The following is a 248607-nucleotide window of genomic DNA, read 5'->3' on the forward strand; positions in this document are numbered from 1 at the left end:
AAGAAAAAGAAAAAAAAAAGGACTATATTGGCTCCTGTAATTGAAAAGTCCAGGGATAGGACTGGTTTCAGGTATAGTTGGATCCAGGGACTGGAATGTTGTCTTCAGGATATTGTCTCTCCATCTTTCAGAGATGGGAGAGTGTAATACAATGAAAATATCACTTAATGGCAATGATTTTAACCTGTTGCGGTGAGTGATGAAAGCTAAGACCTGTCTTCAGAAAAATGCCTTTCAGATACATACACATGCTATACATAATTCCTTCCTTTCCTTCTCTATGAAGTGGGCAGACCTTGCCCTGTTTCTGCCTGACCTCCCAGATTTACAAGGACTTGCCTCTCACAGGTTCAGGAGTGCAGGAAGGGGGGGCCTTCCTCTGTCACTGGGGCCCCTGGCACAATGAGGGTTGAGCTCTGGGATGGGAGAGGCTATGCCAAGCCACTGCTCCCCGCTCCCCGCCTCCTCCCTTCCATCCTCTGCCCTTCGCCCAGCCCCTCATCTGGGTCCTGCCTGGCCTCCCCTTTCAGCTTTGGGCCCTGACTTTGTCTTTCAGCTGCAAGGTCTGGCGCATGGAGGACGACACACTGAGACTAAGAGAGTCCAGCTCTCTCACATCAGCGGCCGGTGGTTTGGAGAACATGGGGGCTGAGCTGTTGGAAAGCCTGGTCTGTCCCCTCCCCCACGCTGGTTTGCCCCCTCCTGGTGGGAGGGGCCTTTGTTCATCATCTTCCTCCCACCCCCACCTCCTCCTCACCTCTTTGCTTGAACACTTAGGACACCCCCAGTGTGTTGACCCCCTCCACACAGAGCAGCCCCATTAATCACTCATTAAACATCTGTGCACACCTATCATGTGCCAGTATAGCCTGCCCTCATCAGAAAGGTCAGGGAAGGGCTCATCCAGGAAGTAACATTTCAGCTGTGATCTAAATGATAAGGAGGAAGGGACTTCCCTGGCCATCCAGTGGTTAAGACTCTGTGCTTCCACTGAGGGGAGGGCGTGGGTTCGATCCTTGGTTGGGGAACTAGGATCCCACATGCCTCGCCGCACAGCCAAACAAAAAGAAATTTAAGGATAAGTAGGAGAACCTTCATGATGGGGGAGGATGGGGACTCTCTGGGGAGCTGGCAAGCTCATCCTTGCTCTGGAATGGCCAGGTTGAGGCCCTCCACCCAGAACTTTGGAGCCCAGAACTAGGGACCCACTTCCCTCCCAAACTCCCCTGAAGCACAAGTATCCCTCCTTCATGCAGACCATGAGTTCCCTGAGGGCAGGATGTGTCTAGCACAGAGCCTAGCACACAGTAGGTGCTCAAATTTTGGAATTTAAGTTCCCTCTGGTTACTTCCTGTGCCCAGTCCCCACCCCAGCCCACTCCCGAGGCGACTGTGGGCACACTGGTGGCAGCCTGGGTCTCTCCGCACTCCAGGCCCCCAGCTGTAGTTCTCACGTGAGGCGGGAGGCACCTCCGGTCCATCTCTGGTGGCTTTAGGAGGAAGGCCGGGACCCTGGCACAGTGACTCAAGCCCTGCAGAAGTCAGGGACAGCGGGAGCAAGGCTGGCCCGGAGCCCTCCTCAGGATGGTAGGTCGTCTCCGGGAAGGATGTGGGCTGGCCTGGGGAGGAGGCCCCTGTGGGGAGGAGGGATGGGGAGCCTGGCCTCCTGACAGGGAAGGGTCTCCCTGGACCTTTGCTGAAGAAAGGAGTAAACATGTTTTAGCCAACAAATGAGTTCTGCTGACCTCTGCCTCAGAGGTGAGCCAGGCCAGAGGTTCCCAATCTGCTTTGGAGCAGCCAGAATGAAAATCCCATGGGGGACACCAATTTATACTGAGGGGCCTGCTCTGGTTGAAGTTGGATGGGGGCCCTGAACCAGCCTGGTCCCCTCTTTACTCCTCATCTTCCTTCTACCCCATTCGGTCTCTGGGGCACCTCAGGGAACCTTGAAGCTTAGTTTGAAAACCCCTAGACTGGGCCAGGCCCCTCCTTTCACATGGGGAGGCTGAAGCCCAGAGAGGGAGAGAGATGGACCCAGGTCACACAGGCAGCGAATCGAGCCTAGAGCTTGGCCTCCTGACACCCAGGCCTACTGGGGGTGTCCTGACTGGCCAGATCCTGAGCTAATGAGAGCGTGTTGCCAAAAACTTGGCTTCTGTGCACCAGTGCCAAATCGAATCTCGGAGACAGAGTTTTGGGTGAAGTAGAAAAGCATAGCTTTATTGCTTTGCCAGGCAAAGGGAGACACAGCTGGCTTCCACCCTCGAAAACTGTGTGTCCCCACCCAGGAGGATTTGGTGAGGAGTTTTATAGCAATGGTTCAAGGGTGGGGTTGCTGACAAGACTAGGGTGTGTGCAGGGCCTGCACCCCTTTAATTTTGTTTCAGGTAATCTTCTTTTTATTTATTTATTTATTTATTTATTTATTTATTTATTTATTTATTTAGGCTGTGTTGGGTCCTCGTTTCTTTGCGAGGGCCCTCTCTAGTTGCGGCAAGCGGGGGCCACTCTTCACCGCGGTGCACGGGCCTCCCACTATCGCGGCCCCTCTTGTTGCGGAGCACAGGCTCCAGACATGCAGGCTCAGCAGTTGTGGCTCACGGGCCCAGCCGCTTCGCGGCATGTGGGATCTTCCCATACCAGGGCTCGAACCCGCGTCCCCTGCATTGGCAGGCAGACTCTCAACCACTGCACCACCAGGGAAGCCCTCAGGTAATCTTCTTGATGAGCTTCTCTGGTTCCTTTAATCTGGCCTCAGGTGGTCTTTTCTGGAATGAATAATGCTGACATTTCCCATGTGTTGGGTTTTAGTTCTGTAAAGAGCTCAAATATATTGTTATGTGTTTCCCTTGAAGGGGACCCAGGACCCTGCCCCAAGGCTGCACTATTGTTTGTTGGCTGCTCCTCCCTTGTCTCTGCATCCCTTCCCTTCCCTGATTAACAACTGTTTGAATCTGCCCTTTGGGACTCAGGGAAGGTCATGGAGGCTGGAGTCTGTTCCCTACAAACAAGAAACGGGGGGACATAGGCTTCTGTGCCCAGAAGCCCCATAGGGTCCTGCTCAGTCTCAAGCATTCAGCCGGGTGGGGTTGTGGATTCCATCTGTCTGCCTTGGGACGAGATTGAGGGAAAATGCCTCACTTAGGAGGTGGCCAGTGGGGACAGAGAGAGGGGAGAGAGTTTCCTTTAAAAAATGACTGGTGGCTGAATGAGTGTGAGTGAGCATCTCCTACGTGCTCAGCCAGGGGAACCTCAGAGGTATTCAGGTACCAGCCTTTCCTCCAGGGACAGACAAGTGGCCAAGTGACCAGACAAGAATTGGCATTTGCACCAGGTCCGGAAGGCAGTGGGACTGTGTGACGGCTGCCAGTGGACTGTTCACACTTCCTCTCTCTGGGAGGTGCTGTTGACTCAGAGGATAATGTCCCACAGGAGTAAATGCAGAGCTGGGAGCCTCCCCACTTTGCTCCTCAGACAGTTGGAAATGGGACAGGGGAGGGGAGGCAGCCATCGTGGTTTGTGCATTTCTGTATGTTGGTAAGGTTCTTCCTTATTGTCTCAGTTTATTCCTTCCCATACCCGGGAGGCAGGATTATCACTTGGGTAGTGGTGCTGCTTCAGGCTGAGACACAGCTGGTACAGACAGAGGCCAGAAGGAGTGGACGGCCTGAGCCATTCCTTAGTTTGCTCTGGGCTAGGGTTGCCCTGTAACCCTGTGGGATGTCAAGGCCAGTGCCTGGCTCGCCCCATGTTGCCATTTTACTGGGGACATACCTGAGTGGCTTCTACCTGGAGGTGTTGAGAATCCTCACAGGGGTGGGAGTCTGGGGGCGCCACTCATAGACCCTGCTGGTCTTCTCCCCAGGAGGAGCCTGCAGCCAGCCCTGAGGGTGAGACGCTTCTGCAGAGGGCACGCACAGCTGTTTCGATGGGTCTGCACAGACCTGTTATGTACTGGTGAGCTTGGGGCCCAGCCCCACCAGGGAGACAGTCACTCCTGCTTAGCCCCATGGTTCCCACCACCCAGGTTTCAGCCACCTGCACCCCAGCTATCCATGTCTCAGGGCAGGGTCATTCACTTACCCAATAACTCAACAAAGGTTTGTTGAGCACCAACTCAGGGCCAGCTCTTGTTCCAGAAGCTGGGGAATGAGAATTGAACCAGACCAGATCTTGTGCCCAAGGTACTCTCTGATCAGTAAGGGAGAGGGGAACAAATATTTCCACATAATGCCGAGAGCCATCTGGGAACACCAAGGAAGGATGTGGGGGCGATCAGGGAGGACTTCCAGGAGGAGGTAACATTCCAGTCTCACAGGTTGAACAGGAGTTAACCAGGTAAAAGGGGAAGGACAATAGGAGTGAGAAGGCAGAGGAACACATGAGCAAAGGTGAAAACCTGCAGTATGTGGGCAGGCAGCTGATAAACATTCAGGTGTGGCTGGAGGGTAAAGTTCTAGACCAGGAGTGCCAGAGGATGAGGCTGGAGGGATGAGAAGGGGCCAGGTATTGGGAGGGAGTTGGAGAAACTTGGATTTTACCTCCAAGGTCAGAGAGAGCCATTGAAGGATTTAAACCAGGAAGTGTCAAGTTTGGATTCACATTGTGGAAACCCAGAAGAGGCAGGCGGGAAAGATGGGAGAAGGAGATGTTGAGGACCACATTCCATATGGGAGAAGATGAAGTGCTGGAGGATGGAAGGGGGTGGATTTGAGAAATCGTCGAGAAGCCACACCAGCCAGACTTGGCAGCTGATCACCTGTGCAGGATGAAGGAGGCCCTGGAATCCAGGATGCCTCAGGGTTCTGCTTGGACCACGGGGGTGGGTGATGCTGCCCGCCAGAGCCAGGGAACAGGAGTGGAGGAGGGGGTCTCAGCAGGGAGGGGGATGGCGAGTTGTTTCGGACAGTGTGTTGGAGGTAATCGCTGCCAGGCCCTCCAGGAGGAGAAGAGGTTTCCCAGGGGTGCTTGGAGAATGAATTGAGAGGTGGTTCACGGATGGAAACCTGGGGACCAGCCACACGGAAGGAGTTAGAGAGGAAGAGGAGTCCTGAGACAGCCTGAGAAGGCGTGCAGGTGGGGGCAGCAGCAGGACACCAGGAGCAGAGTCGGTGCAGAAGCCCAGGGAGCAAAGGGTTTCAAGAAGGAGGGGAAGATCACCAGCATCTCTGCGGTAAGGGGACCAGCGGGCCAAGGATGGAACAGTGTCCGTGGGATTTAGGGGCAAGGAAGTCATGGTGACTTAGGGTGGACTTGCAAAAGCTGGATGGAGAACAGGAGGAGAGACAGTGTAGACAGTAAGTCTAGACAGCTCTTGCGGGAAATTTTTTAATGAGAATTGGGCGGGAATATTAAAGGAAGGGTGTGGCAGTGTCAAGGAAGGGGGTGTGTTTGTGAAGGGAGACACTTTGACTGTGTTTATGAGCTGAGGCAGGGAGTTTGTAGAAAGAAGGGGAAGAGCGAGGAGGTGGAGATGACCGGTGGAGCAAGGTCCCCTGGGCACGGGGAAGGAGGGGTCCAGGGCCCAGGCGGAGAGGCGGGTCCTCACAGCTGGAGGCTCGATTTGGCTTGGCAGGTGGAAGATCGACAGGGGAGGTGGGTGTGGATGCAGAGGCCTTCGTGGGGACTACACAGGGGAGAGGACATGGAGGCATGACAGCAGGGGCCCCAATCTTCATGATGAACTCAAAAGCAGGATGCCCTGCTTAGATGGGGCTGGTTCATGGCCCTGGCAGCTTCCTCCTCGAGATGTCGGACACCGCGAAGTCTTCCTTTGGCAGGAGCTGAGCAGGGCCGTCTTGGTTCCCCTTGTGTCCACCTTCACTCAGACTCAGATTTGTTTCTCTTGAAGAAATGATTGAATTCCTTCTAGCAGATAATGGAAATGACCTACCATATCCTATTTCCACTTTTGTCTTGGCTGTCAGGAACTCAGTCTCAATCATTAAATCCTCCCTTACTTTCTCCATGTTTGGGATTTTGATTTCCTCCAGCTCTTTGATATCTTTATTGTATCACGTCTTCTATGGCAAGGCTCTTCACGTATTTCCTGAAGTAGGTGTGGTAGAGAAATGAAGCTCATGTTCTCAGCACTTAGTCTGAGCCGTAGCAATGGCTTCCTCGCCTTAGGTGGGCTTTCTCCATGGATGCAAAGATAACACTGGAGGCTGACTGACATGGAGGCCCTCAGCGTCCCCAGTCTCAGAAGAGTGTACCTCTTGCCCATATTTCCAGCCAAGTCCCTGGAGGCCTTTGATGGGCCTAGCTCGGGTCATGTGCCCATCCCTGGGCCCAGGGGATGCTGTGGTCTCCCACCCCTGAAGTGGGTCAGACACTGTGGGACCACATGGGCTAAGAGTAGGGAGGGGTGCCCAAAAGGAACAGAAAATCCTATCACCGGAGAGGTGAATGGATCCTAGAAGGATGAAAATACTTCCTAATACATGTTTCTCCCATGTCCTGCCTGGAGGACTTGTCCACACAGCGCCCCCTCTCCTGCACGATGTGCCAGTTCCTGCTGTCCACAGACAGACCCAGGTTGGAATTCCAGTCCAATTTTCTCCCTGCGTGAGTCAGTTCACTTCTCATCTCTAAATGGGGATCACCACAGTACCGACCCGTGAAATGGGTGTGAGGAGTAATTCTGGCAGTGCTATAAATAGTGCTGACCTTGGCACCTGTCTCCCACCAGCTCCCCCTCCTCTGACTTCCCACAGCCCTATGCCTGCATCCCTGGCGCTGCCCTGCAGAGCCTCACCTGTGTGCTTCTAACTAACCCCCATACAGGTGTCCCAGCCCACAAACTTCTGTGTGAGAGAAAAGTAACTTTATTTTCCATAACTCGACTTATGGAAAATAAAGTTTCTATTTCAATTTCATTGTTCCAAGTGAGGGATAGGAACTGAACATCTGTCAGTTTGGAATATCCCTTCACCTCTTTCCTCAGGAGTCCCTGGGGGTGATTATCCACGATCAGTTCTCAAGTGTCTGCTAACCTGTCCACTTCCCCAACTGGTCCTGGGTTCTCTGCCGCTGCAAGTAGCCATGGAGACACCCACATCTCCATCGTGGGCCTGTTCTGGTCTCCTTTCTCTCTGAGGCACTCATAGAGATCATTTCCTCTGCTTCGGTGCCTGCTGAGGTGTGTGGAACCTCAGAAGCCTTCTGTGACCCTGCCTGCCCATGCATTCCATGCGCATTCCTCTCCGTGACATTTTGCTGCCTCCCTGGGGCAGGACGCCTTTGCTTGCAATGCCACAAACATGCCTGGGCTTTTGCCACCTCCCCTGGCTCAGAGTCCTTTTCTCTGGGACCCACGGGTATCCTCTAACTAGTTTGGCAGCAGAGGGGGAGGGGGAGGGATTACACTTACTCAAAATGTTCCATCCCACATTTTTTATCCAATGGAAAGGTTATAAGTCCTTTCCGTTCTTCAAGGGCTCTGGCTCTTGAAATTCATAAGCCAGGGAGAGATAGTTCCCCTCTGCTATCTGCTATCATATTCCTCTCTTGAGGTATAGCACAGACTGGCCTAGCTGCTCAAATAGGGAGAAGGGCAAAGGGGGAAAAGGAAATTCCAGGAAGAAAAATGGTCACTGATGAATATTCAGAACGGGATCCTGACACACACAAGTGAATGCCTTCCTGGAGCGACTGATTTATCCATCTCTGTCCTCCTCAGAACCTAGTGTGGCTCTGGAACATAGCAGGCGCTCCGTTGATGCTCAGAGATTCATGCTGTCTTGCCTCCTCCTTAAACATCTCCCTCAGCACTTTATAGTTTGCAAAGCCCTTTTACACACATTCTGTCAATTAACTTCATAATGACCCTCTGACAATGGTGCTCATTTCCAGACGAAGAAACTAAGGCTCAGAGAGCTCTGGCTGGAGTAAGGTGGAGCTGGAGGATAGGGCTGTGGGGTCCTGCAGACGCCAGTGTCATTATGGATGACCCCGTCTCTGTTTCATCCTCCACCTACTCCCAGCATTTGCTGCCTTCCTGCTGATTGCCTGCCTCCTGGATTTCCAGAGGGCCCTGGCATTGTTTGTCCTCACCTGTGTGGACCTTGTCTTCCTGGCCCACAACCTGCTGAAGAGGCTGCTGGGGCCAAAGCTGCTGAAGTGTGTCAAGCCTCTGGGGCATCCCCGCCTGAACCTCTGGTTTAAGAGGTAAGCGAGGCCCCAGGGGAGTATGGGGGTGGGCAGGCACATTGGCAGAGGGCCTCTGAGTCAGCTGCGGGGTCACAGCCAGGGCTGGGTGGGGAGGTCCTTTGTCCTTGTCGCACCAGAAGGCTCCTGAGCCATGGGGAACACATGTTACTTGCCTGCCTCCTGGGAGCCCCGGAGCAGGTGTTGCTGGGTGGCTTCAGAGGCATCTTTGTGGCATTTCGCCAGTTCCCACCTGATTCTCTGCTCCAGTTAAAACAGGTGACTATGATACCTGAGGACAGGAATCAACAGTTTCCTAAATTCAGATATCGTAGCCCATTCAAGCAGGGAGGGCCCATAACAGTGCCTCCTATCAGATCACCTGGAGCATGCGTGAGACATACAGCTGCAGGGGACCACCCCTGGAGTCTGATTCAGCAGTCTGAATTGAGGTCCAGGAATCAATATTTTTTTTAACTTTTTATTTTATATTGGAGTATAGTTGATTAACAATGTTATGATAGTTTCAGGTGTACAGCAAAGTGATTCAGTTAAACATATACATGTATCTATTCTTATTGAAATTCTTTTCCCTTTAGTTAATATTTTTAGTTAGCCACCAGGGGATTCTGATGTAGCCAGCCATGTTCCTGAACACAGTTTGGGATCCCCTGGTTTTTAAACTGGGTTCCTTAGAGCTCTGGAAACCTTGGAGGTACTGTAGGGCAGGTGAGGGAGATTGGAGAGGGGAACATCAGACACCCTGCCTCCCAATCTCCATTTCAACCAGACAGCTCTATTTTATCTGTTTTATAAACAGGTTTGCAAAAAGAAAAAAGAAAAAATTTAGCTGGGAAAAAATGTTTCTATGGCTTAAAAAAGGTACTCTTTTTTTTGTTGATGAAGAAACTGGTGCCCAAAGATAACCAATGACTAAGCCAGGCAGGTGTAGGGCATAATGGTGTTTCCCAAAGTAAGACCCCCATACCACAGCAAAATGCTTTGAGCCAGCCTATAAACAAATTTTTAGTTTTATTTATAAATAGATTTGTTTTTACATTTGCCTTCTCTTTATTAAATAGATTTATAAAAGGATTTATTTTTACAGTCATCTTCTGTTTATGACAAATCACTGATACTGGTTTTCCATTTGAGGTATTGTTATAAAGTTTCCTTTAAAAAAATACATGCAGGTAGGGAGTTCCCTGGTGGTCTAGTGGTTAGGATTTGGCGCTTTCACCGCCATGGCCCCAGGTTCAGTCCCCAGTTGGGGAACTGAGATCCCGCAAGCCGCGTGGCATGGCCAAGGAAAAAAAGAAAAATACATGCAGATAAACTAGACTGTATAAAAACTAAAATTTTTTGATTCAGAGGACACCATCAACAAAGTGAAAAGACAACCCACAGAATGGGAGAAAATATTTGCAAATTATATACCAAAAAAAAAAAAAAATCACAGCAAGATACCACTTCCCATCTGCTAGGATGGCTATAACAAAAAAGATAAATGATAGCAAGAGTTGGCAAAGATGTGAAAAAATCTGAAACCCTCATACACTCCTGAAAGAAATGTAAGATGATGCAGCTGCAATAGAAAACAATGTCAGTTCCTCAAAATGTTATACGTGGAGTTACCATACCCAGCATTTCCACTCCTAGGTATATACCTAAGAGAAATGAAAACATATATCCACAAACTTATATGCAAATGTTCATAGCATCATTATTCATAATAGCCAAAGTGGAAACAACCCAAATGCCCACCAACCATTAAATGGCTGAATAAATTGTGTCTATACATATAATGGAATATTATTTGGCCATAAAAAGAAGGTAGTACTGATTAATGCTACAATAATGACAAAGCTTGAAAACACGCTAAGTAAAAGATGCCAGTCACAAAGAACCATATACTGTATGATTCCATTTATATGAAATGTCCAGAATAGGAAAATCTATAGAGACAGAGAGTAGAGTAGTGATTTTTAAAAAATATTTATTTATTTATTTGGTTGTGCCGGGTTTTAGTTGCGGAAGGTGGGCTCCTTAGTTGCGGCTCATGGGCTCCTTAGTTGTGGCATACGAACTCTTAGTTGCTCATGCATGTGGGGTCTAGTTCCATGACCAGGGATTGAACCCAGGCCCCCTGCATTGGGAGCTTGGAGTCTTAACCACTGCACCACCAGGGAAGTGCCGATTAGTGACTGACTAGGGCTGGAAGGGGATGGGAAGATGGGGGTGGTGGGTAGAGGTGTGGGGTTTCTCTTTGGGCTGATGAAAATGTTCCAAAGTTGATTGCAGTGACGGTTGTACAACCCTGTAAATATACTAAAAACCATTGAACCATACTGTTCTTTAAAAAAATTAATTGATTTTCATTTTTGGCTGCGTTGGATCTTTGTTGCTGCACCTAGGCTTTCTCTAGTTGCAGCGAGCAGGGGCTACTCTTCGTTGCGGTGTGCAAGCTTCTCATTGCGGTGGCTTCTCTTGTTGCAGAGCATGGGATCTAGGTGCATGGGCTTCAGTAGTTGTGGCACGCGGGCTTCCGTAGTTGTGGCTCGTGGGCTCTAGAGCGCAGGCTCAGTAGTTGTGGCGCACAGGCTTAGTTGCTCCACGGCCTCTGGGATCTTCCTGGACCAGGGCTCGAACCCGTGTCCCCTGCATTGGCAGGCAGATTCTTAACCACTGCGCCACCAGGGAAGCTCTGAACCATAGTCTTTAAATGGGAAAATTGTATAGTATGTGAATTTTGTCTCAATAAACTGTTTTTAAAATACATGCATTTGATTTCGGCTTCCAAAATCAGGTCAAGATGGAGTAACAGAGACCAGCTTTATCCTCTCACTTGAAGCAACTAAAAAACCAGAACAAATAGTATATGGCTCTTAAGAAATTGGGCATCAGGCAACAAAGGACAGTGATCCTTGAGAAATAGGAAACAAATGAGATGAGCTCTATGATTGCCCCAACTTACTGCATTGAGGGGGTTTCCAGGCCACAGTGCAGGAAAGGGGCATTAAGGTGGGGCCAGTAGATTTCCTGAGTTGAAGAGACAGAGCTTGGACTTCAGGAAAGCCAAGGTGGCTAGAGTTCACAATGCAGAGTACCAGAGGAGAGAGATCTGCTCCCGGGATCTGCAGAGGGTTCTCCTCCAGTATTCAACTGAGTTCTGATCAGTGAATACGTATGAGGAAACTATGCAAGGCCTAGAAAAGAACCACTGAAAAGGATTAGAGAACAGTGCCCAGAGATCACACAGGGTCAGGAATAGTGTTTGCTCTCAATAGTCAGAGTGGAAAACCTCATGATTCACCGGATATTGTTTAGAGTACTAAGAAAGATCTTGGGTCAGTAATAGGGAAAAATTAACCATAGAATAAACCCTGCTCAGGCTCTACCTAACAAATTTTAAGAAAACTTGAAGGAGTCAAACAGAGCATCAGTTAACCATGGCACATTAAGTAGGCAAACAGAGAAGTAATTGAAATCTCCAAAGGAGAAGGAGGGAAGAAAAAATACTTGAAGAAATTATATCCAAGAAATTCCAAATCTGATGAAAATTATAAACCCAAACATCCAAGAAACTCTACAAACCTACATCACAAGAAACATGAAGAAAACCACACCAAAGCACATCATAATCAGAGAAGGCATTTGACAAACAGGTGAATGTATAAGCCAACTGTGGTATATCCACACAATGGACTACTACTCAGCAATAAAAAGAAATGAATGCATGCAAAAACATGGATGAATCTCAAAATAATTACACTAAGTGAAAGAAGTCAGACAAAAAAAATATGTACTGTATGATTCCATTTCTATGAAATCCTAGAAATTGCAAACTCATCTAGTGACAGAAAACAGATCATTTGCTGCCTGGGGATGAGGGAAGGAATTACAAAGGAATATGAAGAAGATTTGAGGGTGATGGATATAATACGCTCACTGCGATACTGGTGATGGTTTCACGGTGTATACATATGTTGAAACTATCAAATTATACACTTTCAACATGTTCTATTTATTATGTCAATCATACCTCTAATACCAGGCGGGGAAGGGTGGAGGGAAGGGATAGTTAGGGAGTTTGGGATTGACATGTACACACTGCTATATTTAAAAAGGATAACCAACAAGGGCCTACTGCATAGCACAGGGAACTCTGCTCAATGTTATGTGGCAGCCTGGATGGAAGGGGAGTCTGGGGGAGAATGGATACATGTATATGTATGGCTGAGTCGCTCTGCTGTGCACCTGAAACTATCACAACATTGTTAATCGGCTATACGCCAATATAAAATAAAAAGTTTAAAAAAATCATATCTCTAATAAAGCTATTAAAAACAACCCCTTTCCAAAAAAAATAAAACCCCAAACATGCATTTCAGTTTTTATAAAATGAGTTAACTTCAAGGAAAATAGTACAGGTGGCACAGAGACAGGGCAGAAATCGTGCCAATGGAACTGGGATGATAGGAGTTTGGGAAACACACCAGAAATAAACAGTCAACTCTGGGGTTAGCCGCTGGATTTCAGGTCATGGGTCCTCCTCTTACCGGCTGGTGACTGTGTACAGAACTAGTTAAGAGAATAGATTTGCTGCCAGAGTGCCTGGGCTAAGATCTCAGCTTTGCTACTTTCTAGATGGGCAGCTGTGGGCAAGTCATTTAACTTCCTGGGCCTCTGTTTCTTCATCTCTAAGTTGAGGACAGTTACTGGAGGTCTCTCAGCACCCAGCATAGTTCCTGGCACATAATAGGTGCTCAGTGAAGCTTAGCTGTGGTTATAGTACCCAGTGAGTTGAAGACTGGGTCGGGGCTAGACCTTGAACAGCCAGTACCCAGACCTGGGCTCTTGAACATTTCAGGCTGCCTCCTGGACAAGCAAATCCCAGCCCCAGGGAGGGAGGTGTTGCTGTAAAAGTTGCATCCAGCCCTAGGTCTCAGGTGCTCAACTCTGCATTCCAGACTGACACTACTGCTTCTGGGCTTCGGGGGAGCAGAGCCCATGGTCCATGGTGCTGAGTTCTAGCCCACACAGGCCCCATCTCACCCTGGCAAGGTCAGAGGCTGGGCTGAGCTGAGCATCATTGCAGCTTTGAGAATTCCTGCCTCTTGATGGAGCCATGTGCTTGGCACCATGCTAAGCTGAGTACACACATCCTCTGATTTAGTCCTCTCGGCAACCTTGAGAAATGGGGTGTCTTTGGCTTCGTTTACCCAATGAGGAAACTAGACTCAGAGAGGCTATGTGGTCTGTCTGAGGTTACACAGCGCTCTCTCTCTCCCCCCACCAGCCCCGAGTACCCTTTCTCTGGGGCCCTGGGTGCTCTTGTGTGGGGGTGAGGAGATGCTGACAGTGATGACTTTCTGCCCCTCTCCTGCAGGGAGCCCTTTCTAGCCCTTGCTGCTTTCCTGGGCCTGATCCTATGGCTGGTTCTGGACACCTCTCAGTGGCCTGAGCAGCTGGTGTCCTTTGGAGGAATCTGCATGTTCGTCAGCCTCCTCTTTGCCTTCTCAAAGCATCACCGCACAGTGAGTGCTTAGCTATCAGGTCCAGAGTGGGCTGCAGCCCCTTCTCTCTCTGATATCAGGTCACCCCCCTCCATTTCACAGTGTGGTTAACACCTTCCCCCAGACTCCAGCCAAGCCTCCCAGAGATCCTGATGCACAGCTGGGTGTAGGGATCACTGCTAAGGAGTCATTAAATGCTGAGAGGTAGCAGCAGCCCTTAGAAGTCCAGTTCCCTTCTGCTGGGGGTCGGGGAGAGTGCATTGAGGGAGAGAGAGTGGGGTCAGGGTGGCTGGGAGCCCTGACTATGTAGGAGGGATGGGGGAGGATCCAGACACACAAAAGTTACATGGAAGCCGGACACTGAGGCCACAACTCCAGCTCCATCTACCCCGTGATGACCCAGGACCAAGTGCCATGGCACACTCCAGGCTGGTCCTTGGTTAGATCTTGCCTTACCCCTGCCTACTGCCCAGGCCCATTGCTGCCAAGTGTGGCCTATTCTGAACTCCATGGGGAATTTGACCATTGGCAACTGGCCCAGAGCTCTGGCTGGGTCCAGCCCTCATCCCACAGACTGGCCAAGTCTCCCATAGCCCCTCAGCAGTGCTGTGCCCTCTGCCCTCACCCAACTGTTCCCTGTGGATCTCCCAAGGAGCTGAGCTCACCAGGACCTTTCTATCGGGTGGCAGGTATCCTGGCGGGCTGTGTCCTGGGGTCTTGGACTACAGTTTGCACTTGGACTCTTCGTCATCAGAACAGAACCAGGATTTATTGCATTTCAGTGGCTGGGCGACCGGATCCAGGTGTGTACATGGGGTGCAGTTGCCCAGGGAGTGTTGGGTTGCCAGGGAATGGAGGAGAAGCCTCTCTGCTGGAGGGAGGTGGGCTGTGAGGCCATAGGGAGGGGCTGTGACCAGGATGGTGGGTGTGTACGGGGCCCCAGACCAGCTGGGCAGCTGGGGGCTGAGCATTGCATCTGCTACTTCTCTCAGGCCTGGTACCACCTGCCCAGACAGAGCAGTCCTTTCAGAGGCTGGGTCTGATGTGGAAGAGAATCTCAAAACAGGTAGGTTCCTTGTGGGAAGGCCCACAAGGCATGTGGCCCTCAGTGGTCATAACAAAAGGAACTTATAATAGTCAAAAGTGCTTTAAAAATTGCAAATGATTTACTTTGTATGTGTATATGTGTGTTTAAAAATAATGTTCATTTTGTTGAAATTATACTTTTTTAATTCCATTTTTTTTATTGTGATGAGTACACATAACACAAAATTTACTATTTTAACCTTTTTTTTTCATTTTAACCATTTTTGAGTGTCATTAAGTTCCTTCACATCATTGGGCAATTATGATTTACTTTTTTCTTTATAAGTATGTTTCATATTTATTTATCTTTTATTTATTTATTTAGGCTGTGCAGGGTCTTAGTTGCAGCATGCAGCATCTTTAGTTATGGCATGCAGACTTCTTAGTTGCAGCATGCAGACTCTTAGTTGCGGCATGCGAACTCTTAGTGCACCATGCGGGATCTAGTTTCCCGACCAGGGATCGAACCCGGGTCCCCTGCATTGGGAGCGCGAATCTTACCCACTGGACCACCAGGGAAGTCCCATGATTTACTTTTTAAAATATAAGTTATCAAGGACACAAGGTTGATCCTCTACTCACCCCTCTCTCGCCATCTCGAATTTCCATGGGAATTTCCATTTCAATTCATGTAGAGAGAATTTCCTTCTGTCTACAGGGAGAAGGAGGGGTGGGGCAGGGAGATCCCACATATCTGGGCTCTGCGCACACCTGCTGGCCACGCCAAGGGTATCTGCGTGGGTGTCGTGCAGGAAAAGACAGTTGCTGCTCTGGGCACACCCCTCATTTTATAGATGAGAGCACTGAGGCCTGGACAACTGAAGTGACTTGGCCCTGCGGTCACAGTGCTTGTTCTGGTCCTAAATACAGGTCTCTTGCAGAAGCATAGCCAGATTGCAACACCAAGGCCAGGAGCCCGGGATGGCGACAGGACAGGGCTGTGCCATCAGTGGGGAGGGGAGTGGGCAGACACAGCGGGCACCACCTTTGACAGCCTTCTCCAGGCAGCTCACTGTTTGCTTCCTCCTTTGCCTCGTTCTTGTCCCAACAACTCTCATCTCTGAGTATTTCTTTACAATTATTGAAAAGGTGTCTCTTTTGGAGGACGTGCTTGGAAGGAGCAGGCGCCCATGAGTGTGGCTTTAATGACACACGTGGTGCCCCGGCCCCTGTAAAGCCCACGACCTGGGCAGACTAGTCCTGCAGCCTCCATGTCCCTCTCTCCCACTGGGCTGCAGGGAAGGCCTGCGGAACAGGCAAGGCTCCTCCAGTTCACCGCAACCTGGTTCCCTGGGTCCTGTTTCCTCCTTCCGCCCTTTTGGCCTCACTCTGGATTTTTGTTTTACTTTCTCCTTTCAGATCTTCCTGAGCTACAGGTCCAGCTTCTTGTCTGGGGAGGCTCTGGTCAAGGATATCTTTGCATTTCAGGTCAGCTTGACTCTTGGCCCTTAAAGCCTTTAACAGCCTCTGCCCTCCCCCTCCAGCCCAGGCGGAGGGGGAGGGCTCCTGCAGGCAGAGCCCGGCTACTGGAAGCTAATGAGGCTTAAGCCTCGGGGTCCTGAGAGGGGCCCCGGCAATGCAATCACCTGGGGGTATGTTTTCAGTATATTTTGTAAAACTTGCAAAAGTAAGATATATCTGTATTCTTTTCCAAAAAAAAATGAATCCCCAAATCATAGAATTGCTGGGAGGCTGAGGACAAGAAGAGAGGGTGAGGACATGGGGATAGCACCTGCTATAACCTTAGCCCCTGACATGCTGCAGGGACCTAGAACTATAAAGGACAGTTTCCAGGAACCCTTAAGCTCCAAAGATCCTCTCAGGGTTCTCCTCCTTCAAGGCCCCTCGCAGGTTACCTCTGCCAGGAAGCCCGCCCTTATTAGTCCAGCTGCAAGTTCTAAGTCGCTCCTCTGGACTCTCCTAGACCTACAGTCCCTCCCTCCTTCCTTCCCTCTTTCCTTCCCTCCTTCCAACAAAAATGTATTGTGTGCCTTCTGCAGTGCAAAATATTATAGGGGAAATTGAGATAAAGACTGAAAGACTTTATTGTGTACTGGTAGAGCCCTAACTGTAATTGAAAACAAGGCAGGCTGTGCTGAGTAGGCGATGGTGTGACTGCTTCACTGTTCCGGGGTGGAACTGTGGTTATATTTCTTCTTTCCCCAACTGACCACCCAAGCACCCAAGTGCCTCCTTTAGTAAGATCTTGAGTGTAGCTCCTCTGCCTGCCTCACACCCAAATTGTCTCGGGACCCTGCGGCTGCTCCAGGCTTAAGTTCTACTTCCAAATGCCAGGTGGAGAGAGAGGGAGACGTGGGCCCCACTGACCCATTAGCTCGCCCCAGTTTCTGCCCTGTTGCCATAGCAGCACAGATGGGAGTTGGTGCTGCCCACTCCAGCACGTCCTGGACCACAGTAACCATGGGGCTGCCGTGCAGGATCCCATGCATAGGTTCCAGAGATTTCTGCTTTTCGCCATTACTCAGCCATTGTTCCCAGAGCCTCCCCACCCGGCTTGGGGGTGTTGGGGCCCAGAGGCTTCCAGCCCAAGCCATGGGTTTGGCATGGACTTCTGGGTGTCAAGCCAGTTCATGAGTTCAGACACCTCCAGCCCACCCCCAACCCTGAATCATGGTGAGGTCCTCTGGGAGCTTTGGTCTCTGTTTGCGCCAGCAACTCTCTGGGAAACATCCACTCCATCCAAGGGGTTCCAATAATGTCAGCCCTAGGAGGAAAGAGGGAGGGACCAGGTTCCTGTCCTCTCGGGACAAATTTGTCCATCATGTTTTTCTGAGATCACTTCAGTGTAGGGAGAGGATCACTTCTGTGTAGGCCTCTGTCAGCCCCTCCAAAGGTTCCCTAACACCATTCTTGTAGGGCAGAGGCGGGGAGGGGCTGCTCCCTTTACATTTGCATTTCCAAGTAGGGGCCACCAAGGTTTCAGGGAAAAGCAGTGAAGTCCTGCTCCAGGGTGACTTCTTATGTCCACCAGACAGAGAAATAGCGGCGGTGGCTTCTCGCACTTTACAAGGCGAACATACAACACTCTGTGATTCGACCTCCCCAGGCAGCCAGGTTCAAGTGTAACTGGCACAAAGGAAAGTGCCTGGGGAGTCCATTTAGGGAGACATTTTTAAAAATAAGGACAGTGAGGATGCCCCCTTAAGGAGGTGGCATTTGAATTGGAGCCTTAGGACAGGAAAAAACTGGAGGCACAGAGATAGTCAGGAAGAAGAAATGCCTGGGCAAAGGCGTGGAGGTGAGAAAGTGCTGGGCTGTCTAAGGTACAGGGCGTAGTTCAGTTCAACAGGCATGTAAGCTATTTGAAGGAAAGGATGGATTGGAGGATAAACTGCAAGTGTGGTGGGGCTGTCTCTTGAAGAGTCTTAAATGCCAGGCTGAGGTACCTGGATTTGGTCCCCAGGAAATGAGGAACTATTGAAGATTTTTGAGCAGGGAGGGACTTGATTGGAACTTTGGGACAGTTGTGATTTCAATAGTAGGTAGGAAGGGTTGTAGCTAGGATGCTTGGAATAGGGGACCAGTGAGGAGGCTGCCTCACACCCAAGTGATGACACAGGGGCCACCAGACTGCCACAGTCCAGAAGAGAGGTCACCATGGGGAACGAAGTGGGGGGTGTGCGGCTGAGAGACCAGCTCTATGAAGCTCGTCACTTAGCTCCACACGTTGCAGCTGTTACTTTTAGCTGTTTGAGGACAAAGCCTGGGTCTTACTCATCCTGGTGTCGGTTAACTGACCCTGAGCCCTGCAAAGCCCTGCCCAGTGCCTGGTACACTGCTTTTTGCTGAATGAATGAGATGGATAAATGATGGTTCTTCTGTGCAAGTGGGAAGTCCCTCTGCCTGCTGGGAACGTCTGGCTCTTTGAGCCCCTGGCTGTGGGTTGGGCTCCCACACAGCCAGCCTCCCCCTGGCTGGGCCACCATTCCCATGACTGTGTGGTCCTGAGCAGCTTGTCCTTTGGCCCAAAACCAGGGCTGAGCTCTTCTTTCTCCAAACCTCCCCAGCAGAGGCCAGAGCTTCCCAACCCTCTAGAGCCAAAAGCTACACACAAGCTTTGCAGCAAGATCCAGGGCCCTAGACAATTTTGTTCCCCCTCTGACCTTAGATTCTGGAGGAACAGAGAAGAAAAGCTTAGGGAGAAGGAAGTCATAGTAACAGCTACTAGTTATGGAGCAAGGACTATGTGCTAGGCACTCACTTCACCTTTACAACCCTCTGGGGAAAATAACATCATTATCCCCTTTTTGCAGGTGAGGATACTGAGGCTCAGAGTGGCTGTTGCTTGTGCAAGCTCATAAAGCTAGAGAGGATTGGAATCAAGACTGGAATAAGCCCGATGCTCTTGCTTATTCACTTCTGTGCCTTGATATCAGAGCCCTTTCCTAGGTAGACAGTGGTAACGAAGGGGCCTCAGACCTTGGCTCTTTGTTTTTCCCTTGGTTTAGAAGAAAACAGTATTTCTTAGGTTCACGTGGCTGAAAGGGACAGAAACCCCTTTGAAACTTGCTTTAAAGGGAGGAGAGAGGGAGGACTGTTTCTTGGCTCACAAACTGGAAGGCAAGTTAGAGCTGCTGCCAGCTGGAACCAGGGCCCCAGAGCTGCCAGGCTCATGGCCCTCAGCCTTGAATCTCTGCTCATCCCAGGGTGCTAGCTTCATTCTTTCATACCAGATCTTCTCCTGGCCCCCAGCAACACCAGACACTCATCCTTACATGCATGTCACCCAGCACGGGGGAAATTCTTCTCTGCCTGCTCAAGTTAAAAAATCCCAGGGTGGGTTTTGGATTGGCCTGCCTTGGGTCATGTGACCATTCTTGGCCCAATCACTAAGGCCAGGGCAGGGGATACTGAAGTTGGAGGGACCGGAGTCTCATGTTCCCACCCAAAGCCAGGGAGGCAGCTGCTCTGATTGAGTGGAAGCCACCCTCTGAAACTCATCATTTGAAGGATTATTGCCTAGGACAGGCAGGTACTATTAACCTCCCATTATAGAAAACAAGGCAGACAGCTCCCTATAGGACCTGGATTAGCTCTGTTTTCAGGGTGCCCTTCTGTTCTAAGTGAGCATCTGTGGTCTAGTATAGGAGCTGAGCGCACGTGGCAGATAGCATACCTGCCTGGGAGAAACAACAATGGCATGGACCCTTTGATCTGGAGTCCCTCCCAGCTGTAACGTGGGGCCACATTTGGGAGTCTAGGCTATACTTCCTGATCGGGGTGCTTAGCTCCTGAGTTCATCGGTTGTAAACGACAGAAACACAACTCAAATTGATTTAAACCAAAAGATTAAACAGAAAACAAACAAACATAAAGATTAATTCTGATAACTGAGAAATCCAGAGGCTTCAGGTCCTGCTGGATCCAGGTATGCAACATCACCTGGGATTTGCCTTGCTTATATCCTGGTTCTATGTTCTTAGTCTTGGCTTTAGTCTTAGTCTTAGTCTTGGATAGGCTCTCTTGAGGTTGTGACAAAGAGGTACCAGGCTTACATCCAACCAACTTAGCAACGCTAGCAGAGAGAGAGAGCCTGTTTTCCACTAGCTCCAGCAGGAAATCCAAGAGTAGACTCTTTTTAGCCTGGCTTGGGGTATATGCCATCCTTGAACTGTAGCCAGGGAAGATACCTCATGCTGATGGGCCAAACCTGGAGCCTCTGGGCTGAGAGTAGAGGAGGGGTGGTTTCCTAAAGGAAAGTCAAACTTTTTTACCAAAAGAAGTGAGGGAAGGGGCATCCAAACAGCTGCTGTCCACCAGAGCCACCACTCAACTTCTCTCCCAGTTCAGCAAAGAAAGTATCACCTGGCTTGCTGCTCTGTCCATCCCCTCGCCAGTGTCAGTTGTGTGTCTCTCCTCCCTTTCTAGAAGAATATGTACACACCTGCTACTTGCATCTCTCTCCGAATCACACTTCAGAACCATGGATTCATAGACCGTTGGGTTAGGAGGGAGCTCATTGATCTTTGGGCCTCCTGTTTATATTACAGATGGTCAAACCATGCCCCAGAGAGGAGCAGTGACCTGGGCATAACTGCGCAGTGAGTTAAGGTAGAGGCAGGGCTAGAACCAGGTTGTTGGACTTCAATTAAGTGATGTTTTCTTCCTCATATTCTAAGTAGAAGTCAATGACATCAGTTCTCCCTTCCAAATACAAAAAGCATCCCTAATAACAACAATGATAAATTTAAAACCAATTAATAGTTGCTAAAGACTTTGAGATTGGATGTTCAGTCAAGAGAATAAAAACAGAGAGGTGAGTTTATCATTAACCAGGCTTAGCATTTCCTAGTCAAACACCAACTATTCCCTGGCCCCTGGGAGGCCCTGTCCTCTGCACAAACTCCTGGCCAGTGTATTATTAGCCAGTGGTCTCCTTAGCAAAGGCATGCTGGAATGAGGGAGGACTTAAGACAAATGCTCCATGACCACAGAACTCCCTTTCTCAACAAGATTTACTAATCACAAAGTTTCATTCACACCCTGCCCCCCTGCCTATCCCTCCCTCTCTCTCTCCCTCTCTCTCTCTCTCTCTCTCTCTCACACACACACACACACACACACACACACACACACACTTGCCGAGCTTGGGGCTTATCTTCAAGCTGGGGGTGGCTTTGTTAGTGCTGAGTCGAACGGAAGACTCAAGAGTTTTCTTTCCGTCCTTTCCATGAATCATGTGGCCCTAGTCCAAGGCCTTTGGCCCATGTCAGCCTGGGGAAATCTCTGAGCTCACTCAGATTTTCAGAATCCAAGCTGCTTCCTGCTGGGCCACGGTCCAGCTCATTGCTCCTCCAGGAAGACGAATCTGCCTGGGACTCCTTCAGCCCTCCATCTCCTCTGGCACGGTCGACGTGGCAGCCGCCTCCTGGCTGTATGGTCTCGATTAGTCATTCCACCTTGGCTCCATCTCCCTTCTAGTAACTTTCCACCCACGCGATTGCCTCCCCCCAGACTCCCGCACCTTCCTGGGTATGGCCAACCTGGGAGCAGATGCTCACTCTTTCCTTCACTATCACTCCAGCCTCTGGAACACGCACCCACTCACAAAGCTCAACAATGCTGATGAAATGTTCTCCCCGAGGAACCCCTAGGGAGAAAGTGTTTTCATCTCCCAAGGGTTTCGGGGTGTCTGCCTGATGCAGCCTCTGCAGTCCCCAGTGGTCATCAGTGCCAAATTTGGCCAGAAAAAACACATCAAGTAAGATAAGGACTGACAGGTGCCATTGGATTTAGTCATTAAGGGGTCACTGGTAACCGTAGTGAGCGCGATTTCCAGAGGAGGGAATGGAAAGGAAGTGGAGACGGGGTGGGTGCTGAAAGGAGGGGGATGGGACGATGGAACTGGAGAGATCTTATGAGAATGTGGCATCTGCAGAGGCCTCTGAAGGAGACTTTGACAGGCAGAGATAGATAGGCATGGGGGCAGACTGGTGAGGTCATTCTGGGTGAAGGGAATGACATGAGCAGGAAATCAGGAGGCATGCGCAGCTTATCTGGCCTTGGAGTAGGTCCCTTCCGCCCTTCTGCAATGTTGGTGGTGGAGTGGACATTGCAGCAGTGTCCTCCGAGGAATTTTCCAGCTTTGGGTTTTTTTGGTTTACCGTGGCCTGGGGCTGGAGACAGGGCTTAGGCCTTGCGGACTGGGGGTTTGGGTGCTGTTGGGACAGCCTCAGGAGGGCGTCAGCAGCCCTGGCTCAACTCCCTCCATAGAGAGGAAGCGGCAGGGCCAGGCCCTGAGTGGGTTTAGCCCTGCCTTCAGAGCCTGTTTCCAGGGAAGAAGATGGAGTCTGCTCGGAGAGTCTGGTCTAGACTCTACAGCAGTGGTTCTTAGAGTGTGGTGTCCACACCAGCAGCACCGGCAGCATCTGGTAAGGCCAAACTCTCAGGTGCGCCCCAGATCTACTGAATCTGAAACTCTGGGGGTGGGGCTCAGAATGCACGTTTCTGACAAATTCTCGGGTGATGCTGCTGGTCCAGGGACCACCCTTTGGGAACCACTGGCTTAGAGGCGCTGTACTTTCCTTTTCCCTCGAGTAAAGGTGAGCGCTGGTACTAGCAGGACCGGCCTGCTCTGAGTTTCCACAAAGTGGTGGTCAGGACTTACTCGAGGCTGCTACACCCTGGGCTGAGGCTCTCCCTGGGAGGGGATGCCTCTTCTGAAGACAAAGAAATGAGGTTCCAGGACTGGCGCTAGGGCAAACCTCCTCAGGGTCATGGCAGGTCCTTGGCAACCTGCTTAGTGGCCAAGGAGGTACTCTGTCTCTTTGCAGGTGTGTAACCTTGGGCAGGTAACCAACATCTCACAGCCTCAGTGTCCCCACTGTGAAGTGGATTTACATCGACCTCAGCTGCTTTGAGGATCCCTGAGTCACCACACGTTGCGTACCTGGCTCCTAGCAGGACTGCATAGTGCACGAGTGGTAGGACTTAATGGCACTTTCCTCCCCCTTCCCACAGCGGTGCTGTCCAGCTGCCTGCCCTGTCTTCCGCCATCTCACATGCTACAGGGCCCGAGGGTATTTCCTGGACTGGCAGATCATATTGGCCTCAGGGCCCTTATTTAGTATTAAATGTCCCAGCTTCTCTTCCCCCAAAGATCCCCATCTCCCAGCTAGAAAATGTCTCTTGGTTGCTGCCAGGAGAAAGTCCCAATTCTGCAGTCGGGTTCCGCTGCCCCGGGCCCTCTCCTTCCTGGCCTGAGCCATCTGTGCTAACCTGCAAGGCTGCCGAGTGGTCCCTCGCGTGATAAATTGAACAGGCAGTCTAGACAGTACGTGATCCTCTCTGCATTTTTCTCCCAGGGAGAGCAGGATGCTGTCACCACCCTTGTGTTGGGGGGTGTGTCCAGCCCTGGGCGGCCATGGGGAGTCACAGGGCAGGAAAAGCATTACTCCACCCAGTTCCCTGTCAGGTGACACTCCCATGCAGTGAAGCTGGTGACAGGGATGTCAAGTGGAGCAGATCCAGACAGAACCCGCGGCATTCATCTGGGAAGGGAAAGGGAAAACAACCTCAGCAGGGCTTGTTTCTCTTCTCCAGGGGAGCTGCCTGGGGCAGAGTCTCTGTTCTCATCAGGGACCACTCTGTAGTCCCGATTCATTTTGAACCAGAGCTTGAACTTGATTGCTCTACACTCTCCCTTCTGAACAATGAAAACAACTCTTCCTCCACCCCTCACCCGTCTCCGCAGCCCCTCTTCCTTCCAGCACAGCTAAGCTTCTCCTGTTGTCTCTACTTCCTCATGTCCCACTCCCTCCTTGGTTCGCTGATACCCGGCCTCTGTGCCCATCCCTCCTGACACTGCTCTCACCTAGGTCACCAGGGAGCCCTGAATCGCTAGGTGCCAAGCATCCATCTCAGTCCTTACTGAGTTCTCTGATGCCTCTGGCACAGCTGACGGACCATCCCTTCTAGAAAAGCTGCCCTCAATTTCCATCGCACTCCTTCCTGGAAGTCCTTCAACCACTCTGTTTCTTCTTGTCTCCACCACGCACTCCTCCTTCTTCTCTCACCCTTCAGGGATGCTGACCCCAGGGCCCTGTCCTCAGCCACTGCTCTTCTCTTCCAGGGCAACCTCCTCAGTGAAGTGCATCTGCCCTGTGGCTTCAACCTGCACTCAACCAAGCCCTGGCCCAGACCTCTCCTCAGAGCTGCTGGCCCCTCTGCCCATCTGCCCAGTCCATAGTCCACCTGGATGTTCCACAGGCATCTCAAACCCAGCGAGTCCAAAACTGAGCTGACGAGGTTCCCCCAAAGCTCTCCTGTGCCCGTGCTCCCCTCCCTTGAGAAGCGTCCACCTCTTATAGAAAATTATAGGAGCAGGTGAGAAATTAGAAATGGAGAAAGAAGAAAACAAAGTTTCCACAGTCCCAGCACACAGAAGCAACTACTTTGACTATTTGGGTGTATGCCTCCCAGCCTTCTTTCTATGCTTTTTTTTTTTTTAAATATTTATTTATTTATTGGCTGCCTTGGGTCTTCGTTGCTGCTCGCGGGCTTTCTCTAGTTGTGGGGAGCAGGGGCTACTCTTCGTTGCGGTGCATGGGCTTCTCATTGTGGTGGCTTTTCTTGTTGCGGAGCACGGGCTCTAGGGCGTGCGGGCTTCAGTAGTTGTGGCACACGGGCTTAGTTGCTCTGCGGCATGTGGGATCTTTCCTGACCAGGGCTCAAACCTGTGTCCCCTGCACTGGCAGGCGGATTCTTAACCACTGCACCACCAGGGAAGTCCCCTTCTATGCTTTTAATATTCCATTTTCCCCACTTAACATTCTAGCATAAGAATGCTCCCATGTTATTACTAATTCTGCATAACTTATTATTTTAAAGCTATTTGGAACAGATAGCACATTCCAACTGTACAAAGGGGGATTTGGTAGAAAGTAAATCTCCCTCCCACCTGTGACCCACAAGTCATCCAGTTCCTTCCCCAAGGCAGCTGCCATTCCTGGTCATTTGCATATCTGTCTAAGGATATCTGTGCCCACACAAGAGCACCTGCAATGCCACCTGCACCTTTTTTACTCATAAAGTAGCACACCATGCACCCTGTTCTACACCTTCTCTTTTTTCATTTATTTTTTAAATTTTTAAATAAATTTATCTATCTATCTATCTATCTATTTGGCTGAGTTGGGCCTTTGTTGCTGCGCACGGGCTTTCTCTAGTTGCGGCGAGAGGGGGCTACTCTTCGTTGCGGTGCGCGGGCTTCTCATTGCAGTGGCTTCTCTTGTTGCGGAGCACGGGCTCTAGGTGTGCGGGTTTCAGTAGTTGTGGCGCACGGGCTTAGTTGCCCCGCAGCATGTGGGATTTTCCTGGACCAGGGCTCAAACCCGTGTCCCCTGCATTGGCAGGCGGATTCTTAACCACTGTGCCACCAGGGAAGCCCTCTTTTTTCATTTAACAATCTATCTTGAAAATCATCCCCAAACTGCTCATAGCGAGCTTCCTCACTTGTTTCCTGACTTTGAGCGCACCACTGCACAGCCTCACCATAGGTTATCAGATTAGTCCTCCACTGAGGGACATTGAAGTTGTTGCCAGTCCTTGTTATTATAAGTCAGACTGTAACAAGGAAGTACGGGGCGGGCAGGGAGGGGGAGGCCCTGGGGAGAAGGAAATGGACATGAGGAAGCTTTGAAGGAGAAATTGAAGAGGCTTAGAGTAAGTGAAAAGCAGTCATAAGCCTGGTAATAGGAAACAGGGTGACAGGAGGAAATGCAGGTGGCTGGTCCACAATGAGTAGCATTCGGAGCTCACTGGCACCTAGTGGAAGTAGAACACTAGAAAGATGAGGGCCTCTGATTCAGGCCCGAAGCACAGGAGGGAGGTTAAGGCCAGCGTCATGGGCCAAGGATTGAGCTCAGAGTGGAGGACGGACCCTGTGCTAGGAAGGTGCTGGGCCCTGAGCCAGCTCCCAAAACCCTCACAACAACCTGAGAGGTAGTCAATTCCTCCCCATTTTACAGACAAAGAAGCAGGTGATAAAAAGTGGTGGACTCAAGTCCTGCTTCTCTACCACAGCCCAAGGGATGGCTGGGTGGATGGTTAATGTTTAGAGGGGAACAGAGAGCACAGCTGCCTCCAGAGAGGCCCCATATGTGATTTCATGCACTGAATTCAGAGTTTCTTTCCTGACCCCATCGGGTCTCTGAGTGGCAAGCCCTTGGATGAAGTGGCTGTCTGGGGTCTCCGAGGCCCTGCGTGGTACCCTGCCACCTATCTGCCTCTAACCCCAGGGTCTGTGCTCTTTGCTGGCAGGTTTTGCCCATCATTGTTTTCTTCAGCTGCGCCATGTCAGTCCTCTACTACGTGAGCCTCATGCAGTGGGTGATCCTGAAGGTGAGTTCTCAAGGTCCCAGCCCGGGCCCTCCCAGAATCACAGGCTGACAGGAACCACACTCTCCCAGAATGCCTTGCTCCCAAGTCCACACCCTCCCCACACCCCCTGCTCTGAGGGGCTGGACCTTCTGGCATCCCCTGCTCCCCAGCCTCCTCTCAGAGTCTACTACCAACCAAACATCTTTTCACAGAGTCTCTCGTCATGCTACTAAGGAGAAATGGCACCAAAATCCAGTGGGGTCTTTGGGGGAGGGAAGTTTACAGAACTGGGGCTGCACTGAGGAGAAGTGTTAGGGGAAAAAATAATTTATACCAAAAAGATCTGGAGAGCAGTGGGCCACGTGGGCCAGACTTAGCTGATATAAATGTCAAATCCTGTGCTTATGTTCATAAAATCTGCTGCACAAAACCAGGATGCAGGAGACAGCATTGGACAAGAGATTCTGAGGTTTTTAGCTGATTGAGCTCAGAATAAACCAGTATCATCAGGCAGCTGCCAGAAATGCAGCCTGTGGTTATGTTAAGAGTGCACAGTACATGGCGTAAGGGAGACAATTATCCCCAAATCTGGAGAATGTGTTCAACCAAGGGGCTATGACAAACTGAACCATCAGTGGGTTAAGTTTGAAAGGGACTGAGACCATACCTTCCATAGAATGGCTGAAGGAAGTAGGGATGAAGGGCCGAAAAAGAGAAGGCCAGGGTGAAGAAGGTTACGGGTAGGATTCTAAACACTTATAGAGGATTAGGGAAAAGGCAGCCTGAGAGGTACCTGCAGTGCAGAGAAATTCCAGGGAAGCAGATGTCATGTTGATTAAAAGAAAGAACTTTTTAATACAGTTTCCCAAAGCCTTTTCACAAAACTCTAGTTTCACAGCAAGTTAATAAATGCTACTAGGTAAAGGGATCCCATGGTCAAATTATTTATTTTATTTTATTTTTGTCCATGCCATATGGCCCAACCAGGTATCAAACCCACGCCCCCTGCAGTGGAAGTGCAGAGTCTTAACCACTGGACTGCTAGGGAAGTCCCTTGGTCAAATAATTTTATGAAGCTAAGCTAGACACCAGGGTAAACAAATTTAAACAAGTTTTGTGCAGGACTTCTCAGAGCCTTTAATAAACTAGTAAGTATTGGTCATCTCCAAGGTGTGCGTGTACAGCAATTCTGAAATATATTTGACCAGGGAATCCTTTTTTCATGGATGGTAAGCCCCCATCAATGGAGGTGTGGAAGGAGAAGATGAATGGACCTTTGGGGAAATGTAGGTGAGGGAGTTCTACCTGGGTTGGGAGTTGGAAGGAAGACTTTTAACGTACTTCCACCCCTGACTCTCTCTGTCCCTGGGGCTTGCTGATACCAATCCTCAAAGAGCACCCTGCTTCCTTCTAGATCCCCTGGCTGGTGCAGGCCACCATGGGCCCCATGGCCATGGAGACCCTGAGTGTGGCTTGAAACATCTTTGTGAGCCAGGTCAGTATTGCAGCCTCCTGCCCTCAAGGAGGGCGGGTGCCCTGGGTCCCTAGAGCTCTGATTCAGTCAGCAGAAGAGCCAATCAAACCTTCTCCCGGGGTCACCAAAGGCTGCTGCCCTAGGGATGCTCTATTTGGGGATACACTCCTTGCCTGGGTCATGCCAAGGAGGATAGTATCTCCCTGGCACCTCCTACCACCCTAGGCCTAGGCTGTCTTCATCAGCTTAGAGACTCACAAGTCCTACAGATGGAGTCCAATGTTCTCCTTTTATACATGCAGAAACTGAGGCTCGGGGCTGGGAATGCCTTGCCAAGATCCCACAACATAAGCCAGGACTTAGAATCCAAGTCTTCTTCTTCCTGGCCAGGGTTTCTTCCACGACATCAGTTTGTCTTTTTTTCCCTCCCTCTTTCTGAAAATGTGTTTTCCAATATAAGTGTGATTCTGAAGGGACTATCAGTCCTGAGTCCCTTTCAGAAGGCCTGACCCTCCTAGGGGTGAGACCCTGGTGACTGTTCCAGAATCCTGGCCCATCTGCCCAACATGTAAGTCACCAACAAGACATACTTGCCAAAGTATGCCATATTTCACTGGACAGTTTAGGAAACTTTGGAGAATATTTGCATCTTTTTTGCTATGATGCAAGTGTGTTTAAGCCAATTAAGACAGATGTGCTTTCAGATAAATAGTCCAAAATCCCTTAGTTGTTCAAAATGAGGCAAAAGAGAAAAAAATATTTCAGTATCAGCATTTATTTTATATAAAATGCTGCAAATGTAATCAATGGTTTTTGCTGAGAAAATACAAATCTTAGGTGAATGTGACACGATAACCGGAAGAGCTCCAAAGGCGAATTAACTTTTGGGGGGACGGGGAGCCTTCAAGGATTAGTGGCATCATTTCAAGCTCAGTGTTGGCAGGCCTGGGCCCTATTCTCTTCTCTGGCCACAGTCTGTCCCCAGGGGATTGCCCCAGCCCCATGGCTTAAATACTTCCTCTCCCCTAAACTCCAGTCTGATATATATCCAACTGCCCCCTTGACCCTCCACTTGGATATCCTTAGATAATTTACTAGGCAAGTCCAAACAAGCAGAAACCTTGATTCCCTCCCTCAACACACCTGCACATCTCCAAGACTTTCCCTTCTCAGTAAATGGCAACATCTTCGATGAGGTTGTTAGACAAAAACCGAGGAGTCATCCTTCCTTCCTTTGCTTCCCTTGCTCCCAGCTGCATCCAGTCCATCAGCAAGTCCTGGCAGCTCTGCCCCACATCACATCCCAGACCTGCCCTGCTGCCCTTTTTCTTTTTTTTGCTATGAGCCACACTTGTCTCTCACCTGGACACCACAATCACCTCCTCTCTGTTCTCCCTGCCACCATTGCTGCCCCTACCCATCCTTCACACACAGGCTGGAGTAGCCCTTTATTTATTTATTTTTTAAAAATTATTTAATTTTTTTTTTTTTTTTTTGGCCACGTGGCATGTGGGATCTTTTTTTTTTTTTTTTAATTTATTTATTTTTGGCTGCATTGGGTCTTCATTGCTGTGTGCGACTTTCTCTAGTTGTGGTGAGCGGGGGCTACTCTTCGGTGCAGTGCGTGGGCTTCTCATTGCGGTAGCTTCTCTTGTTGCAGAGCATGGGCTCTAGGCATGTGGGCTTCAGTAGTTGTGGCACGCAGGCTCAGTAGTTGTGGCTCGTGGGTTCTAGAGCACAGGCTCAGTAGTTGTGGCACATGGGCTTAGTTGCTCCATGGCATGTGGGATCTTCCTGGACCAGGGCTCGAACCCGTGTCCCCTGCATTGGCAGGCGGATTCTTATCCACTGCGCCACCAGAGAAGCCCAGCATGTGAGATCTTAATTCCCCAGCTAGGGATCGAACCTGCGCCCCTGCATTGGAAGCGCAGAGTCTTAACCACTGGACAGACAGGGAAGTCCCCTGGAGTGGCCCTTTAAAAACCCAAGTCAGATCATGCCTCTGCCTGCTGAGGTCCACTGCTTACCCTGCCTTGTCCATCTGCCCTCCACCTCCCCCATCTCTATCCCTATTCCATAGCACAGTCTGGAACATAGTATGTACTATAATTATTTATTGAATGAATAAACGAATGGCTCCAGGCTTCCCCACGTGCCCTGAACTAAACACACCATCGAATGCCCCAGTTCCTTTCTTTCTGGCAACTCCCATGGCTTCATTAAACGTTCAGGCTTGGAGTTACATCTGCTTCTGGTCCTTTGCACGAACAGAGGTAATTCTTTGAACCTCTCTGACCTTCTGCTCTCCTGGAACATGGAGACGACCACTTCTTTCCTAGAAGGTTGTAAGTGATGAGTGTGAGGGGCTTAGCTGGGTGCCTGGATGTGGGAGGCACTTGACACAGGGGAGCATTATCAGGCCCAAAGGAAGGGCTGGGGGTCCTTCCACAGAGCTGGGCTGATGCTGAGGTTCAGAGAGGCTCAGCCAAGTACAGACTCTGGTCCTCACCCCACCCTGCTGTCTCTTCCCCTGGGGTCCCTAGTCCTCACTGTGACCTGCTCACTCCCAGGTGGAGGGGGTACGCCCCAAGTGCCCGTGCTAGCCTGACCAGCTCTGCTTGTTTGACATCTTTCCCGTTTGCAGACTGAGGCTCCTCTACTGATCCGGCCCTACTTGGCAGACATGACACTCTCTGAAATCCACGTTGCCATGACCAGAGGCTATGCCACCATTGCCGGCAGCCTGCTGGACACCTACATCTCCTTTGGGGTATGTAGAGCCCTCCTTCTGCTTGCTGAAAACCAAGAACCTGAAACCCACCTTTGTGGGAGCCCCACACAGCTCCTGGCCAGAGCGACATGGGGTCTTCTCTCGTGGGCTATGTCCTAAACCAGGGCTGCTGTGATGGTGGGAGAAGCTTCACCTGAGTAAGGCAGGCCAGGTGGGCTGGACAATTTGGGCTTCTCACGTGGCCAGTGGGAGCAAAGGTTTCCAGTGTTCTGCTTACTGAGGCAAAGTGCTAAGTGTTTTAATATCCCCATTTCAAGGATGAGGAAATTGAGACTCAGAGAGTAAGTGAGATGCCCAAAGCCAGGATTTGAGCCCAGACCTGTCTGACTCCAAAACTCAGACACACAGTCCCCCACCTAGGCCATCCCTGGAGCTTTGTCCTACTCTTCCTGCACCCCGTCCTCTCACCTCCTCTCCTTTACACACTCTCTGGGCACAAGTCCTTCCTCTACTCCTAAATTATTACTTGTGCAGCTTTCTGAGCACAGTACATTTCTAAATCAAATTCCAGTGGTATGAATCGGGCCCTTAAACCAATCACAACACTAGTGCATGGCAAGCAGAGATCAATCTTCAATGTGTCGCCTACAAAGTGCCTGGTAATAATGCATTACATTTGTGTAAAACACTGTACTTGTTTGTGTTTTCACATGCAAGTCTTTCAAGATCTTATTTTTTTCCCCTTAAATATTGAAGAAATTCTTGCTTCTTACAGAAGTGAATAAAGTAAAAAAAAACTTCACTCCCACTTCCCATGGATAGCTGCTCTTACTAGATGAGAACAGCGGTGCTGAAAGTGTCCTCAGTGGGCCAGCAGAAACAGCTTCACCTGGGAACTTGTTAGAAATACAAATTCTTGGGCCCCTCTGTAGACCTGCTGAATCAGGAATGCTGGGGATGGGGCCCAGTGTCCCGTATTGTAACAAGCCTTCCAGGTGATTCTGATACTCGCTCAATTTGGGAACCACTGACTTAAAATATGTCATTCCAGATATTTCTGTGTAAAAAGTCATTTAAGTACATATAACTGAATATACATATACTTGCTTTTTTTTTTACCAAAGATGAGGTAATTCTATTCACACTTTTCTGCAACTTGCCTTTTTCTTATAAAATTCTGAGTGTGACATGAAATCCGAAAGTGTAAAGCAAAAAGTTGACAGAGCTAACTAATAAAAATGAAAAACCTCTGAAAGGTAAAAATATCACAATTTTTTAAAAGTTTAATGATTGATCAGGAAAGAAAAGTTCATAAATTATAAATAGATATTCAAGCTCACTGATAAATTAAAACAATAATAACTTATGTTTCTTCTCAAGGATATGCAAAATTTTACACGCCTCTAAACGGGAAGGCTGCGGGGTATTCATATACTCTTTTTTTTTTTTTTTTTGGCTGCGTTGGGTCTTTGTTACTGTGCGCAGCCTTTTCTCTGGTTGTGGCGAGTGGGGGCTACTCTTCATTGCAGTGCACTGGCTTCTCATTGCAGTGGCTTCTCTTGTTGCAGAGCACGGGCTCTAGGCACGCGGGCTTCAGTAGTTGCGGCCCTCGGGATCAGTAGTTGTGGCTCGTGGGCTCTAGAGCGCAGGCTCAGTAGTTGTGACGCATGGGCTTAGTTGCTCCGTGGCATGTGGGATCTTCCCAGACCAGGGCTCGAACCCGTGTCCCCTGCATTGGCAGGCAGATTCTTAACCACTGCGCCACCAAGGAAGCCCCATATACTCTTTATGGGACTGTAATTTGCTCTAACCTTTTTGGAAAACACCTATCAGTCAATTTAAAAATACTCCTCTTTGATCCAGTTAGGAATATTATGATACAGAAATATTTTCACAAGTGGTCAAAAGATGCAAAATTCCAACATTATTTGTAATAGCAAAAAACCCAAGAAACATAAATGTAGAGCAGTAAGGGAATGAGCTGGGTAAGTTCATCCGTGCAATGCACGGTCACTCAGCCCCTAGGATGAGGTGGGCCTCCGTGCGCTGGTTTGGAGAAGAGCAGCCTGCCTCTCCCAGTGCCCGGGCTCTCCTGATGCTGTGTGTGAATGGGTCGGGGGATGAAAGAATGACCAGCTGGTCTCAAATTCCACCTGTCTTTCTCATCTCTGTCCTTGAGGATGGCCAAGGGGATGAGGTAACCTGCCCCTCAGTCCCTCCTTCCCTCAGGACACCTGGGCCACACCAGGAGGCTCAGCTCCGCATACCCACAGAGCTGTCTGGGCAGGATAGCTGCTGCCTCGTGACTTTTCAAGAAGGCCCCTTGCACTCTGAGGCTTTGTCTTCTCCGCCCGGCACCCTCCACCTAGAATTTTAGAGGTCATCTGGTTTGCACCTTTTCTCACCAAAGCCTAGGAAGGGCCCATCAGAGCTGATGCATGCCATCCCCCTCCCCCATACCTCACCACCAATTGATTTTGGAAGGAATTTGATATTTCAAAAATGAAAACTTGAAACTTTGTTCCTGAAACTTTTTTCATGGTGGCGTATTGGGAGAGGGGTTGCCCTGCTATCTTTGGGACTTAGAGCCTTTGAATGTCTTAACCTTGCTTTGGGTCCCACAAGCCAGTTAAAAAAATGGTATTCTTTCTATCGCATAAGCGTCGTTGCCATTACTTAAGACTAAAGTACTGGAAGAACTCTCTCCCTTTTCCACAATCGCCTTACAGCTCAGCCTCCTTTCCTTCCCTGTCTCAGGCCAGAGTCCAGGCCCAGCCCCAGGCAGGCGGGCCTTCCCACTGAAGGGGCCTGGTGCCCACTTCCCTTTAGCTCTACAGAATGTGCCGAGGCCACCAGGATCAGCCAAGTGGCCGCGGGTCTCCATCCACAGCCTCTGGTACGGAAGCCCCAGGCTACCACCGTAGCTGGCCTGGTGTAAGGCACCTAGTCCACCTTCCTTCCCTCCTCCCCTCCCGCCTCTGGATCTGCCCCCAGCCTGGTCACAGAGAAGCTCTCTTCTGCCCCCGCCTGGCTCTTGGCCGCCACTACAGCAGCCCCCAGGCTTCCTCACACAGCCCTGCCTTCCCACCCTCTCCCCTCTCTCCTTTCATGCCCTCTTCCAGGCAGTTCCTCACTGTATCTTGGGCTCTGCCCTTAGCCCCTGAATTCCAAAGAGAATCCCCCCTTTCTCTCTCCTCCCTTCTCTTTGATGCTCAGCTTCTGGCTGCCTCTTCCCTGCACCCCTCCTATTGCTAAAATCTGGATATTTCTAGACCTGTGCTGTCCAGCACAGCAGCCACTAGTCACACATGGCTATTAAGCCCTTGAAATGTGGTCGGTCTGAAATGAGATCTGCTGTGACACTTAGTATGGAAAAATGAATTAATATATTTTATTGATGTTTTACATTGATTACAGGGGTAGAAAGATAATATGTTAGGTATATTGGGTTAAATTAAATACATTAATGAAATTAATTTCATCTGTTTCTTTTTACTTTTTTAATTGGCTGCTAGAAAACTTAAATCACAGTTGTGCTATATTTGTATCAGACGACACTGGTCTAGACTTTCTCCCTGGTCTGAGGTTCCAAGTGTCACTTGACTGAATCCTTTCACTGTGACCTCCACATACATGTCCCTTTTCAGTGTGTTTCCCAAAAGCTCTAAGGTAGGCACGAGCTCTCTCTGCTAAAACCCCAGAAACTGGCTTCCCTACCCACCCCTTTGGTTCAGGATCATTGTGAGAAGAGATCCAGATGTGTGCCTCGGGCTGTGAACACAGGATGGGTTGAGGGGATGGCCACTGATGTTTCTCAATCAACTGTGCAAGAGTGGGAGCCCCTGGGACAGGGTCTGGGAGGCCCAAGCAGGGCCAAGTAAGAGTCAACCACATGCTTAGTTTCTACATCTGTAAAATGGGTGGAATTACTGCCCACCTCACAGCAGTCTAAGAATTAAATGCCATAATAAACAGAAAACACCTGGCAAGGGACTTCCCTGGTGGTACAGTTGTTACGACTTTGCCTTCCAATGCAGGGGGTGCGAGTTCGATCCCTGGTCCGGGAGATAGGATCCCACATGCCTCACGACCAAAAAACCAAAACATAAAACAGAAGCAATATTGTAACAAATTCAATAAAGACTTTAAAAATGGTCCACATCAAAAAAAATCTTAAAAACAAAAAACAATAAAACACCTGACATGGTGTTGAAAAAGTGGTCGTTCTTTCTCTGACATATTAGGGTCAGAAGTCCAGCCTTCTAAAACTGGCCCATTTTATGCTTTGCAGTGTCCGGATTTATTTCCTTTCTCAGTAAAGACCTTTTTGAAAGTTCAAATGGATGGCTCCTATCCTCTATCCCTCTTCGCATAGGACACCTTTGGGTAGAGGAAGGAGGGCCTTGGGCAGGAGTGGGCCCTGTCATGCTGGGACAGAAGGCATTCCTGACCTGGTGTCTGGAGGCAGCGCTGGGGAATGTCATGGCCCTGAGGCATAACTGGCAGCAGGGAGGCCACGTGTGGGCTGACCCAGTGCCCCCGGGATCCCTGCCAGTGCAGGACTCAGCCCTTTCCAAGATGAGCAGGAAATGACTGCCTGGGGCATTTGAGGCAGTGGCCACGACTGGCCCATTCAAAGGGCAGTGTCCAGGAATGTGCAGGGTGTGCGCCCCACTGAGACTCAAGTTGACAAACCAGAAGTAGCCTCCCAGCTGGAGGAAGGGGGAGGGTCCTGGCTGGTGGAGGGAAAAATCCCAACATTCCAGATGTGGTATTGTGCCCGCTGGAGCTGGGCGGCCGAGGAGGAGGCCAGCAAAGTCCCAAAGCTTGTCCTGGAAAGTCCAGATAGGACACCTGCCTGAGGCTGGCTATTTCCATGAGGAGCAAGACCTGCACACCCAGTGCCTGTGATGGGGGCACGTGGGAGGTGGGTGCTGGAGCTGGTACACATCTTAAGGGGTTCCTGCTTTCCGCTGAAAGGAAACAAAGGGGCTTTAAAAGAAGAAGGAGGAGGATATTACAAGGGTTTCAGAGCCTCAGAGGGTCTCTGAGGCCTGGTTCCTCATCAGTAGTTCCTGGTACTTCCATGGGCTTCTTTGGCCCTCTGCTTTATTCACCTGAACATGTAGCTTAAACTTACCTCCCCTCCTTTTGTTCCTTTTTATTTAAAATTTTAAAGCTGCAGTTGATTTATTACAAACTTTAAGAAGAAGTCTATTTTACTTTTCTGCTTATAAAAACAGTATATATCATGTGGACATTTAGAAATACACAGAAAAGCTGAAAGAAAAGAAAATCACTCTGGCCCCACTAGCCAGGGACAGACAGTTGGTTGACATTTCGGTGTATTTCTTTCTGATCTTCCTTTTATGCATAGTTGTGGAGTTTGTTTTTTCCCCTATCATTGTGGTTATGCTCTATATGCAAGTATGCGGGCATTTCTCCACATCATTGTGAAGCCTTGGTAACCATTGTTTTTGATGGCAGCTTGACAATGCATAGCCATCCCCCCATTGTCAGATGTTTGGGTTGGTTCTAATTCTCCCATTTGGTAAATAACACAGTGGTGAAGAAGTGTTCCACCTCTGTGAAGAGAACAGGGAAGCAAAGGGTTTGGGACCACAGTGAGGATGAAAATTCAGGAAGGGAGAATCCTGGGGGCTCTGGTAGCTCCATCATCTTGCTGTGAGGGCTTCTATAGCGTGGCTCCAGGAGACCGACCCAGGGTCAAAGGGTGGGTGTTGTATGTTGTAGGGGCAGATTTCCTTCGAAACAGCTCTCTGACCACAGGAGTAGAGGTGATGGGCTGCCCTGAGGTGGTGAGTTCCCTGCCACAGTAAGTGACAGGAAGGATCCTCTAGAGGGAAGACTTTCCTATACTACGAGGTCAAATTAGGTCACATCTTGGATCCATTCCAACTCAGGTTCTGTGAGCTTTGTCTGAAACCATCACAAATCCCTCAGCCAATGATGAACCAGCCCTCAGATCAGTGGTCAAAGAAAGACAGCCTAGAAGGGAAGGAAGAACCTTGAACTTGGAGCCGAAAGACAGGACGTGTCTAATTCCTTCCCTTCCTTTATTTTGGGCAAGTCATATTTAACCCTTTGGAGCCTCAGTTTCGTTGTCTGTCAAGTGGGATAACAGTACTTGCCCTGCCTAACTTCCTGAAGTCCTGGGGGAGGTGTGGGAATAGAAGGTTCTGTGCATACAGCCTGTGACCCTCTACACATAAAATGTATTACTATCATCTGTGACAGTGACAGCAGTACCGATGATGGTGATATACCAGCGGGGTAGAGTACCATGTCCCCCTGCTGCCCTGGGCCACACTTCTTGGCCTCCACATTTCCTGACATCTCTCTATAACCCTCATTCTCACTCTTGCAGATCGATGCTGCCTCCTTAATTGCTGCCTCTGTGATGGCTGCCCCTTGTGCCTTAGCCCTCTACCCGGAGGTGGAGGAGTCCAAGTTCAGGAGTGAGGAAGGAGTGAAACTGACCTACAGGTGAGCACAGCAGAAGGGTCTGCAGAGAGGGGAGTGGGGGGAGGGGCGGAGACAGGAGCAGAGGTGGGGGCAGCAGCAGGTCCTATTTTCTCTGCCCATCTCCGTCTTTCACCAAGCCCAGCCCACCTCCCCTCTCTCACTGCCCTGGTCGCAGCTTCACTTGTGAAGATACAGACTCCAGTTCTCGCATCTTATTTTCCAGTCTCTGACCATCAGGAAACACGGACTAGTCAAGGCATGGGCAAGTGACCTGGTTCTTGGGGATGTGCCTGGTGTGTGTGTGTGTGTGTGTTGAGGAGGGTCATGAAAAGGTTCCACACCACTTTCTCTACATGCCTTGAGGTCTGATCCCCAGTGTCAATCGCATTGACATGTTGAGCACCGTCCTTGATTTCACTCACCTCCTAACATCTCTTTATCATAGTCTTAGCAATCTTTGTGTAACATTTAATTCTTAAAAAGTGTTGAAAGACACGACTTTTGACAAATGTGCTTGTGGATACAACGGGCATCCCCAAACGCACAACTTCCTGAAGGTCTAGAGCAGCACTGCCCTAGAGAAATATGAGTCACATCTATAATTAAAATTTTCTAGTAGTCAGCTTTTAAAAAGTAAAAAGAAGCAGGTGATTTCAATAAAATGTTTTATTTAACTAAATATATCCAAAGTATTGTCATTTTAACATGTAATCAATATAAAAATTATTAATAAGGTATTTCATATTCTTTCTTTTTTTTGGACTCAATCTCTGAAATCTGGTGTGTATATTTGCAACACATTTCAATTCAGATCAGCCTCCTTTTCAAGTGCTCAAAAGTCACACGTGGCTAGTGGTTTCTGTCTTGGACAGCATCTGTGCTAGGAGTCTGGGTCTTATCCTAGTGCTTGGGCCAGCCCCTTTCTCTCTCTGGTCTCAGAGGGAAAACAAGGACCACTGGCTCTGAAATGCTCTGTCCAAGGTTCTTCTTTGAGCCTGTAGGGTGGGGAGCCCTGCTGTTTGTGGAGATAGGACAATAATGATGGCTCTTGATCCCATCAACAGAGATGCTCAAAACCTCTTAGAAGCAGCTAACAGTGGGGCCGCCATGTCCGTGAGGGTCGTGACCAACATCGCAGCCAACCTGATTGCTTTCCTGGCTGTGCTGGCCTTCATCAACGCTGCCCTCTCCTGGCTGGGAGACATGATGGACGTCCAAGGGCTCAGCTTCCAGGTACAGTTCCGGCCACCCACACAGCCTGTGGAGGGGGTGGTCCTGGCCGGTGGGTGATGGTGGATGGACACCCACAGAGCCCAGGCCAACCCCCGTCCCAGCCACTCCTCTTGCCTCATGCCTAGGCTCATCTGCTCCTACAACCTGCGGTCAGTGGCCTTCTTGATGGGTGTGGCCTGGGAGGGCTGCCCGGTGGTGGCTGAGCTGCTGGGAATGAAGCTGTTTCTGAACAACGGGCGCCGAGGAGTGGGCCGGTTCCAGGAAGCAGTAGATCTCTGTGAGCGTCCCCGTCCCCACCCTGGGGCAGGGCGTGATGCAGCGGCTCCCCTGTGGGCCCGGCTGAGACACACTGTGGGGCTGCTCAACCTCCCACATCCCGTTGCCCTGGGCAACAAGTCAGCTTCAGAGGCCATCTTTCTCAAGGCCTCTTAGGAGGCTGAGGTTGAGAGAGAGCCCCGTTGGAGGTATCTGAGCTCCAGCTGTAGACAGGCCACCATCCTGTGCTGCCCTGGGCCAGCCGCTGCACCTTGCCTCTTCTGTTGGAAAACAAGTGTAGAACCTGCCACGCCTACCCCGAAGGAATGGATGTGAGCATCTAATGAGCTAAGAGAGTAAAACAGGGAGACCTCACCACCACATTCATCTTCAATATATTGGATTCAGTTCAGGGGTTAGTTTCTTCTGTTAAGACTTATTTATTTATCTATCTATCTATCTATTTATTTATTTAGTTGCAGCACATGGGATCTTCGTTGCCCCGTGCGGGATCTTCGTTGCAGCATGCGGGATCTTTTTCTTTAGTTGCAGCATGTGGGATCTTTTAGTTGCGGCATGTGAATTAGCATACAAAGTCTTAGTTGAGGCATGTGGGATCTAGTTCACCGACCAGGGATCAAACCGGGCCCCCTGCATTGGGAGTGCGGAGTCTTAGCCGCTGGACCACCAGGGAAGTCCCTGTTAAGACATTAAAAAAAAGAAGAAAACTATCAAACTTTCTAAAATGAAACTCTCTAAAAGAATAACAGCTGTATGTAACATGATTGAGAATGACAAAATTACCCATCATCTTATCATCCCAAAATTACAGCTATTATAATATAATTATAATTAACTATAATAAATATAATAATATAATATATAATTCCATTATTTGGCTATTACACACAATGCTGAAATGAATAGCTTTTTGCACAGAACTTCTCCCTCCTCTCCGAGCATTTCCTCAGGAGCTTTCCCAGATGTGGGATGACTGAATCACATGGCACAAATCCTTGTGTGGTTGCTGCCAGTATCTTTCCCAAGGGGTTGTAACAACTGAAACCGCCCCAGCTGTGCCTGTGAGCATTGATTTTACCACACGCTGAACAGGGCTGAGTAGCCTCTTAAAAAAAAAAAAAAGTTTTGTTACTTTAAGGGGCAAATAATAGTTCATTGTTTTCACTTGTTACTGGGTTACTAGGAACTTTTAACATAAAATTTTTTTCTTGCCTTTTAAATTATTTTTTTAATTGTAAAGGAATGTACTCTTTAGTTTAAAAAAAAAAAAGTTTGTATGGAGTAAAAAGCCCAGGTTTCCCCTCACTCCTCATTTTCAGCTCCAGTATCACTCCCTTCTCTAGAGATAGTGGGTGGTATGTGCCTTCAGGATCTTTTTAAATGAACTTCATTCCTTCAGCAGGTATTTGTTAAGACCTCTGAAGTTCCAGGCCCTCTGCTGGGTACCAGGGATAAAAAGGGGAATTCGACAGACATGGTCCCTGGTGACATGGAACTTACACCTAGTGTTTGACACGAGCAAAACGCAAGAAAGCAAAGGAATAAAAAATTTTAAAACCACAATTTGTGGTAAGTTCTATGACGGAAACAATAAGAGGAAACAGGGAGGGGGTCTTCCTTGACTGGGCTGGTCAGAAAAGGCCTCCCTGAGATGTGGTTATTAGGCCAAGACTTGCAGGGAGGAGGAGGGGCCAGGAGAAATTGGGAAGAGCATTTCAGGCAAAGAAAGAGGCACATGCAAAGGCCTTGAGGTTGAAAAGCACTTGTTTGGAGAACTGAGAGGAGAGCAGCGAGGTTAGAACAGGTGGTAATTGTAATAGAGAGTGACACAGGCTGAGGAGCAGTAGGAAGTTACTGAAGATTTGACTTTTGACATTTTAAGATTACTTGGGCAGCTTGGGAGGGTGATTGTAGGTGAGTAAGCAGAATGCAGGTACCTTAATATTTTTTCATCAATTTGTATAAACTCTGTATGTTATAAAGATATTAACCCTTTTCTGTTACATTTTCTACATATATTTTTCCTAGTCTTTTTTTCTCCCCTTCATTCTGTATTCAGGGATTTTTTAAACACAAAATTTACACCAAATCTTTGCATTTCTTCTATAATATCTAAATTTAGAAAGTTATCTCCATTCCAAAAATCTGGCAAGGGTTAAATTCCTGAAACAATATGGTGAAGTAGTTAAAATCATGCGCTTTGGAGTCAGACAAAACTGAGTTCCAATTCTGACACAGCTGCATTTTTGCTGTGTGAACTTCCTCAGCCACTTCTGTGAGCCTCAGTTTGCTGCTCTCCAAAATGAGAGTAATAATATTATTTTGTAACAATAATAATTATTCTATATTTCTTATTATTTGATGTTTAAAATATTCATATTTATCTGCTTCAGTGATTTAGAATTAATTTTTTATATGGTGTGAGGTATGGGTCTAAGCCAATCTTTTTTTACAAATTGTTCCATTTTGGCTCTTAGCACTTCTAAGAAATTACACAACCGTTCAGAGCAAAAGGGAAGGAGAATTACCTTGCTTAAATACCTCCTCTGTGCCTGGTACTTCCTGTACATTAGATGATCTTTATGACAGTCTTTCCAGGCAGCTACTATTATTCCCACATTCCTGATGGAGAAACTAAAACTTAGGAGGCTATCGACTTGCTCAACCTGAAATAGGCCATGACAAGCCTGGAACCCAAGCTGACTGGGCTCCAAATCCCTCCCTCTCTTCAATGGGCCACCATCCTGCTCTTTGGGCATGACAGCACCTCAAAGGACCTCAGCCTGAGCTCATTCTCCGTAAACAAATGTGCGGGGCTGCAGCATGTCGGGAAGGGCCGTTCGCCCACTGCTCCTGGGTACAGAGCTTAGTAGGGCCAAAGTGAGAGGACTGGGCCAGCCTGAATCATACCCGGAAAGGCTGGTAATTAAGGAGATTCAAGGGCAGATGAGAAGGGGGCTATGTTTGTGAGGTGGTGCAGCTTGAGTTGACTTAGAGGTAGGTGTGCATGGCTGGGAAAGGGCAGCACCGAGCGCTTCAAAGGTCAAAGGCACATAGGCAGTGGGTGAAATTAAGGCCAGGGTACGGGGTGGTTTGAGCAAGATCCCATCCCATCTGAGGGAAGCCCCTCCCCGCTCATCTTCTGTCTTCTCAGGTCAGAGCAGAAATACGACGTTTGCCCTCTGTGGATTTGCCAACTTCAGCTCCATTGGGATCATGCTGGGAGGCCTGAGTGAGTCCTATAGGGGCCTCTCGGCATCCTGGAGAGTTGGGGTTGGACACTAGTCCTGGCCCTGAGACACTTCTTGGGGATCTGTGGGTCTCAGTTCTCCCATTAGTCTAAGGCAGAGCCTGAACAAGGCGGCCGTAGAGCTTCCTCCCAGCCCCGGCATTTCATGATTTCTCTGCTGCTGGGGTAGCCCAGGAGGTTAGCACCTTGGCCTTGTAGGCCAAGCCTGGCTCAGGGCTCTGGGGAGGGTCGGGAGGTGCAGTGGTGACCTGCCCCCTGAGGCTTTAGTTCCTGTACCCACAAGGGACAGGCAAGCCTGGTGGGGCCTAGGGAAGAAGGCTCTGCACAGCTCTCAGCTCTTTACAAAAAACATTTCCACCCCCTGCAGTTCCCTGCCTGGTGGTGTAACCATCCCGTTTTGCTGAGTCTTGCAAAAGTGAATGATGGCCCAAGTCACTCAGCTAATAAGTGGCTGAACCTGTGTTTAATCCCAGGTCTGCCTGACTCCAAACTCACGTTCTTTTCCTACACTTGCCACTGATGGCATGTGGGGAGGTGTGGAGTGCTACCTAGGGGCCCGAGTCAGGCCAAGGAGGACTCCCAAACTCAAAAGCATCAGGAGGACAGCGTCTGTCCCTCTGGCCACCCAGAAGAGAAAGGGGTGTCAGCAGATGCCGCCGGAGGCAAGATATAGGCAGAGAGGCATGCTGAGTCCTGGCCCTGAGCACTCCCGTCCTCTTGCAGCCTCCATGGCCCCCCAGCAGAAGAGCAACTTCTCCCAGATCATGCTCCGGGTGCTCTGCACAGGGGCCTGTGTGTCTCTGGTGAATGCCTGCGTGGCAGGTGAGTGCAGGCCTGGTGGGCTCAGGACTCAGAGCCCTGATTCTCCAGCTGGCCCTGGTCCAGGGCCAGGCACTGGGGCTCTGGCCTCTCTGGAAGTCCTTGGGTGGGGTTGGAGGGTAGTGAGGGGCTGGGCCCTGCCCACCAGCTGCTTTCCCTGCACAGGGATCCTCTACATGCCCGGGGGGCTGAGGTCGACTGTGAGTCCCTCCTGAACACGACCCTCAGCAGCAGCAGTTTTGAGGTGCACCAGTGCTGCCGCCAGGCCTTCCAGAGGTGAGAACCTGGGCCGTGGGGCGGAGGGACCCTGACAGTGACGGGGTGCAGGAGGCCCGATTTCCCGGCGGAGGCCTTTGGCACCAGGGCAAGGGGTAGAAATGTCATGGCTGTGGCTGATGTGACCAAGGGAGGAGGAAGTGGGGCTTGAGGACCAAACTTAGAGATGAAGTTTGGACCAGAGACATGGAGCAACTTCCCCAAAGTTGCACAGCCTTTAGTGGCCAGCAGAGCCAGGCCTAGAGCTCAGACTGCAGCCTTTGCTTCTTTTCAGCACCGACCCGGAGTTCACCCTAGAGGCCCTGGACAACTGCTGTTGATTTTATAATCACACGATCTGTGCATAGCGGGGACAGAACATCTCTGTGCCTTCTGGAGGCTCTTCTTCCCCAGGAAGCAGCTGTCCCTATCTCTCTCTCTCTCCAGGCCCACCCCCTTGGGGAAGCCGCAGGGCTTAGACCCACCTCAGTCACAAATTGGGAAGGGTGACAGGATGAGTGGGCAGAGTGAGTACATAAGTAAATGAGGGGTGCCCCACTCGTCACCACCTTTCTGCTGTCCCATTTCCTACCTCCCCAAGTGTGAATTCTCAGGGTCACCTCTGCCTCTTCTCTCCTCTCTATATCCAAACAGCTCCCTGCTCTTCCCTATCCCCCCTGCCCTGGGTCTCCCCCATTCGCTCTTCCTTTCTGCTCCAGGGCCCTCAGCCCTGGCATTTCAGCTGATTCCTTCCCCCTCCTCTCTGGGCGCTGGAATCTTGCTGTGGTTTAGCCCCTGCCAGGCAGCTTCTCCTGGAGACCCCCTCCTCTATGTTCAGAGACTCCCTGCTGCCTTCCTCCATAGCACTTCCCACACTGGTGTCCTGTGGAACACTGTCCCACAAGGTATGCAGAAGTTTCCATGATCCACTGCGTTTGGGAAACACTAAGCTAAATAAAGTTAGGGGTTTTTTGTTTGTTTGTTGTTTGTTTACTGTGGAGTCATCAGTTTGATGTGGGTATAATAGGAGACATTTTCCAAATTTGGCTATAAGAATCTTTTTGATAGAAGCATCTCTTAGTTGAGCATTCCATGGAAAACAATTTGGGAAATATTGGTTAATGTTCAGACTGCTTTACGCTACATTAACTGTAACACTTGCAAATGTAACACAGCACTGTGTGTCAGTGCACTGTTCTCAGTGCTTCAAACTTTGTAACTCAGTCCCTACAACAACCCTGTGAGTCAGATACTATTATTATCCCTAGTTGAGGAATCAGAGTCCCAGAGAGGTTAAGTAACTTGCCTAAAGTGGCACAGCTGGGAAGAGGAAGAGGCAGGACTTGAATCCCCGCCATCCAGTTCCACAAGCTGTGGTGTTTCATCTCTCTGCTAGCCTGCTAACGTTCAAGGAGTTCGGTTGTGTGACTTGCTCTTACCCCCTCTGCTTGCCTTTTCTCCCCAGCCCAATCCCTCTGCTCCAGTAGGTCAGGTATCTGATGTGTTTTCCCTGCCTGTGAGCCTTTGTTTCTGGAGTTCCTGTCACCCAGCACATCCTGCCCTATGCTCCTCCCACCTCTATCCTCATTTCCCCAGCAGCTTTGGCTGCGGCAAACTGCAGTGCACCTGTCCCTGAGGCCACAGGGCCCCTGTTCCCTCACCCACCTCTGTTGGATCAAGCTTCCCAGCTGGGGCCTGAGGCATAGGCAATATGGAGCCTGGTCAGCAGTTACCCTGCTCGGTCAAGGATTTGGGCTCTACTGGGCGCTGGTCTTGCTCCTTGTGACCCCCACAGGCTGGCCCTGGGTCCCTTACTCAGGGCCCGAGTCCTTGCCCTTAGCTCTGCATAGCAGAGTCTTGGCCTGACTCCCATACCCCATGGCTAGCCTCTTGCCTTGCTCCCTGCAGCCCCCCGCTCAGCTCCTATCCCTGCCCCAACTCCCCTTGAGCTGTCACAGGACACCCTCCTGATGTGGACTGCACAACTGTCTCCTAGTATCGGGTGCCAGCCCCTGCCCTGCCTGTCTGTTAGGGCATGGAGCCACCTAAAGACTCACCCTGCCCTCCTTCCCTGGACCACCTGCCTACTCATCACCTGGCCAGTCTCATTCCCTGGAAGACTGTAAGCCCCTTGGAGACAGGACTCAGAATGCTCCTGTTTTCTGTCATGGTACTCAGCATGATGTTGGGCCTGTGAAAGGTGTTAAATAAATGTTTATGGAATTGAATTGCAACTTCTCTCAGAGGCACCAGCCTGCATGCCATGCTATACATGTACAGATTGCTTTCAGCTCAAGAGCTGTTCTGATTCAGGGGACAGGCACAGAATTAAGGTCTCCTTGGTCTCGAGCAGCAGACTCTCATCCTCTCCTGCACCCACCATGCTCCTTCTTCCTCTTTCGCACCTGCAGAAGCTGGGAGCCCCTTGAGGGTAGGACTGCAAAAATACACTGCTTAGAGAAGGCACTGATGCTAGTACCAGGTGCCTGTGCTTAAATGCATCCTAAGCAGCAGCTTCTGAGTCAGGATTGGCCCAGATGCCTCCACTCACCCCGCCCACAGCCATGACAGGCATTGCTAATCAATCACAGCACTCCTTGCACTGAATCCAGAAGGGGCTTCAGAATCCATAACAGCTCAGTGCTGGATGAGCCCACCACCAAGTAATTCTAGGTGCCTTTTCTAGGTGGCACACTATTTGCCACTCCTGTGCTAAGAAACAGACCCTAAGAACCCAAACTGCCATTGATTTTGTCTCACTGGCCTGTGAAGGTCTAAGGTTTTTGTCAAAGACTAGAAATCAAAGGGGGTTGAAGCAAAGAGGGATCCTTTCAAAGAATGAATCCTGTGTAAGTGGTTTGTCCATTCCGGGTTTATGTATTGTTTATTTATTCAATCAAGGGGTATATATTGAGTACCTACTTTATTACTTGGCTTGGGCCACCATAACAAAGTACCACAGACTGGGCAGCTTAAACAACAGAAATTTATTTTGTCACAGTTTTGGAGGCTGGAAGTCCAAGATTAGGGTGCCAGCATGGTCGGTTTCTGGTGAGGTCTCTCTTCCTGGCTTACAGATGGCCACCCTCTCACTGTGTCCTTATATGGCAAAGAGAGACAGCAGCTCTCTGGTGTTTCTTTTTGTAAAGGCAATAGTCCCACCCATCATGGGAGCACCACCCTCCTGACTTCTTCTAATCCTACTTACATCCCAAAGGCCCCATCTCCAAATACTGTCACATTGGGGATTAGGGCTTTAACATATGAATTTGCGGGGCACACAATTCAGTCTGTAACACCTACTATGTGCTGGACTCTGAGCTAGGCAGGGGGACAGCAGTGAACCAGACTCTGTAATGAGCTAAAGAGCTGGAAATTTCCTTCAAGAAGAGGGTTAACTGGGGAGGGAAGCCCCAACAGAGACTGGATGGAGGTGGCTTCTGGCAAGGATTGCTTGAGAGGAGGGAAGGGGAAAATGACTCCAGCAGGGCTTGTGGGGCACCCGTATGTGGGCTGGTCAATGGATTTTTTGAGGCTCTTAGTAGATAAGAAAGTGAAAATAATGCCAGAATAGGATTATACAAATTGCCATTTAAACTGTCGTATATATTAACACAGAATACACTGTAGTATCAGGTTATCCACTAGATAATGAAAAGATGTTTTTTTTCAACTAAAGCCCAGTTCAATAATTTAAAAAGCCATTTTTATTCATATTTGAATATTTTTATTTCATATTTGAAAGCGCCAAATCCTAGTCACTAGACCACCAGGGATATATCAAATATTTGAATGTGACTGCGTGTTTTTACATAAATTAGTTTTCTTGAAATACGTAGATTCTGTGTTCTTCTATATTTAGTGTAATAATGATCAACATAAAAGATACATTCATCATTTTTAAAAATTTTATTTTATTGAAGTGTAGTTGATTTACAATGTTGTGTTAGTTTCTGGTGTACAGCATAGTGATTCAGCTCTACCTATATATATAATAGTTTGCATTTGCTAATCCCAAACTCCCAATCCATCCCTCCCCTACTCCTCCTCTCCCTTGTTCTCTATGTCTGTGAGTCTGTTTCTGTTTCATAGATAAGTTCATTTGTGTCATATTTTAGATTCCACATACAGGTGATATCATGGTATTTGTGACTTACTTTTTTTTTTTACTCTTTCTGACTTCACTTACTGTGATAATCTCTAGGTCCATCCATGTTGCTGCAAATGGCATTATTTCTTTATATTTTATGGCTGAATAGTATTCCATTGTATATATATGCCACCTCTTCTTTATCCATTCATCTGTTGATGGACATTTAGGTTGTTTCCATGTCTGGCTATTGTAAATAGTGCTGCAGTGAACATAGGGGTACATGTATCTTTTCGAATTATAGTTTTGTCTGGGTTTATGCCCAGGAGTAGAATTGCAGGATCATATGGTGGCTCTATTTTTAGTTTTTTGAGGAACCTCCATACTGTTCTCCATAGTGGTTCCACCAATTTACATCAGCACCAACAGTGTAAGAAGGTTCCCTTTTCTCCACACCCTCTCCAGAATTTGCTGTTTGTAGACTTTTTTAAAAAAATAAATAAATTTATTTATTTATTTATTTTTAGACAAGTCTCTACCTTTACTGGCCAGCAGGCTACTTGAGGGGGATGAAGCGGGAGGAGTGGGTGGCCCCAGTGCCGGGCCGGCCGTGCTTCACAGGCTTGTAGGTGATGGAGAACTCGCCTAGGTAGTGGCCAATCATCTCAGGCTTGATTTCCACCTCGTTGAAAGTCTTGCCCTTGTAGACGCCCACCATGCTGCCCACCATCTCGGGCAGGATGATCATGTCGCGCAGGTGCGTCTTCATCACCTCGGGCTTTTCCACGGGCGGCACCTCCTTCTTGGCCTCGCGCAGCCGCTTCAGCAGCGAGTGCTGCTTCCCCCGGAGGCCGCGGTTGAGCCGCCGCCGCTGCCGCGCGCTGTACAGCTGCATCAGCTGCTCACAGGACATGTCCAGCAGCTGGTCGAGGTCCAAGCCGCGGTAGGTGAACTTGCGGAAGGTCCGCTTCTTCTTCTGCCCCACTTCCGCCATCTTGTCGGCTCTTCAAAACTATTTTATTTTATTTTTATTTTTGACTGTCGGGTCTTCGCTGCTGCACGTGGGCTTTCTCTAGTTGCGGCGAGTGGGGGCTACTCTTTGTTGCGGGGCGCGGGCTTCTCATTGCGGTGGCTTCTCTTGTTGCAGAGCACAGGCTCTAGGTGTACGGGCTTCAGTTGTGTGGCACGTGGGCTCAGTAGTTGTGGCTCGCAGGCTCTGGAGCACAGTCTCAGTAGTTGTAGCGCGCGGGCTTAGTTGCTCCGCAGCATGTGGGATCTTCCCGGACCAGGGCTCGAACCCGTGTCGCCTGCATTGGCAGGTGGATTCTTAACCACTGCGCCACCAGGGAAGCCTGTTCATAGACTTTTTAATGATGGCCATTCTGACCGGTGTGTGGTGGTACTTCATTGTCGTTTTGATTTGCATTTCTCTAATAATTAGTGATGCTGAGCATCTTTTCATGTGCCTATCGGCCATCTGTATTTATCATTTTGAATTAAGCCCTGGCGGGATGGCCTGGTCATGGACTCCTTTCAGTCACATGGCTATATGAATGACCTCATTTGGAGAGATTAGTAAAAGTCTACATTGGAAGCCCTTTCTGGATTGGAGACTCCTGTCCCCCTCCTGCTGCCCTCTGCTGCCCCCTGCATGTGTCTGACCACGAGCAAAAGGAATTGAAAGGGCTTCACTCATGGAAAGGGCTGGATGCCCAGAGCATGGTGAGAGCAGGGCTGGCTCTTTCCCAGGCAGGGCTGGCTGTGGCTGCCCATGGAGCTGACCACAGACAGGTTCAGAGCAGCCAGAGATGCTGCCCCTGGGGGCACTGCAGAGGGGCTGTCCTGCCAGGGGGATGGGGGGAGGTAAGAACAGTATGCCCTGTAGGGAAGGTCACTGTCATGAGCTCAGTGGGATGAGGCCCAGACAGGAGCCCATTGGTGGGTCCGGGCTTCACTCTGATGTCTGGGAGTGAGGGGTGCATGCAGAGTGGGTGTGGAGAAGGGAGCAGCCTGGAACACCAGAGCCTGCGTTAGGCCACGCCCAGTGGGGTCCACTCTGTGCTGAAGACCATTTCCCCCCCAATTCGTCCTGGACCAATACTTGTATAAAGGACAATACAAGTGAATTACTGGGATAATAATAATAATAATAAAGGCATCTTTATTGTTACATTCAACACACGTAAGATAACTCTGTCAAATTGCTGTGCAGTTTCTGAATGTCACTTTCAATATCGATACTTACATTATTATAGATCTAGAAGCAGATGTGGACCACACCAGTCCATGCTGTGAATAGCTCTGTCCTATAGCATTTTCTGTTAATGAAAACTCTTCAGAGAATTGTTTCCTCAGATGATTTGTCCTGCATTTCAGATTCTCTAAGGGGAATTGGGAAAAGGCCATGGAACTCTGGTTGGAATCCATGAAACCTGCCTTTCATATGAGAGAATGCATGCAAAATTGCAAGGACAATAGCAGAATTCCAAATAATTTATGCAAATGCTCCCCACTCAAGGAGTGAAGCATAACTCCCCATCTCGTTAAGTGTGTGCTATGCTTAGTAACTTTCTTCCAAAGAGTACAGTATGGAAATGGGGGAACAAGAAAGGAACTTTGCCGTAGAGAAGTCTGGTAAACACTTCCTTAGCCAGGTGGTCTTGGTTAACCTCATCAGTGGTAAGTCCAGTTGATAACACATACCCTTGATATGTTGTGTTGAGAAGGGCACTTCACCTCTGTGGTCCTCCTCCCTGAAGCCCATAACCCCAGTCTAACCATGAGAAAAACATCAGGCAAACAAATTGAGACACAGTCTACAAAATATTGATCCTCAATAATCCTCAAAACTGGCAGGGTCATTAGAAGCAAGGAAGGTTTGAGAAACTGTCACAACCCCAAGAAGCCTAAGGAGACATGATGACTAAATGTGTATTGTAGGGCTTCCCTGGTGGCGCAGTGGTTAAGAATCCGCCTGCCAATGCAGGGAACACGGGTTCGAGCCCTGGTCCAGAAAGATCCCACATGCCGCGAAGCAACTAAGCCCACGCGCCACAACTACTGAGCCTGCACTCTAGAGCCCACGAGCCACAACTACTGAAGCCTGCGCGCCTAGAGCCCATGCTCCACAACAAAAGAAGCCACTGCAATGAGAAGCCCGCACACCCCAACGAAGAGTAGCCCCCGCTCGCCACAACTAGGGAAAGCCCGCACGCAGCAACGAAGACCCAACGCAGCCAAAAATAAATAAAATAAAATTTTAAAAAATGTGTATTGTAGTGGGTTGAATTTTGTCCCCCCAAAAGCTATGTCCATAGAGAATGGACTTGAGGACACGGGGAGGGGGAAGGGTAAGCTGGGACGAAGTGAGAGAGTGGCATGTACTTATATATACTACCAAATGTAAAATAGATAGCTAGTGGGAAGCAGCCGCATAGCACAGGGAGATCAGCTCAGTGCTTTGTGACCACCTAGAGATGTGGGATAGGGAGGGTGGGAGGGAGATGCAAGAGGGAGGAGATATGGGGATATATGTATATGTACAGTTGATTCACTTTGTTATAAAGCAGAAACTAACACACCATTGTAAAGCAATTATACTCCAATAAAGATGTTAAAAAAAAAAAAAGCTATGTCCAAGTGCCAGCCCCCAGTACCTGTGAATGTAACCTTAGTTGGCAATAGGATTTTACAGATGTAATTAGGTTAAGGATCTCAAGATGAGATTATCCTGGATTTAGTGTGAGCCCTAAATTCAATGACTGGGTGTCTTTGTAAGAGAAAGGAGAGGGAAATTTGAGGCATACAGGCACAGAGATGCACAAAGAAGGCCATATAAAGATGGAGGCAGAGATGAGCATTATCAGCTCCAAGATATAGCCCACCCCACGGTGACAAGCGAAGGAGCACCTGGGGCCACCAGAAGCTGGAAGAGGCAGGAAGCTTCTCCCTTGGAGCCCTTAGAGGGAGTGTGGCCTACACACTTAGGACTTCTGGCCTCCAGAACTCCAGAGAGAATACATTTCTATTGTTTTAAGCCACCAAATTTGTGGTAATTTGTTCCAGAAGCCTTAAGAAATGAATACAGGTATCTTGGATGTGATCCTGGAACGGAAAAATGACATTAGGGAAAAACTAATGAAATCCAAATATAGTATGGAGTGTAGTTAAAAACATATTAATAGGGCTTCCCTGGTGGCGCAGTGGTTGAGAATCTGCCTGCCAATGCAGGGGACACGGGTTCGAGCCCTGGTCTGGGAAGATCCCACATGCCGCGGAGTAGCTGGGCCCATGAGCCACAATTACTGAGCCTGCGTGTCTGGAGCCTGTGCTCCGCAACAAGAGAGGCCGCGATAGTGAGAGGCCCGCGCACCGCGATGAAGAGTGGCCCCCGCTCGCCGCAACTAGAGAAAGCCCTCGCACAGAAACGAAGACCCAACACAGCCAAAAATAAATAAATTAATTAATTAATAAAAAATAATTTTAAAAAAAAAAACATATTAATAGAGGTCCATTAGTTGTGACAATATACCATAGTAACTGGGTGAGGGATCTGTAGGAACTCTGTATTATTTATGCAGCCCTTCTGTAAATCTAAAACTATTCTAAAATTTACAAGTATATTTTAAAAACTGCATGGGGAAAAAACCCTGCCTTGACACAGGTGCTGTGTAACTTGTAAGTCAGCCTGTGGGTAGCTCTGTCCTAGACAATGCCTGTCCCGGTAGGCAACCCACCAAGTCTGTGAGTTGATCAATGAGCCATATTTACTCCCTTTCCACCGATTCTTCCCACGGCGCTGATCTCATCTCTCCCGACCCCTCACTTTATTTCAATCATGTGCCTTCAGCTGAATATGAATTAGTCCTGGCCTCTTTACAACCCCATGAAGCACATCATCTGCTTGAAATTACTTTTGACTCAGAATTAGTGAGCCCTGAGTTTGGACAGGACCCTATATATCATTTTGAGGGTGTCTGCCCCTCCCAACTTTTCTGAGAATTTTTATACCCACTGCATGGATGATCTCTGTCATCATGCTTTTTTTTTTTTAATTTTATTATTTATTTATTTATTTATTTATTGGCTGCACTGGGTCTTTGTTGCTGTACGCGGGCTTTCTCTAGTTGCGGTGAGTGGGGGCTAACTCTTCGTTGCGGTGCGCGGGCTTCTCACTGTGGTGGCTTCTCTTGTTGTGGAGCACGGGCTGTAGGCGCCCAGGCTTCAGTAGTTGTGGCACGTGGGCTCAGTAGTTGTGGCTCACGGGCTCTAGAGTGCAGGCTCAGTAATTGTGGCGCACAGGCTTAGTTGCTCCGTGGCATGTGGGATCTTCCCGGACCAGGGCTCGAACCCGTGTTCCCTGCATTGGCAGGCAGATTCTTAACCACTGCGCCACCAGGGAAGCCCTGTCATCATGCTTTTATGTTTGAATCACAAGACTCCACCCCCATGACCATCGTTGATTGAACAAGTACTGAATACCTGACTCAGGAGAAGCAAAGCTACAGTCTTGCCAATGGTCTTTCAGATTCTTGGGAAAGAGTTCAAACTGAAAAAAAAAAGAAAAAGAAAAAGAAACAGAGCTGAAAGCTGAGTCACCACAGTGGGCCTGGCTTGGAGCTGATCTCATTCCCACCCTTCCTACAGCCTAGTTGCTCAACTTTTCCTCTGATTCAATGAGAGCTGAATTCTTTCCAGAATCCCCTCTAACCTGAGCTAATGTGAGAAGGTTCCTTTTACTCTGCAATCAATAGGATGCTGCCTAGGAGAGCCACATTGTCAAACTCCCCATTCTGCTTGGAATCAAGTGGTCATCATCATTTACTTGAATACCATCCAAACAAGAATCTCATTACCTCTCTGTGCAACCCATTTCATATTGGACAGCTCCACTTCTTAGAAGGTTCTTTTTGATTTTGCATCAAAAAGGGTTCATTTTTGATCCCATTCTGGGATACTCAGAACAAGTCCAATCTCGTGTGTGTGTCTTTTTTTTTTTTTTTTTTTTTACCAAAGTAATACTTGCTCATTGGTTTTATTTATTTATTTATTTTTATAAATTTATTTGTTTTTATTTTTGGCTGTGTTGGGTCTTCATTGCTGTATGCGGGCTTTCTCCAGTTGTGGCGAGTAGGGGCTACTCTTCGTTGTGGTGCGCGGACCTCTCATTGTCGTGGCTTCTCTTGTTGCAGAGCACGGGCTCTAGGCACGCGGGCTTCAGTAGTTGTGGCACGTGGACTCAGTAGTTGTGGCTCGTGGGCTCTAGAGCTCAGGCTCAGTAGTTGTGGTGCATGGGCTTAGTTGCTCCACGGCATATGGGATCTTCCCGGACCAGGGCTCGAACCCGTGTCCCCTGCATTGGCAGGTGGATTCTTAACCACTGTGCCACCAGGGAAGCCCGTTCATTGGTTTTAAAAAGTCAAACTTTGGGACTTCCCTGTCAGTCCAGTGGTTAAGACTCCATGCTTCTACTGCAGGGGGCATGGGTTCGATCCTTGGCCAGGAAATTAAGATCCCGAATGCCATGTGGCATGGCCAAAAACCAAACAAACAAAAACAAAACAATAATAAAATAAAATAGCATTTAAAAAATAGTCAAATTTTATAGAAACCTTGTGAAAATGTTCTACTCCCTCTTCCACAAGACAGCCCCTTCAACTGTTAGAAGATGGCAACCATCCAGTCTTCCTTTCTGTGAGCTGGGAACCCTGAGTTCTTTTAGTTGTTACTCGCATAGCATATAATAGTTTCAAAAATTGCCCCAGATCTGATCCGTAGTTTTTCTGTACTCATATACAGACAGTTCATGAGTCATGAGCAAATCCAAGGTTGAAGCCAGAACACAGGGTGGTAAATATGATCTCATGGGTGTAACCAAGATGGTGTGTTAGGACTAAAGACTGGATATAGCCTTGGGGAGGTATTTAAAAGAGGCAGATCTATTAGGAAGGAAGAGTGTTTTAAGAAGTTACATGCCTGCTTTAGAAATCCTCAAAGCTGAGGGCTTTCGTGTTGAGAGTGAAACACCAGGAGGAGTTGTCATGGATGCAGAGAATGGAAGAAAGTCCTGGCCTAGATCACAAAGGGGACCAGAGATAGGATAAGAATGGTGTGGATGAGACCTCATCTACTGGGACATCTATTAGGACTCCTACTTACCCACCATCAAGGGTACAACAAGTTCCTAACTTGCCTGGGAAGTGATTTCCATTCCAGATGTGGAGGGGAATTGCTGCTTTGGACCAAGTTCTGACAAAGATGTGGAATGGTGAAGTGGGAGTAACCATGCCAACAGGGACTTTGTGAGTGGAAGTGAAGGAGAGGCTGACATAGCCAGGCACTTATTCCACACTTGAAAGTACAGGCATTCAAGAAGAAGACTCTGAGTGGAAAGTCAGACTGGAACTCTAGTTCTGCTCTAGTAAAATATCCCAATGAGGAAGGGAAGGCAGAGATGACAGAAGAAATCAGCACGGTTATAAGTGAATATCAGGAACCTGGCTTACAAGAATTGAATTTCAATATAACAGGCACCAAAATCTGACTGAAGGACACATGACCCAGCGTAGGAAAGATAGTTGGTTGTCCTCCAATAGTCTGTCTCCCCTTTTTCCCTTTAGTTATAACTACATATCTAACTGAGCCAGTGGCCTACCTTAAAGACTACATTTCTCAATCTTCCTTGCAGCTAGGTGTGGCCATGTGACTAAGGTCTAATCAATGGAGTGTGAGAAGTCAAGCAGGCAGCTTCCAGATCATGCCCTTTGAGAAGGGGCCAGCAAAATTTTTCTTAAAGGGCCAGATAGTAAATATTTTGGCCCATATTATATCTTTTGCAACTACTCAACTCTGCCCTTGTAGTTTGAAAGCAGTCATTAGACAATATTAAACAAATGAGAGTGGCTATGTTCCAATAAAACTGGGTTTTCAGAAGCATGGCCGACGTGCAGTCTGTAGTTTGCTGACCACTGCCTTAGATGCAGGGACTCCTCCTCCATGTCCCTGGTACATTTCATAATTTTGCTCCATGCCAGTTGGAGCACAGATGGGAAGGTGAGCCCACTTAGGCAATGGAGACAAAGGCAACACTCTAGGGACAGGGCACTCACAAGTTAGAAGGAGCTTGAGCCCCAGAGGTCTTTGTAGAGCAATGCTGCCGTGACAATGCAGACTTTATGTGAGTGAAGAAGAATGTCTATCTATCTTGTACCTATTATTTGGGATCTCTGTCACACACACCCTGCCAGTGGACAAGAAGAGCAAGACAGGCAGGTAGAAAGAGCAGGTTTGCTGCTCTGTGGGGTTCTTGATGAACAAATGGGAAACAACGAATGAGAACCAGCCATCAACCCTGGCTGGTTCTCTGGCAGTGTGGGGCGGGTGCAGTCCACTGGAGCCTGAAAAATGACCACTCCCTCCAATAAAGTCCAAGTCTGAAATATAACACTCACTGGCCACCAAGACTTAAAAGAAGAAAGAGAGAAAAGAAGAAAGAGAGAGTCCTGATACACATGTGAGAGGAAATGGAGAGAGAGCCATGTGGCCAAACTGTAAAGTTTTCCAATTCAGCTTCATGACAGGAGAGCATGAGAGGGAGAGCGAGAGAGGGAGAGGGAGAGGGAGAGGGAGAGGGAGAGAGAGAGAGAAGAAAGAAAGAAAGAAAGAAAGGAAGGAAGGAAGGAAGAAGGGAGGGAGGGAAGGAGGAAGGAAGGAAGGAAGAAAGAAAGAAAGAAAGAGAAAGAGAGAAAGGAAAGAAAGAAGGAAGGAAGGAAGGAGGGAGGGAAGGAAGGAAGAGAGAAAGAAAGAAGGGAAGAAAGGAAGAAAGAAAGAAGGAAGGAAGGAAAGAAGAAGGAAGGAAGGATGGAAGGAAGAGAGAAAGAGAGAAAGGAAAGAAAAAAAGAAAGGAAGGAAGGAAGAAAGAAAGAAAGGAAAGAAAGGAAGGAAAGAAGGAAGGAAGGAGGGAGGGAGGGAAGGAAGGAAGAGAGAAAGAAAGAAAGAAAGAGAAAGAAAGGGTCGTGGTAGGGTCATACCAACTCTGCGCCTCAGGCTTCGGGAAGCAGGCAGTGGAAAAGAGGCCAATCAGCTGTACAGAACCTGTGAATGTACAGTGACCTAGCCCACTAGTAAACGTGGCCTGATCCATAAGGTAGACTCAAACCAAATAGACCTGCATTCCCTCCTCTTGGAGAACAGCAGGATGGAGCTAGAAGAAGGGCATTCCTCCCCACTCCTCAACCAGCTCCCTTCCTGCCCGCCAAGTGTTACAAATTGTGTATAGAGCTTAAAAGAACAAGGAAGAGGTAAACTCACAAGGACTGTTTGGAAGAGATTTCAAATTCTCATACAAGTTTATGCTGCCATCTGACTTCTCTCCAGTCACCTTCCATGTCTTTTCAAGATGGGGCTCATTTTTCTTTTTTCTTTTTTTTTTTCTTGGCCACACCTCGTGGCTTGTGGGCATCTTAGTTCCCCAACGAGGGATTAAACCCGGCCCGGCAGTGAAAGCACTGAGTCCTAACCACTGGACCAGCAGGGAATTCCCAAAATGGGACTCATTTTTCATCTGTAAGTAAGATAGGTAATAACTGACAGATCCTGACTGGCACCCAGAATGCTACAGCTCTCCCAGAGGTCAGTACACACTTTGCATCCAGTGACTGCATGTGCTTAAACCAAAGTGAGTCTGATGAGGCTTGAGAAGCTACCACATGGGCTGCTTCTGTCATTCAGCTCCAACTGACAAAGGACATGTGTTTTCCCAAGCAAAAATTTTGTTTTTCTTTCCAAGAAAAAAAGATAAGTCATTTAGGGTTGGGATGGGAAACTCACTTTGTAAACTAAAGATTGCTTTTATCTTCTGAAAGTTAGTTTCTCAATAAGATTCTTTTCTACTTTTAGAGGCATCACTTATTTATATTTTAACCAGAACTGTTTTTTTCAAAGCCAACTCCTCAATTAGAGGAGAAATAAACGGTATCAAAGCACACAGCTTTCAAGGGATCTTTTCTTCCCAGTGCCCTGAGGGCAAATATCTCTAATCTCCTCTAATCTCCGTTGTTGGGGCCTGGGGCAAGCTGGGTTTTGCAATGTCAGCTGCTCTGAGCCAGAGTGTGGCCAAATGCCGGAGGCAGGGACCAGGGTCATGCTGGTGAGAACAGAACCCATAGGTGAGAAAATCTGGTGGCTGGTATGGGAAAGGAGGTGGCCCTCCAACTGAAAAGTTTCATCATTCAGTGAATCAGTTTCATCTATCTAAGCTGGAATGAATTGCAGGAAGCTCAAGTCAGCAGCTCTCAACACACTGGTAGGTTTTATCACTTGGGAGGTGTGTCACAGTCATTGATTTGTTTCCCTATAGCAGAGAAAGTACTGGAGTTTATGGACAATTTAACTTTTTAATAAAAAATATATAAATCAGAGTGGTATTTTACGCAGAATTCTTTTGGTTGTAAATGACAGAAAACAAATCAAATAGTTTAGGAGAAAAGGAAATGATGGGCTGTCTAACCAGGAAGTTGCAGGGGGACAGCTCCAGACAGCGGGACTCAGGGGTGGATCCAGGACTCTCTCTGTACCTCTCAGTCTCTGCTTTTCTTTGTATTTGTTTCTTCCTGTGTCCACGGTGACCTCTTGCTGTTGAACTGGCTTCCTCCATAAGGCTGGGATCCTGGCCATCAGAAAATCATGGATTCACATGGGAGCTCACTTCCCTGACAGCTAGTTGGGAAAAAAAGGGCAAATCTTCAAGAGTGTGATTGATCCTCCGGGGTCATATGCCCTCCTCCAGAGCAATCACTAAGGCCTGGAAGGTGGGGGTGTGATGATTGGTCCAGTCTGGCTCTTTTGTCCACTCCCCGCTCTATCACTGTGACCCAGGAGGCAGAAGATGGCAGCTCCTGTTGGACAGCATGCTTGGAGACAAGGGGTTGGACAATTCCCTCAAAGAATGGGGGTGTTGTCCCCTGAGGAAAGGCAGCTATTTTTTCCATATATCTGTAAAGATTGTAATGGTAGCACATCTTTAAAAAGTTTTGAGATAATAGAAATAATGGAAATTTAGCTTTTGAAATAACCTAGAGAAAAGGGACTAACATTTTCTGAATGCTTATTGTGGCATAAGTTATTTGCATATGCCATCCTGTGTAATCCTCGAAAACAAAAACAAAAACGAACACAACCTATGAAGGAGATATTACTCTCTTCATTTGGCCAGCGAGGGAACTGAGGTGTAGAGGAGTGAGGTGGCTTGCTCCAGGACACACAGCTCAATGGCTGAGCCAGTTTTTGAACTCAGTTCTGTTTGACTTTAATCCCAGACTCTTAACTATCATAATGCTTTGGCTTCCTCGTTAATCTACCCAATGAACAGATATATGTGTAAAATACTTTAAATTATTCTTGTTCTGATTAGTAGTATTGGACTTCTGTGGCCGTTTACAGAGATGGCTGCAAATTCCCTTTCAGAGGCCACTCTATGTCTCCTCTCCTTTCATCTGGGCAGGCTTGTGACCACTTTGACCAATAGAGTCTGGGGGAAACAATGCTGTGGGACTTCGGAGGCTGGGTGTCTCAGTCAGCTTGGGCTGCCATAACAAAATACCACAGACTGGATGGCTTAAGCAACATTTATTTCTCACAGTTCTGGAGGCTGGGAAGTTCAAGATCAAGATGCTGGCAGATTTGGCATATGGTGAGAGCCCTCTTCCTAGTTTACAGATGGCCACATTCTGGCAGTGTCCTCCCTTGGCTGAGGCGGGGGGCGTGCTCTGGTTGCTCATTTGTCTTCTTATAAGGTCACTAAACCCATCATGGGATTCTACTCTCATGACCTCATCTAAACCTAATTACCTCCCAAAGGCCCCACATCTAAATACCATCACACTGGGGATCAGGATTTCAACAAACGAACTTCAAAGGGACACAAACGTTCAGTCCATAGCACTGGGTCATAAAAGGACAGGCAGCTTTGGCCTTGTTCACTGGGATATTCACTCCTAGCACCCTGATCTACCAGGTAAGAGGTTTCACTATTCTGAGACTACCATGCTTTGAGGAAGCCCAAGCCACAAAGAGGGGTCACATGGGGGCACTAAGCCAGCCATCCCAGCTGAGCCCAGCCTTCAAGTCATCCAACCGAAATGCTAGATATGAGTGAAGGAGCCTCCAGGTGGTTCCAGCCCCCAGCCATTTGCATCTTCCCAGCTGAGGCCTCAGACATCATGGAATAGAGAGACAAGCCAACCCTGTGGAACCCCATCCAAATTCCTGACTCACTGAATCCTAGAGCATAACAGACAGTGGTTGTTTGGTGTGACTAGGTTTGGGAGGGTTTATTATACAGCAGTGGATAGCTGGAGCAGCTCCAGAGTAGGAATCAAAGATGTTTGGTCACAGAGTGTTTGAATTAAGAGGAAGATGAAATTGAGGACTAGTTTGTAACAACCAAGTAACAAAGTAGTGGTTCTTCCCAACAGGGAAACTGTTGCAAAAATCCTGGGCTCCGGGCTGCAATCTCCCTTCCTCCACCAGGTGGAGTGGGTGCATCTGCTGCTCCCTCCCGGCCGGTGCCCAAGGCAAGGTGAGAGAACAGGTCGGTGCTGCCAGACTGTGATGACCCCACCCCAGCCTGGATCCCTGGCTCCAAGGCTGCAGAGAGCAGAGCCTCAGGAGGGCCTGGGTGAAGCCACTGCTGGGAGCCACCTCCTTTTTTTGAGGAAGTCAGTGCCTCTAAAGGAGCGCAGGACCTGAAAACAAAATTCTCCTGGCAGGATCTACCATCCCACTACAGGAGGGTTCAAGCTCCCCATAATGGGAGCCCCTTCAAATTGCTCAGTTTCCCCTCCCATCAATCGGATTTCATAAAGGGGCATCATCCCCGGACGTCCTGATTCAAGGCTCCATGGAGCCTGATTCAAGGATCCATGGAGAATTCCCGATTTACTCCCTCCTTCCCTCACTTCCTTTTTTCATTCCATCCAAACCAGAGTACTCCATATACATGATTTAAAATGCCAAACAGTACCATAAGGTTTATAACAACAACAACGGAAAAAAAATTCCAGCAATTCCCTACCCCACTTTCCCCATCCCTGAATCCCTCCTTCAGACTCTCAGTTGCTTCTTCTGGTATTTACCTACATATTTCTAAATAATGTACTCATATTGCTTTTTTTTTTTTTTTGAAGTATTGATTTTAGATGCTGTATTTTTACTCCCCGTTATGGAAGATGACTCATTGACTATTTTATACCACTCATGCCCTACTTCTCCTTCTTTCATCCTCCCAATATGGTAATATCACAATTTTTGGTAAATACCATATTCCATTAATGCTTATTTACCTCATTATGGCTATATGTCTTGTTCATTCATGAACCACTATAATTACATTTCCTTCCTTGCACATCTTTTTATCCTTCTGGAGATATCACTATAATTCTCCTAATCTGATATTGTAAAATGCACCATTATTTATGTACCACCAAGAAACTAAACTGTGACACTCCATTGTTTGCAGGATGCATCTCAGTATCAGAAATGTTATAATGTGTACATTTTCAAGTTCATATAATACAATGTTTGCCTCCTCTTTGTTGCTGAGTTTTCTTTGCAGTTATCATTAATTCTTCCTAAATTTTTAAAGAATACTTTTTTTTTTTTTTTAAGTCAAAGACCTTGAGACCTAGTTTCTGTAGGGTCAAACACATCAGACACTATATCTGATTCACTTTTTTTTAAAAATTTATTTATTTATTTTATTTTTGGCTGCGTTGGGTCTTCGTTGCTGCGCGCGGGCTTTCTCTGGTTGCCGCGAGCGGGAGCTACTCTTCGTTGTGGTGCGCGGGCTTCTCATTGTGGTGGCTTCTCTTGTTGCGGAGCACGGGCTCTAGGCTCGTGGGCTTCAGTAGTTGCAGCATGCAGGCTCAGTAGTTGTGGCTCGTGGGCTCTAGAGCACAGGCTCAGTAGTTGCGGCGCACGGGCTTAGTTGCTCCGCGGCACGTGGGATCTTCCCGGACCAGGGCTCGAGGCCATGTCCCCTGCATTGGCAGGTGGATTCTTAACCACTGTGCCACCAGGGAAGTCCCTGATTCACTTTTTTCCTGGAGATATTCCTTTTGGAGCCTTCCATCCACTGACTCCGGCCTGCTGTACAGCTGTCACCTGGGACTTTCCTACACCTCCCTCCGGTGTGGATCAACTATTTTCTTGTCTTTCTCATTTTGGTGGAGAATGCATACACAGGAGATAACATTTTCTGAGGCATTGCATACCTGAAAATGTCTCTCTTCTATCATTATGCTAGGTTACTAGTTTGGCAGGGAATGGAATTTAAGTTTGGAAATAATTTTCTCTTACAGTTTTGAAGACTTTATCCAACTGTATTCTGGCTCCCAGTGTTGAGTCTGGGAAAGCTGATGCCATTCATTCTGATTTTTGATCATCTGTATATGAATGGCTTTTTCCTTCCTGGAAGCTTTTAGAATCATTTCTTTATCCTTGGTGTTCTAATGTCATAATGAATCTTTTTCTATTCATTGTGCTGGGAATTAGGTGGGCCTTTTTTTTTTTTTTTTTAATTTTATGTATTTATTTATTTATTTAAGGCTGTGTTGGGTCTTCGTTTCTGTGCGAGGGCTTTCTCTAATTGCGGCAAGTGGGGGCCACTCTTTATTGCGGTGCGCGGGCCTCTCACTATCGCGGCCTCTCTTGTTGCGGAGCACAGGCTCCAGACGTGCAGACTCAGTAATTGTGGCTCACGGGCCCAGTTGCTCCGCGGCATGTGGGATCCTCCCAGACCAGGGCTCGAACCCGTGTCCCCTGCATTGGCAGGCAGACTCTCAACCACTGCGCCACCAGGGAAGCCCAAGGTGGGCCTTTTTTTAATTGATGTATAGTTGATGTATAATATTATATAAGTAACATGTGTACAATATAGTGATTCACAATTTTTAAAGGTTGTACTCCATTTATAATTATTATAAAATATTGGCTATATTCCCTGTATTGTACAATATATCCTTGTAGCTTATTTTATACCTAAGAATTTATACCTCTAATTCCCCTACCCCTATATTGCCCTTCCCCCCTTCCCTCTCTCCACTGGTAACCACTAGTTTGTTCTCTATATCTGTGTCTGCTTTTTTGTTATATTCACTAGTTTGTTGTATTTTTTAGGTTCCACATATAAGTGATATCATACAATATTTGTCTTTGTCTGACTTATTTCACTTAGCATCATGCCCTCCAACTCCATCCATTGTGCTGCAAATGGCAAAATGTCATTCTTGTTTACGGCTGACTAGTATTCCACTGTGTGTGTGTCACACACAGTGGAATACTAGGTCTCACATCTTCCTTATCCATTCATCTATTGATATGGGTACTTCCATACCTTGGCAATTGTAAATAATGCTGCGATGAACATTGGGGGTATGTGTATCTTTTCAAGGTGGGCCTTTCAATCTGCAAATTTGCGTCATTGAGCTCTGGGAAGTTTTGTTTTGTTTTGTTTTTAAATTTATTTATTTTTGGCTGCATTGGGTCTTTGTTGCTGCGGGTTTTCTCTAGTTGAGGTGAGTGGGGGCTACTCTTCATCGCAGTGCGTGGGCTTCTCATTGCGGTGGCTTCTCTCATCGCCAAGCGCGGGCTCTAGGCACATGGGCTTCAGTAGTTGTGGCTCACGGACTCTAGAGCACGGGCTCAGTAGTTGTGGCACACAGGCTTTGTTGCTCCGCGGCATGTGGGCTCTTCCCGCACCAGGGATCGAACCCGTGTCCCTTGCATTGGCAGGCGGTTTCTTAACCACTGCACCACCAGGGAAGTCCTCTGGGAAGTTTTTTTATCATTCCCTGATAATTTTCTTTCACTTCCTCTATTCTTTTTTTCCGGAACTATTATTTGACTGTTGGATCCTCTGGATTTATCGTCTACTTTTCTTACCTTTCTTCTGTGGTCTCTTTGTTTGTGATTTTGTTTGCTTTCTGGAAATTGTCCTTAAACTTATCTTCCAACTTCTCTCTCAACTTTTTTCCTGCTGCCATGATTTTAATTTTCAAATGTTTCTTCCTTATGATTAGATTTTCTTTGTTTTTAACATCTTGTTTCTGTTTCATGGGTGTAATACCATTCCCTATGTCTCTGAAGATATTAATCATTCTAAGGCATTTTTCTCTGTCCATCTGAGTTGTCTCTGGGCCCTCCATTCCTTTTTGTTTTGTTTTTTATTATTTATTTATTTATTATTTATTTATTTATTTATTTATTATTTATTTATTTATTTTTGGCTGTGTTGGGTCTTCGTTGCTGCACTTGGGCTTTCTCTAGTTGCGGCGAGCTGGGGCTGTTCTTCATTGCGGTCTGCAGGCTTCTCATTGTGGTGGCTTCTCTTGTTGTGGAGCACAGGCTCTAGGTGTACGGGCTTCAGTAGTTGTGGCACGTGGGCTCAGTAGTTGTGGCTCGCAGGCTCTAGAGCGCAGGCTCAGTAGTTGTGGCGCACGGGCTGAGCTGCTCCGCAGCATGTGGGGTCTTCCCGGACCAGGGCTCAAACCCCTGTCCCCTGCATTGGCAGGCGGATTCTTAATCACTGCACCACCAGGGAAGCCCTTGTTTTGTCTATTTTTACTTCTGTCTTCCATATTAGATGCTTTCTTCAGATATCTTCAGATATATGCTTTCTTCAGTGATCCTTTGTTTTTCATTCATACTTATTTTTCTTTCTTTTGTTTTTGTTTTTTGTTTTTTTTGGCTGCTCCACTTGGCTTGTGGGATCTTAGTTCCCTGACCAGGGATCGAACCCATGCCCCCTGCAGTGGAAGTGCAGAGTCCTAACAATTGGACCGCCAGAGAATTCCCTTTCATTCATACTTAACAATGAGACCCTGAAGAGTTGTTTGGATACTGGGGGCTGTGAGGAATAAAGCTTATCAATTGGTGGGGCTCACTGTGGGGTAATTGGGCCAGGATCAGACATCTCACTGGAGGAACTTCGAAATGTCCTTACTTATAGATCCCTTTCCTGGGGTCATTGTGTTTCTCTAGAGAAGAATGTTCCAGGGTCCTGCCTGAGGTGTATCTATCGGGCAGAGAGAATTCTGGAAATGGAGTGGCACAAAGAGGGAGGAGGTGGTGCTCACCATTTAGCTTATAAACTCTCACTTAATCCCTCTTGTAAAATACAGAACCTCGGGACTTCCCTGGTGGTCCAGTGGTTAAGACTTCACTTTCCAATTCAGGGGGTGCAGGTTCGATCCCTGGTCAGGGAGCTAGGATCCCACATGCCTCGTGGCCAAAAAAACAGAACATAAAACAGAAGCAATATTGTAACAAATTCAATAAAGACTTTAAAAATGGTCCACATCAAAAAAAAAATCTATTAAAAAAAATTACAGAGCTTCATCTCTTCCACTATACCTATTTCCCTGATTCAACCTCTCCTCAGAATAAAACTCCAGTTTCCTGTGTGTGCGTTGGGGGCTGGGGCAGTCACGGGGCTGCACGGGGTGGGCTAGTGGCCTGGGGCTCTCGCTTCCAACGTGGCCCCTGTCTTCGGCCCCACCTCCACTCCCACCTTCTGTGGGAACAGGTGCCTCTGATTCCTCCTTGGCCCACCTTCTCATCTCTGCCACCTTCTCCTTCTGCTTCTCATCTTCCAAAACTTTAACATCTCTTCCCTCTGTTGTTGCTGCTCTCGTTCTCTTTGTCCTTACCATTTCATCAATATCTTATTTCTCTCCTGTATTTTTAGTGGGGTTTTGAGAGAAAACAGCTGAATGCATGTGCTCAATCCACCACGTTTAGCTAGCAGACCGGAGTCTACTCTGCAGGGGCAGAAGAGCAGAGCGAAGTGAGAGTGTGGGCTCCAGAGCCAGGCACACCTATGTTGAGTTCTGGCTTCAGTTCTTCACATCCCTGTGTGACCTTGGGCAAAATAATGAACCTCTCTGAGCCTCAGATTTCTCATCAGTAAAATGTGACTAAAATCACCTCTTCACTCACAGAGGTGTTGTGAGCACTAACTCTGATAAGGCAGGATTTTCACCCAGCCCTGTTTGAGTGCAAGGCCATGCTCTGAGCCATCAAACCGGCCTGCTTCCCTAGAGAATGAGTCAGAGACGGGCTTCTCTTCCAGCCTGGGCCCCACGATGAAGAAGACACATGGAACAGAGCAACCCCCAAGCTGACTTATGTTGTGAGTGAGAGAGAAATCTTTTTTTTTTTAAACTGTGAATAGTCTATTTAAGAAAAAAGTCTTTAACAAATTGAAATGACAAAATTAATCTATTACAACTCCAAATTGCATGTTTAATTTGTAAGAGAGTTCATAGCAATGCCAAATCCCATATAAACATTGTGTTCACACTATGTATTTGTTATGGTAACAACTATTGGGTTAAAAATGTATTCAGGGACTTCCCTGGTGGTCCATTGGGTAAGACTCTGCGCTCCCAATGCAGGGGGCCCAGGTTCGATCCATGGTAGGGGAACTAGATGCCGCATGCCACAGCTAAAAAAAAAGATCCCGCACGTTGCAACTAAGACCCGGCGCAGCCTAAATAAATAAATAACATAAATAACATAAAATATTAAATTAAATATTAAATTAAAAAAATAAAATAAAAATGTATTCAGTTAGCATTTTTGACTTAGTGGGTGACACAAAGCAGAGTCAATAATCATCAAGCTACCTTAATCTTTATCCTCTGACGGATTAGGTATACTTCCACATTCAAATGGATGTTTGTTTTTTTTTAATTCAAGTTGCAAAGTTACATTTACATACGTTTTGTGATTGCAGTCCATTAGGAGTCATTTAATTTCATAACAGTTGATTTTTCTCACATCGAAAATGAAAAAAACTGCATTATTTCATTGCAAGGTTGGAAGCATAGTGGGCTAAACATTATATGGTTGTAAACCACTAAGATTCTGAGTTTGCCTGTTACCGCAGCATAATGTAATGAAAGCTGACTAATACAGCAGCAGCCTAAGGGGGTCCGAGTACCCCAGGATGATGTTGGGTGAGGGAAGCTTCAACCAGGGAAAGTCACCCGGTAAGACTGGCAGATGACAGAGCCAGGAAGTGTGTGAGATTGACAACAGCAGTACCTGTGACAATAAGGGACATGCCCTTCCTCACGCAGAAGAGGCCAGATGATTTGTTGAGATATTAACTTTGTATTCCTCCCTCCCCTGGCTCTTTCAAGCAGGGAGCCAGTCCCTTGGTATTTCCTTGCTTTGGGTATTTTTGGTGGTCAGAGCACAGAAGCTTCTGGAAGTCGATGGCTCTCTTTTGTAATAACCTTGACTCTATGGAGATTCTGTGACACATCCTAGAAGAGGAAGAAAGGGTGGGCTTTTAAGAGCTAAAAGGAGGGAGAGAGAGAGATTTCTACCCAAATCGGGAAAGGGGCAGAGTGTGATTAGGGCAGGGAAGGGTAGGGAGAGTTCCCACGCCCTGATTCTAGGCAGTGTGCAGGAGGTGACAAGGCCTTGGAGGGAAAGGCTGCCAGGTACACTCAGGGAGGGTACCTTAGACGCAGAGTGCACACCTCTTCCCTGCAATTCCCACACCCCGAGGGGCACCCCAGATCAGCTGAGTCCCCACACCTGAGGGGGTACAAGGGCTGGGATAGGGGACGGTCCTGCAGCCACTGGTATGACCAGAGGGGTCACCCCAAGGCTTTGGTACTGTCTAAGACCCCGGCACCTTGACAAAACATTGGAGGTGGGGGAGGGAAGCTCAATGATACGCCTGAGATTGAAGTTCTTACCAGCTCGGTGGGATAGTGACTTAGAGTCAGCTTTAAATTGAATTAGAAAAAATAAAGAAGCATGCCAGACCGCTGCAGCTTTGCAATCCCTCAGGCAGTCCCTAACCCCACCGCTCGCTCCCATGCCCGCCAGCAAGCAAGTGGCTACCAGACGGGAAGCTCCTTGCAACCCTCCCCCCAGGAGTGGAGGCCAACCAATTGCATGTCCCTGGGCAGGGGTCCCCCAAATCCTCCATCCTGAGGTCCTGCTAGAATGGGCTGTCAGAACATTTCCTGACCAGAGGGAGGTGGGGAAGCAGGGCCCAGGTCTGGGAGCAGGGGAGAGGCTAAACCACCCAATGGTGGGCATGGGGCACAGGGTGGGACATCTGTCACCCCACAGTGTGGCAGTGGGCAGGGCTGGCTCATCTTCAACTCTGGCCTGACCAAGCAGGATACCTTCCTAGGGGTCCAGCTACACTCTTGTCTTCTACTATCAGCCACTGCCCACGAGGCCAGTTCATGATGGGATTGACCCAGGACAAGCCCTGGATGACAGCTGAGAGTACAAGGGCAACTGGGTGGTTAAGAGGCACATGGCCCAGGTGGTCCTTTCAGGCGAAGTGCCAGCTTCTCATCATGGCTCATGAGGACAGTTGTGATCCAGCCCCTGATGACCGCCCTCATTTCATCTCTAGCCACTTCCCAGCACAGCCCCTCCCTTCTCCTAGTGCCAGCCTCCCTGAGCTGCTTCCAGTCCCTTGAAGGGACCACATTCTCTCCTGCCTTGTGGCTTTTCTACCGGCTGCCTCATGTACTTACTTGAACACTCCCTTCTCCCACTTAGCTCATTCTACTCATCCCTTAGGACCCAACTCCTCCTCATCCCTCAGGACTCAAGCCCTACTTATCCCTCAGGACCAAATTTGGTCTTCTGTTCTAGGAGACCCTCTGAACCCCCAAATCTGGATTGGGGATCTGTTCTAGGCATCCCACAGCACTGATTTTCTATCTTGGTCCTCGTCATACCTGTTATACAGGATTGTTACGCTGTCTGTTCCATAGGCTCTTCTGTAATCTCTTGGATGCAGGAACTGTGTCTGTTTCATTTATCATGGTACCTTTAGTACCTGATGTCTGATAAGGAGGATGGAAAGGGAAAGGGAAGGAAGAGAAAGAGAAGGGAGCGGAGGGGAGGAAAGGGAAGGCTGTTTTTGCCGTTCTTGCCTTGCCCACGAACCTTGAGACTTCCTTGCCTTTGAAGCTCTTCAATAAGGAAGCCTAGCATCCGGCCTGGATGGCAGTTTAGTTGAGGTGGTTAAGGAGGCTGCGACTCCAGCAATCCAGTCTCCGGTCTGGATTTAGGACAGGCTGGGGTGATGATACCCAGGGCAGCTGGAAGCCACATTGCTGGAGGGAAATTTTAACTGCAGCCAAGCAGAAAAATAAAAGTCAGAGCCAAGGGGAAAGCCTGCATCTGTGTGAGGTGCAGCAGCAGGACGTGCTCAGAGGGCGGGTTGGGATGAAGGAGGGGGACCAGCAGGGACTGCTTGTTGATCCCAATATCTGTTTCCCCCTCTTTTCTTATATTAAGTGTTTAACTGACTATATGGCCACCCAGAATAAAATCGCCATTTCCTGGCCTCCCTTGCAGCTAAACGGGGCCACGTGATTAAGTTTTGGCCAATGATATAGAAGAAACATGTTGTATGACTTCCACAAAGTGTCCTTAAGGGAGGGTCCATGCCCTTCGTCCGGGGTGACCCACTTGTCCTGGTTTGCCTGAGACTCTCCTGGTTTTAGCACGGAAAGTGCCACGTCCTGGGCCATCTCTCTGTCCTGGGCCAACCAGGGGAGTCAGTCACCTCCTTCTGGCCAGCATGTGAATGTGAGAGAAACCAGCCTGGAACGATGAGGTGCAGCCACGTGCTGGGGATCGAGAAGGCTGGGCTGCTAGACCGGTGCCTGCACAGTGAGTTCAGGCCACTCAGATGGTCCTGAGTCTGGATCACCTGAGCCTGCATCTCTGATTACTCTCTTTGGGCTTTGTTTACCAGTGAGAAAAATAAACGTCTATGCTGTATAAGCTTCTGTTATTTAGGCTTTTCTGGCACATGAAGCTGCACCTAATCCTAATGGTAGAGAAACAGGACTAAAGCCGTGACAGATGCTGGTCTGTTACACTGCCAGTTGTGCAGGGGGTGGGGGCTTGGGGGGCAGTCCTGAAAGTGCTCCCTGTTCTCCGCAGAGCTGCCTCGGGGGCTACCCCTGGGAGTGGGGGGCTGCCCCTGGGAGTAGGGGACTGATGAGAGGTGAAGTTTCTACTCCCATCTCGCCAAAGGCTTCAGTGCTTCCTGCTCTTATTTCCTTTGACAAAATTGTTCCCTTCCTAAAAAGCAATTTGAAAGCCACTGGTTCTCAAATGAATGGTGACAGCCTGACCCACTGTCCTGCTCTGACCCTACCGCTCCCCACTGTTTAGCTACTTCTCACCCACTTACATAGGAGTTGTACAAAACTCATTCAGACACAGGCATAATAACAAACATAGAGACCAAAAAAGAAAAAGGAAGTTAAATCCTAGAAAAAGTTGCATAAGCCTAAACCCCCAGGAGAGACTGGCACCAGACGGTGTCGCTGGCAGAAGCCCTGTATGGGACTTGCTGTTGCAGGGACCTCCCCGAGGGCCACTTTGGGTTGGAATCTACTCCCGGGGGTGCTGCATCATGCCTCAGGTGGCCTTGTTTCTAACAAAGCATCGCTGTTCCTGCACATACTGCCTTCAGGTGCACCTGTGCAACCCAGGAACTGTCTGGGTTTGTGGGTAAGGCTGAGGGTGAGTTGTCAGCTCGGGGATGCACAAGGCAGGGGTAAGTGCAGACATGGATTTAGCGAACCTGGGAGGAAAGATTTCCCACTGGCCCCACCAGAAAGTTAGGCAGTTTGGGAGGCACTAGCAGAGCCCTATACTGGAGGAATAACTGGGGTCCAAGGCACCCAGGGCAAGTGGCCTAGAACAGGGGGTCCCTGAAGTGCTACAGTTAAGCAGGAGATGGGGCAGCTCTCCCAGCCTGACCCCTAAAGGGAGGGCTTTGTCTTATCCTATCTCAGCCACCTCCTGGTTGTGCCGTTTCCTGCTCTGCAGCATGAGGAAAATAATAATGCCTACTGCATGCATGTGGTGAGGGTGATGTGCAAAAACTCAGTCCAAGGCCTAGCTTGGTGTGGCTAAGCCGGTGGCTCTGGCCCGGTTCTCTCACAAGGTTGTGGTCAAACAGTTGGTCGGGGCTGCAGACCGTTGAAGGCCTGATCGGGGCCAGAGGATCCACTTCTAAGATGGCTCACCCACGAGGCTGTTGGTAAGAGGCCTCAGTTCCTCTCTACATGGGCCTCTCCTACAGCTGCCTGAGTGTCTTCACCCCACGGCAGCTGGCTTCCTCCACAGGAAGTGATCCAAGGGACAGAATGAGGTGGAAACCACAGTGACTTTTACCATGTAGCCAGCCTTGAAGTCACATGCCGTCATTTCTGCAGTGTCCTACAGGCCACACAGCTCAGCGCTATGTTTTTTTTTTTAGTATCTTTTTTCTTTTTTTTTTGGCCACACTGCGCAGCATGTGGGATCTTAGTTCTCCAACCAGAGATGGAACCCGCGCCCCCTGCAGTGGAAGCACAGAGTCTTAACCTCCAGACCACCAGGGAAGTCCTCCCAGCGCTATTTAACATGGCAGGGGCTACACAAGGGTGCGAGTACCAGGAGGTGGGGCTCATCAGGCTATGTTGGGGGCTGAGACCACGTGACCGCACAACCGCTGAACCAGTCCTAGAGCACCTGTTGCCTGACTTCTTGTTATGTGACATAAGAAGTCCTATTGTTATTGTGCTGCTTACAGCCCAAAGCATCCTGATAGCCCTTCCCCAAAAGTCCTTTTATTTTTTTTGCTTGAAACAGCCAGAGTTGGATTCTGTGACTTACAAACTAAAGTCCTTCACTGACCCCAGAGAGTAAGTCTAGACCATCAGCCCTGTTTAGGGAAGAGGGAAAGGTGGGCTCCTGGGCTGCAGGCACCCTCTGTGACTGTCACTCCAAACCTCACAAATCTGACCTGGTTGTCCAGGGTCTAAGAATAAGCACTGTGAGGGGAGAGAAAAGCTGGCTTTTACATGCCTAAATAGTCATAGTTAGGTAAAAGTACTAAAGAAAAATCCTTGCTGCAATGATACGACTTTGGTTCTGCCTGATTCTCCAGCTAGCTCTGTGGCTGAGTCTCTGTGGAGGGATGGAATCCTTCTCCTTCTTTCAGTGCTGGCTGAGATTCCCTGCTTAACTTTGGGATGGGGCTGATTCCAGCAGAGATACCCAGGTTCTGTCCCTTGGGTGGCCAGCAACCAGGAGGGTCTCACAAGTTGCCACCGTGGGCCAGGAGAACACTAAATTTACACAAGTCTGGTCTCCTACCAAAGGGAGGCCAGAAATCAGGATTCTCTGAGCTCTCTGTAGCCTTCATGTGGGCACTGGCAAGCTTTCACATTTCAGAAGGAAGAGGAGCCCTTTTGAGCTCACCCTCTCTGATCTTCTGGATCAGCTGCAGCTGGGAGCACGGTAGTTGGGTGGCCCATGGACGCTGGCAGCACCATCACTGCCAAGCTTACTAATTATGTGCTGGGAAAGAGTCCTGCCCCCACCCAGACTTCTGTATTCTGCTGGGTCCCAATGGCACCCATGCAGAGGGGCAGGGTGGGAAATTATATAGGGTCGTCTTTCTTTCTTTTTTAATAAATTTATTTATGTATGTATTTATTTATTTATTTTTGGCTGCGCTGGGTCTTCGTTGCTGCGCGCGGGCTTTCTCTAGTTGCAGCGAGTGGGGGCAACTCTTTGTTGTGGTGCGCGGGCTTCTCATTGCGGTGGCTTCTCTTGTTGAGGAGCACGGGCTCTAGGCATGCAGGCTTCAGTAGTTGTGGCGCAGGGGCTTAGTTGCTCCGCGGCATGTGGGATCTTCCCGGACCAGGGCTCGAACCCGTGTCCCCTGCATTGGCAGTCGGATTCTTAACCACTGCGCCACCAGCGAAGTCCTCTAGGGTCATCTTTATCCAACCCCATACTCCCCTTCAACTCAGAGAAGTTGTGAGTGACACAGTGAAGCATTTCTTAGAAACAAGAACTGATGTCCATCACTGTGTGAAGGGCTCGCGCGAAGGGGTGAAGGGGTATGGTGGGAGAGAATGCAGCAGCTTGGGGTCCTGGCTCCACCACACGCATGGTGTGGCCTTGGACAAGTCCCCTCCTGCCAAGCCTGCTTCCTTCTTTGAAAAGAGAAGCTGAATCACAAAATGTTGGATCTAAAAACGACAGGGAAATTCATCTGGTGGCCTCGTATGTCACGTAGAAGGCTTTGGGTGCAGATAACAGAAGGCCCAGCTAAAAATAGCTTACACAACAAAACTGTTTTACACCACCTAACAAGGAGTTCAGATGTTGGGCGGTTATGGGATTACACTCAGGACAGCGAGGACACAGGTTCTGTCCATCTTTCCGCTCTGCCACCCTCAGGTGTTGGCAGCTCTCCCTCACGGTGGTCAGGTTGCTGAAACAGCGCCAGGCATCCCTTTCTTGCGCAGCCATTCTGTAGGCAGAAAGCAGTCAGATGTCTCTCTTGTGTCTCTATTTTCAGAGTGAGGAAAACCTTCCCAGAAACCCCTCTCCGCACCATCCCCCAGAGACCCCCTACATCCCATTGACCAAGGGTGTGTTGTGTGCTCATGACTAAACCAATCCCTGACTCAGGGAAAGGAGTGACTGCAATTGGCTGGAACCAATCAAGCATCACCCCATGGGCTGGGAAGGGCCTGGGAAGCAGGTGAGAGGAGAACGGCTTCCCAGGCCCTTCACGGTGTGTTGGGGAGGAAACACACCATGTCTGCCATGGCTCAGCTCCTCCTTTCATAGGTGGGGACTGGAGGGGGAGGGGGACTTTCTCAAGTCAAGTCACACAGGAGTTGGTGGCAGTCAGGGGTGAAGGCAGTTCTGACTCTTGGGCAGGCTATTTCATCACAACCTGTTGGTTCTGGCCTAGGTGATCTCGAGTCTGGAACTAAAAATCTGATTCTCTGTGAAAACTTTTCTCTCTAGAGTCACCTTAAGTCCATGGCCAGCCTGGGACATAATCCTCCAGAGTTAACTCAAGCCCTTGAAGCTGGGCTCAGTAGGAGGCAGACAGGCTTCCCTGCCTTAATGAGAAGTTGCTATGGCACGGTAGTTAAAAGCTCTGAAGGCAGGCAGAGCAAGATTAGACCCCATCCCTGCCATCCCTGCCTTATCCACTATTTGTTGAGCCCAGCGGACTACCCCGGCAGCAGCTGGCAGTAACACCTTCTGCCAGTGAGACTGTTCGTAACAGTCACCCCATCAATGATTACATCAATCCATGGCCAGCCAGGAAAATACAAACCACTCGAGATATCTCAGGCAAAGCAGTGTTGATGAGAGGAATTGGCTAAAAGGTGTTGGAAGAGCTGGAGACACAGAAGCATGACAGGGGTGTTTCCAAAGGGATCAGGAAGCTTCCAGGCCCCAGGAGGACACACACCTTGCTTCTGAGCTGCTAGAGGTGCCGCCCCTATGCTCACCGCCGGCTCCTGTTGCCACCAACCCAGCTGCAGCCACTGCCATGATGCTGCCAGAGCCAGACTGGCTTTTCCCGTCCTCCTGCATCCTAACCTCTTCCGAGCCTCCATGGGCTGAACCCAACTAGAAACCAGGTGGTCAGAGGAGTAGGATGGAAAAGAAGGGACGGTGGTCCCGTTAGATCATATGTAGGACAGAAACATGTAAGATGAAGATCAACAGCATAGATCTCAGAGTCAGAGAGGCCTGGGTTGGTGTCCTTATTCTGTGACCTGGAGCAGGTCACCTCCCCTGTGTGAGTTTTAGTTTCCTCATCTATAAAATAAGAATGCTAATACTCATCTCAGAGTTCTTGTGAAGGCTCAAAAGAAACTGATCATAAGGAGCTTCAGACCAGTGGCCAACAGCTTAGAAGGGGCTAGCTCCTGAACCTACCCTGCTCCTTCCTCTCACTTCAGGGTCTTTGTACTCTGTGCTTTCTCTTACCTCTGCCTGGAATGTTCCTTCCTATATATTTTTTAATGTTACTACTTTGTAGCCCAGATAGGACATTGTTAGTTGCAAGAGACCAAAATTTAGACCCAAAGAGGCTTAATCAAAAGCAGAAGTTGTTAAAGCGGAAAAGTTCCAGCATAGTTCTGACTTCAGGTATGGCTTGATCAGGGGTTCAACCAATAACATCAACCCTCATTAACTCTGGATTGGATCATGTGCCTATCTCGAAATCAATTTCTGTGGCTGGGGATGTGGTACATACTAAACATTCCACCCAAATAATTTGAGTTGATACTAGGGGTGACTGTGGTTTCCCAGAGGAAAATTAGGTAGCTATAAGAATGAATGGGTGCTGGGCAGGAAAAACAGCTATCCATTCATATTTCAGCTCAGGGAAAACATCCTGGTGATCACTCTCCTCTGTTCAAGGTTAAATCATTTCCTACTGTGATACACAATCAGAGCTCCTTGTACGTCACAGCATTCATCAGCTTATAATTATACTCTGATGGAGTTGAATGATGCCTGCCTTCCACCCCAGATTATGAGCTCCATTAATAGGCAGGGGCTATTTGGCCATCACCGTAACCTCAGTATCCAGCCCAGTGCCTACACAGGCTAGACGCTCAACAGAGTCTGTACATGAAGGGATGAATCTGGGACCCCGGTTATTATGAGGCCCAGCCTGTTACTGTGACTTTTTCCAGCTGCACTGCTTCTTAGGCTGGAGTCTTCCCCCTCCAAAGTCTTCTATCCCCTGCAAGCAGGCTTGGGCACACTTATACAGGACACCCCTCCCGAGAGAAGAGAATGACAGTTTCCCCATGGGACGTGGGAGGCCTGAGACCCAGAACTCAGGGCGGGTGATTCAGGCCCTCAGAAGCAACTTGATGAATCAGGAGAGAGGCCAGAGGGAAAAGGAGGGTTACTTTGGATTAAGAGCTTTAGAGGAGTGATTCATGATCATTGCGGCTGACATTTAAAAAGCCCCAAATACTTTTGGTAAACAGTGTGCTGCTTTGCATTTTGCCTCCCATTTATCCTGGGAATGAGCAGCCCTCAGTTGCTCTGGGGTGTATCATATTTCTCTTTCTGCTTCTTAAGCATCAGTGATGTTTGGCTCCTCAGTTTCCCGTATGTAACTTACTATCGCCAAAACTTATTTTCATGGAAGTGCTTGCACAGTAGAGACAGGTTGGGCTTTGGCGTCAGTTAGGGCACAGTGTGCAGCCTGGTTCTGCCGTCTGCTCTGTGTGTGACCTAGGACAAGTTACTTAACCTCCCCGAGCCTCCACGTTCTCTCCAATAGAGTATTGATGACAACATCAACCTCACAGGGCTTTGGGGATATTTAGAGGGGATGCTTCTTTGTAGTGCAAATTCCAGGTTTAACCAAAGCTGTGGCAGGTGGATGGAAGGGGTGGGAAGGAGCATGTGTGTCAGGCGAGGGAGGATAACGGGGAAGCCGCAGGGCTCTGGGGTCTCCTTGCTTTACCCAGGGGTGGGCTTGAGTCTGAGTCCCCAGTAGAAAATCTGTGAACTGACACTGGAAAGGCTCTTTGCCCAGATATAAACTCTGCAAGACACAGGGCACAAACAGCATGCCTTCAGGGCCTAGGAGACAAAGTGAGACACTGTGTGTGCACATGAGTGTGTGTGCGCACACGCGTGTGTATGTAAGGTGACCAATTGGCCTGGTTTGCCTGGGACTGAGGGTTTCCCAGGGTGCAGGCCTTTCAGTGTTAAAACCTGGAGAGGAGAGTCTTGGGCAAACTGAGACACGGTTGGTGACCCTGTAAGTGTGTCTTTTCTCCGACTTGTGCCTGGAGCCCAGAGGAGCTTCAGCACCCTGAGGACTCCAGGGCCTCAGCTTTCACAGCATCAGGAGTCAGTGCCAGGGCCCAGCTGGTAACATGGTGTGGGGTGCCAGCAAAAGAGAGAATGGGGGGTGATCTCACTACCTCACCTCAGACCCCCCCTCAGACACTCCCAGAAGTAACTGGCTGAAACGCTGCAGGAGGCTGGAGGCCTGCATTAGTAGAGGGGGAAAGAGCCAGCAAAATGTGGGTTATTACCACCATGGTGACCAAGGTGAGGTCTGGGGAAACATGGGTTCCATATAAGGGCCAACCCAGAACCTGGCACTTAGTGTGATTTTTGTCATTATATTTTCTAATGGGCCATTGATAGTCTAGAGTACTACTTTTTTACTTTTAATCTGGTCACTTTAGAGAAATCTTTCATGTTAATGACTCTTGAATTGATTTCTGAGTATCCTGGATATAAAGCTATATTACTTGCCGTTAATGATCAATTTTATCTCCAGTTCCAATATCTGTGCTCTAATTTCTAAGCCACATCTCATTGCACTTCTCAGACCATCTAGACAACGTTGGATAATAGCAGCGATGGTTGTTGCCTTTTGTTTTATTTCTGAATCCATTAATTATGCTCTAGTTAAGTGCTTCTTGGTCTTGGGGCACTCTTTAGAGTAGACCCGCTGAGTCCCAGCCCTGGGGAGTGTTCTAGTGCTTCACTATTAAATATCTTGAAAGCTCTTAGCTGGAAATAAATATGCTTCATTGTAGTAAAGAAGCATCTTCTGTTTTTAAGAGCCTTTGTAAAGGGTGGGTATTGGGTTATTAAAGACTTGCATCAGCCCTCGTTTTAAAAACCCTCAGTGTCTTCATCTGTAAAATGGGGGCAGGGGTAGGGGAGTGGGAGGAGCAATAGTAAGCACTTCACGGGGCTGTTATGAGGAATACGTGAGCTCACACACGTGAAGTGCTTGTCAGAGAGCCTAACACAGGCTTGCCGGTGTCATCGCTGTCACAGGTCCCATTGCAGGGCTGTCTGGACACACTGCTCTCCTCCTCCGGGCCAAGAGACCCTGTGTTGCTCCCCTGCTCCTGCCCTGAAGGAGGGGCAGTCAACAGTGATCCTGGCCCCCAGAAACCAAGTGCTCTTTTCAGGTGGAATTTGGCTGAGAGCCACAGGCTGGGCAGTTGGGAGGCTGGGTGGGTTGGGATGAGCCCCCAGGGAAAGAATAAGAGCTGGAGGACTTCATGGGTCCTGGCTGTGCCCCATCCAGCTGTGTGACCTTGGCGTGTCACTTGACCCCCTGTGACCTGCTTCTTGAGAAGGCCGTTCCAGGGGAAACCTGAGGCCGGTCCCACCTACCCGGGAGGTGGAGTGAGGCCAGGGACTGAGCCAGGGCTGGGGCGCTGGGTCCAGGGTAGAGGGAGGCATGGACTGTTGTCATTAAATAACAACATGACCTGCAGGGCAGACCCTGTGAATTTCCCCCAAGATACCAAATTCCTCCCCTGCACTGCCCCATACTTCTCTCCCCTGCACACACCTAGACAGTGCACTTCTCAGAGGAGGTAGGCAGAACCGGCCACAGAATTTGTGGGGTCCAGTGTGATATGAAAATATGGGGCTCCTTGTTCAACACTTATTAAGAATTTTAAGATGGTCACAGCTGAGCATTAAACCGAGATTGGGACCCTTGTAAGCATGGGGCCCTGTGATGGGGGCCTGGGATTAGGGACATTCCAAATTAGGAACTTGGGCCAAGGAACTTCCTGTGCTGTGGAAACCAATGGTGTTGCTGTGGGGCTGTGGAGGTAGAGACTGGGGCTCCCAAAGGCCATGGTTTCAGCATCACAGCAAACTGCATCTGGAGAGCTGAGGTGTCAGGACTGTGAGATGGGTCCTAGTGGCATCTTGGTCCCTGTATTCTTCCCTTCCTGTATTCTTGGGAAATGAAGCAATAAGTACCTACCCTGGCAGAACTAGTGGAGTTGGGCTCTGACCTTTACAACCAAATACAGCAATGTTAGGAATTTGGGACTTTCTCCAGTAGGTGGGAGAGGATATGACCCCCTGGTCTGGTGGGAAAGTGTGGATGGAGCCAGGGAGCTGGCACTGGGGGCAGAGCTCCTTGTTGGGAGTGGAGGAGTCTGAGACGGCAGGAGCTAATAAGGTCATTTTGAGGAAGGGGGTCCACATTAGGTTGTCAATCCTGAGCTCCAGGAGAACCACGAGTACCAAGGTCTGGAGCCAAATAGAGGAGAGAAATGCAGGTGTACGTCTGAATTCTGGAGTGAGGGGACAGCATCTGGGGGCTTCTCTCTACTGTTCTCACCTATAGGAAGTGCTGCTCCCTCCTTACAGTTCTGGCCTAGGGGCGGATCATCCAGTCCCTCCCTTATCTGAGAAAGGCTGCAACATTCAAACACTTTACTAAAGGCTTGGGAGTACAGACAAAAATAAAGATAAGGAGGCCAGGGGCCTGGAGAGGATGATCAACAGAGGCCTTGCGTCTGGGGGTGGCTGGATCCCCCTTATCCAGGAGCAGAGGGCAGGTCCAAAGAGTTCCCCCTTCTCAATCCCTCAGCTCAGCCAGGCTCTATGTTTTCATTTCCCCTCATCCCTTCTGGAGCTGGGGTGGGGTGAGGGGTACATACCTTTTCACCAAGCAATTCAACTTTGAGGAGTCCACCTTACAGAAAAAGATACATTCAAGGATGTTCACGGCAGCCCTGTTTGTGATATCCTAATAGCCGTGTGTGTGTGTGTGTGTGTGTGTCTGTGTGTCTGTGTGTAATGTTTAACATAGAAACAGGTCTGGCAGCATATGGTCCAAACTGTTAACAGTAGTTACCTCTACGGAAGGAAGGGAGTGGGGAAGGAAGAGAGACTTTCCTTTGCCTCTGCACACTTTATATACTTCTGCTAAGTCTGATTTTTTTTTTTTTTTACTATTTTTCTAGCACGTATTAATGTGTAAATTATAAAATGTGTAATTTTAAAACAATTTAAAAATTACATTGTACAAACCTAGGGAGAGGACAGGAATAAAGACGCAGATGTAGAGAATGGACTTGAGGACACGGGGAGTGGGAAGGGTAAGCTGGGACAAAGTGAGAGAATAGAATTGACATATATACACTACCAAATGTAAAATAGCTAGCTAGTGGGAAGCAGCTGCATCGCATGGGGAGATCAGCTCGGTGTTTTGTGATCACTTAGAGGGGTGGGATAGGGAGGGTGGGAGGGAGACGCAAGAGAGAGGGGATATGGGGATATATGTATATGTACAGCTGATTCACTTTGTTATACAGCAGAAACTAACACAACATTGTAAAGCAATTATACTCCAATAAAGACATTAAAAAAATTACATTGTACAAAATTTTGAAAGCTAGAGAAATGAACCTGGTGAAGTCTGATGCCACAGATTTGTAGGGGTATTGAACCTCGGGGTCATTTCATTTCCTCCAGCAGTTTCTGGCAATCTTGGGGGAGGCCTGGAGGAAGGTGGTGTTGAAAGGACCCAGAAGGAGGTGGCGAGCTAAGACGCAGGCGCTCAGTAATTATTCTAGGCATCTGATGTCAGTTAGCCCATTTAATCCCTGAGAGGTAGATATCCTTAATCCTAGATTTACAGTAGAGGAAAGCAGCTTGGAGAGAGGATGTATGGCAGGGTTGGGATTCACACCTCAGGGTGCAGGATCTCTCCCACTTGTGGATGCTTCAAGTCCAGTTCAATGGGGAAGGCAAGGAGAGGAGTAGAAAACTGAGTGCCAATAGCAGTCTTTGAACGCTGACTCCTAGGTGGAGGAGGAAATAAAGCCAGGAGGGAGCACTGGTTGTAAAAAGGATCAGCTTAGGTGTAAGAGGTGTGGAAACGCAGTCGGTTTGGGTTTTAGATAGAATAAAGCTGTGTGGGACCCTGCACTTTCATGTCTCTCATGAACTGGTGAAGCGGCCATGAGGACTGAGGAGTCTCCTGGGAATGGCCTGTGCTAGTGGGTGGGTGGGGGCCCAGGCTGGCCTCTGTCCCTTGGGTGACTTCTTTCCCGGCCCCACTGACCTCATGCCTGAGACCTCAGAGTAAGAACTGGTCGAGGGGACTTCCCTGGCGGTCCAGTGGTTGAGACTTCGCCTTCCAGTGCAGGGCTATGGGGGTGGGGTGGGGTGCCGGTTGGATCCCTGGTTGGGGAGCTGGGATCCCACTTGTCTCTGGCCAAGGAGCCAAAGCACAAAACAGAAGCAATATTGTAACAAATTCAATAAAGACTTTAAAAATGGTCCACATTAAAAAAAAAAATCTTAAAGAAAACCCCAAATTGAAGTTGACCTTCAACTGCAATTCTGAGCCTGGTGGGCGTCAAGCAACTCTGCTTGGGGGAATGGATTCGGGGTGGTGGGGGAGTACGTTCTCCTGCGTGCCATGGAACTTCCAGGTACCCCCCTGGCTGGGGTGCCTCTCCTGCAGCAGGAGTGGGATTGTTCGTGAGCTCCCTGCATACCCCACAGGGTGGGATTCTTCATAGGGGCTCAGGAGTCCTGGGTGAGCCAGTGGGTGGCACATGCCAGTGAGGTTTGGGTTAGTTCTGTCATTGTGACCCCTTTTGCATCCCCTGTTACTGAGGTCTGGGGAAACTGGGTAGAGAAGTGTTCAGGGACCTCAAGGTGCAGATTATGGCCAGGGAAGGAGGGGTGGGGTGGAACTGATGTTAGGCAGTTGAAGCTGAGATGGGGGGTGGCGGGGAGAGACTGTGACTTCCTGGAGTGTCCCAGGCTGAGTTCCAGAGTATGGATGAAAGTGAGTGGGCGGTTGTTCCTTGTGACCCCAGAAGTGGGTGGACGACTCCTACCGTTCCTGTCTGCTCCTGCTTTGTTCTTAGCCTTACCTTTCTAAGTCTAGGGTCTCCAAGTTGCAGAGCTGGAAATCAGTTAACGCTGCTATCCAACAGTTCTCTGGCAACAGAGAGGGCAAGAGTCCAGCTCAGGACAGCAAAGGGCAGCGCAGGAGGCCAGCGAGGCGGGGCTGGGGATAAGGGTCCCCACGCCGAATTAGAGCAGGGCTCAAGGATTTCCAGGGTGATCCCAGGACACCGAGGTCCTGCCTGGGAAGGGGAGCCAAGAGGGCAGCCTGAAGCCCCTGGAGGAGGCAAGGTTAGTGCCAGGAGTCATCAAGGCCGGGCTTCTCAGTGAGGCGGGGAGGGGAGGACAGAGGGCCTGAGATAGACTTTCAAGCACCCTGAGGCGTTTTCAGAGCGTTTTCTTCACCAATTACTCTTTATTTAGAAGAGGGCAGATTCTGCCTGGAAAAATTACGTTCGAAAACCAGCAAAACAGAGGCAGAAAACACTACAATTGATGGTAAAAATCTTTTTCTGTGTCTTTCAAGACATGTTCTTTGAGCCGCTGGTACTTTTATAAGGCAGGGAGGCACACATAAGATTATTGTTAAATGTGCTTAAACTTGATAATGTAAGTCACGTGCCAGTGGTTTGGGTCCACTCGGCTAGTAAAGAGGGCCAATAGTACAAAACTGCCCTCGGGTTACGTGGCCTTTCAGCTCTGCTGCCCTTGGGAAACTGCCCGGTGCGCACCTCCGGCCCGTAATATCCCGGCTCGAGGGGAGCCAGGGCTGTGGATCTTAGGCTCGTCTTGAAGCCCGAGCCGCCGCAGGGAACCCGCCGCCTGAGCCCGTGCGGCAGTCTCAGCGACGCAGCAGGGACTCCAGCCCGGAGCACGCGTCCCGGTCTTTACAGTAGCCGGGCCGCAGGCGGGAGCCGCAGCACCTCAGGGTCGTTCCAGGGCCGCGCTAGGAAAGGTGTAGACGGCGGGAGAGGAAAGGGACCCGTCGCGCCGGGGTCTCGGCTGACCGGGAGCGCAGGGAGGGCGGGAGAAAGGGCGGGTCCGAGGTGGGCTCCTCCAGGGTACTTGATGGACGCCCAGGAGTGCCACCCTCTAGCTGATCGTGGGAGGAGACCCAGGCACAGAGAGGCTAAGCGATTCGCTCAAGGTCACACAGCGAGTCGCTGGCGATATGTGTGGGGTGTAGTTCTGCCAACGCGTCTCGCGTCATCACAGGCCTCGCCCGGCACGGCGGACGCCTGGTTCTGCTCCCGCAAGCAAGGAGCCTTTGGGGTCTTGGGCGCCCCGTCCTTTGGTTAATAGGAGAGTAGGACGGCGTCCCCAGCTTGCCCCTAAATGTAGCTTCTTAGCATCCCAGCATCACAGCCTCCCAGTCGCCTGTGTAGGCGGGCATGGTGCTCCAGGTCTTGGCGTGAGAGGGAACGCACAAGGACTGCGGCCCTCGACAATGACGCCCGGACCCCACCTGCCTGGGGCCACCCGAAACAGCGGTCCTTCCACCGACCTCTTTAATGGCTCAGAGATAGTGACCGTTATTTCTAATTATCTATTAGTCATGCAGCTGCTAAGTTACGGAGCCGGGATTCGAACCCATTGGCCTGGGTTTGGTGGCCGCAGGCGCGAGGTCAGAACCCACAGGCCCGGGGTGGCTGTGTGTGGCCTCGGGCAAGTCTTTCTCCCCAAGCCGGGCAGCGCGCCCCTCCCGTCGTGTCCGCGCATGCTCAGTGGTGGGAGGGGCCGGGAGGAGGTGGCGGGCGCCCCAGCTGCTTTGCATTGACGCCACCACCCGCTGGAGGTCACCGCTGGGGGCTGGGCGCGGCGTGCTGCCGGGAAGACCTGGCCCGTAAACGGAGCCGGAGCCGCTCCGCCTGCAGCTCTCGGGTGAGCGCCGCCGGTTCAGCGCTTCTCGACGGCACGGCTTCAGATCCGACTGGAGCCGAGGTCTGTCCTTCCCTACCCGGGCGGACGCGGCCTCGCCGCCCCGACCGGCTTCCTCCGGCCCCTACCCCTCAACGGCGAGAGATCTAGGCTAGCTTTCTCTGCCACCAGCCCTCGGACCAGGAGCATTTATTCGCGGGGCGGCAGGCGGAGCGGCGTGGGTGCCCGAGCCTCGAGAGTCGGAGGCTGCAGCGCCGCGGAGCGGAAACGGGGCCGTGAGCGGGCGCAGCAGGGAGCTCACCTCCCTCGGGGGTCGCGCCGCTCCACGGCGCGGACTCGCCTGCTCTCGGGTCGAGAGAGCTCAAATCTCCTCCCCCGAAATTCCCCGGAAGCACGGCGCGGCCGAGGCGAGCGCGGCGATGTGAGGGAGGCGGCCAGCGGCTCCCGCTTCAGGAAGGGCATGTTCGGAGGGGCGGCCGCGGTGCGCTCCCCGCCCCACCGCCCGCTCCCCACCGCTGCAGCCGCTGCGCCCGCACCGCGATAAAAGGGGCGGCCGCACTTCCTGGCGCGAGACCCGCGCTCGCCGCCGCCCGCCCAGGCGTCCGCGAGGCGCCGGGCTGGCCGTTTACTGACCGTTTCGCGGCTGCCCGCCAGCGTGTCGGCGACGCCGCCGCCAGCATGGGTTGTGCCCCGAGCATCCACGCTTCCGAGAGCCGGGCGGTGTACCACGGCGGCAACGAGGCCGAGGACGCGCCGGCCCCCGCGGCGCCGCCGTTGCAGCCCAGTGGGCCGCGCCTCCCACCCGGCCAGACGACGGCCGCCTCGGCCCGGTCCTGCGGCTCCAGCCTCGTGGAGTCCGAGCCAAGCGGCGGCAGCGGCAACGGCAACGGCAATACGGTAAGGGGTGCCGGGCGGGCGGGGGCTCCAAGGCTGCGGTCCGCGGTGAAATTCGGGCCCCGCGGCGCGGCGGCTTTCCCGCAGGGACGGGTGGGGCTCCCTCCCGGCTCGCGGTAACCTGTCGCCCGGCTTTGGATGACTTTGACGGACGCCACCGGACCGTCTTGCCAGGGCAGCGACCGGAGGCGTACCAACCGTGGTCCTGGGGACCGTGCTTGGTAGAGTTGTGCTTAGGACGCTTTCCGAGCCGCGGGCGTCGGTTCCTGGGACACATCCGACCCAACGTGTCGAGCAGGAGGGACCGCTGTGAATTTGACCCAGGCGCTTGAATCCATTACCTACCAAACAGTGGGTACAGAGGAACCCCCCCAGGATACTCTGGCGGGACCCTGAACGTTAAATCAGTGTGAACTTTGTTCTTTTGGTTCTCGTGGTGGAAAGGGAAGGTCGGCTAGCACTGTGAAGCCGGGGTACTGGACCCTACCACCGTGTTGCGTTTTCCCTGTGTCAGCTTTGCACAAGCATGCAGTTGCAGTTTTCCATTTTCTTTGGGACTATTAAAATGTAGTCTGGAACATCAGCTTTGCTTCACTGCACATGTATTTGAGGTTCACGTTTATTAGCATGCATGTTGTACTTGAAGCATATGCAATTAGAAAATAGTATCAGAAACGCGATTTTTGAAGCATTCAGCAGGACAAAGTTAATTTTTTATTAAGCAGTCTTACTGGGACAGTTTGTGACTGTGTTTTTAAATTGCGTGTCTTCTCCAGCGCCTATTGCCTTGGCTGTGTTTTGTCAGAGTTTCTGGGCTTAGTCTTTGTTAAGGTTTTCTAAAGGGAAGGTATTTTTCTTTTTTAAAAAAAGGAAAAAAGTGTTCATGAGGACAGACTGCTGCAGCTTTCGGGTTCTCTGACTTGAAATTTTAGAGCTGGAATTCACGCGTTTGTTTATGTGTTATTAAACTAGGGGAAAATATTCCTGTATGTATGGCTGCAGATTGTTGAGGATCATCCCTCTCGTTGCTGCTTAAAAGAGTCATTTGCGAAACTGTCTTGATTTTCTTGCTTATTGAGTACTGCTAGACCTCCCAAATTAGAGGGATAGAAATTGGTTCACTTTCTGTCTTAAATTTCTAGCAGTCATCATGCCTTTTCTATAAAAGTGAAAAGTCTTTTTCAGCGTTGCATAACATAGATGAAGTGATTTCTCCCCCTGTCTTGCGCTATCTGAAAATTCAAATTCATTCTGATGATCAGATTTGGATTCCTTCTCTTACAGAGTCTTTGTAGAAACCTGTGATAGTTTTAAACTATTAACCTAAGCTGCTCTTAATGTCACTGTAATGCTTGTACGTTAAGCTACCTAACTGGCTTTAAAAAAAAAAAAAAAAAAGACGTCACAGGTGAAGTTGAATATGGAAGCTATAACAGCTTTCAAGTTTTTGACCCAAATCTGATATTGGTTATCTTGCATTAAGTAATATTAAACTTTTAGTCACTAACGTAGCTTTTTAAGAAAGAGGCCCTTGTGCCTTATTGGCCTTTTTGGGGCAGTTGTCCTGAATTCACCCAGGTGTCTTGTAAGCATTTCCAGTGTAGCAGCTTGCTCTTCTGCCATCCACATTGCCTAGAGGTCCCCTGAGTTTCTAAGAGTCTCAAGTATTCTGCCCATTGTCAGACCATTGTCTTGAGTTGGGGGTCCAGAAAAATACATTCATCATTACAGTGCTTAATCCACTGGCATGCATATGGTAGGTGCTAAATAAATGTTTGTTGAGTTTTATTTTTGTTGTTAACTGAATGATGAAAGTTTTTCAGTCACTGGAATTGGATTCCATAAAACCTCCAATGTAGGCTTTAAGGTTAGGTTTTTCAGGAGGAGGAGTCAAATTATAAATAACCCCACAACCATAGAAATAATAGTCCCATGCTTGTTATTCATGAACTATATATGTTGATACCACATCTCAGTTACAGATATTTGTAATTAGGCATATCAGGTAATAGGCAGAGGTAAATATCAGCATTTTTTTAGTTCAGTATTTTTTCTTTAAGGAAATGAATCTTTTGAAATTAAGATATTCAGTATACTCTGGAAATTTAAAAACCCATGTTTAGAGAAGATAAGCTTTCAGCAATTTAGCAAAGTAAAATTATTATATAATGAATTTGAATTCCTTTATATTAACATATCAAGATCCAATTTTAGTTCATTAAAAATATTTTTTCTTAAAAATATAGTAAGTCAGCTTATTGTTGAGTGAATTCCAGTCAGAAATTCATTGGGGAAGTTTTTGTATTTCTATAGCATATAGTAAACACCAGTTCATCAGAATGCTTGGGAGATTGATAATCAATTGCATTTTCAGATTAATCATCTCCTACACCTGTAGCGTATCCCACATGTGTTCCATGAAGCAATTTGTGGACTGTTAATAAGTATTAAATGAATAAAGTGTCTATGGTCAAATTAGTTTGGGAAATACTGGCTCAGACTAAGTTTGGCAGATTTCTTTCATACAGGATTTGTCAGAAAGCTTAATTTCCTAAAATACACTCTGAATCTCCAAGTGGTGTTTAGAGTGTGCAACATTTCCCAAATGTGTTTGATTATGGAGCCCATTTGTTGAGGTATATCTTAGACAGGCCACATGTTAAGACACGATTCCTAACATGAGATACCGATATTCAAAGTACAAGAAATATACTTAACAGTAAAACTCAGTAAACATAATCTGCTTCTTAATGATTCCAAAGGTACTTTAGGATCTTGTAATACATTAGGCTGGGTCATCTTTATGAACTTATTTAAGTATTACCAAAAATACTCTGGCTGTTTATCCATTTCAGGAGTTATAGTCTATGTGGTTACGGATAATGAATGCTGTGTTCAGTTTGAACACTTACAGTTTTGTTTTGTATCAGGGTGCACTTTAGCTGTAACATTTAACATTTTCTTGTCGGTCTTTAGATTTACTCCGTTTTCCCTTTCCTTAGCTAGGACTTTCAGTTGCCCTTGAAAGACTTGTGTGAGTAGACCCTACGCTCACCCTCCCTCTGTTTTTGCAAACACCCAGTGCACTGCTAAAGATGGATGCCCTCCCCATCGTGTGTCACTGATCAGCTCTGTGAGGGGCAGTCACATCTGTTTTGTTCCCTGCTGTGTCCCCCCACACAGTAGGCCTTCCACAGACATTGGTTGAATTGGAGAATTGTGTGGACTAGGCTGTAGAAGTGGAAAATCCAGCCAGCCCATATAAAGGAGAAATAGAAACCAGTTTTAACTAGAGTGGAGGCTGTAGAATTTAGATTTGGTTTTTGGAAGTCTCTGGTAATGCTCCTGAGCATTTGTGCTCAGGGAATAATATATTTCCACCCTGGTGAGTCTAGTAGATTTCCCTGTAGAGATTTAAGGATTAGTGCAGCTGGGTGGGCAGAACACAACAGGTGACAGATGATGGCGTGGCCACACGCTAACCTCTAACCAGGGGTTACTGCCTTCAGCTCTCAGACCGATTCTCCATTTGTCTATCTCTAGTATTTGCTTGTGTCATTTTTCCCCCCCACCTAGTTTTCCCTTATTTTTCACCACCTTCCCCTTTTTCCTAGTCTTCCTCCCTCCTTTTCCCTGCCAGCCCACCATCCTCCACAAAACTGGTGAAATTACCCACCCTAGTCCACCAAAGTTTAGTGGTTTCTTGGTGTTTCCAGCTATGGAATAAAATTTGTTGCCTGCTCTTAACATACAGCGTGGATTAATCAAATTTTTATATTTTCCTAAAAGAAAGTGAATTTTTCTTTGTGTGTGACCTGAGTGACCCCCCACCCCTGCAACTAGGGGTCACCGGCCCTTGGTAGATTATCTGGAGTTACTGAAAGTTTCCCTGTGAAAGTGTGGTTGAGAAAATGAGACCCAACTTTCTTTTTTTTTTTTTTTAATTAGCACCTTTAATTATTTTTTATTTATTTATTTTTTTGGCTGTGTTGGGTCTTCGTTTCTGTGCAAGGGCTTCCTCTAGTTGCGGCGAGCTGGGGCCACTCTTCATTGCGGTGTGCGGCCCTCACTATCGTGGCCTCTCTTGTTGCAGAGCACAGGCTCCAGACACGCAGCCTCAGTAGTTGTGGCTCACGGGCCTACTTGCTCCGCGGCATGTGGGATCTTCCCAGACCAGGGCTCGAACCCGTGTCCCCTGCATTAGCAGTCAGATTCTCAACCACTGCGCCACCAGGGAAGCCCCGAGACCCAACTTTCTGTTCCTGAAATAGTGACTATAATTTTATCTTGAGCTCATGGGCTGTGAGTTCTGTCATCATTGTGTTCTTATGCCTTTTGGTGTATAGAATCTCATTATCTTGCCAGGCCTAGCTATAAAGATAACTGCTTTTAAATTTTTTCTTGAATGCCTATTATATACATAAAATGCTTTGTATTATATATGGTTTTTAGTGCTTAATATCATTACCACCATAACTTTAAGTTTGGTTCTTAAGAGTGATGTTATGAATGTCACAGCTCTATCAGCTGAGACCTGCCCTGGGCTGGCCTTGGCCCTGTCCTTGCTGAAGTGAGTGTTGGGATGGGGCCTGTGGTCCCTTCTGGCACAAATGTTCCCTGTGAAGTGGCTTATGACACTGGTTTTCCCTTGGACGGCTTGCCTGTTTGTATTGGGTTCTTCAGTAGGGGAAGGTTTGTGATGTGAGGCCACAGGGTGAGGCAGACATCTCAGAATAACCTAAAATGCCTTAATGGGCAGAGTATTTTAAAAAAATTAACATAAAAAGAAATCAAAGAACAGAGGGAGAAGTTGCTTAGGACATGAGTAAGCCCTTGGTCGTATCCAAAGACAGTGGCTTCAGCCTGGTTTCTCAACACAGTGGGATGGTAGGCGGCATTGGACTCTGAAGTTCTTAGACAGCAGACTGTTCATACGAGTAATATCCCCCTTTCCTTGATGCCTCCTACGTGGTAGGCACTGTGCTGGATGCCTTTCAGATGTTCTCTCATTTCAACCCTGTGAGGTGGCTAGTGTCATTTCCCTTTTGCAGATAGGCGCCAGAGGTTAGAAACTCACCCAAGGCCATACAGTTAGGCTGGGATTCAAAGCCATTGTTCCTGGTGCTTATCTCCTGGCTTGGTGCTCTGAGAACCACCTGTCTCTATTACATCTACCATTCTGTGGCCTTCTGCTAGGCGACAAACATCGCAGGTCCACCTGGGTTTTAAGCAGACCTCCTGAATCTGTGTTATTAAGATTTTGTTGAGTCTTGACTTACTGGGGCAGTTGGTTCCAGCCCTACCTTAGGTTCCCATGTTTGTGGAAGTCACAGCCATATTCAGCCCTGTCCCAGTTAATTCCTCAAGTCAGGCATTTTGTGAGGCCCTCTGATCTGTCCTCTTCACTCTCTAAAATGAGTTGGCAGGCATCCCTCAGGGGTACTTTTTCCTCTCCCTCGTGCTCAGGCTGCAGGTAGCCTTCCTTAGCCAGGACCTCCGTAGGAGCCAGCCTGGAGTGCAGCCCCTCGCCCCCTTCTTCTGCCCACAGTTCTGCACATACATATCCTCCCAGACTTAGGCCCAGCTGAAATCTTTCTTGAGGCCCTGGTTATACTTGCACTCTTTCCTCTGCTCTTGGGACTTTCTCCTATAGCCCTTGTGGGCTCAGTTTTCTCTTTTGAGCCTCCGGCTGGATTCTAGGCCACTTGAGGGCAAGGACTGTGTCCTAGTTTCATTACAGTTCCCCAAGTGTTTGGCACACTAAGTAAATGTTTGAATAAATACACCAGTCTCTAAGGCTGAATGAAAGGGCTTTTATTCATATTCTGTGGGTCTATCTCACCTGTTTAAATTTAACCAAAATTATTGGGGTGTGTTGTTATATGTTTTAACAAAAAGCCAAAATACCCTGAAGCCAGTGATTAATCTGTGGAGTGATTAGTAAAGCTTTTGCCTCTCATTTTGGCCATGTCAGGGTTAAGCAGTGTTCCTGGATCTCGTCCTTCTGTTCTACTTTTGTTCTGCTCTGGTAAGAAGAGTGGTGAAATATCTTGTCAGAGAGCTGTTTTGACAAGTTTTGTGTTGCAGTTTCTTAGCTACAGGCCTCATATGCAGTTTGCCCATCTATATAGACAGGAAGGATATCACAGATTTCCCCAGACTTTGGGCACGGCCTCAAAGAACTCAGCGAGGGGGGCTTACCAGTTCTTTTATTCTGTGTGGGTTGGAAACACACCTTCGATCTGTTGAGTTCATGCTCATTTACTGTCTGCGTGCCTCTCCCTTTCATGTCCTGCTAGTGTAAGTACAACAGCTGCTTCAGCCTTGTCACTCTGCTCATGGGACAAGCAAAGGGCTGGTGGCACATCATCAGCAGTTTCCACGTGGTCTTCAAATGTTTGCGGTTGCCGGCAGGTCCCTAGTGAGGTGTATTTGAAAGAACGGAGGTGGAGGTGCCAGAGGTGTTTGTTTTTAAGTCCAGCACTGTGAGGTACCGGCTGTGTAATATTTGGCAAGTTCTGATCCTAAGTTTTCTCAAGCATAAAATGAGACTAGAATACCTGGGTTTTGGTGAGGATCACTTAAAATAATCTGTGTGAAAGTGTTTTGTAAACTCCAAAGCACCAGTACCTGTAAGGATTGATCTTTTTCTTTCAATTACCTTTTTCAAAGGCAAACTTTGCTCAAATATACCTGCTTTTTTTTTTTGATAATTTTTTTGAAGATTTATTTTTTTGATGTGGACCATTTTTAAAGTCTTTATTGAATTTATTGCAACATCGCTTCTGTTTTATGTTTTGGTTTTTTGACTGTGAGGCATGTGGGATCTTAGCTCCCCGACCAGGGATCGAACCCACACCCCTTGCTTTGGAAGGCAAAGTCTTAACCACTGGACCACCAGGGAAGTCCCTATCTGCTTATTTTTTTAAAGCACATCTCTTCCTTTTTAAAATATATTTTTGTCTTTTCCCTAATATTTTATTGTGAAAATTTTCAAACATACAGCAAAGTTGAAAGAATTACCACGTGTATACCTACCACCTAGATTCTGCTATTAACACTTTCCTTTATTTGCTTTACCACTTCTCTCTATCCCTTTATCCACCCAGAAATCCATTTTATTTTTGGAATCATTTCCAAGTAAGTTCCACACATCAGTATACGTGACTCCTGAACACTTCAGTATGCATATCACCTAGAATTAAAATATTTGTTTCCTTTTTTTTTTTTTTTACAAATGTGTATGCTCGTGTAATGCAAATCTCTGTCAGGATACAGAATAGTTCTCTGTGTTCCTCTTCCATTCCTAACCCCACCCGCTAACAACCACAGTTTTTTTTTCCATTGTAAATTATTTTTGCCTGTTCTAGGTTTCATATAAATAGAATCTTAAAGAATGTATTCTTTTGTGTAAGGCTTTTTTCATTCAGCGTAGTATTTTTGAGATTCATCTATGTTGCTCTTTTTTCTTGTTGAGTAGTATTCTGTTGTGTGACTAGATCACAATTCACTTATTCATTTTCTTGTTGAGGGATGGTAGAGCCACTTTTAATTTTTGGCTATTAAAAATACAGCTGCTATGAATATTCTAGTATAAATTATAATGTGGGCATATGCTTTCATTTTTCTTGGGTAACTACCAAGAAGTAGAATTGCTGGGTCATAGGATAGCTGTTATATTTAGCATTTTAAGAAACAGCTTGACCTTTCTCCAGGGTTATACAATTCCACACTCCTGCTAACAGTATATAATAAAAATTCCGTTGGTCCACGTCCTTGCCACCGTTTGGTGTTATCAGTTTTTTAATTTTAGCCATTCTGGTGGGTGTGTAGTGGTATCTCCTTGTGGTTTTGATTTGCATTTCCTTGATGGCTAATAATTTTGAGTATGTTTTCATGTGCTAATTGATTGTTTATATAACTTTTTGAAGTTTTTATTTTAACACTTATTTATTTATTTATTTATTTTTGGCTGTGTTTTGGGTCTTCGTTTCTGTGCGAGGGCTTTCTCCAGTTGCGGTGAGCTGGGGCCACTCTTCATCGGGGTGCGCGGGCCTGTCACTGTCGCGGCCTCTCGTTGCGGAGCACGGGCTCCAGACGCGCAGGCTCAGTAGTTGTGGCTCACAGGCCCAGTTGCTCCGCGGCATGTGGGATCTTCCCAGACCAGGGCTCAAACCCTTGTCCCCTGCATTGGCAGGCAGATTCTCAACCACTGTGCCACCAGGGAAGCCCCTAACACTTTTTTATTAAAAGGAAATATAAATATTTTCATGATCTCTGGGTAGGGAAGGACTTATTAAACAAGTTACACAAAGCATTTACCATAAAGGAAAGGGTTAATAAATTCAACTAAGTTAAAATAAAGAACTTCTCATCAAAAGAGTGAAAAGGAAGGAAACCATAAACTGGAAGAAGATATTTGCAACACATAACACCAATGAAGGATTGGTATCCAGAATAAATATAGAACTCTTACAGTAGATAAGAAAAGGACAGCCCAGTTGAAAAATATGCAAAGACTTAGGGAGCTTATCAAAGAGGAAACCAAATGGCCAATACATGTGTGAAAAGATGTCAGCCTCACTGTGGAAATGCAAATTAAAACCACAATGAAATAACATTTTACACCCCCAAATGGGCAAATGCTTAAAAGCCTGACAGTATTTTTGAGGAATTCTTCAACACTGTAAGTAAAAGCATAAATCGGTTGCAAAACCGATTGGAAAACCATTGTCATTACCAAGTAGTGTTAAACATGTGACCCTATGACCTAGCAATTTCAATCCTAGAGACACATATGTGTATTGAAACATGCATAAGAATGTTCATAGGAGCATTGCTTTTAATAGCAAACTTTTTGATAAAACCCAAATATCCCTCAGCAACATAATGGATGAATAAGTTGTGATATTCAAAGGAATGCTTTTCAGCTTTGAAAATGAATGGCTTATAGGTACAGATATGAACATAGATCAATCTCAAAAACAATGTTGAAGGAAAGAACTTACAGAAGAATTTATAAAGTATAATTCTTTTTATTTAAAGTTTAATAGCTAAACAGTATGTTATATAGGAATATATGTGATATACATATAGATATTAAAACTATAAAGAAAACTAAAGAAATAATTACAATAAAATTCAGTTAGGCAGAGAAAGTTTATTTTACAGACTAAAATGATTAGCAGGTTAATTTGAGTGCCTAGTACAGAAGATACAGGAGCCAAGCAGGAGGCCCTGCCCTCAGGGCAGAAATAGTCCTCTCTGGAAGTGTGGGGCAGGCCTCTGACCTGGAAGTGAGGATGACGCCTGAGGGATGGAGTGGTTGTTCAGAGAACAGGCAGGAGCTTGGTCTGGATTGATCAGAAGGTGCAGAGGGAGGAAGGGAGGGAGGGGTTTGGCCTGGGCTAAGAAGACTGGGAGAACCTGGATGGGTAGAGAATGAGGGTGTGTATGGGGTGGGGGGTTGCTGGCTTGTTCCACAAACAGTGAGGAGGTTGACCAGGGATAGGAGGGAAGGCTTGAAAACCAGGTTAAGGAGTTTGAAGTCCATCCTGTAAACTTGAGAGAACTTTCATTTTCAGCATTGTAGTTACAGGATGAATGTATTTTATGAAGATTAAGTTTTAGGAGGAAAGTGCACTGGGTGGGGTAAGGAAAAGTTAGAGGCGGGGCATCACCCAGGGCGCTATTGTGGTGGTTCAGGCACAAAGTATGACCAGGTGTAACTAGGTAGTGCAGTGGTTTGGGAAAGGAAGGAAGGAAGAGCTGGCAGGCTAGGGAATGGATTGGATTTGGGGAGTGAGGGATGAGGGGAGTGGAGGGTGACTCAGAGGTTGGGGTTTACCGGCTTAGAAGGACTGTGATAACATGCTCAATTTCTACAGTGCTGTATAGTTGACTGGGCGCTATTTTTTTTTTTTTTTTTTTAACTGAAGTATAGTTGATTTACAATGTTGTGTTGATTTACAATGCTGTGTTTTCTGGTATACAGCAAACTGATTTTATATATATATATATATATATATATATATATATATATATATATATATATATATATATATATATATATACACACACACACATATATATATTCTTTTTCATATCCTTTTCCATTGTAGTTTATTACAAGATAGTGAATATAGTTCCCTGTGATATACAGTAGGACCTAGTTGTTGATCTATTTTATATGTAGTAGTTTGTATCTGCTAATCCCAAACTCCTAATATATCCCTCCCCCCTTCCCCTTTGGTAACAGTAAGTTTGTTTTCTATGTCTGTGAGTCTCCGAATTGTTTCTCTCCACGGAAATCTTTAGTAAAAGGCGAAAGATTTATTTGATCTGAAGAGAAATCAGAGTATACTGAGTGCAATTTTTATACATCATCTCATTTGATGTTCACCAAACTCCTGTGAGGTAGGAAGGAGGGATTTTATTTTCCCTGTTGAAGACCTAAAAGGAGCAGAAATTTAAAGAGATCAAATGACTTGCCCAAGTTTGTGGTGACTGCTTACAGAAACAGGTTCACTGTAATAGCATAGGGTAGAAGTCAGAGGAAAGAGAGGTTAGGGAATTTTTAAAAGCCTTTCTTTTATCTTGGTTCTGGATTTATTTTATAAAAGTAAACTTTTATTACTTTTTCTCATTACAAAAGTAATGTTCATTTTAGAAAACTTGAAAAAGATAAGGACCTTAAATTGCATAATCATTTAAATTGCACAATCAGGAGATAGCTACTCATAAAATGGTATTATGTTTCCTTCCATCCTTGTAGATAACTTTAAATAACTGTAATTAAAAACTATTTTTTTAAATGGTTTTATTCTTTTAGTTCTAGGAAACATTTAATTGTTATTTCTTCAAATGTTGTCCCCCCTTCCATTTCCTCCCTTCCCTTCTGCAGATTCCTCCAAATGATCGGATTTAGGCACATCTTTGATTTGTCCTCTATATCTCTTCAGTTTTCTTTTAATTCCCATCTCTGTGCTATAGTCTGGGAGGGTTCTTTAGCTCACTCTCCTAGCTCATTGATTCATTCCTCAGGGTCTACTCAGCTATCTAGCCCTTTGAGTTTTTGTTTTTGTTTTTGTTTTTTTAAATTTTATTTTTGGCTGCACTGAGCCTTTGTTGCTGCGTGCGGGCTTTTCTGTAGTTGAGGCGAGCAGTGGCTTCTCTTGTTGCGGAGCACAGGTTCTAGAGCGCAGGCTCAGTAGTTGTGGCGCACGGGCTTAGTTGCTCCGCCGCATGTGGGATCTTCCCGGACTAGGGCTCGAATCCGTGTCCCCTGCATTGGCAGGCAGGTTCTTAACCACTGAGCCACCCTTCGAGTTTTTAAATTGGACAGTTTCTATGTTCAAGATTTATGGTGTGTTCTTTTTATAACTGCTTATTCATGGGTTTTTTTTGTTTTGTTACAGCATACTCGTTATCTTTTTGAGTATATTAATTATATACACTTTAAAGTCCTATTCTGATTGCTGTTTATTTAAAACATTTTTTTGAGATATAAATGCAGTTAGCACAGTATACAAAATCTTAAAGAGTATGGCTTGATAAAATTTTACCCACATATGCTGCATGTAACGACCACCCAAATCAAGAGAGAATATTTCCAGCACTTCAGAAGACTGCCTTGTGGCTGTTGACTAATTTTTTTTAGTATTTCTAACATGTTATTATGAGAAATCTCAAATATATAGCATTCTTGAAGGAATTTTGCAGTGAACCCTTGTGCACCCCAAACTCCTGTATTTTATGGTAGCGTTTTACTGTACTTGCTTTATCATATATGGTCAGCCCTCTGTATCCATGGGTTCTACATCTGAGGATTCAATCAATGGGGGTGTGTGTGGGGGAATCCAGAAAGTTCCAAAAAGCAAAGCTTGAATTTGCCTTGTAATAATGATTTACATAGCATTTACATTGTATTTACAGCAATTTACGTAACATTTACATTGTATTAGGTATTATGAGTAATCTAGAGATGATTCACAGTATACATATACGAGAGGATGTGCTTAGGTTATGTGTAAATTCTATGCCTTTCATATGAGGGACTTGAGCATCCGTGGATTTGGTATCTGAGGGAATCTTGGAACCAATGCCCTGCAGAAACCAAGGGACAACTGTGTATCTGTCTGTCATCTCCATCTCCTTTTTCTTTGATGCATTTTAAAGTAGTTGCAGACATCAGTCCACTTCTCCTAAAATATTGCAACATGCATATCATTAATTAGAGTCCAGTATTTAGATTTTTCTTTTGAGGTAAAATTTACATGCAGTGAAACACACAGATATTTATTGTGCATTTGCTGAGTTTTGACAGATGCATACATATATCTGTGTAATCCAAACCTCTGTCAAGGTTATAATATTATCTTTCCAGAAAGTTCACTCATGTTCCTTCCCAGGCTGTCTCTCCCTGCCATCCCTGCAACCACCTTCTAATTTTTTTTCCCACCATAGATTAGCTTTGTCTGTTCTAGAACTTCATATAAGTGGAATTATGTAGCATGTGCTCTTTTATGTAACACTTCTTTCACTCAGCATTACGTTTTTGAGATTAATCTATGTTTCATGTATGAGTAGTTCATAGTATTGTGACTATTAACTTTTAAAAGCTCATGATCCGCATTGTTAAATTGCTCTCTAGAAAGATGTGATCAAGTTTTAGTATCACAGGAGCATATGAGAGTGCTTGTTATGCTTTCAACAATCTGATTGTGGGAGAGTGATATTTTATTAGTATTTTAATTATAATTTATTTCATTTATTGTAACTTTTTCTTTTCCACGTGTGTTTTGGACACTTGAACTTCCTCTTCAGTGAATTCATGTCTGTTGCCTGTTTCTCTGTTTGGGTTGTAGAGTTTAAAAAAATTTTATTTATGAGAGCTTTTTGATGTATTTGGGAATTAAGTTTTGATCTCTTGTGCTTATTGCAAATCTTTTTCTCTTTATTGGATGTATTTAAAAATAATAGGCAATTTTAAAAAATTGTAGACATTTTATATTTTTATGAAATCAAATCTAGCACTCTTCCTTTTATGTTTTTTTCCCATCTGCTTTATACAACATCCTCTTTTATTACAGTATACAAAGTGTAGAAAATTAGCAAATGCTTTCACAACCTAGAGATCATTTATTATAACATGTTAGTACATATCCTTCCAGATTCTTTCTCTCTCCCTCTCCTCCCTCCCTCCCTTTCTCTCTCCCCCCTTTCTGTCTCCCTGTCTTTCTGTCTCTCCCTGTCTCCCCCCCGCATCTATCTCTCTATCTATACAATTGCATTTTTTCACTGAAATTACATTATATTGTACACACTGGGTTTTTAAAAATTGTGAAGTTTACATAACATAAAATGTACCATTCTAATCATTTTTAAGTGTTCGGTTCAGTGGCATTAAGCACATTCACATCGTTCTGCAACCACCACCACCATCCATCTCCAGAACCTTTTCATCTTCCAAAGCTAAAACTTCATACCCATTAAACTCCTTATTCCCTCCTCCCCCAGTCCCTGGCAACCACCATTCCCTTTTGACTACTCTAGGTACCTCATATAAGTAGAATCATGTAGTACTTGTACTTTTGCCACTGCCTGATTTCACTTAATATAATGTCTTCAAGTTTCATCCATGTTGTAACATATATCAGAGTTCCATTCCTTTTTAAGGCTGAATAATATTCCATTGTATGCATATACCACATTTTGTTTATCCATTCATCCATTGATGGACACTTTGATTGCTTCCACCTCTTGGTTGTTGTGAACAATACTGCATATGAACCTAGGTGTGCATATCTTAGAATTCCTGCTTTCAGTTCTTTTGGGGATATATACACCCAGGAGTGGACTTGATGGATCATATGGTAATTCTATTTTTAATTTTTTGAGGAACCACCATAAATACATACTGTTTTGCAATGGACTTTTTACAGCCAATAATCTGCACATTTCCATTTCCGATAATTTGTTTTATCTTATCTAATACACATATCATACCATACCAATATCTACTATGATCCCAGAAACGTCTCCTGCATTGCATCTACTCGTTGTGACCCTTACCTCGCTTTTTTTTTGAATTTTTAAATTAAATTAAATTAATTTTTTTATACAGCAGGTTCTTATTAGTTATCTTATACATATTAGTGTATATATGTCAATCCCAATCTCCCAATTCATCCCACCACCACCACACCCCCCTGCTACTTTCCCCCTTACCTTGCTTTTAACCTAGCCCCTGCCCCCCTTTTTAAATCACACTGACGTGTTAAAGAGACCTGACCACTTACTTTGTCCCAACTTCTGGATTCATCTTACTGCTTCCTGTGGTGTCATTTAGCTTTCCCTCTATCTGCTATATTTCCTGTAAACTAGAAGTTGTATCCAAAATGGATTAAAATTAAATGTTTTGGGTTAGACTATATCATTGGTGATTCACGAATCACATCAGAAGATACATGATATCTGATTGACCCACCATTATAGATGCTCAGATTGACCACTGGGTTAAGATGATGAGAATCTGATCCCTCCACTAGAACCATTAGGTTCTCCTCATATGACTAGAAAGTGACCTTGTGGCCCTTGGCACTATACAAATGTTTAATTCACCATAAGCTGTTCACCCAAGGCCCGCCCTTCCATTTAATTCACCATAAACTGTTCACCCAAGGCCCGCCCTTCCATTTAATTCAACATAAGCTGTTCACCCAAGGCCCTTCCTTCCTTCCTTCCTTCCTTCCTTCCTTCCTTCTTCCTTCCTTCTTCCCTCCCTCCCTTCCTCCCTCCCTCCTTCCCACCAATTGATAATCCTTATCTACAGTAACAGTTCTCATTACGGTTACTGAATGATGTTTCCTAATTTAGTTTACTTTTCTCCATGCAGTAGTTTGTGTTCTTCTGTAAAGTAGAAGTTTCCTTTATCAGTTGGGCCTAGAGCTTTTAGATTACTATAAAATATAGTTCCTATTGGAAAGGCAGTGTAAGTGCTTAATTTTTCCCTTTAATTAATAGTTTTAATAGTAAGGAGTTGCTGCCTCAAATGGTAATGAATGTGTTGGGTTCTTTTAATATTGCTTTTTAAAAAATGTAATTATGGACATACGGATTTTCATTGGTTAGATGTGTTTGGATCTGTTATAGTCTTTCTTTTTTTTTTCTTTTTTAAAGACTGGAATTGTAACACCTTTGGCCAGTGGGGGCTCCTTCAAACTGACTCCTATCCTTTTAACATGATTCTTTTTTTTTTCAAAGTACTGAGCAGTCTCTTTTTTTTTTTTTTTTTAATTTTATTTATTTATGGCTGTGTTGGGTCCTAGTTTCTGTGCTAGGGCTTCCTCTAGCTGCGGCAAGTGGGGGCCACTCTTCATCGCGGTGCGCGGGCCTCTCACCATCGTGGCCTCTCTTGTTGCGGAGGACAGGCTCCAGACGCGCAGGCTCAGCAATTGTGGCTCACGGGCCTAGTCGCTCCGAGGCATGTGGGATCTTCCCAGACCAGGGCTTGAACCCGTGTCCCCTGCATCGGCAGGCAGATTCTCAACCACTGCGCCACCAGGGAAGCCCTAACATGATTCTTTTAATCTTAAAAAAAAAAACCAGTTGTCCCTGGCTCAACTTGTACCTTTCTTGTCCCAGACCAGCAATAAGCCTTTTACTCTAAGGCATCCTGGTTCTCTTAGTGGGAAATGGTGTTGGAAAGTACGACCTCCGTGCTAGGAGTGCTCATTATTCCGAGAATAACATTGTTTGGGAGCCATTTTGTTGGATAGAACTAGAAAATATGTACATTAAAAAACCCCAAACTATGGGACTTCCCTGGTGGTGCAGAAGCTGCCTGCCAAGGCAGGAGACACGGGTTCAAGCCCTGGTCCGGGAAGATCCCACATGCTGTAGAGCAACTAAGCCCGTGCGCCACAACTACTGAGCCTGCGCTCTAGAGCCAGCGAGGCACAACTACTGAAGCCCGTGCGCCTAGAGCCCGTGCTCCGCAACAGGAGAAGCCACCGCAATGAGAAGCCCGTGCACCGCAACTAGAAAAAGCCTGCGCGCAGCAATGGAGACCCAACGCATGCATGCATAAATAAATAAATCCCAAACTATGCAATTCATATATATTTTCACCTTAGATTTAATAATTCAGTTTTTTATCTTAATTTGTTTGATTTTACAATTGTATCGTTTTTCTCTTACAGTGACAATTTTTATTTTTTCTTCCTTTATTTTAAGCTTAAGTCCTTATCCATCCAGATATATAATACAGTATTCATTCATATGTTTTTGAATTTTTCATTTTGTTTATTTAATTCCAACATCTAGTTTTTAAAATTTGACATTTATTTTAGTTATATAATGTGAGATAACTCTCCAAAATAGCTAGTTATTATTCCAGCATCTTTTATGTGAATAATTATTTTTATTCCCAATTGATTTATACTTTCACCTTTATCATATCTTTGCATTGTCTTTTTTTTTTTTTGGCTGTGCTACATGGCATGCGGGATCTTTAGTTGCCCGACCAAGGATTGAACCCATGCCCTCTGCAGTGGAAGTACAGAGTCTTAACCACCGGACCACCAGGGAAGTCCCTGCATTGTCTGTTTTTGGTTATCTATTCTTGCTTGTACTGTTACTGCACTGATTTCATTTTTTATAGCTTTATATGTTTTAATAGTGTCTGATAAGGTTAATCCTTCTCCTCATTATGCCTCATTAAAAAAAATTTCCTTAACCCATTCTTGTCTATTCTTCCATGTTAATTTTAGAATGATTTTGTTCTACCCTCAAATTATGGGGAGATTTTGCTTGTATTGGAGTTAAATCTGCTGTAATTTGGGGAGAATTGATAGCTTTATAGGATTCTTCTGTCTGTAAATATGAATTTATTGTTTATCTTATTTTATGTATTTTCATATGGGTCTCATTTCTTTTTAGGATAATTCTGCTGTAGCCAGAATCTTTTCTGCATTAAATCTTTTAACTAATTATTTCAATTAGATAAAATATATTGATGTTGCTGGATTTAATAAACATCATTATAGTTTCTCAGTTGATTGTCTTTTTTTATTATAGTGAAATAGATAAATTTTAAGTGTAGAGTGTCTTGGATTTGAGATAAATGTTTACATTATTAGCTGACTGATGGTTTTGGGTTTCTCTTTCCAAAAGTATCAGTAATACTTCTTAATCTTTGTTTTCTTATTGGATTGCTTTGGAGTTTCAAAACATTGTTAAATAATAATGGTGTTAGTGTGCATCTTTGTTTCATCCTGATTTTAATGGTAATGTGTCCAGTTCTTCACCCTTAGGTGTGATATTGGCCTTTAGTTTTAAGACAATATGCATGCATAAGAAATTTTAAATTAAAAAAATTGTTTTTGCCGTAATGTATTTTTTAAAATTGAAGTATAGTTGATTTATAATGTTTCAGGTGCACAGCAGAGTGATTCAGTTATATATATATTCTTTTCCAGATTCTTTTCCATTATAGGTTATTACAAGATATTGAATATAGTTCCCTGTGCTATACAGTGGGTCCTTATTGTTTATAATTTTATATATAGTAGTGTGTATCTGTTAAATCAAAATTTTAAAATGTAAATTTTAAATGGATACTTTGTATAGTATTATATCCTGACTTTTAAATTTAATAATAAATTGCAGCTATAGTCGATCCTTGGTATCTGCAGGAGATTGGTTCCAGGACCCCCAGTGGATGCCAAAATCTGTGGATGCTCCAGTCCCTTATATAAAATGGTATAGGACAGTGGGCCCTCCATATCTGAGGGTTCTGCATCTGCGGATACAGAGAGCCAATTGTATTTTCCCATGTCTTTAAAATTTCTTCAAAACATAATTTATATGGCAGTACTAATGTTGCCATGTACATCTTCTTACTTAAGTCTTTATGCATATCTGTGATCATTTTCTTAGGATTTATTTTTAGAAGGAGAATCTATTATTTTTAAGTCTTGATTGAAAAACAGTTCTGTTACAGCAAGTTTTAAAACATTTTGGGCAGTCTATAATGAAAAAGCAGTATGTTTTATTTAAAATTTTTATTTATGAACTTGGCCAGATAAGTTACATATTGAAATCTTCCATTTTCTTAGAATTTTATTACTTAATGAGACTTTTAACTTTACCATACCCAAGCTCCTCATTTTATGGAGGAGGAAAAGGCAAAGTATTCTCTTGTCTAGCGGTTTTATTGTATCAGAAGCAATAAAGAAATTGAACACTTGAAATTTCTGGTATAATTTGGGTATCAGAATTTGGATATCATTAGTGAAGTTGCTTGATTATTGCAAAATGGTTCTTTTTTCATTTTAAAGTCATATACAGATACCTATTTTTTTCTTCTAGGTTTATAACCCATACATTAGGAGTTGGAGTTATGCAGTATTTATGTAGTCATTCACTACATATTTGACTGGCTTCCTTTACTGCCCTAACATTTTTATTTTTTATTTTTTGAAAATAAATAAATAAATGAATTTATTTATTTATTTATTTATGGCTGGTGTTGGGTCTTCGTTGCTGCCTGTGGGCTTTCTCTAGTTGCGATGAGCGGGGGCTACTCTTCGTTGCGGTGTGCGGACTCCTCATTGCGGTGGCTTCTCTTGTAGCGGAGCACAGGCTCTAGGCGCACAGGCTTCAGTAGTTGTGGCACACAGGCTCAGTAGTTGTGGCGCACGGGCTTAGTTGCTCCGCGGCATGTGGGATCTTCCTGGACCAGGGCTCGAGCCCATGTCCCCTGCATTGGCAGGCAGATTCTTAACCACTGCGCCACCAGGGAAGCCCCCTTAACATTTTCAGATAAAAGCAGAAAGTCTTGTTCCTTTTGCCTCCCGAAGCATTTATACCATATCTTTTTGTTATCCTAGTGTTAAGGGTCCTAACACTAGGGTCCTGAAAAGCCAAAATTCCAAGTGAGGTGAGCTTCAATAAAGCCTTGCCTGGGATGAAGGCAGGCATGAGGTCGGCCTGGCACTGCGGTCCAGCAGTATTATCAAAAGCTCAGAACACCATTATGGGGGTAACTGATAGTCGACGGTATGAGCCAGCATATACTTGTTTTTAATACTGACAAAAATCAGTCAGTACTTCTATTAGACACTCATCTCTACAGTGAGATTAGTTTTCAGAGACTGAGTTAGAAAGTGTTTTAGAGGCCTTCTAGTCTCACTTCTCCCCCATTGTAGGAATTCACGCATCAACTTTTTTTTTTTTTAATTTTTATTTATTTATTTATTTATGGCTGCATTGGGTCTTCGTTTCTATGCGAGGGCCCTCTCCCGCTGCGGCAAGCGGGGGCCACTCTTCATCGTGGTGCGTGGGCCTCTCACTATCGCGGCCTCTCTTGTTGTGGAGCACAGGCTCCAGATGCGCAGGCTCAGTAGTTGTGGCTCACGGGCCTAGTTGCTCCGCGGCATGTGGGATCTTCCCAGACCAGGGCTCGAACCCACGTCCCCTGCATTGGCAGGCAGATTCTCAACCACTGCGCCACCAGGGAAGCCCTCACGCATCAACTTTGCATCTACACAGAGAACTCTGGTTTGGTAAGTTTGCGTGATAGTCACTAATTCTTTATTAGACAACAAAGTATTGGATCACAGCAAAATCTTCCTTCATTCATTCAAGCCACATTTATTTAGAGCTTACTGTGCACTAGGAACTGCACTAGGCATTTGCAGGTAATGTGAGATGAGTGATGTAGCCTCCCCTTTTAGATGATACACTTGTTAGGGAATAGGCTTGCCTCTATTTGTATGTGTCTCCCTGACCCCTGATTCTCCAGTGCTTGGTCAGAAATCTGAGTATACCGTTGCTGTGATACAAAGAGGGCAGGAGACTTAGCATCATCAGACTTGGATTTGAATTCTGGCTTTGGTACTTACTCAGCTGTGAGCTGGGGCAAGTCATGGAACTCGTCTGTGAGCCACAGTTCCTTGTATATAAAATGAGCGTATGGGGACTTCCCTGGTGGCGCAGTGGTTAAGAATCTGCCTGCCAATGCAGGGGACACTGGTTCGAGCCCTAGACCAGGAAGATCCCACATGCCGTGGAGCAACTAAGCCTGCGAGCCACAACTACTGAAGCCTGCGTGCCTAGAGCCTGTACTCCACAGCAAGAGAAGCCACCACAGTGAGAAGCCCGCGCACCACAACAAAGAGCAGACCCCACTTGCTGCAACTAGAGAAAGACCGTGCACAGCAACGAAGACCCAACGCAGCCAAAAAATAAAATGAGTGTATGAGAGAAGGTGTGAGAAGATACCTGTCACGCACCATAAACATGACAGATTTTTCTGGTTTCTCTTTGCTTATTGATCAGAATGTGTTTTCTCACCAGTAGGTCAGGAGAGAAGGAAGCTCTGTTAAATCCTTTCAGTGCTGCTGAATATACTGATAATGGAAAAATAAACAGGGGTGCAGTGCTTTTCTGGCCTGTAAACCAAAAAACAGTTTTCAGTGCCAAAAGCTATGTTTGTCTTGAGAGGCCAAGAATATTTCTGCAACGTAGGACAGCTTCAGATCCCACATGAATCTCTCTGGTAATCACACAGTTTTGGTTTGGGTTCACTTGTTTACAAGGCTAGCTTTGCTACAATGTAAAGTTTGCTTACTGTGCTCAGTTTTCTGCTGGAGTAAAATAACGTAGGTTGGCTGGAGAGGGTCTCTGGTCAGGGCTAGTAGGAATTGAACTTGTTCTTCCAGTGGGCAGTCTCTGGCCAATCAGAGCAGCGTGCCTGTCCCATTGCCAGGCTCTAGAAAGCCCTGCGAGCATGACACCTTCTCTGGGCCCTGGCTCTTCCCCACCAGGTTGCTTTGGAGTCAGTGGTTTCTAACTGGTGGCATGAGGGCTTTGCCCCGCTCCCAGTATTCTCAGCCTTCTCTACTACTCTAGAGCCAGGTTGCTAAAATGATCTACCTTCTTATTTCTCTGTCATGAGGAAAATTTCTGGAATTTCTACCCTACCTAAGCTATTCTTCTGAAAAACATGTCTTCAGACCTTATTTCTCTGGTTCTCAGATAAGCTGATCCCACATGCAGACGTCTGGGAGATCTGCTACCCTGCAAGCAGAGGTTCAGAGGAGGTGCAGGGTGATCAGATGCAGACCTGATTATGCCATTCCCTGCTTCAAACCCTCTGTGGCTTCCCACTGCCAGATTCAGACCCCTTTCCATGACCTCAAAGCCCAGCCTGATGTGCCTTCTGCCCCCTTCTCTAGCTTTATCCCATGCCTTTACAGACTGAATGCTTCAAATACTTACTTACACTTCCAGGCACTTAAAGACCTCTGGACTTTTGACTGTGCAGTTTCCACGAAAGTGCTCTGCTGAGACTTTCTCCCCAACTTAATCAGCAGAAATAGCAAAAGAACTTTGGCGAAGGTAGAGCTCTGTGAAGGAAGTAGGTGATTGCTGTAGAAAGTATCTTGCGTCTGGAAAAAATGCCCTCAAATTTTTGTGTTTGTGAAATTCTGTTACTTAAAAAAAAAAACAAAGACAAGCCTAAGACGGGACGAAGGGTTCAAACTGTCAAGGTCATGCATGCTCAGAAGATGGAGAGGTCCCTATAGGCTGCTCTGGGACAGCATTTACCCTCCTGCCTGTTTCACTGTGGCCCTGAGGGCCCAGGGAGTTGAAGGAGGTTGGAGAGAACGGATGTCCTAGGGAGCAGAGGAGCGTGCTGGTGGCTGATACAGCATATCCTCGCTCACCTCCTGTAGGGGTCTGAGACTGCCGAACTGGCCTTTCCTTGGTGGGCCCCTGAAGAAGTTGTCCCTTCGTTACAAATGAAAGAGCATCTGGATTTGATGGTGCACTGCTGAGGGTCAGGTTGTGTGGGACAAACATGCTTTTTTCTCTGGTCAGCACCTATTTTCACCTGGCTGGTTCCACCTTGACTTACTGAAAACACGGGACACTAACCTGAAAATCAACTAAGATTGATCAAATGTAACAATAAAACCATCATGTATTGAATGTTTACTACATACCAGGTACTGTTCTAAGTACTTTATGTGTATTAACTAATTTAATCTTTAAGAAAACCCAGTGGGCTTGGTGTCACCCTAAAGGTTCACCTTTAAGAGTAAGAAAACTGAGGCAAGTGGGAGGTTTAACAATTTCCCCAAGGTTTCCTGGCTAGAAACTGGCAGCACTTGGGCACTGATTTCTGAGTCCATACTCGACATTGATACTTCTGTACTTTCATTTTACTTTTGGAGATTTGTGAGATATTATGAATTTTTTTGTTTATCTGTTTTTTGAGGCAATTTTCCTGATTCTGTTGGTCAGGATTCTTTTGATTGCAAGTTACATCAACCTAATCTAAACAAGCTGAGGCCCAAAGTGAAATTTGTGGGCCACCATAGCCTGGCTCACATAACCAAACCATGGGAAGGACAGGGGTATGCCAGCCTCTGGGCCACATGAAACCAGGACTCTTCTCCCTTTCATGTGGTGTCATCTTCGTTTTCTTGGGCTGCTTCTTTCTGCTCAGCAAGAAACAGTGCCCACCAATAGCTCCTGGCCTCATATTTCACAGCTTCATTAATGGGGAGGGACTGAGCCTCTTCCTTTGATTCCAATTTGAGAGTCCCCGGGAAGAACTAGGACAGCCTGGCTTGGAACACCTGCCTGCCCAGTGGCCAATGGTGGCTTCTATGATGAGCAACAGCTTTCACAGAAGTAGGTAGTTGGATGGGGAGCAGCTCTCAGAGGAAGGGAGGGTGCTGCTCAGAGAGATGGTCGCTGCCCCTGCACTGGGGTTCAGCCCAAGCCCACAAATGCTTTTCAGCTTGAGAATTAATACTGCTTTTTATGTGTAATGACAGTTATTATTCCTAATTCTGACTCTGAGGCAGTTTGCATTCTCAGTTATCAGAGAAACTTTCCAGTAATTCTGTTTGCTAAGAGAAGAATGGATAACTTGTGGGAGATAACTTGTGGGAAAATTTCCACAAGTTTTGACATAGAAAGGGCTTTCCAGTTGATCCGCTTCCTTACTTGTGCATTCTGCCTAAAAGATACTTAGTGATGCTGTATTGCTCATTACTTCTCTTTTTATCGTGTGGTTTCATAACTATTACTTATTTTCTATTCTGTTTTTGTATTCCAGTGGCAAGATCACTGCATTCTGTGTTTTTGTGTTTGTTTCGTTGGTTAACTGTATCTTGGGCAATTCATCCAACCTTGTGGACCTTAATTCCTTCACCTGTTAGGATAGGCTGACTGTTGTAACAAACCCCCAAATATACAAAAGTCTCAACTTGAAAGAAGTTGCTGAGTTACGTGAAGTTTAAAATAGGTGTTCCTGATCAGTGGAGGACTCTTCTCTAAGTGGCGATTCAGGGACCAAGGCTCCCTTCCATCTTGTGGCTCTGCCATCTTCAACAAGTGGCTCCCCAAGATCATTGTGCATGTCTGCACAGACAGCTTGCAGAGGGGGAAAGAGCATGAAGGACTGTGGGTGAGAGGTTTTTAGGGACCAGATCTGGAAATAGTCCATGTCTGTTCCATTGGCCACTTGGCCACACCTGACTGCCCTGGAGGCTGGGAAATGTGATCCATCTATATCTGTTTGTGCCCAGGAAGGAGAGGAACTGGCTTTGAACAGCCAGCCAGTCTCTACCACACCTCTTTGGTAACTTTTGTAATTCTTCTCCTTTTCCCCTCTCCTATGCATAGCAGTAGTGAAGTTTGGGTGGGATTGAGCCCACCCCCAGCTCCAGGGTGGTCCCTAATGTCCTTATTGCCACAGTTATTTGTTCAGTAATAGATGCATAACCCAGGCCTAAGTCAGACAGGACATGAAGTCCTCTGGTCCCAGTCACTAGTTCAGAGGCAGGCATGTGATATAAACTGTCTCAATTGGACTGGAGTGGTTGAGGGATAGATGTCCCCACCCCCACCCCACCCCCCAGTGAGGACAACACCAGCTCCTGGGCAAGAAAAAGCTCGGAGAATTGCAGAGTCCCAGAGCCAGAGTCCCTACCGAACCTCTCTTGAGGCTCAAAAGATCTCACTCTGCACTTCGTGTTTGCATGAGTCGATAAATCCACTTTATCACACAATAATTTGAGGTTAATTTTCCTTACTTTGCAGCCAGAAGCATCCTGACTGATAGAACTTAAGAAAGGGAAGGGGAGCAGGGAGAGAGAAAGGATAGAGTCTGGATGTCTAAGTTCTGCTTTGGCTCATTGCTACCACGTCTGTCATGTTTCTCCAAATACTTGAACACTCAAGCAGGGTCCGAATGGATGTTATCCTAGTTTGACTTCTGAGTTCCCTGGAATTACAGCTGAGATAACTATTTTTTAACATTCTTCTTTTTTCTACCTTTAAACAATAATTTCTCTCTGGATTGAATGACAGTTTCATTGAAGGATAAATTCGGACATTTTATTTGTCTTCTACCGAAGTGAACAGAGCATAGTTCATATGCTTTCTTTTCCCATGTTTTATTTCAGCAACTTCTCTAAAGTTTGCCTTTTCATCAAGAAAATATATGGAATAAATGTACACATTGCAGAAGACATTTGGTTTATATAGCTGGGTATTATCTCTGTATTATATAGGCCTTCTTTATTTCTTGAGTTGAAATGTTCCAAGCCCTTTCGAAATTTGAATAGTTTATCAAATTTGTTGATTTTATAGCACCTCCATCTTGAAAAAGAATGCCACATGGTGTTCCTGAAAGAACATTTTGAGAAAATTATATGATATTCAATAAGGCAGTTGAAAATAACCTGTTAAGTATTTAGGAATTGTTGTTCAAGAAACTAATTTGCAGAGCCAGAAGCCATTAGCTCAGTGCACAGACACCTCATACTGCTGTGGTGACAAACGTGAACCTGAAGGTCCAACCTGACTCATTCAGAGTATGGAGAACAGCAGAGGGCTGACGACCTCTTCATTAGAACTGCCCTCCTTTGCTTATTCAAAAAAGATTTGAGGTAAAGAATACTTACTGTAGGATTAAAAAGCAAACAGATAAAGAGAATTGGGGCCAAGGGAACACAGGAGTAGACTAATCAGTTGAGTCAGGTGTCAGGTCGTATGTGGCAATGCATGCCACAGAGACTTGCATGGTTGCCAGGGGGTTGGGTCACACATTTGGCTCTGAGCTTCTACAGCCTCAACAGATAGGAAAGCAGTCCCAGAGTTCCTGAGATTTAACAGAAGCTAGTGACTCAGGAGAAGTGTAGTTTCTGAGCCTAGGCCTGAAGAAATCACTCTCCCTTTTTAAGGGGCAAGGCTCTCAACAATGTTCCCATAATAAATATGGTGGTGAGTGTCCCTCAGTGCAAGCTGAGGGCGTGATACTTGTGGACTCCAGGTCAGTCCAGAGCAAGTGGACCCAGGCACCCTGCTAATTGGATTCAGGAATTAAAATTTAGTCTGTCTGGGAGAATGTGACATTATCAATTTTTAATCTTGGCCAATTTTATTTACATTTATTTGATTAGACGTGAAGATCAGTCTTTTTCCAAATGTTTATCAACAATTTGTAATTTTTCTTTTGTGTATGTCTGTTACTTTGGCGATTTTCTATTGGAGAACAAGAGGGTTTTTTTTTCAATTTGTATGTAATTTTTTTAAAAGTTAAGAATGTTATTAGTCCATTTGCCACTTACGGTTAATAACTTTTTTTTTTCCTAGTTTGCCTTTTAAATTTGCTTATGGCAAATGTTTCTAGGATTGCTTACTGAAATGGGATAAGCAGTTGTGCTGGGAGTGGGAGGATGGGGTTAGGGAAGCTGGCCTGAGAAGGGGGAACATTTGGAAAAGCCTCTCTAAGGAGGGGAGAAGGTGTGGTCGGGGGCGTGGAGAAAGCGCCCTGGGCAGCACGTGGCACCCAGCTACCTTTGGACGTCATGCATTTACATTCCATTCTGCAAGGTCGTGTTACTCTTCAGCAGGGCTCTGCCACTCTTGTGTATGTGGGCACGAGCTGGACAGTTGGGCTGATCTGGAATTGGAGTTTTGCATTTCTCAGAATGTCCACTGGCTATTGACAAGGCACAAAAGAGAGCAAGAGTAAGGGCTGTGAGTTTGGGTTTGACAGAAGGAGCTGACCCAAGAAGAGGTCTGGGAGTTTAGGATAACAGGTGAGCTAAGGCCTGATAGTCTCAGTGAAAGGCACACAAGCCTCGTGCTCAGCACAGCGCCTGCTGTATAGAACTGCTCAGTACCACTAAGTCTCCCAGCAGCGTGCGCTGGCGGTGAGCAGTGAGGATGACAGAAGAGGCCAGCCACAGAGGCACAAAGACGGGTAAACAAATCCTGCTGTCCGAGGGCACAGGATGGCACTGGAAGGGGGGCCCGAGGAGCTTCCAGTATGCTGGTAGTGTTGCTTCTCCATCTGGGTGCTGGTTATACAGGGGTGTTCAGTTTGTGAAAATTCATCTGTTTGTACACTTACAATATATGTACTTTTCTCTGTGTTCAATAAAATGTAAAGAAATGAAAGAGAGAGCGAGTGCGCACTTTGGTGCCAGACCGCCTGTTTTCAAATCCCAGCTCTTTATAGCCACTTTATAGCTGTGGGACCTTGGGAAAATTATTGAACCTCTCTGTGCCTCAGATTTCAAATCTTGTAAAATGAGGATAATAAGAGCACTTATACCCTAGGCGTGCTGTGAGGATTAAATGACTCAATACATGTCAAGTGCTCTGAATAGTGCCTAGCAAATAGTAAACACTCGCTATTATTAGTTATTTTGGTTAATAATGGTTATCGCTATTATAAAGCGAAGAGGTATGAGAGAGAACTGATGAACTGGGAAGTTGTGGTCAGAGAAAGCTAGTGGACATTCTGTCAGATGATGTCCTGAGTATGGCCATGCAGCGGTGCCTGAGTGGGGTTGGGTGGACCGGACTGGGGGTCGGTCAGAATTAAACGGAAGCAACTGTCATGTGGTGGCATCGCCACGTGAACCTTGACCTTGCCTAGGACTTGAGCTGGAGAAGACTGATCTCGAGTCCCAAGGCCCTTAGTGAGTGTGAGTAGCCTGTGGCCTCGCGGGGTGATGTGAGTCTCAGAGGGTCAGAGCTGGGGTGGCTGTCTGGGAGTACAGTGGGGGGGTCAGGAGCAGCCTCCCTCTGACAGAGTGGTCTGGAGGAGGGCAGCTGTGGGCTTCGCGGAGTTTTATTCCAGGGCTTTCCCAGCAGTCTCTCTGTTGCGTAGTTAGTGGCACAGAGAGGTGTCAGAAGCCAGGTGAGCTTTGCTGTGTTGGGACAGTGAAATATAGGTTAATTACACCTGCTCCAGTGTATTTTCCGAATTCCGTTCTCAGTCTGCTGATGCCTGTGATGGTCTGCCTGGCTCCCTGTCACTGCCTTTCTCCTTGGACCTTAGCTAGATTTGTTTTGCCCCACCAGACAGACCCATCCTCCTCACCGTGTAACTGCCTCCTCCCCCCCGCAATTTAGTTGGAGGAAATTAAAGTCATCCTAGTTCCACGCTCTGGGACAGTCTCATTTCTAGTAACCGGCCTTGTTGCTGCGGACACACTGCCATCTTTAATTCCACTGCCGGGTATGGGTCTTGCTCTTATATTCTATCCTAGTTCTCTGCCAGTGCCCTGGCTTCCCCACAGCTGAGGCCTCCTTTGCATTTGGCCATCCCCCTTTTTTGACTGTAGGCCCCAAGGATGAGGTCCTACCACCTGACTGAAACTCCCCACCCTCACTTGACTGTCTGCCCGAATCCATGGTCGGGGAACTAGATGCCGCATGCATGCCTCAGCTAAAAAAAACGATCCTGCATGTTGCAACTAAGACCTGGCGCAGCCTAAATAAATAAATAACATAAAATATTAAATTAAAAAAATAAAATAAAAATGTATTCAGTTAGCATTTTTGACTTAGTGGGTGACACAAAGCAGAGTCAATAATCATCAAGCTACCTTAATCTTTATCCTCTGACAGATTAGGTATACTTCCACATTCAGATGGATGTTTGTTTTTTATAATTCAAGTTGCAAAGTTACATTTACATACGTTTTGTGATTGCAGTCCATTAGGAGTCATTTAATTTCATAACAGAGTTGATTTTTCTCACATCGAAGATGAAAAAAACTGCATTATTTCATTGCAAGGTTGGAAGCATAGTAAGCTAAACATTATATGGTTGTAAACCACTAAGATTCTGAGTTTGCCTGTTACTGCAGCATAACGTAATGAAAGCTGACTAATACAGCAGCAGCCTAAGGGGGTCCGAGTACCCCAGGATGATGTTGGGTGAGGGAAGCTTCAACCAGGGAAAGTCACCCGGTAAGACTGGCAGATGACAGAGCCAGGAAGTGTGTGAGATTGACAACAGCAGTACCTGTGACAATAAGGGACATGCCCTTCCTCACGCAGAAGAGGCCAGATGATTTGTTGAGATATTAACTTTGTATTCCTCCCTCCCCTGGCTCTTTCAAGCAGGGAGCCAGTCCCTTGGTATTTCCTTGCTTTGGGTATTTTTGGTGGTCAGAGCACAGAAGCTTCTGGAAGTCGATGGCTCTCTTTTGTAATAACCTTGGCTCTATGGAGATTCTGTGACACATCCTAGAAGAGGAAGAAAGGGTGGGCTTTTAAGAGCTAAAAGGAGGGAGAGAGAGAGATTTCTACCCAAGTCGGGAAAGGGGCAGAGTGTGATTAGGGCAGGGAAGGGTAGGGAGAGTTCCCACGCCCTGATTCTAGGCAGTGTGCAGGAGGTGACAAGGCCTTGGAGGGAAAGGCTGCCAGGTACACTCAGGGAGGGTACCTTAGACGCAGAGTGCACACCTCTTCCCTGCAATTCCCACACCCCGAGGGGCACCCCAGATCAGCTGAGTCCCCACACCTGAGGGGGTACAAGGGCTGGGATAGGGGACGGTCCTGCAGCCACTGGTATGACCAGAGGGGTCACCCCAAGGCTTTGGTACTGTCTAAGACCCCGGCACCTTGACAAAACATTGGAGGTGGGGGAGGGAAGCTCAATGATACGCCTGAGATTGAAGTTCTTACCAGCTCGGTGGGATAGTGACTTAGAGTCAGCTTTAAATTGAATTAGAAAAAATAAAGAAGCATGCCAGACCGCTGCAGCTTTGCAATCCCTCAGGCAGTCCCTAACCCCACCGCTCGCTCCCATGCCCGCCAGCAAGCAAGTGGCTACCAGACGGGAAGCTCCTTGCAACCCTCCCCCCAGGAGTGGAGGCCGACCAATTGCATGTCCCTGGGCAGGGGTCCCCCAAATCCTCCATCCTGAGGTCCTGCTAGAATGGGCTGTCAGAACATTTCCTGACCAGAGGGAGGTGGGGAAGCAGGGCCCAGGTCTGGGAGCAGGGGAGAGGCTAAACCACCCAATGGTGGGCATGGGGCACAGGGTGGGACATCTGTCACCCCACAGTGTGGCAGTGGGCAGGGCTGGCTCATCTTCAACTCTGGCCTGACCAAGCAGGATACCTTCCTAGGGGTCCAGCTACACTCTTGTCTTCTACTATCAGCCACTGCCCACGAGGCCAGTTCATGATGGGATTGACCCAGGACAAGCCCTGGATGACAGCTGAGAGTACAAGGGCAACTGGGTGGTTAAGAGGCACATGGCCCAGGTGGTCCTTTCAGGCAAAGTGCCAGCTTCTCATCATGGCTCATGAGGACAGTTGTGATCCAGCCCCTGATGACCGCCCTCATTTCATCTCTAGCCACTTCCCAGCACAGCCCCTCCCTTCTCCTAGTGCCAGCCTCCCTGAGCTGCTTCCAGTCCCTTGAAGGGACCACATTCTCTCCTGCCTTGTGGCTTTTCTACCGGCTGCCTCATGTACTTACTTGAACACTCCCTTCTCCCACTTAGCTCATTCTACTCATCCCTTAGGACCCAACTCCTCCTCATCCCTCAGGACTCAAGCCCTACTTATCCCTCAGGACCAAATTTGGTCTTCTGTTCTAGGAGACCCTCTGAACCCCCAAATCTGGATTGGGGATCTGTTCTAGGCATCCCACAGCACTGATTTTCTATCTTGGTCCTCGTCATACCTGTTATACAGGATTGTTACGCTGTCTGTTCCATAGGCTCTTCTGTAATCTCTTGGATGCAGGAACTGTGTCTGTTTCATTTATCATGGTACCTTTAGTACCTGATGTCTGATAAGGAGGATGGAAAGGGAAAGGGAAGGAAGAGAAAGAGAAGGGAGCGGAGGGGAGGAAAGGGAAGGCTGTTTTTGCCGTTCTTGCCTTGCCCACGAACCTTGAGACTTCCTTGCCTTTGAAGCTCTTCAATAAGGAAGCCTAGCATCCGGCCTGGATGGCAGTTTAGTTGAGGTGGTTAAGGAGGCTGCGACTCCAGCAATCCAGTCTCCGGTCTGGATTTAGGACAGGCTGGGGTGATGATACCCAGGGCAGCTGGAAGCCACATTGCTGGAGGGAAATTTTAACTGCAGCCAAGCAGAAAAATAAAAGTCAGAGCCAAGGGGAAAGCCTGCATCTGTGTGAGGTGCAGCAGCAGGACGTGCTCAGAGGGCGGGTTGGGATGAAGGAGGGGAACCAGCAGGGACTGCTTGTTGATCCCAATATCTGTTTCCCCCTCTTTTCTTATATTAAGTGTTTAACTGACTATATGGCCACCCAGAATAAAATCGCCATTTCCTGGCCTCCCTTGCACCCAGAATAAAATCGCCATTTCCTGGCCTCCCTTGCAGCTAAACGGGGCCACGTGATTAAGTTTTGGCCAATGATATAGAAGAAACATGTTGTATGACTTCCACAAAGTGTCCTTAAGGGAGGGTCCATGCCCTTCGTCCGGGGTGACCCACTTGTCCTGGTTTGCCTGAGACTCTCCTGGTTTTAGCACGGAAAGTGCCACGTCCTGGGCCATCTCTCTGTCCTGGGCCAACCAGGGGAGTCAGTCACCTCCTTCTGGCCAGCATGTGAATGTGAGAGAAACCAGCCTGGAACGATGAGGTGCAGCCACGTGCTGGGGATCGAGAAGGCTGGGCTGCTAGACCGGTGCCTGCACAGTGAGTTCAGGCCACTCAGATGGTCCTGAGTCTGGATCACCTGAGCCTGCATCTCTGATTACTCTCTTTGGGCTTTGTTTACCAGTGAGAAAAATAAACGTCTATGCTGTATAAGCTTCTGTTATTTAGGCTTTTCTGGCACATGAAGCTGCACCTAATCCTAATGGTAGAGAAACAGGACTAAAGCCGTGACAGATGCTGGTCTGTTACACTGCCAGTTGTGCAGGGGGTGGGGGCTTGGGGGGCAGTCCTGAAAGTGCTCCCTGTTCTCCGCAGAGCTGCCTCGGGGGCTACCCCTGGGAGTGGGGGGCTGCCCCTGGGAGTAGGGGACTGATGAGAGGTGAAGTTTCTACTCCCATCTCGCCAAAGGCTTCAGTGCTTCCTGCTCTTATTTCCTTTGACAAAATTGTTCCCTTCCTAAAAAGCAATTTGAAAGCCACTGGTTCTCAAATGAATGGTGACAGCCTGACCCACTGTCCTGCTCTGACCCTACCGCTCCCCGCTGTTTAGCTACTTCTCACCCACTTACATAGGAGTTGTACAAAACTCATTCAGACACAGGCATAATAACAAACATAGAGACCAAAAAAGAAAAAGGAAGTTAAATCCTAGAAAAAGTTGCATAAGCCTAAACCCCCAGGAGAGACTGGCACCAGACGGTGTCGCTGGCAGCAGCCCTGTATGGGACTTGCTGTTGCAGGGACCTCCCCGAGGGCCACTTTGGGTTGGAATCTACTCCCGGGGGTGCTGCATCATGCCTCAGGTGGCCTTGTTTCTAACAAAGCATCGCTGTTCCTGCACATACTGCCTTCAGGTGCACCTGTGCAACCCAGGAACTGTCTGGGTTTGTGGGTAAGGCTGAGGGTGAGTTGTCAGCTCGGGGATGCACAAGGCAGGGGTAAGTGCAGACATGGATTTAGCGAACCTGGGAGGAAAGATTTCCCACTGGCCCCACCAGAAAGTTAGGCAGTTTGGGAGGCACTAGCAGAGCCCTATACTGGAGGAATAACTGGGGTCCAAGACACCCAGGGCAAGTGGCCTAGAACAGGGGGTCCCTGAAGTGCTACAGTTAAGCAGGAGATGGGGCAGCTCTCCCAGCCTGACCCCTAAAGGGAGGGCTTTGTCTTATCCTATCTCAGCCACCTCCTGGTTGTGCCGTTTCCTGCTCTGCAGCATGAGGAAAATAATAATGCCTACTGCATGCATGTGGTGAGGGTGATGTGCAAAAACTCAGTCCAAGGCCTAGCTTGGTGTGGCTAAGCCGGTGGCTCTGGCCCGGTTCTCTCACAAGGTTGTGGTCAAACAGTTGGTCGGGGCTGCAGACCGTTGAAGGCCTGATCGGGGCCAGAGGATCCACTTCTAAGATGGCTCACCCACGAGGCTGTTGGTAAGAGGCCTCAGTTCCTCTCTACATGGGCCTCTCCTACAGCTGCCTGAGTGTCTTCACCCCACGGCAGCTGGCTTCCTCCACAGGAAGTGATCCAAGGGACAGAATGAGGTGGAAACCACAGTGACTTTTACCATGTAGCCAGCCTTGAAGTCACATGCCGTCATTTCTGCAGTGTCCTACAGGCCACACAGCTCAGCGCTGTTTTTTTTTTTAGTATCTTTTTTCTTTTTTTTTTGGCCACACCGCGCAGCATGTGGGATCTTAGTTCTCCAACCAGAGATGGAACCCGCGCCCCCTGCAGTGGAAGCACAGAGTCTTAACCTCCAGACCACCAGGGAAGTCCTCCCAGCGCTATTTAACATGGCAGGGGCTACACAAGGGTGCGAGTACCAGGAGGTGGGGCTCATCAGGCTATGTTGGGGGCTGAGACCACGTGACCGCACAACCGCTGAACCAGTCCTAGAGCACCTGTTGCCTGACTTCTTGTTATGTGACATAAGAAGTCCTATTGTTATTGTGCTGCTTACAGCCCAAAGCATCCTGATAGCCCTTCCCCAAAAGTCCTTTTATTTTTTTTGCTTGAAACAGCCAGAGTTGGATTCTGTGACTTACAAACTAAAGTCCTTCACTGACCCCAGAGAGTAAGTCTAGACCATCAGCCCTGTTTAGGGAAGAGGGAAAGGTGGGCTCCTGGGCTGCAGGCACCCTCTGTGACTGTCACTCCAAACCTCACAAATCTGACCTGGTTGTCCAGGGTCTAAGAATAAGCACTGTGAGGGGAGAGAAAAGCTGGCTTTTACATGCCTAAATAGTCATAGTTAGGTAAAAGTACTAAAGAAAAATCCTTGCTGCAATGATACGACTTTGGTTCTGCCTGATTCTCCAGCTAGCTCTGTGGCTGAGTCTCTGTGGAGGGATGGAATCCTTCTCCTTCTTTCAGTGCTGGCTGAGATTCCCTGCTTAACTTTGGGATGGGGCTGATTCCAGCAGAGATACCCAGGTTCTGTCCCTTGGGTGGCCAGCAACCAGGAGGGTCTCACAAGTTGCCACCGTGGGCCAGGAGAACACTAAATTTACACAAGTCTGGTCTCCTACCAAAGGGAGGCCAGAAATCAGGATTCTCTGAGCTCTCTGTAGCCTTCATGTGGGCACTGGCAAGCTTTCACATTTCAGAAGGAAGAGGAGCCCTTTTGAGCTCACCCTCTCTGATCTTCTGGATCAGCTGCAGCTGGGAGCACGGTAGTTGGGTGGCCCATGGACGCTGGCAGCACCATCACTGCCAAGCTTACTAATTATGTGCTGGGAAAGAGTCCTGCCCCCACCCAGACTTCTGTATTCTGCTGGGTCCCAATGGCACCCATGCAGAGGGGCAGGCTGCAGGGTGGGAAATTATATAGGGTCGTCTTTCTTTCTTTTTTAATAAATTTATTTATGTATGTATTTATTTATTTATTTTTGGCTGCGCTGGGTCTTCGTTGCTGCGCGCGGGCTTTCTCTAGTTGCAGCGAGTGGGGGCAACTCTTTGTTGTGGTGCGCGGGCTTCTCATTGCGGTGGCTTCTCTTGTTGAGGAGCACGGGCTCTAGGCATGCAGGCTTCAGTAGTTGTGGCGCAGGGGCTTAGTTGCTCCGCGGCATGTGGGATCTTCCCGGACCAGGGCTCGAACCCGTGTCCCCTGCATTGGCAGTCGGATTCTTAACCACTGCGCCACCAGCGAAGTCCTCTAGGGTCATCTTTATCCAACCCCATACTCCCCTTCAACTCAGAGAAGTTGTGAGTGACACAGTGAAGCATTTCTTAGAAACAAGAACTGATGTCCATCACTGTGTGAAGGGCTCGCGCGAAGGGGTGAAGGGGTATGGTGGGAGAGAATGCAGCAGCTTGGGGTCCTGGCTCCACCACACGCATGGTGTGGCCTTGGACAAGTCCCCTCCTGCCAAGCCTGCTTCCTTCTTTGAAAAGAGAAGCTGAATCACAAAATGTTGGATCTAAAAACGACAGGGAAATTCATCTGGTGGCCTCGTATGTCACGTAGAAGGCTTTGGGTGCAGATAACAGAAGGCCCAGCTAAAAATAGCTTACACAACAAAACTGTTTTACACCACCTAACAAGGAGTTCAGATGTTGGGCGGTTATGGGATTACACTCAGGACAGCGAGGACACAGGTTCTGTCCATCTTTCCGCTCTGCCACCCTCAGGTGTTGGCAGCTCTCCCTCACGGTGGTCAGGTTGCTGAAACAGCGCCAGGCATCCCTTTCTTGCGCAGCCATTCTGTAGGCAGAAAGCAGTCAGATGTCTCTCTTGTGTCTCTATTTTCAGAGTGAGGAAAACCTTCCCAGAAACCCCTCTCCGCACCATCCCCCAGAGACCCCCTACATTCCATTGACCAAGGGTGTGTTGCGAGCTCATGACTAAACCAATCCCTGACTCAGGGAAAGGAGTGACTGCAATTGGCTGGAACCAATCAAGCATCACCCCATGGGCTGGGAAGGGCCTGGGAAGCAGGTGAGAGGAGAACGGCTTCCCAGGCCCTTCACGGTGTGTTGGGGAGGAAACACACCATGTCTGCCATGGCTCAGCTCCTCCTTTCATAGGTGGGGACTGGAGGGGGAGGGGGACTTTCTCAAGTCAAGTCACACAGGAGTTGGTGGCAGTCAGGGGTGAAGGCAGTTCTGACTCTTGGGCAGGCTATTTCATCACAACCTGTTGGTTCTGGCCTAGGTGATCTCGAGTCTGGAACTAAAAATCTGATTCTCTGTGAAAACTTTTCTCTCTAGAGTCACCTTAAGTCCATGGCCAGCCTGGGATATAATTCTCCAGAGTTAACTCAAGCCCTTGAAGCTGGGCTCAGTAGGAGGCAGACAGGCTTCCCTGCCTTAATGAGAAGTTGCTATGGCACGGTAGTTAAAAGCTCTGAAGGCAGGCAGAGCAAGATCAGACCCCATCCCTGCCATCCCTGCCTTATCCGCTATTTGTTGAGCCCAGCGGACTACCCCGGCAGCAGCTGGCAGTAACACCTTCTGCCAGTGAGACTGTTCGTAACAGTCACCCCATCAATGATTACATCAATCCATGGCCAGCCAGGAAAATACAAACCACTCGAGATATCTCAGGCAAAGCAGTGTTGATGAGAGGAATTGGCTAAAAGGTGTTGGAAGAGCTGGAGACACAGAAGCATGACAGGGGTGTTTCCAAAGGGATCAGGAAGCTTCCAGGCCCCAGGAGGACACACACCTTGCTGCTGAGCTGCTAGAGGTGCCGCCCCTATGCTCACCGCCGGCTCCTGTTGCCACCAACCCAGCTGCAGCCACTGCCATGATGCTGCCAGAGCCAGACTGGCTTTTCCCGTCCTCCTGCATCCTAACCTCTTCCGAGCCTCCATGGGCTGAACCCAACTAGAAACCAGGTGGTCAGAGGAGTAGGATGGAAAAGAAGGGACGGTGGTCCCGTTAGATCATATGTAGGACAGAAACATGTAAGATGAAGATCAACAGCATAGATCTCAGAGTCAGAGAGGCCTGGGTTGGTGTCCTTATTCTGTGACCTGGAGCAGGTCACCTCCCCTGTGTGAGTTTTAGTTTCCTCATCTATAAAATAAGAATGCTAATACTCATCTCAGAGTTCTTGTGAAGGCTCAAAAGAAACTGATCATAAGGAGCTTCAGACCAGTGGCCAACAGCTTAGAAGGGGCTAGCTCCTGAACCTACCCTGCTCCTTCCTCTCACTTCAGGGTCTTTGTACTCTGTGCTTTCTCTTACCTCTGCCTGGAATGTTCCTTCCTATATATTTTTTAATGTTACTACTTTGTAGCCCAGATAGGACATTGTTAGTTGCAAGAGACCAAAATTTAGACCCAAAGAGGCTTAATCAAAAGCAGAAGTTGTTAAAGCGGAAAAGTTCCAGCATAGTTCTGACTTCAGGTATGGCTTGATCAGGGGTTCAACCAATAACATCAACCCTCATTAACTCTGGATTGGATCATGTGCCTATCTCGAAATCAATTTCTGTGGCTGGGGATGTGGTACATACTAAACATTCCACCCAAATAATTTGAGTTGATACTAGGGGTGACTGTGGTTTCCCAGAGGAAAATTAGGTAGCTATAAGAATGAATGGGTGCTGGGCAGGAAAAACAGCTATCCATTCATATTTCAGCTCAGGGAAAACATCCTGGTGATCACTCTCCTCTGTTCAAGGTTAAATCATTTCCTACTGTGATACACAATCAGAGCTCCTTGTACGTCACAGCATTCATCAGCTTATAATTATACTCTGATGGAGTTGAATGATGCCTGCCTTCCACCCCAGATTATGAGCTCCATTAATAGGCAGGGGCTATTTGGCCATCACCGTAACCTCAGTATCCAGCCCAGTGCCTACACAGGCTAGACGCTCAACAGAGTCTGTACATGAAGGGATGAATCTGGGACCCCGGTTATTATGAGGCCCAGCCTGTTACTGTGACTTTTTCCAGCTGCACTGCTTCTTAGGCTGGAGTCTTCCCCCTCCAAAGTCTTCTATCCCCTGCAAGCAGGCTTGGGCACACTTATACAGGACACCCCTCCCGAGAGAAGAGAATGACAGTTTCCCCATGGGACGTGGGAGGCCTGAGACCCAGAACTCAGGGCGGGTGATTCAGGCCCTCAGAAGCAACTTGATGAATCAGGAGAGAGGCCAGAGGGAAAAGGAGGGTTACTTTGGATTAAGAGCTTTAAGAGGAGTGATTCATGATCATTGCGGCTGACATTTAAAAAGCCCCAAATACTTTTGGTAAACAGTGTGCTGCTTTGCATTTTGCCTCCCATTTATCCTGGGAATGAGCAGCCCTCAGTTGCTCTGGGGTGTATCATATTTCTCTTTCTGCTTCTCAAGCATCAGTGATGTTTGGCTCCTCAGTTTCCCGTATGTAACTTACTATCGCCAAAACTTATTTTCATGGAAGTGCTTGCACAGTAGAGACAGGTTGGGCTTTGGCGTCAGTTAGGGCACAGTGTGCAGCCTGGTTCTGCCGTCTGCTCTGTGTGTGACCTAGGACAAGTTACTTAACCTCCCCGAGCCTCCACGTTCTCTCCAATAGAGTATTGATGACAACATCAACCTCACAGGGCTTTGGGGATATTTAGAGGGGATGCTTCTTTGTAGTGCAAATTCCAGGTTTAACCAAAGCTGTGGCAGGTGGATGGAAGGGGTGGGAAGGAGCATGTGTGTCAGGCGAGGGAGGACAACGGGGAAGCCGCAGGGCTCTGGGGTCTCCTTGCTTTACCCAGGGGTGGGCTTGAGTCTGAGTCCCCAGTAGAAAATCTGTGAACTGACGCTGGAAAGGCTCTTTGCCCAGATATAAACTCTGCAAGACACAGGGCACAAACAGCATGCCTTCAGGGCCTAGGAGACAAAGTGAGACACTGTGTGTGCACATGAGTGTGTGTGCGCACACGCGTGTGTATGTAAGGTGACCAATCGGCCTGGTTTGCCTGGGACTGAGGGTTTCCCAGGGTGCAGGCCTTTCAGTGTTAAAACCTGGAGAGGAGAGTCTTGGGCAAACTGAGACACGGTTGGTGACCCTGTAAGTGTGTCTTTTCTCCGACTTGTGCCTGGAGCCCAGAGGAGCTTCAGCACCCTGAGGACTCCAGGGCCTCAGCTTTCACAGCATCAGGAGTCAGTGCCAGGGCCCAGCTGGTAACATGGTGTGGGGTGCCAGCAAAAGAGAGAATGGGGGGTGATCTCACTACCTCACCTCAGACCCCCCCTCAGACACTCCCAGAAGTAACTGGCTGAAACGCTGCAGGAGGCTGGAGGCCTGCATTAGTAGAGGGGGAAAGAGCCAGCAAAATGTGGGTTATTACCACCATGGTGACCAAGGTGAGGTCTGGGGAAACATGGGTTCCATATAAGGGCCAACCCAGAACCTGGCACTTAGTGTGATTTTTGTCATTATATTTTCTAATGGGCCATTGATAGTCTAGAGTACTACTTTTTTACTTTTAATCTGGTCACTTTAGAGAAATCTTTCATGTTAATGACTCTTGAATTGATTTCTGAGTATCCTGGATATAAAGCTATATTACTTGCCGTTAATGATCAATTTTATCTCCAGTTCCAATATCTGTGCTCTAATTTCTAAGCCACATCTCATTGCACTTCTCAGACCATCTAGACAACGTTGGATAATAGCAGCGATGGTTGTTGCCTTTTGTTTTATTTCTGAATCCATTAATTATGCTCTAGTTAAGTGCTTCTTGGTCTTGGGGCACTCTTTAGAGTAGACCCGCTGAGTCCCAGCCCTGGGGAGTGTTCTAGTGCTTCACTATTAAATATCTTGAAAGCTCTTAGCTGGAAATAAATATGCGTCATTGTAGTAAAGAAGCATCTTCTGTTTTTAAGAGCCTTTGTAAAGGGTGGGTATTGGGTTATTAAAGACCTGCATCAGCCCTCGTTTTAAAAACCCTCAGTGTCTTCATCTGTAAAATGGGGGCACGGGTAGGGGAGTGGGAGGAGCAATAGTAAGCACTTCACGGGGCTGTTATGAGGAATACGTGAGCTCACACACGTGAAGTGCTTGTCAGAGAGCCTAACACAGGCTTGCCGGTGTCATCGCTGTCACAGGTCCCATTGCAGGGCTGTCTGGACACACTGCTCTCCTCCTCTGGGCCAAGAGAACCTGTGTTGCTCCCCTGCTCCTGCCCTGAAGGAGGGGCAGTCAACAGTGATCCTGGCCCCCAGAAACCAAGTGCTCTTTTCAGGTGGAATTTGGCTGAGAGCCACAGGCTGGGCAGTTGGGAGGCTGGGTGGGTTGCGATGAGCCCCCAGGGAAAGAACAAGAGCTGGAGGACTTCATGGGTCCTGGCTGTGCCCCATCCAGCTGTGTGACCTTGGCGTGTCACTTGACCCCCTGTGACCTGCTTCTTGAGAAGGCCGTTCCAGGGGAAACCTGAGGCCGGTCCCACCTACCCGGGAGGTGGAGTGAGGCCAGGGACTGAGCCAGGGCTGGGGCGCTGGGTCCAGGGTAGAGGGAGGCATGGACTGTTGTTATTAAATAACAACATGACCTGCAGGGCAGACCCTGTGAATTTCCCCCAAGATACCAAATTCCTCCCCCGCACTGCCCCATACTTCTCTCCCCTGCACACACCTGGACAGTGCACTTCTCAGAGGAGGTAGGTAGAACCGGCCACAGAATTTGTGGGGTCCAGTGCGACATGAAAATATGGGGCTCCTTGTTCAACACTTATTAAGAATTTTAAGATGGTCACAGCTGAGCATTAAACCGAGATTGGGACCCTTGTAAGCTTGGGGCCCTGTGATGGGGGCCTGGGATTAGGGACATTCCAAATTAGGAACTTGGGCCAAGGAACTTCCTGTGCTGTGGAAACCAACGGTGTTGCTGTGGGGCTGTGGAGGTAGAGACTGGGGCTCCCAAAGGCCATGGTTTCAGCATCACAGCAAACTGCATCTGGAGAGCTGAGGTGTCAGGACTGTGAGACGGGTCCTAGTGGCATCTGGGTCCCTGTATTCTTCCCTTCCTGTATTCTTGGGAAATGAAGCAATAAGTACCTACCCTGGCAGAACTAGTGGAGTTGGGCTCTGACCTTTACAACCAAATACAGCAATGTTAGGAATTTGGGACTTTCTCCAGTAGGTGGCAGAGGATATGACCCCCTGGTCAGGTGGGAAAGTGTGGATGGAGCCAGGGAGCTGGCACTGGGGGCAGAGCTCCTTGTTGGGAGTGGAGGAGTCTGAGATGGCAGCAGCTAATAAGGTCATTTTGAGGAAGGGGGTCCACATTAGGTTGTCAATCCTGAGCTCCAGGAAAACCACGAGTACCAAGGTCTGGAGCCAATAGAGGAGAGAAATGCAGGTGTACGTCTGAATTCTGGAGTGAGGGGACAGCATCTGGGGGCTTCTCTCTACTGTTCTCACCTATAGGAAGTGCTGCTCCCTCCTTACAGTTCTGGCCTAGGGGCAGATCATCCAGTCCCTCCCTTATCTGAGAAAGGCTGCAACATTCAAACACTTTACTAAAGGCTTGGGAGTACAGACAAAAATAAAGATAAGGAGGCCAGGGGCCTGGAGAGGATGATCAACAGAGGCCTTGCGTCTGGGGGTGGCTGGATCCCCCTTATCCAGGAGCAGAGGGCAGGTCCAAAGAGTTCCCCCTTCTCAATCCCTCAGCTCAGCCAGGCTCTATGTTTTCATTTCCCCTCATCCCTTCTGGAGCTGGGGTGGGGTGAGGGGTACATACCTTTTCACCAAGCAATTCAACTTTGAGGAGTCCACCTTACAGAAAAAGATACATTCAAGGATGTTCACGGCAGCCCTGTTTGTGATATCCTAATACCTGTGTGTGTGTGTGTGTGTGTGTGTGTGTGTGTGTGTGTGTGTGTAATATTTAACATAGAAACAGGTCTGGCAGCATATGGTCCAAACTGTTAACAGTAGTTACCTCTACGGAAGGAAGGGAGTAGGGAAGGAAGAGAGACTTTCCTTTGCGTCTGCACACTTTATATACTTCTGCTAAGTCTGATTTTTTTTTTTTGTTTACTATTTTTCTAGCACGTATTAATGTGTAAATTATAAAATGTGTAATTTTAAAACAATTTAAAAATTACATTGTACAAACCTAGGGGCAGGACAGGAATAAAGACGCAGACATAGAGAATGGACTTGAGGACATAGGGAGGGGGAAGGGTGAGTTGGGACGAAGTGAGAGAATAGAATTGACATATATACACTACTAAATGTGAAATAGATAGCTAGTGGGAAGCAGCTGCATCGCATGGGGAGATCAGCTCGGTGCTTTGTGATCACTTAGAGGGGTGGGATAGGGAGGGTGGGAGGGAGACGCAAGAGAGAGGGGATATGGGGATATATGTATATGTACAGCTGATTCACTTTGTTATACAGCAGAAACTAACACAACATTGTAAAGCAATTATACTCCAATAAAGACATTAAAAAAATTACATTGTACAAAATTTTGAAAGCTAGAGAAATGAACCTGGTGAAGTCTGATGCCACAGATTTGTAGGGGTATTGAACCTCGGGGTCATTTCATTTCCTCCAGCAGTTTCTGGCAGTCTGGCAGGAGGCCTGGAGGAAAGTGGTGTTGAAAGGACCCAGGAGGAGGTGGCGAGCTGAGACGCAGGCACTCAGTAATTATTCTAGGCATCTGATGTCAGCCCATTTAATCCCTGAGAGGTAGATATCCTTAATCCTAGATTTACAGTAGAGGAAAGCAGCTTGGAGAGAGGATGTATGGCAGGGTTGGGATTCACACCTCAGGGTGCAGGATCTCTCCCACTTGTGGATGCTTCAAGTCCAGTTCAATGGGGAAGGCAAGGAGAGGAGTAGAAAACTGAGTGCCAATAGCAGTCTTTGAACGCTGACTCCTAGGTGGAGGAGGAAATAAAGCCAGGAGGGAGCACTGGTTGTAAAAAGGATCAGCTTAGGTGTAAGAGGTGTGGAAACGCAGTCGGTTTGGGTTTTAGATAGAATAAAGCTGTGTGGGACCCTGTGCACCTTCATGTCTCTCATGAACTGGTGAAGCGGCCATGAGGACTGAGGAGTCTCCTGGGAATGGCCTGTGCTAGTGGGTGGGTGGGGGCCCAGGCTGGCCTCTGTCCCTAGGGTGACTTCTTTCCCAGCCCCACTGACCTCATGCCTGAGACCTCAGAATAAGAACTGGGCGAGGGGACTTCCCTGGCGGTCCAGTGGTTGAGACTTCGCCTTCCAGTGCAGGGCTATGGGGGTGGGGTGGGGTGCCGGTTGGATCCCTGGTTGGGGAGCTGGGATCCCACTTGTCTCTGGCCAAGGAGCCAAAGCACAAAACAGAAGCAATATTGTAACAAATTCAATAAAGACTTTAAAAATGGTCCACATTAAAAAAAAAAAATCTTAAAGAAAACCCCAAATTGAAGTTGACCTTCAACTGCAATTCTGAGCCTGGTGGGCGTCAAGCAACTCTGCTTGGGGGAATGGATTCGGGGTGGTGGGGGAGTACGTTCTCCTGCGTGCCATGGAACTTCCAGGTACCCCCCTGGCTGGGGTGCCTCTCCTGCAGCAGGAGTGGGATTGTTCGTGAGCTCCCTGCATACCCCACAGGGTGGGATTCTTCATAGGGGCTCAGGAGTCCTGGGTGAGCCAGTGGGTGGCACATGCCAGTGAGGTTTGGGTTAGTTCTGTCATTGTGACCCCTTTTGCATCCCCTGTTACTGAGGTCTGGGGAAACTGGGTAGAGAAGTGTTCAGGGACCTCAAGGTGCAGATTATGGCCAGGGAAGGAGGGGTGGGGTGGAACTGATGTTAGGCAGTTGAAGCTGAGATGGGGGGTGGCGGGGAGAGACTGTGACTTCCTGGAGTGTCCCAGGCTGAGTTCCAGAGTATGGATGAAAGTGAGTGGGCGGTTGTTCCTTGTGACCCCAGAAGTGGGTGGACGACTCCTACCGTTCCTGTCTGCTCCTGCTTTGTTCTTAGCCTTACCTTTCTAAGTCTAGGGTCTCCAAGTTGCAGAGCTGGAAATCAGTTAACGCTGCTATCCAACAGTTCTCTGGCAACAGAGAGGGCAAGAGTCCAGCTCAGGACAGCAAAGGGCAGCGCAGGAGGCCAGCGAGGCGGGGCTGGGGATAAGGGTCCCCACGCCGAATTAGAGCAGGGCTCAAGGATTTCCAGGGTGATCCCAGGACACCGAGGTCCTGCCTGGGAAGGGGAGCCAAGAGGGCAGCCTGAAGCCCCTGGAGGAGGCAAGGTTAGTGCCAGGAGTCATCAAGGCCGGGCTTCTCAGTGGGGCAGGGAGGGGAGGACAGAGGGCCTGAGATAGACTTTCAAGCACTCTGACGGTTCAAAGCGTTTTCTTCACCAATTACTCTTTATTTAGAAGAGTGCAGATTCTGCCTGGAAAAATTATGTTCGAAAACCAGCAAAACAGAGGCAGGAAACACTACAATTGATGGTAAAAATCTTTTTCTGTGTCTTTCAAGACATGTTCTTTGAGCCTCTGGTACTTTTATAAGGCAGGGAGGCACACATAAGATTATTGTTAAATGTGCTTAAACTTGATAATGTAAGTCACGTGCCAGTGGTTTGGGCCCACTCGGCTAGTAAAGAGGGCCAATAGTACAAAACTGCCCTTGGGTTACCCGGCCTTTCAGCTCTGCCGCCCTCGGGAAACTGCCCGGTGCGCACCTCCGGCCCGTAATATCCCGGCTCGAGGGGAGCCAGGGCTGTGGATCTTAGGCTCGTCTTGAAGCCCGAGCCGCCGCAGGGAACCCGCCGCCTGAGCCCGTGCGGCAGTCTCAGCGACGCAGCAGGGACTCCAGCCCGGAGCACGCGTCCCGGTCTTTACAGTAGCCGGGCCGCAGGCGGGAGCCGCAGCACCTCAGGGTCGTTCCAGGGCCGCGCTAGGAAAGGTGTAGACGGCGGGAGAGGAAAGGGACCCGTCGCGCCGGGGTCTCGGCTGACCGGGAGCGCAGGGAGGGCGGGAGAAAGGGCGGGTCCGAGGTGGGCTCCTCCAGGGTACTTGATGGACGCCCAGGAGTGCCACCCTCTAGCTGATCGTGGGAGGAGACCCAGGCACAGAGAGGCTAAGCGATTCGCTCAAGGTCACACAGCGAGTCGCTGGCGATATGTGTGGGGTGTAGTTCTGCCAACGCGTCTCGCGTCATCACAGGCCTCGCCCGGCACGGCGGACGCCTGGTTCTGCTCCCGCAAGCAAGGAGCCTTTGGGGTCTTGGGCGCCCCGTCCTTTGGTTAATAGGAGAGTAGGACGGCGTCCCCAGCTTGCCCCTAAATGTAGCTTCTTAGCATCCCAGCATCACAGCCTCCCAGTCGCCTGTGTAGGCGGGCATGGTGCTCCAGGTCTTGGCGTGAGAGGGAACGCACAAGGACTGCGGCCCTCGACAATGACGCCCGGACCCCTCCTGCCTGGAACCACCCGAAACAGAGGTCCTTCCACGGGCCTCTTTAATGGCTCAGAGATAGTGACCGTTATCTCTAATTATCTATTAGTCATGCAGCTGCTAGGTTACGGAGCCGGGATTCGAACCCATTGGTCTGGGTTTTGGTGGCCGCAGGCCCGAGGTCAGAGCCCACCGGCCCCGGGGTGGCTGTGTGTGGCCTTGGGCAAGTCTTTCTCTCCCAGCCGGGCAGCGCGCCCCTCACATTGTGGCCGCGCATGCTCAGTGGTGGGAGGGGCCGGGAGGAGGCGGCGGGCGCCCCAGCTGCTTTGCATTGACGCCACCACCCGCTGGAGGTCACCGCTGGGGGCTGGGCGCGGCGTGCTGCCGGGAAGATCCGGCCCGGGAAACGGAGCCGGAGCCGCTCCGCCTGCAGCTCTCGGGTGAGCGCCGCCGGTTCAGCGCTTCTCGACGGCACGGCTTCAGATCCGACTGGAGCCGAGGTCTGTCCTTCCCTACCCGGGCGGACGCGGCCTCGCCGCCCCGACCGGCTTCCTCCGGCCCCTACCCCTCAACGGCGAGAGATCTAGGCTAGCTTTCTCTGCTACCAGCCCTCGGACCAGGAGCATTTATTCGCAGGGCGGCAGGCGGAGCGGCGTTGGTGTCGGAGCCTCGAGAGTCGGCGGCTGTAGCGCCGCGGAGCGGGAACGGGGCCGTGAGCGGGCGCAGCAGGGAGCTCGCCTCCCTCGGGGTTCGCGCCGCCCCACTGCGAGGGCGGTGTCGCTCGCGTGGCGCGGACTCGCCTGCTTTCGGGTCGGGAGAGCTCAAATCTCCTCCCAGAAATTCCCCGGAAGCGCGGCGCGGCCGAGGGGAGCACGGCGATGTGAGGGAAGCGGCCAGGGGCTCCCGCGCCATGAAGGGCATGTTCGGAGGGGCGGCCGCGGTGCGCCCGCACCGCGATAAAAGGGGCGGCCGCACTTCCTGGCGCGAGACCAGCGCTCGCCGCCGCCCGCCAGCCCGCCCGCCCGCCCAGGCGGCGATGATAGGGCGGTCGCGGCGGCCGCGAGGCGCCGGGCTGGCCGTTTACTGACCGTTTCGCGGCTGCCCGCCAGCGTGTCGGCGGCGCCGCCGCCAGCATGGGCTGTGCCCAGAGCATCCACGCTTCCGAGAGCCGGGAGGTGTACCACGGCGGCAACGAGGCCGAGGACGCGCCGGGCCCCGCGGCGCCGCCGTTGCACCCCGGCGGGCCGCGCCTCCCACCTGGTCACACGACGGCCGCCTCGGCCCGGTCCTGCGGCTCCAGCCTCGTGGAGTCCGAGCCAAGCGGCGGCAGCGGCAACGGCAACACGGTAAGGGGTGCCGGGCGGGCGGGGGCTCCGAGGCTTCGGTCCGCGGTGAAACTCGGGCTCCGCGGCGCGGCAGCTTCTCCGCAGGGACTGGCGGGGCTCTCTCCCGGGCCGCGGTGCCCTGTCGCCCGGCTTTAGATGACTTTGACGGACGCAAGCGGACCGTCTTGCCAGGGTAGCGACCCGAGGCGCACCATCCGTGGTCCTTGGGACTCTGCTTAGTAGAGTTGTGCTTAGGACGGTTTCCGAGCCGTGGCGTCGGTTACTGGGACACATCCGACCCGACGTGTCGAGCAGGAGGGACCGCTGTGAACTTGACCCAGGCGCTTGAATCCATTACCTACCAAACAGCGAGTACAGAGGAACCCCCCCAGGATACTCTGGCGGGACTCTGAACGTTAAATCAGTGTGAACTTTGTTCTTTTGGTTCTCGTGGTGGAAAGGGAAGGTCGGCTAGCACTGTGAAGCCGGGGTACTGGACCCTACCACCGTGTTGCGTTTTCCCTGTGTCAGCTTTGCACAAGCATGCAGTTGCAGTTTTCCATTTTCTTTGGGACTATTAAAATGTAATCTGGAACATCAGCTTTGCTTCACTGCACATGTATTTGAGGTTCACGTTTATTAGCATGCATGTTGTACTTGAAGCATATGCAATTAGAAAATAGTATCAGAAACGCGATTTTTGAAGCATTCAGCAGGACAAAGTTAATTTTTTATTAAGCAGTCTTACTGGGACAGTTTGTGAAGTAAGCCTTTCTTCATCCTCCCCTGGAAAATTACCCCAAGCAACTAGGAGGGGGAAGAATAACCCAGAAATGAAAACTCTGTCTTTGAAGAAATTAGGAGATGTCTGAAACCCCAAACCAGAAAATAAGTGGAAAGGGTTTTTGAAAGATTGGACCAGGAGTATGAGAGGAGGTAGACAGAAGACACTTGCAGCTGCAGACCTTAGGAAAAGAAAACTCAAGTAGCAAATAGTACTTTCCAAGGTGAGGGATGCACCCTGGGGTTCAAAACCAAAATGTTTGGTTTGAAATGGTGGAAATGAGTGTACAGGCTGGTGTCAGAAGCTTCACCGGATCCAGTTTGATACCAAGATGCAGAGGAGCATGGAACTGAAGGAGGACTTAACGCAAGTAATGTTTGTGGGGAGCAAGCTGAGCTGTTGCGACAGGAAGGAGAGGACTCTGCACTGTGAACAGCCCTCACAGCTGCCTGTCTCTTTGGCTGGAGAGAGAGACTCTGAGAAGCTCAGGAATACCCTCCCCCACTCTGTGTGTCCACGTATACTATCCCGCCAGAAAAAGAAAGAACACTCCCGTTCCCCTGAACATGGCTCTGGCTCTTCTCCCAAGTGAGTCTTTTTCAAATAACTAGTCTAGAATAAACCCCCTTCAAAAATGAGTAATCAAAAATGGACCAGTTCAGGATCTAGTCAAACATAATTACTTAAAAGAAGATGAAGAAACATGAAAAAACAAAAAGATGATGATGATCAACACTCACTAGAAAAATACTGGCACAGAACAAGTGAAAATTATGATGAAATATTTCACAAATTAAAGAAAAATGTCAGTTTACCGCTGTGAAGAGCTGGAGCACAAATCAGAAATACAGGAGCTCAGGGAAGAAATGGCAAGTAGTAGGCAAAAAAACCTAAGTTCAAGAAAGCAAGTGAAGGGAAAAATAAAACCCATCAAAGAAATGAAGGCAAGTTAAAAGTTAACCAAGACAGTGTATAGAAAACAGAAAAGGAGTAAGTGAGCGAAGTGAAAACAAATAGTTTTGACATATGAATGAAAAGTACAAAAATTCCCTGAAGAAGGAAACAAATAATAGACAAAATAAAAATTTAAAGGTTTCCAGAAAGGAGAACTTGAATCTACAGTTTGGAAGGACGCACTGTATACCCAGGAAAAATTAACATAGAACCGTCAGCCTTGCAGTATATCCCAGTAAAATTATTGGACTTCAAATGTAAAGAATTATTTGGACGGCCAGGCCAAAAGATCAACTAACTTATAAAAGGGGAAATTTTGTCTGTTCCTTATCATCAATCAACATGGGAGAAGACTGACAAAATCCTTAAGAAGAGTAAGATTGACCCAAGGATTTTATATTCATTGAAATTGTATTTTTTTAAAAAACAAGTTTTTAAATATAAGAACTTGAGAAAGAATATCCCCATGAACTCTTCTTGAGGAATCTAGTGAAAGACAAACTTCAGTCCACCAAGCGGTAACTGGAAAAACTCCAGCAAAAGAACTGTTACAAGCATTGAGTCTGTTTACCTGTAGGTTAAAACAAATTTGGAGATGAGTGCAATGGAACAGAATGTGACGGTTATATGATCTGACAATATGAAATTATCTAACTAACCAAATTTGAGAGGAGAAGAGGAAAGAAGATGGTGGTAAATTTAGAATATTCTTTTCTCATCTTTAATAGGTAGGGTTCAAAGGGTATCGTTTAAAGCTAACAGACAAACTACTGGAGGTGTAGGTATATTTAAGAGTATAAAGTTAAACAGGATGTAGTATGATGGACTAAAATAGGACAGTGGAGGGATGGTGCAAGAGAAGAAAATATCTTAATTTTGTCATTTCTCATGGGGGATTAAATAGATACTGTCTAAGGAAATAAAGGCTTTCAGGTATTAATAAAAGTAACCACTAGATTAAAAAATAAACCATCTTAAATATCAAAATATACACACAAAGGAAAATGAACAGTCTCTACAAAGGATAACAAAAATAATTGATAGAACTAAGGCCACTATCTGTCATATCAGTAAATATAAATGGAAATTGGAGGTCATCAGCTTGGTCATCAGGAAGTCGAATCACATACTCCACTAATATGGTTCCCTAACAGAAGAGGCACTGTGGGAGGGACACAGCAGGACACTCCAGAGAAACCACAAAAATGCTCCCTCCGTAAGAGAAAAAGCTTTAAAAATCCATCAGGCTCCTAGAGTGAGAAATCGTCTAATAGAACCAGTCATGTGAGACCTTCTCTCTGGTCCTTTCTTATGCTCCCTGCCTCAGAAACAGCAGCTGGCAGGTAGGGGAGGAAGTGAGGCGGAGAGAAGCAGCACCTGCTTCCCCAAAGGTGTGCTACCCCGCAACTGGCCCTGCTGGTGGAGAGAGAATCTTCAGATGAAAACTGAAGTGCTGTTAAGCTACTGGACTGATCGTTTTCTTTTTAAAGTACCTAAACTCTTTTTGAAAGTTAATGCAGTTAATGCATAACTCATAAGTGTACAACTCGATGAATTCTTGTACATGTAACCAGCATTCAGATCAAGAAGTAGAATATTCCAGGAACCTATAAGGCTTCCTGATACTCTCTTTCAGTTACCTACTAGGCTACCCCCACCCCCGCCAAAATATACTGTAGATTAGTTTTGCCTGATTTGAACTTTATGTAAATGAAGTAGACTGATCACTTTTAATTACTAAACTGAGGCTCTATTTGTGACTTAATGAGTGTACTGGGTTGAAGTGTCCTCTCAAAATTAATGTCCACTGGAACCTCAGAATGTGACTTATTTGGAAATAGTCTTTGCAGATGTAATTAGTTAAGACAAGGTCATACTGGATTAGTCTGGGCCCTAAGTCCAGTGACTGTTGTCCTTATAAGAAGTTCATGCCATGGCAGAGGCAGAGATGGGAGTGATGCAGCTACAAGCCAAGGAAAGCCAAGCGTTCCCGGCAACCACCAGAAGCTGGGAGACAGGCGTGAAATAGCTTCTCCCTCAGATCCTACAGAAGGAAGCAACCCTGCCTACACCTTGATTTTGGACTTCTGGCCTCCTGAACTGTGAGAGAATAACTTTCTATTGTTTTAAACCACCTAGTTTGTGGTAATTTGTTACAGCAGCCCTAGGAAACTAATAAAATGCAACTCTAGGACTTAGTATTAAGAAAGAGAGTGCAGAAAATTTATGAGACTTGTCCTCGTTTTAGGAGTGGAGGGAGCACTACTTCCGTTAAACAGGTTTAAAGCCGGAAAATGACTTAAAGACACTTTTGTTTACCCTGCAAGAGCCTTGCATATTCAACGTACCAATTATAGAAGCAAACTATTGGCTCACTGGAATATCAGACTCTCAAATGTTCACCTTCCAGAAGGGCAGTGGAGATAAGACTTCCCCCAGATTTATTTCATGCATTGCATTCACTACCAAGCTCTTTATTCTGAGCCCCATGTTCCCAAGCACATTCACCTCTGGAAGTGGGTTCTGTGAGAAGTTCTTCAGGGATTCCTAATGGGGCCCTGTCCTCAGACCCACCACAGGTCACAAGTCCCCAAGTTCACATACCCTCTCTGCCGTGTAGTACATAAAGCTAATCCAAGTTAAAAGGTCATAAAAACGAAACCACGTATTCAAACTTTTTGTTCTCTCCTGTTAAAAGTCTTTCTTCAGACGACCTATGGTTTGGTGGGTTAAGCCAGCCCCATGGACCTACCCCACAGTGTCATTCTCTTGGAAAGTCTTCAGTGTGCTAGGAATCTGTATGTTTCCTCAAGTCCTCAGCTATCTGTTTACTGAAAACTATTTAGTAAAAATTAACATATAATAGGTGAAACTAGCTACTTACAGAAGTCATCTGCCCTAATTTCAGTTTCTGAGGGTAATTCATGAATATAGTTTCATGTTTTAGATTTATTCCTTATCACTGCCATGTATGTTTGATACCTTATCTAATACTTTTTCTAATAACTGTTTTTTAAATAATTAATTAATTAATTAAATTTTTGGCTGCTTTGGGTCTTTGTTGCTGCACGTGGGCTTTCCTCTAGTTGCAGCGAGCGGGGGCTACTCTTCCTTGCGGTGTGCAGGCTTCTCATTGCGGTGGCCTCTCTTGTTGCAGAGCATAGGCTCTAGGTGTGTGGGCTTCAGTAGTTGTGGCTCACGGGCTCTAGAACGCAGGCTCAATAGTTGTGGCACACGGGCTTAGTTGCTCCGCAGCGTGTGGGTTCTTCCCGGACCAGGTCTTGAACCCGTGACCCCTGCATTGGCAGGCAGATTCTTAACCACTGTCCCACCAGGGAAGCCCTCTAATAACTTTTTACTGGGAAAATTTTAAATCAGCATGATAAAATTCAAGTTTCATTTAGCTTGATACGTAAAGATTTTGAGTATATATAGATATACATTCAAAATTTATTATTAATCTCCAAAATAGTTTTGCTGTTATTTGTTATTGGTCTTACAAATTTTTCTACAAAATCACGTGGTCATATCCTAACATTTTTATATGAGATTTGTGCCTTTGATTGAACTAGAGAAGGCTTACTTCCAGTTTTTTGTATATCATGCTTTCTTTTGAGATTCAATTACGTGTGCTCAAAACCAGTGCTGTTTTTCACTTATTATATGTTATAATTTAATGGCAAACAATTTTTCAAAAGGAGGTCAGGCACTTTCTATGATATCTAAAAATGTTGACAATAGCAGTTGACCTGGGGAGCCAAAATGCCCAGAGTAGCAACAAGACAAGAATCTAATCAAGCAGAACTTCTCTTGTGTATTTGGCTAATTGAGAGGACACTGAACTGTAACAAAATTAAAGATTGGATCATTTCTTTGGAGACCTTTGAGAGAGAGGTAGAATAGCCATTCAGCTGGAAAGATCTCACAGTGAAATTGGAAAGAGAACAGAATGATATAATATAAGCCTATCAGGAAACCTAGTCAATCTTGATTTTACTCTAACAACTGGGATTTATTCTTCTCTTTTTTTCCTTAGGTATTTCCTTTAGGAACATTTATTATGAAAACATGGGGGAATGTTGGGGATTATAGTTATTTAGTAATTGAATTCAGAATTCAGTAATTCATTCAGCAGTTACTGAGCACTGTACTTTCTTAGGTTCCAGTTTTATGAAAGTGAATAGAACTCAGAAGCCAGTCTGGTAGGGGAGACAAGTGCATATAATCCCACTGTGATGAAGATAAACCCAGGATGCCTTGGAAACACATAAGTGTGACAGCTCATCCAGATAAGGGTTGGGGCCAGAGGCATAGGTAGAGTTTCTCCATGATTGGGTTTAGAAAGATGAGGAGGAATTAAGAGGAGAAGAGGAAGAAAGCAGGAGTGTGCCACACTGAATGAGTGACATGGCCATGGCAAGCGACATGGTCTTTCAAGGAGTTCTAAGTGGTTGGGGCAGCTGAAGCTTAGGCTTCAAGCACTACAGGAGCCTTGAATGCCATATCAGAGAGTCCAGGCTTTATGTAGGGCAATGTGGAGCCCCTGAAGGATTTTACATGTACTATATTTATGGGTCATATATTTCAGTCCTTTTGAAACGTAACATTCTGATGTTTTTCTGCTTTGGATTAACATGCATTCCTCACCCCCTCCCAACACCGACAGTATACAGTTTATCTGTTAAATTCAGTTAGTGATGACAGAAGGAAGATAGAACTGACTTTTTTGTCTTGCTGTTTACACCGTTAGTACAAGAGACTGTTTAAGTGTAATGTGAAATGAGCAGAAAGATATTTTGAAATGTTTTGTGTTAGTTCTTTATGTATTTTTGTACATCCTGTAAAAATATGTCATTCCCTATATGTTTTCAGGCACTTGTGAAACTTTAGGGGTATGAATTCCTTTTTAGGACTTGTGTGGATGTATTCTCATTATTAATTATTACTGAAGTGAAGAGGAAATGATATCAGCAGATGTGTGGAGCTTTTATTCGCACTGAATACACTATTCATTTAGACAAAAGGATCATTTCTCAATTCAAATTGGAATATTCTAATTTAAGGCCTGAATCAGTTGTGTCATAATCTCTATGGAAACAAAGCTTTCTACTGTGTAGTAATTGCATAAATAACTCATTTCCCCTGGTAGATACACAAATTGTAGATGCATGTGCTTCTTTTTCCATTCTGTCAAGAACTCTCTTAAAATAGAAGAGACTTTAGCCAATGATATTTGTTTATATGTTTTATATATAACTTTAAACTTTATATAAAGTTTAAAATAACTTCAAATTTCCTGCTTACATGCATTTTTGTAAAATTGTTAAGACTTAAAAATTGTTGATGAGCTCACTTTCCTTTCCTGGTTGAAATTCTGATGCAGAGGATTGAATTATCCTTCTTAGTTCTTAGCATATTAACATCACCTGCCTGTGCAAGGCTCTCTCCAGTTGGGTTGTCTAGTTTTGTCTCACTGATCTTCAGGCATTCATTATATATTATGGGTATGAGTCCTTTGTCAGTTATATGTTTTGCAAATACATTCTCCCATTCTGTGACTTACCTTTTTAGTGCCTGACTAGGGTCTTTGGATGAACAAAATTCTTAATTTATTAAGAATTAATTAATTCTTAATTCTAATTTATCAATCTTTTCCTTTATGGTTATTGCTTTTTGTGTTTAAAAATCCTTGCCTACTTCCCAAGGTTCCTCTTTTTTTTTGTTGTTTGGTTTATTTATATCTGGTTCTCCACTCCCTCCGTGCCCACCATTCTAATGTGTTTAATGTATGTCATTTTGTTTTTATGGGTTCTTATAAAGTATGTACTGTTACGTGCTTATGTATTTTAATTTATGTAAATGGTATTGTATTACAGATCCCATTCTGTTTTCTTACTTTTTTCACTTAGCATATGCTTTTAAGATCTACCATATTGGAATTCCCTGGCTGTCCAGTGGTTAGGACTCTGAGCTTCCACTGTAGGGGGCACGGGTTCAATCCCTGGCTGGGGAGTTAAGATCCTGCATGCCACATGGCGTGGCCAAAAAAAAAAAAAAAAAAGAAAAGAAAAGATCTACTATATTACTGTCCCCCAGTTACCCAGTTAGACATACCCATATTGCTTGCAACTCCCTGCCACTATGCATAACCCTGGACAGGCATCTTTGCGCATGTCCCCTTAAAGATCTATGTGAATAGACCCAGAATTCTCACTTCTGGGACATAGGGTATGCATAGGCAGTTTTGGCTTAACCTTAGTAATTGCTTCCTGAACATCACATACTCTAAGTGAAAATTTCAACTAGGAGTCATTTCTTACTGTTTTGAATGGGAAAAATTACAATTCATTATAAGTCAACTCAAAACCCTGAACTTATTTCCTAAAGCATAACTGTAACTTACTAAACCCCACTGTACATAAATAAGTCTAGCATATTAGAATGTAAAATGCTTAAAATAATACTTTCTAATCACCAATAGTTATTAACAAGTGGTTGCTTTGAATGCACTAATAAAGTCAATTTGCCTGCCCCCCCCCCCCATAACCTGTCAAAGAAAGCAGAGAGCGGTCTCAGGGAGGATGGTGCTGGGATGCCCTCTCTGCACCAGTTTCAGAGATGACATTCCCTTTGACACGCCCTGCTTTCCAACATGCTTATGCAGTTATGACTACTAGGATCTAACAAGTATATTTGGATTGTAAATTGAGACTTCCTGCACATAATTTTGTTCAAAATGTATTAGACTTCTGGTTTCCAGTTCTGTACATAAGGAGCTTGGAAGTCAACACTCTGTTCTAACAACAATTAAAGCTGAACAGACTGAAGAATAAACAACTGTTCTTAAATCCATAATAGAGGGGAAATCACAGGGTAAACTGTTGCCCCCGAGACTGGATAGCTAGGCAAATACAGGAAGTCACTGCTTACCAGAGACTCATGCGGAGAAACCTCCACACCAAACAGTGCCAGGTAGGAAAACCTGAACTGTGACTGGTGAATTGCTGGCAGCTCAGTGCAGGTAACTCAGAGTTAAAATCTCCAGGGGAACCGTGGCATGGCGGCCCCCACAACACTGTGAGATTTACCTGCAGGAGCTTGACCAGATTCCCACAGTAAATAGCAGAAAAAAATGTTATCTACAAGAAATCCACTTTAAATATAAAAGCACATATACATTAAAAGTAAAGTGGATAGAGAAAGATGTACCATGCTAACACTAATCAAAAGCAAGCAGACTACATTAATTTCAGATAGGGCAGACATCAAAGTAAGGAAAGTTATCAGGGATAAAGAAGGGTACTACATATGAGAAAGAGGTCAACTCTACAAGAAGTCATAACAATTCTTGATGTATATGCACCCAACAACAGAGCATCAAACTGCATCAGGCAAAAACCAATAGAACTGCAAGGAGAGATAGTGGATTCTTCTATCACAGTAGGAAACTTCAGCACCCCTCTTTCAGAAATGGACAAATCCAGCAGGCAAAAAACTATGGAACAACATAGTTGAACTCGACATCTGTTGACATAAAATTGACATCTATTGACTACTTTATCCAGCAACAGCAGAATGTACATTTTTCTTAAGCTCATATGGAACCCTCACTAAGACCACATTCTGGGCCACAACACCTTAACAAATTTAAAAGAATAGAAATCATACAATATCTGCCCTCAGACCACAATGGAATTAAACTAGAAATCAATAACATAAAGGTAACTGGAAAATCCCAAAATATGTGGAGATTAAATAGTACACTTCTACATAACACATGGGTCAAACAAGAAATCTCAAGAGAAATTTTAAAATATTTTGAACTAAATGAAAAATGATAATCTATCAAGATTTGTGGGGTGCAGCAAAAGCAGTGCTTAGAGAAAAATTTGTGGCATTGAATACATATATTGGAAAAGAAGAAAGATCTAAAATCAGTAATCTAAGTTTTCACTTTAGAAAACTTAGGGAAAAGGAAGAGCAAATTAAATCCAAAGTAAGCAGAAGAAAAGAAATAATAAGAATTAGAGCAGAAATCAATGAAATTGAAAACAGGAAATCAGTAGAGAAAATCCTTGAAACCAAAAGCTGGTTCTTTGAAAAGATCAATAAAATCTATAAGCCTCTCTAGAAGGCTAACTAAAAAAGAGAGAAGACACAAATGACTAATATCAGAAATGAAGGAGTAGACTTCACTGCAGAGCCCACGGAAACTGAAAGGTTAGTAAAAGAATACCATGAACAGCTCTATGCCCACACATTTGATTACATAGATGAAATGGACAAATGCCTTCAAAGACACTATCTGCCAAAACTCACGTGAGAAGAAATAGATCTGAATAGACCTATATCTATTGAAGAAATTGAGTCAGTAGTTAATAACCTTCCACAGCAGAAAGCACCAGTCCTGTATGGTTTCATTGGTGAATTCTACCAAACATTTTTTTAAAATTTGTATTTTCTATTGGAGTATAGTTGATTAACAATGTTGTGTTAGTTTCAGGTGTACAGCAGAGTGATTCAGTTATACATATACATGTATCCTTTTTCAAATTCTTTTCCAATTTAGGTTATTACAGTATATTGAGCACAGTTCCCTGTGCTATACCATAGGTCCTTTTTGGTTATCTATTTTAAATATAGCAGTGTGTACGTGTCAATCCCAAACTCCCAGTCTATCCCTCCTCTCCACCCTTCCCTCCTGGTAACCATAAGTTCGTTCTCTAAGTCTGTGAGTCTCTGTGTTTTGTAAATAAGCTCATTTGTATCATTTTGTTAATAGATTCTGCACATAAGCAATATCATATGACATTTGTCTTTGTCTGACTTACTTCACTTAGTATGATAATTTCCAGGTCCATCCATGTTGCTGCAAATGGCATTATTTCATTCTTTTATTTATTATTTATTTGGTTGCACTGGGTCTTAGTTGCGGCTGGCGGGCTCCTTAGTTGCGGCTCATGGGCTTTTTAGTTGCAGCTCACCAGCTACTTAGTTGCAGCACGTGGGCTCCTCAGTTGTGGCAGGTGACCTCCTTAGTTGTGGCACACGGGCTCCTTAGTTGTGACATGCAAACTCTTAGATGTGTCATGCACGTGGGATCTAGTTCCCTCACCAGGGAGAATCGAACCTGGGCCCCCTGCATTGGGAGCATGGAGTCTTATACACTGTGCCACCAGGGGAGTCCCATTATTTCATTCTTTCCAATGGCCGAGTAATATTCCATTGTATATATGTACCACATCTTCTTTTTTTTTTTTAATTAATTTATTTATTTTTGGCTGCATTGGGTCTTTGTTGCTGCGCATGGGCTTCTCATTGCAGTGGCTTCTCTTGTTTTGGAGCACGGGCTCAAGGCGCTCGGGCTTCAGTAGTTGTGGCGCACAGGCTCAGTAGTTGTGGCTCACAGGCTCTAGAGCGCAGGCTCCATAGTTGTGGCGCACAGGCTTAGTTGCTCCACGGCATGTGGGATCTTCCCAGACCAGGGCTCAAACCTGTGTCCCCTGCATTGGCAGGCGGATTCTTAACCACTGCACCACCAGGGAAGTCCATGTACCACATCTTCTTATCCATTCGTCTGTCGATGGACATTTAGGTTGCTTCCAAGTCTTGGCTATTGTAGACAGTGCTGCAGTGAACATTGGGGTGCACGTATCCTTTCAAACCATGGTTTCCTCCGGATATATGCCTAGGAGTGGGATTGCGGGATCACATGGTAGCTCTATTTTTAGTTTTTTAAGGTACCTCCATACTGTTCTCCATAGTGGGTATACCAGTTTACATTCCCAACAGTGTAGGAGAGTTCCCTTTTCTCCACACCCTCTCCAGCATTTATTGTTTGTAGATTTTTTGATGAGGGCCATTCTGACTGGTGTGAGGTGCTCTCTCATTGTAGTTTTGATTTGCATTTCTCTAATAGTTAGCGATGTTGAGCATCTTTTCTTGTGCCTCTTGGCCATTTGTATGTCTTCTTTAGAGAAATGTCTATTCAGGTCTTCTGCCCATTTTTTGATTGGGTTGTTTGTTTTTTTTGATATTAAACAGCATGAGCTGTTTGTAAATTTTGGAGACTAATCCCTTGTCAGTTGCATTGTTTGCAAATATTTTCTCCCATTCTGTGGATTGTCTTTTCATTTTGTTTATGGTTTCCTTAGCTGTGCAAAAACCTTTGAGTTTAATTAGGTCCCATTTGTTTATTTTGTTTTTATTTCCATTACTCTAGGAGACGGATTGAAAAAGATATTGCTGCGATTTTTGTCAAAGAGTGTTCTGCCTATGGTTTTCCTCTAAGAGTTTTATAGTATCCGGTCTTAAATTTAGGTCTTTAATCCATTTTGAGTTTACTTTTGTGTATGGTGTTAAAGAATGTTTTAATTTCATTTATTTTTAAGTGTAGCTGTCCAGTTTTCCCAGCACCATTTATTGAAGAGACTGTCTTTTCTCCATTGTATAGTCTTGCCTCCTTTGTTATAGATTAATTGACCGTAAGTGTGTGTGGGTTTATTTCTGGACTTTCTATCCTGTTCCACTGATCTGTATTTCTGTTTTTGTGCCAGTACCATACCGTTTTGATGACTGTAGCTTTGTAGTATAGTCTGAAGTCCAGGCGCCTGATTCCTCCAACTCTGTTGTCCTTTCTGAAGATTGCTTTGGCTATTCGGGATCTTTTGTGTCTCCATACAAATTTTAAGATTTTTTTGTTCTAGTTCTGTGAAAAATGCCATTGGTAATTTGATAGGGATTGCATTGAATCTGTAGATTGCCTTGGGTGGTATAGTCATCTTGACAATATTGATTCTTCCAAAGAAGGACACGACATAATGATCAAGGGATCAATTCAAGAAGAAGATACAACAATTATAAATATATATGCACCCAACATAGGAGCACCTCACTATATAAGGCAAATATTAACAGTCATAAAAGGAGAAATCAACAGTAACACAATAATAGTGGGGGACTTTAACACCCTACTTTCATCAATGGACAGATCATCCAGACAGAAAATCAATAAGTAAACACAGGCCTTAAATTACACATTAGACCAGATGGACTTAATTGATATTTATAGAGTATTGCATCCAAAAGCAGCAGAATGCACATTTTTCTCCAGTGCACATGGAACATTCTCCAGGATTGATCGCATGTTGGGCCACAAAGCGAGCCTCAGGAAACTTAAGAAAATTGAAATCATATCAACCATCTTTTCTGACCACAGCACTTTGAGATTAGAAATCAACTACAAGAAAAAAGCTGTAAAAACCACAAACACATGGAGGCTAAACAGTATGCTAGTAAACAACCAATGGATCACTGAAGAAATCAAAGAGGAAATCAAAAAATACCTAGAGACAAATGAAAACATAAGCACGATGATCCAAAGACCTATGGGACGCAGCAAAAGCAGTACTAGCAGGGAAGCTTATAGCAATACTTACAATCTTATCTCAGGAAACAAGAAAAATCACAAATAAACAAACTAACCTTACACCTAAAGCAACTAGAGAGAGAAGAAGAAACAAAACCCAAAGTTGGTAGAAGGAAAGATATCATAAAGATCAGAGCAGAAATAAATGAAATAGAAACGAAGAAAACAATAGAAAAGATTAATGAAGCTAAAAGCTGGTTCTTTGTAAAGATAAACAAAATTGATACACCTTTAGCCAGACTCATCAAGAAAAAAAGGGAGAGGGCTCAAAGCAATAAAATAAGAAATGAAAAAGGAGAAGTTACAGTGGACACCACAGAAATACAAAGGATCATTAGAGACTACTACAAGCAGCTATATGCCAATAAAATGGACAACCTGGAAGAAATGGACAAATTCTTAGAAAGGTACAACCTTCCAAGACTGAACCAGGAAGAAATAGAAAATATGAACTGACCAATCACAAGTACTGAAATTGAAACTGTGATTAAAAAACTCCCAACAAGGGAATTCCCTGGCGGTCCAGTGGTTAAGACTGCGCTTTCACTGCCGAGGGCCCGGATTCAGTCCCTGGTCGGGGAACTAAGATCCCGCAAGCTGTTCAGCAGCACAGCCAAAGAAAAACAAAAACCAAAACCTCCCAACAAACAAAAGTCCAGGACCAAATGGCTTCACAGAAGAATTCTATCAACATTTAGAGAAGAGTTAACACCTCTCCTTCTGAAACTATTCCAAAAAATTGCAGAGGAAGGAATACTCCCAAACTCATCTGTGAGGCCACCCATCACCCTGATACCAAAAACAGACAAAGATACCACAAAAAAGAAAATTATAGGCCAATATCACTGATGACATAGACGTAGAAATCCTCAACAAAATACTAGCAGTCTGAATCCAACAGTACTTTAAAAGGATCATATACCATGATCAAGTGGGATTTATCCCAGGGATGCAAAGATTCTTCAGTATTTGCAAATCAATCAGTGTGATACACCACATCAACAAACTGAAGAATAAAAACCATATGATCATTTCTACCAAACATTTAAGGAAGAAATTATACCAGTTCTCTCCAATCTCTTTCAGAAGATAGAAGGAGAGGGAATACTTTCTAACTCATTCTATGAAGCCAGCATTTCCCTCATGCCAAAACCAGACAAAGACATTACAAGAAAAGAAAACTGTAGACCAACATCTCTCCTGAACATAGATGCAAAATCTTTCAACAAAATATTAGCAAATCAAATAAAAAAGGTATAAACAGACCCAGGTAAACAAGACTGGTTCTACATCAGAAATTAATTAATCCACAATATCAACTGACTAAAAAAGAAAAATCACATGATCATATCAGTAGATAGAGAAAACATTTGACAGAATCCAAAACCCATGCATGATAAAAGTTGCTCAGCGAACTAGGAGTAGAGGGGAACTCCCTCAACTTGATAAAGAATATCTGCAAAAAACCTACAGCTCATATCATACTTAATGGCAAGAAACTTGAAGCTTTCCTATTAAGATCAGGTACAGGGTAATGATGTCCCCTCTCACTACTTCTTTTTAACATCATACTGAAAGTCCTTGCTAATGCAAAAAGTCAAGAAAAGGATATAAAAGGTATACAGCTTGGGAAGGAAGACATAAAACTGTCATTGTTCACAGATGACATGATTGTCTGTATAGAAAATCCAAAACAACAGGCAGAAGAACTCCGGAAACTAGTAAGTGATTATAACAAGGTTGCAGGATACACGGCTAATATACAGAAGTCAATTGCTTTCCTATATACTAACAATGAGCAAGCAGAATTTGAAAATAAAAACACAATACCATTTACATTAGCACCCAAAAAAACAAATAAAAAACTTAGGTATAAATCTAACAAAATATGTGCAAAATATCTATATGAGGAAAACTAAAAAATTCTGAACAAAATCAAAGATGAACCAAGTAAATGGAGACATATTCCATGTTTGTGGGTAGGGAGGCTCAATACTGTCAAGATGTCAGTTCTTCCCAACTTGATCTATAGATTCAGTGCAATTCCAGTCAAAATCTCAGCAAGTTACTTTATGGATATTGACAAACTGATTAAAGCATTTATATGGAGAGGCAAAAGACCCAGAATAGCTATACAATATTAAAGAACAAAGTTGGAAGCCCAGAAATAGACACACATAAATATAACCAACTGATCTTTGACAAAGGAGCAAAGGCAATACAATGGAACAAAGATAGTCACTTCAACAAATGGTGCTGGAACAACTGGACATCCATATCCAGAATAATGAATTTAGATACAGATGTCACACCCCTCACAAAAATTAACTCAAGGTGGATCATAGGCCTAAAAGTAAAATGTAAAACTATAAAACTCCTAGAAGATAACATAGAAGAAGACCTAGATGACCTTGGTTATAGTGATGCTTTTTTAGATACAACACCAAAGATGTAATCCATGAAAGAAATAATTGATAAGCTGGACTTCATTAAAATTAAAAACTTCTGCTCTGTGAAAGACAATATCAAAAGAATTAGAAGACAAGCCACAGACTGGGAAAAATATTTGCAAAAGATGTGTCTGATAAGGGACTGGTGTCCAAAATATATAAAGAACTCTTAAAAACACAACAATTAGAAAATGAACAATCTGATTAAAAAATGGGCCAAAGACCTTAACAGCCACCTCCAAAGAAGATATACAGATGGCAAATAAGCATATGAAAAGATGCCCAACATCATGTGTTGTCAGGGAAATGCAGATTAAAACAACAGTAAGATACTACTCTACACCTATTTAAATGGCCAAAATCTGGAACACTGACAACACCAAATGCTGACAAGGATGTGGAGCAACGGGGTTGGAGGGTGCAAACAGTGCTAGGGGGAATGTAAAATGGCATAGCCACTTTGGAAGACAGATTGGCAGTTTCTTACAAAACTAAACATACTCTTATCATACGATCTAGCAATTGCTCTCCTTGGTATTTACCCAAAGGAGTTGAAAACATATCTATACAAACACCTGCACAAGGATGTTTATAGCAGCTTTATTCATAAGTGTCAAAACTTAGAAGCAACCAAGATGTCCTCAAGTAGGTGAATGGATAAATTTTGGTACATCCAGACAGTGGAATATTATTCAGTACTAAAAGGAAATGAGCTATCAAGCCACAAAAAAGACATGGAGGAACCTTAAATCCGTATTACTAAGTGAAAGAAGCCAATATGAAAAGGCTACATACTTGTATGATTCCAACTATATGGTAGTCTAGAAAAGGCAAAAAACTATGGAGACAATAAGAAGATAAATGGTTGCCAGTGGTAGGGGGTGGGGAGAGATGAACAGGTAGAGTACAGAGGATTTTTAGGGCAGTGAAAATACTCTATAGGATATTATAATGATGTATACACATCACTGTATATTTGTCCAAACCCATAGAATGTACAACACCAAGAGTGAACCCTAAGGTAAAGTATGGATTTGGGGTGATTATGATGTGTCAGTGTAGGTTCATCCTTGGTTAAAAAATGTATTGTTCTGGTGAGTGATGTTAGTAATGGCAGAGGCTGTGCCTATGTTGGGGCAGGGGGTATAATGGAAATCTTTGTACCTCCCTCTTAATTTTGTTGTAAACCTAAAACTACTCTGAAAAAAGTCTTAAAAATATATTTAGTTTGGAGGATGTAGACATACATTTTAAAAATATAAATACCAGACAACTTCCGGTCAAGATTTTACCTTAGGACTTCCCTGGTGGCGCAGTGGTTAAGAATCCGCCTGCCAATGCAGGGGACACAGGTTCGAGCCCTGGTCTGGGAAGATCCCACATGCCGCGGAGCAACTAAGCCCGTGCGCCACAGCTACTGAGCCTGCGCTCTAGAGCCTGCGAGCCACAACTGCTGAGCCCACGCGCTGCAACTACTGAAGTCTGCGTGCTCTAGGGCCTGCGTGCCACAACTTTCAGTTTGGAAACCCACTTTCTGTCAAAACCTATGTTTTTAGCTTCCATACCTAGTAAGGATTTCTTCATTGCTCTAGAACCAAACCAGGGGCATCGTGAATGCTTATGCATCCCCTTTCACTGGTGATAATGGCTACTCACTATGGAGCACTTAACTGTATGCCAGGCACCATGCAGAGAGCTGCATATCTGTTACTCATTTCATCTTCACAGTCACTAATTTCCAGGTGAGATTTAGCAAAGTGAAGAAACTTGCCTAAAGTTACAGTTTTTTAGGGGAGAGGGGTCAGAGTTCAAACCCCTATGTGTCCCACCTCAGGGATACTGGTGAAGGGAAGTTTGGATGATTCTGGATAATTCACTGTGTTGCGTGGGTTGTCATTCTCAGTGTAATCCCCTTCAGACAGCATTGAGGTCCATTAAGCTAACCCAGTAAAATCTAGGCTGGGGCTTGCAGTCGGGTTGGTGGGAGTAGTCAGGTAGGCGGGCAAGCAGCTGTGGAGCCTCCTGAATAAGGCTCACTGCTGTCTGAGTGTGCAGGGTGTGAGATAAACATGACTGATGAATGTAAATACACCTGAAATAGACTTGTCCCAGAGAGAGGCAGGATGCTAATTTATTAATTTATAAGTTAGGAATATTCCTTTTGATATCTAGATCATCCATGCCTGCTGGATTCAGTTTTTCTCTGGGAGGGAATTGAATCAATAGCACTGAGTTCTCAACCTCTGGCTTCCCTCTCCTGGGCTGCCTGTACACCCTCCTCATTCTGACAGGAAGATCCAAGTGGTCAGTCGACTTTCTCTTTTTGGGGGGAGTGGGGAAGAAGTAGATTCTGGTCTTGCCTCCATGATGTTATAGCTAGATTTCTGCAGTTGGATTTGAGGATTCTTAAATTTCACTGACACAGTGAAAGAGAGGCTCATGGGTTGGGTTAATCCTTCAGTTGGCTATCCTCAGTTTTTCTGGGTTGATTCTGTTTTCACCTTCAGAGGCAGTCTTCTTGCAGGGTTTCTAGAAAACCTTTATTTGTCCCCTGTATCAACTACATTAATATAATATTTAAGAAGTGGGTCCTATTTTGTACAGTATTTCAAGGTACTGTGATGTTAATGGTTCTTATTAGAGATTACCTAAATGCTCTGAAAGAAACAGCTCTTTGGAAAAATATGGTTTTAAAAATGCCTCTGTGTGTGTAAAATTATAGTTGCATAGCAAAAACTTCTTGGAAAACCTTTTCTGTAGATATTTAGAATTTATTGGGCATTTGCTCACTGTCAGGAATTGTGATAAGCTCTTTAAATAGTTCATTTAATCCAGACACCATTTTTTGCCCAGCACTATGGGTTTGGGAAAAAAAGACCTGAACAGTTTCACCCTAGCGTGTGACTTGATTTGGGCATCCAATTGAGGTAACATATAAAAGGCTTCTTGTAAATATGTGCTGTTTAAATTGACCGAAGGGCATATTAAGACCAGGTAAGGGGAGAAAAAGAGACTGGGACATTGAGGATGGATAATGGAGTATTTTGCTTGCTCTGGGAGAAGGACCAGGGGAAGTGGCTAGGAAGGAGCTTTGCCTCAGGGTAGATCTTGGTGCCATCTTGTGGGTGGATCTGGAAACGACCAAGCAGATCCACATCAGCTTCTACTAGGATGCCCTGCAGAACCCCAAATTTCCACACAACACTGACATAAAACTTCAAGTCAGATATCAGAACTCTGGTCTGGGAATCGGTGGATTTGGTTGTGTTCTGTCCATCAGCAAGTCCTGATCACTCCACCTCCAAAACACACCCCAGATTCATCTACTCGTCTCCATGGCAACTGCTAGGCCAGGCTACCATCCTCTCTCACTTGGACTACTACAGAAGCTTCCTTACTGTCTCTTTGCCTCTACTCTCACTCTCTCACTGACTGTTTTCCACAGGCAGCCAAAAGGATCATTCATTTATGTTATTATTATTATTATTATTGGCTGCACTGCACGGTATGCAGGATCTTAGTTCCCCGACCAGGGGTCAAACCCGGGCCCCCTGCGTTGGGAGCGTGGAGTCTTAACCACTGCACTGCCAGGGAAGTCCCCAAAGGGATCTTTTAAAAAAATAAAAATCAGATCATATCATTCCTTTGTATAAAACTTTCTAGTGGCTCTTCATGAAATTTAGAATAAAACCGAGTTTTCTTGTTCTGGCTTAGAAAGCTCTGCATCTTACAGCTCCTGCCTAGCTGTGAGCTCATCTCGGCACTCTTCCCCCTCCTTTCCTCAAATGTCCACCCTGTTCCCACCTTAGGTTCTGTGCTCTGCCCGGTGCTCCCTCCTCCACTCCTGGCGTGGCTGACTCCTTGTCATTCAGATCTTGCCTTCCACAGTGCCGCCTCAGTGCCACCTCAGAGAGGCCTTCTTGACTCTGATTCAGAACAGCAACCCAGTTACTCTCCGTCAAATCCCTCCCTGCTGTGTAGCAATATTATCGGTCTTGTTCTCTGTTGAATGCCCAGTGCCTAGGAAACCATCTGACACATAGTGAGTGTTCAACAAAGATTTGTCAGATGGATGGATGCTGCTTTCCAGGTTCTTGGTCTTAATTCAGCTAGATACAGGTTAGGGTCAGGTAACTTTAGGCCTTTCCCAGTGAAGCATGAAAAGACCACAGGGGGCTTCCCTGGTGTCGCAGTGGTTAAGAATCTGCCTGCCAATGCAGGGGACACAGGTTCACGCCCTGGTCCGGGAAGATCCCACATGCCGCGGAGCAACTAACTCCGTGTGCCACAACTACTGAGCCTACGCTCTAGAGCCCGCGAGCCACAACTACTGAAGCCCACACGCCTAGAGCTCGTGCTCCGCAACAAGAGAAGCCCCTGGAATGAGAAGCCCGCGCACCACAACGAAGAGTAGCCCCCGCTTGCCGCAACTAGAGAAAGCCTGTGCGCAGCAACGAAGACCCAACGCAGCCAAAAATAAATAAATAAATCTATTATTTTTTTAAAAAAAGAAAAGACCACAGGAATTAAGTTCCTGTGAATTGGGCCCAGTTCCCACCATTGCCACTTACCAGCGCTTTAATCATACGGCTCTGAGCTTCAGTTTGGTCATCAATAAAATGGAGTTAATGAGCTTCCCTTACTCATAGGGTAAGGACTAAATTGGATTTAAATATGATTGGAAGCAAAGTATTTAGCACATACTAGACACCTTCTTTCTATATTAAATCTGCACCATGTTGTCATAATTTACGTTTTCCCCTCCTCCTACTCAGGACAGGGTAGACATTTGGTCTTTGCACTCCCAGTACCTACCTCTGTGCTTGGCTTATAACATATAAGTAGGTGGTCCACAAATGTCTGAGTTAATTTTGACTCTCCCCACCTAAGAACTGGTATCTCCTGACTCTTGTCCAGGCTGTGCCCCTTTGATCAATTTACCACTCTTTGCCCAGAGAGACAGAGACAAGATGGCCACTGGCTGTACAGGGAAAGCCTGGAGGGATAGTATGGCTCAAGACAAAATCTGATTTATGTCTTTGCTATAGTTCCTAGGTTTGTAAACAATTAATATAAATTGATCCCAGCCTAACTTTCTGTTTCTAATAAAGGGATGTAGGAAAAAGATAGATCACATGATTCTTTTGTGGTTCCTAGTGCTTAGGCTTTTCCTAAGATTGCTTCCTTCCTTTGTGTTCCTTTACAATATAAAATATATATGAAAATACTCTGAAAATTAGAAGTGCTGTATTATATACATGTGTATATGTATAAGCTGGTATGAGTATGATTTTTAGATAAATGATTGGTTCAAAAAGATTAGCTCATTGTAAAGCAGTTATTCTCCAATAAAGATGTTAAAAAATAAATATATTACATTTTCAAAAGACTTAATAAAATAAAAATTTAAATACAGAGATAGAAAAAAGATTAGCTGTTGACTAAACATTCATTCAGAAGTAGTTTTTGAATGTCTGCCATGTGCTAGGCACTGTTTTGGGTATTGGAAATATAGCAATAAATAAAGCAGATAATCCCTGTCTTTGTAGAATTTACATTCTCATGGGAGAGACACTCCTTTAATAAGAACATAATAAAATATGTAGGTAGTGGGGCAAATGGTAACTAAAGCTGCAGAAAAAAAAAAAAGCAGGCAAGGGATAGGGAGGGTCAGGGGAGTAGAATATTTAGACAGGTTGGAATTATATCTGTCTTTCCTCTCCTACCCCCACTGGTGATCAAGATTCGTAACATAGTAACTTTGCCCTGCAGTTAGGTCAGTTAGGCAAACAAAAGAAAACTGATAGGTGGTTCATCAAGGTGTCTAATAATAATGTATTTCAGATTTCCATCAGCCATGTTAACAAAAAATTACTTTAAAATAATAAAATGCAGACATCATCCTTATCTGATATCCCAATTTAACAGTCTTTTTTTTAACAATAAATCTTAATAAATATATAAATATTTAAAAACCCAAAAGACTAAATTCAACAACTTGTTTAATTACTGATATCAGTTCGTGAATATATTATTGTTCCTGTATTACCTAAAAATATCAGTTGCTTTTGAAGCTGAAAGCTATTATTAAAACTGATTTGAAAATGACTATTCCCTTCTAAATATTAATGTGAAAAATAATTATTAAGAGGGCTATGGCCTGAAGCATTAGGTCAGTTTGATTCTGATTTTCATACACAAAGGATGAATGCACGAATCCTGGTAATTCCGATCCCCCTATCCAGAGCAGTTGGGAAGTTGTTTACTCTCTGAGGGCCCACTGCTGACGTCTGCTCACTGAGTAATGTCATCAGATTTCCTGGTGGTGGTTATTTGGGGGGGGGCAGTGGTAAGTAGTTGTCCGGCTCTGCTGGGACACCGCTTGACAGAGGTCCTGAGAGCCGGATATACCCCGTAGACAGGATGTAAGGTTAAAATGCAATCTGGTTAAGTAAATAAAGTATTCAATGGTAAAATAGAATTGCTGAAACATTAATGTTTTAAAATGATACTGCTAAAATTATACTGAGGTAGAATCCATGCTCTTTAAAAAAATTAATCTATAGCTTCTTTTATTTCTTAGAATTAATGCGGTGGTGAGTTATTTTTACAAGTTGAGATCATAAAGTTACGCTGTCCTTTGTTTGTAAAAGTTATTTCACCCACTTTGGGTGTAGACCATGTACTCAGAATTGTTTTCCTAGGAAGAATGAGACTTTTGCCCTTAGCTGTCCATTCTTTTTATTTATTTATTTATTTATTTATTTATTTATTTATTTATTTATTTATTTATTTATTTAACATCTTCATCGGAGTATAATTGCTTTACATTGTTGTGTTAGTTGCTGCTGTATAACAAGGTGAATCAGCTATACGTATACACATATCCCCATATCCCCTCCCTCTTGCGTCTCCCTCCCACCCTCCCTATCCCACCCCTCTAGGTGGTCACAAAGCATGAGCTGATCTCCCTGTGCTATGCGGCTGCTTCCCACTAGCTATCTGTTTTACATTTGGTAGGGTATATATGTCAGTGCCACTCTCTCACTTCGTCCCAGCTTACCCTTCCCCCTCCCTGTTTCCTCAAGTCCATTCTCTACGTCTATGACTTTATTCCTGTCCTGCCCCTAGGTTCTTCAGAACCACTTTTTCTTTTTTCTTTTTTTTTAATTTTTTTTTTCATCTTGATCTTTTATTAGCACTTTTATGAGCTCATCAGTTTTTCATTAGAGTTCTGAAAATGCTTATTCATTCAGTTCAGCAGTACAGTCAGTTACCAGAAACCTGTACTTGTCAGAGTCTTTTCCATGAATTTCTTGAAGATGAAACCCTTTTATAGGAACATATTTGCAAAAGCATCAGAGTACACCCAGAACTGTCTGTAAATGACAAAAGACTTAAAAATGACCACAGTTAAAGATTTGATGAAAGTTCATAATAATGCAGTTGACAAGAAAATTAGTTATTTCTGAGATATACATTTTAAAGTAATAACTAGGATTATTACTTATAACATTATACCAGAACATATAAGATTTTTAGAAATTTCATGTAATGTCTGAAACATTTATATTAACATATTTCCATACAAATAACCCAATGAAAGTTTAGTATTAGTTGTTTTGTTTGTTTGTTTTTTTATACTGCAGGTTCTTATTAGGCATCAATTTTATACACATCAGTGTATACATGTCAATCCCAATCGCCCAATTCAGCACACCACCATCCCCACCCTACTGCAGTTTTCCCCCCTTGGTGTCCATATGTCCATTCTCTACATCTGTGTCTCAACTTCTGCCCTGCAAACTGGCTCATCTGTACCATTTTTCTAGGTTCCACATACATGCATTAATATACGATATTTGTTTTTCTCTTTCTGACTAACTTCACTCTGTATGACAGTCTCTAGATCCATCCACTTCTCAACAAATGACTCAATTTCGTTCCTTTTTATGGCTGAGTAATATTCCATTGTATATATGTACCACAACTTCTTTATCCATTCATCTGTTGATGGGCATTTAGGTTGCTTCCATGACCTGGCTATTGTAAATAGTGCTGCAATGAACATTCGGGTGCATGTGTCTTTTTGAATTATGGTTTTCTCTGGGTATATGCCCAGTAGTGGGATTGCTGGGTCATATGGTAATTCTATTTTTAGTTTTTTAAGGAACCTCCATATTGTTCTCCATAGTGGCTGTATCAATTTACATTCCCACCAACAGTGCAAGAGGGTTCCCTTTTCTCTACACCCTCTCCAGCATTTGTTGATTGTAGATTTTCTGATGATGCCCATTCTAACAGGAGTGAGGTGATACCTCATTGTAGTTTTGATTTGCATTTCTCTGATAATTAGTGATGTTGAGCATCTTTTCATGTGCTTCGTGGCCGTCTGTATGTCTTCTTTGGAGAAATGTCTATTTAGGTCTTCTGCCCATTTTTGGATTGGGGTGTTTGTTTCTTTAACATTGAGCTGAATGAGCTGTTTATATATTTTGGAGATTAATCCTTTGTCCGTTGATTCGTTTGCAAATATTTTCTCCTATTCTGAGGGTTGTCTTTTCGTCTTGTTTATGGTTTCCTTTGCTGTGCAAAAGCTTTGAAGTTTCATTAGGTCCCATTTGTTTATTTTTGTTTTTATTTCCATTACTCTAGGAGGTGGATCAAAAAAGATCTTGCTGTGATTTATGTCAAAGAGTGTTCTTCCTATGTTTTCCTCTAAGAGTTTTATAGTGTCCAGTCTTATATTTAGGTCTCTAATCCATTTTGAGTTTATTTTTGTGTATGGTGTTAGGGAGTACTCTAATTTCATTCTTTTACATGTAGCTGTCCAGTTTTCCCAGCACCACTTATTGAAGAGACTGTCTTTTCTCCATTGTATATCTTTGCCTCCTTTGTCATAGATTAGTTGACCATAGGTGCGTGGGTTAATCTCTGGGCTTTCTATCTTGTTCCATTGATCTATGTTTCTGTTTTTGTGCCAGTACCATATTGTCTTGATTACTGTAGCTTTGTAGTAGAGTCTGAAGTCAGGGAGTCTGATTCCTCCAGCTCCATTTTTTTCCCTCAAGACTGCTTTGGCTATTCGGGGTCTTTTGTGTCTCCATACAAATTTTAAGATGATTTGTTCTAGCTCCGTAAAAAATGCCATTGGTAATTTGATAGGGATTGCATTGAATCTGTAGATTGCTTTGGGTAGTATACTCATTTTCACCACGTTGATTCTTCCAATCCAAGAACATGGTATATCTCTCCATCTGTTGGTATCATCTTTAATTTCTTTCATCAGTGTCTTATAGTTTTCTGCATACAGGTCTTTTGTCTCCCTAGGTAGGTTTATTCCTAGGTATTTTATTCTTTTTGTTGCAATGGTAAATGGGAGTGTTTCCATAATTTCTCTTTCAGATTTTTCATCATTAGTGTATAGGAATGCAAGAGATTTCTGTGCATTAATTTTGTATCCTGCAACTTTACCATATTCATTAATTAGCTCTAGCAGTTTTCTGGTGGCAGTTTTAGGATTCTCTATGTATAGTATCATGTCATCCGCAAACAGTGACAGTTTTACTTCTTCTTTTCCAATCTGTACTCCTTTTATTTCTTTTTCTTCTCTGATTGCCGTGGCTAGGACTTCCAGAACTATGTTGAATAATAGTGGTGAGAGTGGACATCCTTGTCTCGTTCCTGATCTTAGAGGAAATGCTTTCAGTTTTTCACCATTGAGAATGATGTTGGCTGTGGGTTTGTCATATATGGCCTTTATTATGTTGAGGTAGGTTCCCTCCACTTTCTGGAGAGTTTTCATCATAAATGGGTGTTGAATTTTGTCAAAAGCTTTTTCTGCATCTATTGAGATGATCATATGGTTTTTATTCTTCAGTTTGTTAATATGGTGTATCACATTGATTGATTTGCGTATATTGAAGAATCCTTGCATCCCTGGGATAAATCCCACTTGATCGTGGTGTATGATCCTTTTAATGTGTTGTTGGAGTCTGTTTGCTAGTATTTTGTTGAGGATTTTTGCATCTATATTCATCAGTGATATTGGTCTGTAATTTTCTTTTTTTGTAGTATCTTTGTCTGGTTTTGGTATCAGGGTGATGGTGGCCTCATAGAATGAGTTTGGGAGTGTTCCTTCCTCTGCAATTTTTTGGAAGAGCTTGAGAAGGATGGGTGTTAGCTCTTCTCTAAATGTTTGATAGAATTCACCTGTGAAGCCATCTGGTCCTGGACTTTTGTTTGGTGGAAGATTTTTAATCACAGTTTCAATTTCATTACTTGTGATTGGTCTGTTCATATTTTCTGTTTCTTCCTGGTTCAGTCTTGGAAGGTTATACCTTTCTAAAAATTTGTCCATTTCTTCCAGGTTGTCCATTTTATTGGCATAAAGTTGCTTGTAGTAGTCTCTTAGGATGCTTTGTATTTCTGCAGTGTCTGTTGTAACTTCTCCTTTTTCATTTCTGATTTTATTGATTTGAGTCCTCTCCCTCTTTTTCTTGATGAGTCTGGCTAATGGCTTATCAATTTAGTTTATCTTCTCAAAGAACCAGCTTTTAGTTTTATTGATCTTTGCTATTGTTTTCTTTGTTTCTATTTCACTTATTTCTGCTCTGATCTTTATGATTTCTTTCCTTCTGCTAACTTTGGGTTTTGTTTGTTCTTCTTTCTCTAGGTTCTTTAGGTGTAAGGTTAGATTGTTTACTTGAGATTTTTCTTGTTTCTTTAGGTAGGCTTGTATAGCTATAAACTTCCCTCTTAGAACTGCTTTTGCTGCATCCCATAGGTTTTGGGTCGTCGTGTTTTCATTGTCATTTGTCTCTAGGTATTTTTTGATTTCTTCTTTGATTTCTTCAGTGATCTCTTGGTTATTTAGTAACGTATTGTTAAGCCTCCATGTGTTTGTCTTTTTTACGTTTTTTTTCCCTGTAATTCATTTCTAATCTCATAGCGTTGTGGTCAGAAAAGATGCTTGATATGATTTCAATTTTCTTAAATTTACTGAGGCTTGATTTGTGACCCAAGATGTGATCTATCCTGGAGAATGTTCCGTGCGCACTTGAGAAGAACGTGTAATCTGCTGTTTTTGGATGGAATGTCCTATAAATATCAATTAAATCTATCTGGTCTATTGTGTCATTTAAGGCTTCTGTTTCCTTATTTATTTTCATTTTGGATGATCTGTCCATTGGTGTAAGTGAGGTGTTAAAGTCCCCCACTATTATTGTGTTACTGTCGATTTCCTCTTTTATAGCTGTTAGCAGTTGCCTTATGTATTGAGGTGCTCCTATGTTGGGTGCATATATATTTATAATTGTTATATCTTCTTCTTGGATTGATCCCTTGATCATTATGTAGTGTCCTTCCTTGTCTCTTGTAACATTCTTTATTTTAAAGTCTATTTTATCTGATATGAGTATAGCTACTCCAGCTTTCTTTTGTTTCCATTTGCATGGAATATCTTTTACCATCCCCTCACTTTCAGTCTGTATGTGTCCCTAGGTCTAAAGTGGGTCTCTTATAGACAGCATATATATGGGTCTTGTTTTTGTATCCATTCAGCCAGTCTATGTCTTTTGGTTGGGGCATTTAATCCATTCACGTTTAAGGTAATTATCAATATGTATGTTCCTATGACCATTTTCTTAATTGTTTTGGGTTTGTTTTTGTAGGTCCTTTTCTTCTCTTGTGTTTCCCACTTAGAGAAGTTCCTTTAGCATTTGTTGTAGAGCTGGTTTGGTGGTGCGGAATTCTCTTAGCTTTTGCTTGTCCGTAAATCTTTTGATTTCTCCATCAAATCTAAATGAGATCCTTGCCGGGTAGAGTAATCTTGGTTGTAGGTTCTTCCCTTTCATCACTTTAAGTATATCATGCCACTCCCTTCTGGCTTGTAGAGTTTCTGCTGAGAAATCAGCTGTTAACCTTATGGGAGTTCCCTTGTATGTTATTTGTCATTTTTCCCTTGCTGCTTTCAATAATTTTTCTTTTGTGTTTAATTTTTGCCACTTTGATTACTATGTGTCTCGGCGTGTTTCTCCTTGGGTTTATCCTGTATGGGACTCTGCGCTTCCTGGACTTGGGTGGCTATTTCCTTTCCCATGTTAGGGAAGTTTTCGACTATAATCTCTTCAAATATTTTCTCTGGTCCTTTCTCTCTCTCTTCACCTTCTGGGACCCCTATAATGCGAATGTTGTTGCGTTTAATGTTGTCCCAGAGGTCTCTTAGGCTGTCTTCATTTCTTTTCATTCTTTTTTCTTTATTCTGTTCCGCAGCAGTGAATTCCACCATTCTGTCTTCCAGGTCACTTATCCGTTCTTCTGCCTCAGTTATTCTGCTATTGATTCCTTCTAGTGTAGTTTTCATTTCAGTTATTGTATTGGTCATCTCTGTTTGTTTGTTCTTTAATTCTTCTAGGTCTTTGTTAATCATTTCTTGCATCTTCTCAATCTTTGCCTCCATTCTTATTCTGAGGTCCTGGATCATCTTCACTATCATTATTCTGAATTCTTTTTCTGGAAGGTTGCCTATCTCCACTTCATTTAGTTGTTTTTGTGGGGTTTTTTCTTGTTCCTTCATCTGGTACATAGCCCTCTGCCTTTTCATCTTGTCTATCTTTCTGTAACTGTGGTTTTTGGTCCACAGGCTGCAGGATTGTAGTTTTTCTTGCTTCTGCTGTCTGCCGCCTGGTGGTTGAGGCTATCTAAGAGGCTTGATGGGAGGCTCTGGTGGTGGGTAGAGCTGACTGTTGCTGTGGCGGTCAGAGTTCAGTAAAACTTTAATCCACTTGACTGTTGATGGGTGGGGCTGGGCTCCCTCCCTGTTGGTTGTTTTGCCTGAGGCAACCCAACACTGGAGCCTACCTGGGCTCTTTGGTGGGGTTAATGGCAGACTCTGGGAGGGCTCACGCCAAGGAGCACTTCCTGGAACCTCTGCTGCCAGTGTCCTTGTCCCCACGGTGAAACAGAGCCACCCCCCGCCTCTGCAGGAGACCCCCCAACACCAGCAGGTAGGTCTGGTTCAGTCTCCCCCAGGGTCACTGCTCCTTCCCCTGGGTCCCGATGCGCACACTACTTTGTGTGTGCTCTCCAAGAGTGGGGTCTCTCTTTCCCCCAGTCCTGTCAAAAGTCCTGCAATCAATTCCCACTAGACTTCAAAGTCTGATTCTCTAGGAATTCCTCCTCCCGTTGCCGGACCCCCAGGTTGGGAAGCCTGACGTGGGGCTCAGAACCTTCACTCCAGTGGGTGGACTTATGTGGTATAAGTGTTCGCCAGTCTGTGAGTCACCCACCCCACAGTTATGGGATTTGATTTTACTCTGATTGTGCCCCTCCTACCGTCTCACTGTGGCTTCTCCTCTGTCCTTGGACGTGGGGTATCCTCCTTGGTGAAGTCCAGCGTCCTCCTGTCAATGATTGTCCAGCAGCCAGTTGTGATTCTGGTGCTCTCGCAAGGGGGAGTGAGAGCACGTCCTTCTACTCCGCCATCTTGGTTAATCCAGAACTCAGTTACTTTGTCTTAAACAGTACCTCCAATGTTTCAACTGGTGAAACTTCAACTAAAATACCTTGTCCAGTTTGACACGCAGCAACAATTCACGGTAAAAAACTTTAAGAAAAGGCTGAAGACACTGTCCCGCAGCCGCTGCTCCCCGTCCGCCGCTGCCGCCGCCTTGCCCTCACGCCAGTCGCCAGCTCCCACAGGGGGTCCGGCCCCGGCGCCGCTTCTCCGCCCGACCCCCCCCTTGGGTGCGCGCTGAGCGGGGGCCCGGGTCCGGTGAGAGGAGGAGCAGCCGCCGCCGCCGCCGCCGCCCCCTTTCCTCCCTCCTCCTTCAATGCGTCCCTCCCACCGAGACCCGCCTCGTGTTTCCTGGATCCGGTCTCGGCGAGAGCTTGGCAAGTGAACCTCCGGCTTCAGGGTTCGCGTCGAGCGCCGTCGCTCGCCAGGCACAACGATGGCGCCGCCGGGGGACTGCCGATGGCGATCTCGCGAAGCTTTCCCCTCAGCCACGAGGGGGCGGGGATCCACAGGAAAGGCGGTCAAGGAGGGTAACCTAAGCTGACTTCACAGCAAACGCTACCCCATATCGGAAACGTGCAGCACCAGGCGAAAGTTCCACTTTTTCTTTTTTAGATTGCATATATATGTGTTAGCATATAGCCGTCCATTCTTTTATCTTGTCCCTCAGCTTGTAACCAACACTATATAGTATGTGTTTTTTAAAATCAAGCTAGTCGTTAACATTTGAAAGTTTCTTTTATTAATTATTGTAGCCTTTAGCTTATTTTTCTCCTCCTGGTTTCTTAAGTTTGTACTGTTGACTTTCTCAAATTTAGTGATTTGAAAGCTTAGTATATTAATTCTTGTTTCATGACAGAAAGATCTAAGACTGAATTTTGCTTCTGAGTAAAATTTACTAGTATCTTGTAGGTTTTATTACATGATATTCTAATTTTTATTATTTTCCAAGCAATCTGTAGGCATAGTTTGCATTTTCCTCTCTGATCCATCAGTTACATGAGTTTAAAAATTTCCAAGGAGGGGGTATTTCTTAACTTATGTTTTTAATTTTGGTTTGATTGCCTTATGGTTGGAAGTAAAAACTGTACAAGGAATATGTTTTAAAGTTTTCTTTGTGACCTAGTATATGTTTTTACGATATTCATAAATATTTTCTTTCTCTCCTTTCAGACTTTGTCTTTTGTCTCCTTGATCCTTCATAGCAAATTTCATGAGTATCTTCTGTGAGAGGCTGCGGCCGCCGTTTCACACAGAGGACCCAAATGCTGTCCAACAACCGCTTCATCCTGGGCAGTGGCACAGCCCTCCTGTTGATGGGTTTTCTGGGTTTTTTTATGCAACTCCACCCTGCCTCAACACTGTAGAAAATCAGCAAAATGATTTCCCTTCTTTTTCTTTTTCCTGAGTAGTTCCACTGTCTTCTCCAAGCAGTAAGCCTGTATCATTTCTTCTTCTTTCATTCATTCATTTCTTTAAACTTTGTTAATAAAAACCAACAAAAAAGTCATTGTTCAGATTGGTCTCTCTCGGTGCCTCTTGCCTTCCTTCTCACTGCACTGTGGGAGTATGATTATGTAGAGCACATCTCTCTCTTTTAAGACTCTCTTTGACCTCCTGGATCATGTTCCGTCAGAAATTCTGGCTTTGGCATCCAGCTGTGCCTCTCGATGAGGCTGGCCTCTGACTGCCCAGCTCTGGAGGATAGACGGTGCTGTGGGATGTCTGTGCTCACCCTTCCACCCTACTGCAAAGCCCTCCTCCTCAGTCTCAGGTCTAGAGTAGTAGCGACCCTCATTCTTACACCTTCTGAGAGATGAAGTTACTACAAAGCAAATCAGAAACTGAGCCGGTGTCCCATAATTAGTAGACATCAGCTTCTAGCAGTTAAAAATATACATGGACTTCCTCCATCACTAAGCAGGTTTTGTTGCATGTGTTTACTGTAGGAGAGATCACTGCTTGAGGGGAGAGATGGGAGGTGGCAGGCAGTTAAGAAGTATCTTGTGGGAAGATTTATAGATCTAGTTCTGCTGCTGCTGTGTTTTAGGTATGAAATCACACCGTCACCCAGAGGCCTGGAATAGGGTAGGGATCCCCTCAACACATATATACAGTGTTTCTGGAAAAATTGCAAAATATGTCTCTTCCTCCAGGTAGCAACCCAAGGCCAGGGTTCATGGCTTGGGGCTGGATTTTAGCTCTCCATTCTCCCTCCCTTGTGCTCCTTTGTGCAGTGCACAGACTTCCCAAACCTTCCAGTGGCCCTGGGTTTGCAGCACAGTTTATAGAACTAAACAGACTGGTCAGTGGAATCCCAGCTGCCACTTGCTGCTGTGTAGCCTTAAACAAAGTACTTGGAACCTCAGCTTTCCAATGTAAACTCTCAGCATGTTGCAAAGGTTCAGTGAGATAACGTATGTTCAGCCCTTAGCACAGTGCCCAGTTTATGCTGAGCCCTCCATTGGCGCTATGATTCTATTACTTGTTGGGGTTTGGTTATGACACTGTATATTTATCTTTGTGTGTTAGTGTTAAGTTCTCAAATAGATAAGCTTCTTTTTTTTTGGCCACGCCGTGAGGCTTGTGGGATCTTATTTCCCCTAACAGGGATCAAACCCGGGCCCCCCAGCAGTGAGAGTACAGAGTCCTGACCACTGGACCACCAGGGGATTTCCCAATAAGCATTTATTGATAAGCACTGTACTTGTCTGTAAAATGAAAGTGTTAACCGTTTCTCAACAAGGAGTCTTTGAGGTCCCATGGTTCTGATAGCTGGATTTCATTTTTTTGGTGCCATTTTAGATGTAAGATTTCATTGTCCATCAGGGGAAAGGTGGGAGTAGACATGGAAGGAACCAGTGTTCGTTCGGTGTCTAATCTTTGGGGGTTCTTTATATTGTAATCTCACGTGATCTCTGTAACACATGAGGAATTGAGGCCGAAGGTTAGGTAATTCTCTTAGAGTCACACACAGCTAGGAAAAGAAAAGCTGGGATCAGACTCATTTTATGTGTCCTTCCCTGCTCTCCACCTTTCCTGGGGTTTATAAGGAGATAACTGAGATCCCTCTGTCTAATAAGTATTTACGTAATTTTTCTCTAGAGTAGAAATTTCATTTTCATCTGTGGCACTGATGAGAGAAAAATTTAAGCAAGCTTATCTTTTTTTTTTTCTTTTCATTTTTAAGCAGATCTTTTTCTTGCAGGTAGCAGTAGCTGATATACAATTTGGCCCCATGAGATTTCATCCAGATCAGCTCCAGGTAATAATATACCATGCTGTAATTTTCACCTTGATTTTCTTTAAAGACGGGGAGGGAGAGGGTCTAAAGTTATACATTGAAAATAGTCTTCTGTTTTAGATAAAATATTGGATCAATGTTGAATTCCCTGAACTTGATAGCAGTACTACAGTTATATCAGGGAATGTACTTTTCTTAGAAATACACGTTGAGGTATTTAGAGATGAAATGTCTGCAACCTACTTTAAAAGGTTCAGCAATAAAATAATATGTGTAATTGTGTGTGTGCGTGTGTATGTGTGTATGTATGTGGAGAGAGAGAGAAAGCAAAGGTGGCAAAATGTTAACAATTGATGAAACTAGAAGAAGGGTGTTCTAGCATTTATTGTCATTCATGACTTTTTGTAGGTTTGAAATTTTCCAATATAGAGAGTAAAATCATGGTCTACTCTATGTTACTGAATCAGCTGTAGCAGAGAGAAAATATCTATAAATTTTCTAATCCAAAATATTAAACAAAATAACAATTGAAATTTAGCTCCAACGTTACTTGATGCTTCCTGTACACAAACACATGCTCACTGTTACATTTTTTAAAATGTGAAAAGGACTGGCAGAAATGTGCTCTCAGGACCTCCCTGGCGGTCCAGTGGTTAAGACTCCACGCTCCCAATGCAGGGGGCCTGGGTTTGATCCCTGGTCAGGGAACTAAGATCCCACATGCTGCGCAGCACAGAAGAAATGTGCTCTCTTAACTCTTTGCACTTGTGGTATTTGTGCACCTGGGTAAGCTTAGAGGGACTGAGTCTTGGGGAATGGGGTTTCTGTCAGCTTTGCAGTCTCTTTCCCTTAGGCTGTCCCGCCTTGACTGTACCACGTACCACAGTTTCCGCCCCCCCCCCCCCCCCCCCCCCCGTTAGTCTGAGTGTGAAGGGATGCAGCAGTGCGCTCCTGCCCCAGGTGTGGCTTGGGGGCCTGGCAGCGCAGGGGAAAGGCAGCAGACGCAGGCCTCGCCCAATCCAGGCCAGGTGCGAGGGCAGCCAGCTGTCTCTTGCACCTGGTGCTATTCCTGTGTCACTAAATAGGCAGTTTTTGAATTGTAACGTTTTGGTCTACTTTAAGTCTCCTCTCTTATAATCAAAGTAATTTTTTTTTTAACTTGGAGGAATTACGTAAAGTCTTGAGTCAGAATATTTAAATGTATTATTTAAAGTATTAAGTATTCTAGGAGTTTGATTGAAATATTGGTGTTTGCCATCTAAGGACTTACCTAGTTAACTTACTGTTAACTAAAACAAATATTTGTGTTTTTTAATTGATTCGGTTTTAAGATAAAATACTTAATCAAATCTTTGTTGAGTTTTTCCAGTGGGCTTATTAGCGAAAGAAATAAGCATATGATCCATGCACTGACTTCCAGACTAAGAGCAGATAGAATAGCACTCATTTCAGGGAGCTGAGTGATAACGTCCCAGAGTTACATGTAGGAAAAGGATTTACTCAACAGATCGTTATGCTCACATCTGTGTACTTGCCTTGAAAACACTTGGGAGTTTTCTGTGGCTTGTTAAGAAATGACAATTCTAACGACACCTTTTTTTTTTTTTTTCTTTTAAAAGTGTTCATGCTTTTTTGATTCAGGTACTTTTAGTGTTTCCCAAAGAAGATAAGCAGTGTAATGGATTCTGTAGGGCATGTGAAAAAGCAGGGTTTAAGTGTACAGTTATCAAGGAGGCTCAGACGGCCCTTGCCTGTTTCCTGGACAAACATCATGACGTCATCATCATTGACCACAGAAATCCCCAACAGCTGGACGGGGAGGTGCTGTGCAGGTAAGCCTGAGACTCAGGCCTCAAGAGTCCTGCTGGCATTTGTGACAGTAAATGCAGCCCCAAATACATTAGGTTAAATTCAGTGTCTTTTAAGGTGCCTTCCATGCAAGTAAAATAAGCAAGACGTTAGAATATTATTATTTCTAGGAGAGATCTGTATCTCTTTTGTTTTGTTTTGCTTTGCTTAAAACAGAAAATCTGAATGTGAACCGTTAAGGGATAAGATGAAATCCTGTATGTAATTAACCACAACTGTCACCTGTATAGTACTGCAACAAGAGTTATTACAGTTTTCTAGATGTTTTTAAAGTTATAAAAAATTTGAAAATTGTCTTCTAATGTTAGGTGAATATGCCTTGTTTCTCATACTTGCAGAATATCAATATCATGAGAGAATTTGGGTAGCAGACATAAATCTAAGAAAAGTACTTTCTAAAGAAAGTCATTTGCTGCTGATGGAAGCAAGGCAAAAGTGAAATATCAATTTTATCTAAAAGAAAACTTTTATTTTGGGAAAGACAAATCATAATTTTAATATGATGTAAAATTTTATAATATATTAATTTTAAGGACATTTAAATGTTGACTTTTAGGAGATAGAAAAGATTGAAAACCAAACATAACGGGTTAAAAACTGAGCTGACAGGAAAATGACATCCAGAAGGTTGACCAGAAGGTTGTTTACAGGTACATGGTGATTTCCATGTACTTGAGAGTTCACCTTTCAGGTAGTCAGATGAGAGGTGGCTTTTACCCAGGTGTGATCCACCTCCAGTAAAGCTTCCCTCTGGCCTTGCTCTGTGTTGCCTGCCATGCTGCCTGTGTTCCTTTCCTATTTCTGTCTGGTTGATGGCAGTTAGCCATTGTCACTGTAGCCCAGATTTGTTTGACGTGTTATCTGATAGCACACCCATGAGGGATGTGGAGATGTGGAGAGAGCTCTGACCCTGGGTGCTATGCTCAGCTCTTCCCTTGCCCAGCTGCCTTTGGGTAACTCTCTGTCTTCTCTGAGGATGTGTTTTCTCAGCTGTAAATTTGCAACACTTGGTTTCCAAGATCCTTTCTCTCTCTAGCATTTGATGGATAGCACTCAGAGGAAGGGAAGCAAATATCTTAGTTACGTGGTGCTTTTAGTCTTGGTAGACTGCTGCTAGGCAGGAGAAATATCTAAGGAGAGCCAAAGAGCCCAAACAGAAAAGGTGAAGGGGGGTGAGGTGCTGAGGACAACTTGGCTTCCTTCACAGTCTTGTCCAGGTCCAAACCTGGCCACAGGTATGTGCTGGACAATGACATTCATACTCATAAAGATGGCTCTGCTAGACCGTCCTGTGTTATAAAAGAAAAACTAAGTTGTGGTAGTTATGGTCTACTTTTTTTTATTGTGATAAAATACACATAACATACAATTAGGCTCCACTTTTTGAAGGAGGAGAAAGTACTGTTGTTACACATTTTGGGAATATTCTAAACAAATAGGGTAACTCATTCAGCAAATGTATAAATTTACAACATATACAGTTTTAAAACAGAGAATGTGACCTGGGTTGCTTAACGTGTGGTTTTAGAGAAGCTTAGACTGTCATAAGTGCATGTCTTCTACCAAGTCCCCACCACCCTCCATCCAGCCTCTGATGGGGGTTAGGGTTTCCCAAGGGAGAGATCTGAGTTTCAGAAGTTCTCCTCCATGTTGAGTCCAGGTCTGTCCATATTTGGCCCCAGGTTTCCAACATTTGAGGACAAGAGTGGTCTTTTCTGGTTGGAGCACATCCTCACTGCTGTCAGCGGCTCCTCACAGAGTGTGGTTTCATATTCCAGCCCCATCAAGGAGGCCTCCTCTGAGTACCTTCTTCCAATCAAGATCTCTCGTAGGCGTGGTTCCCGAACCGAAAAGCTCACGGGTTTGGGTAGATGAGCGTAGAGTAAGCAGAGCCGTCACACCCCCCCCCCCACCCCACCCCCGCCGTGTTAGCCAGAGAGCAGACCTCTACAAAGGCACCCCCGGTCACGCTCCTTTCCTGACGGCTGCATCACAGCCCTGGCCAAGAATCTGAAGTCTTTCTCGCTAGCTGTGTTCTACCACATCACTTTTGTCTTGTTGGCTGAGGATTTGGAGGACAAGGGGCGGGGGGAGTCCTTGTGCCATTTGTAATGAGTTTTCTAGAGGCAAGGGTGGGCCCTGATTTACTTTCCTAGTCAGTTTCATCTCAGTTCTGGCCCTTACCTGGTTTATCTCCCTTAAGATCATCCCTTTTAAGGGTGCCTGCCCACTATGGACTGTTCCTTCAAGGAATCTTTCCAGGCTGTCCCTCCTGAACCTGCTCGCCCTCTCTCTCTACTTACACTGCTCACTAAGAGACCTTAGCCCTGGCAGAGCCCCGTCTGTCCCTTCTTCTTCCTTTTGGGATACCTGATCAACACCCCCTGTGAAGGGTTTTTCATCAGTGGCTGATTTGTCTAAATGATTAGCATTCAGCTGTATCTCTCTATTGGGGACACGTGGGACTCCTTACACTCCTTATCAGATACCTTCCTAAAGGTTAGATAGTCTGTGTCTGCGATATTTTCAAACTCACCAGTTGAGGGAGCCCTACTTGGCAGGTCTTCTTGGTTCAGGACACGGTGCTTGTTACCAGAGCTACATAGGTGAATAAGACATGGTTCTTGCCTCTGAGTAACAAATGCTTTTGTTGGCGGGGGCAAGCGAGCGATTTCAGCACAGCTCATAGATGCCCACAGAGGAGGTATGCTGTGGGTGCCTGTGTCTAGGAGGGCTTCACAAGGGGGTGTTTGAGTTGAGTCCCAAAGGATAAGCGGGAGTTCTGAAAGGAAGGACTGTGGAGAAAACATTCCCGGTGGAGGAAGCAGCATGTGTAGGACCAGGCAGGGTGTCCAGGGCTCCTCTGCCTGGCGTCAGGTGGCTGCTGCATCCAGCAGGTACGGGCCCTGGCTCAGGGTGAGGCTGGAGCAGCAGACGAGCCTGATCTGGAGGGCCTTGTGTGCTGAGCCAAAGGCTTTGGAGTCTGCCCTGTAGGCAGTTGAGACCCTGGCGTAGTCTACGTATTCTACGCAGGGGAGTGTCCGGAGTGCACTGCCAGAGCACTGTGGCTGCCGCCTGGAGAGTGGAGAAGGAGATGGAAGGAGCGGAGGCCCGTCAGCCAGCTGTGAGGCTGAGGTCAGGGCCTCCTCCCAACTTCCTGTAGAGACAAAAACTGACCACAGCAATGAATGAACCAAAGATAAGATGACAGATATGTCAGAAGTTGGGAGACAGAAAAGGACGGGGATTCTCACTGTATCTCTTGTGCTATGGGGACCAATAAAGAAGCCTGTTCCTGGAATGTCCTCTGCATAGTTCAGCCTCTGAAGCTGAAATTCCAATGGCCCTGCAGGAAGGAAGTGGGAAGAGGCTTTGCTTTACTCCCACTGTGTCCTGCTGAGCCTGGGATGCTGGAGTTGCACTGACCAGAGCTGAGCACCATCACTTCTGTGATTTACTTTCTACATCCACTAGGAAACCCAAGACAGGGAGCAGAGGGAGATGGACAAAGACGTGGTTTTTCCTACCATGTTGTAAGAAGGGGCAGAGGCATAAGGAGCCTGGGAACATTCCTTCACATATTGCAGTTTCAAAACAGCAAACTGCATCAGTTCTCAGGTTTAGCCAGAGAATGGCAGAGAGCAGGCCAGGAGTCCCCTCTGTGCATCAGAGCCATGCTTGCCTGCTGGCAGCGCTCTCTGAGCACAAACTTGCACCTGTTGACCTGATCTGCAGGTCCAGACCTCAGAGGAGGACGGCTGCTAACCCCAAGGGTCCAGCAAAGGGGTGCACGGGAGACTCCTCTGACCATCTCTGCTGCAGACACTCTGCCTGGGTTGATGTTGCTCCTGTTCAAGGATAAAGAAGGGGACCTGTAAAAAGCTGCCAAATTATGGAGGGGGAAAGACAGCCTGAAGACAAAGAAAATTGTTTTCCATAAGAAACTGAAGAACCTTTTAGAAGACATATGCTTAGTGTACTCAGAAAAAAATGAAGAGCTAGTCCTCTGTGCAGCAGGAGCAGGGCTCTGTAATGAAAGGGAAGATTTTTATAAAGGGAGATGGAGGAAGTAAAGCACTGTGTAGAAACCCAACATACGTTAACGGAATTAAGTCTGTGTTGACGTGAAAGGATGCCCAACATCATTAATCATTAGAGAAATGCACATCAAAACTACAATGAGGTATCACCTCACACCAGTCAGAATGGCCATCATCAAAAAATCTACAAACAATAAATGCTGGAGAGGGTGTGGAGAAAAGGGAACCCTCTTGCACTGTTGGTGGGAATGTAGATTGATACAGCCACTATGGAAAACAGTATGGAGGTTCCTTAAAAAACTAGAAATAGAACTACTGTACGACCCAGCCGTCCCACTACTGGGCATATACCCTGAGAAAACCATAATTCAAAAAGAGTCATGTACCACAGTGTTTATTGCAGCACTATTTACAATCGCCAGGACATGGAAGCAACCTAAGTGTCCATCGACAGATGAATGGATAAAGAAGACGTTGCACGTATATACAATGGAATATTACTCAGCCATAAAAAGAAATGAAATTGAATTATTTGTAGTGAGGTGGATGGACCTAGAGTCTGTCATACAGAGTGAAGTAAGTCAGAAAGAGAAAAACAAATACCGTATGCTAACACATACTTATGGAATCTAAAAAAAAAAAAAAATGGTTCTGATGAACCTAGGGGCAGGACAGGAATAAAGACGCAGATGTAGAGAATGGACTTGACACGGGGAGGGGGAAGGGTAAGCTGGGACAAAGTGAGAGGGTGGCATGGACATATATACACTACCAAATGTAAAATAGATAGCTAGTGGGAAGCAGCCACATAGCACAGGGAGATCAGCTCGGTGGTTTGTGACCACCTAGAAGGGTGGAATAGGGAGGGTGGGAGGGAGACGCAAGATGGAGGAGATATGGGGATATATGTATATGTATAGCTGATTCACTTTTTTATAAAGCAGAAACACAACATTGTAAAGCAATTATACTCCAATAAAGATGTTTAAAAAGAAAAAAAAGTCTGTTGAATGCAGAAGCAAGATCGAACTCAGAGTGCTGGGTGCTTTCATAACAATCTCTGGATTTACCTTGGTCTGAACATCCTTTTTACCATCGTAAATTCCATTCTTTTCAATGTGAAACTCATTCCACGTGGCAGAGGGAACAGTGGCATAGTACAAGTAATGGAGTTGTGGTTTTGTAAAATTTAGGTCATTGAAGGGCTTTGCTATGTTCATACAGTAAGCCTCCAGCATGTGTCCTTTTTTCCAGTTTTGTATCAAGACCATCATCAGAATTACTTGTAGTTTCCTAGTGTATCTAGAGACTGGTAGTTGCCCCCCAATATCCATTACTACTCTTTTCTTAATAGCAGAACATCTAGTGTTTAGGTGGGAATATGACCACCTAGAAAATATACTGCATTCCCTAGCTTTTCTTGCAGCTGGCCAATGGAAGCGTCATGTGCATCTTCTGAAAAGTGTCCTTGAAGGCAATATGCATGCCCTTCTTCCTGCTGTCTGGAATGTGGATGTTATGGCTAGAGCTCAGCATCTGTCTTGGACCATGAGGAAGAAACCACGTACAGACAATAATAGAGAAACATAAGACAGGAGGAGCCCGGTTCCTGATGCTGTGGAGTGCCATTGCAGCTTGGACTGCTCACCTCTGCACATCTTGCATGTGGGAGACAAGTCTTGTTTAAGCCACTTTCTCTGGAGTTTTCTGTTGTGCATAACCAAATCAAATGCAAATGTTTCACCAGGTAGCATGGTTCTGAGAGCTTCCCAGTATGCTTGTGCAGCCTTTCAGAATCTCATGCTGTAGACTCACACCCCATCTTTTTTTTAAGATTTTTTTTTTTATGTGGACCGTTTTTTTTAAAGTCTTTATTGAATTTGTTACAATATTGCTTCTGTTTTATGTTTTGATTTTTTTGCCCAGGAGGCATGTGGGATCTTAGCTCCCTGGCCAGGGATCGAACCCACACCCCCTGCATTGGAAGGCAAAGTCTTAGCCACTGGACCGCCAGGGAAGTCCCTCACGTCCCATCTTTTTTTCTGACTTCTTGAAATCTTCCTTCCGAATGCCCGGGTGTATATTTTGATGATGCCATGTCATTTCTTTCTTAGTTTTCATGAATTCTAAAGTAAAGGATGTTATTTTGCAACCCGGGTTCCTGACATTCCTATTTCCTAGCCAGTTCTTCCTTCTTATGGACCAGAGAAGGTTAAGAATACACCTCTGCCTTTTCATACCGTGTTAGACCTCCTTTGCAGGGACCGGCTTGTCTCCAGGAAGCATGGTCTTTCCTTCTACTTTGTCCTTAGCCCAGTGCCCCTCATCTCTGTATCCAAATCTACTTACTGGGATCATCTACGTGGTTGCGTACTTGCTATTATACCACTCAGATCTGTTTTTCTTGTAAAAAGATGAGAGCTGGTTTGAAATGGCTGGCTGCATACTTAAATTGCCTTTTCTCCTTATAAATCTTTGTGATATGATAGAAGTATAAATGTAAGAACAACTACAGTGTCCTAAGAAGTCATGGAAATACCATTTGTGAGTCCATGTCTTTCATTTCCTGTTTAAGATTAGTGCTAGGGTGAGTATTAGCCAACAGGTTTGAGAAGTGACCTGGCCTTGTCTGTTGTGTGAGGGTCTGCCGTGCTGGTCATCCTCCCGAGCTGAAACAGCCCTTCCCATGGCTCCTTCTCCAGGAAGGTGAGCTTGGCTATTCTCTAGGCAGGGAGACCGTGTTTGGACCAGGGCCTGGCACCTGGTCAGCAAGCCCTTCAGCGACCTGTCGAGAGGGCTCTTCCGGTAGAGCCATGTAGCCAGTGCCCTTTAGGTTGGCTCCCACTGGAGACGGTAGGCAAATAGAAGCTGGAGGAGTACAGTGGACCCTGGGAGAAGCAGAAGTGTTGACACAGAGAGAGAGAGAGAGTGTTACGAGCTACGTGGTCCATGAGAGAGACTGGCTGGTCCCTAGGGCTGCTTTTCCATCCCTGAGCAACTTCCCAACCCAAGAGCTAGTCTGCATCTATTGTTGGACTTCAGCCTTTCTCACCCTGAGCTCCATGAGAAAATTAAGCCTCAGCGCCCTGAGGCAGGGATAGGCAAAGGGGAACACAGTCAGGCCCCTTCATTTATGTATTGTCTGTGGCTGCTCTCGTGCTACAATGGCAGAATTGAGTAGTTGTGACAGAGTCTGTATGGCCCAAAAAGCCTAAAATATTTACTATCTGGCCCTTTACAGAAAAATTTTGCCAAAACTGAGGCATCCATTGTATATGATGAATTGACTTTTGTCTTCTGCGTCTGGAATGGTTATGTTATGAACCATCCTTGGGAGAACTGAGAAACAGTCACTCAAATCAGTTTCTGTGTTCAGTGATTCAGAAGTGACACAAGTGATTCTTGAACCAGCAGAACTGAAGTAAGGCAGTAAGTCTGGGCTACTCCCTGTCCCATCCCGGACACATTGTCCAGGGGCCAGCGCGCTTCTGACTTGGCTGGGGCAGTCTGGATCCAGTCCTCTCCATCTCCTCCGTCTGAAGTCACCCTCCCATGTGGGTCCTCTTCCTTCCAGGCCAGGGGCCGAGTTCCTCCCTCTTCCTGTGGCCTGGCTCTTCTTCTCCGGATAGGCCTGCTTTCTTCCCCAGGGTAGGATGGGTCAAAGCCATTGCGTATCTCCAGTGGAGCAACTTCTTTTCCTACTAGTCCTCTCTGTCACATTTATCTCTGCCCTCTCTCATCTTTTGGCTGGATTTTCATTCCCCGTGACTTCCTGGGAAGCTGCTTCTCCGGAAGGTTAAATTCAGTCCCTGCGGGCAGACTTACACTCCTTGGGTAATTTCAAGGGAGCAGTGTCTTCTACTTTTCTCAACCAGTCTTCCATTCTTAATTTTTCCTGTCAGGTGTTGATTCTCCTCTTTCTGACTGACAAGAATATCTTGCATTTCCAAGTTTTGAATATTTATTGTTACTGTTTTTGCCTGCATTCTACTTGGGAACCCTTCTTTGCACTGCTTAGAGTACAGTGGAGAGCTGACCCTTGGGCTTCTTCACCCCCACTGGAATCGTCGCCATCAGCTAGTGGTAATATACATAAACTTGCATTTTCCTTTGGTAGGAAGAGACGAGTAACCCCTTTCATGTAAGCCCCAGGTAGGGAAAACGTTCCACCTGAAACAGCTTAGGTTAACAAAGAGCAGAACAAGTAGAAGGCACATCATTTGCATTAGCTGTTATCTTCACACTCCATAATTGTTAGGGTTACCGTAGGCCACTGGTTAGGAGTTTGTCCTCCAAAGAGGGAAAGATCAAGTAGCTAAGAAGGTGACTCCAGCGTATGAAGGGATCTTTTGCTCTCCCTCCTCCCTCTCCCCCAACTTTAATCGTTCTACCAAAATTGTTTAGGTATATTTAGTTTTTAAAGAATTGCTTTAAATTTATTTTAAAACTGTTTTTTAAAGGTCTATCAGATCATCAGAACTCTCAGAAAACACAGTTATTGTTGGTGTAGTACGCAGGTAAGATATTTCCTTCTTTCTTTCTTTTTTGATGTTGAAATTCAGGTGTCAGTGTAATGTTTGCTTTTACCAGAGGCCCAAATAACAGCTTGTGGGCCGTGACAGGCCTCACCCTTTTTAGTTGGGCCTTTTTTTTCTTTACTCTTTCTTATTTTCTTTCACTTTGGCAGTTAAATTCATGGCTGGAGTTTGTACTCTCATACTAGGTTTTGTGATTTTGGACTGCCTTTCACTTTAGAAATAGGCAAACCACGAGAGAATTCCATTCCTAAAGTATGAATGTTTTCCAGGCGTATTTCCTAGGGACTTCAAACTCCAAATATCTGTGAAGATTTGAATTATGCATAGTTGGGGGAAATCTTATATTTCATTTTAAAATTGGAGGTAAGGAAAGAACAGAAATAATTTAGTTTAAATTAAAATTTTTACATATCAAATAGATATACAGTCACTCCTGTATCCTGGCTGTTAGTGTAATCTCTGTATTTCAAGCATTAATATATACTGCCAAAAAGCCAAGTGTGAAACTAAAACAGAAAACTGTTTTCAACTTTATATGTTTGATTTGTATGTTAATCTAATTCATCTAAAAGTACTCATTATATGACAATTATAATATTATGTAAATTAGTGAGTAGTTAAAGATGTGAGATGTAATTGATAAAAACTGTCTCTAACCATTTACTATGTTCTTTTGAAGGGCGGTTAGAGAAGAGTCATCTGTAATGTCCCTCATTGAGGCTGGCTTTACAAGGGTATGTACCCACTTTTTTGTTATACAAGTATAATTCAGCATAAGAAGTTATTTTATCTCAGTTTAGAGCCCAGCAATAGTTTTGAATTAATTTGAAGAAAAAAAAATTTTCCTTATGCTGTGTTATAGTTTGGTTTAACTTTATAATCTGGTAATCTAATAATCCACAACACTTTGCTTTCTTAGTCTCTCAAAACTATGCCTGCTAAAGTCATCTAAACATATTAAAATCTCCTTTAATGGCTTACTCATTGAAACTTATACCATAGGATGTGTTGTTATAATGCTTACATGTATACATGCAACTTTATAGCCAGTTCAAGGATTCTGGAAGTAAGACCTCCCCAACATGGCTCCCTTTCTTTCCACCACTGGCTCCAGTCTGTTGGTTTCTCTTAAGCCAAAAAGCTTCTGAAGGCTTTGGTCAGCTGGTTGCCAGTGAGCCTTGGGAATCATGATGGAGAGAGCTTATATAAGGCTGATTGTTGGGCAGATTTGTAGCCCAAATTAATATTATCAATGAGGTAGTCCAGAAACCTCAAGCCTTGAACTTAGTTTAAAGTGATTCTGGGGATTCCCTGGAGGCACAGTGGTTAAGAATCCGCCTGCCAATGCAGGGGACACGGGTTCGATCCCTGGTCCGGGAAGATCTCACACGCCGCGGGGCAACTAAGCCCGTGCGCCACAACTACTGAGCCTGCGCTCTAGAGCCTCTGAGCCACAACTACTGAGCCCGCGCTCCACAACTATTGAAGCCCGTGCGCCTAGAGCCCGTGCTCCACAGCAAGAGAAGCCACCGCAGTGAGAAGCCTGTGCACCGCAATGAAGAGTAGCCCTGCTTGCTGCAACTAGAGAAAAACCCACACGCAGCAATGAAGATCCAACGCAGCCAAAAATAAAATAAAATAAATAAATGTATTAAAAATAAATAAATAAGGTGATTCTGGATGGTAGCACTCCCAGGTATTTGGAGGAAGCAAATTACAAATCCTCCCAGAGAAAGACACCTTCTTCTTTGGCCTCAGAGAATCTCTGCAAATAATTATTCAGGGGCAGCAGGCAGCACTCAGCATTAACCAGTCCACCAGGAGACAAGGCGTTGCAAGTGAGAACTAGCAGGGGGAGAAAGACAGCAGGAACAGACCCCCACAGTCCTCAGAAATTAGAATGATCAGATATGAATTGTAAAACAATTATGCCTATTATATGTAAAGAAATAAAGACAAGACAAGCTTGGAAATATCTGCAAGGAATAAGAAAGTATAAAAAGTGATAGCACATTTTAAGTAGCATGTAATTGAATTTTGAGAAGTGTACATATAATAACTGAAAATTTGAAAACTTAGTAGGTCAGAAGAAATTATCCAGCATGTAGCACAAAGATAAAAAAATAGAAAATAAGAGAGGTTTAGAAATGTGGAGGTTAGAATGTGCGGTTTAGCATACATATAACTGGAGTTCTAGAAGGACAGGAGAGAGAATGGGGCAGTGTATTTGAAGAGAATTCTCCAGAAATGATGGAAGACTTTAGTCCACAGATTCCAAAATTCCAAAGTAGAGTAAATAAAAAGAGGACACATCATAGTGAAAAAACAAACAAAGAGAAGATCTTAAAATCAGCCAGAGAAAAAAGATTACCTACAAAAGAATAGCAGACTAACAGCTAGCTTCTCAGCAGCAATAAACGGAAGATAGAAAACAGTGGAATAATATTTTCAGTGTGATAAAAGAAAATAACTGCCAACCTAAGCCTAAATACTTTCAAAAATGAAGGTGTAATAAAGACTTTCAGAAATATGGAAATTGAGGCAGTTTGTAAGTAGCAGATTCTCACAAGGAAATTCGTAAGGAGGTACTTCAAACAGAAGCAAGGTAAATCCCAAGTGGGAGGCCTGAAAGGCAAGAAGGAATGAGGAACAAGAAAATGTGAATGTGGGGTAATTATAAACACATATTTACTGTATAAAACAGTAATAATGTCTCATCTGATTAGAGATTATGGTGAGAAAAGGACTGTAACCCGAGAGTCACACACCCAGCTAAGTTATTGTTCGTGCCCTTTAGGGCAAAAGAGATATTTCTTTTGGGGGATATACATAAAATTCAGAGATGTATTTCCCCAGTAGCCCTGTCTGAGGAAAATAACTGAGTAAGGACTTCAACCATAGAACAAATGAACTGGAACAGAAACTCTAAGATGAGGGAGAGAGCAGTAGAGAGAAGTGATGGGAGGTGAGCCTGCCCTGTGCACGTGCTCCCCTGCTCCTCCCTCCTTCTCGAGCCCTCCTCCTTTCTGTGTCTGCGTGTGTACATACACAGGTATGGGTATGTGTGTGCAATGTAGAATATATATGTTTATATATAATTGTCATTACATAACATCCAATAATAGCTCAGTATTTAAATTCTAGACTATCTGAACAAACCCTAGGTGTCTTCAAGGTTTGGAGGGAGGAAGTGGAGGTAAAAGGATTCTCGTAACCTCACCTAGCGGACAGGGAATGGGGGTGGGCAGTGAAAGTATTCTGAAGTTTTCTTCTTTATGGGAAATGTGCTGGTGGGAGGTACTTTGTTCTGGAGGTAATTGGTTTCTTGTTTTCAAATAATAGTAAAGAAATCTATGTCTGCTTTTGAGATCGGTGAAAAGGAAAGTAACCATTAATAGAGAAGTTTAAGTAAACTTCCAAATTAATAAAATATGGAATTTGCGGGAATTCCCTGGAGGTCCAGTGGTTAGGACTCCGCGCTTTCACTGCCGAGGGCCCGAGTTCAATCCCTGGTCAGGGAACCAAGATCCCGCAAGCTGCGCAGCGCGGCCAAAAAACAAAAAAAAAATATGGAATTTATAGCAACTTGATCAAACTGGCAGATCCAAGGAAGGGGAAACAACAGTGTGAAAGCAATCATAAACACAAAGTAAGATAAGAGTAAAATCAAGTGCATGGGAATGGGCTGAATTCTCCCATTAAAGGATAAGCCATTAGATTGGGTTACAAAAGTACAATTATATGATGTTTATAAGACAGTGATAAAAGGAGCTTAATAATAAAGAAACGAAGAGGTAGCAAGTAAATGCAGACAAAAGGAACACAGGAATTCCAATATTAGCATCAGATAAGGTGGAACTTAAGACCTTGTTTTGTACACACATAATTTTATATAAAAATTTTAGATTATTATTATTGCATAGTTTTTTGGTTCTCCCTTTTTGACACTCCCACAACATTCACACATATCAGTGCCTGTCCCCACTCCCTGACCTCCAGTAATCCATGTGAGCTAGTATGAGAAAAACCACATCAGCCAGCGTGAAGGTGAGCATTCTTTTAAGAATCCGAGGTTGGAAGTTGTGGATCACCTATTCCCAGGAATCGTTAGGTCATCCCTCCTTAAACTGCTTAGGGAAGCATTCACAAGAGGCAAAAAACTTTCCCAGATAACTTTGAAGATCTTTATATTATTACTCTTAAGCTGCAGAACTGGCTATTCTTAACAAGGACCTTCAATGCTTCCACTTTGCAGTGAAACTAGTGAAACCTGGGGGATAGATTATTCATCTTGCCTTGGGTTGTTTGCTTACCTATGGCCACCAGCAGTCATTAAGCTTTTTCATTTGTACGAGGTCATAGATGCAGTGTTGGAAATTGTGTGTTTGAAATTCTGCACAAGGAAGTCCATCAGCGCAGCTTCGTGGACTGGGAAGCGTGTCCTGGTAGAAAGTCTAGTTAACCATGGACCTTGTATTTTCCTAGTATAATTGAGTTATCATTAAACTAATTTGAAAATTCAAAAGTAACCGACATACACACTTTGCCTGCCCTCTCACCCGTACAACTTAATCAAGGTGTCCCCCCGAAGCCTTTGCTGGGAACCATGGTTAAGTGCATGTCTCTGCGAAAACACTCCCATGCAAAAAACACAAAGGGTTTAAAGTAGTCATTTTAGAGGTCTGTGACTTAGGAAGTATGGAGATAGCAGCAGCCTCACCACTTTATAAGTGACGAATCCAAGTAGGTGACCAGTCCTCAGAGACTACACGTGCTAACTCTTCTCATGCAGAGTCCTGTACCCTCAGGTAACAAAAGGGTAGTGAGGTGACAGAGGGCACGGAGACAGAGCAGAGCATCCAGACCTGGAGGGAAGGTGATTCTCCAGAGTCTCATGGCTGGGAGGCAGTGGGGCCCATGCTTGAACCCAGCCCTGGACCTGAAAGCCATCACCACAGTGAGAACTCTGGGATTCAGGGGGCAGTCAACTATTCTGTGGATTGGCCATAGTTCAGGAGTTCGGGATGGATGGATGGAGACCTGCTTGCCTCCTCAGTTGGACTTGGCAGCTGAGCTTTTGCTGACTAAATTCTCAAAGGTTAGGGTTTGGTATCTCTCAACACTGGTTGTGCGTTAGAACCCCCTGAAAGGCTTCCCTGGAGACCCTGTTTCAGTTGGTGTGGGGAGGAGCCTGCACGTTGGTATTATTTTTTAAGATTGCAGGGAATTCTAATATGCAGCCAAGGGTTGAGAACCACTGGGTGGGGCCCAGCAAGGTGGGTGTGATATGCTCTGGAGAAAGCAAGGCTGAGTTGGCTCAGGAGTCTGCAGGACTTGTGGCCCCGGCCCCTCTTGTGGGATGGGTTGGGGAGGGGAGACCAGCTGCTGTTCAAGCAGAGGGAATAGCAGCCTGATTCCTGAAGATCCCTGGACCTGCTGCCCTTCTCCACCCTCCATGCCCTGTGGAATCCTTGGGACACGAATGAAAGTTGGAGAAGGGCAGGAGAGACAGGATATTTAGATACACAGAACAAAGCAGAGGTAGTGAGGGGGAGGGGCAGATAGCAGGAGCAAGATGCTGTACTTTTAGTCACACATGCTTGTTTTTTAGCCATGATGTCCACCTTTGGGGTAAAAAAGTTTGGATATGTACATTCACACCCAGTGAAAACTCTGGTTGCATGCATGGGAGGCCATGACACATAATACACATGGCTCCGTGTCCCAAGATTTCGCCTGCAGAGCAGGTGAAGCCAGGCAAGCGCGTGGACAGCTGGAGACACCTGCCCATCTCAAGTCCCCCACCCCTTGTCTACTGGAGTGGCACAAGCACTATACCCGGAAATCTCTCCTCTCTATTCCTGCCTGGTCCGCAGTGGGTGCCTCTGCAGATGGGCAGTGTTCCTGGATGTGCCTGAGGGGTCACGGCTGACTGAGGAGTGAGCGGCAGGGCCAGCACTCTCCTCCCCTCTCAGCAGCGGGGAGCTGGTAGGCATGTCACCTCTCTCAGACTTCTGTGGGTAAGAAGGGCTGTGTTTGGCCTGCAGGCCCGGGAACCATCATGCCCATGGCCAGCAGGCCTTGCCTTCCCTCCCAGGGGGACGGCAGTCACTGTGCTTTATGTTTGTGCAACAGTTTACAGTTAGAGTGCTTTCTCATGGTCATCTGTGGTGGAGCAGGGTGTCTTGTTTTGCAGGTGAGGAAGCAGGCTCAGGAAGGTTAAGGGCCTCATTGAGAATCATACAGCTTTTAAGGCATGAACTTGGGGCTGGATTTTTAGGTTTCTTGACACAAAGACAAGACCCTGAGCACTGTTCAAACAGGGATATTTGCCTTCACTGGCAGTAGAAGGAGCTCCACAAGGGGCCCCGTGCCCTAGATTGGTCAGGCTTTGGCTTGTCGATAGTGGCCTGCAGATGCCCTGCCTCTTAGCCTCAGCTTCCTCCTCGGTCAGATAGAGTATTATCCATGTATTGAGCAGGTGAAAGCAAGAGCTGTTCACAGAAATAGGGGTGAGTAAATGTTCACAAATATTTTTTTACATCTGAATGTAACTACGTGACAGAACGTAGCGACTTGTAAGATGTCTTCATGAAATACATAATTTGGTGGTGCTCAGGCTTCCCATTCCCATGTAAATTTGCTTTGTTGAGATGTTTCCATTATGTAAAGGTTATTATACAAAGCAGTTACTGTCCACAGCAATAAGAGAGACTGGGCAAAGCCATGGCTCTGCCAGTACCTCTGCCGTGGAGGGTAATCCTTTGTCAGCTTAGTTGAGCTGCTGTTTGAAGTTACTGTAGGAGAATGTTGCCTGAGTGCGAGTTACCTCTGTGAAACTCAGCTGCAAAGAGATGTGCAAGCATATTTTTGCTTACCGTGAGCTTGTACAGCTCGAAAGAGGACAACATATTGCTCTTGAATAAGTGAATAGACTCTGAAAGTTAATATAGATAGGACTTCAGTTAATAAATTTCCTCCTTCTGTATATTATAGGCTCTGCTAGTGACATGTAGACATCAAAAATCCTCTTACTTCAAGGCAGTGAAAGAAAAGCGTTCTTAAGCGCTCTTTTTTTTCCTTGAACTTTTTTTTTAGTGGAATTAAATATTGTGTTAGTTTCAGGTGTACAGCAAAGTGATTCAGTCATATATATATACAAATATACATATGTGTATATATATATACATATTTATGCTTTTTCAGATTCTTTTCCATTAAAGGTTATTACAAGATATTGAATATAGTTTCCTGTGATATACAGTAGGACCTTGTTGTTTACCTATTTTACATACAGTAGTGTATATCTGTTAATCCCAAACTCCTAATTTATCCCTCTCCCCATCCTTTCCCCTTTGGTAACCATAAGTGTGTTTTCTATGTCTGTCAGTCTATTTCTGTTTTGTAAATAAGTTCATTTGTATTTTTTTTTCAGATTCCCACATATAGATGATATCATATGATATTTGCCTTTCTCTGTCTGACTTACTTCACTTGGTATGATAATCTCTAGGTCCTTTCATGTTGTTGCAGATGGCATTATTTCATTCTTTTTTATGGCTGAATAATATTCCATTGTACATACTATACATATACACACACACACACACACACACACACACACACACACACACACACACACACACACACACACACACACACACACACACACCACATCTTCTTTATGCATTCCTCTGTCGATGGACTCTTAGGAGGTTGCTTCCATGTCTTGGCTATTGTAAATAGTACTGCTATGAACGTTGGGGTGCATGTATCTTTTTGAATTATAGTTTTCTTTGGATATATGCCCAGGAATGGAGGCCTATTTTTTTCTAATTCCATTTTTTTACTACTTTATTGAGATACTATTCATATACCATGTAATTCAGCTATTTATTTATTTATTTTAAACGATGTAATATTTTTATAAAAATGTAAAATAATTATAGTGCAATTTTCCATTTCCTCATTTTACTTGACAGTGTGTCTCGTACATCATTCCATATAAGTGCATGTAATAGCTGCATGCTGTTCCATTAAATGGTTATACTATAGTATACTATAGTTTTTAAAATTAATTTATTTAAAAAATTATTTTATTTTTTTCTCTTTCCAGCAAATACCTTGCCCTTTCTGCCTTTCTTTCCCTTCCTTCCTTCCTCCCTTCCTCCCTCCCTCCCCCCTTCCTTCCTCCTTCCTTCTTTCTGCCTTTTTTTCTCTTTATTGAGGTATAGTTGATCGATTCAGCCACTTAAAGTGTGCAACTCAGTGGTTTCTTAATATATTCTCAGATATGTGCAAGTACTATTTTTTAAAAGCTAATTTGGTACCCATAAGTTTTCATCTCTCATTTCCTGTTCATCATGAAAGCTAAATTATTTTTTAGATTTCAGGTACCAAGTTGAGAAGCCTGTTGGAAAGAATTATTTTTTATATATGTATTTAATCATTTAAAGGTGCACATTTGTTTATCCACAAAATCCCCTTTCTGTTTGTAGAGGTATGTAGAAAACCCCAGCACCATGGCCTGTTACAATGAACTGCTCCAGATGGAGTTTGGATTGGTGCGCCCACAGCTGAAACTCAGGTAATTCTGCTGCTTCTGGTAAGCTGACCATACCACACAGGGCATTGTTGCAAGTGAGGACTTCGGTTGTGGGCGGCTACATTTTGGCTGTAACTGACCTCCTGCTAAAATGGGATGGGGTGGTGGGAAGGCTTCTCTCCTCACAAAATGCTTTCGGAGTCTGCCTGGATGTCTAATAGGTGGTCATGTTAGTGATTGGAGACTCAGCATTTAAAGATGGGGCTCCAGTGGGGACTTCCCTGGCGGTCCAGTGGTTAAAACTTGACGCTGTCACTGCTGGGGCCCTGGGTTTGATCCCTGGTCAGGGAGGATAACACAAGCCACACGGCGTGGCCAAAAAAAGAAAAAAAAAGATGGAGCACCAAAATAATAGCAAATGAAAAAGCAGGGTGCAAAAGTATATATACTGAATTATCTGTTTTGTTTTTTAATTAAAAAATTACTTTTAATATACACATACACCCAACCCATTAACATTATTATCTCTGGTAAGTGACATGTTTTCTTCTCTACAATAAGCATTTTGTAATTTGCTCTTGCTAAACCGTTATTTTTTTTTAACTGATGAGTGGAAACCTAGTTCTTTGTAGAGTGAGAAAAGCAGAAAAATTAGTAAAATTATATGAGGTTGACAGAAGTGAAAAATATGTCAGTAGCTCTTTATCATCCTAGGTCTCTTCCTTGGGTGGTCTACTATTCTTTAACATTTCCTTTACCAGGATCAAAGAGAGAATGAAATCATTCTGTTTGTATGTGCCCAAGGCAGAGATAAGGGGATTAGAATTTGGGGTATTAACGTTGGTAGGGACCAGCACAGGGTATCACATGCAGAGAAGAAAATACTTCATAGACAAAATGAAATGAAGTGTGAGGTAGCAAAGAAGTGCTGCTGAGCAGAGATGTTTCAGGGCTAGTGAGGTCTACAAAAGAGCTCCTTTTTATTGCCAAACTTTTCAGGGAAACTTGAGATGGATGGTTGGCCTTGGGCCTGCCTCCTTCTCATTCCTGGGTCTTCCGCAGCCTGGCTGCAGCACTCCCACAATGAGCTGGGCTACTGCCCTCTCTGAGAGGAGAGCAGAATTGTGGAGCAGGAGGTGATGTTAGAGCTTATTTCATCAAATCACGAATCACGATGCAAAAACCGAGACCCAGGGAGGTTAACTGACTTACATCCAAGATCTTGCACGCAGCACATGGCAAAGGTAGTCCTGTAGGTCGTAACCCCCATTTTCAAAACTGCACTCATTGTCTCTCCTCATGCTCTACTTTGTTCTCTGTGTGCCAGCTGACAACCAAAGGGAGATGTCCACTATAAAGGGAGATATGAAAATATTGATATGAAGGGAAGGGGGAAATGTAGGGCTAGAGAATTGGGAGCAATAGAGAAAGACTTGTTCTGAGAGATATTAAAATGCACTAAAAAGCTATAACAAGCACCTTTGTGTTACTGCTAGATCAGTAAACTAGAATGTAAAGTCTAGAAATAGACGTGCGTGTATTTAAGAATTAAGAACATAAGTATATGTGTTCAACATGGCAATTTAAATCCACACAGGAAAGGGTGGACTTTTCAATGAATAGAACTGTGACAACTTATTAACTGGAAAGAAAATTAAGTTATATCCCAATCTCACACCCAGTCCCAAAATAAATTTCAGTGTGCATAATGTTAAAAAGTGTGGCCACATAAGTACTAAAAATGTAAGTGAACATATGTATTTGGATAATGAAGTCTTTTTAAACTCAACATGGTGTGAAAGCCAGATTTTATAAAGGAAGAGAATCAGATTAGACAACATAAAAATGTTAAGCTTGTCTCAGTAAGTATACCTTAAATAATGTTAAAAATTTAGACAAATAAACTGGGAAAAATACATTCTTAACATACAGGACAGATAGGTTAATATCCTGAATACGTAAAGAGCTTCGATGAATCAGTTTAAAAATGGAAACACCCAGTAGAAAAAATTTAAAAGGACATGTTGTGAACCAGCAGTTTGTAGGAGATATTAATGGCCAATAAACATGAAAAAATGTTCAGCTTCACTAGTAACCAAAGAAATGAAAATGATATACCATTTTATATTTACCAGATCTGCAAAAATTAAAAAAGAGTGATAAAACCCAGTAGGGCTTCTCACAGATCCATCTCCTCCAAGCTTGTTATATCAGAGGTGGGAACTTACTTCTCGTTGTTTTTTGGTTCTTGTTTTTTAAATAACAGCTTTATTGAGGTAATTCACTTGATTTTTGTATGCCAAGAAAGAAGAGCTAATTTTTATTGGCTAAAGCTGCTTTGTCTTATTTAGCTAAACAGTTTAGTAATACCAGGAATACAGTAAAAGCATTATAATTATTGGTTTTATAAATGTAATCTCTGCACTTTATGAACAAGTAGACAGTTGCTTTCTCTTTTTCATCTTCTAAGGCATATACAAGAAAAAAACTGAAAGCATTCCCCAGTCATGGGGAATTTGTTTGACTAAATTATGGTATAATTTTACAATAGAATATTATATAGTTATTAAAAGTGATGATAAGGAACTAATTATTGATATGGAAAGATATTAATGTATATGGTTCAGTGGTACAAGCAGATGATAAAACTGTAGAGTATGATCCTGTTTTTATAAGTATACGTATTACATGTATATTTACACAAGAAATTGCCTAGAACACCAGTTGATATGCGTAGGTGTTGGGATTTCAGATGATTTAATCTCATTTATTTTTAAACAGATTTATCAAGATAAAATTGACATTCTATACAATTCACCTATTTAAAGTACACAATTCAATGGCTTTCAATGTATTCACAGAGTTGTGCAACCATTGCCACAATTTTAGAACATTTTCATTACCCCCAGCCCTAGATAACCACTAATCTAATTTCTCTGTATATATAGATTTGCCTCTTCTGGACATTTCATATAAATAGAATCATACAATATGTGGTCCTTTTAAATTAGCATAATGTTTTTCAAGGTTCATCCATATTTTGGCATGCATCAGGGCTTTATTTCTTTTTATATCTGCATAGTATTCCATTGTATGGATATACCACATTTTATTCATCCATTCATCAGTTGATGGACTTTAGGGTTGTTTCCACCTGTGGGCTGTAAGTTTTTGTGTGGATGTATGTTTTCATTTCTGTAGGGTATCTACCTAGGAGTAAAATTGCTGGGCCATATGGTAACTCTATGTTTAACAGCCTGAGGAACTGCCAGACTGTTTTCCAAAGCAGCTAGCTGCACCATTTTACACTCCCACCAGCAGTGTATGAGGGTTCCTCACCAACACTTGTTTTTATCTCTATTTTTGATTGTAGATATTCTAGTGGGTATGATGTAGTATCTCATTTATTATTATTTTCTAATTTTTAAAAAATAAACCTTTGTTACCTGTGCAATTTAAAAATGTTTTCAAACAGTGAGGGCAAGGGAGAATGCTCACAATATAAGGCTGAGTGGAAGCAGGGAACAAAGCTCATGATCCCGATGATCCCAGTTTTGTGCAAAGAATTTGTTGAAAGTGATAGCTACAGATGATGGGCTGCCTCCTTTCTACCAGGCTTCATGTGGGGTTCTTGACTCCATTTTCTCATTGAGTCCTCACAAGGACCCTTCAGATGGTGAGAAGGTAGAGACCCAGGGAGTGAGTCATGTCCCACAGCCAGCAAAGGGCTGTGATCTGACCCTGGGGTGTGTTCCACCTGGTCCACTTGTCCTTAGAATGAAGGAAAGGCACCAAATTGTGCATAGTCATGATCCCGAGTACTGAGGTTGCAGGAGGCGTTTATTTCTTCCTTATGCTTTTTAATATTTCCCCCTACTTTTTCTTGAGTTAGCATTAGTTACCTTTATAATCAAAGAACACATTTAAATAAGTTAATGTAATATTCCAAGATTGTATTACATTTTATAATATTTACATTAAGCAGTCCTTTTTCTTTTCTACCCATAAAGGGCTTGTAACTCAATGTTCACTGCATTAGAGAAAAGTCAAGAAGCAATTGAAATTACAAGTGAAGACCACATTGTACAGGTTTGTTGTTTTGGAAGTTTGTCCTTCTGAATTTCTGGTTTGTTTGCATTTTTAAGATTGAACCCCTTCAGTATGGTGTTGGTTTTTTTTTTCTCTCTTTGAAGTTCAAGGGACCAGTTTTTCCTTAGAGGATTATCCGAACAAAATCTATAAAATATATAATTTAAAATAAGTCCCCTATAGGTAAGAAAAGGTTCCAATAATTGCTTAATGTGCTAGAAAATATTCTTTAGAAATATGGCATTAGCATTTATTATTTCTCACTTTTTTGCATGTTTATTTACTTAGCAAGGAGGGACTTTTATCCAGAGGATTGTTTCTGCGGTGGAGTTGGGTAGAGAGAGACTGTTGCAGCAAGGAGAGGCTCTGCCCATAAGGGCTGCACACTCTCACCTTTCTTACTGTTTTTGAAGATAGTTTACACCTATAGAAATTTACTAGAAGCTACTCAAAATTTCAAAAATAAACTAGCAATTACTTCACAAATTATCCATTATTAGAAAAGTGGCTTCATATAAGTGACTGAAGATACCATGGCTTTCGGATAACAGCAAACAGGTAACATGTATTTTCATATAACAGCAAACAGGTAACATGTATTTTCATATAACAGCAAAAGAGGGAGTTGTGCCCAAGGAATGTTCCTTTTGTCTGAGAATGAGCCCCACTTTGATTTTAGTTCTGAGCACTCCAGTTCTTCACTTTAATCTAACTAGTGACTTTCTTGGTAAAGAGTTGATGATGTTAGCATTCAGGATGGTGCCCTGACAGGCGACATTGGCCAGTGGTTGAGGGCACAGGCTTGGTATCAGTCAGGCCTGGCTTCCAATCAGCCTCGGCCCCTTCCTAGCTGGGCATCTTTGGGCAGGTGACTTAATCTGTCTGAATTTGCTGTCTTATCTGTACAAATGGGAATAATATTAACGCTAACAACGACTTACCTTTTGTAAGGATGTTCTGAGGATTAAATGAGTTACTGTGTGTGAAGTGCTTACTACAGTGCCTAGCAAGGAAAACAAACCTTAAACAGTATGATTATTGTTTTATCATCGTCATTATTTGTTCCTATTAGCACATGCACAGCTTTCCCATACGTTTTCTTCTAGTCTTACAGTCCTATTTGAAATTTAACCATAAAGCCTTGCATTTGTAAACACTTCCTAGTTCATAGCCTGCTTTCCAAACTCATTATTCATTTGCATCATATGAGAGAGGTGAAATAAGTGTTTCATTCCCATTAAACAGATGTGCAGACTGAGACTTGGAGGGGTTAAGTGACTTGTGGGAGTAGACCCTGGGTTTTCAGGCTCCCAGTCTGGTGCTTTCTTCCACTGTATCATAATCTCAACAGCCCTTTTGTAGCAGCCCTGGGTCTGTCTCCATGCAGCTTCTTTCCTCTGCTGGTGTTTAAGTGGAGTGGGCCTGCTGACCTCCCTGCAGCCTCAGGGGAACAAGGCAGCAAGCCCAGCCCGGTGTCATCAGAGCAGAGGCTTCTCCAGACTCCAAGGTTTTTCTGGGGTTGTGCTCTTGTGGCTTTAGAACCGTCGTAGTGAGCACCAGGCTCCTGGGCTTTCTGGGGGAAAAAATATGATGGTTTAGGTTGAACATCTTTGATTGTCCTCTTTTCAAAATTTCTTTTAATTCACATGATGTTTTTTCCTTTGTCTCCCCCCAGTATGCAAATCCAGCATTTGAAACAACAATGGGCTATGAGTCAGGTGAATTAATAGGGAAGGATTTAGCAGAAGTGCCTGTAAATGAAAAAAAGGCTGATTTGCTCGATACTATAAATTCATGCATCAGGATAGGCAAGGTAAGTAAGAGGTCACTACCCTTGTTACTCTCACATAACAAAGAGGGAAGGAAGGAGACCTAGCGCTCACTGAGCACTGCTAGAGCCAGGTGATCTCAGTCTCACTCTTCCCAGAAGCCTGGGCAAGTGTAGGTAGTGTTATCTCTGTTATGCCCATTTTGCAGATGAGGAAATTGAGGCCAAGAAAGTATATAAAACCTGACCAGCCAATAAGAGTAACTTTGACACTTAAAATCATTGTTGTCATTTTTGTAATAAGTGAGTAAGTTGATTTTTCTAATAATTGATCTTCTAAGTGGTAGCTGTTGGCAAATGGTCCGGGTAAAGGATTGCCAGTGAGTTAACACATTCTCAGAACACATCGGAGCCCATCAGTTCTCTGAGCCTCGTTCATTCATTCAGCATTTTTTTGAATGCCAGGTGTGCTAGGTTCTGGTATAGAAAGAAGGGCAAAACAAAAATCCCTTAGAGAACTCATTCCAGGGTGCAAAACATACAGATAAAAGTAGTCATTGCATTGTGATGTGAGAAGTTACAGCACCCTGGTGCTGAAGGGGTAGGCAAAGCAAGGCAGGCTCAGTCTGAAAGGTTATTTCTCTCTCTGAACTGTGGCTTCTGACAGCACCTCACTGTTACTAGGTTTTAAAATATGATGAGAAGGAAAAGGCTACTGCTTTCCATAGTCATTCTTAGGCTTTTCTGCTGGGCTCTTTTTAACTTTTAGAAGTTGGGACTATGAATCTGATTATTCAGAACATTTGAAAAATTGGTGACCTGCTCTCCTGCCGGCTATCTGGAGGCCCTGTGGAAGTGATGCCCTTTCCCTATGGCATTTGGCCCGTGCCTATCCCTTAGCACACAAGGGCAGTCTGCCAGAGGGGGCAGAAGGGCTATGCAAAGCTTATACCCCCACTTGGCTTGGGCCCCTCGAAGACACCGTGAGTGGGCTGGTGTCCTTTGCTTTCCCGCGGCTCTGAGCACACGAGATGGCTTTGCAGTGAGAACAGGGAAAGAACAGGCCAGCGGTGGGGCCCGGTAATGCACTCGGGAATCACAAAAATGGGCACTGCTTGAATCCTATTTTGCCTTCAGCTTTTCTGTCGAGGATGATGATTTTCTTACGAGACAGAGTGGCAGGTCCTCTGGATAGAGAAACGAAGGCTGAGATGAATGAAGAGACAGACCCTTAGGTGTTCAGGCCCACCAGTGTTCCCTGCCTGGGCCGAGAGGGGCGTCCTCAGAAGGCAGCTCCAGAGCAGCAGCCATTCCAGACCCCCGCAGCCTTTGAGGGGCTTTACCATGGCCTCCCCAGTCCTGGCGGCTTGTTCCAGTGCTGCCACTGGGTCAGCCAGCAGTTCTGTTGTGAGGTTCAGCAGGGTGTGAAACAGAGATGGTGGCTCTCATGCTCCTTGATCTGGCAACTGCCCTTGCAGTGAGCAGAGCAAGTTGAGATGGGGGTGGGGGCACCCAGTGGATTAGCTGTAGGCCCTGGGATTCACCCAGATCCCTGTGAGCAGCGTCTTGCCTCCTGAAGTATGCTGTTGGGCACCACGTGTAAAGGGCCTCAACAACAGGACACCTGTTCTCTAAAATCTGTATTTGCTATGAGCAGAGAATACGAAAGGTTATCGTATTGTCAACCTCTATACTGCTTTATTTCAAAAAGAAACCAGGTGGGGATATATGTATATGTATAGCTGATTCACTTTGTTATACAGCAGAAACTAACACACCATTGTAAAGCAATTATACTCCAATAAAGATGTTTAAAAAAAAAAAGAAAAGGAACCAGGGCATTTGTTTTGCATGGTTGCAAGTTCTTGGGGAGAGTGCAAAAGCTGCTGTTTGTCCTTTGTTGGTACCCTGCTGGTTCACGGGCAACACTGCAGCAGGACAGACCACTTAGCTGGGCGGTTTTTTGAGGAGAAAGATATATGGCCTTTCTAATCAAGTCTCCCTTGGGAGAAGAAGGGCTTGTTGAGAATCAGCCAGCCCTTGGCAAACAATGGTACCATGGTCAGTGGAGAGAGTTCAGACATGTGCTGGGAACCAAGATGGAGCCTTTGGAAGTGGTCAGATGACCGGGAGGGGCTTTGGAATGTCAGATTCTAGGTGTCCAACCAGTTGGATATTCTTGGGGGCAGAGGAGAAATTCTGATGATGTTCAAACAGAGAATACTGCGAACACCACTCTCTGTAAACCTCCTGTGCCTGCTGTTCTCAGCCAATGGTTCCCCTTTCAGGTAAAACTGATACTATTAGGCACCTTGATTTTCAGTCCCACACTCCTGCTTCCTTCCTCCCTTTATGTATCCTCTTGGCTCCCTCCTCCTATTTCTTCTTCCCCAGGTCTTCTCTGTCAGGGCCCTAGAACCCCTGGCCTCCTATCTTCTCAGATACCTGAGCCTTATATTGGCTCTTCTCTTTTAGAAATTTTGCATTTTTTCCCCTCAGAAACTGTCTTGCAGGTGCTGAAGGAATGTTGGCTGCTCGGCTGGCTGCCTCTGATAATGATGTACAGTCACAGAGCCCTTTAGCTCTTCACACCTTTTACCTTCCCCAGCTCCTGGGAAGCCAGGAGCTTTCCTCCCTCGCCACCTCCCCTCTTCTCCCACTTTTCCCCCATCTCTTTCCTCCCAGGTTTACCAGGGCTCTTTGTCCCCTGCTGGTTCCTCAGAAAGCTCCCTTTGTTGTTGAGCACCTTTCCTGCTCTGCATAGATGTCTCCCACCTTCCCAGTTTTAGCCCCAGTGTCTTTTCCAAGGTCTGTTTCAACATCCTGCTGTCATTTTGGTATCACCTTGTATAACGGTGATTTTCTCTCATCCCCCATTAACAAAAAACCCGATCCCTCTCCACCTCTGCTGTCTACTGCTCGTTGACCATCCACACAGTTGACTGGACTTTGATTCCTGGAATAGTTTTGGTTTCTCCCTACCCTTTAGTCCCCTCCATCAAATCCATCACCAAGGCTTGATGTCTGTTAAAGCCCTGCCTTTGAGGGTCCACTGCCTGCGCCTGACTGTGTTCGGGGCCCTCTTCCCACACCCTGAGACTGCGGTGGCTGAATGCAGTTAGGCCTCCCTGTCCCAGGACCCTCCACTTCTGGCCAGTCCACCCTACGCTACTGGAGATTTGTCTCACCAGATCACCACTTTGATCATGTCACTCCCTCTGTGTAGAGCTCAAGTCCCTTATCCTGGGTGCCAGGATTCTGTGATCCTACTTTGGCCTCACTTTTCCATTCAGTAAACAAAAGCCCCAAGTGTTCTTTGACTGTTTACCACCTTCCAGCACAGTGCTAGCCCCTGGGGTAGGACAGCTGGATGATGATGATTTAATTCTTAAGGCAGTGGGCACCCACCAAGAAGGAACTGTCTCAGTAGTCAGCGAAGTCCAGCTCGGTGCTGAGCTTATCCCGGAGTAGAAGGGAGGTGGTGCACGCCTTAGTGTAGTTCTGAGAGGAGCTCAGCCTGAGAGAGACAGACAGACACCTGTGCGAAACCAAACAGGCCATTTACTGGACATTTGCCGTGTGTCAGGACGGCAAGAGTTTATGTGTGTTACCAGATTTAATCTTCATAACAGCATTCTAGGTAAGACTTTACTATTTTCAGGAACTGAAACTTCGATTTTTGATGTATTTTTGATAAGAAATATGTGCTGTGTTAAGTGAATATTTTTTGTTTCCATTGTTGACTGGAAAACTTACAGGCAACTCTGTTATCTAAGCAAAGTCATTGCCTAAGTTGTCCTCCATTAGCCGGACTGTCCAGCTCTGGCTGACATGGCTTCTTACACCTTGACTTGGGATCTGGCAGCCACCCACTCTGTTCAGAAAGGATTGGAGGAGAAAATCCTGAATATGTGTTTTGAAGTGCTGATTGATTGACTGAATCAGTCTCCCATATTTTCCCTCTCTTTTTATATAACAGCTCTGTTGAGAGATAATTCACATGCCATACACTCCATCCATTTAAAGTATACAGTTCAGTGGTGGTTGGTATGTTCACAGAGTTTTGCAAATATCACCTCAGTCAGCTTCCCGTATTTCTCTTGATAGTGAGCTTCAGAAGTAACTCTTAGACCTGTCTGCTGAAGCCTTCTCTGGTGGCTGCATGGGGCTGTGGATGTGGAGGACAGGCTCCAGATTCCTGCCCAGGGATCCCTGTCTAGTCCTTGCCCAATTCGGGCACAGGCCACTCTCCCCTCAGAACTGTAGTGAGGAAGGCCCGCACCTCCCTTCTGCTCCAGGGCAAGTAAGCACCCTGCTGGGCTTTTGGGCTGTTTTTTAATTTAGTCCTTTCTTGGCGCCCATTGTTTTCAGAAGGACGTCAGGAAGCCTCAGTAACCATCCTTTGCTTCTGTCAGTGTCCTGGTTTCTCTTGGATCCACTTTCCCAGAGGAGTCTGAAGATGAGATTTTACCATTAGCATTTGCATGCAGGTCACCACCCCCCAAGCATAGATTTCGGAATTGACTTTGTGTAAGAGTAGGGACAGGAGACTTGAGCTAGGCTGCCATGGTGTTCCCCTTCCCACCTGGGTCAGCTTTAGCTCCTGTGGGACTCCGGAAGGTCTGGAAGGGCATGAAACACCCTAGGAGTTCAAGGTCCTACAGTGGGTTTTAGGGATTTTTCTAGCTTAAGGACCTTGGTGACTCTTGGAGAAATTCAGAACGTTTTAGGTGGTCACAAAACCCAGCTCCGTCCCACGCTTCTCTCCACCACCCTCAGAGTAGGGGAGCCACCTGTAGCCCCTGTTTGCTCACTGTGGTCATAGCCTGGGCATACCTGCTCTCCCGTTGCAGTTCCATTCTGAAATGGCAGCTCTGGCTTTTAAGGTCTCACTTGGTTATTCTGCCTGAGCCCAGTCCTGGCTGTTACCTCATTATTCCCACCCTACCTGCAGAGGGTACACAACACAGAGGGTGGCCCCTTCTCTGCCCCAGTCTGAGACTCTCCCCCTCCCAAATGCAGGGTCAGAGGCCACACTTCCCCCTCTGCCGCGGCAGGTATGAGTTGTGAGAGGAGGAACCTGGACAAGAAAGGGTGCTCCTCATTCGTGGGCCCAGGGCCTCTCTTGCCAGCAGAAAGCCACTGAAAACATATGACCATTTAGACTGTGGTGACCTGGCTTTTGTTGTCAGTCTAGGAGGAGATGGACTTGGGAGGTTGAGAAAGAATTGTCAGAGTACCCAAAATTGCCTTTGGGGTTGGGATGATTTTATTATCCTAATAGCTTTAGTGGCCATGGTAAAGGAGTGGAAACCTGAGGTGGAAAATGCTCTTGGGTTTATGTTTTGAACACAATGTATAATGATGCCTACATTCCATTTATAGGAATGGCAAGGAATTTGCTCTGCCAAAGAGAAAAACGGAGATAATGTACAACAAAATGTGAAGATACTACCTGTCATTGGACAGGGAGGGTAAGTGGAAAAAACAAGTACTTCAATCAACATACCATGTTCGGCTTATTGCAAAATTTGCTTTGAATACTTAAGTAAGTTGAGAACTGCATGCAGAAATTTATAAGAAAGACTTGTAACAAGGTCAGGTACCATCAAAGAATGGCCTTCCAGGGTGGCTTCCTCATGGTCACAGCCTGACCCTCCAGCTGGTGACCCAGAGCCGACAGACTCCGACAGTCTTAAGCTGTGTGAGCACATAAAAGACTAAAGTATTTAAACCTGAATGCCACTTTACTGAGCTGTGTGCTAAGAACAGTCACTGGTGGACTCCCTATGTTTAAAAGATTTTTATCTAATTTGATAGCCTATGTGTTATTTCTGCACAGAACTATCAAATTAGATAAAAGTATTTTAAATACTCTCATTTATGGAAACGCATATGAAACAGATGTGACCACAGGTTGGAAGGCAGTGTGTATCAAGAGCCTAAAAATGTCATATGGTTTGTCTCAGAATCTATCTTAAATAATACGAACAGTGGAAAATTATGAATGTGAATTGTAGAATACCCAACGATAAAATACGCAACCATTAGAAATGATGATCACAGAAAATTAAATTATAGGGGAAAATGTTTTTGATAAATGCAAAAGTCAAAATGTAAAATCATACCTAGTGTATGCTCTCAGTCATGAAAATGAAAGAAGGACAAAAAGACCAGGAGGAGGTATAGCGATGATGGTTGTAACAACTGCCGCTGTCCGTGAGCCCTTCCCTCCCTGGGCAGGCTCTCAGTGCCTGGTAGATGTCACTTCATTTCATCCTGGCCACAGCCCCGTGATGTCGGCACTGTGACCATCTCTGTTTGACAGATGAGGAACCTGAGACTGAGAGAGGTGAGGCTTGGCCCAGAGTCCGGCCGCCAGCTGCCAGCGCTCAGCGGAGCCGGGCTGCAGGCCTCTGCGTTGACCGCGTGGCTCACGTGCTTGGTCACCAGGCTCTGCTGCCAGCTGGCGATTGCCTCAGGGAGACGGCTCTGTGTGGGCTCTCTGTTCTGATTCTTTGCCTTTTTATGGCCTTTCCAAATTTGGGGGAGATAACTGTAGGGATTGGATTATCAAGGGGAAAAGCTGAAAAATCGAAGGAACAATAAATAAGTGAGGAGAGTCAGCATCTTCTGAGATAAGCCCCGGTTGCTTTGTTCTAGACTCGCACATTCGGCCCCAGTGTGGCCTGTGGCTGTTTCCATGAATGACTGTGAGCAGACTGTTTGTTGAAACTTGAAGAAGAGCATCAATATAAAGGGTTGTGAAAATGAAAACATGTTAAGGAATTAAAGGCTTTGGGTTGGTTCACATGTAGTACATTTTTAAAACCTAGGTATTTTTTATTGTGTGTTGTGATGACTCAGAAGGATTTTGTTGTTTTTACTGAAGAGTCAACTTCTCTTCTACAGAGACACCAGAGAATGCTTGTAGACTCTTGTTTGTTTATTGGTGGCCTTGGCCACACACAATAGAACTGCTCTCCTCCAAGCATTGTATGTATTGTGAAAGAGAGATGCTCCTTTCATAATGAAAAATTAGCTAGATATCCACCAGAATAGAGAGCCAGGAGAGAAATAATACATTGTTTTCTACTTGCAGAAAAATTAGACACTATGTGTCCATTGTCAGAGCGTGCAATGGCAACAATAAGGTATGTAAGGAGAGCCCTTGGGACCCCAGGGACCCAGCAAGATTTCCCTTACTGTATAACTAGGCACTCAGAACTAATGGCTTCTAAAATTCATTTTTAGGCTACGAAAATAGCTGAATGTGTTCAGTCTGACACTTATACAGGTATGGTGCCCCATATTCATTCTTAGGGTTCACTGAGCTTTTGAAAAAATAAAAAAATAAAAACAGGCCCTGCCTCTGACGAGCTTGTCTGTTGTGTAGGTGGGACTGTATTTTCCTAGCACCATGGCAGCATTTCTCTCCCTGACTCCCAGGCTGGTTTATGAGTCAAAGGACCCGAGCACAGGTGGGCGATCTGACAGGTGTCCTGGGGTGGGTCTCAGCCTGTGGGGAGAGAACTGGTCACCTCCAATGCATGAACTTATGTGAAGATGTGTTGAGTGGAGTGTGGTTTGTTGGCATGATCTGTGCTCGAAGAGGCAACTGTGTTGGTATCAGACTACAGTGCTTTAGCAGGGATGCTTTCACCACCAGCCTATGGGGAGGTAGGTGGACCCCATCAGACCCGCCTCACGTCGTATCCGTCTCGTGAGGACTTGATGTGCTTTGGACACCATCCGCTCACCCCATGTCTATGTGACTGCAAGTGTTTTTCCCTGGCCCGGAATCACCTGTTTCCTTCCAGTATATGTCATGGCTTCAGCAAGCCTCTTTCCTACTCTGGCCCTTACCTGTGATGGTGCAGGTCCTCTCCGGCTCCATGCCAGAGGCTCTCCATCCAGCCTGTGTGGACGCTTTACAGCACTCTGCCATGCCCAGGCAGTGCTCTGGTTGCCCAGTTAGTCTGTAAGAGCCTCCAGGGAGAAGACTTTGTCTTCCATCCCTTAAGCTGTTGATGATGTGCTTTCAGCAGTACCGGAACAGTTCACTCATTCATTCTAGGAATGTTTCCCACGTGTTTTTCTGAGTGTTTATTGTGTACAAGGCACTGCGCTGAGTGCTTAACTTACGGTGTACTTAGTTGAAGCCTTGCAATAACCCAGAGGGGTAGACGCTTAATAGATGAAGTTCCCTTTTTACAGATAAGGAAACTGAAAGGCTACATAATTTGCCCAGGGATATCCATCTAGGAAGTGGTAGAGTTGGCACTCAAATCCAGATGGCCAACTCCAGAAGCTCTGAAGCACATGCTGGAACAGTTCTTGTGGGCGCCCCAAGAGTAATCAGGCTTTAACCTGAAAAGAGGAGAGACATATTGACACCAAGGGACACATAGCAAGTGATAAGAAGTGATCATTAGTGGGTGAGAAAGGCAGAGGAAGAGGGGGAAGTTCCAGACAGGGAGAGGTGGATTTGAGTAAGAAGATGGGTGTGAGAGGAAAAGCATTCCAGAAATACAGTTACTGAACAGGGAAAGTACAGAGTGTGTTCTAGAAAGAGCAAGAGCAGGGTTAAAATTCTGACTGGTATAAAAAAGGTCAGTGTGGAAAGGAGTTGGGATCGTGAAGGATCCTTAGATGCTAGGTGGGAAATTAGGATTTTCATTGGTAGGCAGTGGGAGTTTGAGGATTTTTGAGCAAGGGAATAGTATAATGACACCTGAGCTCTAAGAAGCTTTTAGAGCCGGTATGTAACAGATTACATGGAAGGAGGGACCAGAGACGAGAATACCAGCATTGCTATCGTGTAGAGGAGAGAAAACAGGCCAGGGCATAATTCATCCAAAACAGTGCACGGGCACCACGTGCCAGGCCAAGTGACTGTCTCTGCTTGGCAAAGCCTGCTTTCTGTGCTTCTTAGTAGGGGGATGGGTAGCACAGGGGAGGAGGAGGGGTTCCGGAAGGGCCTTGCCAGAAACGTGCCAGGTTCCGGGTTGGGTGGTGCGGAGCAGGGCTTCAGCGTATTTTACAGGTGTTCTCGTGTGCTGCCAGGGCGGGGGCTGGGCAGACCTGAAAGGAGTGTTACTCTGGACCTGGAGAAAGTGAGCTTTCTCGGGCGCAGGAGGAGGGAGCTCCTCCCCCCCACACCCCGTGTGCGAGGCCGCAGGGAGCCCGCGGTTGGGCAGCGGCTGGAGGGTTGGCAGTGTGGAGTCCGTGAGACCCCGAGGCGGGGGGAGGGGGCGTCCCGGTGCAGAGCAGGCCCTCCTCAAAGGCTTGGACGGTTGAGAGTGTCCGAGAAAGTTCTCTGAAAGTCTGTTCCCAGCAGAGTGACTTCGGGGCAAGTCATGCAAGAAACCTGGTTCTCAGCTTCCTTGTACCCGAAACGGAGCTCCTCCCGGGGGACCACGGCGTTGGTGTTGGGATGGAGGCTGCCCGTTCGCGGGGCTGCAGGATGGTTCCTGCTCCTCACGGCTTCTCCAGGGTCTCCTGGATTTGCCCAGCAGGCCAAGGAAACCCTGCTAACCTTCCTCTCCTAAAAAGATGGGCAGGGCGGAAGGATCGCATTTTCTGGAACAGGAAGCTGAGCGCAGACACGTGAAGTCACGGGCGGTGCTGAGCCCGAGCCCGGCTCGGCGGCCGAGGCCTGCTGAGCGTTCCCTCCTGCGGCGCGCGGCTGCCTCAGGTCTCGGGTCAGTCGTGGGTGTGGAGCCCTCTCGAGGCAGGAAGGCCTGTGCAGGAAGGCCTGTGCGCGGGCTCCTTCAGGCTGCGGGCTGGTTGAGAGGTCAAGGTCACCCTGCCGCGAGCCCCTCGGCCCTCCCTGCAGGAGCCCCAGCCCGGCAGGTGGAGGCACTTTAAGAACCAGCTGCAGAGCTCTGCAGGGACTCAGAGGAAGAGCAGCGGGCTGAACACGGCTGTCGGGAGCAGGAAGGTCGGGTGTTGCCATAGGGGAGTCACTTAAATGCTGAGTAGAAGTTCAAGCCTGCTTTGCCTCCCTCCACTCCTGCCACAGCCCTGGCCTTGGGACACATTGCTCCTTGCTTCCCTCCAGCCAGCTCTGCCCTGTCTGCGCAGGCAGCGTCCTCCTCCAGGAAGTGCCTTCCTCCTCTGCCGGCCTCCAGCTGCAAAACATGGCTCATCTCCTCCCTGCCCCCCTCCCAGAGGAGACCTGCCCCTTCCTCCTGGGGCTCCTTTTGCTCTCCAGCATCATGACTGTCACTCTTAGTTCACCAGCGTTTGTTCCCCTACGGACTACCCCCTTTGAGGGCATGGACCCTACCATATTCATCTTCACACCCCTAGCGCCTGGCTTAGAGCCTGACACGTGGTAGGTGCCCAGTAAATGTTTGTTGAGTGGCAAAAAGTGAGAATTCTGAACGACGGAACAACAGGAAGTTCACGGCGCAGTCTTCTCAACCAGCTCTGTGGACACTGTGTCCACGAAGCTCAGAGGAAGGAGAGGCGCTGGGGCCTGTGTGTGGTCGAGAGGAGGTGCAGTTGGAAGGGGTGAGCATTTGGAGAGGGCGCCGGGTCATAGGTCGGAGGCAGAGGGAGCAGATGTCAAGGCTGTTCCTCAGACGGGGAAGCAGCTGTGCCGGCACAGGCCACGCGTGGTCGGAACAGCGAGAGGTGAAAGGCAGGCTGTTGCAGGCAGACTGTTCCTGTCCTTGACTGCCAGCAGGTTCCTCTTTATCTCTGAGGTGCTGAAGGGTTTTGAGCAAGGGAACCCTGGACTCAGAGTGGTTGTATTAGTGGTACTTTGATTTGTGCACAGGCATATGCAGATGGTTGGAGAAGCAGACGTGTGTCTGTTGAGCATCCATTACGTGCTGGCAGTGCCAGGCACCTAGGAAAGGGAGAGGAAGGTTATTTCTGCCCTCGTGTCATTCACAGCTGGTGAGGAAAGTCAGTCAAGTCAGTAAAGCAGGCGGTTACCAGCAATATTGGGGGTGAGGCATTAGGGGAGGATTTCCCAGAGGTGATGATACCTGAACCGCATCTTACCTTCATCTTCAAAGAGGATCGAGAGTTAACCAGGTGAAGGAGGCGTCGGAGGGGTGCGTTCCTAGGTGGGGGTAAGCAGTTTGCACCAAGGCAGAGAGGTTTGGGGGGTGATCTAGCACATCATAAATAGTTCGTGATGGCTGGAGAGAGGAAGTCCAGATACCACAAGACTCTGGGTGCCACACTGGGGAATTTAAGTCTGATCCTAAAAACAGTGATGAACCATTAAAATGTTTTAATTGGGAGAGTGATCTGATCAGATTTTTGTTTCAGAAGGATCACTTGGCTGCCTGTGGAGAATGGGTCGAAGGGGGCAAGGTTGGGGCTGGTAGGACCAATGAGGGAGGCTGTCATTATAATCCAGAGGAGGATGACAGGTGTCTGAGCCAGGACAGGGACAGAACAAGGGTAGATTAAAGAGGTATTTAGGAGGTCGAATCCATAGATTTATCTGACCACTTGAGGGCAAGGAACGCGGAGGAGTCACGGATGACTTGTCTCCAACTTAAGCAAAAAGGTAGATGCCGTTCAGCAACCTGGGATTTAGGAGAAAATACTGAGTTCATTTGGATAGTGAGCTCGTTTGAAGTTCCTGAGGGTGTCCAGATGGAGGTGACGAGTGGCCAGTTAAGATGTAAGTCTGGAGCTCAGGCGAAAGGCCTGGGATTAAGACAGCAACACAGGAATTAGGAAAAGCTGTAGAAAAGAATGAGGTCTCTTGAGGAGATTGCATTGTCTGAGAGGAAGGGCTAAGAGGACTGAGCCTTTGGGAACACCAGGGGTGCTGAGGAAGAGAGAATGAATCATGATGGAAACTAGGAAGGAACATTAAGAGATGCAAGGAAAGCCAGCGTTGGACTTATGCAAACCAGGAGTCTCCAGGAAGCATGATCAGTTGTGTCTAGTACCACAAGTCAGGTAAGAACTGAATCGTGTCCTTCAGATATAGCAACGGGGAGGTCATCAGTGACCTTGACAAGGTCACTGCCAGTGCCCACATGGAAGAGAAGGTAGCAGATAGCAAGTGGAGAAGGTTCTGGATTGTTGGGAGGAGTACCAAGGGCCTGCCTCTGGATCCTGTTTGTGAGCAGGAATCCAGATGAGGAAGCCGGGAGAAGGCAGAGAAGACAGAAGAAGCTGCAGGTGCGGAGAGCTGAGCTCAGGCGCCAGCTGTGTGCTCGCTCGTCTGCACAGCGGCTCCCAGTTTCCTCGTCTGTGAAATGGGGACAGGTTGGAGAGGCTTGCCACCACATGTGACACCCGGCAGGTGCACAGAGGAGGGCACGAGAAGGAAGGTCAGCTTTGCCTTGTCATTGATTGGCGTGGGGTGAGGGAGAGAGGAGTCAAAGACAAGCCCTGTTTGGGCCTCGAAATGCAGTGGTGCCATCCACGGGAAGAGAGGGCAGAGAAGTACACCCCAGACTAGTGCTCCTGTACTACCCTCCCAAAGAGAGGCACCTTCTTCCCGGGGACATTTTAGAGCTTGTATTGTAGAAAAATATACAAAAAAGATTTTTTTTTTTCCTTTGGGGCAAGGGTGGATGGAGATCAAAATTTTCCCACCACTTTATTCAATTACATAGAAATATAATAGGTGAAATTCTCTTGAGTTCATTTCTGCTAGTTTTTGCATCATGGGACTCTGTGATTACATAATCTGGAAACTGAAAAGCACTCCTTTATGACTGTACCAGGTGGGACATTTTGAGAAAGTCAGCCTCCCTTAAAACGTAATGGTTCGTAGTCTTCATCTCTGTGCACTCTGTTGATTTTTGTGGCATCCTAAATGGTATTCTAACGCTTAAATTTTGTTTCTTAAAACTTTTATATTGGTAAGTTTCCTAATATGTTGTTAAAATCCCTTTGCAGAGGTAATTTATAATTTAATTGTTTCCACAGATAATCAGTCAGGCAAACATAACGACAGGAGAAAAAGCTCACTAGATGTCAGAACTGCTGCCTCTCGAACAAGCAAAGGTAGGTGACAAAGACAAGAGGAGAAAGCATGGTCCTGTGAGTGTTGAAACCATGGAGACGTGTGATACTCCCTCCCCAGTCTTATCTCTCGGTCACTGCCCCCCTCCAGCTCAGGAGAGGGAAGGGGACTTTCTAGCAGTCTGTGTCCATTTCTCCCTCACCCCCAACTCCTTTGCCAGTGGGTTCCATTCTGACCCTCTTGATGGAGTCAGGGAATAAAGAAAAAAAAAAGATACATTTTACCATCTGTTCTCTAGCCGATTTTCTTTTTCTTTCTTTTTTTTTTTTTTAATTATTTATTTATTTATTTTTGGCTGAGTTGGGTCTTCGTTGCTCTGCATGGGCTTTTCTCTGGTTGCAGCGAGCGGGGGCTACTCTTCGTTGCGGTGCGCGGGCTTCTCATTGCAGTGGCTTCTCTTGTTGTGGAGCAAGGGCTCTAGGCATACCGGGCCTTCAGTAGTTGTGGCACATGGGCTGTAGAGCGCAGGCTCAGTAGTTGTGGTGCACGGGCTTAGTTGCTCCGCGGCATGTGGGATCTTCCCAGACCAGGGATTGAACCTATGTCCCCTGCATTGGCAGGCGGATTCTTAACCACTGCGCCACCAGGGAAGTCCTCTAGTTGATTTTTTAAACTGTAACAGCAGACGTCAGTTTATCTGTTGTAATTGTATGAGTAATGCATTTGGAAGTTCTCAACGATATATTCCATTGTGGGTTGCAATTTGCCATGGAAGCTTACCTTTTGGTGGGGAAGTAAGTGAGCTGCATTTGCAGATGTGAAAGACTTTTCATAAGCAAATATTATTTAAGTTCTAAGTGGAATATAATTTTTTAATGGTTATGTAGGTATGTGGCCTGAATGATCTAGGAGTTTTAAAAATACAATGAAAATTATCTATAGATAGTGTGGAGGCAAATATTACTGCTAGCTATGTACTTTCTTTGACTCAGAGATGAATTGGGAAGCAGAGGGAGCTGATTGTTACTAGATAAACAGCGAAAACTTTGCAGATGTTACAGTGGAGATCCAGTGCCTCACTTCTCTCATGGGTTTGTCGTGAGGACCGGAAGATACGCCGTGTGTCCCTTGCACTGGAAAGACGAAACGGATCCCACCCCTGCTGCAAGGGCAGGGAGCAAAGTGGTGTTACAGGGAAGAGTGTGGACTTTGGCCTCAGCATTGCTTTGATTCAGGTCCCAGCTTCATCTACTTTCTGTGCAACCTTGGGGGTAGACCTTTGTGCTTCCATTTCCTCATCATCATATGGGGATCATTATGCTGTCCACAGAGGACCACGTAAGGATGAAATGAGTGAGCGTGGTGCCTGGCCAGGGTCATGGCAGCAGCTGTCACCATCCTCACTGTGGCCCTCATGGTCACGGCCCTCGGGCACAGCAGAGCAGAGGCGAAGTCACTCGTGCCCCGAACTGTCTTTACCGCCACACTCTGACTTCTGTTCATCCTTTGGATTACTTTGTCCATTTCTGTATTTTTGAGAGTTAAACATTTTTCTTTTAATGTTTGTGGATTTTAACCACTGTTCTTTTTAATTGACTTATAATTTACATATAATACAATTCATATTGTTGAGTTCAATAGGTTTTGACAGTTCTGTACATTGAACTGTATATACTGTAACCACCCAGCCCAAAATAGATACAGAAAATACACACGTGCAGGCCTGCACTTGCACACATGTTTCACCACACAGAGGCATCCACTGATTTCTTGCACCGTAAGTTAATTTGGCCTCTTCTTGTGCTTCATAGAAATGGAGTCGTATAGTATGCACTCTCTGTGTGTCTGGCATCTTTCACTCATTTTAGTGTTCTTGAGATTCATCCTTGTTGCTAGGTGCTTCTTTTTTATAGCTTGGTAGTACTCCATTGTATGACCGTGCCACAGTTTGCTTATCCATTCTCTTATTAATGGCCCTTTGTGTTCATCTTTCCACTTTGGGGCTGTTCAGAGTAAGGCTGCTGTGAATATTTTTATGCAAGTATTTTTTTTGTGTGGACATGTGTGTTCATCTCCTACCTAGGAGTGGAATTGTTGGGCCTTTGTGCAGCTGCAAACAATTCTCCAGTGTGGGTTGTACCATGTACCATCACTAATCTATGAGAGTTCCAGTTGCTCTGCATCCTCCCACACTTGGTTATACCAGTGTTCTAAACTCTAGCTATTCTACTGGATGTGGTTTTAACTTTAATTTTCCTGATGACTAATGAGGTTGAGCACCCCATTCATATGCTTACTGGCCATTGGATATCCTCTTTTGTGACGTGATGTTCAAATATTTTGCCCATTTTTATCATTGGGTTGTTTATCTTTTTCTTGTTGGTTTGTAGGAATTCTTTTTATATTCTAGATATGGATATAAGTATTCCAAATATACTGTTCTTAGTCTGTGGATTGCTTTTTCACTCTCTTAATGGTCTTTTAATGAACAGAGGTTCTTAATGAATCTTAAAGTTCATTTTATCAGTGTTTTCTATTATAGCTAGTGCTTTTTTGTGTCCTGTTTAAGAAATCTTTCTCTATCCCAAGGTCATGAAGAATATTCCCCCATGTTTTCTTCTAGAAGCTGTATTGTTTTATCTTTCACTTTGGGTCTGTGATCCATTTCAAATTAATTTTTACATCTAGTGAAGGTAGAGATCAAAGATTAATATCCCCCCCCCTACTGGGAAACCCAGCTGGCCCATCACCATATTGAAAAACCATCTTTTGCAGTAGTATCATTATTGTAAACCAGTTGACTATAAATATATGGCCTGTTTCTGGACTCTGTTTCATTGTTCTATTAGTCCTTGCTTGCACCGATAGCACGATCGATTACTACAGTCATATGGTAACTATTGATATCTGGTAGTGTAAAGTTCTTCAAGATTATCTTGGCTATTCTAGGTCCTTTGCATTTCCATATAACATTTAGAATCAGCTTGTTAGTTTACACACACACAGCTTCTTGGGAGTTTATTTGGGAGTGTCTTAAATCTATAGATCAATTTTTGGGGAAAATTGAAATCTCGGTAACACTGAGTCTTTCAAACCATGAACATGCTCTTTGTCTTTATTTGGGTTGTCTTTTATTTTTTCTCAGCAATGTTTTGCATTTTTAGTGTATAAATCTTACATATCTTTCCATTAGATTTATTCCTAAATATTGATTTTTATGATGCTGTTATAATGATGTTTTTTATTTCAGTTTCCAATTGTTTGTTGCTAGTATATAGAAATATAATTTGACTTTTTGTGTATTAACCTTGTACCCAGTAACCTTGATAAACTTGCTTATTGATTGTAAGAATAGCGTTTGTAGATTCTTTCAGACTTACTGCATACACAGTCATGACAATCTTTATACCTTTTATTTCTTTTTCTTACTTTATCGCATTCACACTATTGTTTGGTCTTTATAAGTATATGTCACTTTCATTATATTATTAAATGAGAACAAGTCTTTTAATGACATAGTGATAGAATAGTGGTTTTTATTTTTGGTTTAATGACCTTGTTGGGTAAAATGGAAAGACGGCAACCATGTGCTGATCACCAAAATTAGATTTAAGGAGTTTTGTTGGTCTCTGAAATTTAGAGCATTTGAGAGCCCCTGAGTTGGTTAATCTTGGTTGTTTCTCCTTGGGCCCCAGTTTGGTAAAATAAGGCTGACGCATCAGGCTGTGGAACAGTCTGTGGTCCTTTAAGACCTTTGGTAAACAGCATTTGGCCTGACAGTGGGGCTTTCAGGGAGAGACACAGAACACTATGTGAATATTTTTTCCTGCCAGTTCACTGCCCAGGCTTCTCCCCACCCCAAAGGAACTGGATCTTGACAGGAGCAACAAAAAATTAACAAACTTTAGAGTCTAAGATTTGCTGCCCGCCTCACTTAAGATATTTACCTAATCCACCTAGATTAAGCATAACAGTGGAAAGCACCAAAGGATGCCTTGAAAAATTGAACCAGAAATTCATGTATTTCAGTTAATTGAGTTGTATTTATTGCTCCCGCCATATATGAAACAAGGAGCCTCTGTGGCATTGTCTTTCAGAAAATTTTCACTCCTGGAGAGCAGCAAGCTGAATAATTATAAAGCCTTATTGTTAGAAACACAAAAAGAGGCTAACTCTTTGGCCTTGACTTGCTAGATTGTTTCCTCTGTTTTCTCTCTGGCCTGTGACCTCAGAATTTCAGTCTGTGGGCGCACGTGCATCCTAGTGCCTAGAACTGAAGGAAGCAGAGTTGGTGATGCCAGAATCGCAGGCTTGTTAGGATGGGAAGGAGGCTCAGCGACCAGGTAGTTCTGGTCCTACCCCTTCATTGTGCTGCTGAGCGCGCTGGGTGGGGCCTGGGGCAGGAAGGGAGACAGATACCCAAGGCTGTGCACAGCCTGATTTCTGTATCACGTGGTCTCTCCACAGTTTCCAGCCAGAGACGACGCTCCTCCATGGCCCGGATACATTCCATGAAGGTCGAGGCGCCCATCACCAAGGTGAAACAGTTTGTGGTCGGTCTCCATTGAGCATGGAAGTCCCTTGTTCTCCTGGTTGATTGTTTTCAGCAAGAAGAATCACCAGGGGATCCACAACAATAATGATGCCCTCCTAGTTGTATGGAGCTGCCTTGTCTGAAGAGAGAGGATGTGTGACATGAGCATTTTAACTAGCCTTAAGTTAACGTTGAGCCCTACTGCCAGCCTGACTCTCTGGATTGCTTTCCCATTGTCTTTAAGATTATGAGACTCAGGTCTTTTTCTTTCCGTGTTATAGGCAATCAATATCATCAGTGCTGCCCAGGAAAGCAGTCCCATGCCTGTGACAGAAGCCTTAGATCGTGTGCTGGAAATTCTAAGAACCACTGAATTATATTCACCACAATTTGATGCTAAGGATGATGATCCTCATGCCATTGACCTTGTTGGGGGCTTAATGTCTGTAAGTATATTTGACCAGGCTGCTGGCTAGATCCTGCTGTTCTCATTTGTTTTCTCAGAGGTTATTTGTTTATGTGCTGGCCTACACAGCGCTCTTTGTGTGTGTGGCTCAGTCAAGGCCTAAACCCTCCATTGCTGCCCTCTGGCCGAGCCATCACCCACCTGCTGCCTACCGCCCAGGGGGACCTCAGCTTGAAGCAGAGAAGGGAGGAGCACATCCTAGACAGCTAGCTACTTTTAAGATTTTGAAAACTGGGGCAGAAAAGAAAAATTTATGAAATATTCCATACCATACTACAAAACAGAATGACTGTATATGTCTAAAGAGGCACCAGGGGGACTTCCCTGGTGGTCCAGTGGTTAGCACTCCGTGCTTCCATTGCAGAGGGCACAGGTTCGATCCCTGGTCCAGGAAATAAGATTCCCACAAGCCACACAGCGTGCCCCCCACCCAACCCAAGAAAAACAAACAAAAAAGAGGCACCAGTGAATGGGGCGTGGTTTCCCTCTAGAGCATCCTATACAGATTCGGTGACTTCATGGGAAAGAAGGCCTTGGAACCATTTCATTAGAAGGAGGCTTTATACCATGGGCTCTTGAGGGGTCTAGGTGCCTCCTCCACCCCGTCTAGTATAGAGGCCTTACAGGGGAAGAACAACTTTGTGGAAAACAGATCATTCCATTGCCATCTGTCACCTTTTTTGTCTTGGTGACAAAATTCAGAAGTAAAAATTCACCCCCCCCTCCTAATTCCTGCTTTCTAAAGTCACTTGATTTCATAAAAATAAGGTTTTAAGCAATAATCAGATGGGTAGAGGGTTCCCAGCGATGATGATGTCTAGTTGTGGTCTTGTCTGTTTGAAACAGAGGCTCCTCCAGCCTGTAGGTGAGGGGGGTGGGGAGAAAGGATGAGGGGCGGGGTGGGATAGTGCCCGGGGGTGAGGGGTGAAGAGAGGCAGGGTGGGGAGAAAGCACCGCAGGGCTGAGGAGAGGGGCCGCTCAGGGGCTTGGGGTGGAGCAAGGGTGCTTAGAGAGCAGGGAAGAATCTAGTTTTCCTGAGGAAGGCTGGTGTCCACGAGCGTGAGGAGGGTGGCAGGAAATGGGGGGAAAGGGTTGAGGGCAGAGGGGCGTCATCTGGTCCTGAGCGCCAGCAGGACGCTGGGCTCGGGGGCGTCTCCTGAGCTCGCCACCCTGGTGATGCCCCTACCCCCGGGTTGAGCAGGTCCTTCCAGCATCAGGCTGTGTGCTCCTGGGTGAGTGACCGAGCTCGGGGCTGGCCGCAGAGGTGATCACAGGGGAGCCTCGGCATGCGTTGATGGAGAGGGCTGCCCGCAGTGTCCTCTGGGACCCGCTGTCCTGGGGTTTTCAAGGAGTAAAGAATAGTTGTGACTTCCCTTTCTCTTGTTTCCTTGATTTTTATCAGGATGTTTTTCGAAGACCATCCAGGAATGAGTATGTTCTTTCAACAAAAAGTAAGTTTCTCCTTTTTAATTTTTTGGACCACTATTACTATTATAGCCACGCTTAAGTGATGAAAATAAATTTTTCAGATAAAAGTTTTAAGATAATTCTTTTTATCAGTAAGAAGTTTTTTGGTATATCATCAAAAATGAGAAACAAAGCAACCGTCCCCTGAAGCAGAACTGTTCTCCCTAAGGAACAGTTAATGCTGTAAAGCCTATTAATTTTGTTCTCCGAATCACATCACTTTGCAGACCTTCAACAGGTTTCCAGCAGTGTAATCACCCCCACCTCCCTTCACGACATCCCATCACAGATAACTCAGGCCATGGAAAATGAAGAATCCTGGGACTTTGATATTTTTGAACTGGAGGCTGCCACTCATAAAAGGTGAGTCCACGTGGAGCTCGGCAGACAGAGAGCTTGATTCCAAGGGCCGGTGTGGAGAAAGCCACCCAAGGAGTATGGTCTCTGCACAGAGCCAGTCCCTGGTCAGGGAGGAGGCTCAGGAAAGCGCAGCAGGGCGGCAGGTGCGCTGGATCACCAGGGCCTAGGCCTCAACGAGGGGATCAGTGCGAAGCCGAGGGGAGGCTGCCTGCTTGTGACTGCTGCAGAGAGAGCAAGCACAGAATGGAGCAAGTGAGGTAACCTCTCCAAATAGCAGAGGTTCCTTTTTCTGTAAAATATGGTTATTAATTTCTCCTGCAGGTAGTGATATGTTGAGATAGCAGCAAAGAGCCCCACTCAGAGCCTAGAACTAAAAATTAGAAATACACAGACATACACATTGATAAGAGCTGTCCCCAGATCTTGGTTACTGTGTTGGTGACAGGCATGGGGACACCCCAAACTCCAGTCATCCTGATCTGAATGTGGTCACTGAGAGTAGGGTGGGATTGGGATTTTACCTTCAATTTTGTGCCTTGCTGGAGAAGAACGGTCAACCAAAGGCGTGTGGTTGGCTTGGCACACAGGAAAGGGTGTCCAGGCCTGATGCCAGCCAGCGTTAACCTTCAGGAGGGTGAGGTCCGGACCCTGGCAGACAGAAGGCCATTGCAGGAGAGGTGTGCTCTGCTGGCCATGGGATAACTCGTCAGGTCTCATCCCAGTCTGGGTGACGGTCCCCAAGCCAGCCCCTACCCTTGGCTCACGCTCACAGTGAGTCAACCTTCTAAAACATTCTGCGTCCAGGTACCCCACACAGCCAAGAACTGTGGAAAAGAATATTCCCATGGCAAACAGAGCTTTGGGTACCTGGTTTACATACTGGTACGTTGTATTCGTGTGAACTGGGACAAGGCAGGTCTGTTCAAGTCCTGTGAGCCCAACCACCTCTGGATACTGCCTCAGCAGAGCCAAGTTTCTTGATCTTCCAAGCAAAGGCCAGATGCTGGATGAAGGTGACTTCTCAAGGAAGGGCCTGATTTGGTGGCCAGTTCATCACCTTCTCTGGGGAAACCTCATACTGTAACACCCACCTCCAGATTGTCAAGACCATCACATGACATGTGACAGCATCTGGCTCATAGGCTGTCATCAGGAACTGCTGTTTTCTCCCACACAGGACATCTGGCCAATGACATGGGTCTAGCAAGTCCAAAGGAGAGGATAGGGTTTAAGGTGGAACAGGTTTAGCCTGGCAGCATGTTGATTGGAAGACTCCACTGGTGTCAGTCGGAGTCTGCATCAGGAAGGGCAGGGTGAACGAACCTCGCCCCAGCCAGTGGGGAGCACCAGGTGAATGCTCCCAGAATTGGAGCTGGGCTCCACCCAAGGTTGGCATTGGCTACCAGGAGAGAGGGCAACAGAGCGCCACCCGTGTGCCACCCATGTGCCACCTGCACAAGCTCCAGTTTGCTGGCCTGCACACTCTCTGAAGTCTGGCTCGGGTTTGCTTGTTGGATCTGAATAGATCCAACACTTTGCCTGTTTCTTTGCTTTGTTTTAACACTGTGGATGTTTTTCTCTGTAGGCCTTTGATTTATCTTGGTCTCAAAATATTTGCTCGCTTTGGAGTCTGTGAGGTCTTAAAATGCTCTGAGACAACGCTGAGATCGTGGATGCAAATTATCGAAGCCAATTATCATGCTTCTAACCCCTACCACAATTCTACACATTCTGCCGATGTGCTTCACGCCACTGCCTATTTTCTCTGCAAAGAGAGGATAAAGGTGAGCTGTGTTTGTGCTCCGCGCTTAACAGGCAGGAGCAGTGGGGCGGGCTGCTGTGCAGTGTGACTGCTCAGGAGGGCCCTGCACGGGTGCAGCCTGGCCCGGGAAGGGGGCGGCCACAGGAGAAGTCAGGCAGGAGGCCACGCTGTGGCTCTGGGGAGTTGATAATGAATTCATGACATGACCCCAGCCATTCCGTGGAAGAATAAGGCTGTTTTTCTGAGGGGTCTTACTCTGACCCCACAGGCAAAGTTGGATATGGCCCCTTTAGGGCCCCCGCCTCCCTCAGAGTCAGCGGGGTTTGAGACCAAGTTCATCATCTTTGCCCAGCACTGCTCCCACCCAGGGTCACCTGCCTGGCCCAGAGTCCCATCATCCAAGCAGATACCCACGTCAGAAGCCTGGGGTCATCTTCAGTTCTCTCCTCTCGTCCAGCCCCCAGCACCTGGTAGGTCATCTGACCTTGCTGACTACAGCCCCTAAGTGTTCTCAGAATCGTCTTCTCCTCACAACGCCCCTGCCGCCGTCCCGGCGAGGGCCCCGTCATTTGTCATCTAGACAGTGCCAAACAAGAACTCCTGGCTACCCGGCCTCCTAGGGAACTCGCTCTGACCATATGGCTCCCAGGAGCAGCCTCCCATCTCCCACAGGATTTAAGCTTTAAACCCCACAGATGGTGTGCACCGCTCGCAACACACAGGCCATGTTTGGGCTGTGCTGAACCACTTTAGTTTCCAACGCTCCTGCCCTTGACGTGCTGTTCCCTTTGCTGGCGCTGGCTTCCCTCACATCTCCCCCTGCCCTTCAGGAATCCATACCAGCCTTCATTCCTCTAGGAAGCCCTCCCTGGACTACCCTCCGCCCCCAACTCTGACTGGGGCACCCTCCTCTGTATCCCCACAGCCTCCTGGGCACCCTCCTGATTGTACTGTCCACTCCATTTGGACAGCAGGCTCCTTTAGTAGCCCAGTGCCCGTCCTGCTCCATCACGTCAGCGCAGAGGAGGAAGGCCACTGGCGCCTACTGGTGGCCATTCAGAACTGGCCCAGGGTCTGCCTGGGGGCCACTTAGCTCCAGCTTTGAGGCCATAGGGGGATGGGAGTAGGTCACAGTAAGGAGAGCGTCACAGGAGAAAGGTTCCATTCAAGGAATGTTACTCACTGCCCACTCCCAAACCAAGCTTCCTTACGTGCTTGGTTGAAAAGCCTTTTCACGTTGTAAATTATTTCATTGGGGAAATTTTCGAAGCAGCAACTAGACCTGCACTGATTTGCCAAAGTATTTGTGTTATTTCCTTCAGCATCCATCATAAAATGGCACAGAGGGTCCAGGGAGCTCTAGTGCGTGGCCATTTCACTTTCAGAAGTATTGTGTACTTGAGAGCAGATGAATCAAACTGCTGGTTTTGTACCTAAGAAAACAGGGCCTCGTGAGGAACGAGACCGCAAGGCATCACTGCCTGATGTCCTGGCATCTGAGGAAAGCCACGTGGTGGCCAGGACCAGCCCTGGCAGTCAGCAGAGTGAGGGCCAGTGCATCCCGGTCCCACTTCCTCATCTGTACCTGGGACTAGTTAGTTGTAGGGAGGAGAGCAGCGTGCGGGAGTGATTCCAGCACGTGGACATGTTGAGTCACTCCTCACCCTGAAATGCTATCTTCTCAGAGCTGGGTCTCTCATTTGCGCTTTCTCTTTCCCTCTAGTTTGGTTTTTTGGGTTTTGTTGTTGTTGTTTTAATAAAGGTCATGACTAAGACTGTAGGCAGAGTAAGAGTCCAGAGAGAGGGCTGTTTTTATAAAGCATGAAGACAAATGGCAGAGGAGAGATGTCTGTGTCAGTATGGTTCAGCATATAAAGAAAACCTAACTTTTGCTGTAATTTATTGATTTTGAACTCCTCTATAGATAACATACAAATATATATTCAGAAAGCTAACTTATTGATTTTTAATAGCATTTACTGATATAATTCACATCATAAAATTCACCCATTTAAAGATAAAACTGTTGAATTTCAACTTAGATAAATTTTACAAGACTGATTTATTAGATATACACCTTCTTTTCAAGTGTTTGTAGAATATTTCCAAAAATGATCTTATACTAGGACACAATTACTGTCTTGATAAACTTCAAAATTTCATAGTCTGTATTTTCTAACCACAACAAAAACTAGAATTTAATAACTAAAAGTTAAATAAGAAATGTCAGTCACTACACATGAGAAAATATTTCAAACAATTTAGAGATAAATAAGGAAATAAAGCCAAAAATAACAGTTTAGAAAACAACAAAATGAGAAACCTATGTATCAAAACCTGTAAAATGGGAAGAGCAAAGTGATAATCCAGAATGATTCTTTGAAACAACCAAGAGAATTAAGTTCTAGCCAAACTAATCAAAAACACAGTAAACACAGAAATACACACATTTGAAATGGAGATTAATAGAAGAAAGTACCATACACTTCTGTACTTAAAAGTTTTAAATCAAATTAATGCTGGAAGTAGAAAACCAAAAGAGAGGTCAGTACCATGGGAGTTGTTTTTAAACTGTCAACTAATTTCTTCAAAACCTGGCTCCTGACTCAGATGGACAGGTGAGTTCTTTAGCCCTTTAAGGAGTTTTTCCATGTTACATAAACCGTTTCAAAGTCTTGAAAAAGATGGAAAAACGTCCAGATCATTTTACAAACTCACAAAACCCTGAAATCAACCTGACAAAGATAGCACCAGAAGGGGGGTGCTAATCCCCAGTTAATGTAAGTGATGTGCATAACTTAAAAAATTATTTCTCTCTTTTATTCAGTAATACTAGTTTATGTTGGTCTAAGTCAATATCTCAGACTAAGGGCATTTTTTTGTGATGGGTCTAGAGACAGACTTTCTGAGGAGGTGACTCCTATCTGTTGAGGACACCCTGTGTCTTGTAAGTCCTTAACTTGTGTGAGACTGAGAATCAGATAATGTTTCCTAATAAACATGCAAAGATGAAACTGTTTCTGAGTGGAGTTAGGAAAACTGGGTTTGCTCAACATTATGCTTTTCTCAGAAATCCGAAATATCCTTACCTTAAAGTAACTGGGCAGAAATAAAACTACCCAGAAGGCTACCTTGCTTTCAATGCCATGCCCCAATTTTTAAATGATCTCTTGTTTTCAGCAAACTTTAGATCCACTTGATGAGGTCACTACCCTCATTGCAGCCACTGTCCATGACCTGGATCACCCCGGGAGAACCAACTCCTTCCTGTGCAATGCTGGGAGCGAGCTGGCCATTCTGTATAACGACACTGCTGTGCTCGAGAGACACCACGCGGCCTTGGCCTTCCAGCTGACCACTGGTGATGATAAATGCAACATCTTTAAAAACATGGAGAGGTAAGAACAACGAGTTGGGAAGTATGTTTCCTCTCTCTTTTTTTTAAAAACAATTTTATTAAGATATAATTCATGTACTCCACAGTTCACCCGTTTAAAGTGTACAGTGGTTTTTCGTATATTCAGAGTTGTGTGACCATCACTACAATCGAAATTTAGAACATTTCCATCACCCCGCAAAAGAACCTTGAGCTCATTAGCAGTCTCTCCCCATTCCCCCCTCAACTCCCACAGCTCTAGGTCTACTTTCCCTCTCCATAGATTTGCCAGTTCTGCACATTTCATATAAATGGAAGCATCCCCAATATGTGTCTTTTGTGTCTGGTTTCTTTCACTTAGCACGATGTTTTCAAGGTTCAGTTCCTTTGTGTCTTGACATTCCAAGATGACAAAGTATAAGGCTGACACCTCGAGAGACCCAGAGAAGCTGTCACCTTACATCTCTGCCTGGAGGACTCCACTCTGCCCAGCAGACGTCTCGTCATTGTCTCTGTTCACACGTCACTTCTTTGCGGAAGCCTTCCCTGACCCCTCACATTAATTATTCAGTCCCAAGTTCCTTCGTTTGCCTGATTCTGGTTTGACTCTTAAGCGCTGTAAGATCACAGTGTCATATGTCTTCTCTTCCTTACTGTGCCCTCAGTGTCTAGTGTGGGGCCTGATAACTGTTAGGTGGAAGAAGTGATCTGTCATGAGGAACACTTACCAATTTGGATTTTTAAGGAAGACTTTTAAACTTTTAGGGGATTTTTTAAAAAACTCCCTTTTGCCATGTTTTAGAATTTCATATGTGGACTTAAAGTTGGTTTTATTCATAGTTGCCTGTATATATATCAGTTATCTCTGGAAAAATTCACAAGACCCTGATAACTTTGGTTGTCTCCAGGGAAGAGAACAGGGTAGCTGGGGCTGAATGGAGATTGCAGTTTATACTCTTTGTACCTTTTGAATTTTTAATTATATCATTTCCATCCTCAAAAAATAAAAATTTTAAAGTAATTAAATAAAAACAAGGGCTGGAGGAAGAGGTATCAAGTATGCCCTGTGATTCTCTCAGCTTTCAGAAGGTCTGCCCTCTACGTTTCTGGGCACTAAAATTATTGGGTCTCAAGGTTCCTCTGTGTAGGGTACATTCTTCATAACCCAGACTTCCGTCTTCATTCAGAGAGCTGGCTTTGGTCACCCCTCCTGCATTCCATCATTTTTTATCTTAAGAACTATGTGCTTTTTACTTCAGAACGACAACACCATGAGCCTTGTGTCTATAGTCTTACCCATAAGCTTCTGATTTTAACTTCTGTTTAGGTTCCCCTTGCTAACAGCAATCTAGGCAGTAAAACCTTTAACTTCCACATTCTTTTAAAGTATGCCCTGCCACTGACTTCCAGTGCATTAGAATTTTAGCCACAGTGGACATGTGTCCTGGATAATAGCTTGTTTTCAGGAGCATCTGTCTGGTCTGGATCCGTAATCGGCAGCAGCCTCTCTCATTTGTTGTCTGAAACAGGAATGACTACCGGACACTGCGCCAGAGTATTATCGACATGGTCTTAGCCACAGAAATGACAAAGCACTTCGAGCACGTCAACAAATTTGTCAACAGCATCAACAAGCCCTTGGCAGCATTAGAGGAAGATGGGGTAAGCGAGCTGATTGCAAAGGGAGCCTGTGTTTGGGGCCCTTGTTCCTATGTGTTGTGGGGAAGCATGGGCCTAGGATATCACGAGTGTTAACATTACCCCCATTGGGCTCACTGAATTTAATTTCCATTGGTTAAAAAGTTAAAGTACAAAAACTTGGCAGGAAAAAAAAATAGGATATACAAAAATAGATATGAAAACTCTGAAGGGAGGATCAGGTTTTAGATAAACTACCTTTAGATGGGTGGCCCATTCCTGCGCCCTTTCTCAACAATTGCCCCCTTCCCCTCTTCTTGAGCATTTTGGGGTCAGTTGGAGCCCATGAGGTCTCTCACCAGCCACGCCCTGCTGTGCACATTCTGTGGTAGCAGCAGCTGTCCTCTGTTGGTCTGTGTCAGGGGAGGGTGGGGTTGGGAAGGATTCTGTATTTGGACCACAAGGGTGACATTATCGTTGCTCCTCATTTTTGGATTTGAGGCATGGAGTCCAGAACAACTTGCTGGCAAGGAGAACATTAAACCTTTCCCCAGGCAGGAGACCACAGCTGAGGAAGAGGACCAATCTGAGTTCTCATCCTAGTTCTCCTTCACCATTTCCTTGTCTGTAGAATGGGCATAATAGATCTCGAGGCATAGGACTGATGGGCATGGCACAAGGTAGGCACTTAATAAATGGTATCTGTTATACTAGATTCATGGTGAGAGCAGCACCTAGAGAACATGCTCTTCTCATGAACCCTCCTCCTTTGAGGCCCACGTGCCTGCCCTACCACCTACCCCATGTGCACTGAACATCTCGGCACCAGCTCACAGCCTTTTCCACATTCCTCCTCCCCAGCGCCTGTCGCCACGCACAGGGATGACTTATCCTCAGGCTAGGATGACAGCTCCTTGAATTCTAACTCTACTTCTGCAACTCATTTGTTAGGCCATGGCTTTTGACTATCCCTGGCTTTCTAGCTTATTACCCTTCACACTTGTTCCTGTTTCACCTGATTTGAAACCTGTTGAGAACTCTGCTCCCTTCACCCTTCCCTGTTCTCCAGTTTGTCAGTCTGCCTTTGACTGCACTCCCTTTCCAAGGACTTGCAGAGCAGAGGCACCCACACCAGACTCTTTTATTGACTCATGCCCTGCCATCCTGGAGAGGGCCGGTTATTGCCTGGGCTACTGCTCCTGGCTGACCCCATTCCCACAGAAAGAAGTCTTTCTACATACCATGTAGACTTGGTTTCCTCCATCTATTCTGGGAAGTTCCCAGACTTAGCTGAGTCTTCCATTCCACTTGACAGTCACGTTTCTCATCTCTGTTGTCGGTACTTGGAGTTACTTCTGAGAGACTGGATATGAGTGTCCAGTGGGTCAGAGCAGGGACAAAGTATCATGAAAGAAAATAGTTTCCAGCTGGCAGTACTGTAGTCACACACCTGAAGAGAGAAGGGTCAGCACAAACCTGGTTGGCAGTGGGAAACAAGGAGAACTACTGAGGACACTCCCACTGTCCACTCTGGCACTCTCCAGGAGACTAGGCAGGCTAGGCTGAGGATGCCTCCTACCCATCTTGATGGTAGATCTGTCCCCACTGAGATAGGATCATCAGGCCTTCTTAGACTACTGTGACTACTCACAGAAATCACATGACTGACTCCTTTGGAAAGTTGCCTGATGGGCACAGAATCAGAATGAGGAGATGCTTGCTCATGTCTTTTACCATGTTCTTTGCCCCAGTACTCCCTCTTCCAATCTGAATTTGCTTCAGGGGGCCAATAAGCAGAGAGTCCCTCACACCATGGATTGAGATTCCATATCCAGAGGGGCTCCTTGTGAATCAGATAGCATGTGGTACTGTGAATAGACAGAATCCAGGACTAAAGGTAGAACTTAGGTTCTTATCCTGGCTCAGCTGGGTAGCTTTGGATAAGTTTCTTCACCTCTCAGAGTCCCAGTGTTCTCATCTGTAAGATGTAATAGTAAATAATACTGATTTTCATGCCTACCACAGGACTTTTTTGTGAGCGCAGACCAAAAGAGAATGACTAAGTCCTCTGTACACCATAAAATGTTAGGGCAGTGTTTAGGAAGTATCACTATATCTGACACAGTCTTGGTACACGGACAGCTAGTTCCCAAGATCATACCTCTCACAAAGCTAGGTGATTGGAGATTGGCGTGTGAGAAGCAGAGCCCCCGGTAGACTACAAGATGCTTTGTTATGAGGGCGGAGAAATCTTTTATTTTTCAGTTCACTCTGTTTTTTAGTGAATATAATAAAAGATAAAGCCAGTCTTTGAGTGCTTACCAAGGGAGCATGATAGACAGAACAGAAAGAAAAGGTAACTGTGAGAAATAGAGGGAGAGGAAGAGCCAAAAAGAAGAGGAAAGGCAGATATGCCAACCTCCAGCGCTACCCTCTACTTCTGTGTCCTGCTGGAATCTTACTAGGCCTTGGTTTTCCCGTCTGTAGAGAAAGGGGCCAAGCTCAATCCACAGAGTATCCTCAGCACTGTTTTGTGAGATCCTAACTTGTAGATCCTGGGCAGTGCCTTATTGTGGTTACAGTGGGACCACAGGAGTAAAGCAGCTTGGTACCTGGGGACCCATTTTGATTGCTTTGAATTCCACTTATGTTTTAGGAAACTGATAAAAATCAAGAAGCCATAATCACTATGCCCAGAACTCCAGACAACCGCTGTTTGATCAAACGAATGCTGATTAAGTGTGCTGATGTGTCCAATCCCTGCCGACCCCTGGAGCAGTGCATTGAGTGGGCCGCACGTATCTCAGAAGAATATTTTTCTCAGGTAAGATGCAGCTTCTTAATTCCTTAAGTACAAGAGAGAGAAGCACCATAAGGACCATAAGAAGTAATGGACTTAAAACTAGGAAGTAGAGTTCTAAATGTGAAAGTCTGTCCTTGAAGAACATAGCCTGTATTACAGGCTTACTGGTTATAATTCTATTAGTTTTCCCTTGTCTGAAAATGTATTTTATTTTGCCTTCATTCTTGCCAGATATTTTCACTGGATATTTGACATTTTCTCCTAATAGTACTTTAAAGATGTTAATTACACTGTTGTCTGCCCATCATAGTTTCTCTGGGTAGGAAAAATTTCTTATGAGGCAGAAAAAAAAATTAGAAAATATAGTGGCTAAAATTTTTCCAAATTTAGTGAAAGATACATACATACAGATTTAAGAAACCCAGCAAATCCTAACCCATGCCCAGGCACGTCATAGTTAAGCAGCTACAAGCCAAAGATACAGAAAAAATTTTGAAACCACCCAGAGAAAAATGATAGATTACTTATAAAGAGAACAGTGATTCTCATCTTTTATAAATTCATGTCAGAAACTATGAAGGCCAGAAGGCACTGTGGAACAACATCTTTAAAATGCTGTTAGGAGAAAACTGTCACCCTAGAATTCTGTATCCAATGAAAATATCCTTCAAGAATGAAGGCAAAAGAAACACATTGTCAGACAAGGAAAAGATAACAGAATTCATCACCAGTAAACCTGCAATATAAGAAATGCTAAAGGAAGTTCTTAAGGCTGAAAGGAAATGATACTGGATATAAACTTGGATCTTTAGGAAGGAATGAAAAGCACCAAAAATGGTAACTAGCAAAACCACAATGAAATATCACCTCATATCTGTTAGAATGGCTATTATCAAAAAGATAAGAAATAACAAGTGTTGTCAAGGATATGGAGAAAAGAGAGCCCTTGTGCATTGTTGATGGGAATGTAAATTGGTGCAGCTGGTATGGAGGTTCCTCAAAAAATTAAAAATAGAACTACCCTATAATCTAGCAATTCTGCTTCTGGGTATTTATCCAAAGAAAACAAAAACACTGACCCCAAAAGCTGTACACACCCCCATGTTCATTGCAGCATTATTTACAATAGCCAAGTTGGAAACAACCTAAACATCTACTGATGGGTCAGTGGGTAAGAAGATGTGGGTGTATGTGTGTTGGGGTGTGTGTGTGTGTGTGTGTGTGTGTGTGTGTATACACACACACACACACACACACACACATGCATGCAATATTATTTAGCTGTTAAAAAAGAATGAACTCTTGCCATTTTTGACAACATGGATGGACCTTAAGGGGTTTATGCTAAGCGAAAAAGACAAATACCATATGATCTTACTTATATGTGGAATCTTACAGAGAACAGATTGGTGGTTGCCAGATGAGTGAGTTGGGGTGCAAAATTGGTGAAGGGAGTCAAAAGGTACAAACTCCTAGTTATAAAGTAAATAAGTCATGGGGTTATAATGTACAACATGGCAACTGTAGTTAATACAGTACTGCATATTTGAAGGTTGCTAAGAGAGTAGATGTTAAAAGTTATTACCAGAAAAAAATTCTGTAACTATATATGGTGACAGATGTTAACTAGGTTTATTGTGGTGATCATTTTGCAATATATGCAAATATTGAATCATTATGTCATACACCTGAAACTAATATAGTGTTGTATGTCAATTATAACTAAATAAAAAGACAAAACACTTTAAAAAATGGTAAACAGCTGGATAACTATAAAAGATTTTTTCCTCCTTTTAATTTCTCTAAATACATAGAACTATTTTAAGCACAAATTATAACATTGCATTGTAGAAGATAAAATAATTGAAATCATACAGAATATGTTCTCCAGCCACAGTGGAATTAAATCAGAAATCAGTAACAGTAAGGTATCTAGGTAAACACTGAATATTTGGAAATTGACAACACATTCCTAAATAATCCATAGGTCAGATAAAGGAAATTAGAAAATATATAGAATTAAATGTTAATGAAAGTATATTAAAATTGTGGGATGCAACTAAAAGTGATTAGAGGGACATTTATAAGTAGAGAAAAAGCCCTAAAGTTAATGACTTAGATTTCTCTTTAAGAAACTAGAAAAAGAAGACAAAGTAAACCCAAAGTAAGTAAGAAAGAAAGAATAAATATAAGAGCAAAAAATGAGGAAATAGAAAACAGACAGTAGAAAAAAATTATAGGAGACAAGATGGTGGAGTAGAAGGACTTGAGTGCATCTTCTCTTACGAAAACACAAAAATCACAACTGACTGCTTAACAACCATCAACAAAGAAAGACTGGAACCTACCAAAAAAGATATTCTACATCCAAAGACAAAGAAAAAGCCACAATGAGATGGTAGGAGGGGCACTTTCACAATATAATCAAATCCCATACCCACCAGGTGGGTGACCCACAAACTGGAAAATATATATCATAGATGCAGGCTCTCCAACAGGAGTGAGAGTTCTAAACCCCACATCAGGCTCCCCAGCCTAGGGGTCTGGCATCAGGAGGAGGAGCCCCCAGAACATTTGACTTTGAAGGCCAGTGGGGCTTGAGTGCAGGAGCTCCACAGGACTGGGGGAAACAGACTCCACTCTCAGAGGGCACACACAAGGTTTCACATCCACTGGAACCCAGGGCAAAGCAGTGACTCCATATGAGCTTGGGCCAGACCTACCTGTGGGTCTTGGAGCGTCTCCTGAGGAGATGGGGGTCAGCTGTGGCCTACTGCCAGGGCAAGGACACTGGCGGCAGAGGCCCCTACGAGATATTCCTTGGTGCGAGCTCTCCTGGAGGTCGCCATTTTGGCACTGAGACCTGGCCCCACCCAACAGCCTGCAGGATCCAGTGCTGGGATGCCTCAGGCCAAACTACCAACAGGGTGGGAACACAGCCCCAGCCATCAACAGACAGGCTGCCTAAAGTCGTCCTGAGCTCACATCCACCTCTAGACACACCCCTTGACATGGCCCTGCCCATCAGAGGGACAAGATCCAGCTCCACCCACAAGTGGGCAGACAGCAGTCGCTCCCATGAAGAAACCTGCACAAGCCCCTGGACCAACCTCACCCACCAGGGGGCAGACACCAGAAGCAAGAAGAACTACAGCCCTGCAGCCCAAGGAACAGAGCCCACAAACACAGAAAGTTAGACAAAATGAGATGGCAGAGAAATATGTTCCAGACAACGGAACAAGATAAAACCCTGGAAGAACAACTAAGTGAAGTGGAGATAGGCAATCTGCCTGAAAAAGAATTCAGAATAACAATAGTAAAGATGATCCAAGATCATGGAAAAAGAATGGAGGCACAGACTGAGAAGATACAAGAAATGTTTAACAAAGAGCTAGAAGATATAAAGAACAAACAGAGATGAACAATACAATAACTGAAATGAAAAATACAGTAGAAGGAATCAACAGTAGAATAAATGAGGTAGTAGAACAAATAAGGGAGCTGGAAAACAGGTTGGTGGAAATCACTGCTGCGGAACAGAAAAGAGAAGAAACAATGAAAAGAAATGAAGACAATCTCAGAGACCTCTGGGACAACATTAAACGCACCAAAATTCACATTATAGGGGTCCCAGAAGGAGAAGAGAGAGAAAGGGCCTGAGAAAATATTTGAAGAGATAATAACCGAAAACTTCCGTAACACAGGAAAGGAAACACTCACTCAAGTCCAGGAAGCGCACAGAGTCCCATACAGGATAAACCCAAGGAGGAACACACTGAGACACATATTAATAAAATTGACAAAAATTAAAGAAAGAGAAAAGCAACAAATAGCATACAAGGGAATCCCCAATTTTTCAGCAGAAATTCTGCAAGCCAGAAGAGAGGGGCAAGATATATTTAAAGTGATGAAAGGGAAAAACCTACAACCAAGAATACTCTACCCAGCAATGCTCTCATTCGGATTTGATGGAGAAATCAAAAGCTTTACAGACAAGCAAAAGCTAAGAGAATTCAGTACCACCAAACCAGCTTTACAACAAATGCTAAAGGAACTTCTCTATGTGGAAAAGAAAAAGTCACAACTAGAAATAAGAAAATTACAAATGGGAGAGCTCACCAATAAAGGCAAACATACAGTAAAGGTAGGGAATCATCCACACACAAATATGATATCAAAACCAGCAAAGAGGCTTTGAGGAGAGTACAAACACAGGATATTGGAAATCCATTTGAAATTAAGAGACCAGCAACTTAAAACAATCTTGTATATATATAGACGGCTATGTCAAAACATCACGGTAACCGCAAACCAAAAAACTACAATAGATAAACAAAAAAGAAAAAGCAATCCAAACACAATACTAAAGATGGCCATCAAATCACAAGAGAACAAAAGAGGTAGGGAAGAAAAAAGACCTACGAAAACAAATCTAAAACAGTTAACATACATATCAATAATTACCTTAAATGTAAATGGATTAAATGCTCCAACCAAAAGACATAGACTGGCTGAATGGTTACAGAAACAAGACCCCTATATATGCTATCTACAAGAGACCCACTTCAGATCTAGGGACACATACAGACTGAAAGTGAGGAGATGGAAAAAGGTATTCTATGCAAATGGAAATCAAAAGAAAGCTGGAGTAGCAATACTCATATCAGACAAAATAGGCTTTAAAGACTGTTATAAGAGACAAAGAAGGACACTACAAAATGCTCAAGGGATCAATCCAAGAAGAAGATATAATACTTGTAAATATATATGCACCCAACATAGGAGCACTTCAATATATAAGGCAAATTGCTAACAGCCATAAAAGGAGAAATCGACAGTAACACAATAATAGTGAGGGACTTTAACACCCCACTTACATCACTGGACAGATTATCCAGACAGAAAATCAGTAAGGAAACACAGGCCTTAAATGACATATTAGAGCAGATGGACTTAATCGATATTTATAGAGCATTCCATCCAAAAGCAGCAGAATACCCATTCTTCTCAAGTGCACATGGAAATTCTCCAGGATAGATCACATGCTGGGCTATAGAGCAAGCCTCAGTAAATTTAAGAAAACTGGAATCATATCAAGCATCTTTTCCGACCACAAGGCTATAAGATTAGAAATCAACTACAAGAAATAAAAACTAAAAAACACAAACACGTGGAGGCCAAACAATATGTTACTAAACAACCAATGGATCACTGATGAGATCAAAGAGGAAATAAAAAAATACCTAGAGACAAATGAAAACGAAAGCATGACAATCCAAAGCCTATGGGACATAGCTAAAGAAGTTCTAAGAGGGAATTTTATAGCTATACAATCTTACCTCAGGAAACAAGAAAAAAATCTCAAGTAAACAACCTAACCTTACACCTAAAGCAAATAGAGAAAGAAGAACAAACAAAACCCAAAGTTAGTAGAGGGAAAGAAATCACAAAGATCAGAGCAGAAATAAATGAAATAGAAATGAAGAAAACAGAAAAAAATAAATGACACTAAAAGCTGGTTCTGTGAAAAGATAAACAAAATTGATAAACCTTTTTCTTGATAAAACTCATCAAGAAAAAAAGGGAGAGGGCTCAAATTGATAAAATTAGAAATGAAAAAGGAGAAATTACAACTGACAACACAGAAATACAAAGGATCATAAGAGAGTACTACAGGCCATCATATGCCAATAAACTGGACAACCTAGAAGAAATGGACAAATTCTTAGAAAGGTACAACCTTCCAAGACTGAACCAGGAAGAAATAGAAAATATGAACAGAGCAATCACAAGTACTGAAATTGAAACTGTGATTAAAAAACTCCCAACAAACAAAAGTCCAGGACCAGATGGCTTCACAGGCGAATTCTATCAAACATTTAGATGAGAGTTAACACCTATCCTTCTGAAACTATTCCAAAACATTGCAGAGGAAGGAACACTCCCAAACTCATTCTATGAGGCCACCATTACCCTGATACCGAAACCAGACAAAGATACCACAAAAAAAGGAAATTACAGACCAATATCACTGATGAACATACATGCAAAAATCCTCAACAAAATACTAGCAAACCGAATCCAACAATACATTAAAAGGATGATACACTATGATCAAGTGGGTTTTATCCTGGGGATGCAAGGATTCTTCAGTATCTGCAAATCAATCAGTGTGATACACCACATTAACAAGTTGAGGAATAAAAACCATGTGATCATTTCAATAGATGGCAGTAAAAGCTTCTGAGAAAATTCAACACCCATTTATGATAAATAAGTCTCCAGAAAGTGGGCAAAGAGGGAACCTACTGCAACATAATAAAGGCCATGTATGACAAACCCACAGCTAACACCATACTGAATGGTGAAAAGCTGAAAGCATTTCCTCTCAGATCAGGAACAAGACAACGATGTGCACTCTTGCCACTTTTATTCAAGGTAGTTTTGGAAGTCCTAGCCACAGCAATCAGAGAAGAAACAGAAATGAAAAGAATCCAAATTGGAAAAGAAGAAGTAAAACTGTCACTGTTTGCAAATGACATGTTACTATACATAGAAAATCCTGAAGATGCTACCAGTAAACTACTAGGGCTCATCAGTGAATTCAGTAAAATTGCAGGATACAAAATTAAAACACACAGAAGTCTCTTGCATTCCTATACACTAACAACAAAAGATCAGAAAGAGAAATTAAGGAAACAATCCCATTCACCATTGCAACAGAAAGAATAAAATACCTAGGAATAAACCTACCTAAGGGGGGGTAAAAGACCTGACCTGTATGTACTCCGAAAACTGTAAGACACTGATGAAAGAAATCAAAGATGACACAAACAGATGGATAGATATACCATGTTCTTGGATTGGAAGAATCAATATTGTCAAAATGACTATACTGCCCAAGGCAATCTATAGATTCACTGTAATCTGTATCAAATTACCAGTGGCATTTTTCACAGAACTAGAACAAAAAATTTTGAAATCTGTATGGAAACACAAAAGACCCTGAATAGACAAAGCAATCCTGAGAAGGAAAAAGGGAGCTGGAGGAATCAGGCTCCCTGACATCAGACTATATTACAAACCTGCAGTCATCAAAGCATTATGGTACTGGCACAGAAATAGAAATATAGATCAGTGGAACAGGATAGAAAGCCCAGAAATAAACCCACGCACCTATGGTCCTTAATCTACAACAAAGGAGGCAAGAATATACAATGAAGAAAAGACAGTCTCTTCAATAAGTGGTGCTGTGAAAACTGGACAGCTACATGTAAAAGAATGAAATTAAAACATTCTTTAACCCCATACACAAAAATAAACTCAAAATTGATTAAAGGCCTAAATGTAAGACCAGATACTATAAAACTCTTAGAGGAAAACATAGGCAGAACACTCTTTGACATAAATTGCAGCAATATCTTTTTCGATCCACCTCCTAGGGTAATGAAAATAAAAACAAAAATAAGCAAATGGGATCTAATTAAACTTAAAAGCTTTTGCACAGCAAAGGAATCCATAAACAAAACGAAAAGACAACCCACAGAATCAGAGAAAATTTTTGCAAACAAAGCAACTGACAAGGGATTAATCTCCAAAATATACAAACAGCTCATGCAGCTCTATATCAAATAAAACAAACAACCCAATCAAAAAATAGGCAGAAGATCTAAATAGACATTTCTCCAAAGAAGACATACAGATGGCCAAAAAGGACATGAAAAGATGCTCATCATCACTAGTTATTAGAGAAATGCAAATCAGAACTACCATGTGGTACTACCTCGCACCAGTCAGAATGGCCACCATCAAAAAGTCTACAAACACGGGCTTTCCTGTGGCGGCAGTTGTTAGGAATCTGCCTGCCAGTGCAGGGGACACGGGTTCGAGCCCTGGTCCAGGAATATCCCACATACCACGGAGCAACTTAGCCCGTGCGCCACAGCTACTGAGCCTGCGCTCTAGAGCCCGTGAGCCACAACTACTGAAGCCCGTGCACCTAGAGCCCATGCTCTGCAACAAGAGAAGCCACTGCAATAAGAAGCCCACATGCAGCAATGAAGACCCAACTCAGCCAAAAATAAATTTATATTTAAAAAAAAGAAGTCTACAAACAATAAATGCTGGAGAGGGTGTGGAGAAAAGGGAACCCTCCTGCACTGTTGGTGGGAATGTAAATCGTTACAACCACCATGGAGAACAGTATGGAGGTTCCTTAAAAAGCTAAAGCTAGAACTACCACATGATCCTGAAATCCCACTCCTGGGCATATATCTGAAGAAAACCATAATCCGAAAGGATATGTGCACCCTAGTGTTCCTTGCAGCACTATTTACAATAGCCAAGACATGGAAGCAACCTAAATGTCCATCAACAGAGGAATGGATAAAGAAATGGATAAAGAAAATGTGGCACATATATACAGTGGAATATTACTCAGCAATTAAAAAAAAAGAATGAAATAATGCCATTTGCAGTAACATGGATGGACCTAGAGATTATCATACTAAGTGAAGTAACTCAGACAGAGAAAGACAAATCTCATATGATATCACTTCTATGTGGAATCTAAAAAAAATGATAAAAATGAACTTATTTACAAAACAGAAACAGACTCACAGACTTCAAAAACAAACCTATGGTTACCAAAGGGGAAACATGGTGGAGAGGGATAAATTAGGAGTTTGGGATTAACAGATACACACTACTATATATAAAATAGATAATCAACAAGGACCTGTATATAACACAGGGAACTCTACTCAATATTCTATAATAACCTATGTGGGAAAAGAATCTGAAAAAGAATGGACATATGTATATGTATAACTGAATCACTTTGCTATATACCTGAAACTAACACAACATTGTAAATCAACTATATTCCAATATAAAATAAAAATTAATAATTTAAAAAATAAAAAATTACAAAGCCAAAAGTTGATTCTTTGACAGAATTAACAAAATTGGTGAATACCTAGCTGGAATAATCAAGAGGAAAGAGGGAATGCAAATTACCAGTATCAGGAATGAAAGTATTGTCATTTGACAATGACAAGAAATAACAAATTCTTGTCAAATTGACAAGAATAAATTTGACAAATGAAATGGATGAATTCCCTGAAAATTATAATTTACCAAAACACACAGGATTAAGCAATAACCTTAGAAGCCCCGCAGTAAAGAAATTCTTTGTCAAAATGTTTTATTTAAAGATTTTTTTCACAAAGAAAACTCTAAATGGTTTCATTGAAGAAGTCTATCAAACACTTAAGAAATAATGCTAGTCTTACAATATATGAGAAAATAGAGGTGAGAACACTTTTCAACTCATTTTATGAAGCCATTATTATCCTGATATGTAATCTGACAAAGACAGTACCAGGCAGTTCATAATCCTCATGAACATAGATGCAGAGGTACTTAATTGAACAGTATATAAAGAGCGTTAATATATCACTAAATAGAGTTATCCCCCAAAATGCAAGGTTGGTTTAATATCAGAAAAATCAATTATTATAATTCACCATACTAATTAAAGGAGAAAAACCATATGATTATTTCAGTAGATGGAGAAAAAGCATTTGACAAAATTCAGCATCCATTCATCGTAAAAAATTTTAGCAAACAAGGAATAGAACTTATTTTTAAAAGGGTATCTGCAAAAACTTATAGCTATCATTGTATTTAATGGTGAAATATTAAATACATTTTTCTTAAGATTGGAAACAAGGGAAGGGTACCCATTCTATTCTATTCCATCAGTGTATTTGTTATCTTTATGCCAATACCACACTGACTTGATCATTGTTAACTTCTGAAGCCAAATAGTATAAACTGTTCAACTTTTTCAAATTTGCTTTGTTTATACAAGGTCCTTCACCTTTCCATATAAACTTTAGAAGGAAATATTAAATACATTTTCTTTAAGATTGGAAACAAGGCAAGGGTACCCATTCGGACTCCTTTTATCCAACATTTTATTGGCAGTCCTAGCCATTGCAACAAGGCAAGGGAAATAAAGATGTACAGGGAACAGAAAGTAAGACATAAATTTGTTCTATTTGCAGATGACATGATTCTTTTTAATGCTGAAAACTCTAAGGAGTGTACAAAACAATTACTAGCATTAATAAGTGGAAATTATTTAGCAAGGTTATAGGACACAAGCTCATTATACAAAGTCAGTTGTATTATTTGGTGTACTAGATGCAGACAATGGGAAAATGAAACTAAAAACCCAATCCCATTTACAATAGCAATAAAAAACAAAAATTACTTAGGATAAATTTAACAAAAGAAGGCCAGTTCTTTGCACTGAAAACCACAAAACATTGCTGAGAAAGAACACTTCAATAAATGGAGAGGTGTACCATGTCCACAGATTGGAAGGCTCAATGTTGTTAAAATACAGTTCTTTCCAAATCAATGTATAGATTCAGTGCAGTCCCAATCAGAATCCCAGCAGTTTTTTTGGTAAAAATTGACAAACTGATTCTAAAATTTATATGGAAAGCTGAAGGACCTTGAATAAACAACACAAACTTGAAAAAGTTGGACGATTTATACTATTTGACTTCAGAACTTACAATAACCAAGCTGGTGTGATACTGGCATAAAGATAACAAATACATTGATGGGACACAATAGAAATACCAGAAATAGGCCACATTTATACAATCAGTGGGGAAAGGAAAATTTTTTTCAGCAAGTGGTGTTGGAATATTTGGATATCTCTATCCAACAAAAAATGAACCACAACTCCTACCTCATTCCGTGGAGAAATATCAGTTCACAATGGATCATAGACCTAAATACAAAAGTTCTAGAGAAAACATAGGAGAATATACTCAATTAATTGGAATGGGATAGATGTTTCTTAGGTACAGAAAACAGCAACCATAAAAAGAAAATTTGGTGAGAACCAAAATTCATAAATTATTCTCATCTAAACACAGCTAAGAAAATGAACAGGGAAGGCACACTGGAAGAAAATATACACAAATCATATCTGACAAAGGACTGTATTCAGGATATATAAAGAACTCAATAATAAGCCAAACCACCTAATTAAAAATACCAATTTTTAAAAACGATTATTTATTTATTTTTAATTAATTAATTTATTTATTTATTTATGGCTGTGCTGGGTCTTTGTTGCTGCACGTGGGCTTTCTCTAGTTGTGGCGAGTGGGGGCTACTCTTCACTGTGGTACGCGGGCTTCTCATTGCAGTGGCTTCTTGTTGCAGATCACGGGCTCTAGGCACGCAGCCTTCAGTTAGTTGTGGCACGTGGGCTCAGTAGTTGTGGCTTATGGGCCCTAGAGCACAGGCTCAGTAGTTGTGGCGCACGGGCTTAGTTGCTCCACAGCATGTGGGATCTTCCCAGACCAGGGCTCGAACCCGTGTCTCCTGCATTGGCAGGTGGATTCTTAACCACTGTGCCACCAAGGAAGTCCAAAAATACCAAATATTTTAACAGACACTTCACAAAAGATATATGAAAATGTGCTGAACATCATTAGTAATCAGGGAAATGCAAATTAAAACAACAATGAAATACCACTACACATCCACTAGGATGGCTAAAAATTAAAAAGACTGACAACAAAATGTTTGTGAAGATATGGAGCAACAAATTTATTCATCAGTGTAAAATGTGTAAAATGCTTATCACACAGTGATGATTTGTAAAATCATCGTCACCTTGGGAAGCAGTTCGTCAAAGGTTTTGTTTGTTTTACTGCGGTAAAACAAAATTACCATTTTAGATGATCATGGTTTTTTCTTTCATTCTTTTAATGTAGTGTATTACATCAATTGATTTCAGATGCTGAATCATCCTTATATTGCAGGACTAAAATCCCACTTGGTCATGGTGTATGATCCTTTAATATGCTACTGAATTCTGTTTGCTAGTATTTTGTTGAGGGTTTTTGCATCAGTATTCATAAGGGATATCAGTCTGTAGTTTTCTTGTGTCTTTGTTAGGCTTTGGTATCTGAGCAATGCTGGCCTCATTGATTGAGTTAGGAAGTATTCTCTTCAAATTTTTGGAAGTGTTTGAGAAGGATTGGTGTTAATTGTATTGAAGAGCTTGGTAGAATTCACAGGTGAAGCCATCTGGTCCTGAGCTTTTCTTTGTTGGGAGGTTTTTTATTACTAACTGAATATCCTTACTAGTTATAGGTCTATTCAGATTCTCTCTTTCTTCATAATTGAGCCTTAGTGGGTTGTGTGGGTAGGAATTTGTACATTTCATCTAGGTTATCCAGTTTGTTGGCATACAGTTGCTCATGGCAGTTCCTTATAATCCTTTTATTTTTGTAAAATCAATAGTAATGTCCCTACTTCCATTTCCGATATCAATAATTGGAGTCTTTCTTTTTTCTTAGTCAATCTAGCTAAGGTTTTTTCAATTTTGTTGATCTTTTCGAGGAACCAACTTTTGGTTTTGTTGATTTTCTCTATTTTTCTATTCTCCATTTTTCTTATCTCTGCTCTAGTCTATTAGTTCCTTCCTTTTGCTAGCTTTGGGTTTAGTTTGTTCTTTTTCTAGTTCCTTAAGATCTAAAGTTAGGTTGTTGATTTAAGAGCTTTCTTCTTTTTTAACATAGGCATTTACAGCTATAAATTTCCCTCTTAGCACTGCTTTTACTGCATTCCATACCTTTCCATATGTTGTGTTTTCATTTTTATTTGTCTCTAGGTATCTTAAAATTTCCCTTGTGGTTTCTTCTTTGACCCTTTGGTTGAGAGTGTATTGTTTAATTTCCACTTTCAGTTTACTTTCTGTTGTTGATTTCCAGTTTCATTACACTGTTATTGGAAAAGGTACTTTGTATGATTTTGATCTTTTAAAATTCATTGACTTGTTTTATGGCCTAACATATATTCTATCCTGGAGAATGTTCCATTTGCACTTGAGAAAAATACGTATTCTGGTTTTGGGTGAATGTTCTCTATGTCTGTTGGGTCCAATTGGTTAACAGTGTTGTTCAAGTCCTTAATTCCTTATTGATCTGGCTGTTCTGTCCATTATTCAAAGCGTGTTATTGAAGTCTCCAACTATTATTGTAGAAGTGTCTGTTTCTCCCTTCAATTCTGTCAATGTTTTCTTCATACATTTTGGAACTCCAATTGTTTGGTGCATATGTGCTTATAATTGTTAAATCTTCTTGGTGAATTGACCCATTTATTAATTATGTCCTTTGTCTCTTGGAACCATTTTTGACTTAAAGTCTTTTTTGTCTGATATTAACAAAGCCACCTCAGCTTTCTTTTGGTTATCTGCATGGAATATCTTTTTCCATCCTTTCACTTTCAACCTATGTCCTGGTATCTAATGTGAGTTTTTGTAGACAAAATATAGTTGGATCATGTGTTTTTATCCATTCTGCCAGCTGTGCCTTTTGATTGGGGAGTTTAATACATTTACATTTAAAATAATTACTGACAGAGAAGGACATACTTTTGCCACTTTGTCTTAGGCATGTCTTATAGCTTTTTTGTCCCTCATTTTTTCCATTACTGCCTTTGTGTTTGATTTTTTTGTAGCACCATGTTTGATCCACTTCTCATTTCCTTTGCAGATATTCTATGGGTTACTTTTTGTATGGTTACCGTAGAAATTACATTATAACATCCTGAAGTTCTAGCAGTTTAAGTTGATACCAACCTATATTTCAGTTGTATACACAAACTCCTATACAGCTCTGTTTCTCCACCCCACTTTCTTGTTTTTTTTTAATAAATTTCTTTATTTTTTGGCTGCATTGGGTTTTCGTCGCTGGGCATGGGCTTTCTCTAGTTGCAGTGAGCGGGAGCTACTCTTCATTGTGGTGCGTGGTCTTCTCATTGCGGTGGCTTCTCGTTGCAGAGCATGGGCTCTAGGTGCGTGGCCTTCAGTAGTTGTGGCACACAGGTTCAGTAGTTGTGGCTCAAGGGCTCTAGAGTGCAGGCTCAGTAGTTGTGGTGCACAGGCTTAGTTGCTCCGCGGCATGTGGGATCTTCCCAGACCAAGGGCTCGAACCCATGCCCCCTGCATTGGCAGGCGGATTCTTAACTACTGCGCCACCAAGGAAGTCCCCCACTTTGTTCTTGATGTCACAAATAATGTGTTTATATATTGTGCCTATTAACACAGATTTGTAATTTTTATGCACTTGTCTTTTAAATCCTGTAGAAAATAAAAAGTGGAATTTCAAGCCAAAATTGCAATAATACTCTTTTTCATATGTGCTTATGTATTTACCTTTACTGGAGATCTTTATATCTTTATATGACTTTAAGTTGCCATCTAGCTTCCTTTCATTTCAACCTGAAAAGACTCCCTTTATCATTTCTTGTAGGCTAGATCTAGTGGTAATGAATTTTCTCTGCTTTTGTTTATCTGGGAATGTCTTCATTTCTTCCTCATTTTTGAAGGACCGTTCTGCCAGATATAGAATTCTGGGTTGACAGGTTTTTTTCTTTTAGCCCCTTATGTAATTATCCCAGTGCCTACTGGCCTCCAAGGTTTCTGCTGAGAAATCAGCTGATCATCTTATTGAGACTGTCTTCTCATGTGTATGTGATGAGTCATTTTCCTCTTGCTGCTTTCAAGATTCTCACTTTGTCTTGGCTTTTGACAGTTTGGTTATAATGTGTTTCAATATGGTTGTTTTGGGGTTTATCCTACTTGGAGTTGTTTACCTTCTTGGATTTGTAGATTTGTGCTTTTCTTCAAATTATGGCAGTTACGGGCTATTATTTCTTCCTCTTTTTTTTGAATTTTTTTTTTTTTTTTATAAAGCAGGTTCTTATCAGTTATCTATTTTATACGTATTGGTGTATATATGGTCAATCCCAATCTCCCAGTTCATCCCACCACCACCATCCACGCCCCCGCTTTCCCCCCTTGGTATCCATATGTTTGTTCTCTACATCTGTGTCTCTATTTCTGCCTTGCAAACTGGTTCATCTGTACCATTTTTCTAGATTCCACATATATGCGTTAACATATGATATTTGTTTTTCTCTTTCTGACTTACTTCACTCTGTATGACAGTCTCTAGGTCCATCCACGTCTCTGCAAATGACCCAATTTCGTTCCTTTTTATGGCTGAGTAATATTCCATTGTATATATGTACCACATCTTCTTTATTCATTCGTCTGTCAATGGGCATTTAGGTTGCTTCCATGATCTGGCTATTGTAAATAGTGCTGCAGTGAACATTGGGGTGCATGTGTCTTTTTGAATTATGGTTTTCTCTGGGTATATGCCCAGTGGGCTATTATTTCTTCAAATAATCTCTGCTCCTTTTTTTTTTTCCTCTTTTCTCTTTCCTACACTCTGATAATGCATGTATTTGTCTGTTTGAGGTTGTCCTGTAAATTACTTAGGGTATTGTCACTTTTGTTTTTCTTTCTCCTCTTCAGACTTGATAATTTCAAATGTCCTATCTTCAAATTTATTGATTCTTTCTTCTGCCTGCTCAGATCTGCTGTTGAACCCCTCTAGTGAATTTTTCAATTCACTTTTTGTGTTTTTCAGCTCCAGAATTGTTATTCGGCTCTTCTTTATAATTTCTGTCTCTTTATTGATACTCTCATTTTGTTCATATATCATTTTCCTGATTTCCTTTAGCATTTAATCCATGTTTTCTTTTAGCACTAGTGCATATTTAAGATAGTTGTTTTAAAGTCTTTAATAAATCATTGCGGGTACCTCTTTAGGGATGGCTTCTGCCAATTTATTTTCTTCTTTTGAATGGGTTATGTTTTTCTGTTTCTTTGGCCTTGTGATTTTTTTTTGTTGTTGAAAATTGGACATTTGAAAAAACAGCCACCTCTCCCAGTCTTTGCACTTTGGCTCTGTGCCAGGAAAGTCTTTCGCTAATTATCTGGGCATGTTCTGAGTCTTGGGATTAGCCCAACATGAAAGCTTACGGTCTCTTCAGGTCTCTTCTGAGCATGTCTTGCCCGAGACATTTCCCCTCTATATACAGCTGCTTCTGAATATCTTAATTTCCCCGAGAGGCTTTTCCTTGGGGCCTTAAATGGTGCATTTGTTTGTCTCCACCTGTAATCTCTTACCCCAGGCATCTGTGTGTCTGTCATCTCCATGCAGCTTTCCCAGGCAGTAACCATAGCTTTTCCACCTGAGAGCTGGATTAGGTGAAATAGAGGCTAGTCCTTTAGACAAACTCCAGACAGGTTAGAATGTTGCAAATAAGGTCAGCTCTACACTCCTTCCAGTTCGATTTAAACAGTTGAGAGCTGGGCTGCTGTCTCATCTGGACCAAGACTGTGCTAGGGAGGAGTCGGGCAAGGGTGAGTAAAAATACCATGACACTTCCTACCATTTTGAAAACGACTGTTTTCTTGATTGGAGATTCACTTGGTTACTGTAGAATCTTTGACTGTCTCCCAGGCATGGAGATCTCATTGGTGGCCTAGAAGTGGGGCATGGGCACGGAGGACCTCATTGGCAAACAGTGGTCTTCAAAAGAGAATAAGGGCCTGAGAAGCTCCATGTACCTGTCACATTGGGCCAAAGAGAAGAAATACAAGCATGAGCATTTTCATTGACCTTCAACAAGTCAGCTGCTTCCATGTGGAGGGGAGGGCAGGCCTAGAGTGCAGCACCAACAGAAAAGCCTCTGGAGCCATGAACTGCTGAGCTCAGTGAGCCTCTGCTATGGCTTTCCCAAGAGAGCTGCTTCATTATCCAGCACGACCAGGGGGCAGTGCCAGGAGAGCACCCACCCTGTGGTACTGCTCTCTGAGCCAGACAGGCCAGTGGGCTGTGAACCTGAGGCTGTTCCTGCACCCTCCGCCCCTTCCCATACACACCAGGGCAGAGACTCATGTAGAGCTAACCCTGCAATTTTCTGCAACGGCACTGGGGGACGGGGCTGCCAGCCTGTGGCCTGACAGCAGAGGCTTCACCAGCCAGCAGAGGCCAAGACTTGTCAATATTCCCTACTTAGTCTCTTCCCAGAGCACCCTCACCCTACCTTCCACACCTCCTGGAGTGTGCTCCTGGCCGGACAACTGCTGTAGATAGCCTCTGCCCTGCCTCTCAGGGCTCCCTGGCCTGTACAATCCTAGTCAAGCGTGTGCAACTTGGCTCCCTGGCCTGGAGCAGCAGGGGCTCTTACTGCTGGCTTCTGCCCTGACCCATAGTCTAGCACCATCCACCTGAACACAGGGAGCACAGGCGTCTTTCTTAGCCCTGTCCCCAGCACCCTCAACACCCACCTAGCATAAGTACATCTCTGCAGCACGGTGCTAGGTACAGTCCCTCCTAGGAAAACCCCCAAAGGTTACCTGCTGCCCTCAAGTGGAGATTCCATGTTGAGAGCTGCAGTGAGTCATTGTCACTTCCAGGGAAAGTCACCTGCCATTAGCTGTGGGGCCTAGTTCTTCCAGTGGCTCGGGCCTCGGATCCATCCACCTTTGTGCAGGGCAAGGTGACTTCTAACCAGTCCCTGCGGCCCTGCTGGTGATTGCCAGGCCTCGGCAAAGACAGCAGAATAGAAGTGGAACGGAACAGGGGAGGCAGCTCCTGGCCAGTTGTCAAGAACAACAAAGGGGACTGGCCCAGTTTGCCCTGTGGGAACAGTTACAGGGGTAAGAGTTGGAGGGACAGGCCCTCAGCCCCAAGAGTAGGTTTTCTTTTGGTCTTGCTGAACACCTGAATTCTTGTCCCAGTGTTGGCCACTCAAGAAATGTCCTCCACTCTCCCACAGCCCCAGATGGCCCACAGAGCTCAGCCACCAGAGCTTCTGGCAGATGGCCGAGCACACCACATACCTCCTGTCCTCAGCCCTTGCTCTCACTGACCGGCCCTCCACAGGCCACGACTGGTCAAAAAGTTATCTCATCCCAGGATCGCCACCCCTTCTGTCACCTTCTCACTATGCCTGGCCCAACAGGGCAGCCTGCCCGGACCATCAGGAACAATGATCCAGGTGCCTCTGAGGACAGCTGTGCCTTCCAGAGCCAGAGGGTGGCGCCAGCCCTTCTAGCCAGGGCCGCCCCAGCCTTGCTCAGCCTTACTCTCAGTCCCCCTCGTCCCGCCCCTCGCGCGACCGTCTGCTTAACTCTCAGCCCCGGTTGCCTGCTCCAGCAGGGACCCCTCGGTGATTCTAATCGCACCCTCAAACCCTCTGAGTTCCCACCTCGTTCCAGGAAGACCCGCTGCTTCATCATCACCCTCCAGGCATCCCCTCATCCTTTTCTCCAGGACCCTTCGATGAAAGCAACCTTATGAATAAAAAGAACAAGAAACTCCTTTATATCTTTCAAGATATACTTGCCAGGATCTTAATTATATTTTCAGTTTTTTACAAATCTTTCTGGAATCCTGAAGATGTTCTGGAAGCGTTTATCAAAGTACATAAAAACTCTTCATCCCAGAGCTCTTTTTTACCTCAAGCATGTTCGGAACTTTTTCAAATAAAATAATTTGGCCCAAGATGAGAAGCAGCCACTTGTCCCTTCTCTGTGAAGGGGGCTGTTTCTCACTCACCATTGCCGCCCTGGATCAGGCCCTTGAAACGCCTGCCGGCTGGGAGGATGGCTGAGCTGACTAGTGTGCTCATGCACTGCAGGTACTGTTTGCAATCTTACCTCAGGAGCTTCAGCAAGAGGTTTCCAGGTGTTGAAAATGTGGGTTGGGTTGGGGTGTCCTTGGTACCCCTGGCATAGAGCAGTCCCCATCGGGGACAACATTGGCAGATCCGGGTTGTTGGCTGGTGCTGTGATCGGCTTCTCCCCACGAGCACTCTGGGCTGCCAGGAGAGGCTTTTGGCAGAGGGGTTGCTCCTGATGGGGAGTGGAGCCAGATACTGGAGTCTCGTAATTCTGGCATTTTCTGCTTTGCAGACTGATGAAGAGAAGCGACAGGACTTGCCTGTGGTGATGCCAGTTTTTGACAGAAATACCTGCAGCATCCCCAAATCCCAAATCTCTTTCATTGACTACTTCATCACAGACATGTTTGCTGCTTGGGACGGTAAGAACGCTTTGAGCATATTTCCCTCAGTAATGGGGAACTGCATGTTAAGTAGTGCATAGTGTAGTTTTTGACTGTAGAATACGTTTGGGGTCTCAGACTTTGAAGAAGGGCTGAGGAGAAGCAGTGAGCTGACACCGAGGGCCATGAGGGCGGGGTGCTCTCTGCACTCTTCCTCCTCAACTGCCCCTGGCCCCAGGGGCTAGACGTTGTTGTGCCAGGTTCATAGATGAGAGGAGTGAACGTGGGGCTGCACAGCCGGTGGTGGAGAGCCCAGGATTCAGAAACGCTTATGTGGACTCCAAACCCCACATCGTTCTGTGGGAGCCCTTTTGCCATCTGCTCCCCAGCTTCTCCCGCCTCACTTGGTAGCCGACCCGAGAGCAGGCTGGTCTCTGACGGGTACACGTCCCTCTTCTTTAACCTTAAGTGCATGCAGAGGAGCCTGTCACGTAAAGGACTCTCAGGGAAGGGGCCCCACTAACACTCCCTGTCCAGATCCATGGGCAGGAGACGAACCCCCATCTCAGGGTGCTGGGAGGTGGGGGAAGGACTCAGATGGTGGAAAGAGCTGCAGCTTTGGGGCCAGACTGCAGGCTCCGCAGCTCCCTGAGTCCAGATTCATGGCCTCTCCTGGCCCCATTTTCTTCGTATGTAAAATGACTTGCTCCCCACTCAGGCCCTAGGGGATGTGCTGCAGGTGGAAGATGACGGTATAAAGGGCCGGGGGTGGGGGTGCGGCAGGGAGCAGGGAGACACACCCAGGAGAGCCAGTCAGGGCCTGGCTCCTGGCACCCTGGGCCCAAAGGTGCTGATCAAATGGTGAGTGTGCAGATGAGTCCCCCTTCTGCTTCATCTACCAGTTGTCAGCTCACCAGGTGGTTAAAGAGGAGCTGCTGGCACTGAGCACAGGACTTGGCTTTAGTTCATTCCGGCCACTGGGTTTGCTGTGTCTGCTGAGCACTGTGCAGTTGTCTACTCCTATCTGTCCCTCTTCCGTAAAATGCTCTCTCCTTAGAAAGCCTCAAAGTCTAAGTTTACTGAGGCTGTGAAAGGGTATATCACAGCGCCATCTTTTCTCTCCAGCCTTTGTAGACCTGCCTGAGTTAATGCAGCATCTTGACAACAATTTTAAATACTGGAAGGGACTGGACGAAATGAAGCTGCGGAGCCTCCGCCCGCCTCCTGAATAGTGGGCGACACTGCCCGGGGCCCTGACGCTGTGTCCCTCCAGTCACTTGGGATTCCTGAGGGCAGTCAGAGTTCCTTGGTCCTTTCGTCCCCCGGTCTGCAGAGCCTGTAAGAGCACACAGGGACGTCGGCAACCTTCTGTAGCCACCATCTGATGCCATTGCCATAAAGTGAGACTTAGTCCACTCAAGGTACCTGGGCCTGCTGCGGGGGCTCTTCGGAAAGTCACGTGAGAACCACGGTTTGCATTCACGTCCATTAAAACATGAGCTCGGTGGGGCTTCCCTGGTGGCGCAGTGGTTGAGAATCTGCCTGCCAATGCAGGGGACACGGGTTCGAGCCCTGGTCTGGGAGGATCCCACATGCCGCGGAGCAACTGGGCCCGTGAGCCACAACTACTGAGCCTGCGCGTCTGGAGCCTGTGCTCCGCAACAAGAGAGGCCGCGACAGTGAGAGGCCCACGCACCACAATGACGAGTGGCCCCCGCTTGCCGCAACTGGAGAAAGCCCTCGCACAGAAACGAAGACCCAACACAGCCAAAAATAAATAAATAAATAAATAAATTTAAAATGTCCCCATTCCTCTACCTTTAAAAAAAAAAAAAAAAAAAAAATGAGCTCTGAGCTCGGGACTGCCCCCGCAAAGCATAGTGATGGATTTCCTGCCAGTGACAGACTGTCTCGTTGCAGTTTCTCTCAGTTATGTTGTTCAGCACTTAAGAACAGCTAATGGCAATCGGATCTTTTTTCACATCATAGAAGGTGCAATGACTTCTCTTTTAAAATTGAACAGAAAATGCAGACAAAGAAATTTTGAAGTTGATTATTAATATCAATTATTAAAATGTTTTATTTATTTTATTAGAAGTTCAATATTTTCTATGAATTTAAAAATACTTCAAAGCCAAAGCCACCTTTAAATGCCATGACCAAATTTACATGATTCATATTCATTAAATATGTATTACTTCATGTACAGACATTTTCATAATGCAAATTTAAAATATAAAATGACACATTTTTACTGCACTATAGAAATATTTGTGTATGTTAAACTTTTCTGATTGATGCTAATTGGGAAAAGCTGTTTTTGTGGGTGGGTCTGATTCTAGAAGCACTCAACGAGAAGGGCTCCTGTACAGCAACCAGAGCTCAGAAACTGCTCTAGTTGTCTGACGGGCTCTGCAGGTGACTCCCCAAAGTGAAAGAAACTAGGACTTCACACTTTTTTCCTAAAATTTTATAATTGAATTTCCAGAAGTCTGCCTTATTTTATACAGTGTTTCTATGAAATATTCTCCATAAAAACAGAGAAAATGCAGTATTTAGTGAATTGACATTTTATAACCAATCTGTTTTCATCTGCATTTTGCTTCCTGAAATTTATAAAGGTTCTGTATCTTCACATTTTTAACAAAAGTAGTACCATAAAAAATGACACATGATGACATGTCAAAGCGCTTGCCGTTTCCTTTTAAACTTGTATGTTTTTTTGTTCTAGATAGATAAAAAATGAAATTAAACTATTTGTTTTTAAGACAACATGTGCCACCTCTTCTTTGAAGTTTTATACTACTTAAAATACTTTTTTTTTCTCCCTGTAAATAAAGAAGATACCTTTATTTTACAGAAAAGGTGAATGGTTAAATGACTTTTTCAGGGTCACAAAGGGCCAGGTGAATATGTTGACAAATTCTCAGATATACCTTAATTAATTCACCAGTTGGTACCCATTCAGAGAGATCATGCACCCTGGCGGGCTCTCAGGGATGGGTCCTGGGTACCTGATGCCCATTCAGAGATGTCAGGGCACTCTGGAGGTCTGACAAGGCCAGCCCCTCCGGGGTCTCTTTGTCTAAAGAAACAAAGGCCCCTTTTTCCTGTGTGGAGACATGTGACCTAAGTTGATAACTGTGGACTGATGTGGGAAGAAAGCCCTCTCCGCTCCTCTAGGTGCCAGGAAAGAAAAGGAAATGATCCCACAAGGAACTCAACCACCATGAGGTAGAGACAGAAAAATCAGGAGACTTATTAAGATAAGTATCTTAACATGTTTGAAGAGGTACAAGAAGCAATAGAAACCATAAGGTAAACCAAAGTAGTTTTGAAAAAAAAAAAAAAAAAAAAAGATGTGAAAAAGAACCAAAGAGACATTCTAGGTATGAAGGATACAGTCATCAAAACAAATGGAGGGACTTCCCTGGTGGTCCAGTGGCTAAGACTCCACTCTCCCAATGCAGGGTGCCCGGGTTCCATCCCTGATCAGGGAGCTAGATCCCCCATGCATACCGCAACTAAGAGCCACATGCCGCAACTAAAAGATCCCTCATGCCACACCTAAGACCAGCACAGCCAAATAAATAAATAAATGTGTTTTTTTTTTTTTTTAAAAAAAGGAAAACTTCTGTACAGGTTTAACAGAAAACCAGACATAACTAAAGAGAGAATTAGTAAATTGCAAGACTTAAGGAAATGATTCAGCATGCAGCACAGAGATTAAAAACAGAAAACGTGAAAGCAAAGTTAGTTAAAATACGGAGGATAGAATGAAATGCTTCAAAATGTGTTGAAATCAGGTGATCTAGAGGGGAGAAGAAATGGGGAGAAGCACTATCCAGAGAAAGCCTGAGAGTCTATATATTTACAGGGCACATCAAATCCCAAGTAGGAGGAATGAACAACACAGTGAAACCGCAGAGCATTGAGCTCCAAGAGTAAAAGCTGTGAGAGAAGACAGATGACTTACAAAGGAACTAGTGTTAGACTGCCATCAGACTTCTTCTCATGTGCAACAACCAAAACACAAAGGAGTGATACACTTTGGAAAAAACTGCTGGAAGATAATACTTCTTTAACATGAGTTCAGAAAGAAGAGGTAGCGTACAGAAAGCAGTGGTAAACAGACATTGGAAACCATCCAGACAAAACTAAGCAGGCATATATACTCAGTGGGGGAAAAAATAACAGCAAGAACCGGGTCACATTCTGAGGTTCCAGGGTATCTGAATTTTGGGGGACACTATCCAGCCCATTACAGATGGTGATATCCATCTTGTGCACACACTCTTGTTCTTAGCTGCTTGCTCTGATGAAGCAAGCTGCTGTGTTGCGAGCTGTCCCATGGAGAGGCCTAATACACGGCAAGGAAGCGAGGGCAGCCTCCAGCTCACAGCCACCATGGAACTGAGTCATGTGCCGGCAACCACAGGAGTGTGTTAGAAGCAGATTCTGCCACAGCCAGGTGTTCAGATGAGGCCACAGCTCCAGCAGACACATTGATCACAATCTTATGAGAGACCCTGAGCCAGAGGACCCAACTCAGCCACACCTGGGTTCCTACCCACAGAAACTGTTGAGAGGGTAAACGCTGTTTTATGCCAGTAAACTTTACGGTAATTTGTTACAGGGTAACAACTAATACACATACGATACACAGCGGTTAAAAAGAATGAAGCAGAGCTACAGATGTCAACTGGGAAAGGCTTAATAATAATATTGAATGAAAAGGCTGAGTTGCATTATGACAGCATTTGCATCCATTTTTTGAATACCCAAAACAATACACTATTGTTCGTGGAAAAATTAATAGTAGGAGCATTAAAACGTTCAGGAAGTTTACAAATACTGTGAACTGGCTTGTGCGACACTAAGCTCCTGGTGTACACACACATTAGAAAACCAAGAGATTGCCCTCCACACTCCCTTGCACCAGGTTTCTGTATCTAATTTAGGTTCCCCTGTCAGATGCAAGGCTCTGATTTAGAAATGCGTCAACAGCGGAGAGCACACGTAGAGGCATCGGTTTTGAACTTTCTCCACCAGCAGCTCTGACTGCAGTAGAAGCAGTGAAGCCCTCTGGGGCTGCAGCAGCTGCCTGGGCGTCCCATCCCTCAAGTGTGGTTTAGGGAGACCTTCCAGGAAACTCAGTCACGAGTCTGTTTCTTCAGCCCTTCCACTGATAAATCCCTTCCACTTCAACTAGCCAGAGGGGGTTCTCCGGTCTCAAAGGCCCTTGACCATGACCAGGAGGACACACTCCAATTTAACAAAGGCAGTTACCTCAGGGGCAGGGGAGGCACTGGTATTGGGGAGACGTTCAAAGGGAACTATCTGTACCTTTTGGTTTCAAAGGCAAAAAATCTAAAGCAGACACAGCAAAATATTAACAGTAATTCTGGCGATGGGTATATCAGTTTTTAAAAAATATATCACTATACTTTTCTAAATGTTGAAATATTTCATAGTCTATTTTTTTTTTTTTAATGTGGAGATCATGCCTGGTGACAAGATGGCTAGGAGAATATTTTGTCTTTGACAAAGTCTAAGCAGTATATAAAACAGGGAAACCATATGAAAAAACAATAATGGACTCAATTATAAAATAAAAATATTCTAGATACCAACCACAATAAAAGAAACAGGGAAATGTTTGTAATTCATTTTACAAAAAGCTTCCACAATACTGATTTTTGGAAACTTTTAACATAAAGAAATAAATAGTAGGAAGAAATAGGAAAATGATATGAACAGAAAGTTCATAGAAAAAAGTATAAAAGATTCTTAACGTTTATGCTAAATCTAATAGTAATTGAAATGCAAATTAGAACCAATTTGAGATATTTCTCACTTTTAAGATTAGTAAGGAACAAAGAGCTTGATAACAGTGTGTTGAGAAAGATGTGTGGACAAAGGCACGCTCATACACGGCAGGTGAGTGTAAATTAGTACAACTTCCACGGAGGACAACGTTGCCAAATCTATCCAAATCACAAATATATGTGCGTTGTGGCCTAGCAACTCTACTTCCAGAAATCAATTTCCAGAAATATCTTCCAAAGATATACTCACACGTGGGAAATGATACGTATACAGAATTATTTATGACAGCCGTGCTTGTAATAGTAAAAGATTGGAAACAGCTTAAATGTCTATCATTTAAGAAGAGTAATTACGTAAATAAATGATGGTATGTCCCTACAGTAGAATCCTATGCTTTTTTAGGTATGAAAAAGAATGAGAAGGGGACTTCCCTGGTGGTCCAGTGGTTAAGAATCTGCCTTCCAATGCAGGGGAGGCGGGTTCGATCCCTGGTCAGGGAACTAAGATCCCACGTGCCGTGGGGCAACCAAGCCCACACGACACAGCTACTGAGCTCGCGCACTTCAACTAGAGAGCCCGCATGCCCTGAAGCCTGTGTGCCACAATTAGAGAAAACCCACAAGCACAACTAGAGAGAAGCAGTTGTGCCACAACAAAAGATCCTGCATGCCTCAACGAAGATCCTGCGTGCCGCAACTAAGACCTGACGCAGCCAAAAATAAATAAATAATCTTAAAAAAAAAGAATGAGAAGGCTCTTCGTGTGCTGATATGAAGAGATTGCCAACATATATTAATACGTGGAAAAAGAGCATAACACGGGATATACATATATGCTAGCATTTGTTTAAATGCTAAATAAGCTTAAAATCTCTGGATGTGCACACAAGAAACAAGTGACATGGATTGCCTGTGGTGACTAGCGGTCATAGCCTAGGGGAAGACTCTTCATTCTATGTCCATATGTGAATTCTGAACAGTGCTCCTGAGGAATACAAAAGGTTTGAATAAATGAAAAGGCAAACCCTATTTTCACGATGAGTTAATTTTGTAAAAACGTCAATTTCTCCCTAAATTATTCTATGAATTCAGAATGATTCCCAATTGAAAAAAAAATCTTTTTTTTTTTTAATTATTAGCACCTTTAATTATTATTTATTTATTTATTTATTTATTTTGGCTGTGTTGGGTCTTCGTTTCTGCGCGAGGGCTTTCTCTGGTTGCGGCAAGCGGGGGCCACTCTTTGTCGCGGTGCGTGGGCCTCTCACTATCGCGGCCTCTCTTGTTGCGGAGCACAGGCTCCAGACGCGCAGGCTCAGTAGTTGTGGCTCACGGGCCTAGTTGCTCCGCGGCATGTGGGATCTTCCCAGACCAGGGCTCGAACCCGTGTCCCCTGCATTGGCAGGCAGATTCTCAACCACTGCGCCACCAGGGAAGCCCGAAAAAAAATCTTTTTAATCTAGCTGTCATTCTAATGTTCATCTATTGTGTGAAGGAAAGGAAAATTCTGAAAATGAAGAGTAAAGAGAGAGGACTAGCCCAAGACATGCAAACATATCACAAAGCTGCCATGATTAAACCACTGAGACACTGACCCCTGCAAATGAGTAAATGGAACTGAATAGAGCCAGAAATATATCCAAACACACCCAGGAGTTTAGTAGAATATTAAAGGTGCTGCTTCACATCACTGGAGGAAAGATGGATTTATTCAATAAATGGTGTTGGGATGACTACGTAGCTATCTGAGAAATTGGTTAATGTACCAATGCTTTAGAAGTGAAAATTAAACATAGAAGTATTAGAAAAAACCATGAAGAAAATATCTTTATCATCTCACAGTGGAAAAGGCATGATATAAAATCCAGAGTTTAATTCACTTTGTTATACAGCAGAAACTAACACAACATTGTAAAGCAATTATCCTCCAATAAAGACGTTAAAAAAAAAAATCCAGAGTTTATTTCAAAACAAAACAACAAAACCCTGCTAATTTCACCCGAGTTTAAGAGAAAAGACAGTCTGCCCCTGGGCCAGTGCCAGCAGAAGGCAGAGAGGGATGGTGAAGTTGGCACATGGCACTAAAGCGACCATAGGGACCACGCAGAAATCTCATCGGTGTGCATTACAGCTGTTTATAAGTTTGGAAACAACCAAAATGCCCAGCAATAGGTGACTATTAAGAAGAAAAGTTTGGTATGATTCCAAACTGGAGTTCTTTGCAGCCACTAAAAATAATAATTTAGAAAATTATTCAGTGAAATGGGGCAAACTCAAGGCGGTGTTATTAAGTGAAAACTCGTTGAAGAATATGGAATGACCCATTTTGTAGGAAGAGGGGAAAATACATGTGATTAGAAAAAAAAAAAAGACTAGAAGGAAATGCACCAGCATGTTTGCAGGGGTTGTTACCTCTGGAGACTGGGGTTACTGGGGCTTCATTGCCTGCCTTGTGCTTTTCCGGGTTTCCCCAAACTTAATACATGTGATTATTTCTACCGTTAGAAGGCCCTAAGGTTTGAAATCTGAATGACTGAGAAGGTGGTGTGAGTCACGTAACTAGGACTCGAGAGGGGAGACGGCCAGTCCGGACTTGGACGTAACCACTCTGATGGCCTGTGGACACCCAAGGAGGGAGCCAGCTGGAGGTGAGGTCTGGGCTCTGTAGTGAAACCTGTGTCGTGTTTAGCTCTGTGGACATGACACAAGCCTTGAAGTAGTCAAGGGCAAGGTGGGGAGGGGACAGCTGAAGGGCACAGCTGTAAACCCTGCTGTCAGGGTCCACAGGGCAGCCACAGATGAGGCCTGAACCCCCAGGGCCTCCCAAGGCTGGAGAGGAGCAGAGCAATGACAGTGTTGCAGATTTTTCACCTCCTGTCTGAGCAAACCTCACAGAGGACTCTGGCCTCCCGGCTGGAAAGGACAGTGGCGAGTGGGCGCTGCTAGCATGTCCTTGGGGGCAGAGAGAGGCCACGCAGTGAAGCAAAAGTTACCGACCTGGGAGGAAAAGGTTTGTGTGCCCACCTTGTTTGAGCTGAACCTTTCCAAAAAGGAGAGAAAAAGGTCAAAGAAAAGTAAGAAGTAGTTTTGCTCCCCCATGTCCTTCAAAGAAATAATTTGATGTGGAAGAACTGGCTTCTGAGTCACAAGGAAACCTTTTCCCCAAGGATTGGGATCAGAAACAATGGGGAAAGGAATTATTAAAACCATCAGTTCACAACAAGCTCAGGAAGAAGCTGAATAAACTTTGAACAATTTGTCTCATCCTGCTCTAAAAAGAGGAAATTTCGGAAAGTTAAGAACCATCACGTGTGTACAGTTACACTCCCTTTCACTCCACTGACACGGTCTCGAATCACGAGAGAAAGAAGAATGTCTTCACTCCTTCCCGAAGGCCTATGCGCAAGAAAAGAAAGCCCTCAGCCCCTCACCTCTCACAGTGGGGGCAGTGCACCGGCAGTGTGGGCACCCCCAGGAGCTGGCTGGACATGCAGCCCTCTGGGCCCACAGACCAGCTGCCCAGAACCTGCATTTCAGCAGTCTGCCTCCCTCGGGCCCGAGCACACTGATTTTGAAAAGCGTGGTTTAACAGATGCTCTCTGTGCAAAATGAAAAACACCCTGCAACGCGGTGTTTTCACAAGCCACCCTTCCCACTTCCTCTCACCCCCACTTCACCAGCGCCTCAAACCCCAGCTGAAAGGCCCCATTCTTGTCCCATGGAATAGATCCTATTTAATCTAGAAAAGGAGGAAACACACTCGGCCATCAGGAGGCAATAGCATTAACTTAGGGGCCAAAAACAACACTGCAGACGGAGAACAATGCAAGAGGCGGCGTGGGGAAGATCAAGGCAGCTTAGCTGGGCGGTTTTGGTCACTGAGACAGAAAGGAGGCCCGAGTGCAAATTACACGTGGAGGGTGGACTGGGCAGTGTTTCTATAAAAATATAAATAATGGTTTAAGAATTTATCTGAGGATTTTCAGATATTAAAAATAAGTTTCCTTCCAGACAGAGAGATTGGCCTCACACGAGGCATTGGTTTCTCACTCTATTGTTCAGCTCAAATTATCCCCAAGTACCTAGCAATTTGGCCACAAACCTGGTTTAAGGCCACGGCCTGCAGGTGGGGTGGAACTCTCAAAAAGAAAATGATTTCCGAAGGAAAAAAGTGATTTACGTTTGAAATGATTTTATAAGAAGACTCAAGTTTCCCTTAAGATTAACTTTTAAAAATTGAAAATTAAAAATAATATTTTTTAGTATGCTCCATTCCAAAAATGTATAGTTTCCAGAATTTCACACAAGATTAAAAATGAAGATTAAAACAAGCTAATGGGAGGATAAAACATGCTACAGTGTTTCATAATTGCTACAAGTAGCAGCAAATTTAGCTTGGAGTTCCTAGCAGCCAAAGTAACAACAGAACAAGATCAGTTCAAAATTGATAACAACACAATAAGCAGGAAACTCTGGAAGTCTTTTCCTAGAGATTTGAGAAAATGTCTCCTATGGGATACTCTGTAAGGCAGTTCTGGTACTTTTGACTAAATGCTGTACTTGTACTATGACATCAAGACCTTAGAACAGGGGACTTCCCTGGTGGTCCAGTGGGTAAGACTCCCTGCTCACACTGCAAGGGGCCCAGGTTCGATCTCTGGTCGGGGAACTAGATCCTGCATGCATGCCTCAACTAAGAGTTCACATGCCGCAACTAAGAAGCCTGAATGCCACAACGAAGATCCTGCGTGCCACAACTAAGACCTGGCACAGCCAATCAATCAATCAATCAATAATATACACACACACACACACACACACACACACACGCATTTTTTAAAAAGACCTTAGAACAAAGCTCCAAGTTCACATTTAATGTTGACACTCACTGCCTGCAGGAAGGCCACCATCTCTGCTTCACAGACACTGGGGTTACCTCTCCCACCAGTTGATTACCCTCTATCTACCGTTGACTGCTCCAGCAATGGACAGGTGACCCTATTCTGCCCAATACGCCACAAAGAGAAGTCTACAAGGATGATTCTGAATCAAGTTCTCACTCCCACCAGAGAGCTACAGGAAAAGACCGTCTCCTCTCTCTCTCTAGGTGGGTTGGGTCTGGATGTGACACCTGGGACTGCTGCAGCCATACTGCAGTTCAAGGATGAAGCCACCTCCAACAGTGACAGTGCTGAAGGATGGAAGAAACCTGGGTCAGTGTTTATCAACCAGTCCCGGAACCCTCAAAACTCTAGACTTCCTGTTCAGTGAGATAATTGCCTGTCCTTATGGTTTCCACTAGATTCATTCAGGGTTTTCATTTCTATGGAAACACAATGTAAAACCCCAGTTTTTAGAGGGCAAATACAAAATTAGAAATGGGAATTTTCTACACACAAGAGAAATCCTGCATAAATAAGACTATTCATCCCAGCATTATCTGAAAGAGCAGAAGACTGGATATAATCTTAAAGTACATCATTAAGTGAGTGGAGACAGATATCCATCATAAGTTATTAGTCAAATGCATGCACAGTGGAATCTCAGAGAGCCATAAAAAAGGAATGGGGAGTCAGCTCTACCCACCACCAGAGCCTCCCATCAAGCCTCTTAGATAGCCTCAACCACCAGAGGGCAGACAGCAGAAGCAAGAAAAACTACAATCCTGCAGCCTGTGGAACAAAAACCACAGTTACAGAAAGATAGACAAGATGAAAAGGCAGAGGGCTATGTACCAGATGAAGGAACAAGAAAAAACCCCACAAAAACAACTAACTGAAGTGGAGATAGGCAACCTTCCAGAAAAAGAATTCAGAATAATGATAGTGAAGATGATCCTGGACCTCGGAATAAGAATGGAGGCAAAGATTGAGAAGATGCAAGAAATGATTAACAAAGACCTAGAAAAATTAAAGAACAAACAAGCAGAGATGACCAATACAATAACTGAAATGAAAACTACACTAGAAGGAATCAATAGCAGAATAACTGAGGCAGAAGAACGGATAAGTGACCTGGAAGACAGAATGGTGGAATTCACTGCTGCGGAACAGACTAAAGAAAAAAGAATGAAAAGAAATGAAGACAGCCTAAGAGACCTCTGGGACAACATTAAATGCAACAACATTCGCATTATAGGGGTCCCAGAAGGTGAAGAGAGAGAGAAAGGACCAGAGAAAATATTTGAAGAGATTATAGTCGAAAACTTCCCTAACATGGGAAAGGAAATAGCCACCCAAGTCCAGGAAGCGCAGAGAGTCCCATACAGGATAAACCCAAGGAGAAACACGCCGAGACACATAGTAATCAAAGTGGCAAAAATTAAACACAAAGAAAAATTATTCAAAGCAGCAAGGGAAAAACGACAAATAACATACAAGGGAACTCCCATAAGGTTAACAGCTGATTTCTCAGCAGAAACTCTGCAAGCCAGAAGGGAGTGGCATGATATACTTAAAGTGATGAAAGGGAAGAACCTACAACCAAGATTACTCTACCCGGCAAGGATCTCATTTAGATTTGATGGAGAAATCAAAAGCTTTACAGACAAGCAAAAGCTAAGAGAATTCAGCACCACCAAACCAGCTCTACAACAAATGCTAAAGGAACTTCTCTAAGTGGGAAACACAAGAGAAGTAAAGGACCTACAAAAACAAACCCAAAACAATTAAGAAAATGGTCATAGGAACATACATATCGATAATTACCTTAAACGTGAATGGATTAAATGCCCCAACCAAAAGACATAGACTGGCTGAATGGATACAAAAACAAGACCCATATATATGCTGTCTACAAGAGACCCACTTTAGACCTAGGGACACGTACAGACTGAAAGTGAGGGGATGGAAAAAGATATTCCATGCAAATGGAAATCAAAAGAAAGCTGGAGTAGCTACACTCATATCAGATAAAATAGACTTTAAAATAAAGAATGTTACAAGAGACAAGGAAGGACACTACATAATGATCAAGGGATCAATCCAAGAAGAAGATATAACAATTACAAATATATATGCACCCAACATAGGAGCACCTCAATACATAAGGCAACTGCTAACAGCTATAAAAGAGGAAATCGACAGTAACACAATCATAGTGGGGGACTTTAACACCTCACTTACACCAATGGACAGATCATCCAAAATGAAAATAAATAAGGAAACAGAAGCTTTAAATGACACAATAGACCAGATAGATTTAATTGATATATACAGGACATTCCATCCAAAAACAGCAGATTACACGTTCTTCTCAAGTGCGTACGGAACATTCTCCAGGATAGATCACATCTTGGGTCACAAATCAAGCCTCAGTAAATTTAAGAAAATTGAAATCATATCAAGCATCTTTTCTGACCACAACGCTATGAGATTAGAAATGAATTACAGGGAAAAAAACGTAAAAAAGACAAACACATGGAGGCTAAACAATACGTTACTAAATAACCAAGAGATCACTGAAGAAATCAAAGAGGAAATAAAAAAAATACCTAGAGACAAATGACAATGAAAACACGACGACCCAAAACCTATGGGATGCAGCGAAAGCAGTTCTAAGAGGGAAGTTTATAGCTATACAAGCCTACCTAAAGAAACAAGAAAAATCTCAAGTAAACAATCTAACCTTACACCTAAAGAAACTAGAGAAAGAAGAACAAACAAAACCCAAAGTTAGCAGAAGGAAAGAAATCATAAAGATCAGAGCAGAAATAAATGAAATAGAAACAAAGAAAACAATAGCAAAGATCAATAAAACTAAAAGTTGGTTCTCTGAGAAGATAAACAAAATTGATAAGCCATTAGCCAGACTCATCAAGAAAAAGAGGGAGAGGACTCAAATCAATAAAATCAGAAATGAAAAAGGAGAAGTTACAACAGACACCGCAGAAATACAAAGCATCCTAAGAGACTACTACAAGCAACTTTATGCCAATAAAATGGACAACCTGGAAGAAATGGACAAATTTTTAGAAAGGTATAACCTTCCAAGACTGAACCAGGAAGAAACAGAAAATATGAACAGACCAATCACAAGTAATGAAATTGAAACTGTGATTAAAAATCTTCCAACAAACAAAAGTCCAGGACCAGATGGC

The 248607-nt window shown here is 45.2% G+C and overlaps 2 protein-coding genes and 2 pseudogenes across 5 annotated transcripts; 2 read left to right on the forward strand and 2 right to left on the reverse strand.

Annotated features, from left to right (window-relative positions):
* The first annotated feature begins 572 nt into the window (after positions 1 to 572).
* Positions 573 to 43482, forward strand: SLC28A1 (solute carrier family 28 member 1). Its single transcript, XM_068537810.1, is given in 16 exon segments — positions 573 to 668; positions 1496 to 1513; positions 1516 to 1586; positions 3865 to 3956; positions 7985 to 8168; positions 13537 to 13684; positions 14353 to 14466; positions 16109 to 16177; positions 26531 to 26611; positions 28005 to 28085; positions 30709 to 30838; positions 41945 to 42022; positions 42764 to 42862; positions 43025 to 43039; positions 43042 to 43135; positions 43410 to 43482. Coding segments are annotated over 16 exon segments (1443 nt in total).
* A 4260-nt stretch (positions 43483 to 47742) lies between these two features.
* Positions 47743 to 48203, reverse strand: LOC137760921 (small ribosomal subunit protein uS19 pseudogene; annotated as a pseudogene).
* A 34395-nt stretch (positions 48204 to 82598) lies between these two features.
* On the forward strand, positions 82599 to 237402 carry PDE8A (phosphodiesterase 8A). 4 transcript variants are annotated; one of them, XM_068558438.1, is made up of 22 exons: positions 82599 to 83528; positions 161474 to 161530; positions 163151 to 163341; positions 171879 to 171935; positions 172636 to 172690; positions 180455 to 180543; positions 184512 to 184590; positions 186266 to 186403; positions 191744 to 191832; positions 193461 to 193512; positions 193613 to 193655; positions 199274 to 199351; positions 203778 to 203848; positions 204126 to 204290; positions 205713 to 205761; positions 206005 to 206140; positions 207723 to 207921; positions 211080 to 211297; positions 212805 to 212937; positions 215570 to 215737; positions 234591 to 234720; positions 235807 to 237402. In XM_068558438.1, exons 1-22 carry the CDS (start codon positions 83310 to 83312, stop codon positions 235911 to 235913), a joined length of 2523 nt encoding a protein of 840 aa, XP_068414539.1. In that variant the 5' UTR covers positions 82599 to 83309; the 3' UTR covers positions 235914 to 237402. The 4 variants fall into 4 exon arrangements, with proteins under 4 accessions (XP_068414539.1, XP_068414555.1, XP_068414563.1 ...); XM_068558446.1 differs by lacking the exon at positions 82599 to 83528 and adding an exon at positions 128394 to 129154; XM_068558454.1 differs by lacking the exons at positions 234591 to 234720; positions 235807 to 237402 and adding an exon at positions 232132 to 234315 and having other exon boundaries at positions 82601 to 83528.
* Positions 93797 to 93886, reverse strand: LOC137753303 (U5 spliceosomal RNA; annotated as a pseudogene).
* Positions 237403 to 248607: the final 11205 nt, after the last annotated feature.

This window comes from Eschrichtius robustus, chromosome 1 (genome assembly GCF_028021215.1).
Source record: "Eschrichtius robustus isolate mEscRob2 chromosome 1, mEscRob2.pri, whole genome shotgun sequence".
Taxonomy (NCBI): domain Eukaryota; kingdom Metazoa; phylum Chordata; class Mammalia; order Artiodactyla; family Eschrichtiidae; genus Eschrichtius; species Eschrichtius robustus.

Coding starts and splice junctions, on each gene's coding strand:
- PDE8A (XM_068558438.1), top strand. CDS start 83,310: ATGGGTTGTGCCCCGAGCATCCACGCTTCCGAGAGCCGGGCGGTGTAC. Junction 204,291..205,712: donor TTGTTGGGGGCTTAATGTCT/GTAAGTATATTT, acceptor GATTTTTATCAG/GATGTTTTTCGAAGACCATC. Junction 205,762..206,004: donor GTATGTTCTTTCAACAAAAA/GTAAGTTTCTCC, acceptor ATCACTTTGCAG/ACCTTCAACAGGTTTCCAGC.